We start from the raw sequence: 288358 nt of genomic DNA on the forward strand, positions 1-288358 counted from the left end.
CAGTGGTAGAGAATGAAAGGGACTTGGGGGTGGTTGTGCAGGCAGATATGAAGTTCTCTGAGCAGTTCAGACGGGCTGCAAGAGTAGCTCATGGTGTATTGTCAATGATATACAGGAATATTTCCAGCAGGGATAAGGAAATGATTATTCCCTTGTATAAGGCAATGGTCAGGCCACACCTAGAGTACTGTATACAGGTCTGGAGGCCTCATTTCAAGAAGGATGTAGAGCTGCTGGAACGAGTACAGAGAAGGGCAACAAGATTAGTGAATGGAACAAAGGGGTGCTCTTACGAAGAAAGGCTTAAGTTTTGCAAATTACAGTGTCTGGAGACTAGGCACCAGCGAGGTGATCTGATAGAGGTGTATAAAAACCTTGAATGGTTTGAGCATGCTCAATGCTGATGGGATTCTTCCTCTCGCTCAGAATAATCACCTGAGAGGGCATAAATTCAAATTGAGGAAAGACAGATGTAGGACAGACGTGCGGAAATTTGCCTTTAGCCAGCGGGTGGTTGTTTGGTGGAACAGACTTCCATCCCTTGTGGTGGAGGTTGATAGCCTAAATAAGTTTAAGGCTCAGCTGGACAGGTATTTCGAACGAACGGAGTGGTGATGTGGAAGTGGTTTTTTTTTTTTTTTTTTTTGGCTGATGCTGCATAAGCTTGCTTTTTTGCATCATATGCCTCTACTAATGCTGATGCTAATGCTAATTCCCGCACTTCATTTCGCACTAAGTTGCACACATTCAGCATCCCTTATGTACCTGTCTACCTGTTTTATATCGCAAGTTACGAATGCGTGATGCTATCAGCGAGGAAGCGATCCATTTCATGAAAAAAGTAGGAGTATCTAATAGAAGGGTCACTCAGTGTATTTAATGACCATTAAAAAGAACAAGGGGTTCTAGCACTGAACCCTGAGTTACTCCACTAGTAGCACTATTATACACTGAAAATGTTGTCCATGTAAAAATAATCTTTGTCTTCTAACAGTTAGCATTCCTCTGCTGTGGATACCCAAAATTTCAGAAAAGCCAATCTGATTTAGTGTGTATTGCCTGGAGCAAAGTTAAAGTTCTTTAATGTCGATTATCTCAGGGGTTCACATCCAGGGTCCTGAGCTGGACATGATCATTCTTCTCTTTCTTTGTGATTCCTTTCTACTTCTCTCTCTCAAAGTGCAGCAATAATAATAATAATAATAATAATACAATACAATACAATACAATTTTATTGAGAATTCGTTTACAATAAATGAATTCGTTTACTACTACTACTACTACAACAACAACAATAATAATAATAGCGTGATGGCCCAGTGGTTAAGACATTGGACTACCAGCCTGATGGATCCGGTCTCGAATCCGCATTGGTGGAAGCGAACGCGGCTCTATTATCTTGGGAAACCGATATAATAATATTATTATTAAATGGTTAAAAAAAAATCGCGAAAGTTACCCCATTGGACTTATCTTCCCAAAGGTCGGAGTGACGGCAGAGGCAGATAGTAACGCCATCTGGTGTCACTCGCAAGAACTAACTAAATAAATAAACCACTGGACATAAGCCGAAGCTAAATAAGTCCACCTCCAAAGATGGATGATATCGCAGATAAATATTATTCATACTGCATCGAGTGTGGCGCGCAGGATAAAGTCACTCGCGTGACTTTATCCTGGAGACTGCCTCCAACTTTTCGAACCGACCCCTCTGCCTTAGGCAGAGGGGTCGGTTCGAAAAGTTGGAGGCAGTCTCCTGAGCAAGACAGTGGAGCAAGTGGCTCTGTTCCCCGTAAGGCTACTACAAGAGAAGGGCAAGACCATCTAGCCTCACCAACTGGAAGTGTTTCCTGCGCAACTGCGCTAGTGACCACCCAGGAAGGAAGAAAACGCCAATGCATGAAGCGTTGCATTGAAAGCCAAAGCATTGAAATGAATACATACATCATGCGAGCATACTATGAAATAACCATTCTACAGACCGATATGACAAAGTACAGATCGCGACTACATACCAAGTGGTTGCAACATACCCGGATATTCAGGTCACCGAACAGCGATTAGCAGACCAAAGAAGGACCATTGTCACGAAGAACCTAATAGCACCTGCCATCTTGGAAAAAATCAAGCAGGATGTCAGCTATCTGCTACAAAGCACAAAGAATATGGTCAATATGGAACCAGAGGAGGAACAGCATATCATGGAACCAGAGGAGGAACAGCAAGAAGAAATACAACCCAGAGTAGCTGAAGTGGAAAGAGAGGAAGACATGCTATCCAGAATAGAAGACGAGTGGAAGAAGGCACTAACAGATTTCGAAGGAATGGATCCCACAAGAACCACGTGATAGCAGAGGCTAAATCAAATCCTGTGGAGAGTAACAGACCACCTCAATCGGCAAATAAAGCCACAGTACCTTGACAACAATGGTGCAATGCTGGAGGCTCTCCACACAGCCGTATACTGTGCTGCCATAGCAGCCACTAGGATTAATGGAAAAGAAACGAGAGACCAGCTGGTCTTGGTGCATTATAGCCTTAGTTGCTAATGCGCCATTAAAATCTAAACCAACCAACCAACCAACGAGAGACCAGCAGCAGAAGAACCGAAAACAGAAAAGGAACAGCCAGCTTGGGAAAGAAGACTTCAGCAGAAGATAGAAGAATTAAGAGTCAAGATAGGTCAGTTTACCCAGTACCAAGAGGGTAATAAAAGTAAGAAACTGATTGGAAAGGTGAAGAGCATCCTCAAGAGAGAGTGTCCGCAGCAAACATGAGACCAGAAATCAGAGAATAGGAGAAAATTTAGACATACTGAAGCAGAACCTCCTCGCACTCAGCAAGAGACTACACCGATACAGAGAGAGCTCTCAGAGGAAAATAAACAACCGAATTTTCGATGAGGACCAAAGAGCATTCTACAGGAAACTGGGTGAAGATGAGAAAGCAGGAAACGGACCATCCGAGAAAAAGACGATCGATTCTGGGGAAATATCTGGAGCAGAGAAGTAAGACATGACAGCAGAGCACCCTGGATACAAGTAGAACGGAAGAAAACGAAGGACATACAAGAGATGAGAGAGTGGGAGATTCGAGAAGAAGAAGTAAAACAGTCGATCAGGAACACCCACAACTGGCGAACCTCAGGAATTGATAACATTCACAACTTACTGGTACAAGAAGCTCACCTGCACACACAAGCACCTAGCAGAGCAGTTCACTGGAATGATAAGGCACCCGGAGACAATCCCCAAGTTTCTCACTGAAGGAGTCACACATTTGAAGCCTAAAGATGAAGATATAAGAAACCCGGCGAAACACAGGCCAATCACATGCCTCCCAACGATGTACAGGATCCTGACCAGCTGCATAACTAAGAAGAAATCAGACCACTTAGAGAGAGTCAGAACATAATGGCCAAACAGCAGAAAGTATGCAAGCGGAGGAGCAAAGGACGCAAGAAGCAATTAACCATAGATGCCGCAGTTATGGAGCAAGCCTTCAAGAAGCACCGCAAACTATACACGGCCTACATCGATTACCGCAAGGCCTTCGACTCCGTACCTCATAGCTGGCTAATAGAGACCTTGAAGATCTACAAGGTCAATCCAATAGTGACAAACTTCCTAGGAGCAACAATAGCGAAATGGAGTACCACCGTTAAGGTCGAGAACATCACAACCAGGCCAGTCCCCATTAGAAGAGGAATCTTTCAGGGAGATTCTCTGAGCCCACTATGGTTCTGTCTAGCACTCAACCCACTATCCACCATGCTCAACGGCAGCAAGTATGGATATAACCTCAAAGAAAGAAGAAAAAACCTGTACACCCTCACCCACCTAATGTACATGGATGACATCAAGCTCTACGCGGCAACCAAGAAGCAACTCCAACAACTACTCCGGATCACCGAAGAATTCAGCAAGGACATCAGGATGGAATTTAGTCTAGAAAAATTGCAATACCCACACATTGCACCAGGGAATACTAGTTGGCCGAAACTACCAGCTGCTGACTGGTAAAGAGATCGAAGCTCTGACAGAAGGAGAGATCTACAAATACCTAGGGATGATGCAGGCTGAGCAGTCAGAACACAAGGAAATCAAGAAATGCCTGACCGAAAAATATCATCAGAGACCCAGAACCCTGCTGAAAGCAAAATTGAACTGAGGGAACACAGTTAAAACCATAAACACTTATGCAGCTCCAGTACTAACATACACATTCCGGGTCATATATTGGACTAACACCGAGCTAGAAGATATCATGCGAAAGATAAGGATAATGATGACTAAGAGTCGCCAACACCACCCGAAGCCAACACCACCCGAAGTCAATACCTCGGAAAGAGGAAGGAAGGGACCTGATAGACCTGACAGAACAACAGAAAACAGCGATGGTTAACCTGAAGGATTACTTCGAGAACAACACAGCACCACTCCACCAGGCCATAAGGAAGATAGATAAGTGGTATACCCCACTCAACCTAAGCGAGGAAACCCCTCCCGCTTAGGTGGAGACGGTACAAGAAACGAAGTTAGAAAGATGGGCAAAGAAGACACTCCATGGCAGACACTACAATGATCTCCATCAAGATCACATCGATAACATTGCTTTCGATGCATGGCTCACAAGCGGGACACTTCCCCGAGACTGAAGGATTCATATTGGCGATCGAAGACCAGGTAATCAACACCAGAAACTATAGAAAATACATCGCAAAGGAGCCCGTAATATCAGATGACACATGTCGACGATGCCACCGAAACGATCCAACACATCATTGCGGGGTGCAAGGTAATCACGCAGACTGAGTACACTCATAAACACGACCAGGTAGCCAGGATAATACATCAGAAGCTAGCGAGGAAATACCAGTTGACCAAAGAAAGCGTACCATACTACAAGTACGAACCCCAGGCAGTACTAGAGACCCGAACCCACAAGCTGTACTGGGACCGCGCCATAATAACGGATAAGACCATCCCGCACAACAGAGCGGACATAAACCTTATGGACAAGATGGAAAAGGCTACCTACCTGATTGACATAACGGTGCCCAACAGTAGCAATGTCCAGAAAACCCATGAGGAAAAAAATTACCAAGTACACGAACCTGAGACATGAGATCAAGGAGATGTGGCATATGCAAGAAGTATCAACCATCCCAAGCATCGTGTCAACCACCGGTATGGTACCAACGACTCTACATAGCAGCCTAGCAGCAATAGGTCTCCCAGACAACACCTACAAGGAACACCAGAAAGTCGCAATCTTGAACACCTGTAGGATAGTCAGAGATTTCCTCTACCGACAGTAAAACCAGACATTACAACCACCCAGTGTACTTGGTAGCAGTACCCGTCTCGGAGTGGAATCCCCCAATCAGGGAGAAATAATATATGAGCAACAACAATAATAATAATCTACCCACACATGTAGAGCTGCTGGAACGAGTACAGAGAAGGGCAACGAGAAATTGCAGCGTCTGGAGATCAGAAACACCTCAATCAGATCACCTGCGAGGTGATCTGATTGAGGTGTTTCAGGCTTCGAATAGATGGAGCAAGCTCGCTGATGTGATTCTTCGCGTTTACTCAGACTACACACATGGGGGGGGGGGGGGCATAAATTGAAACTGAGGAAGGACTGTTGCAGAATAGATGTGCGGACGCTTGCCTTCCGCCTTCAGCCAAAGTGGGTGGTTGATTGCCAGAACAAACTCGTCTGACGTTATGGAAGTGGACAACTGGAATAAATTCAGGGAAGAACTAGATAAACTATTGTGGGGAATGGATAGGTGAAATGTGAAGGGGTTTTTTTTTTTTTTTTTTGGCTGATGCTGTATAAACTTACTTTCTTGCATCATTTGCCACTGCTAATACTAATGGTAATGCACACAAGATATACCCAAGAAAACCTCCTCATTTACACTCTTCAACTTTACCCCACTTTAGGGTATAAATTATTCCCTGGTCATTATTTTCCGAACCTTATATTTTGTAAAAAATATTAGGAAGCAAATCCAGCCAAGGTCCTTCCGAATGATTTGAACTGTCTTCACAAATTGGCGGAGAAATTGTTTCGTTAACCAGTCTCCTAGCCTTCAAGGGTCATTTGCATATTTCAATATTTTGCCTTTTATTCTTTGGTTGATGGGTTTAAGATCAAGAGTGGTTCTGGCATAAACACTGTCGCTTGTAACTTGGCCCACTCTAAAGGATGACTATTGATAACATCTCTCTACCTCCTTTCCATCAACAGTCCCTCAATTCACTTCATATTGGGTTATTTTACTGACCGCAGTGGGTTGTTAGTCTCCCAGTAGATTCCCAATAGACTGGAGCACGTACAGCTATCTTCCATGTGGGCATGTCAAATCGATTCTTGTGTCAAATTGCTCTCACGTGACATCATAGTAAACTACCAGGTTAGTCAATCAAGACGTACCCTTAATTCGTACTGTGATTCATTTAGAATATTATACCTCTGAAGATGAACCTGCAATGCATTCTGTACCACTGAACAGCAAAAAATAACAAACCAGATTATACAGAATGAATCCAAAGCGCACAGGCTTCTACCATAAATAACAAACCAGTCAAAATATGTTCATTCATGTGTGTTATTTGCTGCATATAATAAGTGGCTGCTTTTAATAAAACCTTCTAAATGTAGGCTTGTCTTCTTTTGTATTAAGGGCGTTTGGGGTAATGGCAGGAGTAAATTTAATTCAGAATTTTGTAATACGCAGCATTTACTATTGTTTTTAATCTTAATAAGACTACAAATGACAATAATTCGAGCACCTGAAGAACGAATACATTTTTAGTCATTTAATATATAATAGATATGTTAATGGACAAATACATTTTCATTTCGTCTCACTAATAAAAAAATATCCGCTGTCATTCAATTGATGTAATTTTTCCCTTGTTGCTCTTCTCATCCGCTATCATTAACCTTTCTCACTTAAGTCCATTAACTTTTCAAGTCTCAAAATGGATTTTCGTTTCTCAGAATGCAATTGTGGATATCCTTCAAGGAATAATGGTGCAATTGATGTGTCAGTTATGAATTGAAGTTTTTAATGGATGCACGGGCAAAGTTCTGCTTTGACATGAACGTCTCGATTGTGTATCCCAGCTGCAATTTATACCCTGCTCTATTCGTCGTAGTGAATAAGTAGTTGTTTTCAAAAGAGAAAACTGGTCTTATCAGTTTTCGATTGGCTTTTCCAGTTCTAATCAGTCTGTTGAATCCGTTTACAAGAAAAACAAAAACATCCATCCCTGAAGGTCTATTTTTCGTAGTCAAAGAGGATATAATTCGTGGCTTACGGCATAGCTTACAGCATTGCAAGTTGAGACTGAAGTGCGCGGTGATCTGTGGGAGCAGCCAACAGAAACTTTAGACTTGGAATGGGAGTGTGAGCTTAACACTTATACATTTTCCTAAAAATAAAAAAAAAGCTACTTTGATCGCTTCATTTAATTAATTAAGATGGCTTTTGAAATGTCTTGTCATTGAATTTAAAAGCAAAACTAATAACGCTTAAATTAAATTTCTATTTAGTAGTGAAATAACACGTTGCATTAACCAGCAAACTGTTTAAAAATAATGAATATTTTCTCTTTGCTAGATTCAAGCTAGAACAGATGAACCATTTATCTGTTTATTAGTGTGTAATGTAATTATTAACGTAAATTGTGTATTTTTAACTGAAGCAAAAAGGAAATGAAAAAATAAGCAAAAAGTTTATTTAGGATGAGACTTAAATTACAGAAAATTTAAAATTACTACACTACTTGACAAAATTAACAGAAATGTTTTCCATGAATATTTTATTGTGTATGGAAATTTGTATGGATGCCTGTTATATCAAATATTCGCCGAAGGCGAATATTTGATATAACAGGCATCCATACAAATCGAAATATAACAGGCATCCATGCAAATCGAATGTATCCATACAAATCGAATATAACAGGCCTCCATACAAATTTCGAGAATCCAATAGAAATCGATTTACCACATTTATAGAGCCGCACGTTGTGCAAATTATTCATGCCTACAAAACCGTTGGTTGCAACCATATCATTTCATTCCCCTTTTTTGGCTTGATCAGTGGGATAGCCACATCTTCAATACTCAAGACAGCAAGTCATCATCGCTTAGATGATTCTTTGAGATGACAAGCCATTGGACGACTTTAATCCGAGCACAGGCGGAGGTGGGACGTTAGCTTAATGTGTCATGCAGTGCCATCTCGGCACTCTGGAAGCAGTCCCCTGGATCTAGAGGTTATCCTGCACCTTCCTAATATGGTTTTTTCCAGGTGTATATACCAAATCTCCACAGCCGTCTATGACCACACCATCAACGCTATATCCCTAACTAGGACTTACAGCAGTATTTGAAGTGTTGATGAAATGCAGATTCTCTCTAGCAAACTGAACCAAATCTGGCAGATACAATAGACCAACAAGGGACCCATTACAAAGTTTATACCAGAAATAGCAATTCTCTATCCCAAGCCTCCAATATGATTCTTTCCAGATCTATACACCACCTTCCTAATAACAGGACATGGTACCATCAACCAAAAATTAACATCGCTGGGCATTACTGCAAATCCCTACTGCCAGATAGAAGACTGTCATTACTCGTCTACATCTGCCCTCATTATGAGGGCCTTCGTATTCAACTAATCACAGCTATACACGAATTTCCACAAGATAGAGAGCACCTTTTCATAACAGATCAACATTACTACCAAGCTTTTACCAATTTCGCTCAGCTTTTCACCCAAAGAACAAAAATGGCCATAGAAAACCACTCCTCCTGACGGTAACTAATGTTTCTCTCTCTGCACTAAACACACCAGCTACCGTTGCAGATGAACTCAACAGTTATTTTGCATCGATATTTACAAATGAAAAACCTTTTGTGGCAATGGGAAATTGTGGGAGCGAAGTTGAAAAATATGTAATTAATGATATTGAAATTTTGCAAGATTATTTAATGAAAACACTTTCGAGCCTACAGGCCAGTAAGGCTCCTGGAGTTGATGGAATATACCCTATAATCATAAGGGAGGCGGCAAGCGAGTGCATTGAACCATTGAGGCTAATTATGCGAGCATCACTAGACTCTGGGGAGATTCCCTTGGATTGGAAAAGTGCCAATGTATCTCCCATACATAAGGGTGGCTCTAAGAGTGAAGTGGGAAATTATCGACCTGTCAGTCTGACTTCAGTGGTAGGGAAAATCATGGAGGCAATGATCAAGGGTGGAATTCAGGATAATTTGGATAGAATTGAAATTCTCAAGGATACTCAGCATGGTTTTGTAAAGGGAAAATCATGTTTAACAAATCTGGTTCGCTATTTTGAAAGGGTCACTCACGAGCTCGATTTAGGGAATAATTTCGACATTGTTTATTTAGATTTCAGCAAAGCTTTTGACTCAGTCCCACATGAGCGGTTGCTTTATAAGCTGGAACAGGTTGGAATCACTGGGAAAATCCTTAGATGGAAAGCAGGATGGCTTCAGGGCAGGAGGCAAAGGGTTGTGATAAATGGCTATTAATCAGATTGGGTTGATGTAAGATGTGGGGTTCCCAAAAGGATCAGTATTAGGACCACTGTTGTTTTTCATTTTCATAAACGACATCGATGAAGGGATAGATGGCGTGATGTCTAAATTTGCAGATGATGTTAAAATCGGTAGGGTAGTTAATGATCACTGTTAAGCTGAGCTTCTTCAGAGAGATCTAGATAGACTTCAGGAATGGTCAGAAAAATGGCAGCTATGCTTTAATCCAACAAAGTATGACCTGGGAAATTACACCTGGGAAACAGTAATCCCAAAATAACTTATTCACTTTGTGGAGTTCAACTAAACCCAGTACTGGAGGAAAGGGACTTGGGTGTTACGATACGGTCAGGCATGAAATTCTCTGAGCATTGGAAACAGGTTGCAAGGAAGGCCCATGGTGTCCTATCGATGATCTATCGAACTTTTTAAAGGTAGAGATAGGGACGTGATAATCCCATTATATAAGGCTTAAATTAGACCACACTTGAAATACTGTGTTCAAGTATGGAGACCGCACCTAAAGAAAGACATTTGCCGATCTCACCAGGCGATAACTCGCCTGGTGAGATCGGCAAAAGGGCGTCCTTATGAAGGAAGACTTCGAATATGTGGGTTGCACAGTTTGGAAACTAGACACCTTAGAGGAGATTTGATTGAGGTGTTTAAGGCTCTGAGAGGCATCAGTAAAATGAATGAGGACAAAATTTTCAAGATTGTAAGTGATGCTAGAACTAGGGGACATAAATTCAAGTTACGGGGGGAAATGTTTAGATTGGACTGCAGGAAGTTTTATTTTAGCCAGCGAGTTATAAATTACTGGAATAAGATGCCTACATGGGTGGTAGAGGTTGACAGTTTTGGGGAAATTCAAAGGTCAGCTGTACAGTACCTTCGCGTCAGGGAAGCGCATAGGATCATAGGTTTAATTTCCTTTTCTTTTATTAATTATTATTATTATTATTTTTTATTATTTTTTTTATCATATACACACATGTATATATATATATTTTTTTTTTTTTTTTGGCTGGTGCAGCATAAGCCATAGGCTTTCTTGCACCATGCGGCCATTACTAATACTAATTTAGACTTGACTTAAACCAGACGTCTCTACCGATTGTGACTACTATTATCCCTAAATAGGACTTACAGCATCTTGAAATATTTCCCTGGATTGCTAACCGTGGAACATCCAGATTAGGGTCCCCGTGCTAACCTAAAATTCAACCTAACCACACTAACCCGAGTGTACCATGAAGAGAATGCTGCTAACTCATCCTAGGATTGGGTATGATCCAGTGGTTTAAAACTACCCCAATACCAACAACCACACCTAACCAGCACCCTTGCTGGGTGGCTTTTCTTCCCTCTCCATGGGGATACCACCTTTCCCTGGTGGAGCCAATGTTCCACCAATAAAAGGGGGGATTCATTCACCTACATCCCCTCGCGCTTACTCTTTCTCCTCCTTCTCTTTTTTTTTTTTTTTAACTTGGTCATAAGGGAGGTTAAGGCAACCCTGGCGGCGACCAGCAAGAGAATAATGGGCAGCCTGGCTTACTTCCTAGCAGTGTGTATGGGCAATGTGATGTCACATCCGCGACCCTGCAGCTAAAAGCCAGAACCCAACTATATACTACACGCAGTACTTTTTTTTTGGCTTTTACAGAATAATGAATGCTTCGCAAGCATACTTATGGGAAACCACCGGCGGCACCCCCTTGCCAAACACTATGGAAGCAGTTTCAGGAGACAGGAATGATAACGAGAGCGGGCCAAGACACAAGAGGGTGACATCAACCAAAACAAACTGCCATCTGGCTCTAACAGCAAAATGGAACCCTATGATGTCCTGTCATCAATTCTCTGAGGTTACTGCAGCCACCGACAAAAACATTTCCACTGTACTGTGCTAAGAAGGCTCAATTCAAGTGGACTCCATGCAAGGAAGCCAGTGGTATATGGACATGTGTATATGTAAAGGGCGGCTCCTAGAACATTTGCTCAACTTCGCCTCCTATCTCTGTGAAGTATCTCTACAAACGGGCCAGATGTGTGTGACGTCGGTTTGTGTGTATTATGCGTGTGTTCTATTGTTCTGTTCTGGCCGCTTGGCTACCCAGAAGCATCAGTCACCTGAACAGATGATTCTGGGTACTCATCCACACCACGGGAAGGTGGGCCAGTCCATGTAAAGCGCGTACTGTCTCAAGAGAGACTCTGACCCACCTGATGTTGTCAGAAGGTAGGCCAGGATCCTCTGGGGGCCCATTCCAGAGGGAAAAAAAAAACACGATAACCCATGGTGCTGGATATGGAACCGAAATTAATAAAATAAAACATTTATAAAAATAAATAAATAATAAAAAATAAAAATAAATAAAATAAAATAAAAATAATAATAAAAATAAAATAAATAAATAAAAATAATAATATATAAATAAATAAATAAATTAGTAAACAAAAAAATTATGATAATAAATAAATGCATAAAAGGAAGAAAGTGATGCTACTAAAAAAAAAAAGAAAGAAAGCACTTAATTGTCTGCAGGCCGAGGAAAAATTTCACTTCTTGAATATTTCAGTTTATATATTATTAAAGGAGATCTAACCAGCTATGCATCAGCAGGACCATTGTGCTGCATTCTGTTGAGATCTGTCCACACTGAACGCCTTCGAAGAAATACGCCTTGAGCGAAAGCCTGAAGAATCTGATATGACTCCGAGCTTTGAAGCAGAGACAACTCCTGTCCTGGTTGAAAATTGGTAAGTGCATGAAGAGGAAGTCTGAGATCGTCATACAGGGAGCAATGAAACAAGATGTGATCCCAACTCTCTGGTGATCCACACGAACAGAGGTCTGTTTGTGATAAATTGAACCTAAAAAGACTCTGGTTCATCAATCCATGTCCTGTCAACAAGTAGGACGTGAACATGTCCATGCAGAACCACAAACGAACACGTTTATCAAGGAGAAATGAAACTTGTGGTATAAATTTTATCGTTGTTGCACCAACGGGAGCTGTATCCCATCAAGACTGCCAGATGTTTACTAACTCGTTCCACAGTCTCCTTCTTTCTCTTTTAGCATCATCTTGAAGGTTGATGGTTATTCCAAAAAATTCGGTCTCAATCTGCTTTTTCAGTCTGTATAAAAATTCTCTATAAGTAACTGGCAAGTCTAAAGGTAATGTTCTGGCTAGTACTTGCAGAGTTTGCATCGAGACTGTCCTGCATGCCTTAACTTAAATACCGCAAGATGGTGCTCTGCTATGAGGCGAGTTTTGCTTTGAAGTGTTTGAGCCGTGCCCTGTGAAACCATGCACCGGCAGCATACGTGATTAGAGGGAGGAAAACTGCATTGTAATAGATCCTTAAAGTTTTTCTTGGAGAGCCCCCATTCAACACGGGACACCTTAACAATTGCACCAGTAAATATACGTATTTTATATGATAAGTTTGTCAAGTGAGGAATAAAATTGAGACTGGAATCAATTACCACTCTTAGAACCTTGTATTCTTTACCTATGGGGAGACGAATGTTGTTGATCTTAACCAACGCAGGACGAGAGATATCCAACTTTGATCCAAGAATCATCATCTTTGTTTTTGACAAGCTGATTTTAAGCTTATTGACCACCGTCCAATCGTAAAGTGTAAAGTGTGTTTGGGGTCAAACGGCACCAGGGGTTTCCCCCCTGGTGCCGTTTGACCCCAAACACACTTTACCGCGTAGTTTACATTGTCGTATGATACATACGCTGTAAAGGCCAGAGATTTAAAAGTGTATGGATATTGTACATGAGTAGTGTTGTGTACCGTTGTTCTTCTGGCCATTTAGCCGCCAGCCCTCTGCTGAGGCCAGACGTTGTCCACACTGCGCCCCGTGGAGGCAGACCAGGTACACCAATATTTTAAATAAGTACTCTGGCAGGTCCTGCCACCTAGTTTCCTGAGATTTCAGTGGCTAGGACCTAAAAAAAAATAATAATAATAAAAAAATAAAAATAAAAATAAATAAATAAATAAAAATTAAAAATAAAATAACTAAGTAAAAAAAAATTGAGAGGTTATCGCGTGGTGTGGTTGTGCTAGAATTGTGAGGCCGAAAATTGTGGGCGAATCTAATTTGGCTGTAATTAAGTTTGGATGTGTGGGGCTTTCGCTTGCGTGCAGGTAGCGTGGCAGGGAGACTGAAGGCTGAAGATTTCCCTTCTGGTGGGGCATGCCCATGCACCACCAGAAGGGAAAGTGTGGGTGGCAAGGAGGGAAGGAGACAGAGGGACCATCACCTCCCACCCGGCCAGAAAAATTGAAGAAAAGTGGGCCAGGCAAGGGCGACGGGTCAGATCGCCAATAAGGCTTAGTGTGCAGAGAGGCTCTACAGTTTCTTCAGTCGGTGGAATGTCATTTCTGGAACATTGTCCTGTCCGAGGTTTACAAAAGTCCAGTTTATTTTGTAGCCATTCATTGGTTAGGATCCCATCCGAGGTTATTTAGTCCAGTCAGTTTAGATGTGCATTTGTGATTTTATTTTGTTCCTTCTGCTATGAAGTCAGATCCCTGCGGGTTTGATTTGTTCCAGTGGTCCTTAGTGGTGTCAAATTGTTTTTCAGATTATGGGCAGCTTTGATGGGTACTTGCATTCTCTTCATTGCGGCGGTTGCGGCTTGGGGAAGGTCCGTCTTCTGCTGAAGAGGCCCTGGGCGAATTTTGTTAGCGCTTTGTAGCTGTCTTCTTCTTCTAGGATGAGGTGTTCCTTTTTTTGCAGTGTGAATCGAATTTCAGTGATGAGCCGGCAGCGTAGATCTTGATACAGGTGACAGTGATATATGAGGTGTTCCCATGTTTCTGTTTGGCCGCAGTGGCAGAGAGGAGTGTCACTGAGTCGGAAGCCTGATAACTTGTGTCTGAATGCACCGTGTCCGGTGAGTAGGTATGTGATCAGGAGTCCTGAAGAGAGCCAGTGGGGATATTTTGGATATACTTTCTGAATTGTCGGCACGAATTTCCGGGTGATTTCACCTTTGATTGAATTTTCCAAGCGGGTTTGCCAGGTCTGTTGGAGATGCAGTGTGAGTCGCTTCTTTTCCATTTTAGGGTCATTGGCTAAGTCAATCGTGTAGTTCAGGCAGGTGGACGTTTTTCCTTTGCTGAGGTGGTGTAGGATTCCGCGACGAAGGATCTCAGGTCCAGGGGGAGGGCACCCATAAGGACCTGCAGCGCGTGAGTACTCACCGTCCTGCAGGCTCTGGAGATCGTTAGCAGGGTATATCTTTGTATCGTCTCGAGTTTTCTCCTGTTGACCACGGTGGTCGCTTTGTGGTACCAGACTCCAGAGGCATATGAAATGGCTGGCAGGAATACTGTCGTATAGAAGAGAGCGAGGGTCCTTTTCCTCCTTACGGGTGACTCTTGCAAAGAGTGTAGAATAGTTTCTGATTTTATTCCTGATGTATGTCAGATGTGGTGTGAAGGATAGATTCCTATCGAGCATGACTCCCAAATGTTTTAATTCCGTTGCGAGTTTGATGGTTTTCCCCTGGACTTTGATTTGGGGAGGCCTCCTAATATCTAGGGTCCCCCTGAGTAGGACTGGGGTTTCACTAAACCACGCTGGCGAACGGCAGTTTGTATCCTATCCAATCTGTCCAATCGTACAGATCCCAGAGAACAAAATTTTCGGTAGTTTCAAGATCGGCCCTAGAGTTACCATTTACCAAGATGTCGAGATCGTCTGCATACGCTATTATTTTGACGTTATCGAAAGATCGGGAGAACCACTGCTGCAGCACCATGTTCCATGTAAAAGGACCCAATATAGAGCCTTGTGGGTCCCCCCTCTAAATACTGACCTTGATACTTGGCTGTGTTTAGCCTTGACTATTATGGTTCTATTGGCAAAGTAATTACGGATTAAAAGGTAAAGGTGGTTGGAGCACCTAGCCGATCGCAGACCCTCCAGGACGCTCTCCCACCAAAGGGAGTCGAAGGCGCCCTCGAAGTCGATGAAAACGGACAGGGTATATTTATGTACCGAGTTTTGAACTGAAGAGACAAAGTCCACAAGAGCATCCGCGCAGGAACGTCCAGGACAGAACCCATATTGACTCCTTGAAAGCAGATCCTGTTCTACCAGTAGGGTATTTAATCTAATGGCCGTTAGTCGCTCTAGCAATTTACCCAAATTAGCCAGCAGAGCGATCGGCCTGTACGATCTAGCCGCTCCAGAAGGCTTATCCGGCTTTCTGATCAACTTAATTAGAGCGACCTTCCAAATTTCCGGAAAAGTTTCTTCCTGAAGGCATCTGTTGAATACGTTTAGAAGAACATAAGGTTTGTTCTTCTAAGTAAAGTTTCATAAAGTTTCAATAACAACATAAAGTTTCAAGACTCTGATAATAAAAATGTTTTTTACAAGATCTAGTCCTGGGCACTTCTGAACATTAACTTTATGCGAGACAGCCTGCAGTTCATCCAACGTAAAAGGGTCGGTGGTTGTTGAGGACACATAAGATTCATTGTCTGATCGGATTTTAGAATGAACAGCTAAGTCTGAGGTAAGATCATCCAACGGAAAAAGAGCATCTAAGATTGCGTTTGCAGAATCATGCCAGTTCAGTGTTTCCACGGAGTCCGCCACAATTGAGCCAAATATGTTAGAACTAGAGGTTTTTCCTCTTACAATCTTGTATAGAAGACCCCAATGGTTAGCATTTCCAGAGGTGTGAACGAAATTCATCCACGTTTCACGCTTTCAAGAGGCAATGGCCTTCACGTAGCTTTTCATCAATGAAGAATACTGCTGGTAAAAACGATTAACGTCGGCTTGGGGCCAGTCTCTGTGCCTTTGGTAGTACCTACGGGCTCGATGAACTTCCCTTCTTAACTGGGATAACTCCTGCGTCCACCATGAACACGTCTTCTCATTAACCCTCTTTTTCCTAGAAGACTTATATGACGCTTTTATTATAGCATTTTGAATATAGTTCACTTGATGAGAAATAGGTGAGGTTTCAAAAGAAGCAAGTTTCTGTTCGTCAAGGTCCAGAAGAATGGAAGAGTCAAAAGCATTCCAGTCAATATTTCTGATGGAAAATCTTATTAATTTGCTGTGAGAAAGTGTGTGAAGATGGAACGGCAGAATCAGGGGAAAGCATATAATAGATGACTCTATGGTCACTGGTGCACCAGTCCGTATACACAGTCCAGTCAGTAAGACGCAAATCAAAGTGAGAGTTTGTCATCGTTATGACTATATTAGATTCTCCTGCATAGCTTGAGAAAGTATGAGGGTGATTAGGCTTGTTTTGAATTTAAACACAATGATTAATTATGAACTCCTCCAAGAGAAGGCCACATGCATCTGTAGAAGAGCTGTGTCAAAAGTTTGATTTTGCGTTGATGTCCGATGAGATCAATATATTGCTATTCAGCCACAAAGTATTTATCACAGTCTCGAGGTAAGCAAGAGAGAGATTAAAGTTCTCCGATGGAGGGCAGTAGAGAGAAATTAAGTAAAAATTCATTAAGGAGTATGTGACAAGAACGCAGGTAGAGAACTGAGTGCAAAATCCATGAAGTCTGTGATGTCTAAAGAGTCTGTGATGTCAAAATCCGTGATGTCTAAAGAGTCATTAAGAATTAATATACAAGATTTGGGACTCTGGTCGATGGGTTGTATTATTCCCATTTTCAACGAGTAACCCAGGATTTTAGACTGTGGTCCAGACTGGACACGTGCAAAGTAAGGCTCTTGTATAGCAACAATATCAATACAATTTTTCTCGGCAGAAAGCCTAATCTCGTCAGCTACTGCCCGAGATCGCTGCCCGTTTATCTGCATAATCCTCAGACGGCCTTTCTCCCACACAGACGAAACTGGCTTAGAACCGTTTAGAGAGGTAGTGTTGTTTACATTATGTAAAAGGTTCAGAGTGATGAGTCAAATCGTTCATAAGCGGTCCTTATTCTTGCAGTTTCTAATCTTTTATATTCAGGACATTCACTGTCCTTTACAGAATGGCTGTACTCCGTTTACATCGCTTGCAGTTTGCGCAGCAAGCCGCCTCTTCCTTATGAGGGCACTCAGAGAAAACATGACCACTGCGGGGACAGTGACCGCACGAAGGGGATTCGTGGAACAAAACTGTGTAGTGTGCCCATATCCTAAGCAGAGGTAACACTTGGTTACAATTGTAAACCGACGGAATTTGTGAGAACTCCAAGATAAGAAAATCCGTTCTTGTGACAGAAGGCGTTTGTACATTCTTGGCGGGAAGCTTATTACCCAATTCACAAGTGACGACGATCTTGCACGGGTAGTAAATCTGAGAGCAATTTCCTGTTTACATTCCTCTAAGGAAAATCCATTGTCAGCCAAGTTTTTCACATGAAGATTTTCGATTATTTCGTCTTTAGTTAAATCTTTTGGAATGTCGTAAAAAAGCAAAGAGGCGGGTTTCCCATGCGAGGGCAACAGAGAGAGACGCCAGCCGAAGTAAGACTCAGAAGCAGATAAAATTTCCAAGTCTGTCTTGGTAGCAGTTTCTATAATAACTCCTTTATTTCGTATCATGCGTAGGGACTTAATTTTAACAGTCTTAAGATCATACTTGAGGGTCTTAGTAACGAGATTTTTAACATCGCCACTTGTTTTGCACCCACTGGTGTCTGAATCTCGAAGAATGATAACATTATCAGTTTTAACTTTCGGTTGTCCAGTCTTTTGTACCGAAATTCGAACAGTGTCTGCATATGATCTAGGAAAAGGAGAAGCAGCTAGTAACCCAGAATGATTAGGTTCTGAACATGACAGGTCTGGCTCCCTTATCAGCTGAGAATCATCGATAACCTCGGATCCCATCAGATCCTTTGATTTCTCTCGTTTGGCCGCATCTGAATTCATCACAAAGGCTGGGCAGGTATTAATAATCCTATCAAGGAGATCTGTTCTGTTTTGTACCTCCTGATTAGGTGCCTTTAGTTTTTCGTTTTCAATGAGAAGTGACATTGTCACGGTTTCCAAATTGTGCCACTTTTCTCTTAGGATGTTACCAGCTGTTTTAGTAATCTTGTTTCCCTCTTGGGAGAGAAACCCAGAAAAATCATTATGCAGTTTAGATATGGTTTCCAGAATGACAGGTGCGTCCATTTCATTTAGCTTTGTTTGTAAGTTTAATTCACCTTCGGAGCCTGTATCCAACTTGTCATTCGTTGACTCCCCCTTGGCAATATCACTATCCATCTCTGACTGTATATATTTGGCCAGTGTTTTTTGCGTTGCAGAGTCCTGCAATGAGCCATTCAATTTCATCTGTTCAGTGGAAAGAGATTTCTGATGAAAAGTTTCATCTTGCGAAGACTCAGAACCATCCGATCCCTCGAGGGCAACTTGTGAATTTAATAACCCAGAACTTCTCAGTATTAGCAAGTTGTTTGTCATCCATGTGTAGGTTTAAGGGGGTTAAAGAAAACACACGAACTAAATGCAGTTTAGGTATATCCGCTTCAGATGTCTTCCAGCTAAAGTTTGTCCCTTAAAGCACACAAAAGGCCACAGACTCCTAAAATATCTCACAGCAAAGCAACTTCCTGCCTGTGAGAATAATAGAAGAAAAGTAGTTGGGGTGGGGAGGGTTTAATCCCTAACTTTGTCGCCACGTAACATTGTCCTTGACCTTGTAAGCACCGTATTGTCTTAAGCGACTATTGCTGCATTTCGCTGCTGAGTCAACTATAGACTGACTGTTCATTACAACAAAACACCGAAGCATACATGCCTAAAAATTAAATATTAACATATTACCTGTCCAGGATTCCTTTAGCGGACTCTATATCCAGATTCCGGTCATCATAAGCTCTCTGTCAATAGGTATAGGTATATTTGGGTCTAACGGCTCCTGGGATTTCTCCCATCTCCGCGTATGTACACTGTATCGGACAAGCCAGGGATTTAAAAGTATGTGGGTCATGTGGTATGTAGCATGTTATGCCCTTGTTCATCCGGCCTGTTAGCCGCCGGGCTCCTAATGGGACCCGACGTTACGATACCTCGCCACGGGGAGGCCGGCTGGGTGTTATCTATATAGTACTCTGGCGGATCCTGCCTACTTTCCTGGGATTTCAGTGGCTCTCTGTCAATATGTAATTCGTGTATTATCCTTTTAGGTTTACTTTGATAATTGCATATTTTAGCAGAGCACTGAATTCAATAACTCACTGTTCACCGCCACCTAGCGACACCTCTGGAAGCCAGTGGTATATCACATTAACAGCAGTTATAGGGAAAACCCTGGAGACCGCCATACAAACACAAATACCTTGAATCACATTAACGCCAAACCACAGCAAAGTTTGTTGAAACGTGCCATGAACGTGTGATTTGAGCCCTGAAAAATGGGGTAGCTTTGTTCTCAGAGTCCCATTTCTGCCTAGATTCTACACGTTATTTCATCTGGAGAAAAGAGGAATGCGATACCATTCCGGCCAAACATCAGAGAAAGTGGCACTTACTGTGGAGATGTTCTCATGTGGGGCAGAATAATGATCGATGGGCGCTCACATTTTTGAAACGGTTACCGTAACTGTGCAGAGGTACCAAGAACAGATTCTCCAGCTCCATGTATGACTTTTTAGGGAATGGTTGTCCTAGATTTTCTTTTCATGCATGACACCACTGCACATAGAGCTAAAGTGGTGGAGAAATATCTTGAAACTGAACATATTCGACTGTGCTGGCAACGGTAATCATTTTATATCACCAGACTTAAATCCAGTCGGACACCTGTGGATGTTGCATTGCATGCCAACAGCCAACTCCTCAGTCACTTGGTGAGCTGAGGTCTGCACTCATTGAAGAATGTGGACATGTGGACATGTGTTTTTGTAATGGGCGGCACCTAGAACGTCAGTTCATCTCCGCCTCGTATCTCTGTGAAGAACAGTACCACTGTAGAAGGGCCAGAAATAAGTAGTGTATGTTTGTGTGTATTATGTGTGTGTTCTGTTGTTGTGTCTGACCGCTTGGCTACCCAGAATCATCAGTCACCTGGACAGATGATTCTGGGTACTCGTCCACACCACGGGAAGGTGGGCCAGTCTCAATGGAGCTCGCACTGTCTCAATTCGAGACTCTGACCCACCTGATGTTGGCAAAAGATGGGCCAGATTCCTCTGGGGGCCCACTCCAGAGGAGAGAAAAAAAAAAAAAAAAAAAAAAAAGGATTTCCCGTGGTGTTAAAAAAAAAAAAAAATAATAAATAAATAAATAAAATTAAATAAAATAAATAATAAACAAATAAATAAAAAATAAATGAATAAATAAATAAATAGAAAATAAATGAATAAACTAATAAAAAAAAAAAAAAAAATTTGGGAATGTTGCTCCCTATTGAGTAGCTTCACCAGACAAAGAAGTAGAATTATTCGTATAACAAATTCTTCTTCTTGTGAAAACATCGGATGCAAACTGCTGAAGAGCAACATAAGAATTCTTGTCTCCCACCAGCAAAGTTTCATGCCCATGAGAGAGTGTAGAAACTGACGAACGAAGAACATCTCTAAAGTCATTATACAGCGGACATTCAAATAAAATGTGGCTCCAATTTTCATTTTCCCCGCATTGACAAGCTTCCGTCCTAGAAAGACCAAAAGGACATAGTTTTTCGTTAAGAGATCCATGTCCCGTTAAGAGGAAGGATGTATATAAATCCAAAGAGAACCAGACAGGTTTCTGCTTTACACAAAAGGTCACCTCAGGGAAAAAAGTCCTAGTAACAGATCCGACAGATGACGTATCCCAGCGTGTCTGCCATAGATTTATCATTTCATTCCACAAACGATTACGTTCTTGCTTAATATCTGAATTAATGTTCAGAACCAAACCCATAAATTCAGTTGATAGTTGGTTTTTTAACCTATAACAAAGACCTCTGTAAGCAACGTGAAGGTCCAATGGCAATACACCTGCAAGAACCTGCAGTGCAGAAGTTGAAACAGTACGACAAGCTCTTAACATACATAATAATATTGTGCGTTGCATAGTAGCCAACTTCAATCGAAATTTAACAGTTCTAAGCCTGTGAAACCATACACCTGCCGCATAAGTAGCCATAGGAAGGAATACGGCATTATAATAAATTCTCATGGTACGTCTAGAAAGTCCCCAGTCTGAACGAGAAATTTTTACAATAGCACCAGTGAATCTTCTGATCTTTGTTGTTACATTATTTAAATGAGAGACAAAATTAAGCTTTGAGTCGATTGTAATCCCAAGTAATTTAGTTTCAGAGACAAGTGGAATCCTGTTATTATTAATCTTCACTAAAGGGGGTCGTTGAGGGTTTAAATGTGATCCGAAGATCATCATTTTAGTCTTAGACAAACTTATTGTCAATTTATTATCCACTGTCCATTGAAATAAATTTTGTAAGACATCATTGGCATTACTTTCGATAGCAGATCTAGATGAACCATGAATTAAGATAGTGAGATCGTCGGCATAAGCGATGATTTTAGTGCTACTGAAACAACGGGAAATCCAATCCTGTAATACCATATTCCATATAAGAGGCCCTAAGATAGATCCCTGGGGACATCCTCGTGAGACTTCTCTAGACACCTCCTGAAATTTAGATTTCACTAAAATGTGACGATTACTGAAATAGCTTGCGAACAGATGGTACAGTTGCTGAGAGCATCCAGCTGATCGTAACCGTTCGAGAGCACTCTGCCACCATAGAGAATCAAATGCGCCCTCGAAATCAACAAAGGTAGCTAACGTGTACTTTGATGTTGAATTCTCAATGCTGCGAGCAAATTCAACAAGTGCATCTTCACAAGACTTCCCTACACAGAACCCGTATTGATTAGAGGACACCATATTTTTCGACTGAAGAAGATTAGTAACACGCAGAGTCATTAGGCGCTCTAGCAACTTCCCAAGATTTGGCAAAAGTGCAATAGGCCTATAAGATCTAGGATTTAATGCTGGTTTATCTGGTTTTTTAATCAGTTTTAAAAGCGCAATTTTCCACATATCAGGAAAGAGACCTTCTTGAAGACATTTATTAAAAAGTAAAAGCAGTACTTGTGGACGCAATTTGAAAAATCGCAAAATAAATGTATTTTCAACCAGATCTATCCCTGGACATTTCTTAATATTAATCTTTTTAGCAACAGAGGTTAACTCATCAATGGTAAATTCTTCTGTCTGAATATTGGTGGTATAAAGCGAATTTGCAACTCGAATATTTGAATGTACAACAGAATCAGTAGTTAGATCATCCACCGGGAATAGTCTGTCAAGAATAACATTAACTGTATTTATCCAATCAGTAGTCTCCAGGAAATCTTCTTTCACAGTGCCGTATACGTCTAAAGAGTGAATCTTATTACGAGCTATCTTATAAATAAGACCCCAAGGATTATCATTACCAGCACTGTGAACAAACTCCTTCCATGTTTCCCGTTTACGTGTGGCTATAGCCTTTACATAACGTTGTTTGAGTAAAATGTATTGAGAGTAAAAATAAGCTACTTCATCAGAATGCCAATCCCTACGTCGACGCTGATATTTTCGACGGGCTTGATGTACCTTTTTCCTTAAAGAAGACAATTCTGTGGTCCACCAGGAACAGGTCTTTAAACTAATCTTTTTCTTGCTGGCCGATTTGTAAGAGGCCTTAAGTAATGACTGGCGTAATAAGGCAGCAATTCCAGCAGCCATAAAAGAGTGAAGAGACGAAAAGTCTTGTTCAGGGAAATCTGCAGAAATGGATGAGTCAAATAATTCCCAGTTTATATGATTTATAGAAAATCTGACTAAAGCTGGCTGTAGTAAAAATTGATCTCCAGGTTTAGAAAAATCAGTAACAACAAAAAATAGAACCCGATGATCACTTGTTGTCCAATCAGTAATCACCATCCAATCACGAACAATTGCTTTAAAATTAAAATTAGTTAATGTCACATCAATATTTGATTCTCCAACAGAGCTGGAAAAGGTTGTTACTTCTTGAGGTAGGTTTATTACATTTAAGCTGTTATTAATAATAAATTCCTCCAACATATGACCACGACGATCACTTCCATTACTGAACCAGAGTGGAGATTTAGCATTTACGTCAGAAGTTATTAAGACATTCTGTGGACCCAAGAAATTTAAAGTTGTTTCTAGATAATTCAGGGATAAATTAAAATCTTCTGAGGGAGGGCAATATAGAGAAATTAAATAAAAATTCAAATTCAAATATGTAACCAAAATACAAGTAGCCGTTCTATTGCATAAACCATTGATTATAGTTATATCAAGCTGACTATTTAACACCACAATACATGTTTTAAGTTCCTCAGAGACCGGTTGAATTATACGGGCAGTGAGTGGAAATCCCGTTACCTTTGGAGTATATGCAGGTTGCACTTTAACAGTATAAGGCTCTTGAATTGCAATAATATCAATAGCATTTTGCTCAGCAGACACTCGAATTTCGTCCGATACTGCTCTAGAACGCTGACCGTTAATTTGCATAATCCTAATACCAGCAAGCAAAGACACAGGAGAATCAGCAAGAACATTATTATCTCCAATAACAGCTCCATCTCCGGGAATAAAACTTCTATTGGTATTATTATAACTATTATTCATTGGCGGTCCTTAATCGTGCCGTCTGTAATGCCCGTAAGTACTCGGGACACGTGCCGTCCCTAACCGAGTGCTGATATTCCTTCCTACGTCTCTTACAGTTGATACAACTAGGTGGCTCTTCCTTAAATGGACACTCATTAAATACGTGCCCACTTCGAGCACAATGTCCACAAGACGGGGACTCATGCGAACAATATTGGGTAGTATGTCCATACCCAAGACACAGAAAACATTTAGTGACTATCGTATAAGGACGGTGCTTGTGAGAACTCCAAGTCAAAAACAACCTGTCCAGGGAGGACACATATTTATAAATTTTAGGTGAGAAGCTAACAACCCAATGAACTAGCGATGACGACCTGGCCTGAGTAGTAAAACGAAAAACTGTTTGTTGCTTCACTTCTTCTAATGTGAAACCGTAATCTATCAAGTTCTTGTTATAAAGATTATCCACAATATCGTCCTTTGAAAGATCCCGTGGGACGTCATAAATTATGACTGATGGATTACCTTTACGAGGAACGCCAGTGATCACTCCAGCTTCGGAAAACGCCGCCGTTGAAGTTAAGCAGTCCAAATCTGATTTCGTAGCTGTTTCCACAACCACTCCTCGATTGCGAACAAGTCGCAAAGATTTCACTTTTACATTCTTCAAATCATTTTTAAGAGTTGTTGTAACTACATTTTTCACATCAGAACTTGTTTTCAGGTCACTGTTATCTGAAGCTCTAATTATTAGAACATTATTAGAATTATTAGATGATTTAATAAGATCACTAGAAGAAACACCCTTCTCAATTGAAGAATGTATGTTGCCTCAGAATCTTACAGATGTCCTTATATTGAACATGGTTCACCACTGTCAGGCCTGTTTAGTCGGAGGTGATCACACGCCATACTGATGTTGACCACATTTTCGAGCATCTTCTATCAACTTCTGTAATGAGCTTTTTTTGGTAATTCTTATGCATTCCTATAAATGTCCCTTATACCTGTCCAAAGTTTCTCGCTGTCTACTTAATTTATTGTTATTCTATGGCACGTTATACCAAATTTTGTCCAGCTTCTTTGAAAGTTTTGTCAAGCAGTGTATAATGCAACGTAAACGTGTGCTGTAATGAATCAAAGCCATCTTTCGGCCTTGATCTACAGTCTGTGCCCGAGCAAAGCACATATGGTTGACAGTACGGTTAGCCTCTCTTCCTATTCTAACAATCGTCACAACATTGTTTTGAGCTGCCACTTAGCCAAATAATATGCATTTCATTTCAAAGATCATATGACCCATGTTGAAAAACAGTAACTTGGTTATAATGAGCACGGAAATAACGAGATCATGGCTGTAACGAGCAAAAAGCCATGCTTTTAATTTACGTGTATTCCATACATTCGCTCACTGTTACGTGTACTAAACGGATCTACCGTACAAATTTTGGTAACTATGCAAACATTCTTAATTGCTTGGGTAGCCGAATAAACCCAATACTTGAAATAGACAAAAATGAGAAGGGCGACTTAGCTTTTATGACCACCCGCATCGCATTAGCAGCTGGTTTATGACCTTGTCCTTTCGGGGACGGGGCTATACAACAGTGCACTGGCATTCTACTTGTAGCATGACCCTATTTACAGATTGTCTTGTATTCTCTGAAACATAAATTTATTTCAGGACTTCTAACTTTGTATGAATTTAAGTACTTCTAAGAATTTTGTATGCAGATCACTTTACTGTTGTTACATAAAATCGGAACCGAACCCTTCCTTCGGAAACATGTCTAACAAATGTTCTACTAACAAATGAAAGTATCTTGATTCGCGAAAAAGTTGAAATTATTCGTTAGAACTTGAAAAAAATGTTTTTAAGTGTAAAAAGTTTTTGTTCTCTCAACGGTAGTGACATTGTGGAAGAATAAACATGCTTACATATCAGCACTGAAAAAAGAACATAAAAAAAAAAAAAAATTAGAAAGTGCAAGGTGCTGGATTTTCAAGATGTTCCGATCTTAAAGGCCCAAGCGGAAAATTGTGACGATTTTGCATGTAATAATGGTTGGCTGGATCAATTTAAAAACCGAATAAAAGCATATTAATACAAATACAAAGGGTACTAGGAAAGTTTTGCAATATGACGCAACAATGAATCACAGGCAGCTGCTTGTTGCTGCCTGTTGAGACATGTTCATACGCAGAGGCTGATTTAACGGCGGGCGCACCGGGCGCGCGCCCTGGGCCCCGACTTCTGAAGGGCCCACGCAAAACCCCAACAAATTAGTTGAACATATTAGTTCAACTAATAGTTGAACTAATATGTTCAACTATTAGTTCAAAACTTTGTGATTATTATTATGCTATTATTAATTATATTATACATATATTATATTCAAATTTTATTGGAAATAAAACATTAATAGTACATAATATTTTTTATTTATTTAAAAAAATGGTTAACATGTATTTTTATTTTCCCTGTCTCTCTCATTTTTTTAAGGGGCCCAATATTTTCTTCGGCGCCCGGGGCCTCAACCGACCTTAATCCGCTCCTGTTCATGCGTGCATAGTAGTCGCCGCGCCAAGTCGATGGGCTCAGTTATTCATTAGTAGTGAGAGTGTAAAGTGCTTGCGATGGCATCGTGGTCACGAAATGAGATAAGGACAGTTTTGCGGTATAATTTCGTGCGTGGTTTAACCATAGACCAGTGCTTAGAAGAAATGACTCTTGCACTAGATGATGATTGTCCACATCGTACAACGATATTCAGGTGGTATAGAGAATTCCAAAGGGGAAATTTCACTCTGGAGGATTCTGAGAGGCCGGGAAGGCCACGAACGTCAGTTACGGAGGGAAACGTTACTGCTGTGAGGAAAATGCTCGACGAAAACTGGCGAGTGACCTACCAACAGATAGAGGATACTTTGGGCCTAAATGCACCAGCAATTCGTTCGATTCTGCAAGATCATTTGCACGTGAAGAAACTTTGTTCTCTCTGGGTGCCGCATCAACTGACTGAAGAGCAGATGACACGACGCGTGACTTGGTGCCGGGAGATGTTAAAAAAGTTTGATAAGGGACAATCTCGGTATGTGAACAACATCGTGACAGGTGACGAGACTTGGCTGTACTATTACGATCTGCCGACCAAGGCTCAAAACAAAGTTTGGGTCTTTGATGATGACGACACACCCATAATTGTCAGAAAATCCCGATCTGTAAAGAAGAAAATGGTAGCTGTATTTTTCAAATCGAGTGGAATTGTGGAACGTGTCGTTTTGGACACGCAGAAGACAGTCACAGCTAAGTGGTATACTGAACAATGTCTGCCTAAAGTCATTGGATCTATGAAGAACCTGCGGCCAAAGTCAAGAATGGACACCTGGTACCTCCATCACGATAATGCTAAAGCTCACCGCGCCAAAGCCTGCACCGAATATTTGACCACGACAGGACTGAAACTTCTCGAGCACCCACCCTACAGTCCAGACCTTGCTCCCTGCGACTTTGCACTGTTCCCGCATGTGAAAATGAAGCTAAAAGGGAGGCGGTTTTCCAGTGATGAGGACCTTCTACGGGCTTGGGACAACGAGTGTGCTTTACTCCCTAGTGAAACTTGGCAGAACTGGTTTAAAGATTGGTTTCGGAGGATGGAGAGGTGTATTGAATGTAGAGGAAATTACTTTGAAAAAATTAAATAAACAAAGCTGTATTGCAAAACGTTCCTAGTACCCTTTGTATGTAGGTATATACTATTATTTTTTTCTCTCTAATATTTCTTGTTTTTTGAATCTCTTTTTATCAAGTTGAGAATTTTTAAAAAAATAGGAGGTAGATTTAACTCATCACTGATAGAGTAATGATTATAACGAGGAAATTTTGTCGGTCCTTTGATGCTCGTTATAATCAAGTATTATGCCTGTTCACAACCCTTGGCCCTCCACATGCCGTGTTCCTATAAATAAATATCATCCGTATCTTTTATGGACACTCCATAACCTCTTGATCTATAATAATTGGAAATCTAAAAAATGCATACACTAACAGTAGAAAAGCTCCACTGTATCAACAATTTTTAACCTTCTTCGCTTTAAAAATTAATAACTCAAAAAGTCGTATTAATTTTTTTTTTTTTTTTTTTTTTTTTTGCATTTTGTAAACAGTGTGATTTTTTAAACAATAAAAAATTAATTCAAAATTTGATCAGAGGCACTGAAATTGATTAAAAATAGCACAAAGGTAAATTTTTCGCCAATATTTGTTAACGATTATACTCCAGTATCCAACATTACTTTTTCCTAGCCGTCTAGCCACAGCTGCCTTCAGAATTTCCAAGGTAATGTTAATGTTTGCTTCCCTCCTGACAGATTGTGCCGTCAAACCTGAAATTTAAACGAAATCTCTGTAAACAACATGCTTTCAGATGTCCCAGAAACAAAACACTGTTAGATTGGGCCGAGCGATCTTGCAGGCCAGAGATGTAGAAAAATGGCAATTAGTAGTCTGCTCTTCCGCAAAGACCTACCTTTAAGCACCACACCTCCAGGGAATACCAGTCAAATTAGTTCTCATCAGTTCTAGTGATGTTGATGGATGACCATTCCGGGTTTAGGAGGCTGGATATGGCCACCCACCAGACTCCCAATGTGGCCTTCTTCAAAGTGTCTTACATTTAGATTGGCATTGCCCACAAGCTACAAAGAAGCCCTAGGGCTTTGCTGTGCTGTCCAAAAAAATTAATTAAAAATTAAAATTCCAATTTAATTTCCTCCTCACTTAGATGCCTGTCTAGCTGACATTTGAATTACTACTATGGATAAAGGATCAATTGAGTGCACAAAGACAGTGGTTATCAATGGACAATGGGCTCTTTGTGGACTAATGTTGTTATTTGGTTTTTTTAGGAGCATTAGCAACTAAGGCCATATTGCTCCGGGATATGCGGTGGTCATTCCATGACCTTTCCGCATAGTCCGTATTTGGTGGTGACGGGCTCGAACCCCGGTCTAATCAAGAAGCGTCTGCTACGCACTGCTGCTGCTGCTCCTTCCCACCTGGCTACGGAGGCGCCTCTAATGTTATCGGTGGAGCTCCCCAAGATTCAGTGGTGGGTTTCTTGTTGTTCTATGTTCATCAATGATATTAAGCCATATCAGTCTAAATTTACAGATTATAAAAAGGCTGGTTAATGATGGTAATCAAGCTAAGCTACTGTAATAAGGTCTAGAAAAATTATGCAACTGAAATTTAACATTGCCAAATAACATTTGCCTTTAACATTGCCTTTGTGATGGATAGCAGTTATTGCAGATTAAGATACCAACTGTGCTTTACCACTCAGTAGTAGAAAATTGGCTGGTGGTGTGTTTGTGTGTGTGTGGGGGGGGGGGGGGGGGGGGGGCTGGGAGTAATATCTGACTGGTCAAGAACTAAATCAGTCATATAAACTTTATGAACAATGCAGGCAGCCAGGATGGCTCATGAGAGTTTATTGATACATGAATTTTTGCTAACAGAGAAAGGAGATGATTATCCCATTGTACAAGGCAAAGGTCATATCTTGAGTACCACATACAGGCCTGGAGACCTCGTTTTATCGACATGCATTAGCATAGGCATTTGATGCAAGAAAGCAAGCTTATGCAGCATCAGCCAAAAAAAAAAAAAAAAATAAAAAAATAAAGTAAAATAAATAAATAAAAAATAACCACTTCCATTTCACCCCTCTGTTCGTTCGAAATACCTGTCCAGCTGAGCCTTAAACTTATTTAGGATATCAACTTCCACGACAAGGGATGGAAGTCTGTTCCACCTACCAACCACCCGCTGGCTAAAGGCAAATTTCCGTACATCTATATTACATCTGTCTTTCCTCAATTTGAATTTATGCCCTCTCAGGTGATTATCCTGAGCAAGAGGAAGAATCCCATCAGCATTGAGCATGCTCAAACCATTCAAGGCTTTGTACACCTCTATCAGATCACCTCACTGGTGCCTAGTCTCCAGACATTGTAATTCGCAAAACTTAAGCCTTTATTCGTAAGAGCACCCCTTTGTTTCATTCACTAATCTTGTTGCCCTTCTCTGTACTCGTTCCAGCAGCTCTACATCCTTCTTGAAATGAGGCCGCCAGACCTGTATACAGTACTCTAGGTGTGGCCTGACCACTGCCTTATACAAGGGAATAATCACCTCCTTATCCCTGCTAGAAAAATTCCTATATATCATTGACAATACACCATGGGCTACTCTTGCAGCCCATCTGCACTGCTCAGAGAACTACATATCTGCCTGCGCAACCACCCCCAGGTCCCTTTCATTCTCTACCACTGTCAGTGCAGTACCACAGAGTTGATACGTTGCTCTGGGGTTGCTGTTTCCCATATGTAGTACTTTACATTTGTCAATGTTAAACTTCATTTGCCACCTCTCAGCCCATCTGCTCAACCTTTCCAGATCCTGTTGCAGCAGCAGTGTCAGTAGTGTCCTTGACAACCCTGCCAACCTTCGTATCGTCTGCAAACTTGGACATTAAGCTTGATATACCATCATCAATATCATTTATAAATACAGAAAACAATAAAGGACCCAGTACTGAACCCTGAGGGACTCCACTAACATTAGTCCACGATGAGCAGTGTCCATTGATTACCACTGTCTTCTCCCCCTCACAACCCCTTTATCCATAGCAGAAATTTGCCTCCAATGCCACACTGCTCCAATTTGTGCAGCAGTCTTCCATGTGAAAAACAGTATCAAAAGCCTTTCTAAGATCCAAGTATACAGGGTGTTTCAGTTAAACGTTTCAGAACTTCTAAGAGGGGTAGGGCACATCCTGACAACTCGAAATCATATAGCAATGTGGGGTCGGAAATGCTTTCCTGAAGCGGTGTTGTGCACAGAAGCACCATAAAGAAAAGAGACCGTAAGTGAGAAATCGTTTTAATAATACATGAAAAGAAGCAAAAGGTACATGCATTAAAGTAAGTGTTCGAAGTTTCTTCCACGGGCTACAATGCACGCCTCACATCTCCGACGCATGGACATCCGAACATTCTGGAATACTCCAGGCGAATTTCGAATTTCTTCGGCAGCTACTGCGATGCTTGCAACCAGCTCCTCAGCATTGTCAACAGGAGTGTCATAAACTAGCGATTTCATATGACCCCAGAAATAAAAATCAAGACATGATAGGTCGGGTGACCGAGCAGGCCAACGCACGGGACCACCACGTCCGATCCACTGTTGACCAAATGTGACATCCAGGTAGTTACGAACATCTCCGCTATAATGGGCAGGGGCTCCATCGTGTTGGAACCACATTGTCTGTTGCGTCGATGCAGAAATCTGTTCATCTCTCAAAAGTTGTGGCAATACTTGCTGCAGAAAGATCAAGTAGATAGGTCCGGTTAGACCTATCTACTTGATAATCCATGTACCTACGGTAATGTACCTTATGCTTCTTTTCATGTATTATATTAAAACGATTTCTCACTTACGGTCTCTTTTCTTTATGGTGCTTCTGTGTACAACACCGCTTCAGGAAAGCATTTCTGACCCCACATTGCTATATGATTTCGAGTTGTGAGGATGTACCCTACCTCTCTTAGAAGTTCTGAAACGTTTAACTGAAACACCCTGTATAATATCAAAGTTATTCCCTGCATCCAGTTCTTTTGTGACTGCATCATAGTATCCAATCAAATAGGTCAGGCAAGACGTCCCCTTAACAAAACCATGCTGTGTCCGAGCTAGAACTGAAGTCTTGTCTAGATGATCCTGCAGTGCTTCTTTAACCAGTGCCTCCATTAATTTTCCGGGAACAGAAGTTAAACTCACAGGTCTATAATTACTTGTGTCAGCCTTTGTGAATTGGGATCACATTTGCATATCTCCAGTCCATGGGTACCTCCCCTGAGTCCAAGGAAGCTCTCATAATAATGGCTCAGGGTTTGCTTACTTCCTTTGCTGCCTCCTTTAATATAACTGGATAGATCCCATCCACCCCAGGTGCCTTTCTTGTGTTTATCTTCAACAATTTTTCCTCCACTTTACTCTCAGTTATTACAAGATTCTCTAGCTTACTGCCAGAGTTGAATACACCTCTGGCATTCCCCTCACTGAATAACTGCTGGAAGAGGTACACAGATGGGAAACTGTGTTCTGCTGGAAGAGGTACACAGATGGGCAACAAGACAAGGAACAAAACAGGTGCCCTTCTTACTAAGAAAGGCTTCGCTTCATTTCTGCAAACTGTGGCATCTGGAGACTAGCCATTCTGTCAGTCACCGGATGCCACAATATCCGATTGAGGTGTTTAAGGTGAATAGACTGAACAAGCTGAATGCTGATGGCATTCTTCATCTTGCTCACACACGAAGTAGCATAAATTCAAATTGAGGAAGAATGGTTACAGAACTGATTTGCAGACGTTTGCCTTCAGTCAGTGGGCGAGTGTTTGTTGGAAGAAACTTCCATCTATTGTTGTCGAAGTCATTAGTTTGAAAAATTCAAGGACTAGAGTGATGTTGGTGTTTTTTTTTTATTATTTTTTTTTTTTTTTTGCTACTGCTGCATGAAGCTTGGTTTCTTGCATCATTTGCCAATACTAATATAACTACTCTCAACAAATCCACATGATTTCCCTATAACTGATAAGATGATCCTGCAATACTCCAATATTCCCCCTGAAACAGATGTCAAGGTAAGAGTCTGTAAAAACTCTTTCTTCCTTTGTGAATAGGACAGACACTTGCACATCTCCAATCCATTGGTTCCTTCCCTGAATCCAAGGGTGCTCTCACAATTATACATAAATGTTTGTTTACTACTGATGGAGTCTATCCAATATAACTGGATACACTCCATCAGCTCAGATGCCTTATTTACCTTCAGTTTCAATGACTTCCATTTTCTTCTCAGTTATCACAAAAAATCATTTAGGGCAGTTATTACTTGGTATACTTCTATTCTCATCCGTAAATGCTTCTCCAGGCATGAATGTGGTTGCAAAATATTTATTCATCCTGGCAGTACAAGAAGACAAACATTTTCTTGAAACAAAATACCCTAATTTCCTTTGATGGAACTACAGTAACCAGTTCATCAGAATTTTAAAAAAAAAATTTAAAAAAACCCGATCAACTCAACAGTCGCCTGACCTTGCAGTTGCCACCCTTTCACTATAGCCTTCAAAAAATTATGGGACAATGCCATGAGATGAAACTGCACACTACATTGTTACTTAGTCACTATGCAATGACTGCTGGAGGAACTGACGAGGATTTTTTTTTTTCCAATAATGAAAGTTTTCTTTGGATGAAAGTGAACTTCAGACATCCAGAGATATGACTAAAGTCTTCATTGTGATCCATTTGAGTTAACACATCTTGACAAATTTTTTTACAGGCAAGGAGATTGTGAGGATATAATTCTTGCAGTACCTGTACTTTGTATGAATGGAAATTAAGTCCACATGCAATATTTATTGTACACTCTTATTGGATAAGTTTAATGACAGTGCACACTGTCATGCAGAAATGCTTTTGACTTCATGAGTGGTCCTGACAGTTGCAATGTTTTCTAGTATGTGAGTGTTTATTTCACCTGGAGGTATATGTTTGAGAGCAGAACCACTTTCCTCAAAATTATGTTCCTACTTTTTAATGGTATAGGCCATAATGCATTAGGGCTTATGTCTCAGGCTGCCAGAAAGTTATGACTATGTACAAATGCATCATGTTACATACATTGTTACAGCCAATTCTAGATTAGCAAATTATTTGCAAAAGCGGCATCGTTTAAGTCATATCTCATATTGTGAATACCTTCACAAGTTGCCATGACATTGCAGTACTTCGAATAAGTAATGCTTCACTTAAAGGAGAAGACTATTGTTACTTATTCTCAGTGGATACCACCTGACAGATGGCACCGTTTCAGGCTATTTGGTCCTTCTTCGGTGGGTGGGTAGGTACCCAAGTGATGTAATGATGGAAAAAACAGTTATGAAGTATAACTCCACAATATGAGAGATGCCTGATCTGATGGTGTATAAGACCTTAGTCTTAATTCATCTTATACACCATCAGGCATTTCTCATATTGTGCAGTTATACTTCATAACTGTTTTGCCATCATTACATCACTTGGGTACCTACCCACCCAACAAAGAAGGGCCAAATAGCCCTGAAATGGTGCCATCTGGCAGGAGGTATCCACTGAGAATAAGTAACAATAGTCTTCTCCTTTAGGTGAAGTGTTACTTATTCGAAGTACTGCAATGTCATGGCAACTCATCATGAAGGTATTCATAATATGAGATATGACTTAAAACGATGCCACTTTTTGAAAATAATTTGCTAATCTAGAATTGGCTGTGTATTAACATGATGCATTTGCCCTAATTTGTACATGGCATAGGTCATTAAAACAATGGCACAAGACCTCGATGCTTAAGCTTAAAGTGAATACAAAATAAATGTCCAGCAATTTCTAAAGTGGTTACGAAACAGCATGTGGACAAGGAGTATATTGGGTGATGCAATCCTGCCCAGCACCACGGTACCCACAAAATCAGTTTTTAAACTTGGCTGTTTCCCTAGTCCACCTTGTCATCATCATCATCAGCCATTTTCAATCCACTGCAGGATGAAAGCCTCTCCAGCAACTTTCCAGTTCCTTCTGTTTTGAGCACTGGCCATCCATTTACTACTCAAAGACTCATGAATTTCATCTATCCATCTCCGCCTTTGTCTTCCAGGTTTTCTTCTAGCTCCTCTTGGGTACCATTCTGTTATTTTCTTAGTCCATCTGTCATCATGTCTTCGAGCTATGTGTCCTGCCCAAGACCATTTTAGTTCTTTAGTTTTGATAAGAATGTCCTTTACTTGAGTTTGCTGCCTAATCCATGTGTTTCTCTTCTTATCTAACAGTCTGATTCCCAATATAATTCGTTCCATTCTTCGCTGTGTAGTTCTTAGCTTCTCTTCCATTCTTTTGGTGAGTGCCCAAGTTTCACTTCCATAAGTCATGGTGGGGAGTATACATTGGTTCATTATTTTACGTTTCAGACAAACTGGGATATTGCTCTTCAGTATGTGACTATATTTCCTGAATGCTATCCATCCAAAATTTATTCTTCTCTTGACTTCCAGCCATTTATCATTACAGCTAATAACTTGTCCCAGATAAGTATATGACTCCACCTTTTCAATTACTGCTCCTTCAATCATTATTTCCCTTTCAGTGGCATACTTGTTCATCATTACTTTTGTTTTAGCCACATTCATCTTTAGTCCAAAATCCTTACTAACTGTGCATAACTGATTAAGATTTTCCTCTAATTCTTTGGGATCGTGGCTTATGACCACAATGTCATCTGCAAATCGTAAATGGTTTAGGTACTCTCTGTTCACATTGACTCCTTTCTGCGACCAGTCTAATCTTCTGAAAGCTTCCTCAAGGGCAGCAGTAAACAGCTTCGGAGATATTGTGTCTCCTTGTCGAACTCCTTTCTCGATTTTAAATTTGCTACTGTCTTTGTCTAGTCTAATAAAGGATGTAGCACTGTCATATATTTTCTTCAAAATCATAATATATGGAGTATCTATGCCTTGTCTTTCCAGTGCCTGAAACATTGCCTTATGCTGTATGGAGTCAAATGCCTTTTCATAATCCACAAATGCCAGGCATAATGGTGTTTTATATTCATTTGCTTTCTCCATTAGCTGTGATACCTTGTATTATGCTTAATGCATTAAAAAACTCATTATCTACTATTCAAATAAGCTTAAAATTATTTAACTAAATTTACATGTTTTGCTGTCTATTGTTAAAATATTTTCTATATAAAACTGTATAATCGTTTTTATAATTCTAAATTACTCAGTCGGACCTCTGTTTACCGAAGTCCTTTTATAGCGAATTATTATGAATTCTCCTTGGAACTTACATATAAAATACTTTTCATTGAGCGAGAAAATTTTCATATGGTGAACGGATTACGAGAGAATTAACTTGGTACGCACTGTTTGCATTTCTGGCCTTCGGGCAATTAGTGCTGCTGCGCGAATTAAGAGAGCTAAAGGGATTACCATTCTACAACTTAGTGGTACCTGGTAAAACCTATCTGACCACATGCCCCACATATGGAGAAGTTGCGCTGGTCAGCAGTGAGAAGATTCCAAATGCCTGGTCCACCTTTCCACTGCAGTGGTGTTCAAACTTTTCCGGTATGGGGGGGAGGCATATTCAAAAAAATTCAAAGTTAGATTTCCTTACTATGTTACATTTTCCATATCTTGTTGCATGTAAGAGTAAAATTGAAAATATTCGAAAATTTTATTAAGCACAATACACAAATTACATTTACTGAACAAAATATTTAAAGAGAATTTTTTTTGATAATTAACAAAATTTAAAATGCTGTTTTAGTTTGCTTTCCGGGCGGGCCATACGTTGGACACCACTGTGAATTAACTAAGCATCCCGTTCAAGAATTAGGAGAAAGTGATTTTCTTTTACCCCAACAAATAATCATCTGTTTTGTGGAAGTGCATTATCCATATTTTTCTGTAAATTTTCCCTATCTCTGGACAGTAATTTATATTTTTCCCTATCTTTGGACAGTTTCAAAAAAAAAAAAAAAATTCAAATTTAAGGACTATTGACAATACTGATGACAAGAGAAGGAAAACAAGGACAATGAAGGTATTAAACCTTCTAAATGTGAAATGTAGGCATTTGATGAAAATGAAGTTAGAACACTGTAAATTAGGTTATAATTAAATGAAAGAAATACAATTCGGGGGGGGGGGGGGGTACCTAATTGAAAAGATGGTTTCGGAAGAATTGAGCATTTGATGGACGTTCTGAGCAGGATACCAATTTCGAGTGAATGTGAATGAGGGTTTTAACAAATGAATCTGATTGTCAGCCCAACCACAGATTCGCTGATGACAAAAACAGTTTCTTCACTACTGTTTCTTAAAATTATAGGCCTACCGCTGACTGGCTTCGATTCAGCAAAATATGTTAATTTGTGGCTGCTTTAGAAATGTCATTCAGTAAGAGGAAGAAGTCGGCATAGGGTGTCGGATGAGAACTTAATAAAAAGTTGGAATATTCTACAAAAACTTTATAAAATTATTTTTACTTATTTTTAGGGGCCATAGTCTACAAAGGACCCTTAAAATGCCACTTGGTTGTCTGTCTGTCCGTCCGTCCATCCATCACAGCATTGTATCTCTGGAACCACTTAAGCTATTGACTTGAAATTTTTCATGGGTTTGTACATCATGTGGGCCAACATAATGTCATATTGATCATTGTTGAAAAAAATTTGTCTGAGAAATGGAGGGGGGGGAGTTAAATGTGGGTGGGAGGATAAAACGTCGACAACCTATAGCTTATTATACATCGTTGGAAAGAGCTCAAGGAGTAGGTTTAAAATATAATTTTAAAAATATTTTTAAATTTAAAAATGACTGTGTCAGACAGGAAAATTTAATTTTCGTGTTCGCCCCGCCTCTATTTCCATCATAATGGAGCTAAGAATTTAAAACTCACATTAGCTATGCATTATTCAATGCTTATCAAGGGAAAACTATTCCGATTGAAATCTATCATTTACTTTGTGTTAAAATTAAAAAAAAATATATTTAATTGCACTTCGATAGCGTGCCTCTTTGTACTAACTCTCCTTTTGGTGACAAAAAGGTTGCTAAACAGTTAATAATTCTATAAAGGTCATTTATATACTTTTCTACGAGAAGTATTTTTAACAATTTTCAAAGCTGGAGTTGTCCCGGCAAGGAGGACTCAGAGAACCAGTGTTAAGGTGGCAGTGGTGGAAAGGGGCCTGTGCGGAGTCTTACATGGCTCTCACCTGCCAGTTGCTTCTTCCCCAAGACTTCAATCGTTTCTCCAGGAAGAAGTCTGAGTCGCTTCTCCCACCCTTGCCATTCACAACTGGAAAGATGCAAATAGATGTTTTCGTTAGTTCCTCAGTTTTGGGCCAAGCTGGGGTACTAGAAACTTTTTTCAGTCACCATAAAGGTCTATTTGAGATACTACACTAACGACAATTCGTGACTACGGACCCTTTATCCTGAGTGCCCAGCACTCAGTAGTGACCGATTTATTTACTTATTTTATTCACATTTTACTTATTTTTTTATATACTTGAATAATAAATTTATGCTTAATAAATTTATCGTTCAAGTATACTAAATTTGTTCTTATTTCAAAAACATTACTATGAAAGTAACAATATCAGGAAAAAAAATTTTTTGAGTACTTTTCATATCCTTTTAATTTTCAATTTTTCCTGATAGCAAAGAATGAGTACCGGCACCTATTTTTTCACAAAAAATAGCAGTGTGTGTGCACACGCACACAGGTCGTTCCCGACTTTACGAGTTAATTTTTTCCTAGTGCACACTCGTAAAGCAGGAATTAATTTCCTATAGACAATGCTAAAAACATGGGTTACGTTCTCAACAATGAAATTAGTTAGCGAATTAGTTTGTTTAAACAATGATTGATTTATTCAAAAAATGAAAACCTGTAAAATCAAGCAAATTATAATTTAAAAAATTATTTGACTTACAAATGTTAAAGAATGTTTAATCATCATCGTTGACTAAATGCACACTCGTTCATTACTTGTGTCGACACTCATTGATGGTTTGTTGCACAAGGGGTACTCTTCTTCAGAAATGCTTCATGAGGCATTTGTTTCCAAGATAATTTCTTCTCTTTTCTGTATAAATTTCCCGGTAGCATGCATAAGCATTTTTTAATGGCATGCACAAATTGCAACTAACAGGATTGGTGTGGAGTAACAAGTTTGCAAAGCTTAAAAAAAAAAAAAAGAATGAAGAGAAAATTCTGAAAATTTGTTTCTTATATGATTGAAGATTTCAGTGAAGAGGAACACATTTCACCATAATAATGTAAAAAACTCACACAATTCCAGCTACCAGTATTTTTGCAAATGCAATAACAGTTTACTACCCGTTTATAATTGATTTCACTAACAGAAGAAGCCCAATAAACAGGGGGATTGCTAAGTGTTTTTGTTTTGTGGTTGTGACCTGCAGAAACAATTTTTAGAAAAATATCACAAAGGCTTTCAAAATTGATTCTTATAACGGAACATATGATAACGATGAAAGTGTAGTGCGTTTTAATGATTTGAATTGGTAACTAATATAATTTACATCATAAAATGACCTTTTAGAGAGATAAATAGCTGTTATATAGTGAAATTTTCAACTTCCTAGGTCTTGGAACAAATAACTAAAAAACAGTGTTATTGGGTTCACATTACGATATTTTCTTGATATGCTGGTGTCTCTGAATTAATGGTTCATATTTTCAATTTTGTTCATACTTGAATAAAAAAAAAAAAACCTTTAAACCTGGGAACTGCCTGCCTGTGTGTGTGTGTGTGTGTGTGTGTGTGTTATTTGAAGATAGATGTTATGGGCACCAATAAATGAAAGAATACGCTGCACAATAAGTTTTTATAAAAGTATTCTACTTTATTTTACCATGAAATCTGGCATAATAAAATGTAACAGAATTACATCTATTATGCCATTATTAATTATACACAGAGGCATAGAATCTTGATTCAATGGCAAGATTTTTACAACATCCCATCCCTTCTAATAAATTTTATATTCCTATTTCTTTCATTATGTTAATTGCCATATCCTCCTTAATGGCACATAATGAATTAAATAATTCATTTTTATAATTTCTCTAAGTACATGATGTATCAACAGCTCATCAATCACGGGATATTTTCTGTCATTTAATTTTTTTTTCATCCCTAAAATCTTAACGAGGCCATAAATGCTCCAGTCAGGATAACTTTATAGCATGTGAGCCACTCTGCTCTTAGCACTCAATAATAAAACATATTTACAAATTTCTGCTACCTGATTTAACCTATGCTGAACTCAGAGTGGCTCACACGAAAGCAACAGCATAGTAAAAATTTATTCAATTATAGAGAGGGAAAAAAATTCAAAAAACAGCACTTACAGCTTCTGCACACTGTAACAATTTCCCTGTGGGAAGTCAAGCTGCAATAAGTTTTTGAAAACTACCTTAGGACTGTTATCAAAAAAATTTACAAACTGCAAACTCCATGAATAAAGTAAATAAAAAGAATTCCCAAAATACATCACTGGTCAGAAACATCATACAAGTAGATGCTTAAATCATTGAGCAATCCGCAAGGTAACTTGTCGCTTCCGAACTACTGTGGCATCGATCAAATCCTGGCTATAAATACAGCTAGGAAAGATTTCAGTTGTGAGCAATTATGAAGCCTCATTCAGATGCATTTTCTGGTCTGTCTACATCCTCCTCATCCATCAAATGGGAAAATTTATTTGTCAATGGGTACACCTAAATAAATAAGGAAAATGAAAGTATTACACAAGCCTGAAAATATATGAATAATCCTGCATGGTAAAATAATGGCTACTTTCAAATAAGAATAAAATACAATTTTAACCATATTACATAGTAAAATGAATATTTACTCTAGATGGAAAATTCAATTGTAAAATAGTTTAAAAACAGAATTAGATGTTTATAATTTATTTCCATAATAATAATTATTCAAATGATCCTTCAGCACCATCAGGTTTCTCAAGCAATCACTATTCTCAGTGATCAAAATATCGCTTATTGGCATTTTAGCATTAGCATACAATGCAAGCAGCTTATGCTGGATCAGCCAAAAAAAAAAAAAAAAAAAACTCCCATTTCACCCCTCCATTCATTCCAAATGCCTGTCCAGCTCAGCCTTAAATTTATTTAGACTATCACTTCAACAAAAGATGGAAGCCTGTTCCACCAATTAACCACCTGCTGGCTAAAGGAAAATTTCCACACATCTATTCTACAACTGTTTTTCCTCAATTTGAATCTATGCCCCATCAGGTTCTTAATCTGAGCAAGAGGACGAATCCCATCAGCATTCAGCTTCCTCAACCCATTCAAGGCCTTAATACACCTCAATCAGATCACCTCGGTGCTTTCTCTCCCGGCACTGCAATTTGCAAAACTAAAGCCTTTCTTGGTAAGAGCACCCCTTTGTTCCCGTCACCAATCTTGTTGCCCTTCTTTGTACTCGCTCTAGAAACTCTAGATACTTCCTAAAATGAGACCCGACCATTGCCTTGTACAATGGGATAATCACCTCCTTATCCCTGCTAGAAAAATTCCTGTATGCCATTGACAAGATTCCATGACCTGCCGTGGCAGACTGTCTGCACTGCTCAGCAAACTTCATATTTGACTGCACAATCGCCAGGTCTCTTTCACTTTCCACTTTCCTAAGTGTAGAACCACACAGTTGGTACGTTTCTCTATGGTTATTGATACCCATATACAATACTTTGCATTTTTCAATATTAAACTTCAGTTGCCACTTCTCAACTGAACAGTTGCCATTTGCCGAACTTGTCTAGATCCAGTTGGAGTAGCATACTGTCTTTATTACTGTCGTTAACAACCCTGCCAACCTTTGTATCATCTGCAAAGTTCAACATTAATCCTGATATACCTTCATCAATATCATTGATGAATACACAAAACAACAATGGGCCCAGCACCGAACCCTGGGGAACTTCGTTAATAACATTTATCCACGAAGAGCAGTGTCCATTGATTACCACTCTCTGTCGTCTCCCACTCAACCATCCCTTTACCCAATGTAGCAACTTACTCTTAATGCCATACCGCTCCAATTTATACAGCAGGTTTCCATGTGCAACAGTATCAAAAGCTTTCCTGAAATCCAAGTATATGATATCAAAATTATTTTTGGCATTCAATTCCTTTGTGGCCACATCATTGTATCCAATGAAATTGGTCAGACTAGCCTCCCTTTAACAAACCTATGCTGTCTTAACTATTATTACAGTCCTGTCTAGATGATCCTGCAATGCTTCTTTAACCAATGACTCCATTATTTTCCCAGGAACACAAGTTAAACTAACAGGTCTATAGTTACTTATATCACCTTTTGAACCTCCTTGTGAATTGGTGATACATTTGCACGCCTTCAGGCCATGGGAACCTCCTCTGAGTCCAAGGAAGCTCTCATAATTAATGGCTAAGGGTTTGTTTACTTCCTTTGCTGCCTCCTTTAATATAACTGGATAGATTCTGTCCATTCCAAGTGCCTTCCTTATGTTTAACTTCAACAATTTCTCCTCCACTTTACTCTCAGTTATTACAAAATCACTTAGCTCCCTGTTAGAGTTTGACAAACGTCTGGCATTCCCCTCATTGAATAACTTCTCATGTGTGAATGTTATTTTTTTATTCTAGCTCACTTTCACTGGTTCTCTTCCCCATCATTAGCCATGAATAAAAGTCAGTGCAACTTTCAGTTGTAAATATGACCGAACCATCCCTTCTTTTGGTCCTTCGATCGGTTCGCCTTTGGACAATTTGTCTAGCAATTGAAATGCAGCAATTCCATGATTATTATTGGCCTCTTGATCCTTCGTCGATATGGGGAATAATGGTCAGTCTATTATTTTGTTACTTTGTTTTATTTTAGTAGTTCGTTTTAGTCGCGTTTTGGTGATATTTCATGTCTCTCGGAACTTGTACCTTACAAGGGGGGGGGGGTTTCAACTAAATTATTATATAATTGGCTTTATATTTTAAATTTAAAATGGATTTATTATTAATTGGGTTTAATTGAACTTCTAAATTATTTGGAGACTTTCAGCTACAGTTTCAGTCTTGTTACCTTTACTTTTCCCCTCCCTCTTGATTTAATTTTTATGTTAATTTTTCACTCGACAGTTTTACCATGCTACTGGCATATGTATTAATTTTATTTTTATATTAATTATCAATTATGTACTGGGTATCATGTGGAGGATGTGCATTTTGCTGTCTCTAATGATAACTTTATATTTATTTATTTTCTTATTTCATTTCATTCTAACTTTTAAAGCCATTATTCACGCACGCATTTGCAAATTCAAAGGGATTATTTCCATAAGTAATATTTTAACAATTTTTGTTCGAAAATACTTTCTTATCTTGCGGCAGGCTGCAAAGATAGAGCTAGTAAGTTTATATTTTGTATTTATTTAAATGCATGTTGTTACAATAAGCAGCTATTTAGCGAATGGGAGGCAAAGTTAGGAAGGTACTTAGAATAGTAAGTCACACCTGCACTCGTATTGCACTAATAGCTCAGAGTGTTGAAGAATTTTAGGGGTAGGAAAATGAAAAGAATATGATTGAAGAATATAAAGCTGGTGCTCAGGTAATCCGGGGGCACAAGTTCCTGTCCATATTAATAATGGCCCAGGACTGGGTAGGTTACTGCAAGTTGGAAGTGGCTGTCTTTGTATCTCTGTATATCAACCGAAATGCTGTTAATGTCTACTCTTCTACTTAAATTAAAACTAAAGCTTTTAACTTTTAAAATAAAATTAAACAATAAACGCTAAGAATTAAAAATTGAAAAATTAAATGGTAACTGGCAGATATATGTGAAATGGTACCTCTTCAGGATGCACATATATATATATAATCTCTCGACAAGGGGATGGGGGCAGAGAGAGAGAGAGAGAGAGAGAGAGGGAGGGGGGTGGAGAGAGAGAGAGAGAGAGGGAGGGGGGTGGAGAGAGAGAGGGAGAGAGAGAGAGAGAGAGAGAGAGAGAGAGAGAGAGAGAGGGAGAGATAGCAGTAGTTAAAGGCAAAGGAATGGGTTATAATTTTAGGAAAGGAAATTAGTAGTAGTAGTGGCATGTGATGCAAGAAAGGAAGTGTATGAGCTTATGCAGCATCAGCCAAAAAAAAAAAAAATCTTACCATTCTCTCCAAATGCCTGTCCAGTTCCTCCTTAAATTTATTTAACCTATCAACTTCCACGATGACAGATGGAAGTTTGTTCCAGCAATTAACCACCCACTGGCTAAAGGCAAATTTCTGCACATCTATTCTACATCTGTCTTTCCTTAATTTGAATTTATGGCCCCTTAAGTTCGTAATCTGAACAAGTGGAAGAATCCCATCAGAATTCAGCGTACTCAACCCATTCAAGGCCTTATACACCTCAATCAGATCACCACGCAGGTGCCTAGTCTCCAGCCACTGCAATTTGCAGAACTTAAGCCTCTCTTGGTAAGAGGATCCCTTCATTCTCCTCACCAATCTTGTTGCCCATCTCTGTACACACTCAAGCAAATCTACATCTTTCCTAAAATGAGGCCTCCAGAGTTGTATGCAGGTCTGGAGAGATGGCCTGACCATTGCCTTATACAGAGGGACAATCACCTCCTTTTCCCTGCTAGCAAAATTCCTATATATCATTGACAAAACTCCATGACCTGCCCTGGCAGCATTGCTCAGAAAACTTCATATCTGACTGCAGAATTACTCCTAGGTCTTGTTCATTTCCTACCACCTTAAGTGTAGTACCACACAGTTGGTATGTTTCTCTGGGGTTACTTCTACCCATATGCAGTACTTTGCATTTGTCAATGTTAAACTTCAGTTGCCACTTCTTAGCCCATCTGCCCAAATGTTCTAGATCCTGCTGCAGTAGCACACTGCCATTACTGTCATTAACAACCCTGCCAACCTTTGTATCATCTGCAAACTTCGACACTAAGTCTGAGATACCTTCATCAATATCATTGATAAATATACAAAACAACAGTGGACCCAACACTGAACCCCGTGGGACTCAACTAATAACATTAGTCCACGAAGAGCAGTATCCATTGATTACCACCCTCTGTCTTCTCCCACTCAACCATCCTTTTATCCATTGTAGCAACTTACCCTTAATACCATTCTGCTCCAATTTGTATAATAGTCTTCCATGCGCAACAGTGTCAAAAGCTTTCATGAAATATCAACAAAATTATTTTTTTGCATCCAGTTCCTTTGTAACCACATCATAATATCCTATCAAATTTGTCAGACAAGACTTTCCCTTAACAAACCCATGCTGTGTCTGAATTATTGCTGCAGTCTTGCCTAGATGATCCTGCAATGCATCTTTAACCAGTAACTCCATTATTTTACCCGGAACAGAAGTTAAACTAACTGGTCTGTAATTACTCGTGTCACCCTTCGATCCCCCTTTGTGAATTGGGGATACATTTGCACATCTCCAGTCAGTGGGAACCTCCCCTGAGTCCAAGGATGCTCTGATAATTATGGCTAAGAGTTTGCGTAGTTCCTTTGCTGCCTCCTTTAATATAACTGGATAGATCCCATCCACCCCAGGTGCCTTTTATGTTTAACTTCAACAATTTCTCCTCCACTTTGCTCTCAGTTATTACAAAATCATTAAGCACCCTGCTACAATTTGATAACCGCTTGCCATTTTCAAACCTTAATAACTCCTTATGTTTGAATGTAGATGCAAATACTCATTCAGTTTGTTTGCTGTCTGAGCAGGATTATCAACAGTCGAACCATCGATATCAAGTGATTCGTCCCTTTCCTTTTAGAGTTTATATAAGTAAAGAAACCCTTGTTGTTTTTCTTAGCATCCTTTGCCAAAGATTTCTCGTAATCTGCCTTCGCCTGCCTAACCTCCTTTGTGACCTGATTACAGACTAGCTTATATCTGCACCCCATGCATTTTTCTTATCTGTCATTAGTCTCATTAGTTCAGTTATGAACAGCTTAAGATGCTACATGGATTCTATTAACTCGGTAGATATCTCAGAGACAGAATTCAATTGAATTATGGTATACCTTTAAAACATTAATATACATATATATACACACACATGTATGTACATGTGTGTGTGTGTGTGTACACTGGATTTTCTGAAAATGAAATTCAAAGTACTGAACTTATTCTTATTTTTACATAAATATATAATAATAACTTTTTATCATCAATTTTCTATCCATAGAACGAATAAATCGACCAGTTCCCCACTGGAACTGGCCTCATACTGCTAGGGGTCTGCAGACCCCAGACTACAGACTGAACCAGATGATTGTTATTTGTATCAAAATGTCAGAGAAAGTACTAGAGGAAAGAATATTCTGGACGTGATCATCACCCATGAACCAGAATGACATAATAGGGCTGACAGTACAGGAACCAATAGCAGAAAGTGATCACAGAGTTCTACAGTGGACGACAAAGAGAGAAGTAGCAATAGTTAAAGGCAAAGAAATGGGTTATAATTTCAGAAAAGGAAATTATGCTGCATGGACTCTATTAAATGGGTAGATATCTCACAGACTGAATACAAATGAATTATGGTATACCTTTAAAACATTAATCACAGAAGCCTCGAATGCATATATACCATTAAAAAAAAAAAGTTCATGAGGGGGATTTCAAGTTGGATGAATAATGAAGTTTCCAGATTACTTTGTGCAGAAAAACATGGATTGGAAAAGTTAAAGAGCAATAAAAAGTACTGAAGCCTACAACATCTACAAATGTTTCTGCAATAATGCCACAGAAAAGGTGAGGCTGGCACTGGCAGAGGAAGATTATGAAAAATCCCTGGCAGAGAGCAGAAAGTGGGGATAAGGAATTCTTCACATATATAAATGCAAAGAAGAGAACAAACCAGCTCAGACCCTTATGTAATGACATGAAATAGTATTGGTGTGAAAAGCCTTGTAGATTCCAAGATTAATTCTTTGGATGCTTCCCATTTTGAATTTGCTGTTGGTAACATCATTATCATCTAATAAAAATATTTACCCATTTTCACAGGAACCACTTGGATTATGACCATTTGAACCTTCTCCCTTTTCAGCATAAAAATAATCAGATGATAAGGGCAGCCTATTACCACCAGGTGCATATATTTGCAGACTGCTAAGGCAGGCATTTTTTTTGGCATGAACACAGAAAACAGTCTTTGAGCAAGGAAATTAAAAATTTTAATGTCTCAAATACTGCATTTTCTTTCAATTTGCATCATTAATTGTTGTTACTGAAAAAGTTTGACCATAAAGAATTAAAGTAACATTCTCATTGAACCTAATGTATGCAAATCCTAAATCGTATTGGGATCTTTTTGTCCACTTCTGGAAGCATGCTATTGTCATGTGTTTTAGGAGTGGTTTTGAATGGTTAGCATGCACTTACATAAACAATATGAACACTAATATAAACAATATGAACATGGAAGCATCACTTTCCACAAGCAAAAACAAAAAGTGCCAGTGCAAACAACTCCAGCTCCATTTACGAAAATTTATACAATTCCTTTCATTTACTAAAGTGCAGCTCATTGCTTATCTTAGCAGCACAAGGTTTCTGCTCATGGCATCAAATCACACCACTCCCAAAGAAGAGAGATGAGCTTGAACAAAAAAAAAAAAAAAAAAAATTGCACATGCCCCAATGGTGCCATTTTAAAAATTACTTAAAAATAAAGATTATAATTGAAAATCAACTGGAGCAAATTATTCACCATCTTATCAACAACTGATTATTCACCATCTCATCACAAATTTCAGTCCTTGAAGAAAAGGGTTATCAAATGTAAGAGAACAATGCTGTGTCCAACTTCTGCATATTTCATGCAACACAGACTAGTACTTATAATAGCCAATTCATTAATGAAAATAGCAGAAATCCATAGAATTTATTTTATTTATTTTTTTTTTAAATTCCTAAACTAATGTAGTTTGATTATTCTTCTGCAAAAATGAGAGGAGAAACTATGTTATGATGGTGAGTTAGCAGGTATGCAATTATGAAATCTATAAATACAGAATAATTTAAAAATATATTAGCTTGAATGGAAACTATGCATGCAGTGTGCTGATGACCACCAATTCTGGGAACGTTGGAATACAAATCTCCTTGGCACAATATCGGTAGAACGTCGGTTATCTGGAAGTCAGTTATCCTGAATAATTTGAAAGGTTGATCTTTCTTCTTTTTTTATTGACGGTTATGTTATGTTATGTTATTTGGTTTTTAGGAGCATTAGCAACTAAGGCCATATTGCTCCGTGATATGCGGTGGTCATTCCCTGACCTTTCCGCATCCTCCGTATTTGGTGGTGACAGGCTCGAACCCCGGTCTAATCAAGAAGCGTGTGCTACGCACTGCTGCTCCTACCCACCTGGCTACGGAACGCGCTTATTGACGGTAGTACAGTAAGTGCCAGTTATAGTGATCACGTTTGCAAATTGAATTTTGATTATAATAAGCAAAACAGAGCTTACTATCTTTTAATAACAGATTGTACAAACAAAAAGCCCAATAAACCGAAATCTGAAAACTGTTTTTATTATTTTATTGGTTGTGACCTCTAGAATCCTATGTGACCTTCAGAAATGTGCTTTAGAAATATATCACAGAGACTACTGGGTTTTCTCAGAAACCACGATGAATTTCAGATTAGTTTAGCTCCAGATTCGGTAAGAATAATATTGGCCCGAAACTGTGCCATTTATTATTTTCTCAATTTTTTACGAAAAAATGTGAACAAAAAGAAAATGTGTAGTTTTAACATTGCAACAAAAAACGGAAATTATTAATAGAATTAGAAAGGGCGAAAATTTAGGAAATCTCTCAAAAGAGTTTAATGTGGGGACTTCAATAATTTATAACATCATGAAAAATTCCAATGCTATAACAGAATTTGTCGATTATGGATAGTGAAGGAGGATCTAGAAGAAAAAAGACATGTCAAAACCTGAAAATGCTACTTTAGAGAGGGCATCTTATTTTTTTGTTTTCTTCAGAAGCGAAGTTTAGCTGAACCAGCGTCTGGCCCAATTTTGTGTAAAAAAGCATTGGATATTAATCCAAAATTAAGGGATAATGAAGATTTGAAGGCTGGCTGAAAAATTTTAAACTGAGACAAGGTACACGTGAACTAGATATTCAAGATGAGAAACTTTCTGCAGGTGAATTGGCAGCGGTGTCCTTAAACTTCAGGTAAGCCAATTAAGAAAGAAAACAATGTTGATGAGATGATCTTATTATGGAAAGCATTACTGAGAAAAACCCTAGCCGCTAAAAGAGAAATTCCTGCGCCAAGTTTTAAGATGATAAAATAGTGGGTTACAATTGCTATGGGTGCAAATGCCACTGGGACACACAGATTGTCCGTGTTCGTAATCGGTAAGTCAAAAAAAAAAACGAGAGCATTTAAAATCTTTCAATTTTCCTGTTTTGTATAAAAATCATAAAAAGGCTTGGATGAATGTTTCTGTTTTCCCGAGATTAATTTATAATTTTTTTTATTCAATTAATCTTAATTATTTAATTTAATCATAAGTTAAGATTAAACTTATTTAATCTTATTTAATTAAATAATTAGATTAGATTTATTTAATCTCACCAGAAAAATTTTCTGGTTCAATTATCCAGAAAATTTGGCTAACCAGAAGAGGTTTGACATCAATTATTCTGGATAACCGATGCTCTACTGTACTAATATTAATATCATTTATAATAAATATTAATTATATTTCCATTAGGACTCTAGTTGGTAATAATGATTCCAATGAAGTTTGCATCAACATATTGTTTTATAAAATCTAAAACAATCTCCTACTCATAACAAAAAACTTCTGTACCAGTTCTAAATAATTCAATGATAGTTTTTTCTCTTTTCTTTAATAACCTTATATACTTTAATATATTTATAAGTAGCACCTTGATTTTAAAAGCATTAAATTTTGAAAAAGGTTGTAGCTTATATTCACCAAATATGGTATTTTACACAACATACAAAAATTTACCTGATCATCAGAATATGGTTCCTTCTGAAATCTATCCCCACTACTTTCTCGACTCCTTTGACCATCTCCTGAAAGGCAATTTTTTGTATTTTATGACTGCATCTGTACACTAACAATTCAAAATAAAAAATTAATTCTTATAATGCAAGGGTAATTCAGAGAATGAATACACTTTTACTATAAAAAATAACACAATTAAAATGAGGAATTTTTTTTAAAATTAGTTTTGCAATGTAATTTCCATTCTTTCCTGTGATGTACAAATATCTTTAATCCTAACAAGAACTTTCTACTCTGCATGTCTATATTGTGTACTTTTATTGTGAAGCCCATTCAACTTCCATTTTCAACGAGCAATCAACAATGAACTTACAAATCTCTAGACTGGCATAGAAAAATGCTAACTACAATGCCATCTTGGTATTAAGAGACTTGCTCTGTCTTTGCATGCCTATGAGACATTTGCCTAGCCTCACGAGTTGTCACAAAACGTCATGATCAAAGTTTCCTTGTCATATGCTATATAAAGTCATGTATGAAATGATGCTTATGCTAAACACAAGACTTCTAATTACTCTTTACATCACAGTAAAATATCATGGCATAAAGTGTCAGTTATTAATCTTGATTAATTATTTACACTATGCATAAACAAGTGCTCAGAGTTCAGTAAAATTAAAATACTGAAAATTAAATGTCAACAAAAAGTGTTGAATCTTTTTACAACCCTTTAAAACATCTAGTTCTTGGAACAGCATATCATTCTCTCTCTCTCTCTCTCTCTCTCTCTCTCTCTCTCTCTCTCTCTCTCTCTCTCTCTCTCTCTCTCTCTCTCTCTCCCCTACTTATTCAATAGCTTCATGATGAATTAGTAAAATCGGTATTAATTCTGCATTTCATAAAGGTCATTTCTCTATCCAGTTTGAGCTTTTGGTAAGTTTTATTTTTGGTAATATGGAAACAACTAAATCAATTTATTAAAAACAGTAGAAGCAGAAAGGGATCTGGGAATTACGATACAAGCATATATGAAATTTTCTGCACAGTGTAAACAGGCAGCCAGGGAAGCCCATAGTGCCCTATAGATGATTTATTTAATGTTATCTTCTACAGCTAGGGAGTTCATAATAACCATTGTTTAAGGCAATTGCAATCTGAAAAAAAAAAGACATTGAGCTTCCTGAAAGGCTCCAAAGATGAGATTGGCAAAAGAACTATGATATCGGGAAAGGGCGATTATCGGTTGGTCCCACCATAAATTCTATACAGCGGGACCAATCGATGTGTTGCGATCAGCAAATTCTAAATGGGAAACATGCAACGAATTAATCTTGAAAGCTACCAGGCTTTTCATACCAACTAAGAAATACTGTTCAAGATTTAAACCTAAATGGATATCAGATGAACTAATGATATTCGTGGGAGAGAAGAAAAATGCGTGGCATGCATATAAATTACCAGGTGACACAGCTGATGGTAGATATAAGCTAGTCTGTAATCAAGTCACAAAGGAGGTTAAGGCAGGCAAAGGCTGATTATGAGAAATCTTTGGTAAAGGATGCAAAGAAAAACATCAAAGACTTCTTTACTTATGGAAACTCTAGAAGGAAGGGGGTGAATTAGATTGATCCAATTGGTATCGATAATTTGAGTGATGATGATCCTGCTCAGGTAGCTGACAAACTGAATGAGCATTATGCAACTATATTCACACAAGGAATTCTGTAAAGTAGAGGCAAGAAGCTTAACATACTCTAATAGGGAGCTAAATGATTTTATAATAACTGAGAGGAGAAATTGTTGAAGTTAAACATAAGAAAAGCACCCGGAGCGGATGAAATTTATCCAGTTATATTAGAGGCAGCAAACCCTTAGCTATGATTATGAAAACATTCTTGGACTCAGCGGAGTCCCCACAGACCGGTGATGTGCAAATGTATCCCCAATTCACAAAGGGTGACACGAGTAATTGCAGGATCGTCTAGACAAGACTGCAGTAATAATTCTGACACAGCATGGGTTTGCCAATGGAAAGTCTTGTCTGACTAATTTGATTGGATACTAATGATGTGGTCATAAAGGAACTGGATGCAAAAAATAATTTTGATATCATATACTTGGATATGTTGCATGTGGAAGTTGCATGCTACAGTACAAATTGGAGCAGTATAGCATTAAGGGCAAATTACTACAATGGATAAAAGGATGGTTGAGTGGGAAAAGACAGTGGTAATCAGTGGCCACTGCTCTTTGTGGACTAATGTTATTAGTGGAGTCCTCCAGGGTTTGGTCTTGGGCCCATTGTTGTTCTGTATATTTATCAATGATACTGATGAAGGTATATGAAGCTTAATGCCAAAGTTTCAGATGCCGCTGTTGGCAGGGTTTTTAATGACAGCAATGACAGTATGCTACTGCCACAGGATCTAGAAAAGTTGGGCAGTTGTGCTGAGAAGTGGCAACTAAAGTTTAACATTCAGAAATGCAAAGTACTGCATATGGGTAGCAGTAACCCCAAAGAAATGTATCAACTGTGTGGTACTACACTCAGGGTACTGAAGAATGAAAAAGACCTTGGGGTAATTGTGCAGTCAGGTATGAAATTCTCTGAACAGTGCAGACAGGCTGCACTGTTCAGAGAATTTAATGTAAAGAGAAGGGCAACAAAGGGAGTGCTCTTATCAAGAAAGGCTTAGGTTCTGCAAATTGCAGTGTCTGGAGACTAGGCACCTGTGAGATGATCTGATTGAGGTGTATAAGGCCTTGAATGGTTTGAGTTTGGTTTGGTTTTTTTTTTTTTTTTTTATTGGCGCATTAGCATCTAAGGCTATAATGCGCCAAACTCAGATGATATGTAAAAAATTTAAATTTTCACTGACCTAATTACTTAGGTCACCATGTCAGTATAAAAAATAACAAAGGTATAAAATGTAGAAAATATAAATCAATAAAGAAATAACAATAACATGTAAATATTAAATACAAGTAAAAACCTTTATTGATTTAAACTAACTAAAAATAGCAGACACATTGTCATTGTCAGATAAAATCTGACTGAGTGCATACGGCTCAGCCAGATGATTAAAAGCGGTTAAACGGATATTGCTAAAATCTGGACAGTCAATTAAAATGTGTCTAATTGATAAAATTGTGCCACAAGACTCACACATAGGAGGGTCATCAGCCCTCAGCAAAAAAGAATGTGTCAAATGACTATGTCCTATGCGGGTCCGGGCAAGAACAACTTCCTCCTTACGATTCCTGCGCAGACTAGACTGCCACGGTTCAATTACAGGCTTTATTTGATATAATTTATTTGCAGTCTGTCTATTCCACGAATCCTGCCATTGGGAATGTATTTTCCCGTGTATTATTTGCCTGTAGTCTGTATAGGGGACTGACAGGCAGCGATTATTATTGAGAATTGCTGATTTGGCTGCGGTGTCAGCCAAATCATTTCCCATAATCCCAATGTGGCTGGGAATCCAGCAGAAGAGGATATCATATTCACGTTCATGGAGAAAGTGAATCTTCTGCTGAATGCTAGACAGAACTGGATGAGAATTATATCTTACAGTTATTAAAGCCTGTAACACGCTGAGAGAGTCGGAATATAAAATGAACCGTTGGTATTGGCATTTACTGATGTGATCCAAAGCTAACTCAATAGCGTGCAGCTCTGCAGTAAATATGCTGCATTCAGAGGGAATCTGCTCCGATGTAGTGCTGTCTGTAAAGACAGCAGCAGATCCCACATATGACTCTGACTTCGAATCGTCTGTGTAAACTGGCGCGAAGTCAGAATGTTCAGCTCGGTGTGCTGAATAAAGCTGCAGGTAGACTGATGATGGAGTGTCCGACTTTCCCCAATTTCTAAGGGATAAGTCACATGCCAGGAGATGAGCATGCCAGGGTGGAAAGGGTTGCTTTGGTGTTTGGGCAACCTTGCCTACCTTGATGTTAAGTTCATTGAGTAGCTCTTGGAGACGAATACCAAAAGGACGATTGGCAGTCTTACGGGTATTGTACAAATTTTCCCATCGTGGCTCAAAAATGAATGGCCACGTTGGATGGTCTGGCAGGGATTTCAGTTTTAAAGCGCACTTTAAAGACAACTGCTTACGTCGAAGCGATAACGGTGGTTCGTTTGCTTCGCCGTCTAAACTCTGGACAGGAGATGTTCGAAATGCTCCAGTAGCGATACGTAGAGCCTGATGATGGACAGGGTCCAGCCATCGAAGGGCACTGTCTCTAGCTGAAGAATATACTTGGGACCCATAATCTAATTTGGATCGCACAAGTGCATGGTAAAGCCGTAGAAGGATGCATCGGTCTGCACCCCAAGATAAAGAGGAAAGCGAGCGGAGCATATTAAGGCCTCTTGTGCACTTTGTGCAGAGTTGACGAATATGATCCAAAAAGGTCAGTTTTTTATCGAATATTAGTCCCAAGAATTTTGTGTTCGCTGCTACTGGAATAGCATTTTGTCCGAGCCTTAATTCAGGTTCAGGATGAACATTACGCTTGCGACAAAAGTGTATGCAAACAGTCTTCTCCGGCGAGAACCTGAAGCTATTAGCAAGTGCCCAGGAATTCAGACTATCAATGGCTTTCTGCAGTTGTCTTTCAATAATCCTCATGTTGCACGACTGACAAAAAATGCTAAAGTCATCAACATAGAGGGCACTGTTTACAGTTGGAGGAAGTTGTTCTGTGATGGAATTTATTTTGATGGCAAAAAGCGTGACACTTAATACTGATCCTTGTGGTACTCCCTCCTCTTGGCTAAAGGAGCCAGAGAGTGAGGATCCCACACGAACTTGGAACGATCGATTGGCTAAAAAGTTTTGAATAAAAAAGGGGAGTGCCCTCTAAGGCCTAGGCTATGTAAATCTTTTAAAATGCCAAATCTCCAAGTTGTGTCATACGCTTTTTCCATGTCAAAGAACACTGACACCAAGTGTTCGCGTTTTAGATTGGAAGCATCCCGGATGGATGCTTCCAATCTAATAAGATGGTCCAAAGTGGACCGGTTCCTTCAGAAACTGCACTGGATGTTGGAGAGAAGGTCATTTGATTCGAGATACCATATTAAATGAGAATTAACCATTCTCTCCAGGATTTTGCACAGACAGCTAGTCAGAGCAATAGGACGATAATTGGTGGTGACTTTTGGTTCCTTTCCTGGCTTAGGAAAGGCAAGAACGATTGCCTTTCGCCAGGAGTCCGGAAACTGCCCTTCAGTAAAGATTCTGTTATACAGAAGGGGCAGACAATCCATAGATTTTGGTGAAAGATGTTTAATCATTTCATAATGGATGCCATCTGGTCCAACGGCACTTGCTTTGGAAAGAGCGAGGGCTCTTTTCAGTTCCTGAATAGTGAAATCCCCGTTGTAAGGATATATGCTCTTAGATTTAAAGTTAAGTGCCTGTTTTTCGATTTTATATTTCAGGACCAGGAACTCTGGGGAATACGAAGATGTTGCAGAGATGTTGGAGAATGTTTCCCCAAGAGAATTGGCTATTGCAGTTGGATCTGCAATAGCACATCCATTATAATCTAGGATTGAAGAAGGGTGGGATGTATATTTTCCCTTCATTTTCCGGATTTTATCCCAGACTACCTTAGAGTTGGTAGACTGGTTAATAGATGATGTAAAACAGATCCACGATTCCTTTTGACTCTGACGGCAGATATATCGTGCTTTGGCTCGTGCACGTTTAAAGGCTATAAGGTTGGTCGTGGTAGGATATCGGCGGAATATCCCCCACGCTTTGTTTTGAGCCTTTTTTGCTGCTGTGCATTGTGAATTCCACCAAGGTTTGGGAAATGGTGGAAACCGGGCAGATATTTTTGGAACAGCATTCGCAGCTGCTTGGACAATATTTTCTGTGATGTACATAACTGCATCATTGATAGGCTCTTGACTGACTGTGCTAAGATCAAAATTTGCCTGATGTTGGAAGGCAGTCCAGTCAGCCTGATCAATCTTCCACCGTGGTAACCTGAAGGGAAGACATGGTCTCCCACTGTGTAACGAGGTTATCACAGGTTATCACTTCCGTATGGATTCTCCTCCACTTCCCAAGTGAGCAAAGGGAGTAGAGAAGGGGAGCAAATAGAGAGATCAATGGCAGAAAAAGTACGGGTAGGCATGTGGAAGAAGGTATTTGTTCCAGTATTTAGAAGGGGAAAGGTCATTATCATTTAGCATATGCTCTATGACTCGTCCCCTTCCATTGATATTAGCACTACCCCACAGGGTGTTATGTCCATTAAAATCCCCCGAGAAGTAAGAAAGGGGGAGGCAACTGCATTAGAAGATCATTAAGGTCTTCCTGGGAGATGTCAGTCCCAGGAGGCAAATAGATAGAGCAGACGGTTCATAAAAATCCCACCTTAAGGCGAATTGCAACAGCTTCTATGCTAGTTGTAATTAGCAAGGGCTGCACTGGGGTCTGGTTAGCCACAAGGATAGCCACTCCCCCATGTACAGAGCCATCCGCAATTCTTTTTTTTTTTTTTTTTTTTTTTGATTTGGTAGTTGTTGGCGCATCGGCTTCTGTGGCCATATTGCACTTCCCAAGGTTTTTGCAGTACTTTGATCCAAGCCCGAGGCGGGAATCGAACCCGCGACCTTTGGGTTGCCAGGCAGGTACTTTACCCACTCGGCTAGCCCGGTCGGCTTCCGCAATTCTATCCTTTCGAAAAAATGTGATGTTGTGCATGGTGGGATCATCATTTGCCTTTAGATATGTCTCCTGCAAGCAAAAGCAAACTGGCTCGTGCTTTTGCAGGAGGGCCTTGATGTCATCAATATTTCGCCGGAATCCACGACAATTCCATTGTAGGAATTTAGCCATTATTTTGGCTTGGTGGGTCCATCAGGCGGCTTCCGAGGTGCTGAGGGCTTACTTTTATCAGTCTTGGATTTATCTTTTTTGGGGAAGAATGGACGCTGTCCCGTGTCCATTTCTTCCTCCGCAAAGAGTTCCAAGACTGAATCTTCGGGTACCTCCTTCTGCTCGACATCCATCTTTTCTTGGGTCCTAGGGGGGGGACTTCCCCTTTCTTATTCTTTTCTTTCATAATTACCTTTGTTACTTGTGGAACATTAGGAGGTACCAATATAGGAGTGGCAGCTGATTGGTCCTTCTGTGCAGGTTTTTGAGAACTTAAGAGAACGCGCGATGGGAGTGAAAGACTCCTTTGGAGGAATGGTCATATCCGTCTGAGTTCCGACGGACGTAGGTAGGTCTGTTGCTATTCAGGGGTTTCACCGATTTCCTTGCCTCCTGGTATGATATGTTTAGCTCTGCCTTCAGCCGTTGAATCTCTTTTTCTTCTTTCCACCTCTGGCATGCTCGTGAGTAGGCCGGGTGTTCTCCCTCACAGTTAATACAGGTGGGTTTTGCGGCTGAACATGCTGTTGTTTCGTGGTCCTTTGCACCGCATCGAGCGCATGCAAGGACTCCACGGCAGGCCATTTGAGAATGTCCATACTTCTGGCATTTAAAACACCGTAATGGGTTCGGAACGTATGGATGCACTGAACAGTTGATGTATCCAGCTTTAATCTCGTCAGGAGGTTTAGGAGAGTTAAAAGTCAGGATAACGCTCTTGGTTTTAACAATTTTTCCATCCCTTCGCGCAGTGATTCTCTTGACGGCAATGACTCCCTGTGGTTTTAATTCGGAGCAGGTTTCCTCCTCGGTTACGTCGAGAAGGTCTCACTCCGAAATGACACCTCTCGATGAATTGAGTGTTCTGTGTGGTGTCACTGTTATAGGGATTCCTCCAATTGATGTTGTTCGGAGTAGATGTTCAGATTGCCTGTCATTTTTAGTTTCAATTAAAAGGTCTTCAGAACGGAGCCTCTTAACTGATTTGGGTGACCCTGCTAACCCACTAACCCTTTCTGTATGAAGAAGGGCGACATTTTGCCAATCGGTTTTTCAGTGGTGGAATGAATAATTAAAAATTTTGGAACAGGCCCTGATGATATTTCTCTTCGCTGCCTCTTTGTAGCAATAATGCTATCAGTATCTGTTTCTAAAGTTTCAGATAGGGACCAGGTTGGGGCCCCTGAAGAATTTAGTCTATCAGGATTCATAGAGTTTTTATATGGTTCAGTGCCCGGGCTCCCCACCCACCACGGAGCCCAAAGGGACGCCCACTACCCGGCATGCAATAAATGCGCTCGGGAGTGGAATGCCAGGGCTACCCAGACACTATACCCGCACCGCCGCCAGCCTGAATCCTGTCCCTCAGACCATGAGGGTAGGGGCGTGGCATTGACACGGTTGACCCTCGCAGGCGAGCCTACTAGCTGGGCCTTCCAGGACCACCCGTCTTGTCGAAGCAGGGGCCAAAGTGGTGTATTGAAGCTGGGCCCCTCAACCACCAGGATCCCCCTTTCCGAATTTCCACGGGTCGCAGCGCACGACAAACACGTCGGATTCCATTGATGTAAGCCTGGAACCTAGGCTGTGGGCGTTGGATCCCAGTGATGCTAGTCTGGAAGTCCAGCAGCGTCACTGGGAGGTCCCCTCACCAAGTACAGGTGCCCACGTCGAGGGGGGGGGGAATGGTTTGAGCAGACTAAATGCTGATGGAATTCTTCCTCTTGCTCAGATTACAGACCTGAGGGGGCATAAACTCAAATTGAGGAAAGACAGTTGTAGAACAGATGTGCAAAAATTTGCCTTTAGCCAGCAGGTAGTTGATTGCTGGAATACACTTGCTACTATGGCTGCAATTTATAAAGTCAATCCTCAAACTTTTTCATCATACCTCATATACATATATTTTTCAAGTAATGTGTTACTAATTATGCATCCATTTATATACAAATTGTCCTGAAGTCAATCACTAAGTGCTGCCAGCCGTTATCTGTGTTTCCAAATACATAATAGATGGCAGCATAAAAATAGCTTTAAAATTTGAGGAAGGAGATCAAACTTGCCACTATCATTCAATCTGCAATTAAAAAAGCCATAAACTTTAGGAATATAGATCCATAAGCTGATTAAACTGAACAATGATACACACAAATGTAAAAAAATCACTGCATTAAATAAGAGTTTTTATAAATTTATCGTTTTTATAATTTTTGTGAAATTCTTTTACACTTTTCTTTTATTATTTGAATTTTTACAGTAATTTCATTTTAATTTTTGGGAACCAATCAAAATACGAACCATATCATATTTGAAAGCATTGATATAAAAAAAAAAAAAAAACAATCACAAAGCCAGCAAATGACTCTCCCATTCATAAGGTTGGTTCAAAGAGTGAATGATTCTGACATCACTTACTTGGGTTTCAGAAAAGCTTTTGATACTGTTCTGAATGAATGACTTGCATAAACTAGAGTAATGCAGCATTATGGGGGTATGTTACTACTATGGACAAAGGAATGGTAGTAGACAAAGGGTAGTTATAAATGGCCATTATTCTTCATGGTCTAATATTAAGAATGGGTACCAGGGAGTTTGGTATTGAGCCCATTACTGTTATTACTACAGGCACTCCCAGACTCACGTAAGTTTTTGTCGGCCGGTGCAAACTGGGGGAAAAAGGAAAAAAAAAAAAGGACACGTATTTTGCATCCCATAGGAATAAATGGAGGTATTGTGAAAATATAGTAATGTGAAATGTGAATCCAATAACACACTGCTTTTTGAAGTGAAACTTCTCTAGGAGTGCTCCAGGCAGTTTTCAGGTGGGAGTAACTTGCATCCGTGTATTAACAAAAAACATAATGGAAATGTGACCATTGTCATAAGTAAATACATTACAAGCACTCTGTACAGTGAGTTATCGTACTAGGCTAAATGCCTCAGTTCTTGTGCAATCACTAAAGTTTAGCAGTGTTAAGCATAGTTAGTAATTGGGAGGGTGACCACCTCAGAATATCCTTTGTAATTAACTTGTCTTTTTTTTTTTTCCCCTTTCATTAACCTGTGGAAAATATTCTTCCAATTTTCATGTATCATTTAATTTTGTTAATTGGTAAGATAATAAAGTAAATATGTGCTTCATATCTTTACTTTTATAGTCTGTGGATAATTTGTGTCCTATTTTCGCTTATTAGAATCGCCATTAATATAATTAAAATTCAATTCATAAACATGATCACAATGATCGGCCCCAACTATATATTGTATAATGAAAGGTATTTTGTTATGGAGTGTCTATCGTAAAGTGATTTAATCGTACCGTGAACCAATTGTAAAGCGGGTTATCCACTGTAGTGAGCGTTGTAATGCGTATAGTGCATACATGTGCAATTCGTCCGAGGATTAACAAAAATCACCAAGAAAATACGACACAAAAAAGATTTATCTGCCATGATTGTACCAGGCACAAGCGATGCATAATCAAATCAGCACCCCTACTGATTGCACTATGCTTTTCTTTCCTCCTCCTCCACCGTATTTAATAAAAAATTTTGAAGTAAAAGAATTTATAATTCAACACGCCGAAGACTAATAGCGAGTGTTGTAATGCGCACAGAGCACGTATATGTGCAATTCAACCACCGAAACCACCTCCATTGAGTACAAAGGAGAGATCTAAGCTATTTTGACAGTGGAAGAAAGTACAGTGTGCGATGGAGTTGAACAAAGAAGCCGGAGAGATCCATCCACAACTTCAGAACCCTACATCTCCCCAGAAATAATACAAGCGAATGTGGAAGATGGAGTCCTCGCAGCCCAGTCATAAATGAAAAGCGAAGCAGCCAAAACTGACTCCAAAAGGATGCAATCAGTAGCGGTGCTGACCCAATCAGCACCCCTACTGATTGCATCATGCTATTTCTTTTGTCATTCTCCACCGCATTTAGTAAAAAATCCTTGATGGAAAAGAATTTACAATTCAACATTCAGAAGACTAATAGTGCGTGTTGTAAGGTATATACAATACTTATATATGTACAATGTGACCATCTCCACTGAGTACAAAGGAGAGCTCTAAGCTACTTCGAAAGCAGAAGAAATTACAGCATGCGATGGAGTTGAACAAAGCCAGAGAAGGTCCATCCACATCTTCAGAGCATTATATCTGCCCAGAAATACAACTGTTGTTGTTATGATGTTTTCTGGCACAAGGGCTATATATTGCACCTTCCAAATCAATTGAATTTACATATATACAAGAAGTGAATGTGGAAGGAGTCATGGAAGTTGACACTGCAAACGAAAATGATGAAGAGACCTCGAAGCCCAGTCGTAAACGAAAGGTGAAGCAGCCAAAATTGACTGCCAGAAGTACTTCATCAAATCATTCAACAGGCAGTGGGCATAAGCAACAGGATTTTAAGAAACACCAAAGCATCCAAGCACAGTTTAAACATACATTCCTGGATAATGATTTCAGTTCTGTGTGTGATAGGCTTTAGTTCAAGAATGATGTGAAGATTGTAGCATCTCGAGATCGAGACGACACTGTTCTTCAAATAGCATTTCCAAATGAGGATGGAAGTCAAATATCAGCCTGTAATAGCTGTCGCGGATCTCTCAAGAACAAAGTGATTCCGGCTCTATCGAAGTCAAATGGCTTTAAATATCATCCAATGCCACAGCACTGGCGGAAACTAGATTTGGTAATGGAACGTCTCATACCTCTGAGGCTCCCATTCATGCAGATTCATTGCCTGCAGCATTCATATGGTCAATACAGGATCCTCGGTCAAGTGATAAATGTTTTCCTACAGAAGTTTCACCTAACTTCTGAAATGCATGCTCACTGCACACAATTTTTTTTTTTTTTTTTGGAAATTCGTTCTAAGACCTCAGAAATTGACATTTTCGCTATATAACCTCTAAAAGGTCATTTTTATAATGATAATTATATTTGTTATAAAGTTTATGTCAAATAAGCTCGACACAAAAATTACTAACTGAAGGATGCAAAAACAAAACACGCAGCCAACACTACTTGAGGAAGGGTTACGTGGTCAGGTCAGAGAATGTATTACACTTCCATTGTTATCATATGTTCAGTTATAAGAATCAATTTTGAATGCCTTTGTGGTATTTATCTAAAGCACGTTTCTGGAAGTCATAACAATAAAACAATTTGCACTTTCCGGGTTACTGGGCTTTCCTGTTAGTTCATCTAATTATAAAAATTTAGTAAACTCGATCTTATTGCATTTGTGATATACCAATAGTTGGAATTCTGTGGTACTTACTTTATTATGGTAAAACGTGGTCCCATTCACCGAAATCTTCAGTAATATAAAAAAAAACATAAATAAATTTGAAAAATTTCTTCTCTTTCCTATTTTTTTGCTTGTTACTCCGTATCTCACTTGTGCAATTTGTGTATGCTGTGATCGTAGTTATTGATTGCTTATTTTTTTTGTTTGTTTTAAATTTTACAATCCTTAAAAAAAAAATAAAAAAAATGGGTGAAAATTTATTTACGTAAGTCCAAAGTTGTGTAAGTCAGGTACTTGCTGTATCAAAAAATGTTCAGCAACTTGCATAAAAAGTTATGACGATAGATAAAAAATGAAAAAACTCACAACACACTACTCGCATGTCCAATACGATGCTTCCCTTTATTTTTTACGATGTCCATTTTAAATCTAATAGCTTCCCTATATTTTTTACAATGTCGCATATGGTTTGGTCACCAACATTATAATGGTTCATTAAAGATTTAATGGATGCAATGTTTTCAAACTTTTGAATAATTTCAAGTTTTTGTTTGTAACTGAAAGCAAAAAACTTTGTGTTTACCCATCATTTTCACGATTTCTAAAAAAAAAAATATTTACTATGAAAAAAAAAAAAAAAAAATTGACACCCCTGACATAAATAGTGAAACAAAAAAAAAATGTCTTTTTGCTGTGCAAGAATCGACACGACGAGCTAAAACAAACTAAACATTTTTTTTTTTTTTTTTTTTTTGAGCGGTGGGTTGCAAGGTAATAGGCACATTATCTCTCAATGATGACTTATAATGCTGCTTCTTGTCGCCTTACAACTTGCAAAACATCTGTTTATATTCTAGTTATTACTTGAATTTTATGATTTCTGGTTGTTGTTTTTTATTTGGAGTCGAACTGTCCTGGTTAATCCGCTTCTCGGTTAATCTGATTCCGGTAAATTGAGGGTCTACTGTAAATGTTAAAGAATAAAATTCATTTTTACCTCTGCTAAACCTCTGTTCATGTTCATAGCGATCATAGGAACTCTCACTTTCGCTACTGCGGGGAGTAGTGTATGAATCTCTTCCTCTAGGTCCTCCATAAGATCTTCTATCATCCACATCCTATTGTAAAAATGTACCATTAAAAATATATATTTTAAGTATATATATTTAATTTAAATTTTACCCAACTTATCAGTCTAATAACTACTAATATGGATTTTTTTTTCTACCTTGATCCACCAGAATTCTTACTCCTTTTATATTCCCACCTGTTGTCAGATGTCACAGAGAAAAATGAAAATGAAAATTCTGAGAAACTGAGTTCTTGAAATTTTGAAAGATGACTTTTTTTTTTTTTTTTTTTTATGTAAACCCCAAACATGAGGTATTGGAACCTATAGTACTTAGTACCGTGCTTGGGTTCGAGGTTGAGAAGACAAAATAAGATATTTGTCGACATTAGACTTGAACTTCTTTATACTCTAATTTTCAGGAAATATGCATGAAAAGAAGGTTGTTCCAGAAAATGGCAGTTGAATGAATAAACGAGGAAGATGAAAAATTGGTTCTGTGAGTTTGTAGTTGGACAGTAAACAGATGTTGGCTGGTGGTGGCACATGTTCAGACTGTTTGGAAAGAGAGAGTGGGAATTATAGAAGCCAATTCAGAAGAATAGTGCCCATGGAAGTATCTGTAGCAGAGGCATGCAGCAGAAACAGTACATCTATGAGACAACGAGTGGAGAGACTCTGTTAGAGATGAATCATTAATTAACCTATCTGCCCTCTTCTGAACGGAATCAAGAAGCATGAGAGAGGTTTTGGGGAACCACCCCAGATGTGGGAACAATATTCTATGGTGGGGCAGATTTGAGATTTGTACAGAGTGAACAGCTGTTTGGAAGAAAAGTAACGGCGAGAGCGAAAGAGAAAACCAAGTTTTTTAGATGCAGAGGAAGCAATATTTGTAATGTGCTTGTGCCAAGAAAAATTAGAAGTCAAAGTAATCCCCAAAAGAGATACATCATTTTACCTAGAAATCGGAGTGTCACCAATGATAAGCATAGGAGCAGAAAAATCCTTTTTGCAAGATATAAGACAAGACTGAATTTTAGAAGGATTGAAAACAACTAAGTTGTCTTTGCCCCACTGTAGAATTACCTGGAGATCAGCATTTAAGGAATTGGTAGCAGATTTTCAAGAAGTTTATTGGGTTAAAGAAAGTTTTCTAAGTTTCCACCTTATGATATATCATTTTATTTTAAGTTCTTTCTGCAACTAGATGTGGGTTTCTTCTCTAGCCACTCTATATGAACTTGTTGACTAATATGAGAGTTCCTCGAGATATTGAGGTACTCTCATATTAGTCAACAAAATTTTAACGTTCACCAAGTCAACAACTTTTACCTACCCTTTTCCTTCTGTATATCTTAGACTTTCCCCCAGGATTCTAACCCCGATATAACAGTTAAATGATATAGGTTAGAATCAAAGAGGGCAATCTTAATCCTGAAAATCTAATGTAAATCACTCTAAAATCCAATCCTATTTTATTTCTTGCAAAAAAAGAATCAATTCATCATTAATAATAACCCTTAAATAATATCCAAACATGTAGCAAGATCATATTTCTCTACCTGAAACATTAACTTCTAGCCTTTCTTGACAAATATCAATTGTTTTGTTATATTTTCTTATTTTTAGCCTGCATAACACAAGCATGAGGCTTCCCAATATTATCCAATATGGATAATGCTGACTCCTTTTATATTTCTATATACTCGTGTCCAGAGTTTCAGATTTATATATAATTAAGTTTAAAAAACTAACACTATTATTTTCATCTAGCTGAAATGGTATGTTTTAATCTACTGTGCACAGAATCCATTATAGACAAACTTTTACACATGTTTAATTCTGTGCACAGCAGATTAAAATATATCTTGGAACTAGAGGAAAATATTAAATAAATCGACAGAACTCCAAGCCCTAGCTGCAAAATTATATAACTGCTGTTTGTTTAATTACAGCTTAGCTGCAGCAGTACCCCACAAGCATCACTTGTTACAGCCAGTAGCAAATTTTCACATGGTAAAAAACAAAAAAGTATTAATTTAATTTGATAATCTTTAATTGATTAGACCATATACAGTTTCACATTTTAAATTTGGCACCAAACAACTATTCTTTCCCTCTGTTCATTCATTCCTTCCATCCACTTCTTTGAAACATTTTTCCACTCCATGCATATTAGGAGTTACAATCACCACCATAACTGTTCTTCGTCAGCTCTATCAAGTTAATTGAGTAAAGTTCAACAACATTGTGCATTAGAGAGTATAACAGAAATGAGTTTTCTTGACGTCCACATTGAATAAAAATCTTTCATTCCAAGTGGGCTTTCAGTGCCAAAAAATGAGCACGTGTGCAGTATACTTATTATGCCAAACTATTTTTTGGAATAATGGGAATTTGAAAGTGTATAACATCATAATGTCATTGTTTTAAGATAATCATGGATCATCACCATCATCAGCCATTTTCAATCCACTGCAGGATGAAGGCCTCTCCAGCAACTTTCCAGTTCCTTCTGTTTTGTGCACTGGCCATCCATTTACAACCCACAAACTCATGAATTTCATCTGTCCATCTCCGTCGTCTTCCAGGTTTTCTTCTAGCTCCTCTTGGGTACCATTCTGTTATTTTCTTTGTCCATCTGTCATAATGTCTTCGAGCTGTGTGTCCTGCCCAAGACCATTTTAGTTCTTTAGTTTTGATAAGAATGTCCTTTACTTAAGTTTGCTGCCTAATCCATGTGTTCCTCTTCTTATCTAACAGTCTGATTCCCAAGACTGTTAGATATATTTGTATCCAATCATGGATACAAATATATAAATTTTAAGATACTAGGCACATGCTCCTCATTTCATTACAGTTTCAGATCAAAGATCTTTTATAAAAACTGAAACATTGTGCTCAAATGATAACACAAATTTATGAATATTTTCAGGAAGTGAAGCAGTGAATTATGGCATGATTTCATATTAGTCTCAAAGGTTTCATGAAGTTCAGACCAGTGCTGAAGAAAGCAATGCTCAGGTAGAACAAGATCTATTGACAACCCACTGACAGTCATTACTAGTCTTTTTTGGAGGAAGACAGAAATTGATCAGTGAAAGAACAGCCAACAAATCTGGAATATCAAATTCATCTGCTCACCAAATTTTAATTGAGGCATTACAAAAACAAAAGGTTGCTGCCTGATGGGTCCAATTTGTTGTTGGATGAACAATGAGCAAAGCACAAAGATTGCTGGAATGCAATTACTTGCATATTAGCAACAAGGATGTAATGTGCAAGTGACTGGACATTACCTTCTTCCTCAGACCACACCAAGCCTGACTTAGTCTGATTACGAAGGCATAGCCGTTTCAAATATCGATCTTGGGAAGGCACAGTCGCTCTCTTATGGCCTGATCCAAGTCTTCTCTTCACATCACCGGTTTCACGCTTTAATTTCAGCACCTGGGGCTGTTGACCTATTTTATCAGTGATAGCACGAGTAGAAAGCCCTTCCTGGAACAGAGTAACAGCTACACTTTTTTTTTCTTGGTGTCAAATGAATATATGGAGCCATGCTTATAACTCTGTAAAACAGGATCCTAATGAGCATGTATACCCTTCCAATGCTGTATTTACAGAAACTGTTGATGCAATAGAAGCATTATCTAACACAATACCTTTGCTTTGCGACAAACAAAATGACCATAATCAAACAATATCTTATACGTTTCAATACAAATGTTACTTTTTTTTAAGGTGATGCAGTTTTTTGTCTGTCACTGTATTATCAAATTTTAAATGAGATACAGGGAAAATAATAATAATAAAATAACTGAGTAACTGCAATATCTGTTACATTTTGATTTGGAATTCTAAATTCTTCTCCTCAAGAAACTTACCCTTCCAGAACTTCTGTTATAAGCTGAGTCACGTGAGCCACTTGGAGGAGGGCGGGCATCAGAATATCTTCCAGAAGAGCCTCTAGAACTCTTTCTCTCTGGTTCATCACGTCTAAAAAGTGATGATATAAATAAATAAATAAATAAATAAATACTCTTCCCCCCCCCCAACTAAAAGAACACATGAAATCTGGTTAATCAAATACAGAAAATCTGGTTAAACAAAAATAAAATAGAAACTATCTGGACCCCAATCATCCAGATTTTCGAGATCACAGGACAAATACATAAAAATATATTACATTCTAGAGAAAAATATGTAGCAGATAGTGTGTTTCACAATGTTGAGTAATGCACGGTGAAACAGTAGGTAGCGGGTTGTACACACACTAGTATGGCATGTGGCAATTCGGCATTCCAAAATACACTCATCCTCAGCACTGCTTGCCAATGCAGGAGTGCCTTGATGTCTTCTGCATTTTGCAGGACTCCATGACAATTACACTGTACAAACGTAGCCATTACGTGGGCTTGGTGGATCCGTTGGTTGGATTCTGAAGTGCTGAGGATTTAGTTTTTTCAGTTCTCTTTTTTTGGGGAAGCATGGTCGTGTCCTGTGTCCGTTTCTTTACCTGCAGAGTTCCAAGACTGAATAGCCATGTATCGACTTGGTTTAAATTTCCATTTTTCCTTGCACTGGCATGGGCAGTTCAATTTTCTGTACTGTTTGGTGCTCAATATTTGGAGTTGTGGAGCAGGAGGAGGTATTGAAATTGGAGTGGCAGCGGACTGATTTTTTTGTGATTTTTTTCTGAGCTCAGTAAATAGCAGACAATGGGTGTAAATGGTTCAAGGGGTATGGTTATTTCCATCTGAATCCCAACTGAACATTTCTTGACAACCTTTTCAGCATATGTTGCCTTATTGCTATTTACCAGTTTAACTACTTTTCTGTCCTGGTATGAGATGTTCAGCTCTGCCATTATTTGTATTTCCTTTTCTTCCTTCCACCTCTGGCATGCTTGTGCTCACCTTTGCTCACCTTTGCAGTTAATGCAGGCGGGTTTTGCTGCCTTATGTGATGTGTCTTTTGTATCACATGTGCTATGGCACCACAGCAGGAAATTTATGAATGTCCATATTTCTGGCTTTCTACCCCAGAATTTTTTTCAAATTCGTTTTCCAAAGGGATTGTCAGAATTGGCTTAATAAAATTCATGATCATGTTTGTTTTTTAGTGTTACTTAATTCCTTATAAATCTCTTCATACTGAGCTAAGCAGTTTAGTAATTCCCTTCCAAATCCTAACCTGCAATCCATGTTAGTATCAAGGAAATAATTTAAGATTTTTAGCCATTTCGAGTCTACTTATTGTGCTGATATCAAATGTTGAAGCTGGGTTATCACCATTCATTTCTACGAATTCATCTGTCCATCACCAATTCCAGAAGGAACGAAATCATCAAATCCTTCACCACCAACTTGATGTGACAAATCTATAATCTGAGAATATGCATTCTCTGTCTGTGAATTGTCATTACCACTCAAAACTACCTCAGGCCAGATAGCGTTCCAGGAGGCATTTAAAGTTGATAATCTTATATCACAAACAGCAAATGCTATTAATTTCGCAACATCTAAAAATGTAATTTTTTTTTCCAAACCTGGCTAACACTAAGAATATTGTCTGAATCCAATTCATCCAAAATTTTTTGGAATACTTTTATGTAGTATGACTTCATTAGTTGATTTCATTGGCACTCAGAGTCAAAAACATTGTAGGTTTACCGAGCTGTCTAATCATAGCAAATAGATCGTGCTTACGATGAACACAGTAGTAGGGTTAGGAATTCAACTTAGGAAGGCCAAATTGTTTTTGATACAGCTGTTAATGTATTCTTTGGATTAAACTTGCTCAAGGGCCAGTTTTGTACCTTTACTGATGTAAAGCCACCATCAAAGAGCCTCTCATTATCTTCATTGCTACGTAAATGAGTTCATATGGAATAATACCACATCAGCCAGATCGTCTCGTCGCCATCACGAACAGAGTCACTTGTAAATTCTCTCTGAACCTTCTGAATTGTTCAAGGAAAATGCTGGGAAAAGACAGTTCCTCAGTGTGCTTGTCAAACAGTAGGCTCAGGTATTTTAGTTTCTCCTGGAGCAACTCTAAGGTATTTATCCTCGCTCCACAACATTTGTTGTTGGGCAATGAGACTTTCCTCGATGGGAACCTCTTTGCTTATGTCGTCTTTAGTCAAATTAATTTCCATGTGACTGTCATCAATGAATGACTGAGCTATCGTGATTTGATATAATCGATAGGGAAGTGTGTACACCAAAATACAGAAGTCACAATTTAACCACTCACTTTCTTATTAACCCGATCAAATAACTCTGGTTGGTAAGAAAATGTGCATTTTCTTGCATTTTGTATGCATGTTTATACAATGATCCTCGTCAATCTTCCTTGGCAAGTGATGAACCATCATATTCCCTTTCCTTTACCATCAGGGGTAAAGGAAAGGGTTTTTGCTTCCATAAGGGTGAGTACAGTGGGATTAAACTGATGATGTTACCAAGATTAAATTCTAAGTGGGAAGCATTCAAGGAATTAATTGTGGATGCTACTAAAAGTTTCATACCTATTAAGAAATATTGTTCAAGGTTTAGGCCTAAATGGTTATCTAATGAGACTCGTAACAGGGAAGAAAAATGCATGGGATGCATATAAATTATCAAGCGACTCAGAAGCCTATGGCAGATATAAGCTAGTCTGTAATCAGCTCACAAAGGAGGTTAGGCAGGCGAAGGCAGATTACGAAAAATCGTTGGCAAAAGACGCTACGTAAAACAGCAAGGATTTCTTTATTTATATAAAGTCTAAAAGGAAGGGGATAAATCTGATCGGTCCGCTTGACATCGATGGTTCACCTGTTGATGATCCTGCTCAGACAGCAAACAAACTGAATGAGTATTTTGCATCTACATTCACACATGAGGAATTATTAAGGTTTGAAAATGGCACGAGGTTATCAAATTGTAGCAGGATACTTAATAATTTTGTAATAACTGAGAGCAAAGTGGAAGAGAAATTGTTGAAAGTAAACATAAGAAAAGCACCTGGGGTAGATGGGATCTATACAGTTATATTAAAGGAGGCGGCAAAGCAACTAAGCAAACCCTTAGCCATAATTATGAGTGCATCCTTGAGCTCAGGGGAGGTTCCCATGGACTGAAGATGTGCAAATGTATCCCAAATTCACAAATGGGGATCGAAGGGTGACACGAGTAATTACAGACCAGTTAGTTTAACTTCTGTTCCGGGTAAAATAATGGAGTCACTGGTTAAAGATGCATTGCAGGATCATCTAGACAAGACTGCAGCAATAATTCAGCCACAACATGGGTGTGTTAAAGGAAAGTATTGTCTGACAAATTTGATAGGATATTATGATGTGGTTACAAAGGAACTGGATGCAAAAAATAATTTTGATATCATATATTTGGATTTCAGGAAAGTTTTTGACACTGTTGTGCATGAAAGACTATTAGATAGTATGAATCAGAGCTGTACTACTCAATATGTTCTACGTTGATAATAATATTAGTAAAATAATAAGAGGAGTTTACCTCAATAGAGTACGTAGAACACTTCCGTATGATACCCTCCAGAAATTAAAACGGAAAAAACGAAAAAAACTGACAACTTACCGGTACATTAGAGTAAAATATAAATAATTAAATAATCTATTTAACACAACTCAAATCAATTTAAAACAATTAAAAATCAAATTAATGCAATTAAAAGAATCTAACGAAAATACTCAAAAAGATTTTGCTTCCTGAAGCTGACAACACTTTTTGACCATATGTCGTGATCACAGGAATGAAAATTACCGAATCGGGTTAAACCTGATACTTAAATAGAGATTATTTGTCTTCGCACATGCGCGTAAAGGTCCACGCATCGGAGATAAAATATGGCCGCCGAACATTAACAGAATTCTCGTGTAATTTAATTTCAACGGTTTCTGCAATTAATAGTCGCGTATAATTACGTTGAACGTTAAGTATTTTGGCCTCGTTAAATAAAAAAGTATGTTTTTCGTTAATGGCATGAAAGGCTAATTCTGACGTTTTAATTTCTGGAGGGTATCATACGGAAGTGTTCTACGTACTATATTGAAGTAAACTCCTCTTATTATTTTACTAATGAGAGACTATTGTACAAATTGGAGCAGAATGGTATTAAGGGCAAGTTACTACAATGGATAAAAGGATGGTTAAGTGGAAGAAGACAGGGTGGTAATCAACGGGTGCTTCGTGGACTAATGTTATTAGTGGAGTCCCACAGGGTTCGGTGTTGGGTTCACTGTTGCTTTGTATATTTATCAATGATATTGATGAAGGTATATCAGGCTTAATGTCGAAGTTTACAGATGATACAAAGGTTGGAAGGGTTGTTAATGACAGTAATGGCAGTGTCCTACTGCAACAGGATCTAGATAATTTGGGCAGATGGGCTAAGAAGTGGCAACTGAAGTTTAACATTGACAAATGCAAAGTACTGCATATGGGTAGAAGTAACCCCAGAGAAACGTACCAACTGTGTGGCACTACACTTAAAGTGGTAGAAAATGAAAAAGACCTGGGAGTAATTGTGCAGGCAGATATGAAGTTTTCTGAGCAATGCAGACAGGCTGCCAGAGCAGGTCATGGGGTTTTGTCAATGATATATAGGAATTTTGCTAGCAGGGAAAAGGAGGTGTTTATCCCTCTGTATAAGGCAATGGTCAGGCCACACCTCCAGATCTGCATACAAGTCTGGTGGCCTCATTTTAGGAAGGATGTTGATTTACTTGAGCATGTACAGAGAAGGGCAACAAGATTGGTGAGGGGAATGAAGGGATCCTCTTATCAAGAGAGGCTTAAGTTCTGCAAATTGCAGTGGCTGGAGACTAGGCACCTGCGCGGTGATCTGATTGAGGTGTATAAGGCCTTGAATGGGTTGAGCACGCTGAATTCTGATTGGATCCTTCCACTTGTTCAGATTACGAACCTAAGGGGGCATAAATTAAAATTATGAAAAGACAGATGTAGAATAGATGTGTGGAAATTTGCCTTTAGCCAGCGGGTGGTTAATTGCTGGAACAAACTTCCATCTGTCGTTGTGGAAGTTGATAGGTTGAATTAATTTAAGGAGGAACTGGACAGGCATTTGGAGGGAATGGTGTGATTTTTTTTTTTTTTTTTTTGGCTGATGCTGCATAAGCTCATACACATGCTGTCTTGCATCACATGCCACTACTATGTTGACTGAAACAGACATTGATCCCTTGCCCCAGAATGCCATATTGTTCGTATAAGTGTCTCAGGTGCCTGAGACACTTATACGAACCTCCATGAATGGTAAGTGAGGAAAAATAAGCCTCTCTGTCACTAAATCCAACTTTGGTAAATGCGATAGAATTTCTGGGTAGACAAAACTGTTTGACAAAAAGATAGCACTGGAATGGTGTTGTTGTTAAGTAATCCTCTGCAGTTATTACACACAAAGATCCCATTGAAAGCAACATCAAGAAATGCAGTGCGTATCAATGGTGTATCTTTAGCAGCTGGTTTCTTTGCGTCATTTTCGAACCATACATGATCTCAAATATAGCATACAGACAGAAATCATTTTTCATAAATCTCCTTCAAACTCTCAACGCGTGTTCTTATGTAAGGAAAAGAAGCTTGATAATTTAAACTCATCTGCTCTGCAATTGGGGAAGTGCCCCATTGAACATAAATGCAGTGCGTATCAATGGTGTATCTTTAGCAGCTGGTTTCTTTGCGTCATTTTCGAACCATACATGATCTCAAATATAGCATACAGACAGAAATCACTTTTCATAAATCTCCTTCAAACTCTCAACGCGTGTTCTTATGTAAGGAAAAGAAGCTTGATAATTTAAACTCATCTGCTCTGCAATTGGAGAAATGCCCCATTGTACATAATTAATATACACTTCAGGTACATCACTGTTAGATGGAGCGACATTGCTGGTTGAAAGCACTGCTAAATCTGATGCTTGATTTTCTGTTGGTCTTTTACGCAATCTCGATAGTCTTTGTCGTTCTCGCGGACTCATTGCTAACTCAGTCTTTATTTTCTTAGGTTGGCTCGTTCGATACTCTCAACAATGCTCTGCATTTCACTTTGGCATTGTTGAACACTCAGCTATAGCAGTGTGGCATTCAGTCCCTTTCACTAATCAAAAAATTAGTGATGTGAAAACATCCATAGCCTACCAATGGAATGTAACAAAAATGCAGATTGCAACAAAAATGATCAAATAGTTATATTAGAGTCACCTGTAAATGATTACATATACCCATTTATGTATTATGTCTGTAAATTAAGTGTGTTCTCTGGTCAATTTTGCCTGTTTTGCTGGACGAAAAAAACCCTGGTTTCTGGTGGGAAACCTTGCTATTATGCCTGAGACCAACTAACTCAGCCACAGAGTAAAAAAAAGTCCATTAAAGTTCCTCGCGTCATTGATGGGATTTGAACCTAGTCCTTTTCCACCCAGTGTGGAGAGTAACACAGTAGCATACCACTGTGCTACCTGCACAGACTGCCGATTGCAACAATACAAATACTTGTATTGCTGCAATCATGACTGACATCATACTATTCAACAAATGGATAATTAGTCTATCGACTTGGATTTCGTTAATCTCTTCTAAACATTGATTCAGTAGAAGTAGCGGATGTGAGCATAAAATGTTACATTGTTCATAACTTTGGTTCTAGCTGTTCGATTTTAAAACGGTTATTTTCAAAGATGTTTTCACATAAAACATCTTTCATGCATACCAAGTACACATGCAATTTTTTTTTATTGGCATTCCAATAAACTGGTAGATTTCTTTCAAGCCTTTCATTGCTCTTGGATTTAAAGCACAATTGATAATCATGTTTTATCATATAATCACACTTGACGCGTTGGTGCAAAAGAGCAATGTTATTCAATATTTGAACACTAAATCCTCCAGTTGTTTTTTCAGCAACAAATAAGTTCTATTTGGCATTTTCTTCCAGAATAGCCCCATTTCATCAGCATTAAAAACTTGATCAGGTGTATAAGAACCTTTCACAATTATTTTAGCAAGCTCTTGTGAAAATTCTTTATCTGCCTTTGCATCAGCCGATGCAGCTTCACCTTCGACTGTAACATTATGTAATGAATACCTTTTTTTAAACTTCTCAAACAATCCTCTGCTTCCAGAAAACCTAGTTGTTTGATTTGCAGATGACTGTTAAGTACACTTAATCTTATGTCATTGTCATTTATGGGCATTCCCTTTTGGATGTTATACTCTATCCATATCATCAATGCTTTGAATTTATGGAAGATTCTGCTGACACGCTCATTCTAATCTCTTCATTTTTTTAATTGTCCTAATTGTAGATCATTTAAATTAAAATAATTTTCAACTGCCATTGAACCTTCCCCACTCTTTAGTCAATCTAATATCTGAATCTTTGTATCCAAAGATATCTTTCCCTTCAAACCTTTTTTTTTTTTTTTTTTTTTAAGTGTGGTTTACATTCAAGGTCTGTAAAATAATGCAAAATCACGTGTGTGGTATGCACAAAAGATGTTTTATGTGTAAACATCGTTGACGACACCTACTAAACAAGCAAAAGATTCTGATCATACATGTAATTTGGAGTCTTATCTCCTAATCATGAACCGATTAAAACATTCTTGACCACCTCAGCTGGTTGCAGAAAAACGTTTATGATTTGCCTCTTCATGGAAATATACAACTGCTTCAGTAATACAGACAAGTACTGTAACGCCTGCATTGCGCTTCAACTGGTAAGGCTGAAGTGCATGTAATGTAAAGATCTGGCAAGTGCTCAGAGCTGGTTTATGCCAGCTCTGAGCACGCCCAAGATCACCTCACATGATCCTCTGCGCGATATCCTCTCCAGACTCCGTTCTTTTTGTCTTTCCGTTTTTTCCAGTTAGCTGGTTAATGCCAGCTCTGAGCACATCCAAGATCATCTCCCATGATCCTTTGCTTTAAATGCTTTACTTTACTTTAAATTTTGCAAGATATCCATTTGCCCGGTTACCAAAAGGATTCTGCCATACTCAGTTTTCTGCCTGTTAGATACGATTTTGTGGGTGTGTGTGTGTAATAATTTTATTCTTTATATAAAAGGTACTAAATAACATCAATTATAGATCACCACAAAATTAAAAACATACCATACACCTTTTATAATGAAATATATAAATTTAAAAAAATAAATAATAAATAAGTTTAAGTAACTTAAACCCAAATTACGTGGCACTCTTGGAATGTTGTTGTTGTTGTGGAACCTTGGTTGAAAATCACTGGGTTAGCCAGAGCCACCTACATGGTAAGCCCCGAATCAAACATTTTTCTGCAATGAGCTGGTTTATGCCAGCTCTGACCACATCCAAGATTACTTCCCATGATTCTTTGCTTTAAAAGCTTAACTTGACTTTAAATTTTGCAAGATATCTATTTCTCTGGTTACCAAAAGGTTTCTGCCATGGGCAGCAATAATTAGCCCAAAGCCACCTAAGTGGTATCCCCCAAATCATAAACGTTTTTCTGCCAGCTCTGAGAACAACCAAGATCAACTCCCATGATCCTTTGTGCGATCGCCTCTCCTGACTCAGTTTTTGTTTGTTATGAAACAGAAATAACGTAATTTCCATACCACAAAATTGTGACAAATTGATTTTACTACCATTCAAAATTTAGTAGGTGCTGCCAAAGATGTTTACACATCCAAAATAGATAAAAAATAATATTAAATTACCTACATATATAAAAATTATTTTAGTAATCATAGACAGACATACCTGTATGTATTAATTTGTAGAACATTAATAGTATGAACCAGCGCTATAATGCTCAATACATTCCACATTGATATCAATATTTGTAATAGAATAAGAGAAGTTCACCTCAATATATGTAGAACACTTCCGTATTATACTCTTCAGAAATTAAAACGAAAACAATAAAATCGAAAATCGTACGTTACAGTAAGAAATAATTAACAATAATTAAAAATCAAATGAACACAATTATAAATCAATTTAATGCAATTAAAAAATTAATTTTTCTTAATAAATTTTTAATTGTGTTCATTTGATTTTAATTATTGTTAATTATTTCTTACTGTAATGTAAGATTTTCAATTTTTTATTGTTTTCGTTTTATTTACCATAGAGTATCATACAGAAGTGTTCTACGTATCATGAGGTAAACTTATCTTATTCTTTTACAAATAACATAATTTAATAAATCTGCTTAGTTACAAGTCAAAAAGCTGTGATCAGAGAGTCAAGCTTGGAGACGAAAAAAACAAACTTGTTGTACATGTGCTTAACACGTTCCGTGCAGCACCAATTTCACACCCAAGCTGCCAAACTTGCTTTAACATGTTGACTGCCACATCAGTTGCATATCCAACACCAATAGGTTTTATACAGTATTACTTAAAGATTTAATTACCATCAGGGGTAAAGGAAAGAGTTTTTCCTTCCGTAAAGGCGATTACAGTGGTCTCCAACAGTTTTTAAATTCTGTACAGTGGAATCAACTGATGATGTTACCAACAGTAAATTCTAAGTGGGAAGCATTCAAGGAATTAATCGTGGATGCTACTAAAAGTTTCATACCTATTAAGAAATATTGTTCAAGGTTTAGGCCTAAATGGTTGTCAAATGAACTAATGGGACTCGTAACAGAGAAGAAAAATGCATTGGGATGCATACAAATTAACACGTGACACAGAAGCCTATGATAGCTACAAGTTGATCTGTAACCAAGTTACAAAGGAGATTAGGCAGGCGAAGGCAGATTACGAGAAATCCTTGGCAAAAGATACTAAGAAAAACAGCAAGAATTTCTTTACTTATATAAACTCTAAAAGGAAGGGGATGAATCTGATTGGTCCACTTGACATCGATGGTTCGACTGTTGATGATCCTGCTCAGATAGCAAACAAACTGAATGAGTATTTTGCATCTATGAGGAATTATCACACATGAGGAATTATTAAGGTTTGAAAATGGCAGAAGGTTATCAAATTGTAGCAGAATACTTAATGATTTTGTAATAACTGAAAGCAAAGTGGAGGAGAAATTGTTGAAGTTAAACATAAGAAAAGCACCTGGGGTGGATGGGATCTATCCAGTTATATTAAAGGAGGCGGCAAAGCAACTAAGCAAACCCTTAGCCATAATTATGAGAGCATCCTTGGACTCAGGGGAGGTTCCCACGGACTGGAGATGTGCAAATGTATCCCCAATTCACAAAGGGGGATCGAAGGGTGACACGAGTAATTACAGACCAGTTAGTTTAACTTCTGTTCCGGTAAAATAATGGAGTCGCTGGTTAAAGATGCATTGCAGGATCATCTAGACTAGACAGCAGCAATAATTCAGACACAGCATGGGTTTGTTAAGGGAAAGTCTTGTCTGACAAATTTGATAGGATATTATGATGTAGTTACAAAGGAACTGGATGCAAAAAATAATTTTGATATCATATATTTGGATTTCAGGAAAGCTTTTAACACTGTTGCGCATGGAAGACTACTGTACAAATTGGAGCAGAATGGTATTAAGGGTAAGTTGCTACAATGGATAAAAGGATAGTTAAGTGGGAGAAGACAGAGGGTGGTTATCAATGGGTGCTGCTCTTCTTGGACTAATGTTATTAGTGGAGTCCCACAGGGTTCGGTGTTGGGTCCACTGTTGTTTTGTATATTTATCAATGATATTGATGAAGGTATATCAGGCTTAGTGTCAAAGTTTGCAGATGATACAAAGGTTGGCAGGGCTGTTAATGATAGTAATGGCAGTGTGCTACTGCAACAGGATCCAGATAATTTGGGCAGATGGGCTAAGAAGTGGCAACTGAAGTTTAATCTTGACAAATGCAAAGTACTGCATATGGGTAGAAGTAACCCCAGAGAAACGTACCAACTGTCTGGTACTACGCTTAAGGTGGTAGAAAATGAAAAAGACCTGGGAGTAACTGTGCAGGCAGATATGAAGTTTTCTGAGCAATGCAGACAGGCTGCCAGGGCAGGTCATGGGGTTTTGTCAATGATATATAGGAATTTTGCTAGCAGGAAAAAGGAGGTGAATATCCCTCTGTATAAGGCAATGGTCAGGCCACGCCTTGAGTACTGCGTACAGGTCTGGAGGCCTCATTTTAGGAAGGATGTAGATTTACTTGAGCGTGTACAGAGAAGGGCAACAAGATTGGTGAGGGGAATGAAGGGATCCCCTTAGCAAGAGAGGCTTAAGTTCTGCAAATTGCAGTGGCTGGAGACTAGGCAACTGCGCAGTGATCTGATTGAGGTGTATAAGGCCTTGAATGGGTTCAGCACGCTGAATTCTGATGGGATGGCATAAATTCAAATTAAGAAAAGACAGATGTAGATTAGATGTGGGGAAATTTGTCTTTAGCCAGCGGGTTGTTAATTGCTGGAACAAACTTCCATCTGTCGTTGTGGAAGTTGATAGGTTGAATAAATTTAAGGAGGAACTGGACAGGCATTTGGAGGGAATGGTGTGATTTTTTTTTTTTTTTTTTTTTTGGCTGATGCTGCATAAGCTCATACATTTGCTTTCTTGCATCACATGCCACTACTACTAATATCCCTGTTCTTAGTGTTGTGGCATATGAACACATTTGGTCCGATAAATCAATGCCTGCTTTTCCTTTATTATATGATAGAATAGGAAGTGGTTTTTGTTTGGCTTCTTTTACTGGTGAAGGGTCCATCAACCATTTCTGGGAATGCATTGGTTCAGTAGTCTCACATCTTGCCATTTTAGAACAATAATTCCATTTTTTCTTCCTTGGTGATCATCTTCCCTTTATTTAGTTTTGAGTACAACTTCTTTGGGCATAAATTTTTTACCGGCTCATAACATACCAACAACATGAGTTTTTTGATGAAGAAATGATAACACCAGATTGTAGCTCATATAAAAATTGTCTACGTACAAGGTGTGACCTTCATTTAGAAGTCCTTGCAATAATTCTTTGCAGACCTTCGCAGCTAAACCTACGGATAGTCTAATTTTTAAATTTACATGAATAAATCTTACTTGACCAGGTATATCTTTCAGTTGAACATAACTGAACAGCTTGATTCCATATCTGTGAGCTTTATTTGATATATATTGTTGGAATATCAGCCTGCTCCTCCAAAGAATAAGAATTTCTTATTCTTATTCCTTGGAGGGGCAGTATATATTGATGTAATATATTGAGTATATATTGACGTAATCTTGGCCGGGAAAAAAATATTTTCAATATTTGAGCTGCAAAACATCTATCAGTGTTGTATCTTACTGAGTGTCCCCTGGAATGGTAGTTTCATTGTCTGAAAAGTGAATGAGGCATAACAATTCAAATCTGTTGCGGGAAATCCAAATAATTAAATTATTTTTATAGATAGGTTTGGATGACCAGTAAAGATCTGCCTAATCTTACTTGTCCCATCCACATAAGAAGTGAGAAAAACTTGATCTCATCAGCAGTTGTTGAAACCCACTTTTTTAGATGACTCTGCTGCAAAGCTCGGGTACTTTGAATTTTCTGTTCGGCATATCTGTTTGTTTCTGTTACAATAACATTTATCACCAATTTTAAACACACACACCAACCGTTTATGATTGATTGAATAATGAAATAAAATAAAATAAAATGATAGAAAAGACTGTAAAATAATATTTGCAAAAAACTTTTAATTATTTACAAAAAACTAAACTATAACAAAAGTAAAAAAGGTTAAAATGAATTAAAATATAAATATAAAAGCGATAAAAAACACTACTAGAGCTTTCGGAGGTGTCTTCCTCCTTCCTCAGTAATAGTGAGACTTAAACGACACATCCTTAAATACCAGGTTCATGGCACACGTGGATGACCAGGCAAATTTTCCACGTGTCCAGACCACTTCTGGTTCTGGTACAAGTGAAAGGAATGCTGAGTATGCGCCTGGTCATCCACGTGTGCCGTGAACCTGGTATTTAAGGATGTGTCGTTTAAGTCTCACTATTACTGAGGAAGGAGGAAGACACCTCCGAAAGCTCTAGTAGTGTTTTTTATCGCTTTTATATTTATATTTTAATTCATTTTAACCTTTTTTATTGTTATAGTTTAGTTTTTTGTAAATAATTAAAAGTTTTTTGCAAATATTATTTTACAGTCTTTTCTATCATTTTACTTTATTTTATTTCATTATTCAATCAGTCATAAACGGTTGGTGTGTGTGTGTGTTTAAAATTGGTGGTATGAATAATCCCAACCTCAGAGGCCTTATTGCAGAAATAACATTTATGACGTTTTCATCAAAAAAATAATGAAAATGCCTTAAGATGAGTAATATTTCTTGATATGTCTATTTGCAGACCCAATTTGCCTGTAAAATGAAATCTTTTTTTTGGCATCCTTCGTATTGTCCATTCAATGACTTCATTTGTTTCAGTCGCTTCAATCTCAGGTTCTACGGTCTTTTCAAATTCCTCATCAGTGTCTTCTGCCATCCAGTCTTCAAGCACTTCAAATATTTTCTGGTATTTCAGTATCCTCTTTATTTGAAGAAAGATCAGTCAGGATCTTTTACCAAATTACCAGAGTCAATCTTTTTCATCTTCAGAACTACTAGTAAGATTTTCAGCAATTTCTCTCAGTTCCTCTTCTTTTAGTAATTTTCTTTTCGCCATTGCTTTTTCAGATTTTTTTTTTTTTTCTACAACACACTTGTGCAAATTTGTGGAGAAACACACAACACAATATAATGGATAATACAGTATGCCAACAAACTTGTTTTAACAAAATCTTTAACAATACTGACAAACTTATTCCAACATTTGTGAGTTTATTTTATTGCAGCATGCGCATATGATATAAACTAATCACAAATGACCTTCATATGTGTGCCATAACAACGTCCCATATATGTGGCTGATGTGGCTTCTCAAGAAATAAAGTAATCTACTGGGCCACACCAGCCACATATATGCGACACAAAAAAAAAAAAAAAAAAAAAAACCCTCTTGTTGATATCACTCAATAAATAATAAACCCCTCTTGTTAAAATATCACTCAATAAATATTGAGTGATATTTTAAGCGAAAAAAAAACAACATAACACTCAATAAATATTGAGTGTTATGTCGACATAACTGACATTACAATATTTATCTTAGAATTACTACTACTAGCAGTAGTAGTAGTGGCATGTGATGCAAGAAAGCAAGTGTATGAGCCTTTGCAGCATCAGGCAAAAAAAAAAAAAAATTTACAAAACGATTCACTCTAAATATTTGTCCAGTCACTTCTTAAATTTATTTAACCTTTCAACTTCCACAACAACAGATGGAAGTTTGTTCCAGCAATTAACCATCCGCTGGCTAAAGGCAAATTTCTGCACATCTATTCTACATCTGTCCTTCCTCAATTTCAATTAATGCCTCCTTAGGTTCGTAATCTGAACAAGTGGAATAATCCTATTAGAATTCAGCGTGCTCAACCCATTCAGCGCCTTATACACTTCAATCAGCTCATCTAGCAGGTGCCTAGTCTCCAGCTGCTGCAATTTGCAGAACTTAAGCTTCTCCTGGTAAAAGGATCCCTTCATTACCCTCACCAATCTTGTTGCCCTTCTTTGTACACATTCAAGCAAATCTACATCCTTCCTAAAATGACGCCTCCAGACCTGCAAGCAGTACTCAAGGCGTGGCCTGACCACTGCCTTATACAGAGGGACAATCATCTCCTTTTCCCTGCTAGCAAAATTCCTGTATATCAATAACAACACCCCATGGCCTGCACTGGCAGCCTGTCTGCATTGCATGTGTGAATGCTTATTACAAATGCTTATATTATTTTCAAACAATTTATGTTAATAAATACAGTAACAAGGTAGTACTTACATTAGCTAGTGAACCAGTTATATGCTTTATAATACTAACTATTTAAATATTTTATTAAATCAAATTATTTTCTAAATATTTTTTGGCCCCAAGAGAATTTTTTTCTTAAACTAGCTTGGCAGTCAATGGGTTAAACATTTGTAATGTACTGTATGTTGTTTAATACTGTACTTATAAGACTGCACATATCATTACAGCATTATTAATAAGGGGTACAAAAAAGTACAAAATACACTATAAAACAAAACAAACTTTTATTTAAACAATTTATAATTAAAGATACAGTACTGTATACATACTGATGTTTGAACAGCTGCTTATATTATTTTCAAACAATTTACGTTAATAAATACAGTAACACGGTAGTACTTACATTAGCTGGTGAACCAGTTATATGTTTATAACACTAACCATTTAAATCCTCATTGTATAGAATAAAATATTTTATAGCTTAATTATTACATCTAAATACAGGCAGGCTTTACGGGTTCTCGGGTTTACGAGGTCCCCCCCCCAAGTATCAACAAAATCGAAAATATGAACATTAATTGCAAAAAATGAATGTTAAACATTCATGAATACTGCATGCCAAACCACGTGTGTAGCAATACAATACAGTGTACCCGCTTTACGATATTAATCAGTTCCAGATGTCCATCATATTGTTAAAATATCGTAATGTGAACCCAATAACACATTGTTTTTTGATAATTCGTTTCAAGATCTCGGAAGTTGAAATTTTCGCTGTATAACTAAATTATTTCCCTCTCTAAAATATCATTTTTAAGGACACGAGCGTGAACTTAAGACCATATCGGTCTTTGAGGTTGTCACAGACATTCTCTCAAATATGCCAGACAAGCTGTACTTGCTACCTGGGTGTCTAAAACGGTGATGGAACTGATATTCGGGTGGCACTCAAGTCAAGTGGACCCAATTTCGGCGAAGTCTGGACAGTCTGTGACAGCCAAATCCTCGGCTTGCACCTTCACGATAGTGGGACTGTTAGTAATCCAGGGTATAATCTCCATGCACAAGTACATGGTGGGTGACCACCCAGGTGTGAACCAAAGCAAGCAGGGGTCGAGATGTGGTGCCCACACCACATGGAGGAATGTCACCCATCTATGTTACTAGGCAGCACTGGGTGATAGATGACTCTCATCAACCGGTGCAATAGCACCGCTTTGCTTATTGGAGGCTTGAAGTGGTGGAACCCATGTTTTATCTCCAGAGCTAAGTTCCGGTCAACCCTTCCCCATCTCTTCCATCATTCAGTATGATTGATGACTTTTGAGGTTATGATGAACATCATGGCGAGATCCAATATTCCTTACATTTCGAGGGTACAGCTCTAAAACGGTGTTTGCAGGCAGGCAGGCCGGCCGCTAGATAGTACACCGGACCGAACCTATTCGTAACTCTCAAGGAGGCTTCCGGATCAGCTAGTGTATAATCTTCCTACATCTACTCTGCCAGATAGTGACTGGAGGGAGTCTGAGTAGTGTGTATGTGGTGGGCATTGTCGAGGCCACGTTATGTCAAGGATCCGGGCATATTCTTACCATGTGTACGCCATATCCAAAAATTTCATAGTAAAAAATTGTCAAACTAATAGAGCAAGCTTATCTACGAAAAGGTCTAAACCTCCCAAACACTTCTTAATTCATTTCACAAATATATGTGGTCTCAATTCTAATCTCAACGATGTCCATTTCCACTTGCAGTCTGCCAAACCCCATGTACTTTTTCCTGACAGAATCTCAGTTATCGGTTGATTCAACTACTGCTCATCTCAGATGCCCAAATTATTCACTGTATGATTCCTTTTGCCTCAAAGGTGGTACTTGTGCATATATCCGTTTCTGATATTCCTGTCAGAGACTTTGCAATTTGGTATCTCCTCTCTTTGATCTTCTCTGGCTTAAAATCTCTCTACCTCATTGTGTAAAATTTTCATCTGTTGTCTCTACCATTCTCCCAACTCCACTAATCACTTGGAGCTCTGACTTCCTCTCTTTGCAACTTGACTTTCTCCAGTCCAACTTTCCTAACAGTGAGGTAATTTTCCTTGGTGATTTTAATGTTCACAACTCCAGCTGGCTTCCGTTTTCTAGTCACATCGACCCAGCTGGTCGAGATGGTGAGGCTTTTGCAATTACTAATGACCTTGCACAGATTGTTCATTTACCTACAAGAATACCGGACATTCCTAATCATACAGCCAATACGTTTGATCTTTTTCTCACAAACAACCCTTCTAAGTATACAGCTGAAGTGAGATGTCCTTTAGGAACCTCAGATAACAACTTGGTGATTGTCTCTTCTCCAATGGAGCATTTATCTCATGGCTATTCCCAACCTCATATTGTTTGGCATTACAAGAATGCAAAATGGGATGACCTGCGAGATTTATTTTCTTCTTTTCCTTGGTCAGATTACTGTTTCAAAAATTCTGATGTCAACGTTTGCTCAGATCATGTCAGTGAAATTATTATTGCAGGAATGGAATCCTTTATCCCACACTCCACTTTAAAATCTCGTCCTTTATCTAAACCTTGGTTTTCCGATAAATGTGCTAAGGCCGTTCAGGAGAAGAATACTGCATATCGTAATTGTCTTGTTTCTAATTATTCAGTTTCATTTTTTGCCTACACCAAAGCTCGCAACATTTGTAAAGCAGTTATTAATCAGTCCAAACTAGATTTTGAACAGGTAGAAAACTTGCTTCTTGCCCTAATGGTAGCCGAGCATTCCGGTCTCTTGCCAAAGCTATCGGCCGCAACTTTTGTCCATCTCTGCCCCACCTCTGTCCAAACCAGATGGCTCTGTTGTCACTTCAGTCGAGGATAAAGTTGACCTGATAGCATCCCATTTTTCTTCCAACTCATGTATTAATGATCTTGGTAAAACACCTCCCACCATTCCCAACACGTTCCATTCAATGCCTCCTGTGGCCTTCCGTCAAAAGGATGTCAGAAGAATCTTGATGCTAAGAAAGCTCCAGGTCCTGATGGTATATCTCCACTTGTTCTCAAAACCTGTGCTCCTGAACTTACTCCAATTCTTTGCCGCCTTTTTTCACTTCCTTATTCCAAAGGTGTTTTACCTTCTGCTTGCTCATATCCAGACAGTTCCTAAAAAGGGTGACAAATCCCTCCTATCCAATTATCGTCCTATTACAAGTACTTCTACTCTTTCTAAAGTAATGGAGAAATCAATTAACTGCCAACTCTTAAACTACCTAGAAACCTTCCATCTGATCAACGATCGCCAGTATGGATTCCGTTAGTGTCGATCCACTAGTGATGTTCTGGCTTATGTTACTCATTTATGGACTAATTCAATGGAAAGGTTCGGTGAAACACAAGTAGTTGCTCTTGACATCTCAAAGGTTTTCAATCGTGTTTGGCATAAAGGTCTTCTAAACAAGCTTCCATCTTATGGTTTGCCAACTGTTTTTTGTAATTGGTTATCCAGTTTTCTCTCTGATCGCTCACTGAGGGTGATGGTAGATGGCTGTCTGTCTTCTAACTTCTCCACTAATGCTGGTTTCCCCCAAGATTCAGTTCTTTCCCCCACCTCTTTTTCTCTTGTATATTAATGACCTTCTTCCACTGACTAGAAATCCTATCTATAGTTTTGCCGATGATAGCACATTGCATTCCACATTCCATTTTGAGAAACCTTGCCCTGCTCAATCATCTTCAACTTCTCGAAAATCTGCTACCAATTCCTTAAATGCCGATCTTCGGCTAATTCTCCAGTGGGGCAAAGACAACTTAGTTGATTTCAACCCTTCTAAAACAGTCTTGTCTTATATCTCGCAAAAAGGATTCTTCTGCTCCTATGCTTATCTTTAGTGACACTCCAATTTCTAAGCAAAATTATATATCTCTTTTGGGGATTACCCTGACTTCTAATCTCTCTCTTGGCACAAGCACATTAGAAATATTGCTTCATCTGCATCTAAAAAACTTGGTTTTATATTTCGCTCTCAGCATTACTTTTCTTCCAAACAGCTGCTCACTCTGTATAAATCGCAAATCCGCCCTGCCATGGAATATTGTTCCCACATCTGGGGTGGTGCCCCCAAAACCTCTCTCAGGCTTCTCGATTTCATTCAGAAGAGGCCAGTTAGGTTAATTAATGATTCATCTCTAACAGAGTCTCTCCACTTGCTTTCTCATAGATGTACTGTTTCTGCTGCATGCCTCTTCTACAGATACTTCCATGGGCACTGTTCTTCTGAATTGGCTTCTATAATTCCTGCTCTCTTTCTCTCTCTTTCAAAACAGTCTGAACACGTGCCACCACCAGCCAACATCCATTTATTGTCCAACTTCAAACTCACAGTACCAACTATTCATCTTCCCCGTTTATTCATTCAACTGCCGTTTTCTGGAACAACCTTCCGTCCTACGCATTTCCTGAAAATTACTGTCTACAGAAGTTCAAGTCCAATATCAACAAATATCTTCTTTCGTCTTCTCAAACTCCAACCCAAGCACGGTACTAAATACTATAGGTTCTAATACCTCTCGTGTGTGGGGTTTACATTAAAAAAAAAAAAAAAAAATATATATATATATAAAAGGTCGTGAACATGGTTTGTAAATTGGATTACCAATTCAAATCATTAAAATGCACTACACTTTCATCATTATCATATGTTCCGTTATAAGAACAAATTTTGAATGGCTTTGTGATATTTTTCTAAAGCACATTTCTGGAGGTTGTAACCAAAAACAAAAACAATTTGCACTTTCCAGTTTATTGGTCTTTTCTGTTACTGCCAGCAATTATAAAAGGGTAATAAACTTGATCTTCTTGCATTTGCGAACCGATAGCTGGTGTTGTGGTGGTTTTTTACATTATGATGGTGAAATGTGTTTCCCGTTTACTGAAATCTTCATTCGTATAAAAAACATAAATAAATTTTCAGAATCTTTTCTTCATTCCTTTTGTTTTAAAGCTTCACAAACTTGTTACTCCATGCGAATCGTGTTAGTTGCAATTTGTGTATGCCGTTAAAAAATTCTTATGCATGCAATCGTTAAATTTATAATTAAAAGAGAAGATTATCTTGGAAACAAATGCCTCTTGAAGCATTTCTGAAGAAGACTCCTTGTGTAACAAACCAACGAGTGTGCATTTAGTCGATGATGATGAAGAACAAACATTCTTTGACATAAGTAAGTCATAAATAATTTCTATATTATTATAATTTGCTTTATTATACAGGCTACATTTTTATTTCTTTCAATAAATCAATCATTGTTTAAACAAACTAATTAGCTAACTAATTTCACTCTTGAAAATGTAACCCCTACTTAACCTTAGGTCTATGGAAAATAAATTCCTGCTTTACGAGTTTGATTTATGAGCGCGTGCTAGGAACAAATTAACTCGTAAAGTTAACCACCTGTATTGCATGCATGTCTGGCAGCCTGATACCTGTGTAACCATAACAGTCAAATAACAACTGGTGCGACATACTCAATAGCTGTACACTACCAATGGGTATAGAGCAACTGCATAGATTTTTAATACAACACTTTTTTTTTTTTTAATTCTTAAACCATGTTAAACAATTAAAAAAAGTACTATATATATAACGAAATTTGTAGCATTTTTTAATCCTACAAAACCAAAATCAGGCAATTCGAGTACCTTGCACATTGAGGGTTATGTGCAAAACCTCCTCCCTCTGAGATATTCTTTAATATCTCAGAGGAGATATTCTTTAATATCCCCTATGATGGTGCTGAAGAGGAGTTTGAGACCCACCGATGTATAGTACATAAAATCTAAAGGGGGAGTTAATTGAAATCTGTTTAATGTAGAACTCAGTTTTCTGGCCCGTCAGTTAGTTAGTTACCAATAAATGAAGTTTCCGTATACTTCAAAACTTAATTTTAAAATATTGTTTACCTATCTTGATAATCCTTTTGTCTGGTTAGACGTTCTTCAATCTCTCTCTCTCTAGCAGCAGTATCTACTGGCTTTGCTCCTCCAAATATAGAGGATGCGGCCTGTGAACCTCCTTCTTCTATAGGCACAGAACGAGGTTTCAACTGGAGTCTGGGACGTTCTCTTGGAGTATCTTTATAAGAAAAAAATCCAATTAAAACAAGAACATCCATATATATTTTGAATTTTTTAAAAAATACAATAACCTTAATACATCCTTCACACCAACAAACAACCCTAAGACTGAACACACTGATTTTACATAATCTCTAAGTAATGTCGTTTTCTTTGTATATACAAAACGTTCCCAGAAATATATCATATAAATCTAGGGATGGAGTATAAGACATGCCACTTCTTGCTCAACATACTTACCTGGAAATATAATGCAAATTTTGACATTTATTTATTTTAATTTTTATTTTTTTGTTAGTTGTTGGCGCATCGGCTTCTGTGGCCATAATGCACCTCCCAAAGTTTTTCCATTTTCTATTGTGATCCAAGCCTGAGGTGGGTTTCGAACCAGCGACCTTTGGGTTGCCAGGCAGGCACTTTACCCACCCAGCTAGCCCGGTTGGCGCACACATTTATTAGTTGTTGGGTAACTATCAGTAGTCCTAGTCCATGATCAAGTGCATAAGGCAATGCTTTGCATTCTCGTTTTCCAATGTACTATGCCAAAATGTTAAGGGGCATACCAATGTGAAATTTCTTATGACATATAAAGTCTCCATCTGAAAGGTAACAATGTAACAGCAAACAAAAAATGTTAAAGATTCAGTAAAATATAGACAAGTGCACAAATAGCAAAACAATCTGTAATTCACACAAGCAATGTTGGAAGTTTTTTGGTCACAAAGGCAATGTCCATCTTGAACTAACCAGAAAACTGAACTGTGATTAAGAACATTCAGTGAAATGTTTCATCATCAGCAAACAATCCAAAAAAAAAAATAAATAAATAAATATATACCACAAGAATAGGGGATGATAGCTGTATGGCTACACACCTATATACAGGTTTTGTCCGTTTGGTTAAAACAGTTCCTAACTACATATGGAATAAAAGCAGTAGGGCAACCACACCTTACATCATGAGTTTTTGATCTGACAAATAAATCAAAAGGTTTCCCCTCTTCCTCCAGGACCATTTTAACAGGTTAACTGTGTGCTGACAAACACATAGATCATGGGGTTTTTAATCCACTTTGAGAGAAAATTTCCTGATTTTCAGAACCATTTTCTTCTGATTTGACAAGAAAAAAGGGGAAAAAAAAAAAAAAATGACATTTTTTGTCAAGCAACCTTTTCAGGCAGCTAACTAGTTCAGCCCCAGTATGAAGAAAGTCTAAAAATGTCACTATCCTCCCCAATCCACATTGACTCAATCATCCTGTAATTTTCAATCCTCGGGTCGTAAAGTTCATCAGTGAAAATGTTAATTCATTCCGGAACTGGAAAAACCTATTTATTATAATGCCACAACTTGGCCAACTAACATCCAAATGGTAGAGTATATCAAGGACCTCTACTTCTTGCCTGAACTGGCAGAGCAGCAACTCCACGGATAAGTGAAAACAGCTCAAAGTGTGAATCATGGCATCCTCTATCATTCAGTTTAAACTTTTTGCAAGCACAAACCTCTTGATTAATTATGCAATTTGGGGGGGGGGGGCCTCTGCTTCACTCTTAATGGTCAAGCACATACTGCTCTAGTTTAAGGGGATTTACTTTCGAATAATATTTTTCGTAATAAGGATAGATGGACTAAAATGGGGAATCTGATCTAGATTCGAGTCCATCTATCCTTAAATTGTCTGCCAGCAAGAAGTTTCCAGTTTTTAGGGAAGATAAAGAGAGAGAGAGACACACACACACACACATGAACTGATAATCTGCTGAAAAAAAACATATAACCATGAAAAAAAATAATAATAATAAAAAAAAAAAAAAAAAAATATATATATATATAAATAATAATAATAATAAAAGAAAAGTCAGATTAAAATGTGTCTGTAGGTTTGTCTAGGAGGATCTATATACTAAAAGATAGAATTATATGCTGGAAAGCCTTGTGAATTAACTCAGCACTTAATGGCTTTCAAAAAAAAAAAAAAAAAAAAAACATGGCCTACATTTGAGGATATAATTATATAAGTAGAACTATTTTGTTAAGACAGGATATATTTCAATATCAATAAAGGTAGTGCAAGGGTTTTGAAGATATGAGTCAAAGTACTGCTTGCACACATTAGGATGCTCAAGGATATTGGCTGTTGCAGCTGCAACAGCTGATATTGGCATGATGTTCTGAGGGTAACACTATTTCAATCAAACTGGAAACTAATGAGAAACAAGTTTACATAACTTCAAGGAGTGTGTCGGGGTAAAAACAATACAAGAACATAGTCTTAACTGTATACGATAAGGTCAGAAGTGTAAACAGAAATAGATGGGTTCACTATGGCAAGTGCAATGTATATAGGAAAGAAAGATTAAATTGTGGGGTGACGTTTCTTATTAAAAGTTTTAGCTTAGCCTAAGCTTTCCGAGATTCAGAAGTCACACATACTAGAAAATGACACCAGGGGCTTTCCTAGCCACCTGTTTACACTGCTCAGAAAACTTCATGTGTACTCCTATTATAACTTCCAGATTCCTCTACAATTGTTAATTCAACCCCACCAATATATGTTATTTTGGAGTTGCTATTTTGTAATAGCAACTATATAATCAAAATCTTTCCTTGTACAGTCAGAATTTTGCCATTCTCACCACGAGTTGCCCATCTTTGGATGCTTTTAAGAAGCTAGTTTTTTTTTTTTTTTTTAGATAAATCCATGCTTAAAATGGCCTTACACAGAATTATGACCCTCCTCTCTCTACAGGATAATGTTTGATAAATCATCGATATGACACCAGGGGCTTTCCTAGCCATCTTTTACACTGCTCAGAAAATTTCATGTGTGCTCCTATTGTAACTTCCAGATTCCTCTACAATTAATTCAACCCCACCAATATATAAGTTATTTTGGAGTTGCAATTTTCCAAATGCAAGACTGCATTTTGTTGCATTTAAACACTTTTCTGACCATTGTAGAAGTCATCCTGAAGGAGCACTGCTTGGCACTGATCAGTAACAACTCTCCCAATCTTTACATCATCTGCAAATTGACATGAGGCCCTATATCCATTCATTGATGTCATTAATAAAAATCAGAAAAAACAGTGGTTCAAAAACAGATCCTCGAGGGTTGCCACTTCTGAAACACCCTGGATTACAGCAATCTGAAGAATAGCCACTAATCACAGTCCTATATCTTCTGTCCTGCAGCCATAAAACCATTTTAGAATCTTTCCAGAAATTCCATCATGTTCCAGTTTAAACAGTAATTGCGCATGAGGGACTAAATCCAAATAAACTATGCATAAATTGTTCCCTACATCTACCTCATGAGTAACTGTCAAATATTGTCTCTCTGTTGTTGTGTCTGTCAAAATGCCATTTTTATCTAATGTCGCTGGATTGCACTCTTGATCATTGCCTCTAAGATTTTCCCTACCACTGAAGTCAGACTAATCAGTCTCTAGTTACCAATTACTGACTTCACTCTTGGAACCACCTTTATGTATTGGCGATACACTGGCACTTCTCCATTCCAGAGGAATGTTGTCTTCAGAGTCCAAAGATGCCCTCACAATTAACCTCCTTAGTAGGATCAATACACTCTCTGGCCACCTCCCTCAAAACTAATGGATATATGCCATAAACTTCAAGAGCCTTACTTGCCTTTAGGCTCGAAAGTTTTTCTCATAAACAGTCATTTGTAATTTCGAAATCACTAATTTCAGATGGCTCGACCTCACTCACAACAGCCTCTCCTCAGCATAACGGATCTTTTGTCAGTAAAAACCAAAGCAAAGTACCTGTTCAATTCATTAGCAACATTGGCTGGGTTATCTAAAACTTGGCCCCACACCCAGTGCACAAGGATCAGATCTGAGTTTTCATCTTCTTTATATTCATGTACATGAACTCCTCTGTTACCATTCTTTCCTCTCTTAGCCAGTGCTTTCTTATACTCAGCCTTGGCCTTCCTAAACTTATTTGTGGCACTATATTAAAGATCAACTTGTAGCTGTTGCAGGCTTCAATACTTATCATTGTTCTGTAACTTTCTCATGCTGTCTTTTTCTGCTCTATTAGACTGGTCAGCTCAGTATTCATCCATCCCAACACCTTCCATGATATATTTTTTTAACAGTATATATGCATTCATGGCATCCATGATTATTGCTTTAAAGGTATAGAATGATTCTAATGTATTAGCCCTTCCTCTACAATTTGTCCAATCAATAGATAACATGTAGTGCCTTTAACTGCTATAGTCCCCTTTTTTGAAATTAAAACTCCTTGCCTCTAAATACTGCAACATCTTTCTTCATTTTCAAAATAATGACAGCATGATCACTACCTGACAATGGTTCCTGTACTTTAAGCCTATGATGTCATTTGATTCAACAATGGTGAGGTTGAGAATATTCTTAGCTCTCGTATTTTCTCTAACATGATGGCACTGGTACAAATAATCTAGTTAAAATTTTGTTTCCCATGACAAGTTTTCCTCCCAGTTATTATTTCAATCAGTTATGGCCAGATTGAACTCTCCCATAAAATAAGACATTCACACTTGCCTGCCCATTCCACCTGAATGTAGACTCATTATACCTTTCATCCAACTTACTCACACCACACAGATTCTATGCTGGCAGAAGTAAATTCTGACTCAGCAGATCTTTTCATACGAAGCATGATCCCTCAACCCTTTCCATCTTCCCTATCTTTCCTAAATACATTATACATATCATAATGAAACTCATCAGCCCCAATTTCCAGGTGGTACCACATTTCTATTAGCCCAGTATGTCAAAATCAGTTGCCCTAAACAGGAGTTCAAATTCACCTTCCCACTTGTTTGAAACATTCCTACTGTCAGACATCTTGCCAATATTGGTTGTTGTGGCAACAAACAAACAAGATCTTTGAAGAGGATACTTGCTAAATATTACTTTGACCCATGTCATCAGATAAACACGGATCTATATTACCTATCTCCCTAACTAGCACTTCCCCTGAATCCTTATGGTATCCTCAATGGTAATAGCAAAAATCCTTGCACAACCTTTATTCAAATGAATACTGTCTCAACAAAATAGATTCTTTCTATCTACAAGTGTAGGCCATACAGATAAAAATTTTCCCCCAGAGCCGTGCAGATTCCCTTAAGTCTTGAATTAATCCACAATGAGTTCAACATATCTGTCCTAATGTCTGGACAGAATTACAGACATATGCACATTCTCACCTAATTTGCAGAATTTTTTCAGCACGGTCCTACATTTATCCAACAAATAGTTAGGTCATGTTTGTTTAATATCATTAGTCCCTACATGAATAATAATGCTCTTCTGTCCCCACTCTGATAATCTGTTGGTAACATCAATTGTTGCTCCTGGCAAACACACCCTGGCTTTGGTTCACCTATGTTTATTACAAAAAAAAAAAAAAAAAAAAAAAGTTACCTGTTTCCCCGACAACAGTTTCCCAATAAAATAATCTCCTTCAACCAGAGCAGGCTGGTTGAAGGAGATTTACATGAGCAGGCCCGAAATGGGGTACGTCACATGGCAGGTCAAAAGATAAAGGGAGCTCATGAGTTTCTAAGGCAAGCACCTGTTTTCTCAGCAACTCAAATTCTCGTAATGCACCAAGTTCTAATTTGAGATTGGTATGCCTCTTACATCAGATGTAAAGATGAAAAACCAGCTGAGCCTGGTTTGCCTACTACACTGACCTTAGAACACACATTACAGCAGTGGTTTTCAACCGGGGTGCCGCAACAACATTCCAGGTGTGCCACATAATTTGGGTTTAAATTACTTAAACTTATTATTTTTTTAAAATTTATATGTTTATTTCATTATAAAAAGGTGTACAGTATCTTTTTAATTTTGTGGTGATCTATAATTGATGTTTACTTAGTACCTCTGTATAAAGAATAACATTATTATATACTGTATATATATAATTTGCATTATAAAATGTAATTTTATGGAACCATGGATCAGGAACCATTTAGAAGCCCGAATCGAGGTATCAGAAGAACAAAGTCGTTTTTCAGCTGGGAGGTCACGTATAGATCATATCTGAACATTACGACAGATACTTGAAAAATGCCAATCAAAACGGGAAAAAATCTTTTATGATTTTCATTGACCTTGAAAAGGCATATGAGAGTGTTTCAAGAAAACTCTTATAGGAAGCACTGAAAAAGGCAAATATTGATGGACAACAGATTAACATTATTAAGGCAATTTACAGGAATAATAGATGCAGAATTAAAGCGGGATCAGCTTTGTCACCTGAATTCCACACTTCAAAAGGCTGTTGCATGTCGCCAACACTTTTCAAAAATTTATATTGACATTCGCCTAAGATCCTGGTCAAAAAAATGTAATAAAATGGGATTGCTGATTAATAAGAACACCTATATTCACAATTTACTTTTTGCAGATGATCAGGTGGTGATAGCACAAGACTTAGAAGATGCAAAGTATGCATGTCGTCAATTGTTTGAGGAATATAAACAATGGGGTCTAAAAATCAATTTTAGCAAGACTGAAATGTTGTCATCAGGGCCGGGACACGTTCTAAATATTGCAGGTTTTAAAATCAAACAAGTCGATAAATTCAAATATCTGGGGTCAATCTTACAAAGTGATGGAGCATCCCAAGCAGAGATCAATAAGAGAATTACACACGGCAGAAAGGCTATCGGCATGTTAAACCCTGTTCTGTGGAGCAAAAATATCCTAAATAATTTCAAACGATTGTACAAAGTCTTCTATTGTATGGAGCGGAAACCTGGACATTGAATAGGCGAGCAGAAAACAAATTGCTCTCCATAGAAATAGATTTTTGGAGACGCTCAGCAGGAACTTCTAGAAGAGACAGAAAACAGAATGAAGACATAAGGGGAAAAAAATGGAAGTGAGAAAGACTATTGACACCATTAAAGAAAAGCGTCTAACATGATATGGACATGTAAAACGGATGCAAGAAAACAGATATCCAAAGGCTATCCTGGAATGGATACTTCCTGGAAGGAGAAGAGGAAGACCTAGGAGGACATGGATGGATGGAGTACGGGAGTGCATGACAGCCCGAAGCTTAACCGACCAAGACACCTTGAACCGCACTTATGGAGGAAAAAAATTCCTAACAAGAAATAACTTGTAGGCTGAGGAAACCCATTGTAAATGGAAACACTCCTCTTGAAGAAGAAAATGTAATTTTATATATATGTATATATACAGAGAGAGAATCGGATCTAATAGGCAGAAAATTGAGTAGGAGTGCCGCAAAATAAAATAAATTACTTAGGGGTGCTGTTATTATAAAATTGTTGAAAACCACTGCACTACAGGCTATATAATCGACAAACTTGTGACTCACAATGGAAATGTCATTGGAACTTGTGACTCAAATGGAAATGTCAGCAGGCAAATGCCTGCTGACATTTCCATTTGAGATCCACTTTGAGTACAAAGTTAATATCATTAGTCCCCACATGAAGTAGAGTGGATCGTTTACCTAAATAATGGTTGTTACCAGATCCACTTTGAGTACAAAGTATTCTAAGTGGATCTGGTAACAACCATTATTTAGGTAAAATTTGAACTTAAGCAAATTACAATATATTACAGAATTTGAATTAAGAAAATATACCAAATTACTGAAATAACATTTAAAAATTACAGATATTAATTTAAACAAAAAATTTGTCTACTAGACACCTTATGTTAATGATCGTCACTTAATCCCCTTCAGGAGTAAGAGCGAAATGTGTTCTCTTCGACTGCCTACAGCATAATTAGGACATGTAGGAGGCTAATGATTTAAAGCTTAAACAGACTGATAAAATGCTTCTGAAATATAAGGCCTGGTTGAAAAACAGCCATGAGACAAAAGTCCCAGTGTTTATACCCAGGGTGCAAGTCCTTAAGGACTTGGACCCTGGGTATAAACTTGCACCCTAGGTGCATACAGTGCACCTACTATACCAGGTCGTTTGTTTGTTATTTGGTTTTTAGGAGCATTAGCAACTAAGGCCATATTGCTCCGGGGATATGCAGTGGTCATTCCCTGACCTTTCCGCATTCTCTGTATTTGGTGGTCACGGGCTAGAACCCCTACACCAGGTATGAACCAACATAAGCAGGGGTTAAGGAATTAGTTTAGTCTCTAGAACAAAGCTCTGACAACTCCATCTCTTCCACTATGTGGTATGATTGACGTCTTTAAGGTTATGATGGGCATCAAGTCAAAATCCAATCTTCATTACATTTCAAGAATACAGCTATAAAATTGTTTGCAGGCCAGCTGCTAGATAGTCCACCCAATCAAATCTATTTGGCAATTCTCTAGGAGACATCTGGATCAGATCAGCTAGTGCATAAATTTGCTGCCTCTATTCTGCCAGACAGTGATGGAAGGAGTCCAAGTAGTGTATAATGTAGGGTAGGGTTGTCAAGGCCACGTTATGTTGGGGAGGTAGGTATAATCTTGCTGTGTATATACCTTTTTTTACTACTGAATACATAACGAATAGAACAAACTTATCTGCAAAAGATCTAAACCTTTCCAAACACTTCCTCACCTCATTTCACAGTCAACCCAAGCCCTGCTTACGTTTTCTGGCAGAAACCCAATTAATGGTTGATTCAAACATTATATCCACTCCGATATTCTCTGTCAGAGACTTAGTTATTTGGAATCTCTTCTCAAGCTTCTCTGACTTAAAATGGAGGGCTCAGAACTTTGTTTTCTCACTCCTGGGTTTATCTCTTCTATTTTTATTATATATATATTTGTGTGTGTGCGTGGAAAGAAAGGGAGCTGGCCTGCCCATTTCTTCTTTTGCAAAGAGTTCAGTCATCTGTTACCTGTTTAACCTCTACATCCATTATTTCTTGTACTGCAGGTGTTTTTTTTTGAGCCTCTTCTGGGTTTTTTTTGGCTCTTTTTTAGCACTTAGTGTTGGTAATGGTAGAGTGCTATGAGGTATGGATATGTGAGTGGCAGCTGGCTGTGTTTTTTGGATGGGCTTTGGTCAGCACAATATGTTGGCTTACATTAGTTTATTGCTATTTACTGACTATACTGCTTTCCTTGCCTATTGTCAGAAGGCAAAGAAAGCAGTGAATATGTTCAGCTCTGCCTTGGACACATGGCATTCTCCTTAGGAACTGATGCATACAGGTTTTGTATGCTGAATATTCCATAATTTTGTGGGATCAAGCACATGCAACGGCACCACTACAGGCATCTGCAAGTGTTTGTATTTTTCGGCACTTGAAGCACCTTAAGGAATTCGGTATGCACAGCCTTACTGGGCAGTGTAGTTCAGCTGTGTTTTTTTATTTATTTATTAAACTTGGCAGTCCCAGTCAGCTTATATAGCAACCCTGCCACCTATACAGAATATCCACACAAGTTTAAATATTCTTTCACTTTCAGTAATCAGTTTATCACTTGAATGTACTTTTATGAATGGAATAAGCGGAAGATCTTCAAATAAAGGAAAACAAATTAGCCTATAATAAACAATAACTAGTGGCACAAAGAGCAGCATTCAAAGAAATGCTGTAAACATTATATTTTATAATAAAAATATCAATATTTTTAATCAAAGCATCAGTACATTAAAACCATTGTTAGGTCCAAGTCAGGCACATGGAAAAAATTTGTCCATGAATATGGAAATAAAGAGCCATTATATAAATTACCTTGAGTTAAACTTAATTTGCAAATTATTCATAACACTGTTGTTACATATAACTTAATCGCTCACTTGGAATGAATCTGTTAATAAGATTTTAGAAACCATAACTTAATTGCTCACTTGGAATGAATCTGTTAATAAGATTTTAGAAACCATGTTCTTACCGGATGATATTGAAACAAAACTACCTGAACATAAATCTACTAGAAATAAAAATATTTCTTTCACCAGTTTTCTGGAGTCGAACTTGATGCTGCTACCTCCAGGATAAATCCTAAAAAATGTTCTGGTGAGGACATAATTGAAGGTTTATTCATTATTAAAATGTATTCCAAGTTTGAAAAATTTCTTTTACCACGTTCTAATTGTTTTAATAATTGCTTATTTTCACTTCCTTGGAAAACCGCTCTTTTAATGATATCGATAAAATCTGGTACACCGGTGGATAATTTCAGGTCACATAAGCCCATTTCTCTTCTTGCTAACTTGGTTAAAATTTGAGAGATTAATTTCACATTGTATCCTGGCTCTTCTCAATGACAGTAACGGTTATGCCACAAACCAATAAGGTTTTCAGGCTGGTGTTGGCTCTGAATATCCACTGATCTTAAATTCATTTCTTCTACTGACAATAAATATACTTTGGCTATCTTTGTACACTCTGAGAGTGCTTTCGACTTCCTTTGGTGGGAGAGAGCCTACCCTCAAATGTTTCTGCCTTCTAAATTGTCCATATAATTTGTTTCAAATCAATTTTTCTGAAAGATTCATAATGGTTGCTTTCAAATTCCAGTCAGTAGACAGAGTTTTTTTTTTTTTTTTTTTTTTTTTTTTTTGTGGAAGAATGCAAGGATTGATTTTAGGCCTACTTTTATGGAATATGGTTCTAAACTTCAAAACAACATGATGATTATAGAATTCTTGCTTATGCAGATAACCTTGCTCTTCTTATTTTTGACAACTCTAGCTCACAAATTGAAATTAAGGCTAATTCAAATAAGCTAAAAACTTTCATCTTTAAAACTTGTATGATGGCATTTACCAAAGCAAGTCATTAAGTATAACCCTTGACAGTCAACTCACATTTTATTCTCAGCTTTCTTATTTAAGTCAAAAGGCTACGGAATTTTTCAGGTTCTGCTATTAGACTTTTGTGGTAGGATTGAGGTTTGAACCAAACTACATTATGTATATTATATAAATCCATTGTTAGCTACTTATGCAGCAGCAGTTTAGCATCATCATGCGAAGCTCCTTACTTTCCAATCTAAGCTCTGTTCAATACATAAAAGTTATCATTGTCATTATTAGTTTGTAAGACAGTGTAATTTTGTCCTACAGGTTCTCTAGTCTTCTCCCCCAGATATCTTTTATATTTTTTGGAATTTATGTTATTATATTAAGGAAAAATCAAGCTGTTTAATTTCAAGATATCTCTATCAATCTCGCCAAAGATCCAAAAGCATAAAAGAATAGGGTCATGGAAATTCTTCATTCTGGTAGCAGTCTCAAGTGGTTTCACTCTTCAAAAGGATGTATTACTCTCAAATTTATTCCTAATATCATATTCCTTAATAAAAATGACTTAAAACAGCTTACACTAAATATATTTGCTGTTTCTTTCCATCAGGTTGTGGCCTGCGTAATGCAAAATTGGACTCCTTTAATTTATCCACTACAGACCTTTGCAGCTGTGGCCAGGTTGAGGATTGGTTTGGTTATTTATTTTTTTTTTTTTAGGAGCATTAGCAATTAAGGCCATATTGCTCCGGGGATATGCCGTGGTCATTCCCTGACCTTTCCGCATTCAAAAAGTACTCAAATCAAAAAGTGTGCGCTACGCACTGCTGCCCACCTGGCTACGGAGGCACCATCTCAGGTTGAGGATTCTACTCATTTGACTGTCATCTATATGCAGATTTTCATCAAAAATTATTTTCCACAACTGGATCTCTTACTCCTAGTCAGGCAATAACTTTTTAAAAAATTCAGTATATTTTCAGTCTACAAGAATTTTCCAAAGAGGTCTTCGCTTAGAGAAAGTCTCTCCTAGCTCTTTCCTCACTAGTTTTAATTTCATGACCTCTTAAATTCGAATCATTTGCTTTAGTTAATTTTACATCATTATTTCCACTGTTTATACAGCTACTCTGGTTAGGTTTTTGTATATATGTAAGGCACAAGTTTCTGAGTATATGCACAAGCCTTAAGTTTAGCATGTCAAAATCTGATAGCAATTGCATCTTTTATACTTTTGATTATATTTTTCCATTGTTTATCTTCCTTCATAAGGTATGAAGGCTAGATTTTGATAGAAATTAAATGTATTTTATAGATTCTATGATAACAATTATTACTTGTCATAAACCTGAAAGTAGTTTTTTGTTTTTTGATCTTTAAGGGGATTAATTAATAGCTAAATAGTTATTACAGCTCAGTTTGTATCAATATACTACTTGTTTTGAAAACTGTTTTACAGTAATTGTTATTTATTATCATTTATTGTATCTGCATATGGACATAATTCTTACTGGTCTACCCCTCCCCCCCCACCAAATATCCATCTCCATGCATCAGCCATAGTACATGCATAGCTCTGGCCCACCCCATGAGGGCTTTCCAGGAACCCACCTTCCTGGTGACAAAGTGGCCAGAACCTTCTCCCCCTATACTTTTTTTTTTTTTTTTTTTTTTTAGTTGTTGGTGCATCAGCTTCCGTGGCCATAATGCACCTCCCAAGGTTTTTGCATTTTACTGTGATCCAACAACGAGGCGGGATTCGAACCCGCGACTTTTGGGGTGCCAGGCAGGCACTTTACCCACCTGGCTAGCCCGGTCGGCCCCACACTTCTGACCATTTTACAGTTCTGTTTCATCACAAAACTGTAAAATGGCTCCAGAACATTTGTGCAACTCCAAGGTGGAGTTCAGCAAACGTTCTGAAGCTGCCCACACATAAGATCCACATGCATACATGGCAGTCCTCTATAGCATTTCTAAACTTTTTCGAGCCACACTCCACACTGCATACCCCTGACTTATGAAATTGTGAATTACAGTATAGCATTTAAGGTACAGGCAGTTCCCGCTTTACGATTTTTTTTTTTTTTTTTTCTAGTATCAAGTATCAACAAAATCGAAAATATGAACATTTCAAAAAATGAATGTTAAACACTCATAAATAGCGCACGCGTGGCTATACAATACAGCGTTCCCCTGCATTATGATATTAATCCATTCCAGAGACACCATATCGTGAACCCAATAACACGTTTTTTGGTAATTTGTTCTACAACCTCGGAAGTTGAAATTTTCGCTATAACTCTCTACAAGGTCGTTTTTATTGTGTAAATTGTATTAGTTACCAATTCTAATCATTAAAATGCACTACACTTTCTTTGTTATATGTTCCGTTATAAGAATCAATTTTGAAAGCTTTTTTGAGATATTTTTCTAAAATGCATTTCTGGAAGTCACTACCATAAAATAATAAAAATAATTTGCACTTTCCAGGTTACTGAGCTTTTCTGTTACTGCAAGCAATTATAAACGGCTAGTAAACTCCATGTTATTGCATTTGCAAAAATACAGATAGCTGGAATTCTGTGGGTTTTCACATTGTTATGTGAAATGTGTTTCCAATTTACTGAAATCTTCAATCGTATAAAAAACAAATAAATTTTCAGAATCTCCCCTTCGTTCCTTTTTTTAAAACTTCATAAACTATTTACTCCACACAAGTCGTGTTAGTTGCAATTTGTGCATTCTGTTAAAAAATGCTCATGCATGCTATTGAAATTTATAAAGAAAAGAGAAAAGAGATTATCTTGGAAACAAACACCCCTTGAAACATTTCTGAAGACAACTCCTTGTGTAACAAACCAAGGAGTGCTGAGCCAATAATGGGTGATCAACGAGAGTGCATTTAGTCGATGATGATGAAGAAAACATTCTTTAACATTTGTAAGTCATAAATAATTTCTCTAATATTATAATTTGCCTGATTTTACAGGCTACATTTTCGTTTCTTTGGATAAATCAATCATTGTTTAAGCAAACTAATTAGTTAACTAATTTCATTGTTGAGAACATAACCTCTATTTTTAAAATTAGGTCTATTGGTAATAAATTCCCACTTTACGAGCACACGCTAGGAACAAATTAACTTGTAAAGTCAGGAACTACCCTTATAATACATTTCCTTTTAAACAGGTGTATCTCCATGCATTTACCCTCATATTGCCAGAAGTACCCATACCACTGGCAGTACAAGTAACACTATTCTATGGACTGTAATCATAATAAATAATTCCTTCTATTCTTCTTTAAAACCACTTACCTCGCTCTCTGTCCTCTTCTTCTCTCCTCTGGTAAGACCCTCGATCTCTATCTCTTGAATAATCATCATCCCTCCATTTGCCTCTGCTACTCTGGTCATAATCTAAAATGACCAGAGATTAAATTCAAATTTAAGTACAGGGTTAATAAAAATGAAGTGTAGGATTTAAATAATTTGTGATCAAACTATATCTGATATAAAAATTATAATAATGTCAGTGGAAACAGACATCTAATACTGCAACAAGTTTTATAGAGAATAACATACCTGAAGATGCAATTATAACTTAAAGAAGCATTTATGCATGACAAACAGTTTTTCGAGATTCATTGTTTAAGCAAATATAAAACTTCTGGTAGACAAAACATCTGAAGTGTAGTTGTGTTCTTAAGGTTTACCTAACAGTCAACAAAAATGAACACTGAAGATTAATAACAAGTTAATCATACTGTATAATCCACGGAGTGGAATATCCTGTGGATATGTTTGTAAGTTGTTTGCGATTTCATAAACTGCATTTTATATGAAAGGTCTTCTATCAAATAGTGTTCAGTGATGAAGCTAATCTCTAAAGAACAAGATGCAAGCATCACATAAATACATTTGAGGCCAAAAAGCTCTATGTAACACTTTGATACAAGTACAATAATCCCAAATCAGAGATAGCCTGATGTGGTGTTGTCATTGACTGATTTTTGCATTATGTTTTTATACGGTTTTAAATGTACAATTTCCTCCTTGTCGACATATCTGGATGACTGAAAATATCAAATTTTCAAGCAACATTCAGTTGCTATACCTTACATAAAGTGAGATATACTTACACATTTTTTTTTATGAAAAGGTTACTTACCCTTGGAGCAGGATGGCTAAGTCTTTTTAGAGAGGTAAACTAACTTGCAATAATATAGTATCAGTTTGCCTCCCTTTTCCCCCACTTGATTTTTCTCACTGCTATTGGCTGTCCTCCTGTTTATATCCCTTAAGTTATGCATGAAATTTTTGTTCTTCCTATTATATCATATGGTACCTTGTCTATTATCTTCCCCCCAGTATTTATTAAAATTGGCAGACCCAGCCAGCTTATCTGGCAACTCCACCACCTATGTAAAATACCTATAAGTTTGTATATTCTTTCACTTTCAGTAATCAGTTAAACACTTGAATGTACTTTTGTGAATGGAATATGTGGAGGATCAAATAAAGGAGAACAAATTAGCTTATAATAAACAATAACAAGTGGCACAAAGAGCAGCATTCAAAGAAATGCTGTAAATGCTATTTTATGATAAATATCAATGTTTTAAATCCTCTATAACAGTGATGTCCAACCTAACGGTCCAGGGGAAGTATCTGGCCTGTGAATAATTTTTATCCTGCTCTTGTGACAAAAGTGGACTAAAATAGCATTTTAGAGTCGTGCCAATGTGTGTACAGGTATGCAAGCATTCATCTCGACTGCATCAAACATGTATATGTAGTCAGGTGCAGTCATATGTATGCTAAATACAGTTATGTACGCATCAATTGTTTCACATTGTGAAATTCTACTATTCTGATATTACTTGTTCATTGTATAGAATTATTATTAATTTGTACTGAATTAAAAAATCATCCTTAAAAATGTTCCAAAAGAGGAAAGTTGATTTGGACTGTTATGTTTTAATCGGGGGGGGGGGGGGGGATCCCATTTCACCCATCCATTTGCTCCAAAATGTTTGTCCAGCTCTTCCTTGAATTTATTTAAGCTACCACAACACAATTTCCACAACAGATGTGAAAGTGTTCCAGCAATCAACCATCCACTGTTTAAAGGCAAATTTCTGCACATCTATTCTTCTGATTAAGGTGAGTAATCTGAGCAAGAGGACGAATCCCATGGCAATAAGCATGCTCACACCATTCAAGGCCTTATACACCTTAATCAGATCACCTCACAGGTACCTAGTCTCCAGATGCCACAATTTCCAGAACATAAACCCTTCTTGGTAAGAGCAACCTTTTCTTTCTCTCTCTAACAATCTTGTTGCCCTTCTCTGTACTAATTCTACCAACTCTACCTTATCCCTCCTTCCTAAAATGAGGCCTCCAGACCAATGCAGTACTCAAGGTGTGGCCTGATCATTGCTTTATACAAGGGGATAATTACCACCTTATCCCTGCTAGCAAAATTCTTGTATATCACTGACAAGAATCCATGAGCTGCTCTGGCAGCCTATATTTGACTGTACAATTACCCGAGGGCTTTTTCATCCTTCACTACCATGAATTCAAGTAAGTAAGTCTGAGTGTAGTACCACACAATTGGAACATTACTCTCGGGTTACTGCTACCCATATGCAGTACTTTGCATTTGTCACTTCTCAACCCATTTGCCCAACTTTTCTAGATCCTTTTGCAATAGCATGCTGTCATTAACAGCTATGCAAACTTAGACATTAAGCCTGATATACCTTCATCAATATCATTGATAAATATAAAAAACAACAATAGACCCAATACATATTTCTACTTCCTTCTCCATCATCTTTGCTGTAGTACACCTGACAGGAATTATGTTTGATCCGTATTCCCTGCTTCGATAATTCCACAACAGTGATATTTTATTATTAAGAATCCTAGTATAATTACAAGCAAGACTATAACTGGTATTCCCAAAGTGAAGTATAAAGCTTCCTCTGACCAGCAAAATCTCTTTCTAATTGTATGGTTTAACTTCAAGTGACCCCGCGGGTTCCGTGCATGACACTGATAATAACCGAAATTCTTAGCCAGAACAGATTCCATAATAAGAATACTACTTAACTCTCATAGGACCTGTACTCCTAAAGGAGTACAAAGGTCATTTGTCGTTGGTCCTTTCCAGATTAAGCGTTCTCAAACGGGTGGGATATTTTTCAAAATGCACTGAAGCTGAACACTGTTTCCCAAACTTCCTGAGTGTGTTTTGCACCTTCGGGTGGTCCTTTAATGTAGACTAATGCTTCAACTTTCACTAAAGGATATTCATGTTGGTGCTTCCCAAGTTCAGTTCTTTCACCCACTCTTTTCCTCTTGTATATCAATGACCTTCTTTCATTGACCGGAAATCCTATCAATAGTTTTGCTGATGACAGCATGTTGCATTTCGCCTTCCAGTTTGAGAAACCTTGCCCTGTACAAACAGCTTCAACTTCCCAAATTTCCACTACCAATTCCTTAAATTGCTGATTTCCAGTAAGGCAAAGATGACTTTATTTCACTCCTTCTAGAACTGTCTTATATATTGCAAAAAAAGGATTCTGCTCCTAGGCTTATCTTTGATGACACTCCGACTTCGAGGCAAGATCATATCTCTATTGGGGATTACCCCGATTTCTTCTTCTTCTTTCTCTCTCTCTCTCTCTCTCTCTCTCTCTCTCTGCATAACCACATTACAAAAATTGTTTCTCTGCATCTAAAAAACTAGGTTTTCTCTTTTGCTCTTGGCATTACTTTTCTTCCAAGTAGCTGTTCACTGTAGAAATCGCAAATCCTCCCTACCATGAAATATTGTTCCCACATCTGGAGCATTGCCCCCAAAAGCTCTCTCGGGCTTCTAGCTTCCATTCTAAAGAAAGCAGTTAGGTTAATTAATGACTCATCTCTAACAGGGTCTCTTCACACTCTGTCTTATAGACATTCTGTTTCTGCTGCATGCCTTTTCTATAGATACTTCCGTGGGCATTTCTATAATTCCTGCTCTTCCAAAGCAGTCAAACACGTTCAGCAAACAGTCAACATCCTTTTACTGTTCAACTTCAAATTCACAGAACCAACTTTTCTTCTTCCTTATTTATTCATTCATTCAACTTCCATTTTGTGGAACAACCTTCCTTCATATGTATTTCCTAAAAATTACTATATACAGAAGTTGAAGTCTAATGTCAACAAATACCTTCTTTCCTGTTCACCATAGGTTCTAATAGCTGTTGTTTGGAGTTTTCATTAAAAAAAAAAAAAAAAAAAAAAAAAAAAACTGGGGGTTTTGGAGGGGGGGGGGAAGGGTGTTGATATATTGTATGCCAAATTAGATATCAGTGTAATCATTCAAAAAATGAAGAACATTTATAAGAGGGTACACTGTTGAGAAAACTTTGATTTTTGATTGACCAAATCTTCCCCAGTTGCATTTACAATATTAAGGTTATTCAGCATCATTCACATCACACACATAAACCAGTGCATTTTGGCCACAAGTGCACTGCAAATAATTCATTATACTGATTTTTTTTTTAAATCCAAATTATTTTTTCAAATGAGATTGATACAGCATTAATAATATGGGAAATTAGAATTTTACAGTAATTGGTCCCTAATCAATGTGGTGCAATTTACAAAAACTTTTAAGAAAATAACTAACATTTTTGCTGAAAAGAAAAAAAATATTTTACAAAAAAAAAAAAAAAAAAAATAAGGAAATTAACTCTTTGCTGATTAATTAGTAATTTTTTTTGTGCCTTTAAATAGCTACAAACCTCCATCTCCACACCTTATAATGAAATTAGGTGTAACTGAAACAACATCTATGTGTATTAAGTACTAGTATAGCGGTGGTTATTTTATATTCCTTTGCAACTGCTCACATTAAAATTACTTAATGTGTTAATTAATTTTACTGTGATCTATCATTTTCCTTCATTCACAATAAATAACTATATGATGTCCCTTTTTCATAGACTTTTTACATGTTTATAACAAATGAATATAACTAGTACTGTTTTTTTTTTTTTTTTTTTTTTTTTTTAACAGGATGGTTACCTACATGGATACAGCGGGTTAATATGCTTAAAATATCTACCTACAGACCTGAAGACCACGTGGTTCGGTCGGATTTGTGGAGGTCACAACCATAAAACAATAAAAACAATTAGCAGTCACCTGTTTATTGGCTTTTCTGTTAGTGCAATCTATCAAACAAATAGTAAACTCGATCTTATTGAATTTGCGATAATACCGACAGCTAGAATTCTGTGAGTTTTATGGTGAAATGTGCTTACACTTCCATGGAATCTTCAATCATATAAAAAAATTAATTTTCAGAATCTTCTCTTCATTCCTATTTTTAAAGCTTTGTAAAATTGTTACTCCGTTCTCACTTGCATGTATATCTTGTTACTTGCAATTTGTGTGTGTATGCAGTGTTCTTTGTCATTGATTCCTTATCATTTTACTGTTTTAAATTTTAACCCCCACCCACAAATGTCAGTGAACAGAAATGTCAACTAGTTAATAAGTACATATTACAGTACGTATTAATTATTCCAATTGTCACGTATATATTCTTCGGATTTTCACGTATCCTTTAATTTTTTAATTGGTAAGGTAACAAAGGGTAAATTTGTGCTTAATATATCTTTACTTTTATAGCTGTAGATAATATTCCTCCTATTTTTGCTAATTAGAATCACTGTTTAATAGAATTAAAATTCAATTCACAAATGTGATCACAATGACCGGCGCGTACTGCACATTGTGAATGGTACTTTATTGTAACGTGATTTGATTGTACAGTGAACCAATTGTAAAGCAGGGGTCCATTGTATTTTTAACTTTTTTTTTTACGTGGAACTTCGGATAATTGGGGCAGCCACTTAATTGGGCCAAAATGCACTAGTCCCGATGTGTCCCAATTAACCGGAATTGACTGTACTAAGTTCACATTCATACTACAATTTCCAAACTATTGAAAATTATTTTTGCAAAAAAGAATATACCTCTATCACGAGATTCATATCCTCTGTTGCCATATCTCCTATTGTAACCTCTGTCTCGGTCTCTGTCTCGATCCCTGTCTCCATAACCACCCTGATCCGTATCTCGATCCTTGCCAAAACCATAGCCCCTATTATTGTCATAACTTCTTCTTCCTCTATATGGTTCCCTATCATTACTATATCTAGCACCATCTGTAAAAATAAATATAGCCTTAAAAATTATTCTCAAAAAATATCTATCTCACAGTTTAATCTTATTTTAGAATTCTTATTTACTCATCTGCTTTCATAGATGACAATCATGACAAGAGTATTTTGGCCATAGCAGCCCCTTGCACTATCAAAAAATGTGGTTAATTCAAAGTAAAATGTCCAGTTCAATTTAAAAGGATTGAAGTATCCATACAAGTTCAGAACATGTCAGTAGTAATTAATGAAGAGGATCTTTGGTCACTTAATAATAAAGCAGTAGTGAAAATGAGATAAAAGCCACTTGAAGCAGCTTCACAGTTCATCTCTTCTATAATTAATGACTTAATTTACAGAAAAAATATATGCAAGAGTAGTTAGTGCAGTGTTACAAAGTTTACTTAATGAGCGGGCATGCTAGAAGAAAAAAATGCCACTCTTTTTGAATGAATTACAAGTATTAAATAGTAAATATTATATGGATTCTCCCTTTACACATTCCTTGCCAGCATTTTCAGTCAGCTCTATCCACGGTGCAACTACAGGCACAGAAAATTGCAATAAATGCCACCTTGTTTCACAAATGGCATGTTGACTTTGTTTCACCAATGAGCAAGCATACTGCCTTCTTTTAACTTGACTTAGGAGGAAAAACTCTTATTACAGTTTAAAACTTCAATTAATTTTCCAACTGTATATAGCAGTTTAATTACCAATAATTGTATATAGCAGTTTAATTACCAATAACTGCATATAGCAGTTTAATTACCAATAACTGTATATAGCAGTTTAATTACCAATAAAATTAAAAATGAGAAATCTCTATTACGGGAATCTAAGAAAACTGTTGGCAGACTGCTTTCCTGCTATGCAATTAAAAACAAATTGCATAATTTTTTTTAATTGCATAGCAGAAAAGCAGTCTGCTTACAGTTTTCTTAGATTCTTTATTAATCTTTTTTAAGGCATAGAAGGAAAGCAGTTTGCTTACAGTTTTCTTACGATTCTTTATGAATATTTTCCAGGGCAAAGATTATGACAGTAGGTTAATTTTTTTATTTCTAATTTACTGTTAAAAGAAGACAATGTACTCATTCAGCAGCATAATGTTTATGCTTCAAAAAGTGATCAAGTACCATTGGTCACAGTTTGCCATACCCGCAGTCATGATACAAATTAAGATTGTGCTCAAAGATGACAACCATGCCATGTTGCTCACCAGCATTTTTACATGATCGCAACAAAAATACTCGTGATGAGAATGAGATGCAGTATATTATTGTCTCAGAGCTTAGTACTCAAAAAACCTCTTTGTATTATAAACACATCTAATAACTAAACAGATTCTTTTATTGATACCAACCACTTCTTTCTCATAACAAAAGTGAAGTAGCTGTTTTCAAATATTATAAACAATACATATATTTACCCTTTTCCATTTCATAACTTCTCCTCCCTCTGTAAGGCTCTCGATCATCATCTCTATCATAACGATCTCCATCTGCAAAAGTAACAAACTGAAGATGACTATAGCAACCTAATAAGTTTGTTTTTAAAAAATGATTATTAAATTAGTTTAAGTCGGCAAAGATCTTAGTCTATCAACTAAGAACTCTGCAGAATTTATTTTATTATTATTATTTTTTTTTTTGTGAATGAATATTATTATTATTAGACTCAATTATGTAAGTGTGCAAACAAATATGCTTCTATTAGTATCATGGGATCTTAACTATCCTAAACTGAAGGATAAGTCCTGCATAATTCACGCATTTAAAAGGGAGTATGATCACAGAAAAATCTTAGTAGGATCATAGCAAAACAGTTCTCACAATAGCCCATCCTAATGTTTAAGTTGGACCAATGATCTGACCCTGTAGTAATAAATAAATCCTGTATAGGAGCTGATCTTAATGTGTCAAGGGGTTTGGAAAGAGAAAACATGCCCCAATATATATTCCTGAAGCATCCCACACATGCTCAATTGGATTTGTCTGGTGGCTACTCCAGCTGAAGAATATTGTCACTTTTAAGAAATCTGTTTGCCGGATAAGCCCTATATAGAAGTTCATTCACAAAAAATGCATACTAAAGATTGCCACACCTCTTATGGGTCATACATGGGGTTCACAGATCTCATCCCTATACATCTAATAGCAGTCAAGATGACTGACCCCCTCCTCTGTAATGTGAACATCAGTATTGCCATTCATCATGATGTCGGCCTAAACCATCTTAACACGATAGGGCTCTTTATCTCTAAAGTCAGAGGGATGAAAGCATATATTGCATTCTCTCCAGATGAGAATCAATTTCAAGCTTGAATCATGGCTTATCTTTAAAGAGAATATTGGTTTGCTTTGGCTAAAGAATATGGGGAGCAACATAAACCACAGATCCCCTCAAACTTAAGAGAACCCTTTCCTGGTGACAGAGAGAGAGGCCATTGTCCATTCCATATGGCACCTTGGTATTCTGAAATATTGTTCTTGGCTGACCTTGAATCTGCCTTCAAGACCTCTCTTGATGTTACCATAACCCTAAAATTACAATTCTTCCAACTCAGACCAATTAATTTTGCTGGATCATCATCCTGTAAATAACTATCTGTAGTTGCAAATCTTCCTACTGCACTCCACAGAAAGAGAAATCAGGTGCACTCCGCACATTACATTAGAAGCAAGTGATACAGTTGTAATATATACTTTTATAGCCTGATTAACTTGTATGTTCTGTAGATTAAATTGTGTCTATTGTCATGTTCACCAATACTTATGTTAAAATACAACAGGATGCCAAATTTCATACAAAACCTAATGCAACATTAAAAAAAATAATTACAATTTAACATTTGGGCACATTTATCTATGGATGGTAATGAAAAACACTAGCCCTTAGATTAAATTAAATTAAAATTTTTAAATTTAACTTAATCAGCAGCCATTCAGGTTCAAATTCGACAACTGTTTATTTCTTATTTTAGTCAGTTGTGTTTCCTTGAAACCTCCCACTGACAAGCAGAACTTCTTGGAAAAGTTTGGGAACATTTAATTACAGCACACACCATATAAATTTTTATACAGGATTATACAGAGTTATACAGGGTTAGTCAAAATGTTGCTGACAACTTTCATAGTTTATTCAAAAATAGCTACCTATTTTTCGGCAAAAAAACTATTAAATTAAAGCATAAATATCAAAGTTTTTAACAGTTACCATGCAGTTCTTCAATGAATGCCATGTGTAGTGCCCATACTGAAGGATCATCAATGTGGTAATCAAATTCATGTCACACTTTCTCCAGTGTATTGTTGTCAATCTGAGCAATAATTGCAGTGATGTGTCCTCACAACCCTAGAAAAATGACTGGATGGTGGGGTGGGGTCACAAACACCAAATCTTTCACAAAACCTCAAAAGTAAAAATCTTAAGGGAGTGAGGTTCAATGATCTCGGTGGCCAATAAAGTAAGTTTGTCATCAGGGAAGCACGGCCAATCCAGTGACGGGGATAACTGTCATTCAGAAACTTTTGCACCTCCCTATGGAAATGTAACAGAGTCCATCCTGCTGCAAAATGTTGTCTCCATCTTGTGTCAACAACCACTCAATCAGCATGTCAAGGTAGGAAATGCCATTTACACTGTTTTCAGTGAAAAAGAAGGGCCCATAAATGTTTTTCACAGACATTGCACAGAAAACATTTTTTTTTGGACTGTCCGGTTCATGTCTCATAGTTTCAACTGTGGATTTTCTTTCACTCCCCCAGGTACGAATATTGTTAGTTGGCCTTAGTCGATTTGTGGGGACTCCTGAAATATGCCTGCTGCACACATTCTAGTCACACTGTCTGTGCTGGGACAACATATACCTTTGTCCATGAAGATGCATCGACGCTCCACAAACTGCCCGTAACACTTAACGATGGAGTCTTCAGTTGGTAGATTTCTGTGATAAACACTTAATATTGATTAAATACTTAATTTTGTTTTATGATAACAGGGTTGTGATAAATGGTTATTCCACAGATTAGGCTGATGTAAGAAATGATGTAAGGACTCTCCCAAGGATCAGTATTAGAACCACTGTTGTTTTTGATTTTCATAAATGACATTGATGAAAGGATAGAGGGTGTGATGTCTAAATTTGCAGAGGATGTAAAGATTGGTAGAGTAGTTAATGATCACTGTCAAGCAGAGCTTCTTCAGAGTGACATAAATAGGCTTCGGGGTGGTCAAAAAAGTGGCTGCTATGCTTTAATCCAGCAAAGTGCAAGGTCTTACACATGGGGAACAGTAACCTCAAAATAACTAATACAATTGGTGGAACTAAACTAAAGTCAGTAGTGGAAGAAAGGGACTTGGGAATTATGCTACAGTCAGACATGAAGTTCTCCAAGCGTTGTAGACAGGTTAAAAGGAAGGCCCACAGTGTTCTATCGATGATTTATCGAACATTTGCTAGTAGAGTTAAGGACATCATAATCCCATTATATAAAGCTATTGTGTTAGACCACACCTGGAATACTGTGTTCAAGTAAAAATACTGTGTTCACTAAAAAAAAAAGACCAAGCTTCTTGAAAGGATGCAACAACAGAGAATCGGCTGGTAAAATCAGCAAAAGGGCATCCATAAAAGAAAAGACTTCAAATATGTGGTTTGCACAGCTTCGCAACTAGGTACCTTAGAGGAGACTTGAATGAGGTCTTTAAGGCTCAGAGAAGCACAAGTAAAATGAATGAGGATGAAATTTTCACTTTATAAATGTTTCTAGAACTAGGGGCCATAAATTTAAGTTACGGCAGGAAATGTTTAGACTCGATTGCAAGAAATTTTATATTAGCTGGCAAGTTATACATTACTGGAATAAGTTATCTACATGGGTGGTAGAGGCTGACAGTTTGGGAAAATTCGAAGTTCAGCTGGATAGTTACCGACAGGTGGATGGGGAAAAAAAGAGGTTGTCTATTTCCTTTTCTTTTATTATTTATTTATTTATTTTATTAAATTTTTTTTTATTCTTATTATTTCACTTTTTTTTTTTTTTGTGGCTGGTGCAGCATAAGTCTTAGGTATCCTTGCACTATATGGCCATTGTGAATACTAAATACTCATAAATCAGACATCAGAGGGCTCACAGTACAAGAACAATTGGTAGGTAGCAATCGCACAGTCTTTAGTTGGAAAACGAAGAAAGATGTTGCGGTAGTTAAAAGTGAAAACATGGGCTTTTAATTTCAGAAAAGGGGGACTACAACAGTTTAAGGCACCATGACATATATTAATTGGTCTATTAGCATTAGTAGTGATGTAAGAAATAATGTAATTAGTAGTAGCATATGATTAAATAAAATAAGCTTATATAGCATCAGCAAAAAAAAAAAAAACCTTTCCATTCACCTATCCATTTGCTCCAAAAGTTTGGCCAGTTCTTCCTTTCCATTCACCTATCCATTTGCTCCAAACGTTTGGCCAGTTCTTCCTTGGAATTATTTAAGCTATCGAATTCCACAATGAAAGATGGAAGTTTGTTTTAACAGATCTATTAATCGTCCTCCCTTTGCAATCTCTCCTGGATTGCAGAGGGAGATGATACCTTAGCATTAGCACAGGCATACTGCAAGAAAGCAAACTTATGCAGCATCAGCCAAAAAAAAAAAAAAAAAAACACCTCCCATTTCACCGCTCCATTCATTCCAAATGCCTGTCCAGCTCAGCCTTAAATTTATTTAGGCTATTAGCTTCCACAAAAGATGGAAGCCTGTTCCACCAATCAACTACCCGCTGACCAGAGGCAAATTTCTGCACATCTATTCTACAACTGTCTTTCCTTAATTTGAATCTGTTCCCCCTCAGGTTCTTAGTCTGCGAAAGAGGAGGAATCTCATCAGCATTCAGTTTGCTCAACCCATTCAAGGCCTTTACCTCAATCAGATCACCTCTCAGGTGTCTATTCTCCAGGTGCTGCAATTTGCAGAACTTAAGCCTTTCTTGGTAAAACCACCCATTTGTTCCCCTCACCAATCTTGTTGCCCTTCTTTGTACTCGTTCTAGCAACTCTACATCCTTCCTAAAATGAGGCCCCCAAGACCTGTACACAGTACTCTAGGTGTCGCCTGACCACTGCCTTGTATAAAGGGATAATCAACTCCCTATCCATGACCTGCCCTGGCAGCCCGTCTGCACTGCTAAACAAACTTCATATTTGACTGCACAATTACCCCCAGGTCTTTTTCACTTTCCACTTCCCTGAGTGTAGTACCACACAATTGGTACGTTTCTCTTGGGTTATTGCTACCCATATGCAGTACTTTGCATTTGTCAATGTAAAGCTTCAGTTGCCACCTCAGCCCATATTCCCAACTTATCTAGATCCAGTTGAGTAGCATACTGTCTTTATTGTCATTAACAACCCCGCCAACTTTGTATCATCTGCAAACTTGAACATTAAACCTGATATACCTTCATCAATATCACTGATAAATATACAAACAACGATGGGCCCAACCCCGAACCCTGGGGAACTCCACTAATAAAATTTGTCCATGAAGAGCAATGTACATTGATTACCACTCTCTGTCGTCTCCCACTCAACCATCCCTTTATTTATTGTAGCAACTTATCCTTATGCTTTGCTTATTGGAGGCTTGAAGTGGTGAAACCCATGTTTAGTCTCTAGAGCAAAGTTTCCGGCATCCCCCACATACTTCTTCTTCAACTCATGCACGGTACTAAGTACTATAGGTTCTGATACCTTTCGTGTTTGGGGTTTTCATAAAAAAAAAAAAAAATACCTCTCCAATTTGTACAGCAGTCTTCCATGTGCAACAGTATCAAAAGCTTTCTTGAAATTCAAGTATATGATATCAAAATTATTTTTGGCATTCAGCTCCTTTGTGACCACATCATAGTATCCAATCAAATTGGTCAGACAAGACCTCCCTGTCTTAACTATTACTGCAGTCTTGTCTAGATGATCCTGCAATGCTTCTTTAACCAGTGATTCCATTATTTTTCCAGAACAAAAGTTAAACTAACAGGTCTATAGTTACTTGTGTCACCATTTGAACCCCCTTTGTAAATTATGAGTCCAAGGAAGCTCTCAAAATTATGGCTAAGGGTTTGCTTACTTCCTTTGCTTTGTTTTTCTTTGCATCCTTTGCCAAAGATTTCTCATAATCTTCTTTCGCTGGCCTAACCTCCTTTGTGACTTGATTACAAACTAGTTTATACCTGCCATATCTGTGTCACCTGATCTGGAACACCTGCCACCATAATGGCTGCACCATAAAGTGCAGCCATTATCACCCACTGCAGGATGGAAGCCTCCTCAACAATTCATGCTGAGGGAAATGGACCATAATCTGCCACGCTGGTCCAGTGCGGGTTGGCAGATCGACCGTATTCAGCAGTCAGGAGCTTGAACCCCGGTCTACTCAAAGAGCGTGTGCTACTGCACTCCCGCTCCTGACCACTCAGCTACGGAGCTTAATGTCCCAAGTTTGCAGACGATACAAAGGTTGGCAGGGTTGTTAAGGACACTACTGATGCTATGCTCCAGCAACAAGATCTGGAAAGGTTGAGCAGATGGGCTGAGAGGGGGCAAATAAAGTTTAACATTGACAAATGTAAAGTACTACACATGGGAAACAGTAACCTCAGAGCAACGTATCAACTCTGTGGTACTAAACTGACAGTGGCAGAGAATGAAAAGGACCTGGGGGTAATTGGGCAGGCAGATATGAAGTTTTCTGAGCAGTGAAGACGGGCTGCAAGAGTAGCTTATGGTGTCTTGTCAATGATATACAGGAATTTTTCTAGAAGGGATAAGGAGGTGATTATTCCCTTGTATAAGGCAATGGTCAGGCCACACCTTGAGTACTGTATACAGGTCTGGAGGCCTCATTTCAAGAAGGATGTAGAGCTGCTGGAACGAGTACAGAGAAGGGCAACAAGATTAGTGAATGGAACAAAGGGTTGCTCTTAAAAAGGAAGGCTTAAATTTTGCAAATTACAGTGTCTGGAGACTAGGCACCGGCGAGGTGATCTGATAGAGGTGTATAAAGCCTTGAATGGTTTGTGTATGCTCAATGCCGATGGGATTCTTCCTCTTGCTCAGAATAATCACCTGAGAGGGCCCTGAGAGGGCATAAATTCAAATTGAGGAAAGACAGATGTAGGATAGATGTACGGAAATTTGCCTTTAGCCAGCAGGTAGTTGGTTGGTGGAACAGACTTCCATCGCTTGTTGTGGAAGTTGATAGCCTAAATAAATTTAAGGCTCAGCTGGACAGGTATTTCGAACAAACGGTGGGGTGAAATGGGAGTGATTTTTTTTTTTTTTTTTTTTGCTGATGCTGCATAAGCTTGCTTTCTTGCATTATATGTCTCTGCTAATGCTAATGTAATGCACACATCCAGCAAAAGATAAGACTACCTCAACACAGAAATCCATGCAGTAATTTCATTTCTGGTGAGAGTTTTTTTTTTACTATTTAATTTTATTTTGCATATTTTTAGTTTTAAATTTAATTTCTATAAGGTTATATATATATACATTTACCACAAATAATACTCCAGAACTAGAGATTATTATTATTAGCCATGTGGTGCAAGAAAGCCTGAGGCTTATGCTGAACCAGCCAAAAAAAATTTCTGAATTACCCTGAGAGAGAGAGAGAGAGAGAGAGAGAGAGAGAGAGAGAGAGAGAGAGAGAGAGAGAGAGAGAGAGAGAGAGAGAGAGAGAGAGAGAGAGAGAGAGAGAGAGAGAGAGAGAGAGAGAGAGAGAGAGTAGAAGGGAATCGGAAATCTGTACCTTGAAGGTACAAATTTCTCATTTTCAGTTAGGATCTTATCACAGTATAAAATTATTATGTGGCGCTGGGATATATATACAAGTGTTAAATAGCTAAGTTACATTACTTGCTTAAAAAATCATACAGTAATACCTAAAAGTACAATACCACATTCACCTCTAAATAGAATGGAAATTTTATTTTTTTCTACCATTATACAATCCTAGATAAATGACAACATAACACAGAACCCAAAACACGCTCAGGCTCTGGATTTTGCAGGAAACTGAGTAATCTATTGATAATTATAAATGAGATGCTAATCTTGTTCATGGATAACAATTAGACAATCCAATAACCTAATAGATTTATCCATAGCATTGGAGCATGGTAAAAACTAAAGGCTACACCGCAAAATCACCCTTCAACACAACCAGCTCTAAAAGCACGGCTCTGGTAAATTCCCAATCCGAGAATTAAATTGGCTGATTCTTGGATAGTTTGCGGGATTCGGCCATCTTCTTAAACACCAGATAACGGATAGTGCCTGATAACTGACGACCAGATTTAGGAGGTTCATATGTATTATGAATTACTATCTTATCAAGGTACAAGTTTTTTTTATATACACTGCAATTTTGAGTATACAGTGGACCCCTGCTTTACGATATTAATCCGTTCCAGAGACACCATCGCATCGTAAAAATATCGCAGTGTGATCCCAATTAACACATTGTTTTTTTTTTTTTTTTTGTTAATTCATTTCAAGACCTCGGAAGTAGAAATGTCTGCTATATATTTATCTCTATAAAAGGGGATTTTTAATATGGAAATTGTACATATTGATTAAAACTAATATATTAATTAAAGCACAACACAAAAAAATCACTTCAACTAAAGTAATGCAAAACAAAACACGCGGCCAACACATTTACAAATGCTGCGAGGAAGGACCACGTGGTCCAGTCATAAAAAAAACCCATCATAAAGTGAAATAAGTTAGGCACCTCTTAACATAATCACTGGTTAGTAGAATCAGCCCCTTTACTAAAATCAAATTTCGTAAAACCAATTCAAATCATTAAAATGCACTACCATAAAACAATAAAGGCAATTTTCAGTTTCTAGTTTACTAGCCTTTTCTGTTAGTGCAATCTATTATAAACTGGTAGCAAACTATCTTACTGCATTTGATATAATACCTATAGCTGGAAGTGGGTTTTTTACCACTGTGTTTTTTTCTGTGGGTTTTTACGTTATTATGGTGAAATTGGGTTTCCCCTTCCTTTTCAATCATATAAAAAAATATATAATAAATTTTCTGAATCTTCTCTTCATTCCTACTTATTAAGCTTCGCAAACTTGTTACTCCATATCTCACGCATATCGTGGTTAGTTGCAATTTGCACATGAGGTGTTCTTTGTTATTGATTGCTTATCTTTTTAACTGTTTTAATTAAAAAAAAAAAAGTCAGTGAACAAGAATTTCAATTAGTTAGCATGTACAGATTACAATAGTAATGAAGCTATGTTCTTTGTTCTTGATTGCTATGCTATGCTTCTATCTATATCCTAGCTATGTTCCATGTTCTTTGTTGTTGATTGCTTATCTTTTTAACTGTTTTAAATTTTACAACAAAAAAATAAAAATTAGTGAACAGAAATATCAATTAGTTAGCATGTGCATATTACAATATGTAATTAAGCTATGTATGTAAGCATAAATTTATTTTTATTTTACTAACCCGTGGAAAATATTCTTCTGATTTTCATGTATCATTTAATTTTGTTAATTGACAAGATAATAAAGCATAAATTTGTGCTTCATATCTTTATTTTTTAAAGCCTGTGAATAATATTATTACTCCTATTTTCGCTAATCAGAATCGCCGTTTAATAGTTAAAATTTGATTCGCAGTGATCACAATGGACCGGTGCTTACCATATATCATATAGTGAGTCCATCGTAGAATGATTTGATCGTATAGTGAACCAATCATAAAGTGGGGTCCACTGTAATGATCACTAAACTTTAACAGCATACAATTAATAAAAAAACATACATGAGCCATTTCTCTGTCCGTCATCTCTAGATGTATCTTCACGAGGGCCTGCTCGCCAGTCTCCTGCAGTCCTGTCAACTCTGTCATCTTTCCTATCACGATCGCCATCTAGAAAAATACACCAACAGAAACAGTTTACCTAAATAATAAGTTCTTAGAAATCTCCAATGCAAGAAAGCAAGCTTATATAGCATGGAAACTGAAATAAAAAATAAAAAAACCCTTCCTATTTAACCAATCCAATTAACTACAAATGCTTGTCTAGTTCTGCCTTGAACTTATTTAAGTTGTCAAACTCCACTACGACAGAAGGAAGTTTGTTCCAGCTATCATCCACCCTTTGGCTAAAGGCAAATTTCTGCATATTTATCTTACAATTGCCTTCCGCAATTTGAATTTATGTCCCCTTAGGCGAGTAGTCTAAGCGAGAGAAAGAATCCCATCAGCACTGAGCTTGCTCGAACCAGTTCAAGGCTTTATACAACTCAATTAGATCACCTCGCAGGTGCCTAGTTCCAGATGCTGCAATTTGCAGAACTTAAGCCTTTCTTGGTAACAGCAACCCTTTGTTCCATTCACCAATCTCGTTGCCCTTCTCTGTACTCATTCCAGCAGCTCTACATCCTCCCTAAAATGAGGGTTCTAGATCTGTATGCAGTACTCAAGGTGTGGCCTCACCATGAATAGTTATACAATGGGACAATCACCTCCAAGAGTTATACAAGGCGACTATCACCACTTATTTAGTTATGTCACTTAGGTGCCAACAAATGTGTAGAGTGGTACTCTTCAAGACACCTAGTCAGCATGAAGAGGAAAAGACCAGATCCTACAGCACATGACAGCATGACAAAACAAATGTCCCTCAGTCCCCAGCAGTTTTCACTCCCCCTCTTACGGCAGCGAGAGGATCAGAGTGGAAGCAAAGGGTGCTAAGAATCTCTAGGTACTACCAGGTTGCCATGCATGGAAACTGAACTTGGCCTGTTACAACGTGTAAGATTGCTCATCAGTAAAGACAAGATATTAGAGCCAGAAAAGGAATTAGAAAACGTGAATTGAAATATCATATTGAAATGTGGTTTGGATGAAACAAGAAGAAGAAATGAATCACTTATATGTTTATCAAGTGGAAATCTGCCGTACACCAATGGAAACAGTGAAAGGAGCAAAAGTGGGTGGAGTTGGCTTTCTGGTCCATAAAGATATAAAAAAAACAACATTTTGGAATTCAAAAGTACATGAGCAAGGATGTCAAGACTACTACACAGGATTTCTAAGAGATACAAGAGGTTGAAGAAATGTACACTGAAATTGAGTCTTCAAGATTAGCAGAAAACCCACTACACTATCATTATGGGGGACTTCAGTGCTAAGGTTGAAATGAGACAAAACAGCACAAAAAGGGGAACTATAGGAAATTTTGGAATTGGTGAAAGAAATGAAAGAGGCAACGACTTGTGGAATTTGAAGAAATGTACACTGAAACTGAGTCTTCAAGATGAGCAGAAAACCCACTACACTATCATTATAGGGGACTTCAATGCTAAGGTTGAAAAGAGACAAAACAGCACAGAAAGGGAACTACAGGAAATTTTGGAATTGGTGAAAGAAATGAAAGAGGCAAATGACTTGTGGAATTTGAAGAAATGTACACAGAAATTGAGTCTTCAAGAGAGCAGAAAACCCACTACACTATCATTATGGGGGACTTCAATGCTAAGATTGGAAAGAGACAAAACAGCAAAAAGGGGAACTATGGGAAATTTTGGAATTGGTGAAAGAAATGAGAGAGGTGAAAGCTAGTGGAATTTGCAGAATCTCGAGGAATGTCAGCAATGAACACTTTTTTTTCCAAGAAAAGGATTAACAGAAAGTGGACTTGGAAGAACCCAAATAGATTAACAACTAATGAAATCGACTTCATCAAATCAACTTCAGAAGATTTAACACAAGAAAAGTAGAATAAGCATTAAGGAGAAAAACAAAGGACTTGAATCGGCAGCCACGAGCAGTAATACAAAAAGATAAATGATACAGAAACTGAAAAATAGCAATGGTGTACTTATAAATAGGAAAGAATGCATAATTCAACTAGCAGAAGACTACTAAAGAGAATTGAGGAGCAAGGGAATGATGCCAGCAGTGGGGAAGAGGGATCACAAATTAGTAACACACATGACATACCCGATATCCTTCCTGATGAGGTAGAACATGCCTTGAAGAAAATGAAGAATCAGAAAGTGCCAGGAGAAGATGAAGTTACTGTAGTGTTGTTAAAATTGAGAGGAAGAGACATGACACAGATACTGGCAAGCCTCTTTACAAAATGCATTAGAAAAGGCGTGACGCCTAAGGAGTGGAATAATGTGATCATAGTTTTGCAGCATAAGAAAGTAGATAAATCAGAAATTGGAAATTATAAACCAATTAGCTTGTTATCCCACATCTACAAATTGTTCACAAGGGTCATTACTAACAGATTAGAAAGAATACTTGATAAGAATCAAACAAAAGAGCAAGCTCGCTTTAGGACAGAATTCTCAACTATGGATCACCTTCACATAATATCACAGCTATTGGAGAAAGCAAATGAATATTAAACACCATTATGCCTGGCATTTGTGGACTATGAAAAGGCATCTGACTCCATACAACATAAAGAAAGACACTTATCTACAAGATGCCTGGTCAGTGTGAACAGGAAAAGACCAAACCCTCCCACATGACAGCACGACAAAACAAATGGCACTCAGTACCCAACAATTTTTACTTCCTCTCTTACAGCAGCAAGAGGATCAGAGTGGAAGCAGAAGGTACTAATAATTTCTGGGTACGACCAGGCAGCCATGCATAGAAACTGAATTTGGCCTGTTACAACGTAAGATCGTTCATCAGTGACAACAGGATATTAGAGCTGGAAAAGGAATTAGAAAATGTGAATTGGAATATCATCGGGTTGGCTGAAACTAGGAAAAGAAATGAATCACTTATAAGTTTATCAAGTGGAAATCTGCTCTATACCAATGGAAACAGTGAAAGGAGCAAAGGTGGAGTTGGCTTTATGGTCCATAAAGATGAAAAAACATTTTGGAATTCAAAAGTACATCACCAAGAAGGGTGTCAAGACTACTACTCGGGATTTCTATGAGGTATAAGCTAAAGGTTATAATGATTTATGCACCAATATCGAGCCACGATGAGGAAGAGGTTGAAGAAATGTACACCGAAATTGAGAGTCTTCTAGATGAGCAGAAAACCCACTACACTATCAATATGGGAGACTTCAATGCTAAGGTTGAAAAGAGACAAAACAGCACAGAAAGGGGAACTATAAGAGATTTTGGAATGGGTGAAAGAAATGAAAGAGGCAAAAGAACTTGTGGAATTTGAAGAATCTCGAGAAATGTCAGTAATGAACACTTTTTTTTAAGAAAAGGGTGAACAGAAAGTGGACATGGAAGAGCCCAATGTATTAACAACTAATGAAATAGACTTCATCATCACTAACAGAAGATATATCATAAATAATGTTACCATGACATAAGCATAGGGAAATCAAAATTGAGAGTAGGAGTGTGCTACAGGCCTAATGACTCTGATGAGTATAATAAGATATTGTACAGGGAAATAGAGTGGGCCAGTAAATCAGAGAGTCTTATAATGGGGGATTTTAATTTCCCAGATATGACTGGAATTTGTGGGTTGGTCACTCGCACACTAGCAAGGCTTTTGTGGATTTATTGGATGATTGTTTCCTACATCAGCATGTTCGTGAGGCAACAAGAGGGAGCAATACTCTTGATCTGATTATCAGTAGTGATTCTTCATGCATTAAGAATCTGCAGATAAATGAACCACTAGGTGGCAGTGATCACAGTGTGTTGAAGTGGGATTTACTCAAGGAGGTAACTACCATCAGAGGTAAAGGGAAGGGTTTTTGTTTTCGTAAAGGCGACTATGATGGTCTGAGACAGTATTTAAATTCTATACAGTGGGACCAACTGATGATGTTACCAACAGCAAACTCAAAATGGGAAGCATTCAAGGAACTAATCTTGGAGGCTACCAGGCTTTACATACCAACTAAGAAATATTGTTCAAGGTTTAGGCCTAAATGGTTGTCAGATGAACTAATGAGACATGTGGCAGAGAAGAAAAATGCATGGGATACATACAAATTAATGGGTGACATGGAAGCTTATGACAGATATAAGTTGGTCTGTAACCAAGTCACAAAGGAGATTAGGCAGGCAAAGGCAGACTATGAAAAATCCTTGGTAAAGGATGCAAAGAAAAACAGAAAAGAGTTCTTTACCTATTTAAACTCAAGAAGGAAAGGGATGAATCAGATTGGTCCACTGGATATTGATGGTTCAACAGTTGAGGATCCTGCTCAGGTGGCTAACAATCTAAACGAGTATTTTGCATCTACATTCACGCATGAGGAGTTATTCAGGAAGGAGAATGATGTAGGTAAAGTAAACATTGGCAGTGGGCTGGATGATTTTGTAATAACTGAGGGGAAAGTGGAGGAGAGATTGTTGAGGATAAACATAAAAAAGGCACCTGGGGTGGATGGGATCTATCCAGTTATATTAAAGAAGGCAGCAAAGGAGGTAAGCAAACCCCTAGCTATAATTATGAGAGCTTCTTTGGACTCAGGGGAGGTACCCATAGACTGGAGATGTGCAAATGTAACCCCAATTCACAAAGGAGGATCAAAGGCTGACAAAAGTAATTATAGACCTGTTAGTTTAACTTCTGTTCCAGGTAAATTAATGGAGGCACTGGTTAAAGAAGCACTGCAGGATCATCTAGACAAGAATTCAGTTATAGCTCAGACGCAGCATGGTTTTGTTAAGGGCAGGTCTTGCCTGACCAATTTGATTGGATACTATGATGTAGTCACAAAAGAACTGGATGCAGGGAATAACTTTGATATTATATATTTGGATCTTAGAAAGGCTTTTGATACTGTTGCACATGGAAGACTGCTGCACAAATTGGAGCAGTGTGGCATTGGAGGCAAATTGCTGCTATGGATAAGGGGATGGTTGAGTGGCAGAAGACAGAGAGTGGTAATCAATGGACACTGCTCAACGTGGACTAATGTTATTAGTGGAGTTCCTCAGGGTTCAGTGTTGGGTCCGTTGTTGTTTTCGGTGTTTATGAATGATATTGATGATGGGATATCAAGTTTAATGTCCAAATTTGCAGATGATACAAAGGTTGGCAGGGTTGTTAAGAACACCACTGACGCTATGCTGCTGCAACAGGATCTGGAAAGGTTGAACAGATGGGCTGAGAGGTGGCAAATGAAGTTTAACATTGACAAATGTAAAGTACTACATATGGGAAACAGTAACCCCAGAGCAACGTATCAACTCTGCAGTACTACACTGACAGTGGTGGAGAATGAAAAGGACCTGGGGGTAATTGTGCAGGCAGATATGAAGTTCTCTGAGCAGTGCAGACGAGCTGCAAGAGTAGCTCATGGTGTCTTGTCAATGATATACAGGAATTTTTCTAGCAGGGATAAGGAGGTGATTATTCCCTTGTATAAGGCAATGGTTAGGCCACATCTTGAGTACTGTATACAGGTCTGGAGGCCTCATTTCAAGAAGGATGTAGAGCTGCTGGAACGGGTACAGAGAAGGGCAACAGGATTAGTGAATGGAACAAAGGGTTGCTCTTACGAAGAAAGGCTTAAGTTTTGCAAATTACAGAGTCTGGAGACTAGGCACCGGCGAGGTGATCTGATAGAGGTGTATATGGCTTTGAATGGTTTGAGCATGCTCAATGCCAATGGGATTCTTCATCTTGCTCAGAATAATCAGCTCAGAGGGCATAAATTCAAATTGAGGAAGGACGGATGTCGGATAGATGTGCGGAAATTTGCCTTTGGCCAGTGGGTGGTTGGTTGGTGGAACAGACTTCCATCACTTGTTGTTGAAGTTGATAGCCTAAACAAATTTAAGGCTCAACTGGACAGGTATTTCGAGCGAACGGAGGGGTGAAATGGGAGTGGTGTGTTTTTTTTTTTTTTTTTTTTTTTTTTTTGGCTGATGCTGAATAAGCTTGCTTTCTTGCATCATATGCCTCTACTAATGCTAATGCTGAACAAGGCAAATATTGGAAGTGCTCACAGAATGTAAAAAAAGAAAGGAAAGGAAAAAACTGACTTGAGTAAATAATATGAAGGTCTTTGAGATAACAGAAGAGGAGAAAAAGAAGTATGTACTGTAACTTTAGAACAAGTTTGTGCTTCTACAAACTGCTCAAGAACAACATATTGACAAGGATTATTACAACTTTTTGAAAGTGATACCGCCTAAGAAACCTATAGGTAAAAAGAAATCCAAAGAAGAAAAAAATTAGTAGAAACACTTGACTTGTCAAAGAACTGAAGAAGAGAAATGAAGAGTTAAGATAAACACTGAAAATGAGAAAATTGAGTATACTGAGTTATGCAAGGCCATTAGAAAGAGACTCAGAGAGAACATAAGTAAATTTAACACAAGAAAAGTATTACAAGCATTAAGAGAGAACAAAGGACTTAAATCAGCAGCCATGAGCAGTAACAAAGAAAGACAAATGATACTAAAACTGAAGAATAGTGATAGGGTACTTATAAATAGCAGAGAAAGCAAATTTCAAATAGCAGAAGACTACTATAGAGAATTGAAGAGCAAGGAAATGATGCCAGCAGTGGGGAAGATGGATCGCAATATAGTATCACATCGACATACCCGATATTCTTCCTGATGAGATAGAACATGGGTCGAAGAAAATGAAGAATCAGAAAGCCCCAGGGGAAGATGAAGATACTGTAGAGTTGGCATCAGCATTAATAGGGGCATATGATGCAAGAGAACAAGCTTATGCAGCATCAGCCCAAAGAAAAAACCCTCCCATTTCACCCCTCCATTCATTCCAAATGCCTGTCCAGCTCAGCCTTAAATTTATTTAGGCTATCAACTTCCAAAACAAAAGATCGCTGGCTAAAGGCAAATTTCTACACATCTATTCTACAACTATCTTTCCTCAATTTCAATCTATGCCCCTCAGGTTCTTAATCTGAGCAAGAGGAAGAATCCCATCAGCATTCAGCTTGCTCAACCCATTCAAGGCCTTATACACCTCAATCAGATAACCTCGCAGGTGCCTACTCTCCAGGCACAGCAATTTGCAGAAATTAAGCCTTGGTAAGAGCACCCCTTTGTTACCCTCACCAATCTTGTTGCCTTTATTTATACTTGTTCTAGCAACTCTACATCCTTCTTAAAATAAGGCCTCCAGAGCTTTACACAGGCAATGGTCAGGCCACACCCAGCAGCCTGGGTGTGGTCTGACCTTTGCCTTGTATAACAGGATAATCACCTCCCTGTCCCTGCTAGCAAAATTCCTATATATCATTGACAAGAGTCCATAACCTGCCCTGGCAGCCCGTCTGCACTGTCAGCGAATTTCATATTTGACAGCACAATTACTCCCCAGGTCTTTTTCACTTTCCACTTCCCTGTGTAGTACCACACAGTTGGTACGTTTCTCTTGGTTTATTGCTACCCATATGCAGTACTTTGCATTTGTTAATTTTAAACTTCAGTTGTCACCTCACCCATTTGCCCAACTTATCCAGATCCAGTTGGAGTAGCATACTGTCTTTACTGTCATTAACAACCCTGCCAATCTTTGTATCATCTGCAAACTTCGACACTAAGCCTGATATACCTTCATCAATATCATTGATAAATATACAAAACAACAGTGGACCCAACACCGAACAGTGGGAAACTCCACTAACAACATTTGTCCACGAAGAGCAGTGTCCATTGATTACCACTCTGTCGTCACCCACTCAACCATCCCTTTATCCATTGTAGCAACTTACCCTTAATGCCATGCCTCTCCAATTTGTACAGAAGTCTTCCATGTGCAACAGTATCAAAAGCTTTCCTGAAATCCAAGTATATGATATCAAAATTATTTTGGCATTCAATTCCTTTGTGACATCATAATATCCATTCAAATTGGTCAGACAAGACTTTTAACAAACCCATGCTGTGTCTTGACTATTACTGCAATCTTGTCTAGATGATTCTGCAATGCTTCTTTAACAAGTGATTCCATTAATTTCCCCAGAACACAAGTTAAACTAACAGGTTTGTAGTTACTTTGTGTCACCTTTTGAACCACCTTTGTGAATTGGCGATACATCTGCACACCTCCAATCCATGGGGACCTCCCGTGTCCAAGGAAGCTCTCATAATTATGGCTAAGGGGTTTGTTTACTTCCTTTGTTACCTCCTTTAATATAACTGAGTAGATCCCATCCACCCCAGGTGCCTTTTTTATGTTTAACTTCAACAATTTCTCCTCCACTTTGCTCTCAGTTATTACAAAATCACTTAGCTCCCTGTTAGTTTGATAAACTTCTGGCAGTTCCCCTTGTTGAATAACTCCTCATGTGTGAATGTGGATGCAAAATACTCATTCTGTTTATCAGCTACCCAAGCATGATCATCAATAGTCCACTCATCTATGTTAAATGGTCCAATCTGATTCATCCCTTTCCTTCTAGAATTTACATAAGTAAAGGACTTTGCATACTTTGCCAAAGATTTTTTGTAATTTGCCTTCGTCTGCCTAACTTCCTTTGTGACTTGATTACAGACTATCTGATATCTGCCATAGGCTTCTGTGTCACCTGATACTTTATATGCCTCCCATATATTTTTTTTTCTAGGCCACAAGCCTCATTAATTCATCTGACATCCACTTAGGCCTTTAAACAGTATTTCTTAGTTGGAATGAAAAACCTAGTAGCCTCCAAAATTAAGTTCCTGAAGGCTTCCCATTTAGAAATCAACACTGGCAACATCAGTTGACCCCACTGTACAGAATTTAAAAACTGTCCGAGACACCTGTAGTCACTTTTACGAAAGCAAAAGCCCTTCTCTTTAGCATTGATGGTAGTTACATCTTTAAATAATTTCTACATCAGTACATTGTGATCACTGTCACCCAGTGGTTTCTTTATCTGCAAATTCGTAATGCATGAATAATTACTGCTGATAACCAGATCAAGAGTATTACTCCTCTTGTTGCCTATCAAACATGTTGCTGTAGAAAACAGTCATCCAATAAATCCAGAAAAGTCTTGGTAGTGTGAGTTCTAGTCAATATCTGGAAAGTTAAAATCCTCCATAATAAGACATTCTGATTTAGTGGCCCACTATTTCTGTGCACAAATGCTCATTGTACTCATCAGGCCTATAACACACACCTACTCTAATTTTTCCTTTCCCACTGCTTATGTCACACCAAACAGACAACATTGCACTGATCACCAACATCAATTGGATGCACTTCCTTAGATTTTGTGTTTCTTAACTAACAGCATAACCCCTCCTCTCTTCCTGTCCTGCCTATCCTTTCTGTACACATTGTTCTCCCCAAATTCTAATTCTGTACTGCTTATGTCTGTGTGACACCACATCTCTAATATCCCAACAATATCTGCCTTTGATGTCTTGCTCTCATTTCGAGCTCATCAAATTTATTAACTATACTTCTAGCATTGGTGTACATGCAAGTATAGATGCACCTGTTTCTACTCTTAGTTACCCTAACACAGCCCATGTATTTACTTGTTCCACTATGACTCCCAAGAGTCCTGGAAATCTCCATTGCCTTGCTTTCCAGGCTGCTGCTCATTCTAATAGAAGCAGTGCAAGAATCACTTCCACCTCTGCCAGCGGCTACTGTTAATCTATTATTCCATGTATCTCCCCAAGCTAGTAGTTTTCTGCCCCACCTAACACTACCTCGATAGCATCAGCAAATATTCTTGCGCCCTTTCTATTTAAAAGTGTACCCCATCCCTGTAGAAGCAGGTCTCTCCTGTCAAGCACAGAACATGCAAGTTCAGCCTTGCACAATCTCTCTCCAGAGCCGAATTGATTGACAAGGCTCTCATTATACACTCCCTCCTATCGTGTCTGGGCAGAATTGTAGACAGACGTGATAAACAGTTGTTAAAATTGGGAAGAGACAGGACACAAAAACTGATTTCACAAAATGCATTAGAAAAAGTGTGATGCCTAAGGAGCAGAATAATGCAATCATAATTTTGCTGCATAAGGAAGGAGATAAATCAGAAATTGGAAATTATAGACCAATTAGCTTGTTATCCCACATCTACAAGTTGTTCAGGAGGGTCATTACAAACAGATTAGAAAGAACAGTTGATGAGGATCAACTGAAAGAGCAAGCTGGCTTTAGGAGAGGATCCTCAACTATGGATCACCTTCACGTAATAAATATCACAGCTAATGGAGAAAGTAAATTAATATAAAACACCATTATGCCTGGCATTTGTGGATTATGAAATGGCATTTGACTCCATACAGCAAAAGGCAATGTTTCGGGCACTGGAAAGACAAGGCTTAGATTCCCCACATATTATGATTTTGAAGAAAATTTTTGAGAAAACTACCTCCTTTATTAGACTAGGCAAAGATAGTAGCAAATTTAAAACTGAGAAAGGAGTTACTCAAGGAGACAATATCTCCAAAGTTGTTTACTGCTGCCCTAGAAAAAGCTTTCAGAAGATTAGACTGGTCGCAGAAAGGAGTCAATGCAAATGGAGAGTACCTGAACTGTTTACAATTTGCAATGACATTGTGGTCATAAGCCAAGATCCCAAAGAATTAGAGAAAAAGTTTAATCAGTTATGAAGAGTTAGTAACGATTTTGAACTAAACATGAATAGGGCTAAAACAAAAGTAATGATGAACAAATATGCCACAGAAAGGGATATAATGTAATAAGGGATATAAAGGGATATAATATAATTGAAAAGGTGGAGTCATACTTATCTGGGACAAGTCGTTAGCTGTAATAAATGGCTGGAAGTCAAGAGAACAATAAATTTTGGATGGATAGCATTCAGGAAATATAGTCACATACTGAGGAGCAACATTCCATGATGAACCAACATATATTCCCCACCATGACTTATGGAAGTGAAACTTGGGCACTCACCAAAAGAATGGAAGAGAAGCTGAGAACTACACAGCAAAGAGTGGAACAAATTATACTGGGAATCAGACTGTTAGATAAGAAGAAAAACACATGGATTGGGCAGCAAACTCAAGTAAAGGACATTCTTATCAAAAGTAAAATGGTCTTGGGCAGGACACATAGGTCCAAGAGATGGCGACAGATGGACTAAGAAAATAACAGAATGGTACCCAAGAGGAGCCAGAAGAAAACCTGGAAGACAATGACAGAGATGGACAGATGAAATTCAAGAGTTTGTGGGTAGTAAATGGATGGCCATTGCACAAAACAGAAGGAACTGGAAAGTTGCTGGAGAGGCCTTCATTCTGCAGTAGATTGAAAATGGCTCGTGATGATGATAATAGGATGAATATGTGCTCCTTTATTGAAGTTTAAAGCACCATGGCAATGTGATATGTGGAGAAATTGTAGCCACAATCGTTGGTAGAAATTTCATGAGTGGTTGATGGCTTCGATGTGTTGGCGTGGGTCAACATCGTGCTGAGATGACCAATAATTCTCTGTGACCGTCAAGTGCTCCGAATCAGCAGACTGGATTGCCCTCCTCTGAGGTCTGGTCTCGGAGTCTTCTCTTAGATTCCCCAAATTAACAACCACTGCAGTCACGGAAGGAAATACGATACACCAAGCCGCTCCGTCACAGGGAGGGGGTCGGCATTTTCACTCTCGGGGTGGGGGGGGGGAAATCACAGTTTTCTGCCAGGTAATTGTAAACATTTTACCTGGTAGGTGCATAGGATTTTAGAGTGGTGTTGCAATACACCAGGGAAATAGGGAATGAAGGCAGTCAAGATTGTGTTATCATTGTGGGAGGCCCTAGGGTTCTCATAACATCTTTTACCTGTAGAACTGGAATGGGTCCAGGCACGGGCTAAAAGGGCCCCGTGCGGTACTAGGTAAGTGGCTGTGGGCATGTGCAGATTTAATAGTTGGTGAATTGGTCAGCACACACTGGTTTATGGTACATTGAGGTTTTTAAATGAGTGCTCTCACACTGGACTAGAACATCCAGAAAGGAGAAAGCATTGTCCGATTCCTTCTCAATGGTGAACTAGTAGAAGTTGGTTTTCCGAGTCCAAGGGAATGATTAAAAAAAAAAAAAAAGAAAGAAAGAAAAAAAAAAAGAGAAAGAAACAAACACGCAATTTTACAAAAAATATTCCAATAAAACTGCAAATAAATAGGTGTTTCTGAGATCATAAAATATGTATATATAATGATTTGTTTACATTTAAATGCACACATTTATAGGTCACATTTCTCACTTTTCTTTGTTAATAGCAAGTCTGGATGTTAAGAATACCACCTTGTGTAATGATTACTCCTGACAGAATACTGTTCAATTCTTCATCACTGCAAATCCCCAGGTGTGGATGGGGATTGTTGTCATAAGTTGCATTATCCATCAGTTCAAGAACTTTGGCAGCCAAATGCTTAGTACAGCAGCCAGATACAGTGGGGCATCAGCACCTACACCTGTACAGATACTCATAAAAAAACAATGGTTATGACTAACGGGAAAGTAAAGTCCGGCACAGCTAAAAAAAAGTTTTGCTGTTTCCCTTAACCTAGCCTCCTTTACCATGACCAGACATATTGCCTGACATATAATTAAAAAATATATAGCTTTTGTCATCACCTGTATGATTTTACGCTTTCATTGTATCTTTCTTCACTTGTATGATTTCTGCATTGTCCTTCATTTTGTCTTAAATGTTCAGAACCTTTAATTTGCCTGAATCTATCAATAACATGCATTCTTCATTATACCTTGAAGTTAAGAGTTTCATTATCAATCTCAAGTGTAGTTTTTGCTAAGATTTAGTAAATGTTGAACTTGAATGGAAAGTCTTGAATGGTTTGAACATGCTCAATGCTGATGGGATTCTTCCTCTTGCTCAGAATAATCACCTGAGACGGGCATAAATTCTTATTGAGGAAAGACAGTTGTAGGATACATGTGCGGAAGTTTTCCTTTAGCTAGCAGGTAGTCGATTGCTGGAACAAACTTCCATCTGTCGCTGTAGAAGTTGATAACAGATTCAAGGCAGAACTAGACAAACATTTGGAGCGAGTGGATGGGTGAAATGAGAAGGGTCTGTTTTTTTTTTTTTTTTTTTTTGCCTGATGCTATATAAACTTCCTTTCTTGCATCATGTGCCCTGCTAATGATGATGCTAACTATGAATTCTGTACCAAGCTAGTGTTATATTATAAATATTTTTGATATTGATAACTTTTAACAATTCTCTAAGACATTCATGTCTTCTATTTTTCTAAAATTGAACTTTTACCTATTTTGTCTTTTTAAACATTCTAGAACTCCTTGATAGAATGGATGGATAAAGAATATTCCTTTTAATAGTAAATTAAAAGGAATATTCTTTTAATTCCTTTTAATTAGAAGAAAAGAAGACATGAATGTAGGTCTCTAAGACCTATATTCATGTCTTCTATTTTTCTAAAATTGAACTTTTACCTATTTTGTCTTTTTAAATATTCTAGAACTCCTTGATAGAATGGTTGGATAAAGAATATTCCTTTTAATGGTAAAAAACATGGCCTTTATGTCCCTTTTCTTTTAAATTCCTCACAAATAAAAAAAGTGCAATATCCAGATAAGCAGTGTTATGTGTTTCTTTAAAGAAGGTACAAACTCATGGAAAACCCATCCACTGAATGAAGAGCCCGTCCATGTTGTTTTTAGTGAGTAGCAGTAAAATGGTAAAGATGAATGATTTATATTTTTAAAAGCTTATTTGCCAACCCAACAACAAGAAGCAGCCATTTTTGAGTTCCAATTGTCACCGCAGGTGGCTATTGCAATTCTCTCTCTCTCTCTCTCTCTCTCTCTCTCTCTCTCTCTCCCCCCCTGCCTCCCTCCCTCCCTCCCTCCCCTATTTTTAGTATCCTGGTGGCATTGCAGGCTTCATTTTTTTGCAATCATTTTTGTAACTAATATCTTTCAATTCAGGCATTTTTTGTCCATACTGTTCTTCAATCAATTTTTCTCTGTTGATAGAGGGCTGGACAATGTTTCCAGGAGTGTAGACTTCAGTTTCATCTTCAAAAACTTTGCTTTCAGCACTCTGCTACTACATTCTGCAATACAAGTGGAAGGCATGGAATTGGCAACTTTTTTCCATATGGGACTGGTCTAATGGCAGTTTTAATATTAGGATACACAATGCCCTTCCTTACTCTTTGCATTGTATCCTTCTATATTAAATAAGCAAATGTAACAGTCATCACAATGATCTGTAGGATCCCACCAAACCATGGGAATTGCAAATGGCATAGCTTTCTTTTTTACCATCTTCCCACAATTTCAATGTTTCAATATAGGTTCAACAATGCTCAATCATTGATACTATGAAATTTCAATTTCATAGTATCAATGATCATAGTATCATAGTATCAATGATCATAGCTCAATTCAATGCTCAATCATTGATACTATGAAATTTTTCCTAATGTCCAAACCATTCATCACTTGCTATAAAAACTATCTGCACCAACAATCTTTTGGTGCACAGCTAAGCCTTTTCTCTGAGTATGGGTAAGTCAATTGGAATTTCGTGTTGTCTTTATTGCATAAACCACAGCCATATGGTATCACCTATAAGCTTTAAGCAGCAAGAACTAGTGAAGCACACCAAGTAAAAAATCCTTTGATTTTAAATTTTTTTTTTTTTTTTTTTTCACTGTCCCATATATATCTTTCCAACACCAAATTCATATGCACTCTTTTTTTTTTTTTTAGCAACTTGCCTTCATGAAGTCTTTCTGGGGGCATCTGACTTAGTTTTCATAGAAATAATTCTTTCTCATCCATATTTCATTAATTTGCATAATATTTAATTAAATTACATACTGTACTGTAATTACAATAAATAAAAACTTTACTGGCAAAAATAGTTTGGAATAAACAATTCAAATCCCTGGAAGTATACAGTTCAACAGACAGGCATGGATATACTCCACTAGCCTACTAGTTGTGAGCATCCTGGACCAGTGTCCACAGCACACTACAGTGTGCATTAGACAGAAAATAACACAAAATCAATGGCTAGCAACAATACAGAATTACTTTTCATACTTCAGGCTCTTGATTAACCCAGCAGCATCTGCGAGATGCTACCAAGTTAATCGAGAGCTGAAGTGTTAACATGTCTCTCCAAAACAACTACAATGCTACTGGCTGAACCTTTTTAAACTTTTATTTGAGCAGTTTTAGAAGTGAACAATCATTACTTATTGGAATTTTATGTGCAAAGAATCTGCCAGGTCTCGTGTGAGTGCTTACTATTTGTGCCTTTCACTTCAGCATCAGTTTCAGCTTATATAAACAAAACTGGCACAATGGCTTGCATGCTTGACAATTCTGCCATAAAAATTATCACTCTTTAAAAAGGGAATGTCTGCTAATCCAGCAAGTTAGTAAAGCAGAGGTCAATAAAGAGGGCTTCTACTATAGTAAGTTCCATGTCAAATTAGACAAGTTATTCAAAAGTTTTTAAATTTCATCATAGACTTATTTCAAATTATCTCGACTTCAATATAATCCCTTTATCGTTAATCAGGGAGCAGCAGTGAGTTCAAAATACATAGCCCTTTGAATAATCCAATATTGAATTAATGAGGATTGAATTATTGTATAGCAAAGCTATACAGTAAAAATTTGAGCTTTGCTACACAGTATATCCTTGTTTACTCCAGAGTGAACAGGGTGGTTTCTGAGTGAGGCCATAGGTTGGGAAGGAGAAATCAAAAATGAGATAAATGGATTAACACTTTTAATTTAAACAACATAAATGCTAAAGCAGTAGTACTCATTCTTACCATGTTCTCCTGCTAGACTCACTTTAATAGGTCTATTCTTGAGTGTCTGAAATGGTAATATGAAAATTACTGGCTGCAAAAATCTACAATTATGAAAATTAAAAAATAAAAATTTAAAAAAAGTAATGTTAAACAAAATTAGTTATGTATGTATAATAAAACAAAACACAATAAAAGCATACAAAAAATCGTTTTCTGAATAACCTCTGAATTTAACTAAATTAGCCAATTTAAAAGTAAAAGCTTAAAGTGAATAACATCCACTAAGAAACTTCAGTAATCAAGGATGCTAACTTTACATTTATAACTGAAATTTTAGTTTATTAGAACGTAACAGGTTAGTGCATTAGCATCATGTTTGCAGCTAGTGAATTACCAAAAATGGCAAAATGGCATGTTTTTATCATATCTCATATTGTGAATACCTTTACAACTTCTTTTTCTTTTCTTCAATTTATTTTCAGTTTATACTGTTGTACAGGTCTGGAGGCCTCATTTTAGGAAGGATGTAGATTTGCTTGAGCATGTACAGAGAAGGGCAACAAGATTGGTGAGGGGAATGAAAGGATCCTCTTACCAAGAGAAGCTTAAGTTCTGCAAATTGCAGTGGCTGGAGACTAGGCACCTGCGCGGTGATCTGATTGAGGTGTATAAGGCCTTGAATGAGTTGAGCACGCTGAATTCTGATGGGATCCTTCCACTTGTTCAGATTACGAACCTAAGGGGGCATAAATTCAAATTAAGAAAAGACAGATGTAGAATAGATGTGCGGAAATTTGCCTTTAGCCAGCGGGTGATTAATTGCTTGAACAAACTTCCATCTGTCGTTGTGGAAGTTGATAGGTTAAATAGATTTAAGGAGAAACTGGACAGGCATTTGGAGGGAATGGTGATTTTTTTTTTTTTTTTTTTTTTACTGGCTGATGCTGCACTCGCTTTCTTGCATCACATGCCACTACTACTACTACACCATCTAGCATCTCTTGTATTGTGAAGTTATGCTTCATAACTGAGTTGTCACTTCCCACCCACCAATGAGAACCCAAACAGCGATCTCAAGGTGGTCATATCCACTGACAATAGGTAATAATAGGCTTCTACTGGCGAAATATTACTTATTCAAGGTAGTGCAATATCAGGCAACTCATTGTGAAAGTATTCACAATATGAGATATGATAAAAACAATGAAATTTTGCCATTTTTGGTAATTCACTACATACAAACATGATGCTAATGCACTAACATGTTATGTTTAGTGAATTTCCCTTAAGTTAAGGTGTTAGCCCTAAATCTTTTCAGTTTATTAGAACTTAATTTAATTCAAATATGGATATGTGTGGTCATCAATATGTCGCACAACCTTCAGTGATACACTGCTCTGTCTACTCAGTCCATGCAACTGAAACTCCCAATCTTTTCAATGAAAGCATTTTCTTTGATTTCACCATTGAAAATTCCAGAAAATACTTTACTTATCATGTAAAAAATAAAAATACAGGATCTAGGTATGCCTATTCTTGATAATTGAATGTACACAATGAAAAACGTGAATTTAAAATTCACATTTTTCATTGTGCATCACTCACATACAAACACTTTATAACAGCATATCCAGTCATTTTGCTCTCTTGCTAGATCCAATTGAAGTACGAGAAATGTTTGATTGAAACTTTGCTCAACATCAGACAATAATAAGGAAGATAATACTAAAATAGGAGAATAAAAAACTACATTTTTTATATTATGTTTCAATATAAAAAAATTGATTTTTTACAATTGTATTGAAAAAAATTCAAAATTCAAAGTAAAGGTGGCATCAAAAAGTGAGCAATTCTGAATTATTTCTTGCAGATTTTTAAGCCAATGTGAATATTAGGAAAAGAAAACCTTTTTAGCTCATAACTGGCACACCCATTTATAGGCTATATGTTTTTTTTTTTTTTTTTTTTTTTAATATAGTGTTATATGTGTACAAGAACTGGAATTGTTAAAATTTGCAACGATTTCTTCAAGAAATCAGCAGTACAGTACCCTTATAAGTGCAAATTCTGAGTGAAGAGGATGTCGATGCATGTTAATGGTCATTGTTAATCAATTGTCAATATTGTTAAGTATTGAAAACAAGAGTATCATTGAATCCTGAGGGACTGCACTAATAACACTAGTCCAAGAAGAGCAATGCCCATTAATAACCATTGTCTTCTGCCACTCAACGATGTTATGCTTCTTTGCAGTAGATTAATATGATTATGTCAAAACGTTTACATACAGTCAAACCTCTCTTTAACGAATTTCCATATAGCGAATTTTTCTACGTAGCAAACTTTTTTGATTTGATTTCCCTCTGGTCATTACATTGAAAACAGTTTTCGTATAACGAAGAAAATTTCCATATAACAAACTGATTTCGACAGACCTGGGTACACATTGTTCGTACCTCTAGCCTTTAGGCAATAAAGCTGATGCTGTAGAAAGCACAAATTAAGAGCTAAAAGGATTAAGAATTAATCCCTTTAGCTTTTAAAAGCTAATGGGATTAATTCCACGAATAAGAACTAAAACATTATACAATTTAGTGGTGCCAGTAACACCTTGCAGGAGAAAACTGGCCAACCACAAAAAAATGGTCATTTCTATGGCCAACCATGGAAAAAAATGTTAATGTTTTGGGAGAGGTCTTTGCCCACTAGTGTAGTGGGTTAGCAACAGCTAAAAAGAAAAACTAAAACCTATACTGGTCAACTGCTATCTATGTATCCAGCCGTTGGCAAAAATTAAGGCATATTCCCACGGCGGATATTGGTTCTGGTTAACCTGTTTTCTATCGTAAGCATCCTATTAGAGAATTAGGAGAGAGTAATTTTCCTTTATCTCACAAATTCATCTGTTGTTTCAAAGAAATGAGTCATCCACACTTTCACTAAATTTCACCTGTCTCTGTTTACAAGTGGTCTCAAAATCATTTTCATTTAGCTGTTGTGCAAGTAACCTTACAATGTAGTGTGAAAAAGTGGGAGTGCTTAATAGTGTAGTTGGAGTGCAAAAAAATTGCTTTAAAATTTGGTATTACTGCCAGTAGTGTGTTAACCATTCTGAAAAACTGTCTTTTGATTTTCAAACTGTTTGAGGAAATGGGACCCAATCAGAAGTATGCACAATTATGCCTTTGTGAAGATGTAGATGAAGCAATTTTTAAGTGGATGAAGTTGATTCGAGACCAAAATGCACTGATATCAAAGGCAGTACTCATATTTTCTGGAGCATAAAACATTCCAAGCCAATTCTGGTTGGCTGGACAAATTTAAAGAGCAGCATTGCTTACTCGAAGAAGACTATAATATGCCCATTGTAAAGGAAGTTTTGAAAAAAAATTATGGAGGGCTGAGCCCAGAGAAGGAACTGGAAAGTTGCTGGAGAGGTCTTCATCTTGCAGTGGATTGAAAATGGCAAATTATGACGATGACAAACCCAAAGACATTCAACGTTGATGAAACATGTTTGTTTTTTAAATGTTTGCCAAACAAGACAATGCCTTTTAAGGGTTATAAATGTTTAGGTGGTAAAAACAGTAAGGAGAGAATTTCATTACCAGCCATATTAGTACAAATATGGTGGTAATGAAAAACTGAAGCTTTTGGTAATATGCAAAAGTAAACAACTCCGATGTTTGAAAGGAGTAAAGTCGTTAGAGTTGGACTACAACTACGACAAGACAATCTTGGATGACAAGTAAAATAAAATTTTTGAGCAGTGAATATTAAATTTTGATAGAAAGATGACGAAAGAAAACAGAAAAATTGAATTGATTGTCGAAAACTGTCCTGCCCACATCCACTCAGAAATTTTGAAACTTACAAGTGTGAAGCTAGTTTTTTTTATTCCTCCCTCCAAATACCTCATCTGAACTGCAGATAATGAGCCAAGATTTTGAAAATGCATTACCAAAGGTGAATATTGAAAAAAAATTATACTGAGAATAGAAACAAACAAACAAACCTATCGATTCTGTTAAACAGGGAATCTGAAAAATCTGGAACCAATGGAATTTACACTACAATTGCTTACTCTAATTTACAATGTGTTCAACAGGTTCACCCTGACTCTCCATGCATTTTCACAGCTGGTGCACCATGTTTGTTTGGATTCTTCTCAGCACAAGCCTTGGTAATTCTCTTCTTAAGATGACGAAGATCTCAGATTTTTACAGCATACACCTCTGCCTTCAGGAATCCCCTAGCATTAAACTCGTCTGCTACTTCCTTCTGGGTCCATTCCTGATGACCACTAAGAAGGACTATCTCAACCCTTTCATCCAGTGCTAATGTCATTTTTCACCTGTAAAGAAAAAAAATTTTTTCCACTGGTTCCAGACTTTACGGACACCCTGTAGATTTGTGGATGTGCATAACAGAGTTGGTGAAAGTGTTGAGCCAAGATGTGAAGGAAACAATGATTAAGAATTGTTTTGCTAAAATGCTAATTAACAGTGATGAGGGAGATGAACTACTACAAGACATTGAGCAATCTTGGGAAGAGTTCCTAGTAAGGTTTGATCAGTGGAGAAATTGTTCTTGATGAATTTTTAGGAGTTGATTATTATGCCACAGTAGATGAATATCTGAGTGATTCCAACATTTTGGAGCATATTTAAAGAACTAGTGACAATATTGACAATAAGTTGAATGAAAATGAGGACCATAATAAACCTTCCAAAATGAAATGTTGGAAACATTTAAAACTTTGCATCAAGGCCTTTAGTTGGAAGAAAATGTAATAGAAAATATATTTGAGTTATTTTATTCACTATTTTGTAGCAGAGAGTGGAACGGAAAATAAAATAAACGGGTTGTGGTTAAAGCTGGTTTAATGCTGAATACATACAATAAACAGTAAAACAAATACATACAGTAACCATACATTACTGTATGTATGGTGCTCAGCATTAAACCAGCTTTAACTACAACCCGTCATTTTATTTTACTTGTCGTTCTGCTCTGTGCTGCAAAATAGTGAATAAAATAATGAATCCAGAGTGCAGAGGCCTTTTTACTTAATATATTGGAGTGCTTATACAAATGAAAACATTTTTACGAATGGTGTACAGTAGAATCTAGTGTATAACAAAAAAAAAAAAAATATATATATATATATACAGGCATACCTCGGTTAACGTTACCTCTGATAACGAAGCTTCGATATAACGAAGTCGGCAATTTCAAGCCCCATTTAACATAAAAAAAAAATATATTCCAGTTTAATCACCTGAAATCTAAACAAACTGAAGAAATTACGGAAACCTTTGGGGCTTCTCGTGGTTGGTTCGAGAAATTTAAAAAACGGGCCAGGATTCATAGTGTAAAATTAACAGGAGAAGCTGCAAATAAGTTTCCAGAAAAACTAAAGGAAATCATTGAACGTCAAAATTTTCCAAATTTGGTGTTCAATGTTGACGAAAGCGGTTTGTTCTGGAAACGGCTACCAACAAAAAGCTTCATTTCTATTGAAGGAAAATGAGCTGCTGGGTTCAAAGCAGCCAAAGACCGTTTAACGTTACTCTTTGGATCAAATGCCTCTGGCGATTATAAATTAAAATTGTTATTAGTTTACCATTCAGAAAATCCGAGGGCGTTAAAAGGTAACATAAAAATGAATTTACCTGTAATATGGAAAGCAAATAGAAAAGCGTGGGTTACCAAGGAGTTATTTACTGATTGGTTTGTTAACCACTTTTGTCCTGAAGTAAAACGGTATTGTCAAAAAAAACAACTTTGAAGAAAAAGCTCTTTTGTTGTTAGACAATGCTCCGGGACATCCTACTGATCTTAACACGTTGGACACATGCATCCCTGTCAAAGTTGTGTTTCTTCCAGCAAACACAACTTCCCTGATTCAGCCATTGGATCAGGGAGTAATAGCATCATTTAAAGCTTATTATCTGCGTCGAACATTAAGCAGTTTAACTGAACTAGAGGATAAAGAGGAAATGACAGTTAAAACTTTTTGGAAAAACTACACCATTAAAAACGCAATTGAAAACATTGATAGTTCTTGGAAAGAAATCACTAAGAAATGCTTAAATGGAGTTTGGCGCAAAATATGGCCAGAAGTTGTACTAGAAGAAGAAAATAACATCCAAGAAATTAGAAATGAAGTTATCCAGATGGCTCAATCAATAGGTTTCGAAAATGTCGATGAAGAGGATGTTAGAAATTTATTGAATGCAGAAGATGATGGTTTTTCAGTGGAAGATTTAGAAAACCTTGTTAGCAACGAAGACAAAGATAATGAAGACGAGGTTAAAGAAGTTCCTGCCGAAAAAGTGTTAACAACCAAAGATTTAAAAAGGTGCTTAAATGACATTGAAAACGTTTTAAATTTTTTTAGTGAAAATGATCCTGATTTAGGAAGAAGTGTTATTGTTAAGCGATCAGTGTTAAATGCAATAACTCCGTATAGGCAATTGTTAAATGAAAGAGAAAAAGAGCATAAACAACAACTTTAGACTCGTATTTTAAAATGTGATTTCACTTTGTATGTAAGTTGACTGTTTATTTAATAAAACTTTTCTTTGTTCGAAAAAAAAGCTTTTCATTTTCTTTACGTAGGAACGTATCCCTATTCTGGCCATAGTATTTTTACCTCTGAAAACGAAGTTTCGCTTAACGAAGTAATTTCGTGGAACGCATCCTATTCGTTATTCGAGGTATGCCTGTATATATATTTTATGAAATAATTCTTAAAAGTGTACTAATACATTGTGCGCAATGTGTAAGTAGTAATTTCTTAATATGTATGTATTAATAAATTGTTTTAAAATGTTAGAAAATTCATTCATTGCTGCTTTCTTCTGATTTTTATTTTCCATCTTTTACTATACATGTATTTCTGAATGTTGAATTACAGTAGTTTCCATTGTTGAAAAGGTCATATTTCTTAATAATGAAATTTCTGTTTAGCAAATTTTTTCAAGGGAACAATGGATTTCGTTATATAGAGGTCCAATTGTATTTTTATGCATATAATATTAAAAACAGTAAAAGATTAAGTCATTCAACTCATCTTTTTGGTTAAATGATTATAAAAAGTACAGATGAAAGAATTTTAAAACTAAAGTCAGTCCTCATATAGCACGATAGTTTTGTTCCTAGAAACCCTCGTGCAATGCAAAATCATGCAATATAAACAACAGACCCTATGGGAAAAATAGGGTTAGGTGCCGACCACCCAAGATTGAACACACATTTGTAATCAAAACATTACCAAACACAATAAATTATCGTAATAAAATACTTTTGTATTTTATTACAACTATTACGTAATAAAATATTGCTAATGCTTTTGCTTCTATCGTAAGCAAACTTGCCAATTCTTTGTGTCTTAATCTAATGGATTTTAATTGCACTTTGAGTTGTTTCTGCTATAAAAGTTTTTATTTTCTCTGCATTCTTTGTAATTCTCGGCGTTGCCTCATTTAGGCCTGTAGCATGTGCAATATCACATGGTCTTTCATTTCACTCAAAGCGCTTCACAATTTCATATTTTTTCTCTATCGACAGAGGCGGACTGGCCATAAGCCTTACCAGGGAAACCACAGTGGGTCAGAGGCCGGTGCAATTTTGGCCATAAATGCTAGTATGAGGCTACTACAAATTTTCCCAGGTAAGAATTTTTGACCCAGTCCGCCTCTGTTTATCAATATTGCTTTCCTTTTTCTCCCTGAATCCGTAGTGTCTTCACCAGGACGCTTCCTTTTCACACCTTTTAAGTATTTTACTCATTTTTAGGGAATAAAGCACAATTACAAAATGAGGAGGCACGCTTGATATACATAAAGCTGTGCGCGTGTAGCAAATGAATAAACAACACCGTAAAGGCAGAGACAACTATTAATACCTCACTAGCTCACATTTTACTAAAGCACATTTCTGGGGGTTACTACCATAAAACAATACAAACAATCACCAGTTGCGTTCCTGCTAGTGGAATCTGTTATAAACTGGTAGTAAACTCGATCTAATTGCATTTGCGATAATACCGATAGCTGGAATTTTACGTTATTATGGCGAAATGTGTTTCCCCTTCACTGATATAAAAAAACAAATACATTTTCAGAATCTTCTCTTCATTCCTATCGTGTTGCGTTCAGTTCGGGTGATTCCGGTCTGACTGCCATTTCTTGTAAACGCAAAGGCGAATCGTGCATAAGTGAATTTGGTTCGTGTTATATACGATATTGTTCCCCTTTTTATAAATCGTGTATGATCGAATTCGTGTAGTGTAAACATGTGTTATACGAGGACTGACTGTAGTTTAAAAAAACTGACCTTATTCATCCAAAAATGAATTCCAGTCAAAGCATACCTCTTTTTTAAACTTAATAAAATTGATTATAAACTGAATTTATTTACTTAACAGTGATATCTTGAACGAGTTACTTTGAAGATAATTCATCTCACTGTAGCAAAACATGGCTCACAAACTAATCCTAGCAAATTTTGGGATTTGATTAATATTAACATTTATGAATTATGTGCAACTTTTGAGCAAAGGACTTCAATAAAACAAGAGTTTTATTGAAGTCCTCCCATTTTTAATATTAGATTAGTAAGACATAAACAACTAAAAGTCTGTGAGTTATAATTAATTTGAGAATGCTTTTATATTTTTACTTTATGCACAACCGATGTAATGGAACAATGCCATCAGTGGTGGGGGGGGGGGGAGTTCGAGTGATAACTATTTTTTTGCAAAAGAAAAAGTAAAACTGTACATAAGAAGGAAAATTTATTTTATTAAATTTTTAGCCACTTCTTTTTCTGCCTTAATATTTCTACATAATGTATCTTGCAAGCAGCAGCAAATCATTTTATCTCCAGTTTTTAATGGACATTACAGATAAGAATTACACAATTCTCTATACAAATAGTAACCTACCAACAGAATGCTGCATTTAACTTCTGGATGTTCTCATAGGATTGAAGTTTTTTTAAATGATATTTGCACAAATTTTTTTCATAGTTGCTAAAAGTAATAGGAAGATTTCTACTATATTTTGAAAGATAAAACAGACAAATGCAATAATGCAGCAGAGCTGCACCTTATCATTACTTCTGTTTTTTCATGTGCCACTTTTAAGTGGCAATGCAAGTTACTGACAAACTTTAGTATGTAAAATGTAAAAATTGGATTATTATATGCTGATGATAGTCCTGTTAGATAGTTGCTTCCAAAGTCTTCAAGAGTCTCAGAATAAATGCTGTAGAGAATTTTTCATGAAAATTAGACAAAAAACCTATGAAAGCTGAAGAGACAAAGAAAATTCTGTGTATATATTAAATACCCCCCACCTCAAAAACCCTGGTACGAGTTAGTAATTTAAGGTCCCTAAGAAATATTACATTTCTATCTAATATTTTAGAGAATAATACAACAGAATAAAGCAAGGTTGCTTTACAACAGAATAAGTAAAGCAAGAAGTGTATGACACCAGTTATATGTGTAGGAAACCTAAGAGAGTATGAGCATGTAGAAAAGAAAGAAGAAAGGAGACTAGGTAAACAGATATTTGAAACAAAAATAAATAACAGGCATAAAAGCAAACCAAAGGTAGATGAACTGATGCTGTCAGGCAAGCATTACAGAAATAGGATGTTGTATATTTTTGGCTAAGGCTGGTAAAGGCCTGATTTGTACTGCCACAATGTTCCTGTGGATGTTACATAAAACCTTTCTTTCATAGCTACATTACTTCTTACCCATTGTGTTTCTTCTTGTATAATGAAGTGAGAGAGAATTTGAAGATGAAAGTGGGTGACTTCAAGCCACATGGGCTCTTTAGAATTTTGGAACGCTATATTGCATTTTTAGATATTACAAGAGGTTTTTAGAATTCACAATCAATAATTTAGATCGAATTAAATTGTATATATTGATTGTAAATAGTATAAATATGTAAACAATGCCTACAAGATTTTTAAGATATACAGAGTTTTAAATTATATATGAGATGAAGATACGTCACTTAAGACTAATGTAATAAAAAGATGATTGTAAACTAGATAGTAGAGGACCCACCTCCCCGTGCTAGAGGAGGTATCCTCTCCACTATAGTTTGGAATTTCAACTGGAGGGGGCTAAGCGATCCAAAAACTGTACATTGATTTTAATGTAAAAAGTTATGTTGATGAGCTTAGGCTCATTAACATTTTTAGATTATATGATGATTACTCCATACCTATATACATAATCAGCTAGAGCTTGGGGAGGGAGAATTAAAAACTGTCATATTCGTCGGATCCTCTCTGTACAGAGATATGCTCTTCTTGGCATAACTAGGGCCTGTAGAACTGTGGCTTCTGAGGCCTTATGTATATTAGCCAGTAAAATTACTACCAGCAGATTAGCCAGGCTTATCTGCTGGTAGCCCAGTACTACCTAAGATACAGGTCATTCCACGTATCTTAGGTAGGCCTTAAACAGGTTTCAAATGAAGCTGAGCAAAATTTCAATTCAAAATATAGTATGCTTGAGGCAACAGCACCTTTTGTGGGTCACTTGTATTATGTGGAATAAATCACAAAAAAATTTTAGTTTTAAGTGTTACTGTTGCACAACAGTGAGAGGTAGTGCTCTGAAACTTGGTATACCATGTTAACTTTTGGCAGAGAATGCAAAACTTTTGGTGTCCAGGCTCAAAAACCTTCACATTTTTTACAATGCGGTCTAAAACTGGCACCAAAAATTTGTTGTGACAAATTTAAGCAAGACTTTTGAAAGTCATAACTTTGAAATAAAAACCTTTGGTACCTTCTTCTTTGGGCATTCCATTTAACATCTGCATGAATTCTGCCTAACTAAATATCAGCTCTTATACTTGTTTTCTGGCTGAGATATTTTCCTTCAAAGATTGACTCAAAATTTGAAAATCAAATTAGACCTATCTTAAAGGGCAAATATCTTAATGTGAGACACCAATTCTCTCATTTTCCACCACTGGAAAGAGCAGAGTTTCAGCTACAAGGATAATGGTTTATCTGTTTTGTCTTTGCATTTAAGGCCTTAAAATTAAGCCTAAACATCAAGTAGTTTTATGTGCCGTATTGTTTTGTTGTTGCAGAACACTTCCTTAATCCTGCCTAATGTTTAGAATAATCTAGAAATAGAGTATATTCTAGAAGAATACCCAAGAATTATAGAATATTCTAGAATTAAAAAAAAAAAAAAAAAAAAAAAAACACTGATGAACATTCTAGAACTCGAACTGATGAACACTCTAGAACTCTGGAATATTCTAGAATCATACAAAAAAAGTATAAATAGCTGATATTTGAACCACGCTGTTATTAATGTGTTTTATCATCATCATGAACAGTTTGTTTATTTTGTTCCTCTATTTTTTATTGTTTGACTGTAATCAAGTTAAGTTTACAAATGGGAGAATAGCCAGCTACACTTCATCCATTTGTCATTAATTACAAGGATGTTGAACTTCAGAATATAAGTTTCTGCATAATCTTCGACACGACACAATTGCAATGCATATTTTTCTAACCAACCTTAAATTGAATATGTGAAGAGTTGACAGAAATCAGGCACATTTACTACTTCAGTGATGGTTCTGCAGCTCAATACAAGAATTTCAAGAATTTTATTAACTTGTGTCATCATCAGAAGGATTTTGATATCAGTGCTGAATGGAATTTCTTTGGCACTAGCCATGGCAAGTCACCATGTGATGGAACTGGTGGAACAATGAAATGATTGGGCATGTGCAAGTATCCAACGCCCAATTGAAAACCAAATCCTGACACCAAGAAACATGTTTGAATTTGTGACAAGCATGTGACTGGAATAAAATTCTGTTTTGTTATTAAAGAGGAAACTGAGCAAGTTCATACTATTGCTGGAACAAGAGAAAATCATCACTTCATTCCTATTGATGCAAGACAGATTCGTGTTTGCAGAGTATCAAATGACACACCATCATCATTTGTAGCTCATGTAGATCAGACTAGTGAAACCAATATTCAATATGTGCCAATTGTTAATTTACAACCTGGCCAATACATTGCCTGTATTTATGACAACAATTGGTGGATCGGAAGTATTTTTGTGAAATTTCATTTGAAGAACATGATGTATTGGTAAATTTCATGCATCCTCATGGAGCAGCTTACTCATTTCACTGGCCTGCTAGACAAATGTCTGCTAGATTCCTGAACAACAAATTATTACCAATCTTCCAGCTCCAAAAACAACAACAATGGGACAACAATATAACTTGCCTGAAATAGTAATATCAACCATCAATGAAAAATTCCAGTCCATTACGAAGCAGTGATTCAATATCTTCACACTCACTTGCTTACTTCGAATTGTTGCAGTTAACTTCTTTCAAGCTTAGAAACCAATAGAACATCATCTTTATGCTTGGAATCCTGAATAAAGATCACTTTTCAGGCTTGGGAACTTGCACTAAAGAAACACATGCAATTTCTTTTCTTACCATTTGCACCCTCATTGTAAAAAATACAAATTTTTTTTTGTGCATTGACACAATATCCTTTCTCCTTAAACCAAAGGGCAGAGTAATTGCAGAAAATTTTACTCTTGTAAATACAATAGTTCTGTACTTATTGAGATGTGAAACTTCCCCATCAAATAAGTATGCAAATATTATGTGAAAAATATAAAATGTTTAAGGCCATTTTTTAGGCCTTAAGTAGCAAGACACAAAACTGAAAAACCATGATTCTTGTTGTTAAAACCTGTTCTTTTCAAGGGTGGCAAAAATGAGAGAATTGAAGGTGTCCCACATTAAGATATTTGCCCCTAAAGATAGGTCAAATTTTGAGTCTATCTTTGAAGGAAAATATCTCAGCCAGAAAACAAGAGCTCATATTTAGTTAGGCAGAATTCATGCCCAAAGAAGAAGGTACCAAAGGTTTTTATTTCAATATTGACTTTCAAAAGTGTTGCTTAAATTTGTTGTGACAAATTTTTGGTGCGTTTTAGACTGCATTGTAAAAAATGTGAAGGTTTTTGAGCCTGGACATCAAAGTTAATTAGATATATCAAGTTTCAGAGCACTACCTCTCATCGTTGTGCAACAGTATAACACTTAACTTTGAAAATTTTTTGTGATTTGCTCCGTGTAACACAAGTGACCACAAAAAAGGTGCTGGTGCCTCAAGCATACTATATTTTGAACTGAAATTTTGCACATCTTCATTTGAAACCTGTTTAAACATCCACACCAAGTTTCAACAAAATTGAAGATGGCTGAGCAGGGACCATCTTCAAAATTAGGCCACTTGACATGGAATCACCCATACTCCTTGAAGAGAAGGACTCCCAGACTTGCTTTCGGTGTCCAGTCGTGCCAAGTTAGGCCGGCAGATGGAGCTTTGAACTTAACATCTGAGCAGAAGAGGATCAATGAGTTGGAGGCCATATGGCAAAACCAATGGGACTATTCTAAGAAGGGCCATCATTTATACGCCTCTGTCTCCTCTGTTCTTACCAAGAGCTGGTGAAGGCCATGGCTCAGGTTCGGCCATCCGCTTTGTGTTGATTGGACGTTGCTTCAAGTTGAGGCTGTGCCAGTTGGGTCTCGCAACTTCGGATCTTTGCTCTTGTGGACTGCTGGACCCAGCCTTCACACTGTGCTTAGCTGTCCAAACTACACAGACTTCCAGTGAGGTCGGAGAGAAAGGCGCTCACTCTCTAACAGTACATGGTTATGGAGTTATGTTCCAATAATATTATATTCAGCAGATTTGTTGAATCTGTTAAAGATGTATTTTTATATCAGGTGCAGCTCGCTAAATAGGGAGATCTACCTCCTAATGGTGGGGGTTTTTCCCCCCTGAGTTTATTAACATGCTAACCTTTGAAGAACATTCAGATGCAAGTCACAGCTGAAAAGTAGTTGCATATGGGTGAAAGCACAGGAGATAACTAAGATGAAGGCTAACTGAAATGACAAATTACTGCTTACCTCATTATTTAGATACAATGCATCAATGAGTGTTTCCCTGTCTTCAAATTCTGCATATCCAAATCCTCTCATTCTCCCTCTCTCTCCTGCTTCTCTTGGAAGACGTACAGATATGACCTATAAGTAAATGCATATTATTAATAATGTAGGATGTATAAAACTAGCAATTACTAATGTGTCTAATTGATTATTATACTGCTAAATGAAATTTTAAAAGTAAACTTGCTTTGGATATACAAGAAACAAACAACTATTGGATATGCCCATTAAGTTTTTTATTTATTTATTTATTTATATATATATATATATATATATATATATGTTTATATAAGGCTTCAGAGAGACCTAGATAGACTTCAGGAATGGTCAGAAAAATGGCAGCTATGCTTTAATACAACAAAGTGTAAGTGGTATTACACCTGGGAAACAGTAATCACAAAATAACTTATTCACTTGGTGGAGTTCAACTAAACCCAGTACTGGAGGAAAGGGACTTGGGTGTTACGATACGGTCAGACATGAAATTCTCTGAGCATTGTAAACAGGTTGCAAGGAAGGCCCATGGTGTCCTATCGATGATCTATCGAACTTTTGCAAGTAGAGATTTGGTTTGGTTTCGTTTTATTGGCGCATTAGCTACTAAGGCTATAATGCACCAAGACCAGGTCATTTATAAAAAATTTTAAACTTCCAGTGACCTAATTAGTTAGGTCACTATGTCAAAAGGTATAACAAATATATAAAAGAAAAATGTAAAAATTTTATATACGAGTAAAAATATTTATTGATTTTAAAAAGCTAAAAACAGCAGACACATTGTTATTGTCAGATAAAATCTGACTGAGTGTATATGGCTCAGTCAGATGGGTAAAAGTGGTAAAACGGATATTGCTAAAATCTGGGCATTCAATTAAAATGTGTCTAATTGATAAAATTGTGCCACAGGACTCACACATAGGAGGGTCATCAGCCCTCAGCAAAAAAGAATGAGTCAAATGACTATGTCCTATGCGGGTCCAGGCAAGAACAACTTCCTCCTTACGATTCCTGCGCGGACTAGACTGCCACGGTTCAGTTACAGGCTTTATACAATATAGTTTATTCCCAGTCTGGCCATTCCACAAATCCTGCCATTGGGAATGTATCTTCTGCTGTATTGTTTGCCTGTAGTCTGTATAGGGGACTGACAGGCAGCGATTATTATTGGGGATTGCTGATTTGGCTGCGGTGTCAACCAAATCATTTCCCCTAATCCAAATGTGGCTGGGAATCCAGCAGAAGCGGATATCATATTCACGTCCACGGAGGAAGTGAATCTTCTGCTGGATACTAGACAGAACTGGATGAGGATTATATCTCACAGATATTAAAGCCTGTAACATGCTGAGCGAGTCGGAATATAAAATGAACCGTTGGTATTGGCATTCACTATTGTGATCCAAGGCTAACTCTATAGTAAATATGCTGCATTCAGAGGGAATCTGCTCCAATGTAGTAGTGTCTGTAAAGACAGCAGCAGATCTCACATATGATTCCGACTTCGAACCGTCTCTGTAGACTGGCGCAAAGTCAGAATATTCAGTTCGGTGTGCTGAATGAAGCTGCAGGTAGACAGATGGAGTGTCCGACTTTCCCCAATTTCTAAGGGACAAGTCACATGCCGGGACATGAGCATGCCAGGGTGGAAAGGGTTGCTTTGGTGTTTGGGCAACCTTGTCTACCTTGATATTGAGTTCTTTGAGTAGCTCTTGGAGACGAATACCAAAAGGACGATTGGCAGTCTTACAAGTATTGTATAAATTTTCCCATCGTGGCTCAAAAACGAATGGCCACGTAGGATGGTCTGGCAGGGATTTCAGTTTTAAAGCGTACTTTACATTATATAAGGCTTTTGTTAGACCACACTTGGAATACTGTGTTCAAGTATGGAGACACCACCTAAAGAAAGACATTGAGCTTCTTGAAAGGGTGCAAAGACGGGTAACTCACCTGGGGAGATAGGCAAAAGGCCGTCCTTACGAAGAGACTTTGAATATGTGGGTTACAGAGTTTGGGAACTAGACACCTTAGAGGAGATTTGATTGAGGTGTTTAAGGCTCTGAGAGGCATCAGTAAAATGAAGGAGGACAAAATTTTCAAGATTATAAATGATGTAGAACTAGGGGACATAAATTCAAGTTACGGGAGGAAATGTTTAGACTGGACTGCACGAAGTTTTATTTTAGTCAGCAAGTTATAAATTACTGGAATAAGTTGCCTACATGGGTGGTAGAGGCTGACAGTTTGGGGAAATTCAAAGGTCATCGGGATAGTACCTTCGGGTGAGGGAAGCATATAGGATGATAGGTTTAATTTCCTTTTCTTTTATTAATTATTATTTGTTTATTTTTTATCATTGTTTTATTCGGGTTTTTTTTTTTTTTTTTCTTGGCTGGTGCAGCATAAGCCATAGGCTTGCACCATGCGGCCATTACTAATAACGTTTCTTTGCTTATTTCAATGAAGTTATATGCAGTGGTAACAGTATGGGTCTTTTCATTTAAAGTGCACTAGTTCAACGATGTACAAATTAGTGTAAATGCATCATGTTAGTATACAGCCAATTCTAAATTAGCAAATTATTTGCAAAAACTGCATTGTTTAAGCCATATCTCATATTATGAAAACCTTCGTGACGAGTTACAATGAACACTGCATTGCTTCGAATAAGTGACGCTTCACCTAAAGGAGAAAACTATTGTAACTTATTTTCAATGGATACCACCACCCAGACAGTACGTTTCAGGGTTTTTTGGCCCTTCTTAGGTGGGTGGGTAGGTACCCAAGTGATGTAATGATGGCAGAAACAGTTATGAAGTATAACTCCACAATATGAGAGATGCTTGATGGTGTATAAGACCTTATAGTCTTAATTCATCTTATACACCATCAGGCATCTCTCATATTTCGGAGTTATACTTCATAAATGTTTTGCCATCATTACGTCACTTGGGTACCTACCTACCTACCCACCCTCCTAAGAAGGGCCAAATAGCCCTAAAACGGTTCCATCTGGGTTGTGGTATCCACTGAGAATAAGTAGCAAGAGTCATTTCCTTTAGGTGAAGCATTACTTATTCGTACTGCAATGTAATGGCCACTCATGAAGGTATTCACAATAGCAGTAGTAGAGGCATATGATGCAAGAAAGCAAGCTTATGCAGCTTTAGGCAGAAAAAAAAAAAAAAAAAACTTCTTCACCCCTCCGTTCGTTCAAAATACCTGTCCAGCTGAGCCTTAAATTTATTTAGGCTATTAACTTCCACAACAAGGGATGGAAGTCTGTTCCACCAACCAACTACCCGCTGACTAAAGGCAAATTTCCGAACATCTATCCTAAATCTGTCTTTCCTCAATTTGAATTTATCCCTCTCAGGTGATTATTCTGAGAAAGAGGCAGAATCCCATCAGCATTGAGCATGCTCAAACCATTTAAGGCTTTATACACCTCTATCAGATAACCTCGCCGGTGCCTAGTCTCCAGACACTGTAATTTGCAAAACTTAAGCTTTTCTTCATAAGAGCAACTCTTTGTTCCATTCACTAACCTTGTTGCCCTTCTCTGCACTTGTTCCAGCAGCTCTACATCCTTCTTGAAATGAGGCCTCCAGACCTGTATACAGTACTCAAGGTGTGGCCTGACCATTGACTTATACAAGCAAATAATCACCTCCTTATCCCTGCTAGAAAAATTCCTGTATATCATTGATAAGACACCATGAGCTACTCTTGCAGCCCGTCTGCACTGCTCAGAGAACTTCATTTGTCAATGTTAAACAATTATGTTTAAATGACAAATGCTAAACATAAATGATGTTCAACAGAAATGTTTAAATGAACTTTAACATTTGTCAATGTTAAACTTCATTTGCCACCTCTCAGCCCATCTGCTCAACCTTTCCAGATCCTGTTGCAGCAGCATAGCATCAGTACTGCCCTTAACAACCCTACCAACCTTTGTATCGTCTGCAAACTTGGACATTAAGCTTGATATACCATCATCAATATCATTTATAAATACAGAAAACAACAATGGACCCAACACTGAACATTAAGGGACTCCACTATAACACATAATAACATTAGTCCACGATGAGCAGTGTCCACCGATAACCACTCTCTGTCTTCTCCCCCTCAACTATCCCTTTATCCATAGCAGCAATTTGCCTCCAATACCACACTTGCCCAATTTGTGCAGCAGTCTTCCATGTGCAACAGTATCAAAAGCCTTTCTAAGATCCAAATATATAATTTCAAAGTTATTTCCTGCATCCAGTTCTTTTGTGACTGCATCATAGTATCCAATCAAATTGGTCAGGCAAGACGTCCCCTTAACAAAACCATGCTGTGTCCGAGCTATAACTGAAGTCTTGTCTAGATGATCCTGCAGTGCTTCTTTAACCAGTGCCTCAATTAATTTTCCGGGAACAGAAGTTAAACTCACAGGTCTATAATTACTTGTGTCAGCCTTTGATCCTCCTTTGTGAATTGGGGTCACATTTTTCCATCTCCAGTCTATGGGTACCTCCCCCGAGTCCAAGGAAACTCATAATTATGGCTAAGGGTTTGCTTACTTCCTTTGCTGCCTCCTTTAATATAACTGGATAGATCCCATCCACCCCATGTGCCTTTCTTGTGTTTATCCTCAAGAATTTCTCCTCAATTTTACTCTCAGTTATTACAAGATTATCTAGCTTACTGCCAGAGTTGAATACACCTCTGGCATTCCCCTCCCTGAATAACTCGTCATGTGTGAATGTCGATGCAAAATATTCATTTAGTTTGTTAGCTACCTGAGCAGGATCATCAACAGTTGAACCATCGATATCAAGTGGAACAATCTGATTCATCCCCTTCCTTCTAGAGTTTACATAAGTAAAGAACTCTTTGCATCCCTTGCCAAAGATTTCTCGTAATCTGCCTTCGCCTGCCTAACCTCCTTTGTAACTTGGTTACAGATCAACTTATATCTATCATCGGCTTCTGGTTCAAGTATTAATTTATATGTATCCCAAACATTTTTCTTCTCTGCCATATGTCTCATTAGTTCATCTGACATGCATTTAGGCGTAAACCTTGAACAATATTTCTTAGTTGGTATGTAAAGCCTAGTAGCTTCCAAGATAAGTTCTTTGAATGCTTCCCATTTTGAATTTGCTGTTGGTAACATCATCAGTTGGTCCCACTGTATAGAATTTAAATAATGGCTCAGACCATTGTAGTCGCCTTTTCGAAAGCAACAGCCTTTCCCTTTACCCCTGATGGTAGTTACGTCTTTGAGTAAATCCCACTTCAGCACACTGAACACTGTCACCTAGTGGTTCCTCTATCTGCAGATTCTTAATGCATGAAGAATCATTACTGATAATCAAATCAAGGGTATTATTCCCTCTAGTTGCTGATGTAGAAAACAACCATCCAATAAATCCACAAAAGCCTTGCTAGTGTGTGAGTGACCAATCCACAAATTGCAGTCAATATCTGGGAGATTAAAATACCCCATTATAAGACTCTGATTTACTGGCCCACTCTATTTCCCTGTACAATTTCTTATTATACTCATCAGAGTCATTAGGCCTATAGCACACTCCTACTCTCAATTTTGATCTCCCATTGCTTATGTCACACCAAACTGACTCAACACTGCACTGTCCAGCGATGTCGACTAGCTTCACTTGGATTTTATGTGTTTCTTAACTAATAGCATAACCCCCTCCTCCCTTCCTATCCTTTCTCTAGACGTTGTACTCCCCAAATTCCAGTTCTGCATTCCTTATATTTGTGTGACATCACGTCTCTGATATCGAACAATATCTGCCTTTGATGCTTTGAGCAATAGCTCAAATTCATCAAATTTATTTACCAAACTCCTAGCATTGGTGTACACGCAAGTATACATGCAATATGAGATATGACTTAAACGATGCCGCTTTTGCAAATAATTTGCTAATTTAGAATTGGCTGTATACTAACATGATGAATTTGCACTAATTTGTACATAGTCTAACTTTCTTGCAACCTGAGGCATAAGTCCTAATGCATTGTAGTGCACTAGTTAATAATTTAGTTTTGAATTTATGATATTTTACAAAGAGATGTTCTGCTATATTTTTCTGAACTATCACATTATCTAAAAAAAAAAAAGTAAAGTGCAGCCATTATCAACCCACTGCAGGATGGAAGCCTCCTCAACAATTCATGTTGAGGGAAATGGACCATAATCTGCCACGCTGGTCCAGTGCGGGTTGGCAGATCGACCGTATTCAGCAGTCAGGGGCTTGAACCCCGGTCTACTCAAAGAGCGTGTGCTACTGCACTCCCGCTCACGTTATCTAGTTAAAGTCAAAAAAACATTATATTTTTAAGATTCTTTTGTTTCTTAACAGTGATGGTTCCATGAAAGCATCAGTTTCTGGTTATATCTCAGGCACTGAAATCTCAGTTGCTCAAATTATTCATTGTATGATTCCTTTTGCCTCAAAGGTGATCCAATCCAATATTCCCTGTCAGACACTTAGTAATTTGGAATCTCCTCTTTTCGATCTTCTCTGGCTTAAAATCTCTCTACCTCATTGTGTCAAATTCATCTGTTGTCTCTACCATTCTCCCAACTCCACTAATCACTTGGAGCTCTTCGACTTTCTCTCTTTGCAACTTGACTTTCTCCAGTCCAACTTTCCTAACAGTGAGGTAATTTTCCTTGGTGATTTTAATGGTCACAACTCCAGCTGGCTTCCGTTTTCTAGGTGCACCGACCCAGCTGATCAAGATGCTGAGGCTTTTGCAATTACTAATGACTTTGCACAGATTGTTCATTTACCTAAAGGAATACCAGACAATCCCAGCCATATAGCCAACACACTTGATATTTTTCTCACAAACAACCCCTCTAAGTACATGGTCGAAGTGAGTGGTCCTTTAGGCACCTCAGATCATGACTTGGTGATTGTCTCTTCTCCAATGGAGCCTTTATCTCATGGCTATTTCCAACATAGTGTTGTTTGGCATTACAAGAATGCAAAATGGGATGACCTGCGACATTTCTTTGGTCGGACTACTGTTTCAAAACTTCTGATGTCAACGTTTGCTCAGATCGTATCAGTGAAATTATTCTCGCAGGAATGGAATCCTTTATCCCACACTCCACTTTAAAATCTCTATCTAAACCTTGGTTTTCCAATAAATGTGCTAAGGCCGTTCGGCAGTAGAATGTTGCATATTGTAATTGGCTTGTTTCATTTTCTGCCTACACTAAAACTCGCAACAATTGTAGAGCAGTTATTAATCTGTCCAAACTAGATTTTGAACAGGCTACGAGTAGAAAACTTGTTTTTTGTCCGATTGGTAGCTGAGCATTCTGGTCTCTTGCCAAAGCCATTGGCCGCAACTTTTGTCCCATCTATGTCATTCCCAACACGCTCCATACAATGCCTCCTGTGGTCTTCCGTCAAAAGGATGTCAGAAGGATTTTGACTAATCTTGATGCTAAGAAAACTTCAGGTCCTGATGGCATTTCTCCACTTGTTCTCAAAACCTGTGCTCCTGAACTTACTCCTGTTCTTTGCCATTTTTTTTTTTCACTTTCTTATTCCAAAAGTGTTTTTCCTTGGAAATTTGCTCATATCCAGCCAATTTCTAAAATGGGTGACAAGTCCTTCCCATACAATTATTGTCCCATTGCAATTAACCGCCAACTCTTAAACTACCTAAACATCTTTCGTCTGATCAATGGTCGCCAGTATGGATTCTGTCAGTGTCGATCCACTGGTGATATTCTGGCTTATGGTACCCATTTATGGACAAATTCAATGGAAACGTTCGGTGAAACACAAGCAGTTGCTCTTGACATCTCAAAGGCTTTCGATCGTGTTTGGCATAAAGGTCTTCTAAACAAGCTTCCATCTTATGGTTTGCCAACTGTTTTTTGTAATTGGTTATCCAGTTTTCTCTCTGAGGGTGATGATAGATGGCTCTCTGTCTTCTAACTTTTCCACTAATGCTGGAGAAGGTTCAGTTTTTCACCCACTCTTTTTCCTCTTGTATATGAATGACCTTCTTCCATTGACTGGAAATCCTATTCATAGTTTAGCCGATGACAGCACATTGCATTCCACTTTCCATTTTGAGATAACTTTGCTCTGCTCAATCAACTTCTCGAATATCCGCTACCAATTCCTTAAATGCCAATCTTCAGGTAATTCTCCAGTGGGGCAAAGACAACTTAGTTGTCCTTCCTAAATTCAGTCTTATCTTATCTTTGGTGATACTACGATTTCTAGGCAAGTTGAAATATCTCTTTTGAGGATTATCCTGAATTCTAATCTCTCTTGGCACAAGCACATTACAAATATTGCTTTCTCTGCATCTAAAAAAACTTGGTTTTCTCTTTTGCTCTCGGCATTACTTTTCTTCCAAGCAGCTGTTCACTCTGTACAAATTGCAAATCTGCCCTACCATGGAATATTGTTCCCACATCTGAGGCAGTGCCCCCAAAACCTCTTTCAGGCTTTTAGATTCTATTCAGAAGAGGGCAATTAGGTTAATTAATCACTTCTCTCTAATAGAGTGTCTCCACTCGTCTCATAGACGTACTGTTTCTGCTGCATGCCTTTTCTACAGATACTTCCATTGGCACTGTTCTTCTGAATTGACTTCTATTATTCCCGCTCTCTCTCTCTCTCTTTCAAAAAAGTCCGAACATATGCTGCCACCAGCCAACATCCATTTACTGTCCAACTTCAAACTCACAGAACCAACTTTTCTTCTTCCTCGTTTATTCATTCAACTGCTGTTTTCTGGAACAACCTTCCTTTGTATGTATTTCCTGAAAATTACAGTCTACAGAAGTTCAAGTTAATGTCAACAAATATCTTATTTTGTCTTCTCAACCTCCAACCCAAGTATGGTACCAAGTATTATAGTTTCTAATACCTCTCATGTTTGGGGGTTTCATAAAAAAAAAAAAAAAACTTAATACCATGCATGGGTGGGTTGAACATTGAAAAGATGAAAGATATTTGCTGACATTAGATTTGAAATTCTGCAGATTATAATTTTCAGGAAATACATATGAAGGTTGTTCTAGAAAACGGAAGTTGAACAAATAAATGAGGAAGAAGAAAATTTGGTTCTGTGAGTTAGAAGTTGGACAGTAAAAATAATGTTGACTGGTTACAGCATATGTTCGGAGTGCTTTGAAAGAGAGAAGGAATTATAGAAGACAATTCAGAAGAACGGCGCCAATGGAAGTATCTATAGAAAAGGCACGTATTAAAATCAGAACGTTCAATGAGACAAATAGTGGAGAGACTCTGTTAAAGATGAGTCATTAATTAACCTAACTGCCTTTTTTTGAATGGGATCTAGAAGACTGGAAGAGGTTTTGGGGGCACCACATGTGGGAAAAATATTCTATGGGCAGATTTACAATTTGTACAGAGTGAACAGCTACTTGGAAGGAAAAGTAATGCAGAGAGCAAAAGAGAAAACCCCAGTTTTTTAGATGCACAGGAAACAATATTTGTAATGTGCTTATGTGTGTAATGTCGGGGTAATACGCAATAGAGATATATAATCTTGCCTCAAAATCAGAGTGTCATCGCTCGAAGATAAGCAGAACAATCCTTTTTGCAAGATATAAGACAGGACTGAGTTTAAGAAGAACTGAAATTAACTAAGTTATCTTTGCCCCACTGGAGAATGACTTTTTTTTTTTTTTTTTTTTTTTACGTAAATCCCAAACACGAGACGTATTAGAACCAATAGTACTTAGTACCGTGCTTGGGTTGGAGGATGAGAAGACGAAAGAAGATATTTGTTGACATTGGACTTCTCTAGATTGTAATATTCAGGAAATACGTATGAAGGAAGGTTGTTCCAGAAGACAGCAGTTGAATGAATAAATGAGGAAGATGAAAAGTTGGTTCTGTGGGTTTGAAGTTGGACAGTAAATGGATGTTGGCTGGTGGCGGCACGTGTTCGGACTGTTTTGAAAGAGAGAGCGGGAATTACAGAAGCCAATTCAAAAGAACAGTGCCCATGGAAGTATCTGTAGAAGAGGCATGCAGCAGAAACAGTACGTCTATGAGAAAGAGGAGTGGAGAGACTCTGTTAGAGATGAATCATTAATTAACCTAACTGCCCTCTTCTGAATGGAATCAAGAAGCCTGAGAGAGGTTTTGGGGACACCACCCCACATGTGGGAACAATATTCCATGGCAGGGCGGATTTGCGATTTATACAGAGTGAGCAGCTGTTTGGAAGAAAAGTAACACCGAGAGCGAAAGAGAAAACCAAGTTTTTTAGATGCAGAGGAAGCAATATTTGTAATATGCTTGTGCCAAGAAAGATTAGAAGTCAGGGTAATCCCCAAAAGAGATATATCATTTTGCCTAGAAATCGGAATGTCACTAAAGATAAGCATAGGAGCAGAAGAATCCTTTTTGCGAGATATAAGACAAGACTGAGTTTTAGAAGGGTTGAAATCAACTAAGTTGTCTTTGTCCCACTGGAGAATTACCTGAAGATCAGCATTTAAGAAATTGGTAGCAGATTTTCGAGAAGTTGAAGCTGATTGAGCAGGACAAGGTTTCTCAAAATGCAAAGTGGAATGCAATGTGCTATCATCGGCAAAACTATGGATAGGATTTCTAGTCAATGGAAGAAGGTCATTAATATACAAGAGGAAAAGAGTGGGAGAAAGAACTGAACCTTGAGGACAACGGCATTAGTAAAGGAGTTAGAAGACAGAGAGCCATCTACCATCACCCTCAGTGAGCGATCACAGAGAAAACTGGATAACCAATTACTAAAAACAGCTGGCAAACCATAAGACGGAAGCTTGTTTAGAAGACCTTTATGCCAAACACGATCAAAAGCCTTTGAGATGTCAAGAGCAACTATTTGTGTTTCACCAAACCTTTCCATTGAATTAATTCATAAGTGGGTAACATAAGCCAGAATATCACCAGTGGATCGACACTGACGAAATCCATACTGGCGATCGTTGATCAGACGGAAGGTTTCTAGGTAGTTTAAGAGTTGGCAGTTAATTGATTTCTCCATTACTTTAGAAAGAGTAGAAGTTATTTGATTTGTTATTTGTTATTTGATTTTTTTTTAGGAGCATTAGCAACTAAGGCCATATTGCTCCGGGAAATGCGGTGGTCATTCCCTGACCTTTCCGCATCCTCCGTATTTGGTGGTGACGGGCTCGAACCCCGGTCTAATCAAGAAGCATGTGCTACGCACTGCTGCTCCTTCCCACCTGGCTACGGAGGCGCCTTAAGAGTAGAAGTAATTGCAATGGGACGATAATTGAATGGGAGGGATTTGTCGCCCTTTTTAGGGACTGGTTGGATATGAGCAAATTTCCAAGGAAGAAAAATGGGATGCTAGCAGGTCAGCTTTATCCTTGGCTGAAGTGACCTGGAGATCAGAATTTAAGGAATTGGTAGCAGATATTTGAGAAGTTGAAGCTGTTTGAGCAGGGCAAGGTTTCTCCAACTGGAAGGTGGATGTAACATGCTATCATCAGCAAAACTATGGATAGGATTTTCAATCAATGGAAGAAGATCATTATTATACAAGAGGAAAAGAATAGGAGAAAGAATTGAACCTTGGGGAATACCAACGTTAGTGGTGCAGTTATAAGACAGCCATCTACCATCACCTGCAGTGAGCAGTCAGAGAGAGAAAACTGGATACCCAATTACAAAAATAGTTGAAAAACCATAAGATGGATGCTTATTTAGAAGACCTTTATGCAACTGCTTAAGTTTCACCAAACTTTACCATTGAATTTTCCCACAGATGGAAAGTTCCTCGATAGTTTAATAGTTGGCGGTTAATTGATTTCTCTATTACTTTAGAAAGAGTAGAGGTAAGTACAATGGGGTGATAATTGAATGGGAGGGATGTGTTATCCTTTTTAGGAACCGGCTGGATATGAGCAAATTTCTAAGCAGAAGGAAAACACCTTCGGAAAATATGATAGCAATGAAAATATTAAGTCTATATATGCAACTTGAATTGGCAAGTAGTGCTTTGTTATCAGAAATTTCAACTTGCTACTTATCAATTTGAAACTGAGCTGGGAACTCAATGTATGGGACAAATTTTTGAATTTAATAAAAAAAAAGTTATTACAGTGCATACTGCTTATTGTAATCATGGATAATGTTATCACTTTCATTATCAATATTGGACTAATTACTACTCTAAACTAAATAAAAAAAAAAAAACTCTAAACTACATAAACTAAACAATTTACTTAATAAGTCCTACTTGAAGCAGTCTTGATTAATTTACAAACCTTGGCTACTATTGTATACCAACCTCCCAACCTTTGTATCAGAAAACCTTAACATCAAACACTGCTTCACTTCCATTAATGTTATCACAAATATAAAAAATAAGAAGGGATCCAGCAATAAACCTGAAAGATCAGCAAAAACCCCCATGATCCAGTTCAGCCAGAGCAACAGCCTTTTATTGTTTAACCAATGTTTTATCCACTACACAACCCACGGTATCACATTGTTCCAATTTATACAAAAACGATTTGTGCAGAACTATATCACAAGCCTTAATATATAAAACTATAAAATATATAGAACTATAAAAGCTAAATATACATGTCAATAACTCACTTTACAACCAGCTGTTTCACTATTCACTCATGGAGTTTTTTTTTTTTTTTTTTTATTAATAACAAGATACACAACAGGTAACCATTAACAGTGTATCTGAGGGCAGAACAATGAACAGAGTTGATAACAATAATAAGGAATCCAACAATAAGATAAACATTGATATAGATTCAAACATTAAAATTATATGTACAAAAGAGGCATGCATTAAGTTAAGATGCATTAAGGCATGCATTAAGTTAAACTGGTAAAACAAATAATAAATTAATTAATTAACCAATTGGAGAAAAGAAAATAGTAAAACAAATAATAAACTACAATAATTAGATGAGAGCTAGTCACTTTGCAGTTCAAGAGAAGAGGCAAAGTTGTGGATGGAGTTCATCAGTGATTGGGAGTTGTCAAAAAAGTCAATGACAGAGTCAAGGTGAAACAGTGTAGGGTTCCTGACTTGTCTACAAGGAGAAGTTGATTTTGCTAAGAATATCAGATGCTTCATAAGTTCCAGTGATTTCTTTGGCTAGAAGGGTGATGTCAGCAATAACTCTATTTTATCACACAGCGATTCATAGTACACTGTGATAAAGTAGAGGATTACAGAACATAAAGTAACATTCAAAATTTTTTTGGACCGCATCAATTTTGTTAATTAAAGTCTGTGTGAGGATTCCAAATGGGTGAACTGCATTGGCAGAACAATAGTTTTATAAAGGATAACAGCATATCTGTAGCTTTTGAATTTGTAGTGTTCCGTTTGATAAATCCCAGTGTTTTGAATGCTTTGCTGGTGATTTTAAGAAACATGGGCATCACATTTAGCACTGCTGGAGAAGAGAATCCCCAAGTAATTAACTTGGCCACACCTTTTGTTGATCACAGAGTTAATAGTGTACTCTGTATTTATTAGTTGTGATATCTACAGGATGAGAAAGAGATTACTTTGCACTTTGAGGGGTTAGCAGACAAGCCATTCAGAGATACCCACAAAAAAAATTTATTGAGGGTGCAGTGAAGCTGTTGAGAATCGGTAATCTCCTTCACTGCTGAGTGGATCTTAAGATCAACTGCACAGAGAGCAACTTGAACATTGGAGGTGCAGATGAAAGAAGGAAGGCCATTTATGAAAACAATGAAAAGTTAGTACCAAAATTAACAGTACCACAGAAAATGTTAGGTTGGTAAAAGCTGAGTATGAAAAATTGCTAAGATGGCAAAGATCATAAGTTTCTAAGATGGTTAAGTGAGAAGATGCAGAGCAGGTGTCAGATAATTGCAATTAATAGTTACTCTTCAGATTGATCTAACAAGTGGGATCTCCCAAGGATCAGTTTGGGGACTACGGTTGTTTCCAAATTTCATAAATGACAATGACAAAAGAATAGAGGATGTAGTGTCAAAATTTGCAGGTGTGAAGATTGGGAGAGTGGTTACTGGTAACTTCTGTAGCTGACGGCATATACCTAATGACTTGGATAGGCTTCAAGATTGCTCAGAAAAGATTGCTACAATTTAATGCAGCAAAATGCAGTTCTTACACCTGGGGAAATAGCAATCCCAAAACAGCTTATACACTTCATGGGGTTGAATAAAAAGGAATTGGGGAGTTTTGATATGGTTGGACACGAAGTTCTCCAAGTAGTGTAGACAAGCAGACAGGAAGGCCCTTGGTAACCCATCGATGATTTATCAAACATTTGTCTGAAGAGATAAATTGGTCATAATCTTACTCTATAAAGTTGTAAGGCTGCGCGTGAAATACTGTGTCCAAGTATGCAGACTACATTCAAAAAACAGATAACAAGCTTCTTCAAAGGGTAACACGAACCATCCACTTTGTGAGATCTGCAAAATGGCACCTGCACAGGTGCCATTTTCAGAATTAACTTCCTTACAGGAGACTTTGAATACGTGGACCACAGAACTTGGCAACTAGGAACCTTAGAGGTCCTGACTAAGGTCTATAACGTTCTAAGAGGGGAATAGCATTAGCCATATGCCGCGAGGAAGATCAAGGCTTTTGCTGCACAAGCCACAAAAAATAAAAAAAAAATCAATTAATTAATATATAAATAATATAAGCTACCTAGCTGACTCCGTAGCCAAGTGATCAGGAGTGGGAGTGCAGTAGCACACGCTCTTTGAGTAGACCGGGGTTCAAGCCCCTGACTGCTAAATACGGTCGATCTGCCAGCCCGCAATGGACCAGCATGGCAGATTATGGTTCATTTCCCTCAGCATGAATTGTTGAGGAGGCTTCCATCCTGCAGTGGGTTGATAATGGCTGCACTTTACCTTTTTTTTTACCTAGCTGACTCCCTCCTCACTTAATTTATCTATCCAGATCAACTTCAAATTTCAACAAGGTGTCCACCTAACCACCAATGGGTCAACTTATTCGAATAATAACAGCTCCCTGACGGCAATCCACTTTAAACCTCTTCCCTTGCAATTTGAATTTATAGCCCTTGTTCTGTAATCATTTATAGAAGTAAAAATTTCATCCTCATTTATTTTACTTTCTCCCCTCATTGCCTTACACTTCAATTAGGTCTCATTTCAGGTGCCTATCTACCAAGCTCTCATGTGGCCACCCTACTAGCAGCTCATCTAGTGAGATTGGCAAAATGACCCTTATTATTTTAATTTTCTGATCCAAATCGATCGCTTTTCTTTTATTGGTAGATTTATAGTACCGCTGTCACTTATTCTCTTAGTCGGCACCATGACGGTCAAAATTAAATTTTCTGTAAAGAACTTCACAAGGTTAAGCCGAAAACTTACTATTATCACCCCATGCAAGCTTACATTAAACCAAAGCATATTTATGGAGATCACTACCATAAAATAATAAAGACAATTTACAGTTTCTGGTTTATTGGACCTTTACGTTAGTGCAATTCATTATAAACGGGTACAGTAAACTCGATCTTATTGCATTTGCGGTAATACCAATAGCTGGAATTCTCTAGGTTTTTACGTTATTATGTGTCCCCTTCTTTTAAGAATCTACTCTGCATTTGTATTTTTAATGCTTGTTACTCCGCATCTCACTTGTGCATGCCGTGATCGTCATTATTGATTGCTTATTTATTATATATTTTTTTATTTTCGCTGTTTTAAATTTTATAATCCTAAAAAAAAAAATTTTTTTGAGTGAAAAAAAAATTTACGTAAGTCCGAAGTTACATAACTCGGGGACTTGCTGTCTCTACTCTTTTTACCATTTCCAGTCTGTTGCATTTCATTTTCGCACTGCTGCAATGCCACAGACAGCTACATAAACAATCAATAACAAATGAGCAAACTCCAATTACAGTCAGCATCTGTCAGCAGATGCTGATTGTAGCGAACAAAAACTGTAGCGAAGACTTAAGTTGTGAGGATACCTCTGAATTACCCTGTACAAGGACAGATTTAAGATGAAATAAAAATTCACTAAGGCATTCATTAACAGTATACATTATTCTTTAAACACATGTTCATTTAATAAATTGAAATCACTTACTTTAAATTGTCTAAAAAATTTATGAATGTCCTCCTCACAAACGTCAAATGGTAAGTTTCCTACAAATGCAGTAAATGGTGGTTTTCTGGGAACTTTAGTAATATCAATATCTAATCCTCTTGATGCTTTTGGTGCTGTTGGCAATACAATCTTCTTCTCTTCTCTAGATTCTGAAAAATTTAATAGCAGAAAAAAAAAAACTGCACTACAAGATCATAAATGTTTTTATTATGTAAACAAACATAAAAATAGCTTTTACAGTTAATCAGTCAAACAGTTCATTCACACATCACAATAAAGCAATATTTAATAAATTAAAAATAGTACCGCTTAAATTCTTAAGTTGGGTTATATAACTTTTTGACAAAAAAAAAAAAGATACAAATTTTCATCAACTTTTTTATAAAAATGCACTTACCAGTTTGACACTCAACATGATATAAAACCACAGAGGTTTCATATTTCTTGAGACAGTGAAATGAATATGTGGCAGTACATTAAAAAACCTCAATAATATGTGACATTACATTAAAAATCTCAATAATCTGAACTAACAGAGGAGATGGGTAGTAGCCCAAATGATAGAAAATATGTAAATATTTAAATTTACATATTTTCTTGGGGATGGGGAATTTATTCACACCTAACAATGTAACAGTTGTGCTGTGGTCCTAGGGTAACATATCTCTTACCTAAAAGTTTGAAATCACAGCATATGACAACAGTTTTTGTTAATTTTTTTGAAATTAATGATGACAATGTAAGGTTTAATATAAAAAAAACACAAGTATCTTAAGATTTTTTTTTATAAGGACTGAAAAATCTACAGTAAAAAAAAAAAAAAAAAAAAAATTCAAATGATTAATATCAATAAGTACACTGATTTTTCATCAATATACAAAGGGTACTAGGAAAGTTTTGCAATACAGCTTTGTTTATTTAATTTTTTCAAAGTAATTTCCTCTACATTCAATACACCTCTCCATCCTCCGAAACCAATCTTTAAACCAGTTCTGCCAAGTTTCACTGGGAGTAAAGCACACTCGTTGTCCCAAGCCCGTAGAAGGTCCTCATCACTGGAAAACCGCCTCCCTTTTAGCTTCATTTTCACATGCGGGAACAGTGCAAAGTCGCAGGGAGCAAGGTCTGGACTGTAGGGAGGGTGCTCGAGAAGTTTCAGTCCTGTCGTGGTCAAATATTCGGTGCAGGCTTTGGTGCGGTGAGCTTTAGCATTATCGTGATGGAGGTACCAGGTGTCCATTCTTGACTTTGGCCGCAGGTTCTTCATAGATCCAATGACTTTAGGCAGACATTGTTCAGTATACCACTTAGCTGTGACTGTCTTCTGCGTGTCCAAAACGACACGTTCCACAATTCCACTCGATTTGAAAAATACAGCTATCATTTTCTTCTTTACAAATCGGGATTTTCTGACAATTACGGGTGTGTCATCATCATCAAAGACCCAAACTTTGTTTTGAGCCTTGGTCGGCAGATCGTAATAGTACAGCCAAGTCTCGTCACCTGTCACGATGTTGTTCACATACCGAGATTGTCCCTTATCAAACTTTTTTAACATCTCCCGGCACCAAGTCACACGTCGTGTCATCTGCTCTTCAGTCAGTTGATGCAGCACCCAGAGAGAACAAAGTTTCTTCACGTGCAAATGATCTTGCAGAATCGAACGAATTGCTGGTGCATTTAGGCCCAAAGTATCCTCTATCTGTTGGTAGGTCACTCGCCTGTTTTCGTCAAGCATTTTCCTCACAGCAGTAACGTTTTCCTCCGTAACTGACGTTCGTGGCCTTCCCAGCCTCTCAGAATCCTCCAGAGTGAAATTTCCCCTTTGGAATTCTCTATACCACCTGAATATCGTTGTATGATGTGGACAATCATCATCTAGTGCAAGAGTCATTTCTTCTAAGCACTGGTCTATGGTTAAACCACGCACGAAATTATACCGCAAAACTGTCCTTATCTCATTTCGTGACCACGATGCCATCGCAAGCACTTTACACTCTCACTACTAATGAATAACTGAGCCCATCGACTTGGCGCGGCGACTACTATGCACATATGAACATGTCTCAACATGCAGCAACAAGCAGCTTCCTGTGATTCATTGTTGCGTCATATTGCAAAACTTTCCTAGTACCCTTTGTATAATCCATAAGATTTTATCACTGCCTTACAAGATGTAATATTATAATATACTGTAATAAATTATAATCGTATCTGTAAGAGTAAGGTGCCATGCACGGAAACTGAACTTGGCCTGTTATAACGTAAGATCACCGGTGAAGACACAGGATATTAGAGCTGGAAAAGGAATTAGAAAATGTGAATTGGAATATCATCGGTTTGGCTGAAACAAAAAGAAGAAATGAATCACTTATAAGTTTATCAAGTGGAAATCTGCTGTACACCAATGGAAACAGTGAAAGGAGTGAAGGTGGAGTTGGGTTTCTGATCCATAAAGATTTTAAAAACAACATTTTGGAATTCAAAAGTACATCACCAAGGGTGTCAAGACTAATACTCAAGATTTCTAAGAGGTACAAGCTAAAGGTTATAATGATTTATGCACCAACATCAAGCCATGATGACGAAGAGGTTGAAGAAATATACACCAAAATTGAGTCTTCTAGATGAGCAGAAAACCCACTACACTATTATTATGGGGGACTTCAATGCTAAGGGTGGAAAAAGACAAAACAGTGCAGAAAGGGGAACTATAGGAAATTTTGGAATTGGTGAAAGAAATGAAAGAGGTGAAAGACTTGTGGAATTTGCAGAATCTCAAGGACTGTCAGTAATGAACATTTTTTTTCAAGAAAAGGGTGAACAGAAAGTGGACATGGAAGAGTCCAAATGGATTAACTACTAATGAAATTGACTTCATCCTCACTAACAAAAGATATTGTGAATGATGTTACTGTCCTCAATAAGGTAAATGTTGGAAGTGATCACAGAATGGTAAGATGTACACTTGATATAGATGTAGGAAAGGAAAGGAAAAAACTGACTCGAGTAAATAATACAAAGGTCTTTGAGATAACAGAAGAAGAGAAAAAGCAGTATGTACTGGAAATTAAGAACAAGTTTGAGCTTCTGCAGACCGCTCAGGACCAAGATATCGACGAGGAATATCACAACTTTCTGAAAGTGATAAAGCCCAAGAAACCTATAGGTAAAAAGAAATCCAAAGAAGAAAAAAATTAGTGAAGAAACACTTGTCATGATGAACCGAAGACGACAAATGAAAAGCAAGAAAAACAGACAGGGAGAAAACTGAGTATACTGAGTTATGCAAAGCCATTAGAATGAGACTCATAGAGGACATAAGATTTAACACAAGAAAAGTAGAACAAGCATTAAGGGAAAACATAAATCATTATAACCTTTAGCTTGTACCTCTTAGAAATCTTGAGTATTAGTCTTGACACCCTTGGTGATATACTTTTGAATTCCAAAATGTTGTTTTTATATCTTTATGGACTAGAAACCCAACTCCACCTTTGCTCCTTTCACTGTTTACATTGATTGGTGTGCAGCAGATTTCCACTTGATAAACTTATAAGTGATTCATTTCTTCTTCTTGTTTCAGCCAAACCGATGATATCCCAATTAACATTTTCTAGTTCCTTCTCCAGCTCTAATATCCCGTCTTCACCGATGAGCGATCTTACGTTGCAACACACCAAGTTCAGTTTCCGTGCATAGCAGCCTGGTCATACCCAGAGATTCTTAGCACCCTCTGCTTCCACTCTGATCCTCTCACTGCCGTAAGAGGGGGAGTGAAAGCTGCTGGGGACTGGGGGCCATTTGTTTTGTCGTGCTGTCATATGCTGGATGGTTTGATCTTTTCCTCTTCACGCTGACCAGGCATCTTGAAGGGAACCACTCTACACGTTCGTTGCCACCTAAGTGACGTAACAGGGCTTACCATCGAGAAGGTGTGCATGAGTGGATTTTAGGGAGGCAGGCCAACCAGACCTCTCCTAAATCTTCTGTAATAGAAAGATATTGGATCCATCAGTGTTTTAGACCGAGTGTCTAATAACACACAGAATACCTGTTCCCCTCTAAGCCCTAGGCTTTTCATACCGAATAACAAATATTGTTCAAGGTTCAGGCCTAAATGGATGTCAGATGAACTAATGAGACTTGTGACAGATTGGTTGTTTGGATTTTATTGGTGCATTAGCAACTAAGGCTATAATGCACCAGACTTGTGACAGAAGAAAAATGCATGGGATGCACAAATTATGAGGCAACACAGAATCCTATGGCAGAGATATAAGCTAATCTGTAATCAAATCACAAAGGAGATTAGCAAGCAAAGGCAGATTATGAGAAATCTTTGGCAAAGGATGCAAAAAAAAAAAAAAAAACAGCAAGGACTTCTTTAATATAAATTCTAAAAGGAAAGAGATAAATCAAATTGGTCCACTTGATATCGATGGCTTGATGTTCCTGCTCAGATATATGATAATCTGAATGAGTTTTTTGCACCTACATTCACACGAGGAGTTAAAGTTTGAAAATGCCAAAAGTTTATCAAACTTCTGGCATTTTCAAAAAAAAAAAAAAAAAGTAACAGGGTGCTTAATGATTTTGAAATAACTGACAACAAAGTAAAGGATAAATTGTTGAAGTTAAACATAAGGCACCTGGTGTGAATGGGATCTATCCAGTTATATTAAAGGAGGCAGCAAAGGAACTAAGCAAACCCTTAGCCATAATTATGAGAGCATCCTTGGACTCAAGGGAAGTCCTCATGGACTGGAGATGTGCTGACATATAACCAATTCACATAGGGGGATCTAAGGGTGACAAGAATAATCACAGACCATTTAGTTTAACTTCTGTTCCGGGTAAAATAATGGAGTCTGGCTAAAGCTGCATTGTAGGATCATCTAGACTAGACTGCAGCAATAATTCAGACAGAGCATGGGTTTGTTAAGGGAAATTCTTATCTGACAAATTTGACTGGATACTATAATGTGGTTAAAAAGGAACTAGATGCAAAAAAATAATTTTGACATCATATACCTGGATTTCAAAAAAGTTTTTGACATTGTTGCACATGGAAGATAACTGTACAAACTGCAGCAATATGGTATCAAGGGTAGGTTGCTACAATGGATAAAAGGGTGGTTGAAAAAGAGAAGATAGTGATAATCAATGGACACTGCTCTTCGTGGACTAATGTCATTAGTGGAGTCCCACAGGGTTCGGTGTTGGGCCCACTGTTTTGTATAATTATCAATGATATCGATGAAGGTATATCAGGCTTATTGTTGAAGTTTGCAGATGATGCAAAGGTTGGCAGAGTTATTAATGACAGTAATGTGTGCTACTGCAACAGGATCTAGAAAATTTGGGCAGATGGGTTGAGAAGTAGCAACTGAAGTTTAAAAATGGCAAATGGAAAGTACTGCATATGGGTAGAAGTAACCCCACAGGAACATACCAACTATGTGGTACTACACTTAGGGTGGTAGAAAATGAAAAAGACCTGTGAGTGATTGTGCAGTCAGATATGAAGTTTTCTGAGCAATGCAGACATGCTACCAGAGCAAGTCATGGGGTACTGTCAATGATATACAGGAATTTTATCAGCAGGGAAAAGGAGGTGAATATCCCAGGAAGGGGTCAGCAACCTGCGGCTCTTTGAGCATGTAACTGCAGCTCTAACTTTTGGCCCACATGAAGCTCAATTTGAAATGGAAAAAAAAAATCAAGGACATTGGAGTGCAAGACTAAAATGCCTTAAAACTGAAATTGAGGATTCGGAGAGGTAAAAGGCTGCCACTGCAATTTTGCACAAATGGATGGCAATAGATGAGTTGAAAAGGCAAAACCAAATTGTGTTCGATGCATGGAGTAGCTTACTGGACACTTATATAAATTTGAAAATATTTGCCTTTGAACTTCTCTCAGTTTTTGGTTTGACAAATTTCTGCGGGCAAATATTTTCGAAAATGAACTACATTAAAAATAAATCAAGAAACTATCTGAGCGGTCTCTCAGCATGTTTAAAAATGAAAATTACAGCATACTCATCTGATGTTGAGAGACTTGATCAAGAAGTTCAGCAACAAATTAATTCAGACCTAATTGGATATTTGTTACATTTTTTTTCAGTATTAATAAATAATATTTCAGAATATATATATTTTTTAATAAAACACCTTCCCATTCTATTCCATTTCTTAAAAAACTCGTCCACAAAAGCTTGAGCTTAGGTGCAGCTCTTCGGATTCTCTTTTTTTTTTTTTTTTTTTTTTTCAATTAGATCAAAAATGGCTCTTCACTTAAAAAAGGTTGCCGACACCTGGTACGAGGTAATGATCAGGCCACGTCTTGAGTACTGCGTACAGGTCTGGAGGTCTCATTTTAGGAAGGATGTAGAATTGCTTGAACATGTACAGAGAAAGGCAACAAGATTGGTGAGGGGAACGAAGGGGTCCCTTACCAAGAAAGGCTAAGTTCTGCAAATTGCAGCAGCTGGAGACAAGGCACCTAATTGAGGTGTAATAAGCCTTGAATGGGTTGAACATTGAATTCTGATGGGATCCTTCCACTTGTTCAGATTACCAACCTGAGTGGGCATAAATTCAAATTGAGAAAAGACAGTTGTAGAATAAATGTGCAGAAATTTGCCTTTAGCTAGCAGGTGGTTAATTGCTGGAACAAACTTCCATCAGTTGTTGTGGAACTTGATAGCTTAAATAAATTCAAGGAGGAACTGGACAAACTTTTAGAGGGAATGGTTGTGTGAAATTGTGGTTTTTTTTTTTTTTTTTTGAAGCTGCTTTTGATAAGAAGCATGACCCCTCAACCCCATCTACCTTCCCTACCTTTCCTAAATAGATTATACATACTGTAGAACTTGTCATCACCAATTTCTGGGTGTCACAAGGTTTCTATTAACTATAATATCAGCATTAGTTATCCTAACCAGGAATTCAAATTCAGCCATTTTACTGGCAACACTGCTGTCATTACTATAGACACAGTTATGACTAAGTAATGTATAGAAATCCAAAGAAGAAAAAAATTAGTCAAGAAACAATTGTCATGATGAACTGAAGACGACAAATGACGAGCAAGATAATTCAAGTAGCAGAAGACTACTATAGAGAATTATACAAGGAGCAAAGGAATGATGCCAGCAGTAGGGAAGATGGATCACCAATTAGTAACACATACGACATACCTGATGTCCTTCCTGATGGGGTAGAACATGCATTGAAGAAAATGAAGAATTAAAAAGCCCCGGGGGAAGATAAAGAGTTGTTACTGTAGAGTTGTTAAAATTGGGAGGAAAAGACATGGCACAGAAACTGGCAAGACTCTTCACAAAATGCATTAGAAAAGGTGTGATGCCTAAGGAGTGGAATAATGCAATTATAGTTTTGCTGCACAAGAAAGGAGATAAATCAGAAATTGGAAATTATAGACCAATTAGCTTGTTATCCCACATCTACAAATTGCTCACAAGGGTCATTACTAACAGATTAGAAAGAATACTTGATAAGAATCAACCAAAACAGCAAGCTCGCTTTAGGACAGGATTCTCAACTATGGATCACCTTCACGTAATGTCACAGCTAAGGGAGAAAGCAAATGAATATAAAACACCATTATGCCTGGCATTTGTGGATTATGAAGAGTGGGTGCGAGAGTACATGTGAACAGACGAAGTTTTTACGGCTCCAGCAAACATGGAAGTTTTTGTTTTTTTATTGACTTAAATTGGTATATTAATTTATTTTTTAGAGTTGCTTTATATTCATAGTAACAATACTTTAGTTTAAATTGAATTTAGAAAGAGATTTTCTAGGTTATTACTTAGCATCGGTAAGGGTATCAAATCCACGTCTGGGTTTTGCAGCTCCTGTGAACGAAAAGTTTTTAATTATACTTAGCCACTTCATTGACTTAATTATTAGATTAAATTATTTTCTATAAGTAGCTTATAGACCTAGTCAAGCTCCATGGTTTATTTTGAATTTAGATAGCACGATTTGGAAAGTAAATAATACCTTGTGTCTGTATATTAACCGTTCGTAACATGCCACCATTGTTATACAATACGTGTACTGGCGTAAGTTTTAACGGATAACTAGATAGCGAGTATAGTAGTATCAATTAATCAGTAAAATTTATTAATCTTATTAAATTTCACTTTTTTAACTAAATAAATATTGTGACTTAGTTATTACAAACGTAACATCATAAATTAATACATATGAGTTGACAGGGGATAAGAAAGTCATATAACGTAACTCGGAGATAATATTCAATACCGAAATACATATATAATGTTATAACTGCATTGGGATTTAGGTTTATATTTTGTATTGGAATTTTATTGAACTTCAATAGAAATCATGACTCAGACCAGAGCAGCAAAGCAAAAGGCTCAAACTAGTGGAAGTGCTGTGGCTCAGAAGAGAACTGAGCCACAGCACTTCCACTGTGGGGGGGAGGTGGATTGTCCTCTGATTGAAATGCACTGCTTGTTTGATGTTTGTGGAGCTATCAGGAATGGGACATGATATTGCCAAGGGGAATGTCTTTGAGTGTGTGCGATTGAAGGAGTGCGAGAAAATCAGGCGGCAAGTTGGCATTGTTATTGGCTTATATGAGAGCTTGAAGGACAGAGTGGATGCCCTCAAAGGATTTAAATTGAGGGGCCCATCAATGCCAGAGCTTGCACTTGAACATCATGCAAAACAGCAGCAACCCGCAAGGCAGAATGCACTGGTCCCAAAGGAACTAGTTGTTGTAGGCGACTATTGTCAGGGAAACAGGGAACATACTGTGCAAAAAGGAGAGATGGAACAGGATCAGGGTATGTCTGCCAGGGGCAAAGGTTGATGACATTGTAGGGCAGATATCATCCTTTAAGGGCACAAAGGTTATATTGTTGTACACATTGGCACTAATGATATTAAGAGTAGGAGACCAGCAGAATTACTTAACAAGTACAAGACAATGCTGAAAAAAAGTCGCGAGGGTTGAATTTCAAAGTGTCTGCAATTCTGGCCAGACATGATAGGAGAGACTATATGATAAGAACCTTGTTGATCAATTCTGCATTGGAGAGACTTGCACTACTTCTATTGAAATGCAAATGAACAACAGCCTGGAAAGCAAGACAATGGGAATCTCCAGGACTGCTGGGAATCATACTGAAACAACTAAATACATGGGCTGTGTTAGGGTAACTAAGAGTAGAAACTGGTGTAGGTATACTTGCATTTACACCAATGCTAGGAATACAGTTAATAAATTCGATGAGCTTGAAGTGCTAAGTCAAGACATCAAAGGCAGATATTGTTGGGATATCAGAGACATGGTGTCACACATGGTGTCTGTGTGACACCATGTCTCTGATATGGTGTCACACAGACATAAGCAGTGCAGAACTGGAATTTGGGTAGTACAATGTGTACGGAAAGAATAAACAGGACAGGAAGGGAGGAGGAGTTATGCTGTTAGTTAAGAAACAAAATCTAAGGAAGTGCATCCAATTGATGTGGGTGGACAATGCAACGTTGAGTCTGTTTGGTGTGACATAAGCACTGGGAAAGGAAAAATGAGAGTAGGCGTGTGTTATAGGCCTAATGAATCTGATGAGTATAATGAACAATTGTGCAGAGAAATAAGAGTGGGCCAGTAAATTAGAGTGTCTTATAATGTGGAGATTTTAATTTCCCGGATATTGACTGGAATTTGTGGAATGGTCACTCGCACACTAGCAAGGCTTTTTGGGGATTTATTAGATGATTGTTTTCTACAGCAGCATGCTCGCGAGGCAACTAGAGGGAGTAATACTCTTGATCTGATTATCAGTAGTGATTCTTCATCCATCAAGAATCTACAGAAAAAGAAACCACCAGGTCGCAGTGATCACAGTGTGCTGAAGTGGGATTTACTCAAAGAGGTAACTACCATTAGGGGTAAAGGTTGGAGGAGAAACTGTTGAAGATAAACACAAGAAAGGCACCCGGGGTGGATGGGATCTATCCAGTTATATTAAAGGAGGCAGCAAAGGAAGTAAGCAAACCCTTAGCTATAGTTATGAGAGCTTCCTTGGACTCAGGGGAGGTACCCATGGACTGGAAATGTGCAAATGTGACCCCAATTCACAAAGGAGGATCAAAGGCTGAAACAAGTAATTATAGACCTGTGAGCTTAACTTCTGTTCCAGGAAAATTAATGGAGGCACTGGTTAAAGAAGCACTGCAGGATCATTTAGACAAGACTTCAGTTATAGCTCAGACACAGCATGGTTTTGTTAAGGGGAAGTCTTGCCTGACCAACTTGATTGGATACTATGATGCAGTCACAAAAGAGCTGGATGCAGGGAATAACTTTGATATTATATACTTGGATCTTAGAAAGGCTTTTGATACTGTTGCACATGGAAGACTGCTACACAAATTGGAGCAGTGTGACATTGGAGGCAAATTGCTGCTATGGATAAAGGGGTGGTTGAGGGGGAGAAGACAGAGAGTGGTAATCAATGGACACTGCTCATCGTGGACTGATGTTATTAGTGGAGTCCCTCAGGGCTCAGTGTTGGGTCCATTGTTGTTTTCTGTATTTATAAATAATATTGATGATGGTATATCAAGCTTAATGTCCAAGTTTGCAGATGATACAAAGGTTGGCAGGGTTGTCAAGGACACTACTGACACTATGCTGCTGCAACAGGATCTGGAAAGGTTGAGCAGATGGGCTGAGAGGTGGCAAATGAAGTTTAACATTGACAAATGTAAAGTACTAAACATGGGAAACAGCAACCCCAGAGCAACGTATCAACTCTGTGGTACTACACTGACAGTGGTAGAGAATGAAAGGGACTTGGGGGTGATTGTGCAGGCAGATATGAAGTTCTCTGAGCAGTGCAGACGGGCTGCAAGAGTAGCTCATGGAGTATTGTCAATGATATACAGGAATTTTTCCAGCAGGGATAAGGAGGTGATTATTCCATTGTATAAGGCAATGGTCAGGCCACACCTAGAGTACTGTATACAGGTCTGGAGGCCTCATTTCAAGAAGGATGTAGAGCTGCTGGAACGAGTACAGAGAAGGGCAACAAGATTAGTGAATGGAACAAAGGGGTGCTCTTACGAAGAAAGGCTTAAGTTTTGCAAATTACAGTGTCTGGAGACTAGGCACCAGCGAGGTGATCTGATAGAGGTGTATAAAGCCTTGAATGGTTTAAGCATGCTCAATGCTGATGGGATTCTTCCTCTAGCTCAGAAAAATCACCTGAGAGGGCATAAATTCAAATTGAGGAAAGACAGATGTAGGATAGACGTGCGGAAATTTGCCTTTAGCCAGCGGGTGGTTGGTTGGTGGAACAGACTGCCATCCCTTGGGGTGGAGGTTGATAGCCTAAATAAGTTTAAGGCTCAGCTGGAAAGGTATTTTGAACGAACAGAGCGGTGAAGTGGAAGTGGGGTTTTTTTTTTTTTTTTTTTTTTTTTTTTGGCTGATGCTGCATAAGCTTGCTTTCTTGCATCAAATGCCTCTACTAATGCTAATGCTAGTACCGTGCTTGGGTTGGAGGTTGAGAAGATGAAAGAAGATATTTGTTGACATTGGACTTGAACTTCTGTAGATTACAATTTTCAGTAAATGCGTATGAAGGAAGATTGTTCCAGAAAACGGCAGTTGAATGAATAAATGAGGAAGATGAAAAGTTGGTTCTCTGGGTTTGAAGTTGGACAGTAAATGGATGTTGGCTGGTGGCGGCACGTGTTCGGACTGTTTTGAAAGAGAGAGAGAGCGGGAATAATAGAAGTCAATTCAGAAGAACAGTGCCCATGTAAGTATCTGTAGAAGAGGCATGCAGCAGAAACAGTACATCTATGAGAAAGCGAGTGGAGAGACTCTGTTAGAGATGAATCATTAATTAACCTAACTGTCCTCTTCTGAATCGAATCAAGAAGACTGAGAGAAGTTTTGGGGGCACCACCCCACATGTGGGAACAATATTCCATGGCAGGGCAGATTTACACAGAGTGAGCAGCTATTTGGAAGAAAAGTAACGCCGAGAGTAAAAGAGAAAACCAAGTTTTTTAGATGCAGAGGAAGCAATATTTGTAATGTGCTTGTGCCAAGAGAGATTAGAAGTCAGGGTAATCCCCAAAAGAGATATATCATTTTGCCTAGAAATTGGAGTGTCACTAAAGATAAGTATAAGAGCAGAAGAATCCTTTTTGCGAGATATACGACAAGACAGAGTTTTAGAAGGGTTGAAATCAACTAAGTTGTCTTTGCCCCACTGGAGAATTACCTGAAGTGTTAGTGTAAACAGACTTTTTCGAGTGTGTTAAAGGAAGAAAGTGACTTAATTGTGGACAAATTCTTTTCTAACCCCTACAAAAATATTGCTACGAATAACAAGGGAATTGTGAAAAGATCAAAGAACGTGATGACATTAGCGAGTAAAATTCAGTTATTAGACAAAATTTCTAATGGTGAAAGTGTCTCATCAGTGGCAAAACATTATAAAATCAATAAGTCAACGGTACGATCAATCAAGAAATCGGAAGAAAAAATACGCCGTAGCGTCTGTGAAAACGCACTAATTGCTTCAAAAATTTGCTCTGTAAAAATCGGAAGAAAAAATCCGCCGTTTTAATCTGTGAAAACGCGCCAATTGCTTCAAAAATTTGCTCTGTAACTCGTGATGTTAAATTAGAAAAAATGGAAAAAGCTTTCAATCTGTGAATAGAAAACCGAACTCAAAATAAAATTCCCTTAAGTTCACTCATCATTCGTGAAAAGGCAAAACACCTTTATCAACACTTTAGCGAAACTGGTGATAGCACTGGCGGGATAAGTTTTTTAGCTAGCAAAGCACTGGATTGAAAGATTTGTTTGAAATTTCTAATAAATATTACATTTAATATTAAATTGTTTCTTATTTTCATTTTGATGCCTTATGCTTGCATTTCACTATATACTGTCTATGTACATAGTCATATTATGAAGGTACATATAGCACATACATAGACAAAATTTTAGACTAGTTTTTCTTATATATTTCATACTTGGGAACGGAACCCCTTTATTACAATGGGAGCCATAACTCAGTATTCACGTTTTCGGTATTTGCGGCATTTCTCAGGAACGTAACTCCCCACGAATAGTGGGGGTTTACTGTATAGCTACTTCACCCTTTCAAGTGCTAAACCAACCAAATAACCTCCCAACTTTTAGCAGTACCACGTGGGAGAGTGACACTGATGTTACCTTTGCCACCAATTCCCTAGCTTATAAAATTACAGACTGATGTGTCCAGCCATCCCGGGCCACATCAGATCATAGAGCCATTTCCTTCACACTAAACAAGCAATTACAAATAACCCAACACTCCTTGCTGGATATCAAAAGGTACAACCTTAAAAAGGCAAACTGGCAGATTTTCACAGAACATACAGCAGCTGATCTGCAAAAACAGGAAAATGAGTGATCTAGATCAGGCAACTCTAGCCTGGACGAGCAAGCACCGACTATGACAAATATTTTAACGAAAACAGCAAAACTGTCTATCCCAGGGAAAAAACTGAGGAAGCAGGCAGTTCCCTGGTGGTGCCCTGAACTGACTATACCCAGGAGGATACACCAGGTGAGGAGACGTTTTCAAAGAGCCAGAACATCTTGGCCACAAAAAAAGAGGTGGATGCTGAGAGATTATTATAGAACTCTCAGAAATCAGTATGGGGTGCATAAGAGAAAAGAAAAAGGAATGCTGGAGGCACTTAGTGGGAACTACTGGAAACAATAACCATTGGAGAGTTGCCTACAGAATAGTGACCAATAAGCTGCCAAGAGGAGGTCTTAGAAACCATTGTCAAACCAGATGGAAATCCAACCCTGTGTTGGGTGGATTCTGTAACATCCTAGACAGTATTATTCAGACTGAAACTGGGAATCATTCCCCCACTCAGCTATACATTATAAAAGAAAACACTGAATATGACAATGCCAATATTGGACCTCTGTTTACTACACAAGGCTTAGAAATAGCACTATCTGAGCAAGCACTGACTATGACAAATATTTTAACAAAAACAGCAAAACTGTCTATACCAGGGAAAAAACTGAGGAAGCAGGCAGTTCCCTGGTGGTGCCCTGAACTGACTATACTCAGGAGGATACACCAGCAATGAAGCACAAAGACCACCAATGGCAGATCTGTGGAGACCTGAAGGTGACTGCAATACTGCTGGGCATGCAGTTGGGATATGCAAAGTACTGCTATTTCCTGTGTGAGTGGGACAGTCAGGTTAGATCCTCACACTACAAGAGAAAAGTCTGGCCTCTAAGGGAAAATCTGTGCTCTGGAAAAAAAAAAAAAATGACCAGCACAATCCTCTGGTTGATCAAAGGAAAATTCTTCTGCCCCTTTTACACATCAAACTGGGACTCGTGAAGAACTTTGTTAAGGGGATTAATCAGGATGGAGAAGCTTTCAAGTACCTGAGAGGACAATTTCCACTGTGAGTGATGCTAAGGTTAAGGAAGGAACCTTTCTTGGTCTGCAAATTTGTAAACTTTTAAAAGATGAAAACTTTGAGCGAGTCCTCCAGGGTAATGAGAATGCAGCTTGGGAAGCCTTTAAAAGTGCTGTGCATGACTTCTTGGGGAACTATGCTGAGATCGAACCTTCTAGAAAAGTATCATCAATTAGGCTGCAACAAGCTCAACAATCTTGGCTTGAGAGGAAAAATTAACCTTCTCCTTGAAGACTACCTTAGTGATAGGCCATTTGTCGTTAAAACAAACCAGTCTTTTTCAGACATTTCTTATTTCTCCAGGGGAGTACCTCAAGGCTCACTTCTCGGACCGATCCTATTTGTTCTTTACATTAATGAATTTCTCTCTCATCTTCCATCTTCCCACCTAGTAGCGTATGCCGATGACATTTCCGTTCTAATCACTGATAAAGACCCTAACCAACTTCAATGAAAGATCTCTGCCCTGCTCTCTGAAATGCATAGTTGGCTTCAAAAGAATCAGCTGATACTAAACCCAGAAAAATCCAAATATATGGTGTTTAGGACGAAAAATAAACCATTGAATATTGATTTCGAAATAACATACAAAGGAAAACAACTGGAAAGGGTGAATGATACCAAGTTTCTAGGAATCTGGCTAGATGACAAGCTGAGTTGGGATAAACAAATGATTACCTTACAAAAGAAAACTTCGTCACTAGCAGGAATACTCGCCCGAGCCTCTGCCTGGGTGCCTCCTTCCCTTCTCAGACTAGTATTCCTTTCCTTAATACAGCCTCACTTCACATATGGAATCATCTCATGGGGTACGACCAGTCAATATAACCTTACAAGAATCAATTCAATTGTCAATCGATGTGTTCGTTCAATTTTGGGCCTTCCCTGGAATGCATCGGTGACTTCGAGATATAAGGAAGCGAGACTCTTTAAGCATCTACCAACTGATACAAAAAGCTGAGGCGGTCTTTGTCTACAATGCTTTGAAAACACCAAACTTTCCTCCTCTCTTCAGATCCTTTTTTATAACAATAGAAGAAGAAGGAATAAGATATAATTTAAGAAATGAAGCGAACCTGAAGGTTCCGCTTTTCAGAAAAGCCATAGGCCAGAAAAATATAAAATACAGAGGCGCAAAAACCTGGAATAATCTTCCTGAAAACATCAAAAATGCCATTTCACTAAATAAGTTCAAGAAGCTCCTGACTGAACACATCACCAGGGAGGTCTGATCTAAATCACCTTCCACTCAACTCCTGAACTTTCCACAATGCATACCAGTTTGGAAATTGTGTAAACAAGTTGAAGGAATAGCTGTCATAAATTGTAACATTCTATGCAATTATTTCATAATTTTTCTTTCATACTTGTTATTGTAAAAGTACCCACAATGTAATTATAAGTATGTACTGTTGTTAACCACACGACATGTGTGGTTGGTTTACGTAGTCTCGGTAATGGAATGTAAAAACATGTCCGATTCATGATGTATCTGTTTTTATTATCTTTTTCAAAGGGAACAACCCCTAAAAATCCTCTGGCTTATGTGTTCTCCCTCCCTTCTTGCTGTTATCTCCCAACAATTGTAACACAAAATAGGGATAAATAAATTATCAAATTATCAAATGTCAATGAAAATCCACTTTCGCGACTCTCATCTGGACTTCTTCCCTGACAACTGTGGTGCAGTGAGTGACAAACACAGTGAACGATTCCACCAAGACATTTCAACAATGGAAAGAAGATATCAGGGTAATGCTTGCTGACTACTGTTGGACAGTAACAAGAGATGCCCCGGAAGTGGAATACAAGCAACAAGAAGGCACTGTCGTGAATAGGCCACATTTTGAGAAAGTACTTTTGGTTCCTTTGCAGTTTTCTTCTATTCTTGGTTTTTTACGTTTTAATTAAAAACAACTGTGATTTATGTTGTATCAAGGAAATGTAAATATGAGATTGTTTTAATATTACTTTTCACTTCAACTACTACTGAAATTACTATATTCTTAGACAATAGCAAAAGTACTGTATCTCAAACACTAGAGCTAATAAAAAATTTCTGAAGTCATTCGTTTTTCTCGACCCAAAATTAGTAAAGTATGCCTATTTTAAGGAAGGAAACAAATTCAAAGAATTTGTTGAACAGTGTAATATACCTATATGTTAAAAATCAATTGTTTCAGGGGAAAAGAAAACCCAATGAGAGAAATTAAATATTAAGGAATAAGATGTCGTCGGGTAGGGCTGAACTTTGGAGGGCCACAAACCATTGAATAACTATGATTTTTTGCCCCCAAAAACCAATTTTCACCCCCAAGGAGGTGATATTACCCCATTGAGAACCCCTGCTTTAAAGTTAAGAAAAGTATTATACTTGCCAGAAAAAAACAAAAAAAATTTTCAATGATAATTATCCGTAAACCAACCATGCGAAAAAGGGCTAGGTTAGAAGCAAAGTAGCTATTTTACAATACAACACCACTACACTCAATCTTTTAACCTAATACTAAGATCATTTTATTAAATTAAATCTAACATAAATATAAACAATTTCTATACAGGAAAAGCATGACTTTTTTTTATATCCTAATGCAGTGGTTCCCAAACTGGGGTCTGTAGAATAGTTCCAGGGGGACCGTGATACGGCCCTCTAGAACTGGTAAAATTATTCGTTGTATGTATAAAAAAATAAGAATTAAGTTGAGTTGTTTTAAACTTAAAACTTTGAATTTTCTTTCCAGAAAACCCAGTGTTCATCCATACACAAACACACAGAGAGAAACATATATATACAGGGGATCCGCGAATTTTTCATTTTTGAAGGGATCTCAGTAATTTGGGAACCACTGCCCTAATGAATCACATTATAATAGGATAAAAAAAATTGTGTTAAAAAAATTATATTCAGATTAGATATATAGGACTGTTCTATAAGAAAAGATTACCATAGTCATCTTCTGGTGTATCTCCCCATTCAATCCGCTTAGTGTTGACAACAGCATACCCAGATGGTGCATTCTGATCAGCAAGGAATATACTTAAATCTACTGTTTTACCCTTTGTTCGCTTACTTTTTCCTTTGCCTAAATATAAAAAATGAAGTATAAATATAATTATGTTTATACTTATATATGTTAATTAGATAGTATGAATCAGAGCTGTAATACTCAATATGTTCTACGTTGATAATAATATTAGTAAATAAATAAGAGGAGTTTACCTCAATATAGTACGTGGAACACTTCCATATGATACCCTCCAGAAATTAAAACGGAAAAAACGAAAAAATCGACAACTTACCGGTACATTAAAGTAAAATATATATATAATTAAATAATCAATTTAACACAATTCAAAATCAATTCAAAACAATTAAAATTCAAATTAACGCAATTAAAAGAATCTAACAAAAATATTCAAAACGATTTTCCTTCCTGAAGCTGACAATGCTTTTCGACCGACTGTCGTGATCACAGGAATGAAAATTACCGAATCAGGCTAAACCTGCAACTTAAATAGTGATTATATGTCTTCGCGCATGCGCGTAAAGGTCCACGCATCGGAGATCAAATATGGCCGCCGAACATTAACAGAATTCTCGTGTAATTTAATTTCAACGGTTTCTGCAATTAATAGTCGCGTATAATTACGTTGAACGTTAAGTATTTTGGCCTCGTTAAATAAAAAAGTATGTTTTTCGTTAATGGCATGAAAGGCTAATTCTGACGCTGCTGAACGAGAAGCACGAACTGAGGCTTCGTGTTGATTTACACGAATATTAAGCGAAAACCGCGTCGAACCCTGGTAAGACGAGTCGCAATCACCACAAGAAATGTTGTATACTAGATCATTAATTTGTGTTGCGAACGCGGAAAGAACCGAGCGACTGTTCAGTATAGTGTGTAACTTCCGTATAGGCCTAGCTATAATTTTAAATTCGGTATCTTTAAAGAACCTGTTAAGCTGTTTGTGCCACTGTTCAACATATGGGACAGAAATAAAGTATTTTTTGATATTACTATTGTTGATTGGTGTAGTATTTTTTATCCTATCCTTAGCTTGTACCCTAATTCGATTTATTGTGTTAATGGGATAACCCCTGTTCAAGAATCTGCTAGTTAATATTTGTATTTCTGAGTCCAAAGCAGAATCCGTCGTTGAATATTTATAGGCATTTAGAAATTGATTAAAGATAATCGATCTTTTGTAGGTGAACGGGAGGTAGCTATTATAATGTAGAAGCATACCAGTGTTTGTGGGTTTTCGATAGATGCTAAATTGTATTTTGTTCGAGTCACGGGTAAGCGTGAAATTTAGAAAGTTTAATGACTTAGTATCCGTATCTTCCCTTTCCAATGTAAATTTGAGTCTAGAATGAATATTATTAAACGAATGTAAAATGTCTTGGATAGTACTACTATCAGTAATAACTAGAACATCGTCTAAATACCTCCCATAGTATGTGATACGGGGACGAAAAGGTGTCAAATGTATCTGCTCAATCGTTGAGAGATAGATCTCTGACATCTCTCAACGATTGAGCAGATAGATCTCTGACATCTCTCAACGATTGAGCAGATACATTTGACACCTTTTCGTCCCCGTATCACATACTATGGGAGGTATTTAGACGATGTTCTAGTTATTACTGATAGTAGTACTATCCAAGACATTTTACATTCGTTTAATAATATTCATTCTAGACTCAAATTTACATTGGAAAGGGAAGATACGGATACTAAGTCATTAAACTTTCTAAATTTCACGCTTACCCGTGACTCGAACAAAATACAATTTAGCATCTATCGAAAACCCACAAACACTGGTATGCTTCTACATTATAATAGCTACCGCCCGTTCACCTACAAAAGATCGATTATCTTTAATCAATTTCTAAATGCCTATAAATATTCAACGACGGATTCTGCTTTGGACTCAGAAATACAAATATTAACTAGCAGATTCTTGAACAGGGGTTATCCCATTAACACAATAAATCGAATTAGGGTACAAGCTAAGGATAGGATAAAAAATACTACACCAATCAACAATAGTAATATCAAAAAATACTTTATTTCTGTCCCATATGTTGAACAGTGGCACAAACAGCTTAACAGGTTCTTTAAAGATACCGAATTTAAAATTATAGCTAGGCCTATACGGAAGTTACACACTATACTGAACAATCGCTCGGTTCTTTCCGCGTTCGCAACACAAATTAATGATCTAGTATACAACATTTCTTGCGGTGATTGCGACTCGTCTTACCAGGGTTCGACGCGGTTTTCGCTTAATATTCGTGTAAATCAACACGAAGCCTCAGTTCGTGCTTCTCGTTCAGCAGCGTCAGAATTAGCCTTTCATGCCATTAACGAAAAACATACTTTTTTATTTAACGAGGCCAAAATACTTAACGTTCAACGTAATTATACGCGACTATTAATTGCAGAAACCGTTGAAATTAAATTACACGAGAATTCTGTTAATGTTCGGCGGCCATATTTGATCTCCGATGCGTGGACCTTTACGCGCATGCGCGAAGACATATAATCACTATTTAAGTTGCAGGTTTAGCCTGATTCGGTAATTTTCATTCCTGTGATCACGACAGTCGGTCGAAAAGCATTGTCAGCTTCAGGAAGGAAAATCGTTTTGAATATTTTCGTTAGATTCTTTTAATTGCGTTAATTTGAATTTTAATTGTTTTGAATTGATTTTGAATTGTGTTAAATTGATTATTTAATTATATATATATTTTACTTTAATTATTTATATTTTACTTTAATGTACCGGTAAGTTGTCGATTTTTTCGTTTTTTCCGTTTTAATTTCTGGAGGGTATCATACGGAAGTGTTCCACGTACTATATTGAGGTAAACTCCTCTTATTTATTTACTAATATTATATATGTTAAATATGTTGTCTTATGACACAACGGTCATAAAACAACATTTATTTTTAAACTATTTTTAACAATGTTGATATTTTATCAAAGATCACTTAGACCATATAAAACAATACTTGGTAGACACTGTATAATGAAAGTAGATGAGTACTGAACACAATTACTATTATTATACTCAAACCACTAATAAATTCCTATTAGTTTATTTAGAAACTGAAGAACTCCAAATATTCTACTCCCAGTCTCCACAAATGAAATTTGGTGATAGTCTCTTCTCCAATACAGCCTTTCTTTCATGGACATTCGGAGCCTTCTGCACTTTGGCATTACAAGAAAGCAAAATAGGATGATCTACAAGATTTCTATTCTTCTTTTCCTTGATTAAATTACGGTTTTAAATCTTCCGATGTCAATGATTGCTCGGATTATGTCGGTAAAATTATTCTTGCACGAATGAAATCCTTCATTCCAACACTACACCTTAAAAACCATATACTTCATCTGAAACTCACTTTTCCAATAAATGTGCTAAGGTTGTTCAAGGTAAGAATGCTGCATATTGCAACTGCATCCAAATCTCCAGGTTCACTTTCTGCCTACACCAGAGCATGCAACAATTGTCAAGTAGTTAATAATCAGTATAAACTAAATTTTGAATATACTAAGAGGGGAAAAAACTTGCTTCTTATTCAATCTGTAGTTGAGCATTCCGGTCTCTTGTCTCCTGCTAAATTTGACCGTCTATACTCCCACCTCTGTTAAAACCAGATGGTTCTATTGTCACCTCAGCTAGATATAAAATTGACTTAACAGCATCCTACTTTTCTTCTCTTATATTGACAATCTTGGTAAACCACCGCCTACCATTCCCAGTATATTTCACTCAATACCTCCTGTGGCCTTCCATCAAAAGACTACTGAACAATCTTGATTCCAAGAATGCTCCACTTCCTAATGGTATTTCTCCAAATGTTCTCAAAAACTGTGCTCCTCAGCTTACTTCTGTGTAACCTTTTTACACTTTCTTATTCCACTGGTGGGGTTCCTTCTGTCTGAAAATTTTCTCACATTCAGCCAGTTCCTAAAAAAGGGTAACAAAAAAAGGGTGAGCTGATGGGATTCTTCCTCTTGCTCAGAACAATCATCTGAGAGGGCATAAATTTGAATTGAGGAAAGCCAGATGTAGGATAGACGTGGGGAAATTTGCCTTTAGCCAGCGGGTGGTTGGTTGGTGCAACAGACTTCCATCCCTTGTCGTGGAAGTTGATAGCCTAAATAAGTTTAAGGCTCAGCTGGACAGGCATTTCGAACGAACAGAGGGGTGAAGTGGAAGTGGTTTTTTTTTTGGCTGATGCTGCATAAGCTTGCTTTCTTGCATCAAATGCCTCTACTAATGCTGATGTTCTGTTTCTGCTGCATGCTTTTTCTATAGATACTTCTATGGGCACTATTCTTCTGAACTAGCTTCTATAATTCCTCCATTTCTTCTAAACCAATCTGAACACAGGTCACAACCAATCAATGTCAGCTTACTACCCAACTTCAAACTCACAGAACCAACTTTTCTTATTCCTCGTTTGTCCCTTTTAACTTCAATTTTCTGGAACTTCCCTTCATACATATATGCTAAAAAGTACAATCTACAGAAATTCAAGCCTAAAGTCAACAAGTAACTTCTTTTATCATCTCAACTTTTAACCCACACATGGTTCTAATACCTTTTGTGTTTGAGGTTTTCATATATACATAAAAAAAAAAAAAATTTAAGTATTACAAGGGTAACATGAAAATTATTCTCCACTTCTCCCTACTAATAACCTCAACACAAAATGCTAGTGATTCTATATGTGAGAAATGTTTTGCTATAAAACATTCTAAAGTTAATGATAATGCATTTCTGTGTACTTTCTCTGGGAGAGAAAGTGTTCAGTCCTGGAGGACTATCGTACTGAATATCTGAATAAGTGAGACATGTTCTAAAAAGCCAATGAGGACTCTGCAGTTACTCCAGTGTCAATACTTAGGGCTATACTAGACGAGCACTTGAAGTACGAGCAAAAGTTGGATGCATCCAAAACAGCAAACTACACGTAGCGCTCCTAATGTCAGATCGTTTCAAACTAGACGAGGCACTTCTAACATTTCATTGGATATCACCAGCAACTCACTCTTTCTATTCCCAGTTTCAAGATGAATGTATTGCCATTTATGTATAGTACTGATTGTGAGTAGAAAGAGAAAACAATGATGGTGAATTCATCCATCAAATTCAAATAGGTTAAAAAAAGAAAAAAAAAAAAGTTTTATATTATGTTCGAAACCCACAAAGTCTCCCGAGATTTTTTTTTTTTATTATTTTACAGAATATCAACACGGAGTTTTGATGAACTTCTAATGTTAATTAGTTAAAAAAAAAACTGCAAATTCTGATACCGTGATGCAGAAGTCAATATCAATATTTGCATCTATGCTTTATGCACTGTATCAACAGGCCAACTCCCACTAATTGAAGTATTTCTGAAATGTTTTCTTTGTTTGTTAAATTATTTTATTTCTACCTGCTATTCATATTCAGAGATTAAGGTATTTGTAAGACTCTTGTGTCTTACAGAATTACTTTCAATAACATAAAGGGCAACTTTCTGTTTGATTTTACCACACAGGACTTCTCAGAATAAAACACCTATGTTAGCACCATTTGACATTATTTCCAGATGGAATATTGACGAGTCCTTTCTATCATTTTGAAGTAGAAAACATTCTCCACTAGAACGGAGTACTTTTCATGCAATAAAGGATTAGCGTTATTTGATTTTACGAATGTTCACGAGAAGACACCAGTTTTCGAAGTTTGTAGCACAGCTATCAATAGAAATATTTTCTTGATATTTTGTTAGAAGATAAAATATACATCCAGAAAAGGTGCTGTACTGATATTGATCCCTAAAAACAATTACAATAAAGCAATTTTTTATTTTTAATCAAATGCACATTGCAGTGTTATCAGTTTTACACCAGGTTTTCCCATTTCCAGTGTGGCTTCCAATAGATGAATTTCTTCGATTTTGTGTTAGTACAGTCAGTCCTCATATAACACGTGTTTACACTACACGAATTCGATCATACAAGATTTATAAATAGGGGAACGATATCTTATATAACACGAACCGAATTCGCTTATGCACGATTCGCCTTGGTGTTTACAAGAAATGGCAGTCGAAAGCAGAATCACCCCAACCGAACGCAACACGATAGGAATGAAGAGAAGATTCTGAAAATGTATTTGTTTTTTCTATCAGTGAAGGGGAAACACATTTCACCATAATAACGTGAAAAGCAACACAATTCCAGCTATCGGTATAATCGCAAATGCAATTAGATCGAGTTTACTACCAGTTTATAACAGATTCTCCTAGCAGAAACGCAACTGGAAATTGTTTTTATTGTTTTATGGTAGTAACCCCTAGAAATGTGCTTTAGTAAAATGTGAGGTGTTAATAGTGTATCTCAGCCTTTACGGTGTTGTTTATTCAGTTGCTATACACGCGCAGCTTTGTTTATGTGTATCAAGCATGCCTCCTCGTTTTGTAATTGTGATTTGTTCCCTAAAAATGAGTAAAATACTTAAAAGGTGTGAAAAGGAAGCATCCTGGTGAAGATACTGCAGATTCAGAGGGAAAAAGAAAAGCAATATCGATAAACAGAGGCGGACTGGATCAAAAATTCTTACCCGGAAAAATTTATAGTGGCCTCATACTATGGTTTATGGCCAAAATCACAACGGCCTCTGGCCCACCGGGTTTTCCCGGTAAGGCTTATGGCCAGTCCGCCTCTGTGGATAGAGAAAAAAATATGAAATTGTGAAAAGCTTTGAGCGAAATGAAAGACCATGTGATATTGCACATGCTACAGACCTAAATGAGGCAATGCCGAGAATTAGAAAGAATGCAGAGAAAACAAAAACAACTTTCATAGCAGGAACAACTCAAAGTGTAATTAAAATCCATAAGATTAAGACACAAAGAATTGGAAGAGATGGAATGCCTGTCATCTGTTTGGATAGAAAATCAAACAAAAAACAAGTTTGCTTACGATATAAGTAAAAGCATTAGCAATATTTTATTACATATTAGTCGTAATAAAATGCGTAAGTATTTTATTAAGATTATTTATTGTGTTTGGTAATGTTTTGGTTACAAATGTGTGTTCAATCTTGGGTGGTCGGCACCTAACCCCATTTTTCCCATAGGGCTTGTTGTTTATATTGCACGATTTTGCATTGCACGAGGGTTTCTAGGAACGCAACTATTGTGTTATACGAGGACTGACTGTAGATGCAATATACTTTGAAGAAAGGAAGTACAATCTTTTTATTTTTCAAACACAATCCGTTGCAATTCCTTCGGTCATGTTTTTTATGCCAAACAGTTGTGCATTATTTTATTATTATTATATATATTTTTTTTTTTCCTGTATCACGCTGGCAACAACCCTGTACTTTGCGACTTACTGCATGCTTTCATTGTTTTCACAATACTTTTCAAAACATAAAGATGCCGAAGTTATGTTTGAAATGAAAGGTTTTCAAAATTAGTTTTGGAAAAAGACAGAGACCGCAAGTGATTTTCTTTTCTGTTAACGCCGACATTTGTACTTTTGCACTTTTGCAGTGGATATTCCTCAGCAGTTCTCCGATTACTGTTTTCATCTCATTTAATAATAATAAGGTTCTTCGTTAACTTAAATTATATACCTTTGTCATTCCATATACACAGACTACCAGAGGAATCTATCAATAAATTGTCTCTGCATGTGAACATGTGCATTGTATTTTGTTAACTAATGATGCAGTACTAAAATAGAAGTAATATTTACAATAAATATAAGGTTCAGAACTGAGCTTTCTGATTCTTTTCATCATTACATAGTTTATTACATAATTGCTGGAACAAACTTCCATCTGTCGTTGTGGAAGTTGACAGGTTGAATAAATTTAAGGAGGAACTGGACAGGCATTTGGAGGGAATGGTGTGATTTTTTTTTTTTTTTTTTTTGGCTGATGCTGCATAAGCTCATACACTTGCTTTCTTGCATCACATGCCACTGCTACTACTACTATACTACTATCCCAGTTCAGAAACATTTATTTTCCAATTTCAATACAACACATTGCCTTTATTTCTTTGTTAGAGTAGTCTTTTAATGACAAGTTGTACAAAGGAGGCCTCCTTTACACTTCATAAATAAAAACTCCTCTCTGTCAAACATCGTCTCCCCCAAAGTATAATAAACAAATCAATTAAGGCCAACCACCTCATGCACGTAAGCCTTGGCAAACACCAAGGCGTACGTGCTTGTAACACATCCGAAGGTGTGTTGGCAGGCATGTTATGCCAGCTTACGTCACCTTATGCGGTGTTCGAAGTGCCAGTCTAGTTTGCATGCCTTTACCCTCTGCCCCTGTAAAACTGGGCATTGAAAGGCATCGTCAATGCCACTTGTCTAGTATAGCCCTTAAATGTTCCTAAATGATTCAGCCTAGAGTTATCATCAGGAACTGATTGCCTTGGTTCCAAATAAGGCAATTTTAGTTGGGTCTGAATGCTTGAGAAACTGGGAATTTCCTGTGATCACGAAAGATGAAAGAAAAATGAGAAATATCTGCCTGATACAAACACATGATATTGCTATCCAGGTGTTGGTACTTAAGGTTATTAAAAAGTATGAACATGAGAGCCAGTATCTATGCATAAACAAACTGAGGACTTTGTGATAACATCTAGAAACATGGCAGAAAAGTACCATGAGATAAGTCAAAATGTTACTTGTCTGGGCATAATTATGCCCACTCAAGATAAGACAAAAGATAGAGCACTGTCATTTAACCATAGACAAGGTCAGTCCTAGTTGATAGTTTGAAGCCTGAAAATCAGATGATATTTAGTGACATTACACATGAATTTCTGTACCCTGTAATTTGTACACACATGCCAAGGAAGATTATTCAAAAATACAGAACAGACAAATGACGAAGAAAGAAAATTTAGTTATGTGATTTTGTGTGAATTGGACAGTAAAAAACTGATGTTCACTAGTTGAGACAGTTGTTTGAACTAATTTGGAAGTGAATGGTGGAATTAACAACACCAATTCAGAAAATTATGGGAGTATACAGAAATGCACGCAGCTGAAAATGAATGAGTGAGTGGAAAGAAGTAGCATTACTAGAGACATATGATGCAAGGAAACAAGCTTATACAGCATTAGAAAGAAATTAAAAAAAAAACTACCAACCTTAATACAAACTACCCACTTCCATGTTACAAGATGGAAGTTTGTTTCAACAATCAATCCACTTTCAAGGCTGAAAGTAAATTTTCACACATCTGTCCTACAAGCATGATTTTTTTAAATGTGTCCCCTTATGTATGTTGTATGAGAAAGAATAAGGATGCCATCAGCATTTAGATTTACCTAATCCCTTCAGAGACTAACAGTTCAATCAGGTCTCCTTGCAGGTACCCAGTTTCCCATCACTGCAATTTGTCCAGTTTGAAAATTTCAGAAGATGCCAGGATCCATGACCTAGTATCTTCTCAAATTTACCTTTTTTTAAGAAACTCCAAGCATGAGAAGTATTAGAACCTACAGTACTTAGTACTGCTCATGAATTAAAGGTTGAAAAGATGAAAAAAGATACTTGAAACATAGCACACTCCTACTCTCAATTTTGATCTCCCAATGCGTATGTCACACCAAACTGACTCGACACTGCACTGTCCAGCATCGACTGGCTTCACTTCCCTGGATTTTATGAATTTCTTAACTAATAGCACAGCCCCTCCTCCCTTCCTATCCTGTCTATCCTTTCTGTAGACATTGTACTCCCCAAATTCCAGTTCTGCATTCCTTATATCTGTGCGAAACCACGTCTCTGAAATCCCCACAATATCTGCCTTTCATGTTTTGAGCAATACCTCAAATTCATCAAATTTATTTACTAAACTCCTAGCATTGGTGTACACGCAAGTATACATGCATCTGTTCTTTTTCTTAGCTACCCTAACACAACCCATGTGTTTACTTGTACCCCAATGATTCCCAGCAGTCTCTGAAATATCCTGCATCTTATTTACCAGGCTGTGGCTCATTCCAATAGAAGCAGTGCAAGAATCACTTTCACCTCTGTCAGCGGCTACTGTTAATCTATTAGTCCTTGTATCCCCCAAATCTAGCAGTTTGCCTAACCTCCTTTGTAATTTGGTTACAGATCAACTTGTATCTATCATAGGCTTCTGTGTCACGTGTTAATTTGTATGTATCCCATGCATTTTTCTTCTCTGGCACATGTCTCATTAGTTCATCTGACATCCACTTAGGCCTAAATCTTGAACAATATTTCTTAGTTGGTATGTAAAGCCTAGTAGCTTCCAAGATAAGTTCTTTGAATGCTTCCATTTTGAATTTGCTGTTGGTAACATCATCAGTTGGTCCCACTGTATATAATTTAAATACTGTCTCAGTCCATCGTAGTCGCCTTTATGAAAGCAATGTTGAAGGAATAAATGAAGAAGAAAATTTGATTTGCGAGTTTGAAGTTTGACGGTAAAATGATGCTGACTGGCTGCAGCACATGTTCAGACTGTTTTAGAAAAAAAGGGATAATTATAGAAGCCAATTCAGAAGAACAGTGCCCAAGGAAGTCTATAGAAAAGGCATGCAGCAGAAACAATGTCTATGAGTGAGAGAGGGAGAGAGAGAGCAGAGCTTTAGACTTATAGATGGGTCATTAATTAAATAGAAAAACAGTGTCCATGGAAGTACTATAGATAAGGCATGTAGCAGAGACAGAATATCTATGAGACAGATGTGGAGAGACTGTTTGAGATGGATCATTAATTAACCTAACTATCTCTTTTGAATGGAGTCTAAGAGAAGTTTTGGGGCACCACCCAAGATGTGGGAACAATATGCAATGGCAGGGTGGATTTGAGATTTGTACAGACTGAGCACCTGTTTGGAAGAAAAGTAACACTGAGGGTAGAACAGAAAAACCCAAAGTTTTAGTTGCAGAGGAAGCCGCCCTAACAGATTTATGATCTCATCTAGAAATCTGCATATCATCAAAGATAAGCATAAAAGCAGAAGAATACTCTGTGCGAGATATGACAAGACTGAGTTTTAGAAGGATTGAAATCAACTAAGTTATCTTTGCCCCATTGGAGAATTATAGCATTTAAAGAGCTGGTGGTGGATATTTAGCATTTAGCATTAGTAGACGCATTTGATGCAAGAAAGCAAGCTTATGCAGCATCAGCCAAAAAAAAAAAAAAAAAAACCACTTCCTCTTCACCCCTCTGTTCGTTCAAAACACCTGTCCAGCTGAGCCTTAAACTTATTTAGGCTATCAACCTCCACCACAAGGGATGGAAGTCTGTTCCACCAACCAACCACCCGCTGGCTAAAGGCAAATTTCCGCACGTCTATCCTACATCTGTCTTTCCTCAATTTGAATTTATGCCCTCTCAGGTGATTTTTCTGAGCTAGAGGAAGAATCCCATCAGCATTGAGCATGCTTAAACCATTCAAGGCTTTATACACCTCTATCAGATCACCTCGCTGGTGCCTAGTCTCCAGACACTATAATTTGCAAAACTTAAGCCTTTCTTCGTAAGAGCACCCCTTTGTTCCATTCACTAATCTTGTTGCCCTTCTCTGTACTCGTTCCAGCAGCTCTACATCCTTCTTGAAATGAGGCCTCCAGACCTGTATACAGTACTCTAGGTGTGGCCTGACCATTGCCTTATACAAGGGAATAATCACCTCCTTATCCCTGCTGAAAAAATTCCTGTATATCATTGGCAATACTCCATGAACTACTCTTGCAGCCCGTCTGCACTGTCAGAGAACTTCATATCTGCCTGCACAACCACCCCCAAGTCCCTTTCATTCTCTACCACTGTCAGTGTAGTACCACAGAGTTGATACGTTGCTCTGGGGTTGCTGTTTCCCATGTGTAGCACTTTACATTTGTCACTGTTAAACTTCATTTGCCACCTCTCAGCCCATCTACTCAACCTTTCCAGATCCTGTTGCAGCAGCATAGTGTCAGTAGCGTCCTTGACAACCCTGCCAACCTTTGTATCGTCTGCAAACTTGGACATTAAGCTTGATATACCATCATCAATATCATTTATAAATACAAAAAACAATAATGGACCCAACATTGAGCCCTGAGGGACTCCACTAATAACATTAGTCCACGATGAGCAGTGTCCATTGATTACCACTCTCTGTCTTCTCCCCCTCAACCACCCCTTTATCCATAGCAGCAATTTGCCTCCAATGTCACACTGCTCCAATTTGTGTAGTAGTCTTCCATGTGCAACAGTATCAAAAGCCTTTCTAAGATCCAAGTATATAATATCAAAGCTATTCCCTGCATCCAGTTCTTTTGTGACTGCATCATAGTATCCAATCAAATTGGTCAGGCAAGACTTCCCCTTAACAAAACTATGCTGTGTCCGAGCTATAACTGAAGTCTTGTCTAAATGATCCTGCAGTGCTTCTTTAACCAGTGCCTCCATTAATTTTCCTGGAACAGAAGTTAAGCTCACAGGTCTATAATTACTTGTGTCAACCTTTGATCCTCCTTTTGGGGTCACATTTGCACATCTCCAGTCCATGGGTACTTCCCCTGAGTCCGAGGAAGCTCTCATAATTATGGCTAAGGGTTTGCTTACTTCCTTTGCTGCCTCCTTTAATATAACTGGATAGATCCCATCCACCCAGGTGCCTTTCTTGTGTTTATCTTCAACAATTTCTCCTCCACTTTACTCTCAGTTATTACAAGATTCTCTAGCTTACTGCCAGAGTTGAATACATCTTTGGCATTCCCCTCGCTGAATAACTCCTCATGTGTGAATGTCGATGCAAAATATTCATTTAGTTTGTCAGCTACCTGAGCAGTATCATCAACAGTTGACCCATCGATATCAAGTGGAACAATCTGATTCATCCCCCTCCTAGAGTTTACATAAGTAAAGAACTCTTTGCTGTTTTTCTTTGCATTCCTTGGCAAAGATTTCTTGTAATCTGCCTTCGCCTGCTTAACCTCCTTTGTAACTTGGTTAGAGATCAACTTGTATGTATCATAGGCTTCTGTGTCACGTGTTAATTTGTATGTATCCCATGCATTTTTCTTCTCTGCCATGTCTCATTAGTTCATCTGACATCCATTTAGGCCTAAACCTTGAACAATATTTGTTAGTTGGTATGTAAAGCCTAGTAGCTAGCTTCCAAGATAAGTTCTTTGAATGCGTCCCATTTTGAATTTGCTGTTGGTAACATCATCAGTTGGTCTCACTGTATAGAATTTAAATACTTTCTCAGTCCATCATAGTCGCCTTTACTAAAGCAATAACCCTTCCCTTTACCCCTAATGGTAGTTACCTCTTTGAGTAAATCCCACTTCAGCACACTGTGATCACTGCCACCTAGTAGTTCATTTATCTGCAGATTCTTAATGCATGGAGAATCACTACTGATAATCAAATCAAGAGTATTACTCCCTCTAATTGCCTCCCGAACGTGCTGATGTAGAAAACAATCAGCCAATAAATCCACAAAAGCATTGCTAGTGTGTGAGTGACCAGCCCCCAAATTCCAGTCAATATCTGGGAAATTAAAATCCCCCATTATAAGACTCTCTGATTTACTGGCCCACTCTATTTCCCTGTACAGTTTCTTATTATACTCATCAGAGTCATTAGGACACTCCTACTCTCAATTTTGAGAGTAGGACACTATAGCACACTCCTACTCTCAATTTTGATCTCCCAATGCTTATGTCACACCAAACTGACTCGACACTGCACTGTCCAGCGATGTCAACTGGCTTCACTTCCTTGGATTTTATGTATTTCTTAACTAATAGCATAACCCCTCCTCCTTTTCTATCCTGTCTATCCTTTCTGTAGACATTGTACTCCCCAAATTCCAGTTCTGCATTCCTTATATCTGTGTGACACCACGTCTCTGAAATCCCAACAATATCTGCCTTTGATGTTTTGAGCAATACCTCAAATTCATCAAATTTATTTACTTAACTCCTAGCATTTGTGTACACGCAAGTATACATGCACCTGTTCTTTTTCTTAGCTACTCTAACACAACCCATGTGTTTACTTGTACCCCAATGATTCCCAGCAGTCTCTGAAATATCCTGCATCTCATTTTCCAGGCTGCTGATTCCAATAGAAGCAGTGCAAGAATCACTTTCACCTCTGCCAGTGTCTACTGTTAATCTATTAGTCCTTGTATCCCCCCAATCTAGCAGTTTTCCGACCCACCTAAAACTGCCTCGAAAGCATCAGCAAACATTCTTGCACCCTTTCTATTTAAGTTTTTCCCATCCCTGTAGAAGCAGTCTCTCCTGTTAACAAGTACAGACCAGGTTGAAAAAAATTCTACCCCCTGACCCTTGCACAATCTTTCCAGGGCCAAATTGATCGACAGGACTCTCATCATATACTCCCTCCTATCGTGTCTGGGCAGAATTGCAGACACTTTCAATTTCAACCCTAATTCACGGCTTTTTTTCAACAGTGACCTGTACTTGTTAAGTAATTCCGCCGGTCTCCTACTCTTGATATCATTAGTGCCAACGTGTACAACAATATCACTTTTTGTGCCCTTAAAAGATGATATCCGCTCTACAACGTCATCAATCTTTGCCCCTGGCAGACATACCCTGGTCCTGTTCCACCTATCCTTTTTACAAAGCACGTTTCCCGTTTCCCTGACAATAGTCACCAACAACTACTAGTTCTTTTGGAACCAGCGCATTCTGCCTTGGGGGCTGCCGCTGTGTTGCGTGATGACCAAGTGCAAGCTCTGGCATTGATGTGGGCAGCTGAGAGCTTGATGGGCCCCTCACTTTTAATCCTTCGAGGGCACCCACCCTGTTCTGCAAGCTCCCATATAGCTGAGGAACACACACACAGTCGAACATTTCTGTAAGTATTTTATTCTATTTTATCAAAAGAAGCGCAGTGAGCAGGGGAAGAAGCTCCCTAGTCTTCATTAATTTGGAAAGAGCAGAAGTGCAGTGGGACAATAATTGTATGTGACAAATCCCAACAATAATGGGATTTGTCACCTTTTTTAGGAACTGGCTGGATATTAGTACAGTCGGTCCTCGTATAACACGTGTTTACATTACACGAATTCGATCATACACGATTTATAAATAGGGGAACGTTATCTTATATAACACGAACCGAATTCGCTTATGCACGATTCGCCTTTGTGTTTACAAGAAATGGCAGTCGAACGCGGAATCACCCCAACAGAACGCAACACGATAGGAATGAAGAAGATTCTGAAAATGTATTTATGTGTTTTATATGAGTGAAGGGGAAACACATTTCACCATAATAACGTAAAAACCAACACAATTCCAGCTATCGGTATAATCGCAAATGCAATTAGATGGAGTTTACTACCAGTTTATAACAGATTCCACTATCAGAAACAAAACTGGAAATTGTTTTTGTTTTATGGTAGTAACCCCCAGAAACGTGCTTTAGTAAAATGTGGGGTGTTAATAGGGTATCTCGGCCTTTACGGTGTTGTTTATTCAGTTGCTACCCGCGCGCAGCTTTGTTTATGTGTATCAAGCGTGCCTCCTCATTTTGTAATTGTGCTTTATTCCCTAAAAATTAGTAAAATACTTAAAAGGTGTGAAAAGGAAGCGTCCTGGTGAAGACACTGCAGATTCAGAGAAACAAAAAAAAAAAAAAGCAATTATCGATAAACAAAGGCGGACTGGGTCAAAAATTCTTACCCGGGAAAATTTATAGTGGCCTCATACTACGGTTTATGGCCAAAAATCACACCGGCCTCCGGCCCACCGGGATTTCCCGGGTAAGGCTTATGGCCAGTCCGCCTCTGTCGATAGAGAAAAAAATATGAAATTGTGAAACGCTTTGAGCGAAGTGAAAGACCCTGTGATATTGCACGTGCTGCAGATTTGGATAGAAAATCAAACAAAAAACAAGTTTGCTTACGATAGAAGCAAAAGCATTAGCAATATTTTATTTCGTAATAAAATACGTAAACATTTTATTACGACTTACGTATTATAATTTATACTTAGGTATTATAAAATACGTAAATATTTTATTACGGCTATTTTATTTAAAATAATTTTTTTACGAATAAAATACGTATTTCATTCGTAAAAAATACTTTTTTAGTATTAAAAAATACTGAAAATACTTTATAATATAATAAAAAATATTTATTTTTTATTATATTATAATAAAAATATATTATATTTTTTATTACGTATTTTAATCGTTATAAAATACGTAAGTATTTTATAACGATTAAAATTACCCGATTATTTATTGTTTGGTAATGTTTTGGTTCCAAATGTGTGTTCTATCTTGGGTGGTCGGCACCTAACCCCACTTTTTCCCATAGGGCCTGTCGTTTATATTGCACGATTTTGCATTGCACGACAGTTTCTAGGAACACAACTATCGTGCTATACGAGGACAGACTGTATTAGTAATGGCCATATGGTGTGTGGAAGCCTAAGGCTTATGCTGCACCAGCCAAAAAAATAAATACAGCTAGGCCTCGGATAACGTGAGTTCGATTAACGCGATATTCAGTTAACGCTATTTGAAAAATGATACCACTTTTCACTTTACATGACACAAATTTCCAGTTAACGTGATCTTTTTTTTTTATGCAATAGTTGAAAAAGATTTGAATCACATGTTAAGCTTACTGCGAGTCATACAGTCAATAAACAAACGTTTGCCTGCTGCCTGCCTCGGTGTGTTCCATCAACCATCGGGAGAAGACGTGTTTGTCTCCTGCTAATAAAGTCAATGCAGACTTCCATTTAAAAATTCAAATTTTGAAATGCTTTTCATCTGGCTCATTTAAAAATTGAAATTTTTAAATGAGCCAGATGAAAATGTTACCGCAAAGGAGATAACAGTGAAAGAATTAGATGAAATCTTTCGTATTGCATAGAACCTCAAACAAAAGGTTTGATGTTCTCTGCGATATTTATTTCACCAGGGCCCAGAGAAGATTGTTGTCAGCTATTGGAAATTGATTGATGAAAAGAGAAAGTCAACACGGTTCAAATATTTCGGCAACAGTAATTTCTTCATTGTGTATTTTATGTCAGAGGTTCCCAAAGTTTCTCGGTTCACGGCACCTTTAATGTCTCTAATTTTTTCAAGGCACACCCAAACCAAAAGAAATTCCTAACAGTTTTGTTTAGTAGTTTAGTGGCAGTGTTAGGTGGGTCGGAAAACTGCTAGCTTGGGGGGAGACAAAGACCAATAGATTGACAGTAGCCACTGGCAGAGGTGAAAGAGATTCTTGCACTGCTTCTATTAGAATGAGCAGAAGCCTGAAAAACAAGATGCATGGTATTTCAGAGACTGCTGGGAGCCATTGCGGTACAAGTAAACACATGGGTTGTGTTAGGGTAGCTAAGAATAGAAACAGGTGCAGGTATACTTGCGTGTACACCAATGCTAGGAGCTTAGTAAATAAATTTGATGAATTTGAGGTATTGCTCAAAACATCAAAGGCAGATATTGTTGGGATATCAGAGACGTGGTGTCACACAGATATAAGGGATGCAGAACTGCAATTTGGGGAGTACAACGTCTACAGAAAGGATAGACAGGATAGGAAGGGGGGAGGGGTTATGCTATTAGTTAAGAAACACATAAAAACCAAGGAAGTGCAGCCAGTCGACATTGCTGGACGGTGCAGTGTTGAGTCAGTTTGGTGTGACATAAGCATTGGGAGATCAAAATTGAGAGTAGGAGTGTGCTATAGGCCTAATGACTCTGATGAGTATAATAAGGAACTGTACAGGGAAAAACAGACTTCCATCCCTTGTCGTGGAAGTTGATAGCCTAAATAAGTTTAAGGCTCAGCTGGACAGGTATTTCGAACGAACAGAGGGGTGAAGTGGAAGTGGTTATTTTTATTTATTTATGTTACTTTTTTTTTTTTTTTTTTTTTTTTTTTCGGCTGATGCTGCATAAGCTTGCTTTCTTGCATCAAATGCCTCTACTAATGCTAATGCTAATGCTAAATAGAGTGGGCCAGTAAATCAGAGTCTTATAATGGGAGATTTTAATTTCCCAGATATTGACTGGAATTTGGGGGCTGGTTACTCACACACTAGCAGGACTTTTGTGGATTTATTGGATGATTGTTTTCTACATCAGCATGTTCGGGAGGCAACTAGAGGGAGTAATACTCTTGATTTGATTATCAGCAGTGATTCTTCATGCATTAAGAATCTGCAGATAAATGAACCACTAGGTGGCAGTGATCACAGTGTGCTGAAGTGGGATTTACTGAAAGAGGTAACTACCATTAGGGGTAAAGGGAAGGGTTATTGCTTCCGTAAAGGCGACTACGATGGACTGAGACAGTATTTAAATTCTATACAGTGGGACCAACTGATGATGTTACCAACAGCAAATTCAAAATGGGAAGCATTCAAAGAACTTATCTTGGAAGCTACTAGGCTTTACATACCAACTAAGAAATATTGTTCAAGGTTTAGGCCAAAATGGATGTCAGATGAACTAATGAGGCATATGGCAGAGAAGAAAAATGCATGGGATACTTACAAATTAACACATGACACAGAAGCCTATGATAGATACAAATTGATATGCAACCAAATTACAAAGGAGGTTAGGCAGGCGAAGGCAGATTACGAGAAATCCTTGGCAAGGGATGCAAAGAAAAACAGCAAAGAGTTCTTTACTTATGTAAACTCTAGAAGGAAGGGGATGAATCAGATTGGTCCACTTGATATTGATGGGTCAACTGTTGATGATCCTGCTCAGGTAGCTAACAAACTAAATGAATATTTTGCATCGACATTCACACATGAGGAGTTATTCAGCAAGGGGAATGCCAGAGGTGTATTCAACTCTAGCAGAAAGCTACAGAATCTTGAAATAACTGGGAGTAAAGTGGAGGAGAAACTGTTGAAGATAAACACAAGAAAGGCACCCGGGGTGGATGGGATCTATCCAGTTATATTAAAGGAGGCAGCAAAGGAAGTAAGCAAACCCTTAGCCATAATTATGAGAGCTTCCTTGGACTCAGGGGAGGTACCCATAGACTGGAAATGTGCAAATGTGACCCCAATTCACAAAGGAGGATCAAAGGCTGACACAAGTAATTATAGACCTGTGAGCTTAACTTCTGTTCCAGGAAAATTAATGGAGGCACTGGTTAAAGAAGCACTGCAGGATCATTTAGACAAGACTTCAGTTATAGCTCAGACACAGCATGGTTTTGTTAAGGGGAAGTCTTGCCTGACCAACTTGATTGGATACTATGATGCAGTCACAAAAGAACTGGATGCAGGGAATAACTTTGATATTATATACTTGGATCTTAGAAAGGCTTTTGATACTGTTGCACATGGAAGACTGCTACACAAATTGGAGCAGTGTGACATTGGAGGCAAACTGCTGCTATGGATAAAGGGGTGGTTGAGGGAGAGAAGACAGAGAGTGGTAATCAATGGACACTGCTCATCGTGGACTAATGTTATTAGTGGAGTCCCTCAGGGCTCAGTGTTGGGTCCATTATTGTTTTCTGTATTTATAAATGATATTGATGATGGTATATCAAGCTTAATGTCCAAGTTTGCAGATGATACAAAGGTTGGCAGGGTTGTCAAGGTCACTACTGACACAATGCTGCTGCAACAGGATCTGGAAAGGTTGAGCAGATGGGCTGAGAGGTGGCAAATGAAGTTTAACATTGACAAATGTAAAGTACTACACATGGGAAACAGCAACCCCAGAGCAACGTATCAACTCTGTGGTACTACACTGACAGTGGTAGAGAATGAAAGGGACTTGGGGGTGATTGTGCAGGCAGATATGAAGTTCTCTGAGCAGTGCAGACGGGCTGCAAGAGTAGCTCATGGAGTATTGTCAATGATATACAGGAATTTTTCCAGCAGGGATAAGGAGGTGATTATTCCATTGTATAAGGCAATGGTCAGGCCACACCTAGAGTACTGTATACAGGTCTGGAGGCCTCATTTCAAGAAGGATGTAGAGCTGCTGGAACGAATACAGAGAAGGGCAACAAGATTAGTGAATGGAACAAAGGGGTGCTCTTACGAAGAAAGGCTTAAATTTTGCAAATTACAGTGTCTGGAGACTAGGCACCAGCGAGGTGATCTGATAGAGGTGTATAAAGCCTTGAATGGTTTGAGCATGCTCAATGCTGATGGGATTCTTCCTCTAGCTCAGAAAAATCACCTGAGAGGGCATAAATTCAAATTGAGGAAAGACAGATGTAGGATAGACGTGCGGAAATTTGCCTTTAGCCAGCGGGTGGTTGGTTGGTGGAACAGACTGCCATCCCTTGTGGTGGAGGTTGATAGCCTAAATAAGTTTAAGGCTCAGCTGGACAGGTATTTTGAACGAACAGAGGGGTGAAGTGGAAGTGGGTTTTTTTTTTTTTTTTTTTGGCTGATGCTGCATAAGCTTGCTTTCTTGCATCAAATGCCTCTACTAATGCTAATGCTAGTTAGGTCCAAACAACTTAATAAGAAATGCTGAAACAGTGAACTACCTCGAGCTAGTAGTTCATGTGGTGTCCAACAGATGTCAAGTATCACTGTGTTTCCCTCGAAAATTTTAAATATTCTGTGGTGCACAGTTTAAGAACCGCTGTTTTATGCAATAAACATTTAATTCCATAATTATTTTCATTATCTTTTACATTATATACAGTTAAAAAGTTATTTAAAAGGTATTTTTAAAATTCTTTATGGACATTCCAGAAGGTTAAGGACCAATTATAATTTTTCCTATTGGTTATGATATTCGATTAACGCGTTTCCGTTTTGCGTGATGCACTAGCGGGACGAATTAATCGGGTGAATCGAGGCCCGCCTGTAAATAAAAATAAAATAATAAATAAAATAAATAAATATTAGAGGTTTTGAAGCAGAAGGGGAAAAAACAGCAGATTAATAAAATGCTAAAAAGGTGTACAAGAGTAAGCTGAGGGGCACAGGTTTTGAGAACAAATGGAGAAATGCCATCAGTACCTGGCACTTTCTTGGCTCAAGACTTCAAAATTCTTCTGATCCTTTTGACAGAAAACCATAGGAGGCATTGAATGGAGAATACTGGAAATGGTATGAGGTGGTTTTCCAAATTCATCAATACATGAGTTAGAAGAAAAGGATGCTAAAATGTCAGCTTTATCTTTAGCTGAGGTGGCAATAGAACCATCAGGTTTTAAAACAACAGTTGAGGCCAACAGCTTTGGCAAGAGACCCGAACAGCCAACTACAATTTGGACAAGAAGCAAGTTTTCTACTCTTGGCCTGTTACCTGGATTTTTGGATGCAAACCAATTAACATTAGTAGAGGCATACAATGCAAGAAAGCAAGCTTATGCCACATTGGCCAAAAAAAAAAAAAAAAAAAAAACCCTCCCATTTCAACCCTCCATTCGTTCCAAATGCCTGTCCAGCTCAACCTTAAATTTATTTAGGCTATTAGCTTCCACAACAAAAGATGGAAGCCTGTTCCATCAACTACCCGCTGGCTAAAGGCAAATTTCCGCACATCTATTCTACAACTATCGTAAAAAATATCTTAAGAAACTGTGCCCACTCAGGTTCTTAGTCTGAGCAAGACGAAGAATCCCATCAGTATTCAGCTTGCTCAACCCATTCAAGGCCTTATACACCTCAATCAGATCTCCTCGCAAATTGCAATTTGCAGAACTTAAGCCTTTCATGGTAAGAGCACCCCTTTGTTCCCCTCACCAACCTTGTAGCCCTTCTTTTTACTCGTTCTACCAACTCTACATCCTTCCTAAAATGAGGCCTGCAGACCTGTACACAGTATTCTAGGTGTGGCATGACCACTGCCTTGTATAACAGGATTATCACCTCCCTGTCCCTGCTAGCAAAATTCCTATATATATCATTGACATGAATCCATGACCTACCCTGCCAGCCCATCTGCACTGCTCAGCGCTCTGAGGAGTATAATGAGCAATTGTGCAAAGAAATAGAGTGGGCCAGTAAATTAGAGTGTCTTATAACAGGGGATTTTAATTTTCTGGATACTGACTGGAATTTGTGGGTTGGTCTGTTTGTTTGTTATTTGGTTTTTAGGAGCATTAGCAACTAAGGACATATTGCTCCGGGGATATACGGTGGTCATTCTCTAACCTTTCCGCATCCTCCGTATTCGGTGGTCACCGGCTCGAACCCCGGTCTAATCAAGAAGCGTGTGCTACGCACTGCTGCTCCTGCCCACCTAGCTTCAGAGGCGCCTGTGGGTTGGTCACTCACACACAAGCAAGCAAGGCTTTTGTGGATTTATTGGATGACTGTTTTCTACAGTAGCATGTTTCGGAGGCAACTAGAGGGAGTAATACTCCTGATCTGATTATCAATAATGATTCATCATGCATCAAGAATCTGCAGATAAAGTAAGCATTAGGTGGCAGTGATCACACTGTGCTGAAGTGGGATTTACTCAAAGAGGTAACTACCATCAAGGGTAAAGGGAAGGGTTTTTGCTTTCGTAATGGTGACTATGGTGGTCTGAGGCAGTATTTAAAAATTCTATATGGTGGAACCAACTGATGATGTTACCAACAGCAAATTCAAAATGGGTAGCATTCAAAGAATTAATCTTGGGAGCTACTAGACTTTTCATACCAACAAAGAAATATTGTTCAAGATTTAGGCCTAAATGGATGTCAGATGAACTAATGAGGCATATGGCAGAGAAGAAAAATGCATGGGATATTTAAAAATTAACATGTGAGACAGAAGCCTATGATAGATATAAGCTGGTCTGTAAATAAGTTACAAAGGGGGTTAGGCAGGCAAAGGCAGATTGCGAGAAATCTTTGGCAAAGGATGCAAAGAAAAACAGCAAAGAGTTCTTTACTTCTGTAAACTCTAGATGGGGATGAATCAGATTGGTCCCCCTCATATCGATGGCTCTACTGTTGATCATCCTGCTCAGGTAGCTAACAAACTAAATGAATATTTTACATCAACATTCACACATGAGGAGCTATTCAGGGAGGGGAATGCCAGAGGTGTATTCAACTCTGAAAGTAGGCTAGATAATCTTGTATTAACTGAGAGTAAAGTGGAGAAGAAACTGTTGAATATCAACACAAGAAAGGCACCTGGGGTGGATGGAATCTATCCAGTTATATTAAAGGAGGTGGCAAAGGAAGTAAGCAAACCCTTAGCCATAATTATGAGAGTTTCCCTGGACCTGAGAGCTTACCCATGAACTGGAGATGTGCAAATGTGATGCCAATCCACAAAGGAGGATCAAAGGGAGACACAGATAATTACAGACCTGTTAGTTTAACTTCTGTTCCAGGGAAATTAATGGAGGCACTGGTTAAAGAAGCATTGCAGGATCATCTAGACAAGTCTTCAGTTATAGGAGGCAAATTGCTGCTATGGATAAAGGGATGGTTGAGTGGGAGAAGACAGTGAGTGGTAATCAGTGGACACTGCTCTTCGTGGACTATTGTTATTAGTGGAGTCCCTCAGGGTTCAGTGTTGGGTCCATTATTGTTTTCTGTATTTATCAATGATAATGATATATCAGGCTTAATGTCCAAATTTGTAGACGATACAAAGGTTGGCAGGGTTGTTAATAACACTAATGACAGTACACTGCTGCAACAGGATCTGGAAAAGTTGAGCAGATTGGCTGAGCAGGTGGCAAATGAAGTTTAACATTGACAAAAAGTAAAGTACTACATATGGGAAGCAGTAATCCCAGAGTAACGTATCAACTATGTGGTACCACACTGACAGTGGTAGAGAATATATCTGGAGTATGGGGGTAATTGTGCAGGCAGATATGAAGTTTTCTGATCAGTGCAGACGGTCTGCAAGAGTAGCTCATGATATCTTGTCAATGATATTCAGCAATTTTGTGCAGGCAGATATGAAGTTCTCTGAGCACTGCAGATGGGCTGCAAGAGTAGCTCATGGTGTATTGTCAATGATATATAGGAATTTTTCTAGCAGGGATAAGGAGGTGATTATTCCCTTGTATATGGCAATGGTCAGGCCACACCTAGAGTACTGTATACAGATCTGGAGGCCTCATTTCAAGAAGGATGTAGAGCTGCTGGAACGAATACAGAGAAGGGCAACAAGATTAGTGAATGGAACAAAGGGGTGCTCTTACGAAGAAAGGCTTAAATTTTGCAAATTACAGTGTCTGGAGACTAGGCACCAGCGAGGTGATCTGATAGAGGTGTATAAAGCCTTGAATGGTTTGAGCATGCTCAATGCTGATGGGATTCTTCCTCTCGCTCAGAATAATCACCTGAGAGGGCATAAATTCAAATTGAGGAAAGACAGATGTAGGATAGACATGAAGAAATTTGCCTTTAGCCAGCGGGTGGTTGGTTGGTGGAACAGACTTCCATCCCTTGTCGTGTAAGTTGATGGCCTAAATAAGTTTAAATAAGAACAAACAGAGGGGTTAAGTGGAAGTGGGTTTTTTTTTTTTTTTTTTTTTTTGGCTGATGCTGCATAAGCTTGCTGTCTTGCATCAAATGCCTCTACTAATGCTAATGCTAATTTTTCTAGCAGGGAAAAGGAGGTGATTATCCCCTTGTATAAGGCAATGGTCAGACCACATCTTGAGTACTGTATACAGGTCTGGAGGCCTCATTTTAAGAAGGATGTACAGCTGTTGAAATGAGTACAGAGAAGGGCAACAAGATTTGTGAATGGAACAAAGGGTTGCTCTTACAAAGAAAGGCTTAAGTTTTGCAAATTACAGTGTCTGGAGACTAGGCACCTGCGAGGTGATCTGATTGAGGTGTATAAAGCCTTGAATGGTTTGAGCATGCTCAATGCTGACGGGATTCTTTCTCTTGCTGAGAATAATTGCCCAAGAGGGCATAAGTTCAAATTGATGAAAGACAGTTGTAGGATAGGCGTGCAGAAGTTTGCCTTTAGCCAGCGGATGCTTGATTGCTGGAACAAACTTCCATCTGTCGTTGTACAAGTTGATAGCTTAAATAGATTCAAGGCAGAACTTGACAAACATTTGGAGCGAGTGGATGGGTGAAATAAGGGTTTTTTTTTTACATGATACGTACAAGTGAGAACAGAGTAACAAGTTACAAAGCTTAAAAATTAGGAATGAAGAGCAGATTCTGAAAATTAATTTTTTATATGATTGAAGCACTGACAGAAAAGCCCAATAAACAGGAGACTGCTAATTGTTTTTGTTTTATGGTTGTGACCTCCAGAAATCCGACCGAACCACATGGTATGGTCAGAGACAATGGTAGGGTAATCTCGAGTGCCACAGTCTCCTGCCCCGATTAAACGGCATGTTCTACCAATTAAACAAAGTTTAATTGGTAGAACATGAACCCAATTTCTCGACTAGGTTCTGTTCTTTAAGATTTGTCCCAAATAAACAGCTGCCCAGATTAACCAGTGGCCCAAATAACCAGAATCCATTGTATATGATATCGAAATTATTTTTAGCATTCAGTTCCTTTGCGAACACATCATAGTAAGCAATCAAATTGGTCAGACAAGACCTCCCTTTGACAAATTTATGCTGTCTTAACTATTACTGCAGTCTTGTCTAGATGATCCTGCAATGCTTCTTTAACCGGTGATTCCATTATTTTCCCCAGAACACAAGTTAAACTAACAGGTCTGTAGTTACTTGTGTCACCTTCTGAACCTCCTTTGTGAATTGGCGATACATTTGCGCACCTCCAGTCCATGTGGAACTCCCCTGAGTCCAAGGAAGCTCTCATAATTATAGCTAAGGGTTTGCTTACTTCCTTTACTGTCTCCTTTAATATAATTGGATAGATTTCATCTACCCCAGATGCCTTCCTTATGTTTAACTTCAACAATTTCTCCTCCACTTTGCTCTCAGAATTTGATAAACTTCTGGCACCTCCCTCATTCAATAACTCCTCATGTGTAAATATAGATGCAAATTACTCGTTCAGTTTATCAGCTGCCTGAGCATAATCAATAATCAATCTATGTTAAGTGGTCCAATCTGATTCAACTCTTTCCTTCTAGAGTTTACATAAGTAAAGAACTCCTTGCTGTTTTTCTTTGCAACCTTTGCCAAAGATTTCTCATCATCTGCCTTCACCTGCCTAACCTCCTTTGTGACTTGATTACAGACTAGTTTATACCTGCCATAGGCTTCTGTATCGCCTGATACTTTATATGCATCCCATACATTCTTCTTCTCTGCCACTAGCCTCATTAATTCATCTGACATCCATTTAGGCCTAAATCTTGAACAGTATTTCTTAGTTGGAATGAAAAGCATAGTAGCCTCCAAAATTAAGTCCCTGAAGGCTGTTGGTAACATCATCAGTTGATCCCACTGTACAGAATTTAAAAACTGTCTGAGACCTCTGTAGTCACCTTTAAGAAGGCTTTTGCCTTCTTAAAGGTGACTACAGAGGTCACCTACAGAATCTTTAAATAATTCTGATATCAATACATTGTGTTCACTGTCGCCCAGTGGTTCCTTTATCTGCAGATTCTTATTGCATGAAGAATCACTACTGATAATCAGACCAAGAGTATTACTCCCTCTGGTTGCCTCTCGAACATGTTGCTGTAGAAAACAGTCATCCATTAAATCCACAAAAGTCTTGCTAGTGTGCAAGTGACCAACCCACAAGTTCCAGTCAATATCTTAAAAGTTAAAATCTCCCATTATAAGACATTCTGATTTACTGGCCCACTATTTCTCTGCACAATTGCTCATTATACTCATGAGATTCATTAGGCTTATAACACACACCTACTCTCATTGTTCCTTTCCCAGTGCTTATTTCACACCAAACAGACCCAACACTGCATTGTCCACCAACATCAATTGGATGCACTTCCTTAGATTTTATGTGTTTCTTAACTAACAGCATAACCCCTCCTCCCTTCCTATCCTGTCTATCCTTCCTATACACATTGTATTCCACAAATTCCAACTCTGCACTGCTCATATCTGTGTGACACCACATCTCTGATATCCCAACAATATCTGCCTTTGATGTCTTGACTAGCACTTCAAGCTCATCAAATTTATTAACTATACTACTAGCATTGGTTTACATGCAAGTATACATGCACCTGTTTCTACCCTTAGTTACCCTAACACAGCCCATATATTTATTTGTTCCACTATGGCTACCAATAGTCCTGGAAATCTCCATTGGTTGCTTTCCATGCTGCTGCCCATTCTAATAGAAGCAGTGCAAGAATCATTTTTGCTTCTCCCTGGGTACACCGTTAACCTTTTAGTCTGTGTATCTCACCCACGCTAGCAGTTTCCCGACTCACCTCACACTGCCTCGATAGCATCAGCAAATATTCTTGCACCCTTTCTATTTAAGTGTATCCCATCCCAGTAGAAGCAGTCTCTCCTGTCAACAAGCACAGACCATGCTGAAAAAAATTCTACCCCTTGACCCTTACACAATCTCTCCAGGGCCAAATTGATTGACAAGGCTCTCTTCATATACTCCCTCCTATCGTGTCTGGGCAGAATTGCAGACACTTTCACATTCAACCCTAACTCGCGAGTTTTTTTTTTAACATTGACCTGTACTTGTTGAGTAAATCTGCAGACCTCTTACTCTTAATGTCCAACGTGTACAACAATATCACCTTTTGAGCCCTGAAAAGATATCTGCTCTACAATGTCATCAACTTTTGCCCCTGGCAGACATACCCTGGTCCTGTTACACCTATCCTTCTTACATAGTACATCCTCCATCTCCCTGTCAATAGAATCACCAACAATAACTAGTTGTTATTGTTGTTGTTATTTGGTTTTTAGGAGCATTAGCAACTAAGGCCATATTGCTCCGGGATATGCGGTGGTCATTCCCTGACCTTTCCGCATCCTCCATATTTGGTGGCGACGGGCTCGAACCCCGGTGTAATCAAGAAGCATGTGCTACGCACTGCTGCTCCTTCCCACCTGGCTACGGAGGCGCCGCAATAACTAGTTCCTTTGGGACCAGTGCATTCTGCCTTGGCGATTGCCTGTGTTGCCTGATGCACAGGAGTGAGCTCTGTCATTGAGCTGTGCAACTGAGAGCCTGATGGACCCCTCAATTTCTTTGAGGGCATTTACCCTACACCTCAAGCTCTCATAGACGCTCATCAGAATGCTGAGTTGGCACCTAATTTCTTGACACTTCAGACACCTAGCACACAAAAAGGCATCCTCCTTGGCTAGATCATATCCTGTTTTAGAAAGGTCAGCAAACATTTCACATTTTGCACATTTTTTTGAGACTGTGATGCATTGGAGAATCGCCCCCTTTGTTTCTCCCTCGAGCCACAGCATTCTCGCTAGTCTGTGATCTTTGCTTCGCAGCTCTAGTCTGGGTCATGATTTCCATTTAAATACAATTTAATTAACAATGAAATTTAATAAGATTAATATTTTTGATTAATTGATAACACTAAATAAGCTAACAGATTCCTAATACAGTGCTTCATATTACGCTATCTAGTTTAACTTTATACCTTATGCTATCAGTTCAAGATATATATACATTAAGCTATTTCTTATCAACTACAATATGGCGGCTAGTTCAACAATATTGGCGCCAACACCAGGAGTCGTAACTTCCGAAAATCGCTGGTTAAATTCAAAATAAGCTAACGAACGCTAATTAATTTTGCCCAACATTTTGGACTTCTAGCGCTCCCCGCGACGCGTATGCGATTTTTTTTTTTTTTTTTTTAGGTCCTAGCCACTGAAATCTTAGGAAATTAGGTGGCAGGACCTGCCAGAGTGAACTATATACTAGTGAGTACCTGGTCTGCCTCCACGGGGCTAAAGTGGGACAACGTCGGGCCTCAGTAGGGGTCTGGCAGCTAAATGACCAGATGAACAACGGTACAAGGCATCAAATATATACAAAGTCCATACACTTAAATCTCTGGCTTTTCCAGTCAACTGGTTCACCCACAATGTAAACTAAGCGGAGATGGGGGAAACCCCTGGTGCCGCTTGACCCTAAATACACTTTACTAAACCTATTTAATATCTCCATAAAACACAATGTACTATGTTAAATAATGAAGAATAAGTTAAAAATTAAAAAATACTTATCCCTTTAGACCAGACAAAAATCCACCGTCTGTACTGTTCTCAATTGCAATACACAACCGTCCGTACACAATCCACTATTGAAATTTAAGAATCCACTATTGGAAGATAAGAATTTTGTGTATTGCAATACACAACATTCTTATCTTGAATGGCCTTAGTATATTTACTGGCAAACAAAGGTTTAAAAATGGATGAGATTTTAAGGTGCAGTGTGAACAGATTTCATCCCTACAAGGATAAATTCACTGACACATTCTGAGCAAATGCTGATATCAGAAGATTTGAAAAAGTAATCCAAGGAAAAGGAGAAAACAAAAGAAAATTAGAAAAGAATAAATCTTGCATATCATCACATTTTGCATTCTTATAATGTCAAACAACGCAAGGTTGGGAATGGCCACGAAAGAAAGGTTCCACTGGTAGAGAGACCATCGCCAAGCTGTGATTGGAGGTAGCTACACAACCTTCTTCTTCAAGAGGAGAATTTCCATTTACAATGGGTTTCCTCAGCTTACAAGTTATTTTTTGGTAGGAATTTTTCCCACCATATAGTGCAATTCAAAGGTCTTTCTCTTCTTCTTCCTGGAGGTATCCATTCCAAAAAGGGATCATACAGCAAATAATGTGAACAACTGAGGTGAACAGTAGTTGAATCAACTGATAATTGGGATTCTGTGAGAAAAAGTATAGGGGTTTGTGAAAATGAAAATCATTGAAATTGGAACTGAGACCACGTATATTTGTGATATGAACAAGTATTTGGGATGGTTAGATCTTTTTGCAAATGAGTTTATTATATTTATTTGACTGTTCATAACGGATTCAGTAGAAAGAAAACGTAGGGAGGACACAATGTATGAAGTTTTTGGATATGGCATAGACAACAGGAATATACTCAGCTCCTTGACAATGCACCCCACCCTGCATACACACTACTCAGACTCCCTCTATTCACTATCTTGCACAGCAGGGGCAAAAGTGTAAAGTGTTCATTGTCTAATGGCCCAAGGGGTTTCCCCCATCTCCGTGTTGTGTACTCTGTTTGTGAAACACAGAACACTGTGAAGGCCAGAGATTTTAAAAAGTGTAAGGTACATGTTTATGTTGTGTAGTGTCATGTTGTTTTGTTCCTCTGACCTTTTAGCCGTTGGGCCCCTAGTGGGACCCCCCGTTGCCCACACTTAACCCCGAGGAGGCAGGTCAGGCATAGAGGGATCGCATTAGAAGTAATTACTCTGGCAGGCCCTGCCACCTAATTTCCTAAGATTTCAGTGGCAAGGGCCTAAAAAAAAAAAATAAAATAAAATAAATAAATAAATAAAAAATAAAAAAAATAAAAATAAAATAAATAAATAAATAAATAAAAAAAATTAAAAAAAACACCCTATCTGATCTGGAGCCACCTGAAGAGTTCCCAATATGTTCAAGTCCAGCAGACCAACTAGCTGCCGATATGCAAGCACCATTTTAGAGCTGTACCCTCAAAATGTAAGAAAGATTGGATCTCATCACGATGGCCATCATAACCTCAAGACATCAATCATACTATATCCATCATCAGACATCAATCATTTTCCAGACCTTTGCTCTGAGAAATAAACCACCTAGTGCTGCCTAACAGTGTCAACGTTCCTCCATTTAGTGAGGATGCCACACGACCCCTACATTTTTTTTTTGCATTAGCAAAGGCATATGATGCAAGAAAGCAAGGACTTCCTAATTCATTTCACAAATATACGTGGTCTCAATTCTAATCTCAACGATGTCCATTTCCACTTGCAGTCTGCCAAACCCCATGTACTTTTTCTGACAGAATCTCAGTTATCTGTTGATTCAACTACTGCTCACCTCAGATGCCCAAATTATTCGCTGTATGATTCCTTTCGCCTCAAAGGTGGTACTTGTGCATATATGTGTTCTGATATTCCCTGTCAGAGACTTAACAATTTGGAATCTCCTCTCTTTGATCTTCTCTGGCTTAAAATCTCTCTACCTCATTGTGTCAAATTCATCTGTTGTCTCTACCGTTTTCCCAACTCCACTAATCACTTGGAGCTCTTTGACTTTGAGCCCATCCAATTATCGTCCCATTGCAATTCCTTCTACTGCTCAATCAGCTTCAATTATTCGAAAATTTGCTACCAATTCCTTAAATGCCGATCTTCAGGTAATTCTCCAATGGGGCAAAGATAACTTAGTTGATTTCAACCCTTCTAAAACTTATATCTCGCAAAAAGGATTCTTCTGCTCCTATGCTTATCTTTAGTGACACTCCGATTTCTACACAAAATGATATATCTCTTTTGGGATTACTCTGCCTTCTAATCTCTCTTGGCACAAGCACATTACAAATATTGCTTCCTCTGCATCTAAAAATCTTGGTTTTCTCTTTCGCTCTCGGCGTTACTTTTCTTCCAGACAGCTGCTCACTCTGTATAAATCACAAATCCGACCTGCCATGGAATATTGTTCCCACATCTGGGGGTGGTGCCCCCAAAACCTCTCTCAGGCTTCTTGATTCCATTCAGAAGAGGGCAGTTAGGTTAACTAATGATTGATCTCTAACAGAGTCTCTCCCCTCGCTTTCTCATAGACGTACTGTTTCTGCTGCATGCCTATTCTACAGATACTTCCATGGGCACTGTTCTTCTGAATTGGCTTCTATAATTCCCGCTCTCTCTTTCAAAACAGTCCGAACACGTGCCGCCACCAGCCAACATTCATTTACTGTCCAACTTCAAACCCACAGAACCAACTTTTCATCTTCCTCATTTATTCATTCAACTGCCGTTTTCTGGAACAACCTTCCTTCATACGTATTTCCTGAAAATTACAATCTACAGAAGTTCAAGTCCAATGTCAACAAATTAGCATTAGTAGAGGCATTTGATGCAAGAAAGCAAGCTTATGCAGCATCAGCCAAAAAAAAACCCACTTCACCCCTCTGTTCGTTCAAAATACCTGTCCAGCTGAGCCTTAAACTTATTTAGGCTATCAACCTCCACTACAAGGGATGGAAGTCTGTTCCACCAAACAACCACCCGCTGGCTAAAGGCAAATTTCCGTACGTCTATCCTACATCTGTCTTTCCTCAATTTGAATTTATGCCCTCTCAGGTGATTATTCTGAGCTAGAGGAAGAATCCCATCAGCATTGAGCATGCTCAAACCATTCAAGGCTTTATACACCTCTATCAGATCACCTCGCTGGTGCCTAGTCTCCAGACACTGTAATTTGCAAAACTTAAGCCTTTCTTTGTAAGAGCAACCCTTTGTTCCATTCACAAATCTTGTTGCCCTTCTCTGTACTCATTTCAACAGCTGTACATCCTTCTTAAAATGAGGCCTCCAGACCTGTATACACAGTACTCAAGATGTGGTCTGACCATTGCCTTATACAAGGGGATAATCACCTCCTTTTCCCTGCTAGAAAAATTAGCATTAGTAGAGGCATTTGATGCAACACAGCAAGCTTATGCAGCATCAGCCAAAAAAAAAAAAAAAAACCCCACTTCCACTTAACCCCTCTGTTTGTTCTTATTTAAACTTATTTAGGCCATCAACTTCCACGACAAGGGATGGAAGTCTGTTCCACCAACCAACCACCCGCTGGCTAAAGGCAAATTTCCGCACGTCTATCCTACATCTGTCTTTCCTCAATTTGAATTTATGCCCTCTCAGGTGATTATTCTGAGCGAGAGGAAGAATCCCATCAGCATTGAGCATGCTCAAACCATTCAAGGCTTTATACACCTCTATCAGATCACCTCGCTGGTGCCTAGTCTCCAGACACTGTAATTTGCAAAACTTAAGCCTTTCTTCGTAAGAGCACCCCTTTGTTCCATTCACTAATCTTGTTGCCCTTCTCTGTACTCATTCCAGCAGCTCTACATCCTTCTTGAAATGAGGCCTCCAGACCTGTATACAGTACTCTAGGTGTGGCCTCACCATTGCCTTATACAAGGGAATAATCACCTCCTTATCCCTGCTGGAAAAATTCCTGTATATCATTGACAATACTCCATGAGCTACTCTTGCAGCCCATCTGCACTGCTCAGAGAACTTCATATCTGCCTGCACAACCACCCCCAAGTCCCTTTCATTCTCTACCACTGTCAGTGTAGTACCACAGAGTTGATACGTTGCTCTGGGGTTGCTGTTTCCCATGTGTAGTACTTTACATTTGTCAATGTTAAACTTCATTTGCCACCTCTCAGCTCATCTGCTCAACCTTTCCAGATCCTGTTGCAGCAGCACAGTGTCAGTAGTGTCCTTGACAACCATGCCAACCTTTGTATCGTCTGCAAACTTGGACATTAAGCTTGATATACCATCATCAATATCATTTATAAATACAGAAAACAATAATGGACCCAACACTGAGCCCTGAGGGACTCCACTAATAACATTAGTCCACGATGAAATATCTTCTTTAGTCTTCTCAACCTCCAACGCAAGCACGGTACTAAGTACTATAGGTTCTAATACCTCTCGTGTTTGGGGTTCACATAAAAAAAAAAAAAAAAAGCAAGCTTATATAGCATCAGCCAAAAAAAAAAAAACACTTCTTTTCACCCATTCACTGACTCCAAGCATTTTCTAGTTCTGCCTTGAAATATGCAAACTACAAATATGCAAAATTTATTTTATTTTTTTAAAATTATTAAGAATTTTCACAGAACACTAATGTTTCATGTAACACAGTTTTGGAAATGCTGACACGGAGAATGACCTAAGAAAACTTAAGGTGAAATGAGACGAACAATGGCCAGGGAAAGAGACAGCTGGTGGAAAATCATTGAGGCCAAGGTTCTACAAGTACATAGTGCCGTGGAGTTAGTAAGTAAATATATTTTTCAAATTTAAGTAAAATTAATAAACTTACTGTTTCGTTAAAACTAATTAGTATTCATGATTTTAATGATTACAAAAAAAATTAAAATACTTGTTTAATCTTAGTAAAATGATCCTAGCAAACGATCAAGATCAGCAAAATACATGCACAATTAAAAACATGCAATTATTTATTATTTTTTTTTTTTCAAATATCAAAGTTAAAGGTCAAGGATGTCAGAGTAGGCAATTTTGTTTTTTAATGAAGCAGCATAAAAAAAAAAAAAAAAAAACTTAGAAAATCAGAGATAAAGATTGCAATTTCTAGTTGAATTAGCCATATGATATAAGGAATCCCAATTCTTTTGTTGCATCAGCCAAAAAAATTATAAATAATAAAATCTGAAAATTTCATGCATGCTGAGATTTCATTTAAATGATCCCCTCCCCTTCGTAGATTGCCTATCCACAAGAATATAACTATTAATTCTTACCATCCCCTACCCCGGTGAATTGGAGGCATTCGGAAAGGTATTTTCGCCACTGCTCTACCACATCACTTATTTATGTAACCTGGATTTCTTGCATTTTTCTCTTCATATATTCGTCCTACTATTTGTGGTATGAGGTACAATTTTACTTTTCGTTACATATAAGATAGAAACGACGTTATTCACAACGCCAGTAATAAATTTACAATTCTCTCAACAAACCCGTTTCAGAAGTATTTCAATAAGTTATAAACATGCTATAGAAATACACTTAATAACAATAATAACAAATTAAAGTTATTATTGTGAATTAAAGTCCATTCGGACAACTTGATAGATCTCATTTGGTAAAGCTATCCCAATCACGCACTCCCAAGTTTTTTTTTTTTTTTTTTTTTTTCTTTTTGGCCTTTTCAACACTGCAGACAATACGAAAGCAGATCTCTGTGTTAATTAAGTAACCATTTCAATTACCAACAACGGATAAATAAGACTGATACACACAATCGATTCATGTCCTGGGAAGTTAGTACACGGCAGACAACACAAAAATTTTCATAAGGAAATGCGCATAGCGTATGAGACAACCAAACGGAACCGCTAAGCCTAATAATCATAAGGAGGGGAAATAATAGTAACATCAAAATAAACTTGCGTACTCAAAAAACAATACAAATCTGTGCGTCCAGTTAAGCGCCACTACATTTAAAAATGCAACAATTCCATCATATTAAGTCCGATTTCGGTAAAAAAGTTTCTCCGTATGGTTAACCCATTCCACGCCATACCTACACATATACACTTACCAGACGCCATCTTGACAATACGGAAGTCCTGTTAACCGCTAATTCCCGAATTAAAAAGGAGATGGATGCGAAGGGCTGCTTTTTTTGCTGTCCGTGAGAGGGAGATCGAATTTGACATTTATCCGCTAGAGGGACGAAGGAAGTTAAAACATCCATGATCTTGAAGAATCTATGAAAGTCTTCAGTCATCTGTTTTCTACAGATGATTTTAATAATTAAAATCATATAAAATCATTTTAGATTATGTAGAAATAAATACTATTGCGCAATAAATTAGCATGATTAAATAAAACTTCCAGAATCGCATTCTGCAATCATATTTTTGGCTGTGATAGCCAAATCTTCTGCTAACACCTTCGCGATCGTGCGACTGTTAGTAATACTGGGTATAATCTCCGTGAACAAGCACACGGTGGGTAACCACCCAGCTGTGCATCAACGTAAGCAGGAGTCGAGCTGTGGCGCACACAATACATGGAGGAATCCCGCCATGTGTTGTTACCAGGCAGTACTAGGTGGTACTGCCTGGTAACAACAGTTTGAGAGTTATCTACCACCTAGATATTACCACACAGTACTAGGTGGTAGATGACTCTCATTAACCGGTGTAATACCACCACTTTGCTTATTGGAGGCTTGAAGTGGTAGACCTGATGCATTGCAGGATCATCTAGACAAGACTGCAGCAATAATTCAAACACAGCATGGGTTTGTTAAGGGAAAGTCTTATCTGACAAATTTGATTGGTTATTATGATGTGGTCACAAAGGAACTGGATGCAAAAAATAATTTTGATATCATATACTTGGATTTCAGGAAAGCTTTTGACACTGTTGCGCATGGAAGACTACTGTACAAATTAGAGCAGTATGGTATTAAGGGTAAGTTGCTACAATGGATAAAAGGATGGTTAAGTGGGAGAAGACAGAGGGTGGTAATCAATGGGTGCTGCTCTTCGTGGACTAATGTTATTAGTTGAGTCCCACAGGGTTCGGTGTTGGGTCCACTGTAGTTTTGTGTATTTATCAATATGATGAAGGTATATCAGGCTTAATGTCGAAGTTTGCAGATGACACAAAGGTTGGCAGGGTTGTTAATGACAGTAATGGCAGTGTGCTACTGCAACAGGATCTAGATAATTTGGGCAGATGGGCTAAGAAGTGGCAACTGAAGTTCAACCTTGACAAATGCTAAGTACTGCATATGGGTAGAAGTAACCCCAGAGAAACGTACCAACTGTGTGGTACTACACTTAAGGTGGTAGAAAATGAAAAAGACCTGGGAGTAATTGTGCAGTCAGATATGAAGTTTTCTGAGCAATGCAGACAGGCTGCTAGGGCATGTCATGGGGTTTTGTCAATGATATATAGGAATTTTGCTAGCAGGGAAAAGGAGGTGATTGTCCCTCTGTATAAGGCAATGGTCAGGCCACGCCTTGAGTACTGCGTACAGGTCTGGAGGCCTCATTTTAGGAAGGATGTAGATTTGCTTGAGCGTGTACAGAGAAGAGCAACACGATTGGTGAGGGGAATAAAGGGATTCTCTTACGAAGAGAGGCTTAAGTTCTGCAAATTGCAGTGGCTGGAGACTAGGCACCTGCGCGGTGATCTGATTGAGGTCTATAAGGCCTTGAATGGGTTGAGCACGCTGAATTCTGATGGGATCCTTCCACTTGTTCAGATTACGAACCTACGGGGACATAAGTTCAAATTAAGAAAGGATAGATGTAGAATAGATGTGCGGAAATTTGCCTTTAGCCAGCGGGTGGTTAATTGCTGGAACAAACTTCCATCTGTCGTTGTGGAAGTTGATAGGTTAAATAAATTTAAGGAGGAACTGGACAGGCATTTGGAGGGAATGGTGTGATTTTTTTTTTTTTTTTTTTTTGGCTGATGCTGCATAAGCTCCTACACTTGCTTTCTTGCATCATGTGCCACTACTACTACTACTACTACTACCACATGTTTAATCTCCAGAGCTAAGTTCCGGTAGACCCTTCCCCATCTCTTCCATCGTGCAGTTTGTTGATGACTTTTGAAGTTATGATGAATATCATGGCGAGATCCAATCTTCCTTACATTTCGAGGGTACAGCTCTAAAACGGTGTTCGCCGACCGGCCGCTAGTAAGTACACCGGACGGAACCTATTGGTAACGCTCGACGAGGTTTTCGGATCAGCTAGTGTATAATCTTGCTACCTCTATTCTGTCAGATTGTGACTGGAGGGAGTCCGAGTAGTGTGTATGCGGGGGGCATTTACGAGGCCACGTGATGTCAAGGATCTGGGTATATTCTTACCATGTGTACGCCATGTCCAAAAATTTTAATGTTGGTAGGACATGCTTCATGCAGCATGTCCCACCAACTTTTTCTTACTATTAAATACACCATCAATTTTCAAACTAATAGAGTAAGCTTATCTGCAAAAAGATCTAAACCTCCAAAACACTTCTTAATTAATTTCACAAATAAATGTGGTCTCAATTCTAATATCAACGATGTCCATTTCCACTTGCAATCTGCCAAACCACATATTTCAGTTATCAGAATTTCAGTTATCAGTTGATTCAACTACTGCTCATCTCAGTTGCACAAATTATTCGCTGTATGATTCCTTTCGCCTCAAAGGTGATATTTGTGCATATGTCCGTTCCGATGTTCCCTGTCAGAGACGTGGTAATTTGGAATCTCCTCTTTTTGATCATCTCTCGCTTAAAATCTCTCTACCTCACTGTGTCAAATTCATGTGTTGTTTCTACCGTTCCCCCAACTCCATTAATCACTTGGAGCTCTTTGACTTCCTCTCTTTGCAACTTGACTTTCTCCAGTCCAACTTTCCTAACACTGAGGTAATTTTTCTTGGTGATTTTAGTCACACCGATCCAGTTAGTCCAGATACTGGGGTTTTTGCTATTACTAATGACCTTGCACAGAATACCGGACTATCGTAACCATACGGCAAACACGCTTGATCTTTTTCTCACAAACAACCTTTTTAAGTACACGGTCGATATGACAGGTCCTTTAGGCATCTCAGATCACAACTTGGTGGTAGTCTCTTCTCCAATGGAGCCTTTATCTCATGACTATTCCAAACCTCGTATTATTTGGCATTACAAGAATGCAAAATGGGATGACTTGCGAGATTTCCTTTCTTCTTTTCCTTGGTCAATTTACTGTTTCAAAACTTCTGCTGGCTACCTTCGCTCACATCGAATCAGTGAAATTATTCTTCCAAGAATGGAATCCTTTATCCCACATTCCGCCGTAAAATCTCGTCCTTTATCTAAACATTGGTTTTCCAATAAATGTGCTAAGGCTGTTCAAGAGAAGAACGGTGCATATCGTAATTGGCTTGTTTCTAAACCTTCAGTTTCATTTTCTGCCTACACCAAAGCTCGCAACAATTGCAAAGCACTTATTAATCAGTCCAAACTAGAGTTTGAACAGGCTAAGAGTAGTAAACTTGCTTCTTGCCGAGCATTGTGGTCTCTTGCCAAAGCTATCGACCGTAACTTTTGCCCAACTCTGCTCCCACCTCTGTCAAAACCAGAAGGTTCTGTTTTCACTTCAGCCAAGGAGAAAGCTGACCTCCTAGTTTCCCATTTTTCTTCCAACTCGTGTATCTTGGTAAAACACCTCCCACCATTCCCAACACACTCCGTTCAGTGCCTCCTGTAGTCTTCCGTCAAAAGGATGTCAGAAGGATTTTGATGAATCTTAATGTTAAGAAAGCTCTAGATCCAGATGGTACTTCTCCGCCTGTTCTCAAAACCTGTGCTCCTGAACCTACTCCTTTTCTTTGCCGCCTTTTTTTATTTTCTCATTCCAAATGTGTTTTTCCTTCTGCTTCGAAATTTGCTCATATCCAGGAAGTTCCCAAAAAGGGAGACAAATCCCTCCCATCCAATTATCGTTCCATTGCAAATACTCCTACTCTTTCTAAAGTAATGGAGAAATCAATTAACCGCCAACTCTTAAATTGCCTAGTCACCTTCCATCTCATCAAAGATCGCCAGTATGGATTCCGTCAGTGTCCATTCACTAGTGATATTCTGGCTTGTGCTACCCATTTATGGACTAATTCAATGCAAAAGTTCGCTAAAACACAAGCTATTGCTCTTGACATCTCAAAGGCTTTCGATCGTGTATTGGCATAAACAAGTCTTCTAAATAAGCTTCCATCTTATGGTTTGCCAACTGTGTTTTTGTAATTGGTTATCCAGTTTTCTCTCTGATCCCTCACTGAAGGTGATGGTAGATGGCCCTCTGTCTTCTAACTGTGCCACTAATGCCGGTGTTCCCCCAAGGTTCAGTTCTTTCCCCGACTCTTTTCCTCTTGTACATTAATGACCTTCTTCCATTGACTGTAAATCCTATCCATAGTTTTGCCGATGATAGCACATTGCATTCCACTTTGCAATTTGAAAAACCTTGCCCAACTCAATCAGTGTCAACTTCTCGAATATCTGCTACCAGTTCCTTAAATGCCGATCTCTAGGTAATTCTCCAGTGGGTCGATGACAACTTAGTTGATTTCAATCATTCTAAAACTCATCTTGTCGTATATCTCGCAAAAAGGATTCTTCTGCTCCTATGCTTATATTTGGTGACACTCCGATTTCTAAGCAAAATGATATATCTCTTTTGGGGATTACCCTAACTTCTAATCTCTCTTGGCACAAGCACATTACAAATATTGCTTCCTCTGCATCTAAAAAACTTGATTTTCTCTTTCGCTCTCGGCCGTTACTTTTCTTGCAAACAGCTGCTCACTCTGTATAAATTGCAAATCCGCCCTGCCATGGAATATTGTTCCCACATCTGGGATGGTGCCCCCAAAATCTCTCTCAGGCTTCTTGATTCCATTCAGAAGAGGGCAGTTAGGTGGATTAAGGATTCATCTCTAACAGAGTCTCTCCACTCGTTGCCTCATAGACGTACTGTTTCTGCTGCATGCCTCTTCTACAGATACTTCCATGGGCACTGTTCTTCTGAATTGGCCTCTATCATTCCCGCTCTCTCTTTCAAAAGAGTCCGAACACGTGCCGCCACCAGCCATCATCCATTTACTGTCCAACACTTCAAACTTACAGAACCAACTTTTCATCTTCCTCGTTTATTTATTCAGCTGCTGTTTTCTGGAACAACCTTCCTTCATACGTATTTCCTGAAAATTACAGTCTACAGAAGTTCAAGTGCAAAGTCAACAAATATCTTCTTTCGCTTTCTCAACCTGCAAACCAAGCACGGTTCTAAGTACTATAGGTTCTAATACCTCTCGTGTTTGGGGTTTACATAAAAAAAAAAAAAAAAAATTCAGAAATCAGACGAAATAAGCACCAAGCTATAAGCATAAAGCTATATAAAATTACAACAATAGGTAGCTACACAGAAATGATTTTTCCAGAGATCTTGATATCACTGTTTTATTCTTATTCTTAGGATTTATTGCGTTATTACAACGGTTCTTCTCTTCGACCTAACATTGAAAAGTCATTCCTTTATTCTTTTTTTCCATTTTCATCTATCTTCCCAATCTGTGTCCACCAATCCTCTTGTATTCATAGCTGGTCTCACACCCTCTATCCTCGTCCTTCTTGGTCTTTCTATCTTTTTTTCCTTCTCCGTGTCATCCATTCAATGGCTCCTCTAGACAAGCTGTAGTCCTCCACTTTTCACTTGGTCAAACCACTCCAATCTTTTCTCCTGTAATTTATCAATGACCGTTTTTTTTTACTTTCATTGTATGAATTGGCTTCTATAATTTCCACTCTCCCTCTTTCAAAACAGTCCGAACACGTGCCACCACTTGCAAACAACCATTTTCTGTTCAACTTCAAACTCAGAACCAACTTTTCACCTTCCTCCTTTATTCATTCAACTGCCGTTTTCTGGAACAACTTTCCTTCGTACGTATTTCCTGAAAATTAAAGTCTTCAGAAGTTCAAGTCTAATGTCAACAAATATCTTCTTTCATCTTCTCAACCTTCACACCTAGCACGGTTCTAAGTACTATAGGTTCTAATACCTCTCGTGTTTGGGGTTTTCATAAAAAAAAAAAATCCTTATCACGTCATTTCCTAATTTTTTCAGTCCTAGACTTTATGGCGAAGATCGTCAAGAGAGTCCTAGACTTTCTTGGCCAACTTCGCCAGAAATCCATCTCAACAGCGAACAGCTTATTTTTTATTGTTATTATTATTTTTATTTTTTTTTCTTTCATTTACGTTCCAAGTATCATATCCATAAATAAAACACTTTGCAATATTATATATTATTTATATTTCATTATATATTTCTTTAGTTTTGTTAATAATATTTTTATTCCATATCACAGACTTGAGCATTCCTATGATCTTTCTACCTTCACCCAATCTTCTCTCAATTACCCACACAGATGATCCGTCAGCCTAAATAACTACACCCAAATGTTTAAATTGCTCTATAGTTTTCACCCGTATTCCATGTAAATCCAGAATTTCCTCAATTCGATTCATGTACTCTCTCTTATTAAAATTTACTGTCAGTTCCCATGTTTTATATTTCTCTAGTAACTTTCTGCCCATGTACTTTGCATCATCATCGTCCTCTGCTACCACAACTTGGTCGACTGCAAAAAGTAGATTGTAAAGGTACTTATTTTGACCAAGGGGAATACTTATTTAACTGCATTTCTCTGACCACGGTCTTAGAACAACCTCTAGGTATAGCGTAATCAAAGTGGGTGACAAACAGCATTCTTGAAGTAGGCGATTCATGTTTCATATCTTTTCCTGGCGCACGTGGCGTTCAAGTGATTTCATGATGCACAAGTAAAAATCGAGTGAGCTGAGTTCTGGGGATAACGAAGCCACTCCGTTGGACCACGGCAACCAATCCAAGAATCGGAACTTAAAAACAGAGAAAAAGAAACATTATTTCCTATGTATGGAGACTTGGAATCACCCTGTATCGGTTTTAACACCTTTCGGGTTTAGGATTATCATAAATAAAAAAAAATAAAAAAATCGGAATTTTTTCTTCTAGCAAAGAGTAAAAGGAATGAAGAGCATAACCAATTGCAATCTTCTTTTATTTGCAACTGAACATACGCCTTGATTTATCTAACATCACAAGTCAAGCTATTGTCCTACTACTTAAATAATGTTAGGTAGCACGACTTTTTGTCTTCGATTTTCTTGAGTTCAAAACTCCACTCAGGCATTAGTTCATTAATTCATTCAAATATTAAAAAAACCACAATATTTATTGAATAATTTACATGGGTGATACCACCATGTTGAAAAGCAGTCATTTGTTGCATTCGGTTAAGTGATACACCTTTAATACTGCATACAAGTTTGGTGGTCTTGTTTTAGAAAAGATGTTCAGTTACTACTAGAACAAGTACACAGAACGGCAATGATATTACTGAGTGGAACAAAGGGTTGCCGTTAGAAGATAGGCTTATCTTTTGCAAATTGCACCGTCTGGAGGCTAGGCACCTGTGAGATGATCTGCTTAAGGCGTATAAAGATTTGAATGGTTTGAGCAAGCTCAATGCTGATGGAATCCTTCCTCTTGCTCGGATTTCCCACCTGAATGGGCATAAATTCAAATTGAGGAAAGACGGTTGGAAAATACATGTGTAAAAATTTGCCTTTAGTCAGAGGGTGGTTGTTTTTTTTTTTTTTCTTTTTTTTTTTTTGGACTGGAGCTAAATAAGCTTTCTTTCTGGAATCATATGCACATACTAATACTAATGCTAATGATAAAGTGTTCAGTTAAAATTATTGTTATCATTATTATTATTGTTGCTCTTACATTCTATCTCCTTGATTGGGACATTCCACTCCGTGACGGGTACTGCTACCAAGTACGCAGGGTGGTTGTACTGTCTGGTGTTACCGTTGGTTGAAGAAATCTCTGACTATCCTACAGGTGTTCAGGATTGCGATTTTTCTGGCGTTCCTTGTAGGTGTTCTCTGAGAGACCTATTGCTGCTAGGCTGCTATGTATTGGAACCATACCGGTGGTAGACACGATGATGGGGATGGTCGATACTTATTGCAAATGCCACGTCTCCTTGACCTAATGTCTCAGGTTCGTGTACTTCCTAATTTTTTCCTCATTGGTTTTCTGGATATTACTATGGTTGGGCACCGCTATGTCAATCAAGTAGGTAGCATTTTCCATCTTGTCCACATGGGTTATGACCGGTCGGTTGTGTGGAATGGTCTTATCCATTATTATGGCGCGCTGACAGTACAGCTTGTGGGTTCGGGTTTCTAGTACTGCTTGGGGTTCGTACTTGTAGTATGGTACGCTTTCTTTGGTCAACTGGTATTTCCTCTTGGATTTCAACTGGTATTTCCTTCTAACTTCTGATGTATTATCCTGGCTACCTGGTTGTGTCTATGAGTGTACTTAGCCTGGGTGATCACCTTGCAACCCGTGGTCATGTGTTGGATCGTTTCTGAGGCCAGGTGGCATCGTCGATATGTGTCATCTGACATTCCAGGCTCCTTTGCAATGTATTTTCTATAGTTTTTGGTGTTGATTACCTGGTCTGGATGGCCAGCATGAATCCTTCAGTCTCGGGGAAGAACTTCCCGGTTGTGAGCCATGCATTGGAAGCAATGCTATCGATATGATCTTGATCTCATTGTAGTGTCTGCCATGGAGTGTCTTCTTTGCCCATCTTTCTAATTTTGTTTCGTGTGCCATCTGGGTGGGTGGGGGTTCTTCGCTTAAGTTGAGTGGACTGTACCGCTTATCTATCTTCCTTATGGCCTGGTGGAGTGGTACTGTGTTGTTCTCGAAGTATTCCTTGGTTAACTATCGCTGTTTTCTGTTGCTCTATCAGGTCCCCTTCCTCCCTCTTTCCGAGCTATTGTTAGTCTCTCCACTGCTGACTTAGGGTGGTGGTGGTGGCGGTTCTTGGTCATCATTGTCCTCGTCTTTCGCGTGATATCTACTAGCTCGGAATTAGTCCAATCTATGACCCTGAACGGGTAAGTTAGTACTGGAGCTGCCCAGGTTTTCACTGTATTTTATGGCTTTAACTGTGTTCCCTCCGTTCAATTTGATTTCAGATAATAATAATTTTATTATTAGCATTAGCATTAGCATTAGTAGAGGCATTTGATGCAAGAAAGCAAGCTAATGCAGCATCAGCCAAAAAAAAAAAAAAAAAAAAACCACTTCCACTTCACCCCTCTGTTCGTTCAAAATAAATGTCCAGCTGAGCCTTAAACTTATTTAGACTATCAACCTCCACCACAAGGGATGGAAGTCTGTTCCACCAACCAACCACCCACTGGCTAAAGGCAAATTTCCGCACATCTATCCTACATCTGTCTTTCCTCAATTTGAATTTATGCCTTCTCAGGTGATTTTTCTGAGCTAGAGGAAGAATCCCATCAGCATTGAGCATGCTTAAACCATTCAAGGCTTTATACACCTCTATCAGATCACCTCGCTGGTGCCGAGTCTCCAGACACTGTAATTTGCAAAACTTAAGCCTTTCTTCGTAAGAGCACCCCTTTGTTCCATTCACTAATCTTGTTGCCCTTCTCTGTACTCGTTCCAGCAGCTCTACATCCTTCTTGAAATGAGGCCTCCAGACCTGTATACAGTAATCTAGGTGTGGCCTGACCATCGCCTTATAAAATGAAATAATCACCTCCTTATCCCTGCTGGAAAAATTCCTGTATATCATTGACAGTACTCCATGAGCTACCCTTGCAGCCCGTCTGCACTGCTCAGAGAACTTCATATCTGCCTGCACAATCACCCCCAAGTCCCTTTCATTCTCTACCACTGTCAGTGTAGTACCACAGAGTTAATACATTGCTCTGGGGTTGCTGTTTCCCATGTGTAGTACTTTACATTTGTCAATGTTAAACTTCATTTGCCACCTCTCAGCCCATCTGCTCAACCTTTCCAGATCCTGTTGCAGCAGCATAGTGTCAGTAGTGTCCTTGACAACCCTGCCAACCTTTGTATCGTCTGCAAACTTGGACATTAAGCCCGATATACCATCATCAATATCATTTATAAATACAGAAAACAATAATGGACCCAACACTGAGCCCTGAGGGACTCCACTAATAACATCAGTCCACGATGAGCAGTGTCCATTGATTACCACTCTCTGTCTTCGCCCCCTCAACCACCCCTTTATCTATAGCAACAATTTGCCTCCAATGTCACACTGCTCCAATTTGTGTAGCAGTCTTCCATGTGCAACAGTATCAAAAGCCTTTCTAGGATCCAAGTATATAATATCAAAGTTATTCCCTGCATCCAGTTCTTTTGTGACTGCATCATAGTATCCAATCAAGTTGGTCAGGCAAGACCTCCCCTTAACAAAACCATGCTGTGTCTGAGCTATAACTGAAGTCTTGTCTAAATGATCCTGCACTGCTTCTTTAACCAGTGCCTCCATTAATTTTCCTGGAACAGAAGTTAAGCTGCCAGGTCTATAATTACTTGTGTCAGCTTTTGATCCTCCTTTGTAAATTGGGGTCACATTTGCACATTTCCAGTCTATGGGTACCTCCCCTGAGTCCAAGGAAGCTCTCATAATTATGGCTAAGGGTTTGCTTACTTCCTTTGCTGCCTCCTTTAATATAACTGGATAGATCCCATCCACCCCGGGTGCCTTTCTTGTGTTTATCTTCAACAGTTTCTCCTCCACTTTACTCCCAGTTATTTCAAGATTCTGAAGCTTACTGCTAGAGTTGAATACACCTCTGGCATTCCCCTCGCTGAATAACTCCTCATGTGTGAATGTCGATGCAAAATATTCATTTAGTTTGTTAGCTACCTGAGCAGGATCATCAACACTTGACCCATCAATATCAAGTGGACCAATCTGATTCATCCCCTTCCTTCTAGAGTTTACATAAGTAAAGAACTCTTTGCTGTTTTTCTTTGCATCCCTTGCCAAGGATTTCTCGTAATCTGCCTTCGCCTGCCTAACCTCCTTTGTAACTTGGTTGCATATCAACTTGTATCTATCATAGGCTTCTGTGTCATGTGTTAATTTGTATGTATCCCATGCATTTTTCTTCTCTGCCATATGCCTCATTAGTTCATCTGACATCCATTTTGGCCTAAACCTTGAACAATATTTCTTAGTTGGTATGTAAAGCCTAGTAGCTTCCAAGATAAGTTCTTTGAATGCTTCCCATTTTGAATTTGCTGTTGGTAACATCATCAGTTGGTCCCACTGTATAGAATTTAAATACTGTCTCAGTCCATCGTAGTCGCCTTTACGGAAGCAATAACCCTTCCCTTTACCCCTAATGGTAGTTACCTCTTTGAGTAAATCCCACTTCAGCACACTGTGATCACTGCCACCTAGTGGTTCATTTATCTGCAGATTATTAATGCATGAAGAATCACTGCTGATAATCAAATCAAGAGTATTACTCCCTCTAGTTGCCTCCCGAACATGCTGATGTAGAAAACAATCATCCAATAAATCCACAAAAGTCCTGCTAGTGTGTGAGTAACCAGCCCCCAAATTGCAGTCAATATCTGGGAAATTAAAATCTCCCATTATAAGACACTCTGATTTACTGGCCCACTCTATTTCCCTGTACAGTTCGTTATTATACTCATCAGAGTCATTAGGCCTATAGCACACTCCTACTCTCAATTTTGATCTCCCAATGCTTATGTCACACCAAACTGACTCCACACTGCACTGTCCAGCGATGTCGACTGGCTTCACTCCCTTGGTTTTTATGTGTTTCTTAACTAATAGCATAACCCCTCCTCCCTTCCTATCCTGTCTATCCTTTCTGTAGACGTTGTACTCCCCAAATTGCAGTTCTGCATCCCTTATATCTGTGTGACACCACGTCTCTGATATTCCAACAATATCTGCCTTCGATGTTTTGAGCAATACCTCAAATTCATCAAATTTATTTACTAAACTCCTAGCATTGGTGTACACGCAAGTATACCTGCACCTGTTTCTATTCTTAGCTACCCTAACACAACCCATGTGTTTACTTGTACCGCAATGGCTCCCAGCAGTCTCTGAAATACCATGCATCTTGTTTTTCAGGCTTCTGCTCATTCTAATAGAATCAGTGCAAGAATCTCTTTCACCTCTGCCAGTGGCTACTATCAATCTATTGGTCTTTGTCTCCCCCCAAGCTAGCAGTTTTCCGACCCACCTAACACTGCCTCGATAGCATCAGCAAATATTCTTGCACCCTTTCTATTTAAGTGTATCCCATCCCTGTAGAAGCAATCTCTCCTGTTAACAAGTACAGTCCAGGCTGAAAAAAATTCTACCCCTTGAGCCTTGCACAATCTTTCCAGGGCCGAATTGATCGACAAGGCTCTCATCATATACTCCCTCCTATCGTGTCTGGGCAGAATTGCAGACACTTTCAAATTCAACCCTAATTCTCGGCTTTTGTTCAACAGTTCAACAGTTCAACAATTATTATTATTATTATTATTATTATTATTATTATTATTATTATTATTATTATTATTATTATTATTATTATTGGGAAATCAAATTAAAATACTATTAGAACAGATTTCTGGTACAAACAAACAATATGAGGCTGCAAATAGGTTTGCCAACGCTGTATTAGTTCTCAATAGATATTTTATTCATTATTGCGAAAATTCCTTTAATCAACAAGATAGTCTTCCTCAGACAGTGAACTCTTGTGTAGTCACAACTCCACGATATACTTAGATTCTTAAGATTATAGAACAGTTACAGAACAAGAAAGCTTACGGAGTGGACTGTATTACAGTAACCGAAGTAAAGAAAAATAAACAACAGTTCTCTGTCCTCTTGGTGGAGCTTATAGCATGGATGTCAGAGTCGAGAAGCTATCCTACAAATTTACTTTCATTTAAGGTAATTCCTATATACAAAAAGGGATCACTAGATGACTTTTGCATTCATAGACCAATAACAATACAGTCAGTTATAAATAAGATAATAGAAAATTATATTTTTTCCCATATAAGCAAATATTGACATCAATATGGACTGTTAAACAACTCTCTATTCTCATAGCAGAAGGTCAAGAGCACACAGACATTATTAGAATGTCTGTAGACTCTTTTAACTTACACTTAAACAACAATAACTTCATAATGATTTTATTTATCGATTTGACCAAAGCATATGACTTAATTGATATCCCAATATTGCAACATAAATTACTGAAATATGGTATAAGGGGAAGAATCAATCAACTCTTAGCATGTTATTTAACCAAAGGAAAAATAACAGTTGAAGTGGAAAATACAAAGGGAAAAATCATATAATGTAAAGAGAGGAGCACCTCAGGGCACTCATGCAGGGCCAATCATATAAATGACATATTCGAAATAATAAAGAACTCCTTTATTACTTCGAATATGATAAATGTAAGCAGAATATAAAAAATTATAAAAACTTATGCAGAATATAAATATTTATAAAAATTTAGGCAAAATATCAATTGGAAAGAACTTGACAAAAATGGCTAAAGATTTACAGCAGCATGTAATACGTTTACAAACATGGTTGCATGAGAATAAATTAGCACTCAGCTTTGAAAAACAAAATTTTTTGTAATAAGTCCTCCTCATCAAACCTTGGACATCCCTCTATTGGATGTAGTCGTAGTCGTAGTAGTAGTAGTAGTAGTAGTAGTAGTAGTGGCATGTGATGCAAGAAAGCAAGTGTATGAGCTTATGCAACATCAGCCAAAAAAAAAAAAAAAAAAATCACACCATTCCCTCCAAATGCCTGTCCAGTTCCTCCTTAAATTTATTCAACCTATCAACTTCCACAACGACGGATGGAAGTTTGATCCAGCAATTAACCACCCGCTGGCTAAAGGCAAATTTCTGTACATCTATTCTACATCTGTCTTTTCTTAATTTGAATTTATGCCCCCTTAGGTTCGTAATCTGAACAAGTGGAAGGATCCCATCAGAATTCAGCGTGCTCAACCCATTCAAGGCGTTATACACCTCAATCAGATCACCGCGCAGGTGCCTAGTCTCCAGCCACTGCAATTTGCAGAACTTAAGCCTCTCTTTGGTAAGAGGATCCCTTCATTCCCCTCACCAATCTTGTTGCCCTTCTCTGTACACGCCAAGTAAATCTACATCCTTCCTAAAATGAGGCCTACAGACCTGTACGCAGTACTCAAGGCGTGGCCTGACCATTGCCTTATACAGAGGGACAATCACCTCCTTCTCCCTGATAGCAAAATTTCTATATATCATTGACAAAACCCCATGACCTTCCCTGGCAGCCTCTCTGCATTGTTCAGAAAATTTCATATCTGACTGCACAATTACTCCCAGGTCTTTTTCATTTTCTACCACCTTAAGTGTAGTACCACACAGTTGGTACGTTTCTCTGGAGTTACTTCTCCCCATATGCAGCACCTTGCATTTGTCAAGGTTAAACATCAGTGCCACTTCTTAGCCCATCTGCCCAAATTATCTAGATCCTGTTGCAGTAGCACACTGCCATTACTGTCATTAACAACCCTGCCAACTTTGTATCATCTGCAAACTTCGACATTAAGCCTGATAAACCTTTATCAATATCATTGATAAATATACAAAACAACAGTGGACCTAACACCGAACCCTGTGAAAGTTAGGTCCACTAATAACATTAGTCCACAAAGAGCAGCACCCATTGATTACCACCCTCTGTCTTCTCCCACTTAACCATCCTTTTATCCATTGTAGCAACTTACCCTTAATACCATTCTGCTCCAATTTGTACAATAGTCTTCCATGCGCAACAGTGTCAAAAGCTTTCCTGAAATCCAAATATATGATACCAAAATTATTTTTTTGCGTCCAGTTCCTTTGTAACCACATCATAATATCCTATCAAATTTGTCAGACAAGACTTTCCCTTAACATACCCATGCTGTGTCTGAATTATTGCTGCAGTCTCGGCTAGATGATCCTGCAATGCATCTAATCCTGCAATCCAAGGAGGGATGTCCAAGGAGGACATCCCTCCTTGGATTCCAACAAATGTCCAACAGTGAAAGAAATTTCAAATCATTGTTATCTTGGGTTAGAGATTGACTACAGTCTAAGTTGGGCAATACATATAACAAATTTGTACAAAAAAATGAGATTTTATGTTTATATCTCATTTGTACAAAAAAATGAGATTCCATAATTTAAGGAACCCAAAAGCAATTGTTTTGCCTGACCCTAGGGTACTAAATAGATTTGGAGATAGGAATGCAATGACTACAATAAACAACTTGTTGGCTAGTGTACATTTCAGGCTCAGGAGAAGTTATTCTAGCCCCAAATTAAAATTCTTAATAAGAAAATTTTTGATACTCAGTGATACAGTAGATTAGAATTGCTATGCAGATAAATTGCTATCTCGGTTTGCTGTGCGGAATGTACTATGTGTTGTGATTTCATTATCTTTTTTGTTAGATAACAAATTTGTATGCAAAAACATTTGTAAATGAAGAATTACAACTTGTTGTCAAGCAATTTACTTTTCTTAAAAAGTTCATTCATTGAAAACAAATTCTCTTGATAAAAATAAATTGTATTGTATTATTATTATTGTTGCTCTCTTATATTATTTTTCCCTGATTGGGGGTTCCACCTCATGACGGATATTACTATCAAGTACTCAGAGTGGTTGTTGTTATGTATCGTGTTACTGTTGGTCAAGGAACTCTCTGACTATCCTACAGGTGTTTAGAATTGCTACTTTCTGGAGTTCCTTGTAAGTGTTCGCTGGGAGACCTATTGCTGTAGGCTGTTATGTAGGGTCTTTGGCACCATACCTGTGGTTGACACGATGATCGGGATGGTCGTTACTTGTTGCATATGCCACATCTCTCTGATCTAATGTCTTAGGTTTGCGTACTTCCTGATTTTTTCCCCATGCGTTTTCTGCAGGTTTCCAGTGTTTGGTACCGCTATTTAAATCAGGTGGGTACTTTTCTTTCTTATCCACAAGGGTTATGTCCGGTCTGTTGTGCGGGATTGTCCTATCCGTTATTATGGTGTGGTCCCAGCACAGCTTGTCGGTTGGGGTCTCTAGTACTGACTGCGGTTCGTACTTGTAGTACGGTACACTTTCTTCGACCAACTGGTATTTCCTTGCTGACTTCTGATGAATTATCCTGGCTACCTGGTCGTGTCTATGAGTGTTTTCAGTCTGGGTGATCGCCTTGCATCCCACAGTCATGTGTTGCATCGATTCTGAGGTCAGTTGGCATCGTCGACATGTGTCATTGAACACTCCAGGCCCCTTGGCGATGTATTTTCTATAGTTCCTGGTGTTGATTACCTGGTCTTGGATGGCGTGCATGAATCCTTCAGTCTTGGGGAAGAGCGTCCTGCTCGTCAGCAATGCATTGGTAGCAATTTTATATATGTGTCCTGGTGAAGTGCTGCTGTGTTTCTGGAAGTAATCCTTGAGGTTAACTCTCGCTGTTTTCTGTTGCTCTATCAGGTCTATTAGGCTTCTTCCCGGACAATTGCCAGTCTCTCCACGGCAGATTTCGGTTGGTGTTGGCGGCTCTTGTTCATCATTGTCCTTGTCTTTCTCATGATATCCTACAGCTCGGTGTTAGTCCAATCTATAACCCCGAAGGAGTATGTTAGCACTGGGACTGCATAGGTGTTTATGGCTTTAACTGTGTTTCCGCCATTCAGCTTTGCTTTCAGCAGGCTTCTGAGTCTCTGATGATATTTTTGGGTCAGGCAGGTCTTAATTTCCTTGTGCTGTAACTGTTGAGCCTGCATCATCCCTAAGTATTTGTAGGCCTCTCCCTCTGCCATGGCTTCGATCTCTTTACCACACTGGAGCTGGTAGTTTCGGTTGACTAATTTTCCCTGACGCAGTCCGTGGGTCTTGCACTTGTCTACACCAAATTCCATCCTAATATCATTGTAGAATATTTTGGTGATCTGGAGTAGTTGCTCAAGGTGTTTCTCAGTTCCCGCGTAGAGCTTGATGTCATCCATGTACATCAGGTGGGTGACAGTATACAGGTTTTTCTTTCCTTCCTTGAGGTTATATCCATACTTTCTGCCGTTGAGCATGGTAGATAGCGGGTTAAGCCCTAGACAGAACCATAATGGGCTCAGGGCATCTTCCTGAAAGATTTCTCTCCTGATGGGAATTGACCTGGTTTTGACGTTTCTGACCTTAATGGTGGTATTCCATTTTGCCATTGTTTCGCCTAGAAAGTTTGTCATTATCGGATTCACTTTGCAGATGTTCAGTGCCACTATTAGCCAGCTATGAAGCACGGAGTCGAAGGCCTTGCCGTAATCGAAGTAGGCTGTGTACGTGTTGCGGCGCTTCTTGTAGGCTTGCTCCCTAACAGCTGCATCTATGGTTAATTGCTCCTTGCATCCTTTACTCAGCCGCTTGCATCCTTTCTGCTGTTCGTCCATTATGTTCTGGCTCTCCAAGTGGTCTGATATCTTCGTGGTTATGCAGATGGTCAGGATCTTGTACATTGTTGGGAGGCAGGTGTTTGGCCTATATTTCGCTGGGTTTCTTGTATCTTCGTCTTTAAGCTTCAGATATATGATTCTTTAAGTTAGAAACTTCGGAGCTGTTTTGGTTCCTTATCCGTCGGGTGAACTGCTCTGCCAGGTGCTTTTGTGTGCAAGTGAGCTTCTTGTACCAGCAGTTTTGGACGTTATCTATTCCTGAAGTTCGCCAGTTGTGAGAGTTCTTGATCTTCTGTTTTACTTCTTCTTCTTGAATCTCTCGTTCTCTCATTTCTTGTACCTCCTTGGTTTTCTTTCGTTCTGGTTCTATCTACGTTGCTCGGCTATTATGGCTTACTTCCCTGCTCCATATGTTTCCTCAGAATTCCTTAATCGTCTTCTTCTCGGGTGGTCCGTTCCCTTCTTTCCCGTCTTCTCGAGATTCCTGTAAAAGCATCTTTGATTCTCATCGAAGATTCGGTTGTTTATTTTCCCCTCTGGGAGCTCTCTTTGTATTAACGTAGTCTCATGCTGTGTGCAAGGAGGTTCTGCTTCAATGTGTCCAAGTACTCCCCTATTCTCTCATTCTTTGTCTCATGTTTGCTGTGTATGGTGTCTCTCCTGAGGATGCTCTTCACTTTTCCAATGAATTTCTTACTTCTATAACCACATTGGTACTGGGTCAATTGGCCTATGTTGACTCTTAATTCTTCTATCTTCTGTTGAAATCTTCTTTCCCAAGCTGGTGGTCCGCTCTGTTTTCGGTTCTTCTGCTGCTGGTCTCTCGCTTCTCTTCCATTAATCCTCGTGGCTGCTACCGCAGCACAATACACGGCTGTGTGGATGGGTTCCAATGTTGCACTATTGCTGTCGAGGTAATGCGGTATTATGTGCCAGTTCAGGTGGTCTGTGACTTTCACAAGATTCTATTCGGCCGCTGCTTCGGTATCACATGAGTCTTTCTGAGGTCCATTCCTTCGAATTCTGTTAGGGCCTTATTCCACTCGTCCTCTATTCTGGATATCATGATCTCGTCTGTTTCCACTTCAGCTGCTGTGGGTTGTATTTTTTCTTGCTCTTTCTCCTCTGAATCGGTGGCATGTTCTTCTTCCTCTGATTCCCAATTCTTTATCCTTTGCAGTTGATCGCTCACATCCTGCTTGATTTTTTTCAAGATTGCAGGAGCTATCAGGTTCTTCGTGACGATGGTCCTTCTGTGGTCAGCTATACGCTGTTTGGTGACCTGAATATCCGGGAATCGTTCCAGCCACTTGATATGCAGTCTCACCCTGTTGGTTGTCATATCGGTCTCCAGCTTCGTTCTTTCATAGTATGCTTGCATGATGTATGTATTCATTTCGATGCTCCACTTCATGTATTGGCGTTTGCTTCCTTCCTGGGTGGTCACTAGCGCAGTTGGGCAGGAACCACTTCCAGTTGGTAGGACTGGATGGTCTTTTCCTTCTCTTGTGGTAGGTAGCCATACGGGGGACACCGCCACTCGCTCCAAAGTCTTCCTCACAAGACTGTCTCCTACTTTTCGAACGGACCCCTCTGCCTAAGGCCTGAACGCAAGCGACTTTATCCTGCGCCACACTCGATGCCGTATGATTAATTTTACTCTGCGATATCATCCATCTATGGAGGTGGACCTGTTTAGCTTCGGCTTATGTCCAGTGGTAGTTCTCGCGAGTGACGCCAGATGGCGCCACGATCTAACTCAGCTGCCACTCAGACCTTAGTGTAGGTAGGTCCCTTAGAGCAGCTTTCACGATGTTTTATTTTATTAATTGTTTTTATTATTATTTTTTTATTACTATTAATTTATTTATTATTATTATTATTATTATTATTATTATTATTATTATTGCTCTCTTATATTTTTAATCCCTGATTGGGGGTTCCACCTCGTCACGGGTATTGCTACGAAGTACACAAGGTGGTTGTTGTTATGTCTCGTGTTACTGTTGGTCGAGGAACTCTCTGACTATCCTACAGGTGTTCATGATTGCTACTTTCTGGAGTTCCTCATAGGTGTTCGCTGAGAGACCTATTGCTGCTAGGATGTTATGTAGGGTCTTTGGCACCATTCCTGTGGTTGACACGATGATCGGAATGGTCGTTACTTGTTTCATATGCCACATCTCTGTCTGATCTCCTGTCTTAGGTTCGCGTACTTCCTGATTTTTTCCCCGTGCGTTTTCTGCAGGTTTCCAGTGTTAGGTATCGCTATGTCAGTCAGATAGGTAGTCTTTTCTTTCTTGTCCACAAGGGTTATGTCAGGTCTGTTGTGCGGGATTGTCCTATCCATTATTATGGCGCGGTCCCAGTACAGCTTGTGGGTTGTGGTCTTTAGTACTGACTGGGGTTCGTATTTGTAGTACGATACACTTTATTTGACCAATTGGTATTTCCTTTCTCTTCTGATGAATTATCCTGGCTACCTGGTCGTGTCTATGAGTGTATTCAGTCTGGGTGATCTCCTTGCACCCTGCAGTGAAGTGTTGGCTCGTTCGGAGGTCAGGTGGCATCGTCGACATGTGTCATCGAACATCATTATTATTATTATTATTCCTTTATTCTACGAAAGGAAACCACCCCGGAACGGAAAATTGCCAGGAGAGTGCTAATTACATGTCATGGTACGAGATACTTGGACAGTGGGTTACATATACTGAACACGTAGTTTTGTGCCGAAATATTATATATACATTTTATATTTAATACAGTATTTACATATAAATGATTCTGTACATACATTAAAGAAATCATATATTTAAAATTCAGTAATTCCATATATTGTATAACATATATTTTCACAACTGTTAGGAAAGGTATATTTTACCAGTCAACAGCTTGCCAAATTATTATTGTTCTTAAAGAAGCGAGTTTCAATTTTACACACAATTCTTTGGTATGTTGTCACTTTGCAGCCGATCCATATTTCGGTAAGTAAATAAGAATCCTGGAATATCGCTTTCCGGTGTGTTGCACCCTCATAGAGTTTTTCGGAATCTATGTGTAGAGAGTTAAATATTTTTGCTGCATTTGATGGGAAGAATCTTTGCAGGCTACAAAGATTGTTCAGGATTGGACGCAGTGGATGAGTTACTCCTACGCAACGTCTAATAGTGGAACGTGATTTAACTAGAATATCATCCAGGGCTGGCGCATCCATTTCTTAAATGCCAAAGAAAGTGATTTGAGCAGTGGGGAGCAAGTTTAATGTTTTTGCAAATTGCGTTTATTCTGCGGCCGATTGCCTTGTGTGCCAATAGAAAAATAGTGTTTCTGAGAGAAGTCGTCCTCACACCGGGTGGCAATGACTACACACACATTAATTAAATGCTACAGTTGAGAATTGATGTAGATTAATCTAGTGCAGTGGTACCAAATCCTTTCCGGAAGCGTGGCAGTAATATGTTCAGAAATTTAATATTGAGAAAACTTCTAAGTTCCCAACAAACCAGGGACTGCCCCTCACAGTCATATTTGTCTCTTCTTCTGATTGAAAAAATTTAGCTTCCTAAGGAATCTTTTTTTTTCATCCAGAAGAAGAAACAAATCAAATATACACTGGTGTTCAAAGAAAGTGCATCACCTAGGAATTTTACATTTCTAACTCTTTTTCGCGATGGTATGTTACATTAATGACTAGCATCACAAATAGAAATGTAAACAAAAGATATTTATTAATAGTTAAGGCAAAGTTAAGTAATATTTGACAGGTGCTCTCAAAATATTCCAAAATGAGCATTTGCAACCTTTATACAACAGTTTTTGTAAACACGACAATTATGGCTGAAATGTTATCAGAAGCCCACAATTTTCTACAGTTTATCATTTTAAAATAGAAAACAAAATGAAAATTTCACCAGGTGCAAATTAATATTTAGTTGAACTGCCTCTGTCCCTAATGACAGCTGGACAGATATTTCGAACGAACGGAGGGGTGAAGTGGAAGTTTTTTTTTTGGCTGATGCTGAACGAACGGAGGGGTGAAGTGGAAGTTTTTTTTTTTTTGGCTGATGCTGCATAAGCTTGCTTTCTTGCTTCATATGCCTCTACTAATGCTAAAATACTAATACTAATGCTAAAAATAAGTGAAGGGAATAAAGGGGTGCTCTAACCAAGAAAGGCTTAAGTTCTGCAACCTCCAGCGCCTGGAAAGTAGGCACCTGCGAGGTGATCTGATTGAGTGTATAAGGCCTTGAATGGCTTGAGCAAGCTGGATGCGATGGGAGTCTTTCTCTTGCTCAGATTAAGAATCTGAAGGGGCACAGATTTAAATTGAGGAAAGACAGTTGCAGAATAGAAGTGCGGAAATTTGCCTTTAGCCAGCCGGTAGTTGATTGAAGGAACAGACTTTCATATTCTGTAGTGGAAGTTGATAGCCTAAATAAAAAATTAAGGCTGTGCTAGACAGGCATTTGGAACGAATGGAGGGGTGAAATGGGAGGTTTTTTTATTTTTATTTTTGTCTGATGCTGCATAAGTTAGCTTGCTTTCTTGCATCTTGTGCCTCTACGAATGCTATTGTCAATTGGAAGCACTTTCTTAGATTTTATGTCTTTCATAACTAACAATATTACTCCTCTTCCCTTTCTATCCTTTCGTTTCTGTCTATCGTTTCTGTACACATTGTACTCCCCAAATTCCTATTCTGTCTCTGATACCCAACAATATTCGTCTTGGTGAACTAAGGTCGGCGCTGTTGGACGAATTGGATTTGGTGTCAGAGAATGTTATAGAACCCTTATATCTGTCTTGGTTCACCTCCTGTCAATCTGTTGGAGGGGATCATACACATACCGTACTCATGTCACGTGGCCCTATTTTACAGAATCTTGTATTGATATTAGTAGTTTAACCTTTTTTTTTTTTTTGGTAATTTTTATACAACCCCTAAAATGTCCTTTATGCGTGTTCGATGTTTCTCGCTGTCTCCTCTTTTAATGTATTTAGCATTAGCATTAGTAAAGGCATATGATGCAAGAAAGCAAGCTTATTCAGCATCAGCCAAAAAGAAAAAAAAAAAAAAAAAAAAAAAACACTACTCCCATTTCACCCCTCCGTTCGTTCGAAATATCTGTCCAGCTGAGCCTTAAATTTGTTTAGGCTATTAACTTCAACAACAAGTGATGGAAGTCTATTCCACAAACCAACTGCCCGCTAGCTAAAGGCAAATTTCCGCACATCTATCCGACATCTGTCTTTCCTCAATTTGAATTTATGCCCTCTCAGGCGATTATTCTGAGCAAGAGGAAGAATCCCATCGGCATTGAGCATGCTCAAGCCATTCAAAGCCTTATACACCTCTATCAGATCACCTCGCCGATGCCTAGTCTCCAGACTCTGTAATTTGCAAAACTTAAGCCTTTCTTCGTAAGAGCAACCCTTTGTTCCATTCACTAATCTTGTTGCCCTTCTCTGTACTCGTTCCAGCAGCTCTACATCCTTCTTGAAATGAGGCCTCCAGACCTGTATACAGTACTCAAGGTGTGGCCTGACCGATGCCTTATACAAGGGAATAATCCCATCCCTTGTATAAGGCATGGTATACCACCTTGCCTTATACAAGTTATTTTATGGTATACCACCATTCCAAACTTCTTCCCGCTTAATCGCCAGCTGTTCGAGTTAAATGAAATATTTTTACGTGTTCTTTTGCAGTGTAGTTAAATTACAATTATTATTCTCATTTTTTTTAAATAAATTTTTTGTTTATTGCAGCGCTCTTTGTTTTCTCATTATAGGTGGTGCTTGTGTGTAGCATGAGTACGGTAAACTGATAAACGAAAAAAGAAAATGTCTGATGCAAGTAAAAAAGTGGATCTTGGATTATTAGAAGAAGATGATGAATTTGAGGAGTTTCCTGCTGAAGGTTTGTGGAATATATTTAGGTTTCAGCATTAGTGTATGTGTCCCCTATAGCTATTATTAGATATCAACAAACGTCTTATTAACTGGAATATCCAAGTAATTGTTCTTGCTGTCAGTCTTTTACTGCATGTTATTTTGTGTACCTACCATTCTTTTCACATGAAGACGTTCAATTTTTCTTAAGTGAAAAGAATGATAACTACGTAAGCACCTAACAATCCTGCCAACCTTTGTATCATCTGTAAACTTCGACAACAAGTACAGGTCACCGTTGAACAAAAGCCGAGAATTAGGGTTGAATTTGAAAGTGTCTGCAATTCTGCCCAGACACGAAAGAAGGGAGTATATGATGAGAGCCTTGTCGATCAATTCGGCCCTGGAAAGACTGTGCAAGGCTCAAGGGGTAGAATTTTTTTCAGCCTGGACTGTACTTGTTAACAGGAGAGACTGCTTCTACAGGGATGGGATACACTTAAATAGAAAGGGTGCAAGTATATTTGCTGATGCTATCGAGGCAGTGTTAGGTGGGGCGGAAAACTGATAGCTTGGGGGGATACAAGGACTAAGTTTAACAGTAGCCATAGGCAGAGGTGAAGGTGATTCTTGCACAACTTCTATTAGAATAAGTAGCGACCTGGAGCGTGGGGTGTTGGGGGTTTCAGGGACGGATGGCAGTCATCCTGAAATAGGTGGGTATATGGCATGTGTTAGGGTAACTAGGAATAGTAGTAGGAGCATGTATGCTTGCATGTATACCAATGCTAGAAGTATAGTAAATAAATTTGATGAATTTGAAGTGTTGGTCAAGACATCAAAGGCAGATATTGTTGTGATAGCAGAGACGTGGTGTCACACAGATATAAGGAATGCTGAACTGGAATTTGGGGAGTACAATGTGTACAGAAAGGATAGAAATGGAGGAGGTGTTATGCTGTTAATTAAGAAAAACATAAAATCAAAAGAAGTGCATCCAGTTGATATAGATGAACAGTGCACTGTTGAGTCAGTTTGGTGTGACGTAAGCACTACGAAAACAAAAATAAGACGAGTGTCTTATAGGCCTAATGACTCGAAAGAGTACAATGAACAATTGTACAGAGAAATAGTGGGCTAGTAAATCGGAATGTCTTATAATGGGGGATTTTAACTTCCCAGATATTGACTGGAACTTGTGGATTGGTCACTCACACACTAGTCAGACTTTTGTGGATTTATTGGATGATTGTTTCCTGCAACAGCATGTTCGAGAGGCAACCACAGAAAGTAATACTCTTTATCTGGTTATCAGCAGTGATCATTCGTGTATTAAGAATTTGCAGATAAAGAAACCACTAGGTGGCAGTGGTCACAGTGTACTGATGTGGGATTTACTTAAAGATTTAATTACCATCAGGGGTAAAGGAAAGGGTTTTGCTTCCGTAAAGGTGAGTACAGTGGTCTCCGACAGTTTTTAAATTCCGTACAGTTGGATAAACTGATGATGTTCCCAACAGTAAATTCTGAGTGGGAAGCATTCAAGGAATTAATCATGGATGCTACTAAAAGTTTCATACCTATTAAGAAATATTGTTCAAGGTATATGCCTAAATGGTTATCTAATGAACTAATGAGACTTGTAACAGAGAAGAAAAATGCAAGGGATGCATATAAATTATCAAGAGACTCAGAAGCGTATGGCAGATATAAGCTATTCTGTAATCAAGTCACAAAGGAGGTTAGGCAGGCGAAGGCAGATTACGAGAAATCCTTGGCAAAAGATGCTAAGAAAAACAGAAAGGATTTCTTTACCTATATAAACTCTAAAAGGAAGGGGATGAATCTGATTGGTCCACTTGACATCAATGGTTCGATTGTTGGTGATCCTGCTCAGATAGCAAACAAACTGAATGAGTATTTTGCATTTACATTCACACATGAGGAATTATTAAGGTTTGAAAATGGCAGAAGGTTATCAAATTGTAGCAGGATACTTAATGATTTTATAATAACTGAAAGCAATGTGGAGGAGAAATTGTCAAAGTTAAACCTAAGAAAAGCACCTGGGGTGGAGGGAATCTATCCAGTTATATTAAAGGAGGCTGCCAAGCAACTAAGCAAACCCTTAGCTATAATTATGAGAGCATCCTTGGACTCAGGGGAGGTTCCCACGGACTGGAAATTTGCAAATGTATCCCCAATTCACAAAGGGGGATCGAAGGGTGACACGGGTAATTACAGACCAGTTAGTTTAACTTCTGTTCCGGGTAAAATAATGGAGTCACTGGTTAAAGATGCATTGCAGGATCATCTAGACAAGACTGCAGCAATAATTCAGACACAGCATGGGTTTGTTAAGGGAAAGTCTTGTCTGACAAATTTGATAGGATATTATGATGTGGTTACAAAGGAACTGGATGCAAAAAATAATTTTGATATCATATATTTGGATTTCAGGAAAGCTTTTGACACTGTTGCGCATGGAAGACTACTGTACAAATTGGAGCAGAATGGTATTAAGGGAAAGTTGCTACAATGGAAAAAAGGATGGTTAAGTGGGAGAAGACAGAGGGTGGTAATCAATGGGTGCTGCTCTTCGTGGACTAATGTTATTAGTGGACCAAACTTTCACAGGGTTCGGTGTTAGGTCCACTGTTATTTTGTATATTTATCAATGATACTGATGAAGATATATCAGGCTTAATGTCGAAGTTTGCAGTTGATACAAAGGGTTGGCAGGATTGTTAATAGTAGTAGTAGTGGCATGTGATGGAAGAAAGCAAATGTATGAGCTTATGCAGCATCAGCCAAAAAAAAAAAAAAAAAAAATCACACCATTCCCTCCAAATGCCTGTACAGTTCCTCATTAAATTTATTCAACCTATCAATTCCAGCAATTAACCACCCGCTGGCTAAAGGCAAATTTCCGCACATCTAATCTACATCTCTCTTTTCTTAATTTGAATTTATGCCCCCTTAGGTTCGTAATCTGAACAAGTGGAAGGGTCCCATCAGAATTCAGCATGCTGAACCCATTCAAGGCCTTATAGTAGTAGTAGTAGTAGTAGTGGCACATGATGCAAGAAAGCAAGTGTAGGAGCTTATGCAGCATCAACCAAAAAAAAAAAAAAAATCACACCATTCCCTCCAAATGCCTGTCCAGTTCCTTCTTAAATTTATTTAACCTATCAACTTCTACAACGACAGATGGAAGTTTGTTCCAGCAATTAACCACCCGCTGGCTAAAGGCAAATTTCCGCACATCTATTCTACATCTGTCCTTTCTTAATTTGAACTTATGTCCCCGTAGGTTGGTAATCTGAACAAGTGGAAGGATGCCATCAGAATTCAGCATGCTCAACCCATTCAAGGCCTTATAGACCTCAATCAGATCACCGCGCAGGTGCCTAGTCTCCAGCCACTGCAATTTGCAGAACTTAAGCCTCTCTTGGTAAGAGAATCCCTTCATTCCCCTCACCAATCGTGTTGCTCTTCTCTGTACACGCTCAAGCAAATCTACATCCTTCCTAAAATGAGGCCTCCAGACCTGTACGCAGTACTCAAGGCATGGCCTGACCATTGCCTTATACAGAGGGACAATCACCTCCTTTTCCCTGCTAGCAAAATTCCTATATATCATTGACAAAACCCCATGACCCGCCATAGCAGCCTGTCTGAACTGCTCAGAAAACTTCATATCTGACTGCACAATTACTCCCAGGTCTTTTTCATTTTCTACCACCTTAAGTGTAGTACCACACAGTTGGTACGTTTCTCTGGGGTTACTTCTACCCATATGCAGTACTTTGCATTTATCAAGGTTGAACTTCAGTTGCTACTTCTTAGCCCATCTGCCCAAATTATCTAGATGCTGTTGCAGTAGCACACTGCCATCACTGTCATTAACAACCCTGCCAACCTTTGTGTCATCTGCAAACTTCGACATTAAGCCTGATATACCTTCATCAATATCATTGATAAATACACAAAACAACAGTGGACCCAACACTGAACCCTGTGGGTCTCCACTAATAACATTAGTCCACGAAGAGCAGCACCCATTGATTATCACCCTCTGTCTTCTCCCACTTAACCATCCTTTTATCCATTGTAGCAACTTACCCTTAATACCATTCTGCTCCAATTTGTACAGTAGTCTTCCATGCGCAACAGTGTCAAAAGCTTTCCTGAAATCCAAGTATATGATATCAAAATTATTTTTTGCATCCAGTTCCTTTGTGACCACATCATAATAACCAATCAAATTTGTCAGACAAGACTTTCCCTTAACAAACCCATGCTGTGTTTGAATTATTGCTGCAGTTTTGTCTAGATGATCCTGCAATGCATCTTTAACCAGTGACTCCATTATTTTACCCGGAACAGAAGTTAAACTAACTGGTCTGTAATTACTCGTGTCACCCTTCGATCCACCTTTGTGAATTGGGGACACATTTGCACATCTCCAGTCCGTGGGAACCTCCCCTGAGTCCAAGGATGCTCTCATAATTATGGCTAAGGGTTTGCTTAGTTGCTTTGCCGCCTCCTTTAAAATAACTGGATAGATCCCATCCACCCCAGGTGCCTTTCTTATGTTTAACTTCAACAATTTCTCCTCCACTTTGCTCTCAGTTATTACAACATCATTAAGCACACTGCTACAATTTGATAACCTTCCATTTTCAAACTGTAATAATTCCTCACGTGTGAATGTAGATGCAAAATACTCATTCAGTTTGTTTGCTATCTGAGCAGGATCATCAACAGTCGAACCATCGATGTCAAGTGGACCAATCATATTCATCCCCTTCCTTTTAGAGTTTATATAAGTAAAGAAATCCTTGCTGTTTTTCTTAGCATCTTTTGCCAAAGATTTCTCGTAATCCGCCTTCGCCTGCCGAACCTCCTTTGTGACCTGATTACAGACTAGCTTATATCTGCCACAGGCTTCTGCGTCACCTGATAATTTATATGCATCCCATGCATTTTTCTTCTCTGTCACGAGTCTCATTAGTTCATTTGATAACCATTTAGGCCTAAACCTTGAATGATATTTCTTAATCGGTATATAAAGTCTAGTAGCTTCCACGATTAATTCCTTGAATGCTTCCCACTTAGAATTTACTGTTTGTAACATGGAAGAGGACATGGAAGAGTCCAAATGGATTAACAACTAATGAAATCGGCTTCATCCTCACTAACAGAAGATATATTGTGAATGATGTTACCGTCCTGAATAAGGTAAATGTTGGAAGTGATCACAGAATGGTAAGATGTACACTTGATATAGATGTAGGAAAGAAAAGGAAAAAACTGACTCGAGTAAATAATACAAAGGTCTTTGAGATAACAGAGGAGGAGAAAAAGCAGTATGTACTGGAACTTAAGAACAAGTTTGAGCTTCTGCAGACTGCTCAGGACCAAGATATCGACGAGGAATGTTACAACTTTCTGAAAGTGATAAAGCCCAAGAAACCTATAGGGAAACAGAAATCCAAAGAAGAAAAAATTAGTCAAGAAACACTTGTCATGATGAACCAAAGACGACAAATGAAGAGCAAGAAAAACACTGACAGGGAGAAAATTGAGTATACAGTAATACCCCGAAGTTACGCGATAGGTGGGTCCGACGAAAATCGCGTAAGTCGGGGTACAACTTTGCATATAAATACGTATAAATTTTGCTTAATTGCGACCAGGGATTAACAAAAACACTAGTTTAGAAGAAAAATATTAATAAAATTGCAGTTCTTTATACAGTTTAATACAAAATATGTATTAAAAAAACAAATGACTTACGTTAAAAAGTTATTTCGATGTCGATGGCTTCATAAAATCTAACAAATTCGTCTGACGCGCCTTCTTTTTTTCACGCAGAATTTCTTCGTAGCAAGCTAATAATTTTTTTATTCCTTGCTTTGTAGCTATAACGCGTTCTTCGTTGGAGTCTGTTTTCTAAAATTTTTAAGCCCTTTACAATTGAGCCCTTTTCAATTTTCAACCTGTCAAGTTTGCAATTGTCATGTGCTTTTCGCCGTTGCTTCATTTAGGTCTGTAGCACGTGCAATATCACATGGTCTTTCATTTCGCTCAAAGCGTTTCACAATTTCATATTTTTTCTCTATCGACAGAGGCGGACTGGCCATAAGCCTTACCGGGGCCAGTGTAACCCCGGTGGGCCAGTGTGATTTTGGCCATAAACCATAGTATGAGGCCACTATAAATTTTCCCGGGTAAGAAGTTTTGACCCAGTCCGCCTCTGTTTATCGATAATTGCTTTTCTTTTTCTCTCTGAATCTGCAGTGTCTTCACCAGGACGCTTCCTTTTCACACCTTTTAATTAAGTATTTTATTCATTTTTAGGGAATAAAGCGCAATTACAAAACGAGGAGGCACGCTTGATACACATAAACAAAGCTGCCCGCATGTAGCAACTGAATAAACAACACCATAAAGGCAGAGATACACTATTAACACCACACATTTCTAGGGGTTACTCCCATAAAACAATAAAAATCCAGTTGCGTTTCTGCTAGTGAAATCTGTTATAAACTGGTAGTAAACTCGATCTAATTGCATTTGCGATTATACCGATAGCTGGAATTGTGTTGGTTTTTACGTTATTATGGTGAAATGTGTTTTTCCCTTCACTGATATAAAAAACATAAAAGCAGCAAAGTTGAATTTTGTTCAACTTTCGCTCTCATTCTACGCCGTTGCACCGTATATCGATAACATATGAAAAACAACCTTGAAGATAGTGGGCGGCAGCGTTGCCAAACGAAAAAATCAAGAACCGCGTAACTCCGAGTTCGCGTAAGTCGGGGTATTACTGTACTGAGTTATGCAAAGCCATTAGAAAGAGACTCAGAGGACATAAGAAGATTTAACACAAGAAAAGTAGAACAAGCATTAAGGGAAAACAAAGGATTTAAATCAGCAGCCATGAGCAGTAATACAGAAAGACAAATGATACTGAAACTGAAGAATAGCGATGGTGTACTTATAAACAGCAGAGAAGGCATAATTCAAATAGCAGAAGACTACTATAGAGAATTATACAAGGAGCGAGGGAATGATACCACCTGTGGGGAAGATGGATTGCAAAGTAGCAACACATACGACATACCCGATATTCTTCCCGATGAGGTAGAACATGCATTGAAGAAAATGAAGAATCGGAAAGCCCCGGGGGAAGATGAAGTTACTGTAGAGTTGTTAAAATTGGGAGGAAGAGACATAACACAAAAACTGGCAAGGCTCTTCACAAAGTGCATTAGAAAAGGTGTGATGCCTAAGCAGTGGAATAATGCAATCATAGTTTTGCTGCATAAGAAAGGAGATAAATCAGAAATTGGAAATTATAGATCAGTTAGCTTGTTATCCCATATCTACAAGTTGTTCACAAGGGTCATTACTAACAGATTAGAAAGAATACTTGATGAGAATTAACCGAAAGAGCAAGCTGGCTTTAGGACAGGATTCTCAACTATGGATCACCTTCACGTAATATCACAGCTAATGGAGAAGGCAAATGAATATAAAACACCATTATGCCTGGCATTTGTGGATTACGAAAAGGCATTTGACTCCATACAGCATAAGGCAATGTTTCGGGCACTGGAAAGACAAGGCATAGATACTCCATATATTATGATTTTGAAGAAAATATATGAGAATGCTACATCGTTTATTAGACTAGACAAAGACAGTAGCAAATTTAAAATCGAGAAAGGAGTTCGACAAGGAGACACAGTATCTCCGAAGCTGTTTACTGCTGCCCTTGAGGAAGCTTTCAGAAGATTAGACTGGTCGCAGAAAGGAGTCAAATGTGAACGGAGAGTACCTAAACCATTTACGATTTGCAGATGACATTGTGGTCATAAGCCACGATCCCAAAGAATTAGAGGAAAATCTTAATCAGTTATGCACAGTTAGTAAGGATTTTGGACTAAAGATGAATATGGCTAAAACAAAAGTAATGATGAACAAGTATGCCACAGAAAGGGAAATAATGATTGAAGGAGCAGTAATTGAAAAGGTGGAGTCATATACTTATCTGGGACAAGTTATTAGCTGTAATAATGATAAATGGCTGGAAGTCAAGAGAAGAATAAATTTTGGATGGATAGCATTCAGGAAATATAGTCACATACTGAAGAGCAATATCCCAGTTTGTCTGAAACGTAAAATAATGAATCAATGTATACTCCCCACCATGACTTATGGAAGTGAAACTTGGGCACTCACCAAAAGAATGGAAGAGAAGCTAAGAACTACACAGCGAAGAATGGAACGAATTATATTGGGAATCAGACTGTTAGATAAGAAGAGAAACACATGGATTAGGCAGCAAACTCAAGTAAAGGACATTCTTATCAAAACTAAAGAACTAAAATGGTCTTGGGCAGGACACATAGCTAGAAGACATGATGACAGATGGACTAAGAAAATAACAGAATGGTACCCAAGAGGAGCTAGAAGAAAACCTGGAAGACAAAGGCGGAGATGGATAGATGAAATTCATGAGTTTTTGAGTAGTAAATGGATGGCCAGTGCTCAAAACAGAAGGAACTGGAAAGTTTCTGGAGAGGCCTTCATCCTGCAGTGGATTGAAAATGGCTGATGATGATGAGGTTAGATAGAAGGGGTGGTGGGGTAATGCTTCTTATCAGAAGCAGCCTGAGTGCGACGATAGCTTTCCCGGATTCAGACGTTTTGCATGCTATTATAGAATATGTATGGTGTGAGATAGTTGGAAACAAAGGTATAATGTGAGTAGGAGTAATCTACAGACCAGGTGATTGTGAAGATTTTGATAAAAGCCTCTACATGCAAATGGAATGGGCAAGTAAGCTTCAATGTCTTATGGGTGATTTCAATTTGCCTCTAATTGATTAGAGTAAATGGGAAGGAAACTCGACATGGGGAACAAAATTTCTAAATCAAGTAGATGACTGTTATTTGTATCAACATGTCAGGGAAAGCACTAGAGAAAAGAATATCCTGGACCTCATCATCACCCATGAATCAGATGACATAACAGGGCTGACAGTAGAGGAAGCAGTATCAGGAAGTGATCATGGAGTTCTACAGTGGATAATGATGAGAGAGGTAGCAGCAGTAAAAGGCAAAGGAATGGGTTTTAATTTCAGAAAAGGAAATTACGATGCCTTAAGGTTCTACAATCCCTCTAATAACTGGGTAGATATCGCACAGAGAATGAATACATTTGAACTGTGGTATGCTTTTAAAACACTAATCACAGATGCCTTGAATGCGTATTTACCATTAAAAAAAATTCTCCAAGAGGAGGGTTCCAAGTTGGATGAATAGTGAAGTTGCCACATTACTTGAGCAGAAAAAGGTAGCATGGAAAGGTTACAGAGCAATAAAGAGTACTGAAGCCTATAACAGCTACAAGATGATCTGTAATAGAGCCACAGAAAAGGTTCGACAGGAAAAAGGCAGTTTATGAGAAATCACTAGCAAACAGTGCAAAGATGAGGGATAAGGAATTCTTCACATATATAAATGCCAAGAAGAGCAGGACAAAGCAGATTGGACCTTTACGTAAGGGAAAGGGGATAGTATTAAATACACCAGCTGCCGTTCAGATGAAATCAACAGTTTTTTGCAACGATATTTACAAATGGAAAAAAAAATTGCAAATTCCCAAAAGAAGCAAACCGTTAGCCATAATTATGAGAGCTTCCTTGGACTCAGGCGAGGTACCCACAGACTGGAGATGTGCAAATGTGACCCCAATTCACAAAGGAGGATCAAAGGCTGACACAAGTAATTATAGACGTGTGAGTTTAACTTCTATTCCTGGAAAATTAATGGAGGCACTGGTTAAAGAAACACTGCAGGATCATCTAGACAAGACTTCAGTTATAGCTCGGACACAGCATGGTTTTGTTAAGGGGGAAGTCTTGCCTGACCAATTTGATTGGATACCATGATGCAGTCATAAAAGAACTGGATGCAGGGAATAACTTTGATATTATATACTTGGACCTTAGAAAGGCTTTTGATACTGTTGCACATGGAAGACTGCTGCACAAATTGGAGCAGTGTGGCATTGGAGGCAAATTGCTGCTGTGGATAAAGGGGTGGGTGAGGGGGAGAAGACAGAGAGTGGTAATCAATGGACACTGCTCATCATGGACTAATGTTATCAGTGGAGTCCCTCAGGGTTCAGTTTTGGGTCCATTATTGTTTTCTGTATTTATAAATGATATTGATGATGGTATATCAAGCTTAATGTTCAAGTTTACAGACGATACAAAGGTTGACAGGGTTGTCAAGGATACTACTGACACTAGGATCTGGAAAGGTTGAGGAGATGGGCTGAGAGGTGGCAAATGAAGTTTAACATTGACAAATGCAAAGTACTACATATGGGAAACAGCAACCCCAGAGCTACGTATCAACTCTGTTGTACTACACTGACAGTGGTAGAGAATGAAAAGGACCTGGGGGTAATTGTGCAGGCAGATATGAAATTCTCTGAGCAGTGCAGATGGGCTGCAAGAGTAGCTCATGGTGTCTTGTCAATGATACATAGGAATTTTTCTAGCAGGGATAAGGAGGTGATTATTCCCTTGTATAAGGCAATGGTTAGGCCATTCCTTGAGTACTGTATACAGGTCTGGAGGCCTCATTTCAAGAAGGATATAGAGCTGCTGGAACGAGTACAGAGAAGGGCAACAAGATTAGTGATTGGAACAAAGGGGTACTCTTACGAAGAAAGGCTCAAGTTTTGCAAATTACAGTGTCTGGAGACTAGGCACCAGCGAGGTGAACTGAGGTGTATAGCATTAGCATTAGTAGAGGCATTTGATGCAAGAAAGCAAGCTTATGCAGCATCAGCCAAAAAAAAAAAAAAAAAAAAAAACCCACTTCCACTTCACCCCTCTGTTCGTTCAAAATACCTGTCCAGCTGAGCCTTAAACTTATTTAGGCTATCAACCTCCACCACAAGGGATGGCAGTCTGTTCCACCAACCAACCACCCGCTGGCTAAAGGCAAATTTCTGCACGTCTATCCTACATCTGTCTTTCCTCAATTTGAATTTATGCCCTCTCAGGTGATTTTTCTGAGCTAGAGGAAGAATCCCATCAGCATTGAGCATGCTTAAACCATTCAAGGCTTTATACACCTCTATCAGATCACCTCGCTGGTGCCTAGTCTCCAGACACTGTAATTTGCAAAACTTAAGCCTTTCTTCGTAAGAGCACCCCTTTGTTCCATTCACTAATCTTGTTGCCCTTCTCTGTACTCGTTCCAGCAGCTCTATATCCTTCTTGAAATGAGGCCTCCAGACCTGTATACAGTACTCTAGGTGTGGCCTGACCATTGCCTTATACAATGGAATAATCACCTCCTTATCCCTGCTGGAAAAATTCCTGTATATCATTGACAATACTCCATGAGCTACTCTTGCAGCCCGTCTGCACTGCTCAGAGAATTTCATATCTGCCTGCACAATCACCCCCAAGTGCCTTTCATTCTCTACCACTGTCAGTGTAGTACCACAGAGTTGATACGTTGCTCTGGGGTTGCTTTTTCCCATGTGTAGTACTTTACATTTGTCAATGTTAAACTTCATTTGCCACCTCTCAGCCTATAAAGCCTTGAATGGTTTGAGTATGCTCAATGCTGATTGGATTCTTCCTCTTGCTCAGAATAATCACCTGAGAGGGCATAAATTCAAATTGAAGAAAGACAGATGTAGGATAGACGTGCAGAAATTTGCCTTTAGCCAGCGGGTAGTTGGTTGGTGGAACAGACTTCCATCCCTTGTCGTGGAAGTTGATAGCCTAAATAAATTTAAGGCTCAGCTGGACAGGTATTTCGAACGAACGGAGGGGTGAAGTAGAAGTGATTTTTTTTTTTTTTTTGGCTGATGCTGCATAAGCTTGCTTTCTTGCATCATATGCCTCTACTAATGCTAAAAAACCTGTTGTGATAATGGGAAATTGTGGGAGCGAAGTTAAAAAATATGTAATTAATGATATTGAAATTTCGCAAGATTATTTAATGAAAAAACTTTCGAGCCTACAGGCCAGTAAGGCTCCTGAAGTTGATGGACTATGCCCTATAATTTTAAGGGAGGTGGCAAGTGAGTGCATTGAACTATTGAGGCTACTTATGCAAACATCACTAGACTCCGGGGAGATTCCCTTGGTTTGGAAAAGTACCAGTGTATCTCCCATACGTAAGGGAGATACATGGAGGCAATGATCAAGGGTGAAATTCAGGATCATTTGGATTGGATTGAAATTCTCAAGGATACTCAGCATGGTTTTGTAAAGGGAAAATCATGTTTAACAAATCTGGTTCGCTATTTTGAAAGGGGCACTCACGAACTGGATTTAGGGAATAATTTTGGCATTGTTTATTTAGATTTCCACAAAGCTTTTGACTCAGTCCCACATGAGTGGTTGCTTTATAAGCTGGAACAGGCTGGAATCACTAGGAAAATTCTTAGATGGATAGCAGTATGGCTTCATGGCAGGAGGCAGATGGTTGTGATAAATGGCTATTCCTCAGATTGGGTTGATGTAAGAAGTTGGGTTCCCCAAGGATCAGTATTAGGACTGCGGACTACTGTTTTTTTAATTTTCGTAATCGACTTCGATGAAGGGATAGAGGGCGTGATGTCTAAATTTGCAGATGATGTTAAAATTGGTAGAGTAGTTAATGATCACTGTCAAGCTGAGAATTTGCAGAGAGACCTAGATAGACTTCAGGAATGGTCAGAAAAATGGCAGCAATGCTTTAATCCAACAAAGTGTAAGGTATTACACCTGGGAAACAGTAATCCCAAAATAACTTATTCACTTGGTGGAGTTCAACAAACCCAGTACTGGAGGAAAGGGACTTGGGTGTTACGATATGGTCAGACATGTAATTCTCTGAGCATTGTAAACAGGTTGCAAGGAAGGCCCATGGTGTCCTATCGATGATCTATCGAACTTTTGCAAGTAGAGATAGGGACGTGATAATCCCATTATATAAGGCTTTTGTTAGGCCACACTTGGAATACTGTGTTCAAGTATGGAGACCGCACCTAAAGAAAGACATCGAGCTTCTTCAAAGGGTGCAAAGACGGGTAACTCGCCTGGTGAGATCGGCAAAAGGGTGTCCTTATGAAGAAAATCTTCGAATATGTGGGTTGCAGAATTTGGAAACTAGACACCTTAGAGGAGATTTGATTGAGGTGTTTAAGGCTCTGAGAGGCATCAGTAAAATGAATGAGGACAAAATTTTCAAGATTATAAATGATGCTAGAACTAGGGTACATAAATTCAATTTGCGGGTGCGAATGTTTAGATTGGACTGCAGGAAGTTTTATTTTTGCCAGCGAGTAATCAATTACTGGAATAAGTTGCCTACATATGTATACCAATGCTAGAAGTATAGTAAATAAATTTGATCAATTTGAAATGTTGGTCAAGACATCAAAGGCGGATGTTGTTGGGATAGCAGAGATGTGGTGTCACACAGATATAAGGAATGCAGAACTGGTATTTGGGGAGTACAATATGTACAGAAAGGATAGACAAGATAGGAATGGAGGTGGTGTTGTGCTGTTAATTAAGAAACACATAAAATCAAAAGAAGTGCGTCCAGTTGATATAGATGAACAGTGCACTGTTGAGTCAGCTTGGTGTGACATAAACATGTAACAGCAAAAATAAGGAGTGTGTTATAGGCCTAATGACTCGAATGAGTAACAATGAACAATTGTACAGAGAAATAGTGGTCTAGTGAATCAATGTCTTATAATGGGGGATTTTAACTTCCCAGATATTGACTGGAATATCTGGGAAGTTTAAAATTACTGGAATAAGTTGCCTACATATGTATACCAATGCTAGAAGTATAGTAAATAAATTTGATGAATTTATTTGCACATCTCCAGTCTGTGGAGCCTCATGACTCAAATGAATACAGTGATCAACTGTACAGAGAATTAGTGGGCCAGAAAATTAGAATGTCTTATAATGGGAGATTTTAACTTGAGCATTAGTATTAGTAGAGGCATATGATGAAAGAAAGCAAGCTGATATACCATCAGCCACAAAAAAAAAAAAAAAAAAAAACCCTTCTGATTTCACCCATTCATTCACTCCAAATGCTTGTCAGTTGTCTCTTGAACTTATACAAGTTTCCACACTTCTATTCTACAACTGTTGTTCCTTAGTTTGAATTTATGTCCCCTCAGGTGAGTAATCTGAGCAATAAAATGAATTCCATCAGTATTGAGCTTGCTCAAACCATTCAAGGCCGTATACACCTCAATTAGATCGCTTTGCAGGTGCCTTGTCAGCAGATGCTGCAATTTGCAGAACTTGTCTCCCTTGGTAACAGCAACCCTTTGTTCCGCTCACCAGTCTCGTTGCCCTTCTCAGTACTTTTTCCAGCAGCTTTACACCCTTCCTAAAATGAGGCCTCCAGACCTGTATGCCGTAATCAAGGTGTGGCCTGACCATTGCCTTATACAAGGGGACAATCAGCTTCTTACATCCTGCTAGCGAAATTCCTGTATATCATAATAAGGTCCCATGAGCTACTTTGCAGTCTGCCTGCACTGCTCAGAAAACATGTCTGACTGCACAATTACCCCCAGGTCCTTTTCATCATCCACTACCCTGAGGGTAGTACCACTCAGTTGGTACGTTACTCTGTGGTTGCTGCTACACATATGCAGTACTATATATCTGTCAGTGTTAATCTTCACTTGCCACCTCTCAGTCCATCTGCTCAACTTTTGCAGATCCTGTTGCAGTAGTGTACTATCATTACTGTCATTAACAACCCTTCCAACCGTTGTATCATCTGCAGACTTCGATATTAAGCCTCATATACCTTCATCAATATCATTGATAAACACACAAAAAAATGAGCCCAGCACCGAACCCTGGGGTTCTCCACTAATTACATTTGTCCACGTAGTGCAGTGTCCATTTATTACGTTAATGCCATACCACTCCAGTTTGTACAGCAGTCTTACATGATCAACAGTATCAAAAGCTCTCCTGAAATCTAAGTATATAATATCAAAATTATTTTTTGCATCCAGTTCCTTTGTGATCAGATCATTGTTGTATTGTTATTTGGTTTTTAGGAGCATTAGCAACTAAGACCATATTGCTCAGGGGATATGCAGTGGTCATTTCCTGACCTTTCCGCATCCTCCGTATTTTGTGGTCACGGCCTCGAACCCCGGTCGAATCAAGAAGCGTGTGCTACGCATTGCTGCTCCTGCCCACCTGGCTATGGAGGCGCTCGATCACATCATAGTATCCAATCAAATTGGTCAGACAAGACTTCCCCTTAGCAAAGCCATGCTGTGTCTGAACTATTACTGCAGTCTTGCCTAGGATTCTGCATTACAAGACCAGTGACTCCATTATTTTTCCCGGAACAGAAGTTAAAATAACAATTCTAATTATTTGTCACCGTTGATCGCCCTTTTTGAATTGAAGATACATTTGCACATCTCCAGTCCATTGATACCTCCAGTGAATCTAAGGGTGCTCTCATAATTATGTGTAAGGGTTTGCTTACTTCCCTTGCTGTCTCCATCAGTATAACTGGATAGATTCCATGTGCCCCAGGTGCCTTTTTTTATGTTTAACTTCAACAATTTCTCTTCCGCTTTCTATCTGTTATTACAAAATCATTTAGCTCCCTGCTAGAGTTCGATATGCTTCTGGCCTCCACTTCCATACAGACATTTCTCGTGTGAATGTAGATACAAAATACTCATTGTTTGTCAGCTACCTCAGCAGGTTCATCAACAATTGAACCACCAATATCAAGTGGACCAATCTGATTAATCCTCTTTCTTCTAGAATTTACATTTAAGTAAAGAAGTATATGCTGTTTTTCTTTGCATCCTTTGCAAAATATTTCTCATATTCTGCCTTCGCCTGCTTAACCTTCTTTGTGACTTGATTACAGACTAGCTTATATCTACCATAGTCTTCTGTGTTAGCTGATAATTTATGTGTATCTCATGTATTTTTCTTCTCTGCCACCAGTCTCATTTATTCATCTGCCCTCCATTTAGGCCTAAACCTTGAACAGTAGTTTTTAGTTGGGACAAAAGCCTAGTGCCTTCCAAAATTACTTCCTTGAATACCTGCCATTTAGAATTGACTGTTGGTAACATCATCATTTGATCTCAATGTATAGAATTTAAAAACTGTCTTAGGCTGTTGTATTCACATTTATGAAAGCAAAAACCCTTCCCTTTACCCCTGATGGTAGTTACTTCTTTAAGTAAATCCCACATCAGCACACTGTGATGTGTTTATCTCCAGATTCTTAACACATGAAAAATCGCTGCTGATAATCAGATCAAGAGTATTACTCCCTCTAACTGCCTGTCGAACATGCTGTTGTAGAAAACAATCCTCCAATAAATCCAAAAAAAGTCTTGCTAGCATGCGAGTGACCAATCCACAAGTTCCAGTCAATATCTGGAAAGTTACAATCCTCCATTACAAGACATTCTGATTTACTGGCTCACTATTTCTCTGCTCAATTGTACATTGTACTCAGTCATTAGGCCTATAACACACTCCTACTCTTGTTTTCTATTTCCCAGTGTCACACCAAACTAACTTAACATTGCATTGGCCATCTATGTCAACTGGATACACTTCCTTAGATTTTATGCGTTTCTTAACTAAGCATAAACCGTCCTCCCTTCTACCCTGTCTATCCTTTCTGTACACACTACTCTCTAAATTCCAATTTTGCACTGCTGACACTGTGTTTCTGATATTCAAACAATATCTGCCTTTGATATCTTGATCAGCACTTCAAATTCATCAAATTTATTTACTATACTTCTAGCATTGGTGTGCATGCAAGTATACATGCACCCATTCTTACTCTTAGTTACTTTAACACAGCCATGTATTTACTTGATCCATGATGACTCTCAGCAGCTGTTGATATCCCTTGCAACATGTTGTCTAGGCTGCTGCTCATTACAATAGAAGCAGTGCAACAATCCCTATGCCTCTGCCTGTTACAACTGTTAATCTTTTGGTCTGTGAATCTCCCCCCCCCCACAGCTTGCAGTGGGGGGGAGATTCACAGACCACCTAACACCGCCTCAATAGTATCAGCAAATATGCTTTCACCCTTTCTATTTAAGTGTATCCCATCCCTGTAGAAGCAGTCTCTCCTGTTAGCAAGCACACGTCAGATTGAAAAAAATTCTACCCCATGAGCACAATCTCTTTGGGGCTAAATTGAGTGGCAAGGCTCTCATCATATACTACCTCCTGTTGAGTCTGGGCAGAATTGCAAACACTTTCAAATTTAACCCTAACTTGCTACTGTTTTTCAACATTGACCTGTACTTGTTAAGTAAATCTTCAGATATCTTACTCTTAAGGTCATTAGTTCCAACGTGTTGAACAATGTCACCTTTTGTGCCCTTAAAAGATATCTGCTCTACAGCGTCATCAACTTTTGCCCCTGGCAGACATACCCTGTTCCACCTTCCTTTTTGCATAATATATTCCCCACCTCCCAGACAATAGAGTTTTTTGAACAATTGAGGTTAATTATGAGGATTGGACTCGGAAGAGATTCCTTTGGCTTGGAGAAATGCCAACATTTTGCCAATACATAAAGACAGTTCTAAGAGTAAAGTCAGTAACTACAGATTGGTTAGTCTGACTTAACTGGTAGGGAAAATAATAGTCAGTGATTATTTTCCCTACCAGTTAAGGGAAAATAATAGAGTCAGTGATTAAGAGTGTAATCCAGGGATTGTAATCTAGAGAGAAATGGCATACTGAAGGACATGCAACATGGTTTTGTTAAAGTAAAATCATTTTTAACTAACCTGATAAGCCATTTTGACACAGTTACTCTTGAGCTGGATGTAGAGAACAATTTAGACATAGTTTTATTTGGATTTTAGCAAGGCATTTGACTTAGTTCCTCATAAGTTGGAACATCAAGATTACTGGAAAGATTCTAAGGATGAATGCAGAGTGGCTGCAGGACAGGCAGAGGGTTATGATTAATGGATATTCTTCAGATTCATGTAACATCAGAATTGGGATGCCCTGAGGATTGGGCCTCTGTTCTTTCTGATTTTCATAAATGACATCAGCAAAGGAATAGTGTTATATCAACATTTGGAGATGACGTAAAGATTGGGAGAATTGTTAATGATCAGTGCCAAGCAGTGCATCCTTTAGGATGACTTGAAAAAGCTTCAAGAATGGTCATAATAATGGCAGAAGTGCATTTAATGCAGCAAAATGCAAGGTGTTACACTGGGAATGGCAACCTCAAAATAACTTATATACTTGGTACAGTAAAAGGCCGAAAATCCAGATGCTAGAAATCCAGACTTTTTGAAAACTCAAACTTTTTAAATTTAGTGGACTTTTGTGTGTGCATGCATATGCGTGAGTGGCACAGATGCCCAACGACAACAAGCGAGCTCGCAGTCGCCATCTTGAAACGAGCAATCAAACCATGGCAGAGCTATAAATTTTGTCCTACTCTTTCCATTTACCATATACTGTATATACCATATGTATTTACAAGCCCATAATAGTGGCTCCTAAAATAGATAAATTTCATGGTGTGAAGAGAAAGAAGAACGTGTTGAAATTGAGTGACAAACTTGAAATAATTAAGAAACTAGAAAGTGGTGTGAGCAATACTGTTTTAATGGAAACATACAACATCGGAAAATCTACAGTTTACGATATAAAAAGGGCAAAGAATAAAATTCTAGAATTCACACCGTAGTCTGAGCCTTACAATAAAATTGCTGTGAGGAAAAGTTTACATTGGCTAAAAGAGAATCTCGATAAAGCGTTGTACGAATGGTTTTTGCTAAAATGATCGGAAGGTATGGCAATTTCTGGGCCAATGCTTATTGCCAAAGCAATGTCTTTTAAGGAGCAAATGAACATCGAATCAGAGTGCACATTTAGTGATGGATGGCTTAGGAATTTCAAGACTTGTCATAGTATTAGACAGTTAGATATTGCTGGAGAAAGACAGTTGGCTGATACACAAGCAGCAACAGAATATAGTGCAACATTTGAAAAATTATATCTAACTACAACCTTATAGCCGATCAAATTTATAATGCTGATGAAACAGTGGTTTACCGGAAGTGTTTGCCCACAAAAACTTTGGCTGGAAACCAAGAACGAAATGCAACAGGGTTTAACTTTAATAAGTAAAGTAAAGTAACTGTTTTTATGTGTGCTAATGCTTCAGGTCAACATAAAATTAAGCTTTTGGTGATTGGTAAATTTCAGTGCTCATGGGCCTTTAAATGTATTGTGCACTTACCTGTGACCTATAAAGCCCAAAGAATGCTTGGATGGACAAAGATATATTTCGCGATTGGTTTGTGATTTCGTTCAATCAGCTCGTCAGAACTTGAGAAAATTGGGGAAGCCTGCAAATACAAGGTGCCTCTACTTCTCGACAACTGTAGGGCTCACCCACATGAATCAAAATTAGTGTCTGATTACTGCAATATTTTTGCATGTTACTTGCCACCAAATGTAACACCATTAATTCAACCCATGGATCAAGGAGTCATTAGGAACTTTAAATGTCACTATAAAAATAATGCGTAAGAACGTCGACCCTTCAGAATTTCAATGCAGTTTTACAAAGATGCAACATTTTCACTTACAACTGCATGGAATGCAGTCAAACCTGTAACTCTTTTAAGAGCATGGTGAAAGTTATGGCCGAACGTTATGTTTGCAGATCTACAATCTGATCAAAACGAAGATTTTGAAGGATTTCACATAAAGCTGAAGACATCTGAAGTGAAAGAACTGATGGAAACTGTTAAATTATGTACGGAAGACAACCCTTTACTCAAACTTAATGCTGATGACATAGAAGAGTGGATACGCATTGAAGATGATGTTGAAGTTGCAGCAACTTTCACTGATCAAGAAATTATTCAAAGCATCATAACTCCTGATAAGATAGAAGAGAATTATTCAGAAGAATCTGGTGAAGAAAACGACAAAGTTGAAGAAGAAAAGATATCTTGGGCTACTGCAGAGAAGTTCATTGAAGCAGTTATTAAATTTATGGAACAGAACCATAGCTTCAGGATGTCATGCATGTGCACATGGTGCATAATAATTTTATCACAAAGAAATTACAATGTCGTAAACAAGATGATATACGAAAGTATTTAAAGAAAGCAATATAAGCACCAAGCAGTGCAGCAGATAGAGTAGAAGCTGCAAGTGTTCCATCCACAAGCTGTGCAACAGATGTAACAGAAATTGCGGAAAAGAACAAATAAATATTTGTTTGTTTTTCGAACTTTGTATTTTATATGAAAATGTTTCGTTAATAAACTAAAACAAATAATTGTTTTATATATAAAATATGTATCTTCTGCTTTCATTTATATACTGTATTTTTCTTTTACATTGTTCATTTTTAAGCATGATTTAAAGCATTACCGCTCTTTTTTTTTTTTTTGCGAAAATTTTTATGTTTGCCTCTTTGTCAGGTGTCGACTTTATTTTTCTTTAAAACTGCTCATTTCGATAAATGAAGCATGCTTTATTTGCTAATGAATAAACTGTCAAAATTTACCTGGTCATCTCTTCTTTATTCCATCTGAAATTTGAATTTTAAAAGTACTGCCTGAGAATCCGGAAAATCCAGATCGACCAGTCCCTGAGTCCGGATTTCCGGACTTTTACTGTAGAATTAAATATGGGAGAGGGAAAAAATGAATCTGGAAGTTATGATATAGGCAGATATAAGTTTCTGAGCAGTGTAAATGGCACTAGGAAATCCATGGTGTCCTATCGAACAATATCCTGTAGGTCATAATTTCATTGTTCAAGGCAATTGTAAGACCGCATTAGGAATACTGTGTCAAGTATGGAGACCTCATCTGAGAAAAGGCATTGAATTTCTTGAAAGGGTCCAAAGAAGAGACCTGATTGTGTGGTTTATAAGGATCTAAGAGGGGCTAGAAAAATGAATAAAGGTGAAATTTTTAGTGTTATAAAGAATTCCAGAACTGTGGGCCATAAATGTTTCAGGGGAAGAGGTTTAGATTAGGTTGTAGGAAGTTTTCTTTTATCCAGTGAGTTATAGATTACTGGAGCAAGTTGCCTCCTCAGCTAGTTGATCTGACATTTTTAGGAAATTGTAAGGTCAACTGGATAGTTACATAGGTGAGTTGGGAAGTACATAGCTTATACTTAACTGTGTATATATATTTTTTTTTCTACCAGTCAGCAAAATTTATGTGTGCTAATGCCTTACACTATATGTGTAATACAAATGCTAGTAAAATGTTAAGAGAAAAGTGCATGTGTGAGAAAAATAGTCTGATCATCTGATCCAGAACATAATCTGGCACTATTATGTTATTTCTACAAGAAATGATATCCAAGGGGTACACATTTTTGCTTTTTTGTGATGATTTTGAGGAATACATTAATTGCAAATTCAGATGAAACCTGTATAATGTTATGAGAAAAGTACCAGATTATTATAATTCTTATGGTTAACTATTATGGTTAATTCTTGGAGGATATAGATGGGTAAAGTTTTTTTTTTTTTTTTGGCTGATGCTATATAAGCTTGCTTCCTTGCATCATTTGCCAATGCTGATACCTACTGCTAAATCCAGCCATCTTTTTAGTGTTACTTATTTGTAAAATCTCATAATACTACTGGATTTTTGTGGTAAAATTTTCTAAATTCATTTAATTTTGGAATTATGCACTTTTGGACAGGCCTTCATAACTTATTTTTGATTGAAAGCTCTTGAAAATTCAGTTTTGCAGAAATTCAAGTCCAGCATTAACAGTTAATACAGCTGTATTATTTTTTAATGGTCTTTGGAATCACCATTAAGAAATAATAAAACTATAATTAAATAAAATATTCAAACCTTGTTATTCAAATTGAATACACTGTAAATGACACCAGGTTTTGTGAGATACTTCTTGATATTAAGAAAAATTTAAACACTTAATTTACAATAATGCATTCATTGTGTTTTTTTTTTTTTTTTTTTTTTTTAATTTTAAAAATGTTTTTAATGTACAGTAACCCCCGCTATTCGCGGGGGTTACATTCCTGAGAAATGTCGCAAATACCGAAAACGCGAATACTGAGTTATGGCTCCCATAGTAATAAAGGGGTTCCGTTCCAAAGTATGAAATATATAAGAAAAACTAGTCTAAAATTTTGTCTATGTATGTATTATATGTACCTTCAGAATATGACTGTACATAGACAGTACATAGTGAAATGCAAGCATATATGGCATCGAAATGAAAATAAGAAACAATTTAATATTAAATGTAATATTTATTATAAATTTCAAACAAATCTTTCAAACCAGTGCCTTTGCTAGCAAAAAAACTTATCCCGCCAGTGCTATCACCAGTTTCGCTGAAGTGTTGATAAAGGAGTTTTGCCTTTTCACGAATGATGAGTGAACTTAACGGAATTTTATTTTGAGTTCGGTCTTCTATCCACAGATTTTAAGCCTTTTCCATTTTTTCTAATTTAACATCACGAGTTACAGAGCAAATTTTTGAAGCAATTAGCGCGTTTTCAAGGACACTACGGCGGATTTTTTCTTCCGATTTTTTGATTGATCATACCGTTGACTCATTGATTTTATAATGTTTTGCCACTGAAGAGACACTTTCACCATTACAAATTTTGTCTAATAACTCAATTTTATTCGCTAATCATCACCTTCTTTGATATTTTCACATTTCCCTTGTTATTCGTAGCCATATTTTTGTACAGGTAAAAAAGAACTTGTCCACAATACAGGCACTTTCTTCCGTTAACACACTCGAAAAAGTCTGTTTTACATTGCAAAACGGTAGATTTATCACTTTTGTAAGCATATCAATTTATAAATTGATAAATTTATTCAATTTATAAGCATATAAATTAAAAGCAAACGACCAAACCTTCCATGACAAGCGCATAACACATACTGAACAAGGATTAGCGAGAAACATCCACGCTCGCAATTTTGTCACCCGTCTCCCCCACCCACTGAACCCAGTTTTGACCGGGAAAGATAATTTTAGCCACGCCCATGTTTTTTTATAGAGGAAAATATTCACGGCGCTTTAAAATTCACATTTTTTTAAGTTTCATTTTATATTAAATCAGCGATCGCGAAACCGCGAATACAGATACCGCGAATAGCGGGGGTTTACTGTATTGTAATTTTACACAAAATGCTCAGTTCCTGTATTGCTGGAGTAATGTACAATGTTAATTGAACTGTACACAGCCTTTACATCTTTTTAAATTAATTATATCCCTTTTTAGGTGCATTAGCATATACGCACAAGCACCTGGTGTATTCACCATGTAGTAGTAGAGTAGAGGTGATGCAAGAGAGCAAGCTTATGTAACATCAGCCAAAAAAAAAAAAAATCGGTTAACTGAGTGCCCGGCACTCAGGATGAAGGGTCCATAGTCACAAATAGTCGTTAGTGTAGCAACTCAAATAGAGAAAAAAAGTTTCTAGTACTCCCAGCTTGGCCTAAAATTGAGGAACTGACGAAAACATTGCCTATTTGAGTCTTTCCAGTTGTGAATGGCAATGGTGGGAGAAAAAGTCCGCAAATTGCAGTGGCTGGAGACTAGGCACTTGCGTGGTGATCTGATTGAGGTGTATAAGGCCTTGAATGGGTTCAGCACGCTGAATTCTGATGGGATCCTTCCACTTGTTCAGATTACGAACCTAAGGGGGCATAAATTCAAATTAAGAAAGGACAGATGTAGAATAGATGTGCAGAAATTTGCCTTTAGCCAGCGGGTGGTTAATTGCTGGTACAAACTTCCATCTGTCGTTGTGGAAGTTGATAGGTTGAATAAATTTAAGGAGGAACTGGACAGGCATTTGGAGGGAATGGTGTGATTATTTATTTTTTTTTTTTTTGGCTGATGCTGCATAAGCTCATACATTTGCTTTCTTGCATCACATGCCACTACTACTACTACTTCATATCACACTGTACAATTACCCTCAGCTCCTTTTCATTCTTTACTACCCTGAGGTGTAGTACCACCAAGTTGATAAGTTACTCTGGGGTTATTGCTACCCATATGCAGTACTTTACATCTGCAAATGTTAAACTGCATTTGCCTAAAATCTGTTCTTAATGCAAGAACATGCTTTGATTTATGTTAATTTTTGTAGAGGAAGAGGGATTGATGGCTGTGAAATTGTAGCACTGGTCCTGAAATTTTCTCAAGGACCAACAGAACATAGGTAAAAAAATTTTGCCTCGATCCAACTTTTAATTCTAGAGTAACACATGAATAGACTTCTGTGGTCAGTGGTCGGGAGGACTATAACTGATCTTAAACTGATCTTACATGTGAAGCATGTATTTTTATGAAAGATCAGTTATAGTCCTCCCGACCTGGAAAGGGCCAACAAAACATATGCGAAAATGTCATATCAATGGAACTTTAATCTCATCAAGTAATGTATTATGCAGTGCGTTATATTTCAGGTGTTTTCTATTTTTTTATTAAAATTAACTGCAAAAAATTACAGGAAATTTCTTTCCTTGTGATTAACTGCAGTAAAAGGTTAATATGCAAATCTTTATTGCTCTTCTTCCATATATATTTTTAAGTCTCTCTCTCTCTCTCTCTCTCTCTCTCTCTCTCTCTCGCTCGCATCACAAGCAACACCACCACATTCACAACCCTTTCATAACAATACATGTGAAGCATGCAAGGATTGTCTAAAGCTAACAATACTGCATTTAAACTACATTTAATCTAAGAATTTTCTTTTTCCATACAAGTTGTATTGAAAAAAGAAAAAAATTGCTGGATTTCTATTTATCTGACTTCAATGAAATTTTGGATGGCATGACAAAGCTTTCTATAAGAACCAAATATAAAATTCCATAAAAATCTGCCCACTGGGAGTTGAGTTGTTACATTCAGGTGGGTGGATGGATGGACGGACAGACAGACATGAGTCAGAGGATGCTGTCATAATTATGAGTGGGAGAAGAGATAGAGTGGAAAAAATGGAGGCTGCTCTTCGTGGAGTCTACCCCAGGGTTTGGCGTTGGGCCCACTGTTGTTTTGTATATTTATCAATGATATTGATTAAGGTATATCAGGCTTTTTTTTTTCTTTTTTTTTTATGAAAACATCAAACACGAGAGGTATTAGAAGTATAGTACTTAGTACCGTGCAGGTTGAGAAGATGAAGACATTATACTTGAATGAATTATACTATAATGTCAACAGACATTATAATGTCTGGTGACATTATACTTGAACTTCTGTAGACTGTAATTTTCAGGAAATACGAATGAAGGAAGGTTGTTCCAGAAAACTGCAGTCAAATGAATAAATGAGGAAAATGAAAAGTTGGTTCTGTGAGTTTGAAGTTGGATAGTAAATGGATGTTGGCTGGTGACGGTACGTGTTCGGACTGTTCTGAAAGAGAGAGCAGGAATTATAGAAGCCAATTCAGAAGCAGTGCCCATGGAAGTATCTGTAGAAAAAGCATGCAGCAGAAACAATACATCTATAAGACAGCGAGTGGAGAGATTCTGTTAGAGATGAGTCATTAATTAACCAAATTGCCCTCTTCTGAATGGAATCTAGAAGCCTGAGAGAAATTTTGGGGGCACCGTCCCAGATGTGGGAACAGTATTCCATGGTAGTGCGGATTTGAGATTTGTACAGAGTGAACAGCTGTTTGGAAGAAAAGTAACACAGAGTGCAAAAGAGAAAACCAAGTTTTTTAAATGCAGAGGAAGCAATATTTGTAATGTGCTTGTGCAAAAGAGTGATTAGAAGTCAGGGTAATCCCCAAAAGAGATATATCATCTTGCTTAGAAATCGGAGTGTCACCAAAGATATGCATAGAAGCAGAAGAATCCTTTTTGCGAGAGTAGTAGTAGTAGCATGTGATGCAAGAAAGCAAGTGTATGAGCATATGCAGCATCAGCCAAAAAACAAAAAAATCACACCATTCCCTCCAAATGCCTGTCCAGTTCCACCTTAAATTTATTCAACCTATCAACTTCCAAAAAAACAGCAGATGGAAGTTTGTTCCAGCAATTAACCACCCGCTGGCTAAAGGCAAATTTCCACACATCTATTCTACATCTGTCCTTTCTAAATTTGAATTTATGCCCCCTTAGGTTCGTAATCTGAACAAGTGGAAGGATCCCATCAGAATTCAGCGTGCTGAACCCATTCAAGGCCTTATACACCTCAATCAGATCACCACGCGAGTGCCTAGTCTCCAGCCACTGCAATTTGCAGAACTTAAGCCTCTCTTGATAAGAGGATCCCTTCATTCCCTTCACTAATCTTGTTGCCCTTCTCTGTACACGCTCAAGTAAATCTGCATCCTTCCTAAAATGTGGCCTGACCATTGCCTTATACAGAGGGATAATCACCTCCTTTTCCCTGCTAGCAAAATTCCTATATATCATTGACAAAACCCCATGGCCTGCCCTTGCAGCCTGTCTGCATTGCTCAGAAAACTTCATATCTGACTGCACAGTTACTCCCAGGTCTTTTTCATTTTCTACCACCTTAAGTGTAGTACCAGACAGTTGGTACGTTTCTCTGGGGTTACTTCCACCCATATGCAGTACTTTGCATTTGTCAAGGTTAAATTTCAGTTGCCACTTCTTAGCCCATCTACACAAAATAAAATGGATCCTGTTGCAGTAGCACACTGCCATTATTGTCATTAACAACCCTGCCAACCTTTGTATCATCTGCAAACTTCGACACTAAGCCTGATATACCTTCATCAATATCATTGATAAATAAAAAGAACAGTGGACCCAAAACCGAACCCAGTGGGACTCCACTAATAACATTAGTCCACGAAGAGCAGCACCCATTGATTACCACCCTCTGTCTTCTCCCACTTAACCATCCTTTTATCCATTGTAGCAACTTACCCTTAATACCATTCTGCTCCAATTTGTACAATAGTCTTGCATGCGCAAAAGTGTCAAAAGCTTTCCTGAAATCCAAATATATGATATCAAAATTATTTTTTGCATTCAGTTCCTTTGTAAACACATCATAATATACTATCAAATTTGTCAGACAAGACTTTCTCTTAACAAACCCATGCTGTGTCTGAATTATTGCTGCAGTCTTGTCTAGATGATCCTGCATTGCATCTTTAACCAGCGACTCCATTATTTTACCAGGAACAGAAGTTAAACTAACTGGTCTGTAATTACACGTGTCACCCTTCGATCCCCCTTTGTGAATTAGGATACATTTGCACATCTCCAGTCCGTGGGAACCTCCCCTGAGTCCAAGGATGCTTTCATAATTATGGCTAAGGGTTTGCTTAGTTGCTTTGCCACCTCCTTTAATATAACTGGATAGATCCCATCCACCCCAGGTGCTTTTCTTACGTTTAACTTCAACAGTTTCTCTTCCACTTTGCTCTCAGTTATTACAAAATCATTAAGTATCCTGCTACAATTTGATAACCTTCTGCCATTTTCAAACCTTAATAATTCCTCATGTGTGAATGTAGATGCAAAATACTCATTCAGTTTGTTTGCTATCTGAGCAGGATCATCAACAGTCGAACCATTGATGTCAAGTGGACCAATCAGATTCATCCCCTTCGTTTTAGAGTTTATATAAGTAAAGAAATCCTTGCTGTTTTTCTCTGCATCTTTTGCCAAGGATTTCTCGTAATCTGCCTTCGCCTGCCGAACCTCCTTTGTGACCTGATTACAGATTAACTTATATCTGCCATAGGCTTCTGAGTCGCTTGATAATTTATATGCATCCCATGCATTTTTCTTCCCTGTTATGAGTCTCATTAGTTCATTTGACAACCATTTAGGCCTAAACCTTGAACAATATTTCTTAATAGGTATGAAACTTTTAGTAGCATCCACGATTAATTCCTTGAATGCGTCCCACCTCGAATTTACTGTTGGTAACATCGTCAGTTGATCCCACTGTACAGAATTTAAAAACTGTCGGAGACCACTGTACTCGCCTTTAGAGAAGCAAAAACCCTTTCCTTCCCTGATGGTAATTAAATCTTAAGTAAATCCCACGTCAGTACACTGTGATCACTGCCACCTAGTGGTTCTTTTATCTGCAAATTCCTAATACATGAATGATCACTGCTGATAACCAGATCAAGAGTATTACTTTCTCTGGTTGCCTCTCGAACATGCTGCTGCAGAAAACAATCATCCAATAAATCCACAAAAGTCTGACTGGTGTGTGAGTGCCCAACCCACAAGTTCCAGTCAAAGTGGAGGAGAAACTGTTGAAGATAAACACAAGAAAGGCACCTGGGGTGGATGGGATCTATCTAGTTATATTAAAGGAGGCAGCAAAGGAAGTAAGCAAACCCTTAGCCATAATTATGAGAGCTTCCTTGGACTCAGGGGAGGTACCCATAGACTGGAAATGTGCAAATGGGACCCCAATTCACAAAGGAGGATCAAAGGCTGACACAAGTAATTATAGACCTGTGAGCTTAACTTCTGTTCCAGGAAAATTAATGGAGGCACTGGTTAAAGAAGCACTGCAGGATCATTTAGACAAGACTTCAGTTTTAGCTCAGACACAGCATGGTTTTGTTAAGGGGAAGTCTTGCCTGACCAACTTGATTGGATACTATGATGCAGTCACAAAAGAACTGACTGGATGCAGGAAATAACTTTGATATTATATGCTTGGATGTTAGAAAGGCTTTTGATACTGTTGCACATGGAAGACTGCTACACAAATTGGAGCAGTGTGACTTTGGAGGCAAATTGCTGCTATGGATAAAGGGGTGGTTGAGGGGGAGAAGACAGAGAGTGGTAATCAATGGACACTGCTCATCGTGGACTGATGTTATTAGTGGAGTCCCTCAGGGCTCAGTGTTGGGTCCATTATTGTTTTCTGTATTTATAAATGATATTGATGATGGTATATCGGGCTTAATGTCCAAGTTTGCAGACGATACAAAGGTTGGCAGGGTTGTCAAGGACACTACTGACACTATGCTGCTGCAACAGGATCTGGAAAGGTTGAGCAGATGGGCTGAGAGGTGGCAAATGAAGTTTAACATTGACAAATGTAAAGTACTACACATGGAAAACAGCAACCCGAGAGCAACGTATCAACTCTGTGGTACTACACTGACAGTGGTAGAGAATCAAAGGGACTTGGGGGTGGTTGTGCAGGCAGATATGAAGTTCTCTGAGCAGTGCAGACGGGCTGCAAGAGTAGCTCATGGAGTATTGTCAATGATATACAGGAATTTTTCCAGCAGGGATAAGGAGGTGATTATTCCATTGTATAAGGCGATGGTCAGGCCACACCTAGAGTACTGTATACAGGTCTGGAGGCCTCATTTCAAGAAGGATGTAGAGCTGCTGGAACGAGTACAGAGAAGGGCAACAAGATTAGTGAATGGAACAAAGGGGTGCTCTTACGAAGAAAGGCTTAAGTTTTGCAAATTACAGTGTCTGGAGACTAGGCACCAGCGAGGTTATCTGATAGAGGTGTATAAAGCCTTGAATGGTTTAAGCATGCTCAATGCTGATGGGATTCTTCCTCTCGCTCAGAATAATCACCTGAGTGGGCATAAATTCAAATTGAGGAATGACAGATGTCGGATAGACGTGCGAAAATTTGCCTTTAACCAGCGGATGGTTGGTTGGTGGAACAGACTTCCATCCCTTGTCGTGGAAGTTGATAGCCTAAATAAGTTTAAGGCTCAGCTGGACAGGTATTTTGAACGAACGGAGGGGTGAAGCGGAAGTTTTTTTTTTTTTTTTTTTGGCTGATGCTGCATAAGCTTGCTTTCTTGCATCAAATGCCTCTACTAATGCTAATGCTAATCTGGGAAGTTAAAATCCCCCATTATAAGACATTCCGATTTACTAGCCCACTCTATTTCTCTGTACAATTGTTCATTGTATTCATTCGAGTCATTAGGCCTATAACACACTCCTACTCTTATTTTTGCTTTCGCAGTGCTTATGTCACACCAAACTGACTCAACAGTGCACTGTTCATCTATATCAACTGGATGCACTTCTTTTGATTTTATGTTTTTCTTAATTAACAGCATAACACCTCCTCCCTTCCTATTCTGTCTATCCTTTCTGTACACATTGTACTCCCCAAATTCCAGTTCGGCATTCCTTATATCAGTGTGACACCATGTCTTTGATATCCCAACAATATCTGCCTTTGATGTCTTGACCAGCACTTCAAATTCATCAAATTTATTTACTATACTTCTAGCATTGGTATACATGCAAGTATACATACTCCTACTCCTAGTTACCCTAACACATCCCATATACCCACCTGTTTCACGATGACTGCCACCTGTCCCTGAAACCCCCAACACCCCTCGCTCCAGGTCGCTACTAATTCTAATAGAAGTTGTGCAAGAATCACCTTCACCTCTGCCTATGGCTACTGTTAAACTATTAGTCTTTGTATCCCCCCAAGCTATCAGTTTTCCGACCCACCCAACACTGCCTCGATAGCATCCGCAAATATTCTTGCACCCTTTCTATTTAAGTGTATCCCATCCCTGTAGAAGCAGTCTCTCCTGTTAACAAGTACAGTCCGGGCTGAAAAAAATTCTATCCCTTGAGCCTTGCACAATCTTGTCTGGGCAGAATTGCAGACACTTTCGAATTCAACCCTAATTCACGGCTTTTTTTCATCAGTGACCTGTACTTGTTAAGTAATTCTGCCGGTCTCCTACTCTTGATATCATTTTTGCCAATGTGTACAACTATATCACCTTTTGTGCCCTTAAAAGATGATATCTGCTCTACAGCGTCATCAACCTTTGCCCCTGGCAAACATACCCTGGTCCTGTTCCACCTATCCTTTTTACACAATATATTTTCTGTCTCCCTGACAATAGAGTCACCAACAACTACTAGTTCCTGAGGGACCAGCGCATTCTACCTTGGGTGTTGCCGCTGTGTTGTGTGATGACCAAGTGCAAGCTCTGGCGTTGATGTGGGCAGTTGAGAGCCTGATGGGCCCCTGAATTTAGATCTTTTGAGGGCATCCACCCTGTCCTTCAAACTCTCATATAGGCCCATAACAACGCTGAGTTGTCGCCTGATTTCCTTACACTCCTTACATTGCGCACACACAAAGACATCCCCCATGGCAATATCATGTTCCGTTCCAGATAGTTCGGCAAACATTTCACAAGTTGCACATTTTTTTAGGCTGTGATGCGTTGGACAATCGCCCCCCCCCCTCAGTTCTCCCCCGAGTCACAGCACTCCTGCCACTTTGTGCCCGTTGCTTTGCTGCTCTAGTTTGGGGCATGATACTTTAAATTAATAAAATCAATAAATTAAATGTCAATACTACGCTATCTAATAGAAACAGTGAAGCGTATTACTGTTTCTATAATTATACGTTAGAGCTACCTAGTTACCTCAATTAAAAATTTGAATTCCCTATCACTATATACAAAAACAATGCCTGCAATATTCGAACGAAATAACGGTGTTATAAAGTATTACGTATATCTACAAAAACTGTTTATATAAATTAAAATAAAAATAACCAGCCTAAAATTTTCTGAACAGTGCAAAAAGGCTGCAAGGGTAGCTCATGGTGTCTTGTCAATGATATACAGGAATTTTGCTAACAGGGATAAGGGAGGGATTGTCCCCTTGTATAAGGCAATGGTCAGGCCACACCTAAAATGAAGCCTCCAGGCCTGCATACAGGTCTGGAGGCTTCATTTTAGCAAAGACGTAGAGTTGCTGAATTAGCACAAAGAAGGGCAATGAGATTGGTGAGCGGAACAAAGGGTTGGAGTTACCAAGAAAGACTTAAGTCCTGCAAAAAAAAAAAAACCTGTGGGTTTTTTTTTTTTTCCTTTGTTAGTTCGTATTGGCTTCTGTGGCCATAATGCACCTCCCAAAGTTTTTACATTTTCTACTCTGATCCAAACCCAAGGCGGGGACTTAAACCCGCTACCTTTGGGTTGCCAGGCAGGCACTTGACCCACCCGGCTAGCTCGGTTGGCCACCTGCAAGGTGATCTAATTGAGGTGTATAAGGCCTTGAATGGATTGAGCAAGCTCAGTGCTAATGGGATTCTTCCTATTGCTGAGATTACTCACCTTAGGCGGCAAAAAGACAATTGTAGACTAGATGTGCAGTAGTTCCATCTGTTGTAGTGGAGATCAGCACGTAAATAAGTTCAAGGCAGAACTAGACGAACATTTGGAGTGAGTGGATGGGTGAAATGGGAAGGTTTTTTTTTTTTTTTTTTGTCTGATGCTGTATTAGCTTGATTTCTTGTATCATATGCCCTGCTAATGCTAATTGACAAGAAAAATGCAGATTGCTGCTGAATTTTCAAGATTTATTCTGTTGACCTTCTGGGACGGTTCTGAGTTTGATTTCGATTTCATATCTTTCAATACACAGTTTCCCTACAAAAATATTACTATAAATTTGGAAAAGCTCTGAACCATTTCACATTTTCGTGTTGATGGGGTGACTTACTTTTTACTTTATAAATGATGAATTATTATTATTTAACACATCTGAAATGTAATGCATTGCATACATTAACTAACTTGTTTTTATTTATTCTTAATACAGTTTCCTTAATCATTTTATAAATCTCAGAAATACTATTAGTGACTTTAGTTCTAAATTTGAAATTACCATAGTAGATATTGTTGTTATATTTTTTTAAGTACTTTTAGTAAACTTTATGTGACTAAATTGCATTTCATATAATGTAATTCTTATTTTGGTTTCTTTTCTGTAGAGAAAATTTTTCATTGTTTACTATTTTTGTTGTCTTCTTTTGCTCATTTTCTTTATCTTGTATATATAGATTGGACAGGAAAAGATGAAGATGATCAAGACATAAATGTTTGGGAAGATAATTGGGATGATGATAATGTTGAAGATGACTTTAGTCAACAACTTAGGTGAGGATACATTTTCTTTCTTTCTTTTTTCTTCTCCCCTCCTTATATACACAAACTTCCTTTACAAAATTAAAACCTTATTGTGTGAATTGGGTATGTTATACATATCTAAAACGACTTTCAGGTGATAGAGGCTATATAGATAACAAATACTAGATCAAGCAACCTTCACCAGAGGCTGATTTATTAAAAGAATGTAAAGGGAAGAGTTTTTACTTTTGTAAAGGTGATGAAAGTGGTCTCAGACAGTTTTTAAATTCAATGGGACCAATGGGAACAGCAAATTCTAAATAGGAAGTATTTAAGGAAGAATTCTTGAAAGCTACTAGGCTTTTTGTCCCAAGTAAGAAATACTGTTCAGGGTTCAGACTAAATGGATGGCAGATGAACTAATGAAATTTGTGGCAGAGAAGAAAAATGCATTGGATACATTATAAATTATCAGGTGATACAGAAGACTATGGTAGATATAAGCTGGTCTGTAATCAAGTCAGGCAAAGGTAGATTACAAGAAATCTTTGGTAAAGGATGCAAAGAAAAACAGCAAAGATGTCTTTACTTATGTAAACTCTAGAAGGAAGGGGTTAAATCAGATTGGTCCACTTGATATCAATTGTTTGATTGTTAATGATCCTGCTGAGTTAGCTGACAAACTGAATGAGTATTTACATTCACACATGAGAAAGTCTGTAGGGAAGTGGAGGCCAGAAGCTTATCAAACTATAGCAGGGAGGTAAATGATTTTGTAATAAATGAGAGCAAAGTTGAGGGGAAATTGTTGAAGTTTAACATAAGAAAGGCACCTGGAGTGATGGGATCTATCCAGTTATATTAATGGAGGCAGCAAAGGAAGAAAGCAAACCCTTAGCCATAATTATGAAAGCTTCCTTGGACAAAGGGGAGGTCCCCATGGACGGAAGATGTGTTGCCAGTTCATAAAGGGTGACACGAGTAATTACAAACCTGTTAGTTTAACTTTTGTTCCAGGGACAATAATGGAATCACTGGTTAAAGAGGCACTGCAGGATCATCTACGCCAGTGCTACTCAAAGTGTGGTCTGCGGACCAGTGCCAATCCACTGGAAATTGGAAATTGGCTGTGGACGTTACTAGTCCCTGATGATTCATCCATTACCGGTCCACAGCAGATTGGAAATAAATGAAAGTGATCATTCACCACAGATAGTTTGAGAAGCACTGATCTAGACAAGACTGCAGTTATAGTTCAGACACAGCATGGTTTGTTAAGGGGAGGTCTGACAAATTTGATTGGATATTTCAAGTATTTGATAATTTTGATATCATATACTTGAATTTTAGGAAAAGTTTTGATACTGTTGCACATGGAGACTACTGTACAAATTGGAGCAGTATGGCATTAAGGGCAGTTGCTGCCAGTGATTGAGTGGGAGAAGATAGAGAGTGGTAATCAATGGACCCTGCCCTTCGTGGTGTTCCCCAGGGTCCAGTGTCGGGCCCCATATTGTTTTCTGTATTTATCAGTGATATTGATGAAGGTATATTGGGGTTAATGTCCAAGTTTGTAGATGATATGAAAGTTGGGAGGGTTGTTAATGGCAGTACACTACCGCAACAGGATCTAGAAAGGTTGAGCAGATGGGCTGTGAGATGGCAACTGAAGTTTAACATTGACAATTGTAAAGTACTGTATATGGGTAGCAGTAACCCCAGGGTATCGTACCAACTGTGTGGTATTATGCTCAGTGTAGTGGAGAATGAAATGACCTAAGGATAATTGTGCGATCAGATATGAAATTAGCATTAGTAGAGGCATTTCATGCAAGAAAGCAAGCTTATGCAGCATCAGCCAAAAAAAAAAAAAAAAAAAAAAAAACACTTCCACTTCACTCCTCTGTTCGTTCAAAATACCTGTCCAGCTGAGCCTTAAACTTATTTAGGCTATCAAATTCCATGACAAGGGATGGAAGTCTGTTCCACCAACCAAGCATCCGCTGGCTAAAGGCAAATTTTCGCACGTCTATCCGACATCTGTCTTTCCTCAATTTGAATTTATGCCCACTCAGGTGATTATTCTGAGCGAGAGGAAGAATCCCATGAGCATTGAGCATGCTCAAACCATTCAAGGCTTTATACACCTCTATCAGATCACCTCGCTGGTGCCTAGTCTCCAGACACTGTAACTTGCAAAACTTAAGCCTTTCTTCGTAAGAGCACCCCTTTGTTCCATTCACTAATCTTGTTGCCCTTCTCTGTACTCGTTCCAGCAGCTCTACATCCTTCTTGAAATGAGGCCTCCAGACCTGTATACAGTACTCTAGGTGTGGCCTGACCATTGCCTTATACAAGGGAATAATCACCTCCTTATCCCTGCTAGAAAAATTCCTATATATCATTGACCATGAGCTACTCTTGCAGCCCGTCTGCACTGCTCAGAGAACTTCATATCTGCCTGCACAACCACCCCCAGGTCCCTTTCATTCTCTACCACTGTCAGTGTAGTACCACAGAGTTGATACGTTGCTCTGGGGTTGCTGTTTCCCATGTGTAGTACTTTACATTTGTCAATGTTAAACTTCATTTGCCACCTCTCAGCCCATCTGCTCAACCTTTCCAGATCCTGTTGCAGCAGCATAGTGTCAGTAGTGTCCTTGACACTACTGACACTATGCTGCTGCAATATTGTCTGCAAACTTCGACATTAAGCATGATGTACCATCATAAATATCATTTATGAATACAGAAAACAATAATGGACCCAACACTGAGCCCTGAGGGACTCCACTAATAACATTAGTCCACGACAAGCAGTGTCCATTGATTACCACTCTCTGTCTTCTCCCCCTCAGCCACCCCTTTATCCACAGCAGCAATTTGCCTCCAATGTCACACTGCTCCAATTTGTGCAGCATTCTTCCATGTGCAACAGTATCAAAAGTCTTTCTAAGATCCAAGTATATAATATCACAGTTATTCCCTGCATCCAGTTCCTTTGTGACTGCATCATAGTATCCAATCAAATTGGTCAGGCAAGACTTCCCCTTAACAAAACCATGCTGTGTCCGAGCTATAACTGAAGTCTTGTCTAAATGATCCTGCAGTGCTTCTTTAACTAGTGCCTCCATTAATTTTCCTGGAACAGATGTTAAACTCAAAGGTCTATAATTACTTGTGTCAGCCTTTGATCCTCCTTTGTGAATTGGGGTCACATTTGCACATCTCCAGTCTGTGGGTACCTCCCCTGAGTCCAAGGAAGCTCTCATAATTATGGCTAAGGGTTTGCTTACTTCCTCTGCTGCCTCCTTTAATATAACTGGATAGATCCCATTCACCCCGGGTGCATTTCTTGTGTTTATCTTCAACAATTTCTCCTCCACTTTACTCTCAGTTATTTCAAGATTCTCTAGCTTACTGCTAGAGTTGAATACACCTCTGGCTTTCCCCTCGCTAAATAACTCCTCATGTGTGAATGTCGATGCAAAATATTCATTTAGTTTGTTAGCAACCTGAGCAGGATCATCAACAGTTGACCCATCGATATGAAGTGGAACAATCTGATTCATCCCCTTCCTTCTAGAGTTTACATAAGTAAAGAACTCTTTGCTGTTTTTCTTTGCATCCCTTGCCAGGGATTTCTCGTAATCTGCCTTCGCCTGCCTAACCTCCTTTGTAACTTGGTTGCATATCAACTTGTATCTATCATAGGCTTCTGTGTCATGTGTTAATTTGTATGTATCCCATGCATGTTTCTTCTCTGCCATATGCCTCATCAGTTCATCTCACATACATTTAGGCCTAAACCTTGAACAATATTTCTTAGTTGGTATGTAAAGCCTAGTAGCTTCCAAGATAAGTTCTTTCAATGCTTCCCATTTTGCATTTGCTGTTGGTAACATCATCAGTTGGTCCCACTGTATAGAATTTAAATACTGTCTCAGTCCATCGTAGTCGCCTTTACGAAAGTAATAACCCTTCCCTTTACCCCTAATGGTAGTTACCTCTTTGAGTAAATCCCACTTCAGCACACTGTGATCACTGCCACCTAGTGGTTCATTTATCTGCAGATTCTTAATGCATGAAGAATCACTGCTGATAATCAAATCAAGAGTATTCCTCCCTCTAGTTGCCTCCTGAACATGCTGATGTAGAAAACAATCATCCAATCCATCCACAAAAGCCTTGCTACTGTGTGAGTGACCAGCCCCCAAATTCCAGTCAATATCTGGGAAATTAAAATCTCCCATTATAAGACTCTCTGATTTACTGGCCCACTCTATTTCCCTGTACAGTTTCTTATTATACTCATCAGAGTCATTAGGCCTATAGCACACTCCTACTCTCAATTTTGTATCTCCCAATGCTTATGTCACACCAAACTGACTCGACACTGTACTGTCCAGCGATGTCCACTGGCTTCACTTCCTTGGATTTTATGTATTTCTTAACTAATAGCATAACCCCTCCTCCCTTCCTATCCAGTCTATGCTTTCTGTAGACGTTGTACTCCCCAAATTCCAGTTCTGCATTCCTTATATCTGTGTGACACCATGTCTCTGATATCCCAACAATATCTGCCTTTGATGTTTTGAGCAATACCTCAAATTCATCAAATTTATGTACTAAACTCCTAGCATTGGTGTACACGCAAGTATACATGCACCTATTTCTATTCTTAGCTACCCTAACACAGCCCATGTGTTTACTTGTACCGCATTGACTCCCAGCAGTCTCTGAAATATCCTGCATCTTGTTTTTAAGGCTTCTGCTCATTTCAATAGAAGCAGTGCAAGAATCTCTTTCACCTCTGCCAGTGGCTGCTGTTAATCTATTCGTCTTTGTCTCCCCCCCCTAGCTAGCAGTTTTCCGACCCACCTAACACTGCCTCGATAGCATCAGCAAAAATTCTTGCACCCTTTCTATTTAAGTGTATCCCATCCCTGTAGAAGCAATCTCTCCTGTTAACAAGTACAGTCCACGCTGGAAAAAATTCTACCCCTTGAGCCTTGCACAATCTTTCCAGGGCTGAATTGACCGACAAAGCTCTCATCATATACTCTCTCCTATCGTGTCTGGGCAGAATTACAGACACTTTCAAATTCAACCCTATTTCACGGCTTTTCTGAGCAGTGCAGACAGGCTGTAAAGTAGCCCAAAGTGTCTTATTAATGATATACAGGAATATTGCCAGCAGGGATAAGGATGTGATTCTCTCCTTGTATAATGCAATGGTCAGGCCACACCTTGAGTACTGCACACAGGTCTGGAGTTATCATTTTAGGAAGGATGTTTAGCTGCTGGAATAAGTAAAGAGAAGGGCAATGAGATTGGTGAATGGAAAAGGGTTGCTGTTACCAAGAAAGGCTTAAGTACTGCAAATTGCAATGTCTGGTGACCAGGCACCTGCGGGTTGATCTAATTAAGGTATAAGGCCCTGAATGGTTTGAGCAAGCTCAATTCTGATGGAATTCTTCCTCTTGCTCAGATTACTCAACTGAGGGGACAAATTCAAATTGAGAAGATAATTGTAGAATAGATGTGCAGAAATTTGCATTGTCAGTGGGTGGTTGATAGTTTGAACAAACTTCCTTCTGTCATAGTGGAGGTCGACAACTTAAATAAGTTCAAGGCAGAACTAGAGAAGCTTTTGGAGTGAATGGTTGGGTAAAATGGGAAGATTTTTTATTTTATTTTTTTTAATTTTTTTTTTTTTTTTTTTTTTTATGTGGATGATGCTATATAAGCTTGCTTTCTTGCATCATATGCCTCTACTAATGCTGATTTAATTCGGTCCCTACCCTTTTCAATCCATTTTGACACAATTATGTATAAGAAAATTTGTCAGAAAAGTAGGCGGCGAAAATATTAACATGTCAAAGGCAACATGTAACAGCACCATTTGAGAATGAAACCGTACGTAACTTCCACCGTGATTATAGTTTTGCAATCATGGAGCCATCTACTGCAGTATGCACATTTTTTCATTGGCGAATGAAAACTGTAGAATATCCTCTCTCACTTGGAAATGGTTTGTATTGTGTACCCTAGTCACACAATAATGTTTTAATTTTGTAGCCACTCTCTCTCTCTCTCTGTGTGTGTGTGTGTGTGTGTGTGTGTGTGTGTGTGTGTGTGTGTGTGTGTGTGTGTGTGTGTGTGTGAGAGAGAGAGAGAGAGAGAGAGAGAGAGAGAGAGAGAGAGAGAGATACCAGTTTGGAACACAGTTAATTGATAACAACAAAAGAAAGAAGCAGGAGTACAGCTTTTCAGTGTTGTTTATTGATGCAAAGCAGAAATGTGTACATATAAAGGTAAAAGTGGACAGAAAGAAAAAAAATAAAAAATCAGGCAATATAAAATACTTTATTTTGACTGTCTACTATTTCTTCGAGAAAGTCACCAATAAGAATGAAAGTTATGTTTCTTGAAATCCATGAAAACCTTTAAAAACAAATAAAGAAAATATTAAAATCAAGAATTAGAAAAGGGTCAATACTCTAGTGTAAAACTGTCAGATTGGTAGGAATTCGGATACAGTACTTGTTTCACAGAGTAATGACACCAACAGCCTCATGAATTATACCAAGCAACAGCAGTAACTGGACAAGGAACAGATCAGGATATTACGTAATGACTTCCACTGCACTGCACAATAAGACAAAACAAAAGCGATAACAAATTGAGGCACTGATTTTCTGTGTATTAGTATATGTCTAATTGGCCCTTCATAAAAGTGATATCATTATATCTGTGATCACAATAAGTGGTGTACCCTGTGTATGTGTTTCAATCAGAGTTGAATCACCCAAATCCTGCAACCTTTGAGCCTGACCCTTGCTGAATTTTTTTTTTAGAATTTGCCAAATTTGAAATGATCATGTTATAGTCAACACAAGTCAACATAATCTCTTTCAAATATACCATACACATATCGGGGAAAAGTTCCACGGAAGTTCATTGTTGGGTTACTTTAACAATGCATCCATTACGAGATGAAATTTTCCAGGATCCTGGGCAAAAATAATTTGAGAGACTTTTAAAAACATAAAACATTCAGAATGTTTAATTTTCTAAAAGGAACACACCATGATATATTGTAAAATAAACACATTTCATTTAAATATTTATTATTAATTTATTTTGATTTATCGGAAAAAAGGTATTCTTTTATGAATTGTGTAAATTATTTGTATTCTTATAATTACAGAAATTGAGGATCTATTGTAAAATTCAACACTGAAGTATTTGGGAAGAGATTATAATTGTGATGGTTAGTGACAGGCATAATCGATTATATGCAAATTAGGTTATTATGAAATCAACAAGGAGAAAAACAGTGGAGAATTTGATCTGATGTTAATAATACTAAGAGTGAAGGGTCATTACTAGTTAACAACAGAGACTAAACGGAACTATATAATAGTTCCGTTTAGTCTCTGTTGTTAATTTTTTCATCAACTGGAGTGCATATAATCAATTATTGAAATAATCCATTATTAATCATTCTATTATGTCCATCACTAGTTATAGTACAGGTGGACATGAAGTCTAGACAGACGTCAAAGAAGGCCTATTGGGTTCCATCGATGATATGTCGAAACATTTGCTAGTAGAGATAGGGAAGACCATAATCCCACTTTTCAGGGTAGTAGTATGGCTGCATTTGGAACACTGTCCAGTTATGGAGAATGAACCTAAAAAATCATAAGCTTCTTAAAAGGGTCCAAAAGAATAATAAGGGCAAAATTGGGCTCAGTGAGATCGGCAGAAGATGTCTGTATGAAGGAAGACTTTGAATATGTGGTGGTATTATAGAGCTTGGTCACCTTGGAGGGGATAACATTGAGGACTATAAGGCTCTGAGAGGAGAAAATAAAATAATGAGAGTGTAATTTTCACTCTTATAACAGTGCATTTTGCAGTGAACAGTGAAAATAATTCCCTCAGCTAAAGGTCAGAAATTAAAATTATGGGAGGAAAGAAGGTTTGGACTGGATTGTAGGGAGTTTTCATTTAGTCTGTAATTTGTTAACTGTGCTAGAATAAGTTGCTTCCTTGGATGGGTGATGCTATCAGCTTGGAAAAATTCAAAATAAATTCATTTTTATGAGGAAGGAATTACATAGTGTATTTTTTATTTTATTTATTTTGTTTTAATATAGTTGGGGAAGGATGTTACATGGTTGTCATCCATTAAGAATTATTAATATGTATAATTAACCACTCTTTTACCATGTGGAATTTTTAATATATATTTTATTAAGCATAGCCTAAACTAATACATACAATAGCCCCATTCTCTTCAGGTCGGTCAGCAGCACGGTCTGATGATCTGTATCGGCAAGACACCTGAAACGTCACACTATTGTATATATTAGTTTAAGCTATGCTTAATAAAATATATATTAAAATTTCACGTGGTAAAAGAGTGGTTAATTATACATATTTTGTTTTATTTTTTGTTTATTTATGCAGCAAAAGCCACACCTAATGTTGGTATTAGTCATTATGCTTTTCACCATATGGCTAATACTAACATTAGGTGTGGTGTATAAATTACAGAATTGTTTTGTATTTCTGCTGATGTAATATAGTTGCCTTAAAAGCAACATTTTACACATTAACTTTAGTTAATGTGTAAAATGCCTTTTCATTATTTGAACACATTATACTAATTCTAGTGGTTACTTAGATACACATTTAATTTTTTGCTTTGTTTTAGAACAGAGCTGGAAAAACAAGGCTTTAAAGTGGATGGTTCTGCAGCTGGTGAACCCATGAAGACATGATGCCCATTTCATTAAACTTTTCATTATTTGATTGTATCTATATCTGTTAATTATGTGTATTGTAATGTACTTTGAATGAAATAAATTAATTTTTGAAATGCATTTAACTCTTTGAAGATTAAAAATTAGCATTACTTTTCTCTCCCTTTAACTGATAAATGTTTATCCTTCCAGTGTTATGAGGTTTTAAGAAGCTAATATGATTAAGCTTCGCTGAGAATGAAACTGAAAAATTAAGTCCTAAAGTTGAGAGCCCATAGAAAATTCCAGGTTTATTTTGTCATGTTACTTCACAATAGGTGTTGAATTCATATTATCATAAATTTAAAGATAATAATGTTAGTAATTAAAAGAAAGCAAAGTCAGTTAAAAAATATGAATTTTTTGTGGAGGTAACTGTTATTGGCCACTGAAATAATTGTTGAAAAACTATAACAAAAAAGTCTTAACTCCAGTGTTATTTTTAAATTAAACAAAATAATTTATTTGCAAACTAACAACATTTTTTATTCGAACAAACAAAAATTTTGAAAATGTAAATCCACTTTGATTTTTGTTACAGGATACTGTTTTTAAACTGTAAACTTGTTCATGTTAATCACAGTATATGAATCACTCATCATCAGAATTAGGATTAGGCAGGTCACTTCTGATACTTGAGTTTTTTTGTAATAATTATGCTGAATTGGCAGTATATACGTCAACATCATATCACATTTTTACAACAGTAATGGGTCTTACTGATGGATACAATAGATCTTGTGTGATGATCATGCTCTTCTGTCATCTGACATGTTTCTTTTCAACATTAATCACTTTGAATAATGATTCATTACAGAATGTGGTTACAAATTTTATTTTTTATGGTTCCTATTTCTCAGGCCTTACACATCTCATTTTCAACCAGTTTACAGTTTCTTTATCCATTGTCTTCTTTTTACTTATGACTGCTTCCTCCAAAAGCTTTGGAGGAAGCAGTCATAGAAAGTCAGTATGTTTCTTCTCAATGACAGAAAAATTATTTTTGTTTTTACTTTAAAATTATATTATACCAGTCCCTGTGTGAGTATATGTTAGTTGACTTTTTTGGCTTGCTTTCAATTAAAGCGAAGTCTGAATTGTTTTGGCAAATAGTTAGCATTAGCATTAGTTGAGGCATATGATGCAAGAAAGCAAGCTTATTCAACATCAGCCAAAAAAAAAACAAAAAAAAAAAAAAACTTCCCATTTCACCCATCCGGTCACTCCAAATGTTTGTCTAGTTCAGCCTTAAATTTATTTAAGCTATCAACTTTCACAACACCAGATGGAATTCTGTTCTGGGAATCAACTACCTGCTGGCTAAAGGCAAATTTCCACACATCTATTCTAAACTGTCTTTCCTCAATTTGAATGCATGCCCCTACAGTTATGACCAGATGCTAAAAATTTTAAATCAATCATGTCTGCACTGATTTCTGTACCATTAAGTTTATCATACTGAGAACAGTTTTACTTTTCCAATACTGTCCTTTTCAAGAATCAAGAGAAGGTGACTGTGTTTTGCATTTTTAGCATGTAGAGTTATGTGATTCAAACAAGCTACCATTTCTTGCAATCCTCTTGAGCCTTCTGTCTTTGGCCAGATATACATAAAAGAGCTTCCCATGCAACACTTGGCACCCAATTTATAATAAGCAGTTGATATGGATAATTTAGGAAATGCCAATGCCTTCTGTAATTCAAATGTAAAAATGTAACAATCATCAGAGCATTTTGCTTTATCTTCGTTCATGGCTACTCTAGCCTTTCCTAAGATGTAGTTTCTTTTCTATTTTTAGTGATTTTTTACGCATAATACATTTTACTGTTGTTTTTCCATTTTCATTACACCAATTACCAATATATGTCAAACATTTATTTAATAGTGAAATCAGGTTTCAGATATTTCTGATCAGGATTATGAGTGTGAGTATTGTGGCTAGTATAGGCAGGAAATGACTGTATATGATTTATGACATCTGAAATATCAATTTTATTACCTGGAGCAGATGGCTTCTTGCATCAGTGACCTTGCTAACATCTTTAACACAACGATTGTTAATTCTCCCATCAGACATTTGATAAGCTTCTTGGAAATACTTGCATACCCATATCTTTATTCTCAAGATAGATAAAAAGAAAAAATACAATTTCTTGGCTTTTTGAATTCATCATTCGGATAGTGTCTTTTAATTGTAGAAACACCATCATAAACATAAAACAATCTGAAGCAAGCTTCTCTACTTGTTGGTGACATTTTAGAATTGTAATTTCTTGTGCAGTTTCAAAGTTTATCAGAAAAATCTTTCCTGAAACTACATTACCACTTCTAGTTTTATGTTCTTGGCCAGATAAGCTTTTTTTTTTTTTTTTTTGTTGAAGTCTTGACCACATATCTGGATTTCAAGGATGTTTATGACCTCTTACCTTACCAGATTCCATTTAATGAGCTGCCTTCTTCTACATGTTGCTGCTTGTGCCTGGTTGACTAGAATTACAATTAGGCTCACTTCTATTATTTATTTATTTCTCAAAAAGCTTAGACTTCTCGTTTATTTCACTTGGAGTCTGGATCTGATTCTGAATCAAGAAACACTTCAGATTTACTTTCTGTACTGGGGTTACTCATATTTTGTTTAATAAGGCTAAAAATATGAAAAAATAGTATTTATATAAAATAAAGCACCCACTTGGCTACTTTGTTTCACTATTATACAGGAAAACAACAAAAATCCAGAAACAAACACTGATTTTGTTCATAGTAAACATGTGATTTAAACAAAACTGCACTTCACCAGGAAAATGGAGTTAATCAGCTGGCTCTCCGAATTTTTTGACAAAATATTCAGTGGGCAGATAAGTGCTACACTGTACAGGCATACCTCGAATAACGAATAGGATGCGTTCTACGAAATTACTTCGTTTTCAGAGGTAAAAATACTATGGCCAGAATAGGGATACGTTCCTACGTAAAGAAAATGAAAAGCTTTTTTTCCGAACAAAGAAAAGTTTTATTAAATAAACAGTCAACTTACATACAAAGTGAAATCACATTTTAAAATACGAGTCTAAAGTTGTTGTTTATGCTCTTTTTCTCTTTCATTTAGCAATTGCCTATACGGAGTTATTGCATTTAACACTGATCGCTTAACAATAACACTTCTTCCTAAATCAGGATCATTTTCACTAAAAAAAATTTAAAACGTTTTCAATGTCATTTAAGTACCTTTTTTTAAATCTTTGGTTGTTAACACTTTTTCGGCAGGAACTTCTTTAACTTCGTCTTCATTAACTTTGTCTTCGTTGCTAACAAGGTTTTCAAATCTTCCACTAAAAAAAACATCATCTTCTGCATTCAATAAATTTCTAACATCCTCTTCATCGACATTTTCGAAACCTATTGATTGAGCCATCTGGATAACTTCATTTCTAATTTCTTGGATGTTATTTTCTTCTTCTAGTACAACTTCTGGGCCAAACTTATTTTGCCATATTTTGCGTCAAACTCCATTTAAGCATTTCTTAGTGACTTCTTTCCAAGAACTATCAATGTTTTCAATTGCGTTTTTAATGGTGTAGTTTTTCCAAAAAGTTTTAACTGTCATTTCCTCTTTATCCTCTAGTTCAGTTAAACTGCTTAATGTTCGACGCAGATAATAAGCTTTAAATGATGCTATTACTCCCTGATCCAATGGTTGAATCAGGGAAGTTGTGTTTGTTGGAAGAAACACAACTTTGACAGGAATGCATGTGTCCAACGTGTTAAGATCAGTAGGATGTCCCGGAGCATTGTCTAACAACAAAAGAGCTTTTTCTTCAAAGTTGTTTTTTTTTTGACAATACCGTTTTACTTCAGGACAAAAGTGGTTAACAAACCAATCAGTAAATAACTCCTTGGTAACCCACGCTTTTCTATTTGCTTTCCATATTACAGGTAAATTCATTTTTATGTTACCTTTTAACGCCCTCGGATTTTCTGAATGGTAAACTAATAACAATTTTAATTTATAATTGCCAGAGGCATTTGATCCAAAGAGTACCGTTAAACGGTCTTTGGCTGCTTTGAACCCAGCAGCTGATTTTTCTTCAATAGAAATGAAGCTTTTTGTTGGTAGCCGTTTCCAGAACAAACCGCTTTCGTCAACATTGAACACCAAATATGGAAAATTTTCACGTTCAATTATTTCCTTTAGTTTTTCTGGAAACTTATTTGCAGCTTCTCCTGTTAATTTTACACTATGAATCCTGGCCCGTTTTTTAAATTTCTCGAACCAACCACGAGAAGCCCCAAAGGTTTCCGTAATTTCTTCAGTTTGTTTAGATTTCAGGTGATTAAACTGGAATAATTTTTTTTTTTATGTTAAATGGGGCTTGAAATTGCCGACTTCGTTATATCGAAGCTTCGTTATCAGAGGTAACGTTAATCGAGGTATGCCTGTATTTCTATCATTTTACTAAGGATATAATCACTTTGACCACTAAAAATTTTTTTTTTATTTTGGAAGCTTCTTAAAAAAAAACCAAACAATGCTAAAATGTGGAGTTAATCAATTTGGTTTCTGAAAGTGTCGTATGTTATTTGAAACTTAGGTATTTTTTAACTGATCAGCATTCTGCCACAAGTTTAAGATAAATTTATACTTTGTGCCTAAGAATTATGATTTTCCACATATCTGTTCAGTGTAGTTTGCAGACGATACAAAGTTCGGCAGAGTTGTTAATGACACTAATGACAGTACGCTGCTGCAACAGGATCTAGAAAAGTTGAGCAGATGGGCTAGGAGGTGACAACTGAAGTTTAACATTGACAAATGAAAAGTATTGCATATGGGTAGTAACCCGGGAGAAATGTAGCCGCTGGGTGGTGTTACACTCGGGTAGAGGAGAATGAAAGAGATTTTGGGTGCAATTGTGTATTGAGATATGAAGTTTTCTGCGTAGTGCAGACAGACTGCCAGAGTAGGTTGTGGGGCTTGTCAATGATATACAGGAATTTTGTGAGCAGGGATAAGGTGGTAGATGACTCTCATCAACTGATGCAATACCACCACTTTGCTTATTGGAGGCTTGAATTGGTGGAACCCATGTTTAGTCTCTAGAGCTAAGTTCTGGTCAACCCTTCCCCATCTTTTTGATCATGCAGTATGATTGATGACTTTTGAGGTTATGATGAACATCATGGCGAGATCCAATA

General features: G+C 38.0%; 2 protein-coding genes across 4 annotated transcripts; one reads left to right on the forward strand and one right to left on the reverse strand.

Annotated features, from left to right (window-relative positions):
* Positions 1 to 39992: 39992 nt before the first annotated feature.
* On the reverse strand, positions 39993 to 218053 carry LOC150075728 (eukaryotic translation initiation factor 4B-like). 2 transcript variants are annotated; one of them, XM_090388176.1, is made up of 14 exons: positions 218014 to 218053; positions 182689 to 182826; positions 165192 to 165361; positions 148998 to 149114; positions 134998 to 135043; positions 119068 to 119175; positions 109640 to 109711; positions 108022 to 108213; positions 102287 to 102388; positions 88064 to 88235; positions 67119 to 67230; positions 63157 to 63277; positions 49988 to 50055; positions 39993 to 40657 (listed from the first exon to the last, which is right to left on the reverse strand). In XM_090388176.1, the coding sequence occupies exons 1-14, from the start codon at positions 218021 to 218023 to the stop codon at positions 40580 to 40582; spliced, it is 1506 nt and encodes a 501-aa protein (XP_090244302.1). In that variant the 5' UTR covers positions 218024 to 218053; the 3' UTR covers positions 39993 to 40579. The 2 variants fall into 2 exon arrangements, with proteins under 2 accessions (XP_090244302.1, XP_090244303.1); XM_090388177.1 differs by having other exon boundaries at positions 218000 to 218027.
* A 23202-nt stretch (positions 218054 to 241255) lies between these two features.
* Sem1 (Suppressor of exocyst mutations 1) lies at positions 241256 to 283245 on the forward strand. Of its 2 annotated transcripts, none has more exons than XM_090387557.1 (3): positions 241256 to 241372; positions 274282 to 274378; positions 283077 to 283245. In XM_090387557.1, exons 1-3 carry the CDS (start codon positions 241297 to 241299, stop codon positions 283141 to 283143), a joined length of 240 nt encoding a protein of 79 aa, XP_090243683.1. In that variant the 5' UTR covers positions 241256 to 241296; the 3' UTR covers positions 283144 to 283245. The 2 variants fall into 2 exon arrangements, with proteins under 2 accessions (XP_090243683.1, XP_090243684.1); XM_090387558.1 differs by having other exon boundaries at positions 283082 to 283245.
* The last annotated feature ends 5113 nt before the right edge of the window (positions 283246 to 288358 follow it).

Source organism: Mastigoproctus giganteus, chromosome 13 (assembly GCF_048544385.1).
Source record: "Mastigoproctus giganteus isolate SK-2022 chromosome 13, ASM4854438v1, whole genome shotgun sequence".
In the NCBI taxonomy this organism is placed as follows: Eukaryota; Metazoa; Arthropoda; class Arachnida; order Uropygi; family Thelyphonidae; genus Mastigoproctus; species Mastigoproctus giganteus.

Excerpts from the sequence above, each read along its gene's own strand:
- Sem1 (XM_090387557.1), top strand. The coding sequence starts at position 241,297 with ATGTCTGATGCAAGTAAAAAAGTGGATCTTGGATTATTAGAAGAAGAT. Across the intron at positions 241,373-274,281 it reads TGAGGAGTTTCCTGCTGAAG|ATTGGACAGGAAAAGATGAA; the intron begins GTTTGTGGAATA and ends TTGTATATATAG. Across the intron at positions 274,379-283,076 it reads GACTTTAGTCAACAACTTAG|AACAGAGCTGGAAAAACAAG; the intron begins GTGAGGATACAT and ends GCTTTGTTTTAG.
- LOC150075728 (XM_090388176.1), bottom strand. Across the intron at positions 109,712-119,067 it reads CGGACAGAGAAATGGCTCAT|ATGGAGATCGTTATGATAGA; the intron begins GTATGTTTTTTT and ends TTACTTTTGCAG. Across the intron at positions 63,278-67,118 it reads ATAACAGAAGTTCTGGAAGG|GATGTGGATGATAGAAGATC; the intron begins GTAAGTTTCTTG and ends TTTTTACAATAG.